The sequence below is a fragment of the Sceloporus occidentalis genome, unplaced genomic scaffold (genome assembly GCF_023333645.1).
Source record: "Sceloporus occidentalis isolate IW3139 unplaced genomic scaffold, rSceOcc1.0.p SCAF_172, whole genome shotgun sequence".
Lineage (NCBI taxonomy): Eukaryota > Metazoa > Chordata > Lepidosauria > Squamata > Phrynosomatidae > Sceloporus > Sceloporus occidentalis.
In genome coordinates, this window is record NW_028317152.1 from 1,625,402 (window position 1) to 1,898,937 (window position 273,536).

Below are 273,536 nucleotides of genomic sequence, written 5' to 3' on the forward strand. Positions count from 1 at the left end.
TCAAGTGGTGATCACCCACCAGGCAGGGACAGTAGGTGCTAAAACTAATCCCTGGTGTCACGAGGAGTCACCCCAGTACGGTACCCCATTAGAGGGTCAGCGTCCTAGGTTAGAGGGGGTCACCCTCTGTAGACCCTGCTGGTAGCAGGTGTACATTGTGTGTGTAATTTTTTTAAATTATTATTATTGTTTATTTAATCCTGAAACACTGCAGAAAACTAGCTGTAGGGTAATCTGTTGTGGTCGTGGCCTGTTTTATGCAAAATTATGCTAATATTTAAATACACAATTTAGACAAAACACATCTAACAATACAACAATAAATTTGATTCAGGAATACAGTTAAATTATGTAAAGACGAATACCAACAGATGTTATGATATATATAATGATATACTTTATTAATACCTCTAGCGGTAAAAACAATATATCAAAAAAGGTTACCATAACAAAGTTACAGTCAGTCAACAATTATATTGTAATAACATTGTAATAACTTATGTACTTAACTTCAGAGAGTATCAGCATTTCAAATGACTCCTTTGGTGTTCAGTTTCCAAAATGGCTCTAGATACCAGGATCATATAGAAGACTTTAAAGGATTCTTTCAGTAGTTGTTTTCTAATTCTTAGTTACAATACTAGGCACTTAACTAGTCCTAGCTTCTTGGCACTTAACTAGTCCTAGCTTCTTGGCACTTAACTAGTCCTAGCTTCTTGGCACTTAACTAGCCCAAGATGGAAGAGCAGCTTTCTATTTCATACTTTTTCTCTGGCAAACTTTAACAGCTCCCTTAGCTTCTGCCATGCTGCTTCCTTCTTCCTTCCAGTCTCCTCTCCTCTCCCCTCCCCCTTCTTCCTGGAGTTCCTGATATCCCATTGTTCCTGGCATAGCCCACATGGCTTTTCATGTAGGTAGCCATTCTCTATGGTCTTAGATAAACAATAGATGTACACATCACTCACTCTCTAGTGCTACCTGGTGGTAGAGGTAAGGCACAATAGAACTAATTGGTATTGTAATGAATGCCACAGTTAGGGAAGTGGTTTATCCAAAGGGAGATACAGATATTGCGTCTGTGACGTGAATCACTAATAATGGACATGCAATCCATGTCCACAACAGTAATCCCTCAGGGCAACACTCCAGGGAGCGCACACTAAAACGGAGCTATTCCCAGTTACTCCCACTATTTCCAAAGAAACGGGAGACATCCCATAACATGCAGAAGAACGTCTCCTGCATGTAAGGCGGGTGCGGAGAGACCCAAAAGTAGTCCCCGTCCCGGGACCACATGACCACGAGCAGGAGGAAAAAATGTGCGCTAGGCCGTGTGTTGCTCGGTGCGGCCTAAAACGAGAAAAGAGGTAAGCGGGCTGGGGAGCAAACAGGTCCTATGCAGGTCACGCTGAAAGACCTGCAACGGACTAGATAGCAGAACGGGTAAGCAGGGAAGCAAAGCGTGAATAGTGCCCTCAGGGAAGAAGGGAAGAGGAATCCCCTAAGGGGACGCCACAGTGGTAAAAGCGGGGCCACAACCCCAGAAATGGAAAGAAAAACTAAAGTAACAAAGAAGGATAGCAATAAAAAAAGGTGGATAGGGAAGGAGAAAAACAAGGTAGAAAAAACACAAAATATATATATATGCACAAAACAAAACCACCAAAATATCATGAAATATATATAGATATAATTAATAATTATATACCGTATTTGCTCGATTATAGGACAACCCTGATTATAAGATGACCCCCCAAATTGTAATATTAATTTTAATATTTAATTATTGTTTTTATTTCCTTTTATTTCCCAGCCTGTCCCAGTTATGCACAAGCCTTATACACCCTTATATGCCACACTGCCTCCCAGAAATGCCTTATACCCCTCTATATGCCACTCTGCCCCCCCAGATATGCCTTATACCCCCCTATATGCCACTCTGCCTCCCTGACATGCCTTTTAACCCCCTATTTGCCACTCTGTCTCGAAAAATCCCTTATACCCCCATATGCCACTCTTACCCCCCCCGACCTACCAGTGCATCCCTAGACTTGTCCCCCGTGCTTCAGATTTCCTGGTGTCTAGTGGGACAGCCAGTGGAGGTCTGTGCGATGCGCGCAGACAGCCTCCGCTGCTGCTGCCCGTTCGTTCCGCCGGGGCTTCTATGACTGAGCACTGGAAGGTCAAGTCACGCCGGTCATAGAAGCTCCGGCGGAAGTGCCGGGAGCAGCGGAGGTTGTCTGTACGCATGCTGCAAACGTTCACCGGCTGCCAGAGAGGAGGATCTCCTGCAGCGTTGCAGGGGCTTCTATGTTGGAGTACCGGAAGGTCATGTGATGCTGGCGCTCCGTCACAGTGGCCCCCAGTGGAACATCGCACAGACCTCCACCGGCTGTTGGAGAGAAGGATCCAGGTCCCCTGCAGCGCTTGCGAGAGATCTTGTAGTCAGACCCTATTTGAGGTCTGATTATAAGAAAAGCATTTGCTCTGAAAAAAACCTTGTCTTATAATCGAGCAAATACGGTAATTATATAATATAGATATAACTGAAAACTTCTCACCTGAAGGGCAACAGCAAAGAAAGATGAAGTGATCCAGGATGTTTGGGTTTATATATGATACTGCTGTGTTCTGATTGTTTTGTTTACTTTTATTTGTTAACTCCTTTGCTGCTGGAGGTTTTCAGTAAAGAAAGATATGCAAAATATGAAGCCTCCTGTCTTGACATAAAATTAGCATGTACAGTTATGTAGGGGTTTCAAAAATCCAATTAAAATGGAAATTCCACCTAAACATTACAGATACAGGAACCCAGCGGCATCACCTCCAATTACGTCACATCACATGACTCTGCTGCTTTCCTACTTCCCCTGGCCGGTACAAGAGACATTGGTCGGACAGAGTGCCAGCACCCAAGACACCAGCAGCGGCCACTGCGGAAGTCTACTAGCGGCACCGAGTTCAGGTAAGAGGGTGGGGGAGGCTGTATGAACGAGTAAGTGTGAATGAAGGAATTAATGTTTGTGAATGAATGAATGAATATGTGTGTGTGATAGCATGGATGTGTATGTGGGGGGGCATGGCACAGGCAGGCTGTTTGGGGGCAAAGATGGCAAGTCCTGTGCTTCCAACCTGGATGCCTGGCAAGTCCTGTGAATGAAATCTGGGTGCCAGGGCTGGGGGCATCACATAAATCAATACAAAAGGGGGGGGGGCAAGAGGTGGGATAAATATACAATGTGGGGCTAGCTGTGGGCAATACGTAAGGGTGTGGGAGCATTAGGGTGACTACATCGGCCATCTTTTTCAGGACACATATCATTTTTACATATTGCTGACCAGCCCAGATAAAATTCTGCCCTGCAATGTGGGGGATGTATAGACTCATGGAAGGGAATCAATTAGTCACATATAAATCCCCTATAATGCAGGGCCCCATATTATGACAGCTGGTGGCATCAATACACAAGGGGGGCAGCTAGGACCATTACATAAATCAATACTAAAGCGAGGGGAAGACAGGGGTATAAATACACATAGTGCTGGCTGGGGGGTACACAAGGGGGCAAAAACACAAAAGGGGAAGACAACAACAAAAGCAGTGTGGAAAATATTTTTTTTTATTGTTATAGCTTAGCCCGTACAGATGTGGGTGTCAGTGTGGCAGAGGCTGTCATGGTGTGTGCGTTTGGGTGTCGGTGTGGCCGAGCCTGTCTTGGTGTGGGTGTTTGGCTGTGGCTGAGCCAGTCCTGGTATGTGTGCTTGGGTGTCAGTGTGGCAGAGCCTGTTCTGGTGTGTGCGTTTGGGTGTCGGTGTGGCCGAGCCTGTCTTGGTGTGGGTGTGGCTGAGTCTGTCCTGGTTTGTGTGTGTTTGGGTGTCGGTGTGGTAGAGCCTGTCCTGGTAAGCCTTTAAAATCTGCCCAAAGTATGTGCTTGTGCTAGTTTTCTCATTTTTTCTTTTTATACCTCATACCCTTTAGAAATTGGTTTTTCAGAGGGAACCACACAACCGGGATTCTAACAATCACCTAGGTTCTGTTTACTATATCCCTATTTTTCCTCCTCTGAATAAGTCTACATTGTCCTTGTAGTATCAGTCCTTGGAAGAGTGTCTCGAATGGCATATTCTCATCTAGACCTAGGGATCAAGTAATCGCACCACAATGCGTGCATGAGGACCACCAAACCACTTAGCAACCAAATACATTGGCTCATTGCAGCCAATCCTGGGATGGGGAACTTGCAACAAATCCATTTAAGGACGGTAGTTGAGCTACAACATGGAGATGATATTTAGAGAGAGTGAGAGAGAGAAAGGTAAAGGCAAAGAGACATGGAAAGATCACACTAGAGGTATTTAACATTAGGCATAGGATGAGAGCATTGCATATTAAATTACACAGAATACAAATTTGTACATATCATGCATCCATACAAATTACCAATTTTAACATATTACACATCCGAGAGGGATTGACTGAGTGATTGATTGGGACTGAGAGTTTGTATTAGTGAATGGGCAGAATCCCACCATATGTTTGCAAAATGGACCACATGAAAATTATAAAGGGGCCGCACAGTTGTTAAAGTGCATTTGACAGCTAGAGTGCCCCTTTAAGGGAAGAATTTTCTATGACATCAATTTTTCATTTTGTGGTTTTGTATCATAAAATATACTATCATTCTATGAGATTTAGTTGAGCTGTTAAATTGCTGGTTTAGTCAGGGCAGTAAATCGAACCTCTGCCCAGCTAGTAAAAGTCATAGGGCTACTTTAGAGCAGTGAAGTGGCTAACGTTCAACATGAATACAAGTCCAAAATCTCCTTATATTTGGTTCCTTAAGGGTCACTATTGGAAATACACGGGCCTTACACGGAAATTCATGCACCTTAATAATAGGATTAGACGAACAAAAAAGAAATCTTAAAAAAAGGATATGCATAACACTGTAGCATAAAACATTTTAGATACACACAATAAAAATTCGGAAGGTATAATGTTTTGTGCAATAGATAAAGATAAAACAATATTGGAAAGGCGGTCATAATATAAAAGAAATGGGAAAAAGAGGAATTAAATGGCTTTTTACTTTAGATACACTGCAACCAAAGGGGCTCAATGAAAAATTTGATCTATATGATTTTTTGTGATACTTGTGGTACATTGAAGTCATTCAAGAGCATGCAATTAAAGTACATGTGAGTGCAAATGTCAGGGTCCGTCCAGGCTGCGGAGCTGCATATCTCTGTTTTTCCCTGCCTTGCCTCAGTTCCCATGTTTTGATGTGGTCCTCCTGGATTTCCGTATGCTCTGCCCTGAACCTCTGATTCCTTGATTCCAGTCTGCTCTTTCCTTCAGCTCCTGTTTCCTTTATAAGGTGTGTCCCATCCGTTTGTTCTATTTGTCTCAGTCTGCAGTCTAAAGGTATGTCCTTCTCGGTTCTGTGTTTGGATTCAATGTTTAGTTTCGTATGCAGGGCTTAGTGTTAGGACCCACCATCATTGGAGTACTTTAGCGTAGTGGTGGGCTAAGCATACTCTGGCCATATGATGTGACGGAATCTCCAATTATTATCATATAGTCCTAGGCTAGTTCCTGTATTCTTGTTTGTCTGTCTCTTATGTACGTTTGGCCTCCTTCCCTGAATCATCTGAGGATTTCGGTTCCTCTCTCCTCTCCCCATGTCCCAGTTAAGATGTCCTATCCTTGCTTAAAGGAGAAGCGTCCGAGGATTCTGGCTCCTCACTCCTTCCCCTGTGTTCCTTGCCTTGTTCCCTGTCCTTTGTTGTGCCCTGTATCATGTATGTCTTGTATGGTTATGTTCCTTCCTCGGTCTCCCTGTTCCTTGCTCTGTCCTCCTTGCTCCTTGTTCTGTCACCCTTGCTTGTTATGTTTCTGTTGATAATCTGCTTAGCTTCCATTCTCCCAGCCTGCAGCATCCTGCACATGATTCCAGTGCTATGTTTCATGCCTGCTCCAGGGTGCCTGCAGGATATCTCCAAGTTTGTTCGTTTTGTCAGATCCAAGTTTTGTTCGGATTTCCACATCTAGCCAAGTTTCGTTCTGCTCTGTTCTGGACAACATCAGCTGCTATGTCAGGGTGCTGGTATGTGGCTGCACAACCCTAGGTGCTCAACACCTGGGTGAGTGCGGTCGCCCTGCACCAGGCCCTGTCCAACTCCACTACTGCTCAATACCTCCTGAACTCCTTCTTTGGGCGCTCTGGGTCTTTACACTCGTCTGTATGGACCCAGGTTCCTGACAGCAAAGTCCCAAAATATTAAATACTAAAATATTGGATCACTCCAACCTCCTCAAGCTGAAGTCGGGAAGGGGTCTCGGGAGGTGTGATAGATCTGGGGGTGCCATCTCTTGGTTTGCTGATAATATTTTATATGTGCCATATCCTCTTTGAATAAAAAATGTTTTTTCAAAAAATATTGGACCACTACACTATATAAACCGTATTGGCCCGAATATAGGCTGCACCCCCACACACACTTTAGGCCTTTAAAGTGGGGGTGCTGCCTATATTCAGGGTTTAGCGCAGGGATGAGCAGTTCGTATCGCCTGACGCCCGGGACATGCAGTTCCGGGCGCGTGTTTTTTTTTCTTTTTCATTTAGCCCTGCTGCGGGTAAGCAGCAGGGTTAGGATCCAGATCCCCCCGCAGCACTGCAGGGGACCTGGATCCTCCTCTCCGGCAGCCGTGTACGCCTGCACGGTGTGCATAGACAACCTCCACTGCCGTCACTTCACCCGGGGCTTCTATGGTGGAGAAGCCCCGGCGGAAGTGACGGCAGCAGAGGTTGCCTATGCGTATCGTGCAGACGTTCACTGGCTGCGGCGAAGCCCGTAGACAACCTCCGCTGCCGGCACTTCACCCGGTGCACCTCCATCATAGAAGCCCCGGCTGAAGTGCTGGCAGTGGAGGTTGTCTGGGCGCATCGCACAGACATCCACCGGCCGGCCCCGCTAGACACCAGGGAGTCTGGGGGTGCATTGGTAAGTCAGGGGGGTGGCACTTCTAGGAAGCAGAGTGGGATATCAGGGGGGCAGAGTGGCACTTCTAGGGGGCATAAAAGATATCTAGGGGGCAGGTGGGCATTTCTAGTTGGCATAAAGCATATCTGGAGGGGCAGATGGGCATTTCTAGGGGGCATAAAACATATCTGAGGGGTCAAAGTGGCATATCTGGGGGCATAAAGCATATCAGGGACAGAGTGGCATATCTGGGGTGCAGAGTGGCATATCGGGTTATAAAGCATATCTGGGGGGTAGAGTGGCATATCTGGGGGGCAGAGTGGCATATCTGTAAGTAAGGTGCATTATGAATTAAGGGGGGCTTAAAATGGCTATTGGTTTTCTGTCTGTATATGACATATGCTGACAAACTGATAGATACCAAAAATGATTAAAATACATGTATTCCTGTTCATTAGACAAAATACTGTTTTACCATTCCACTAATGTGTATTTTTTCTTTAAAACTTTAAGGGTGGGGCCTATATACGGGTGCGGCCTATATACGGGTGTGGCCTTTATTCAAGCCAATACGATAGATCTCTCTCTCTCTCTCTCTCTCTCTCTTTATATATATATATATATATATATATATATATATACTAGACTTGGGTGCCGGCCAACTTTTCGTGTTCGTCTTCATGGGGAAAAAAGTCTTTGTATTCCACGAATATTTGCCCATTCCTGTGTTCGGTTCAGGCGAATATTCGTGTACATTCTTCATGGGGTTTTTTTGCCATTTTTTGTAGAAGGGGTTAATACGGATTTCCGCTCCCGTTAACCCCTGCGATGCTGCGTAGATAAGATTAGCTAGATGGGGAAGGGACCAGGGAGATTAGTAAACGAAGACGAAGATGTACACGAAGATTCTTCGTGTTGTGTGTCTTCGTATACGTTTTGCCGCCGCCATGTTTGTACAGTATCTCACAAAAGTGAGTACACCCCTCACATGTTTGTAAATATTTTATTATATCTTTTCATGTCACAACACTGCAGAAATGACACTCTGCTACAATGTAAAGTAGTGAGTGTACAGCCTGTATAACAGAGTAAATTTGCTGTCCCCTCAAAATAACTCAACACACCATGACAACAAAAGTGAGTACACCTCTAAGTGGAAATGTCCAAATTGGGACTAAAGTGTCAATATTTTGTGTGGTCACCATTATTTTCCAGCACTGCCTTAACCCTCTTGGGCATGGAGTTCACCAGAGTTTCCCAGGTTGCCACTGGAGTCCTCTTTCACTCCTCCATGATGACATCACGGAGCTGGTGGATGTTAGAGACCTTGCACTCCCCCACCTTCCGTTTGAGGATGCCCCACAGATGCTCAATAGGGTTTAGGTATGGAGACATGCTTGGCCAGACCATCACCTTTACCCTCAACTTCTTTAGCAAGGCAGTGGTGGTCTTGGAGGTGTGTTTGGGGTCGTTACTGCCCTGCGGCCCGGTCTCCGAAGGGAGGGGATCATGCTCCACCTGGTTGCCGCCACATACACTTGACACCCTCTGAACCAAATACATTTATCTTGGACTCATCGGACCACAGGGATGGTTCCAGTAATCCATGTCTGCTTGTCTTCAGCAAACTGTTTGCAGGCCTTCTTGTGCATCATCTTCAGAAGAGGCTTCATTCTGGGACGACTCTCATGCAGACCAATTTGATGCAATGTGCGGCATATGGTCTGAGCACTGACAGGCTGACACCCCACCCCTTCAACCTCTGCAGCAATGCTGGCAGCACTCATACATCTATTTCCCAAAGACAACCTCTGGATGTGATGCTGAGCACGTGCACTCAACTTCTTTGGTCGACCATGGCGAGGCCTATTCTGAGTGGAACATGTCCTGTGAAACCACTGTATGGTCTTGACCACCATGCTGCAGCTCAGTTTCAGGGTCTTGGCAATCTTCTTATAGGCTGCCCTATGCCATTTTTTTTGTAGAGCAACTTTTTTTCAGATCCTCAGAAAGTTCTTTCCCATGAGGTGCCACGTTGAACTTCCAGTGACCAGTATGAGAGAGTGGGAGAGTGATAACACCAACTTTAACACACCTGCTCCCCATTCACACCTGAGACCTTGTAACACTAACGAGTCACATGACACTGGGAGGGGAAATGGCTAATTGGGCCCAATTTGGACATTTCCACTTAGTGTGTTGAGTTATTTACCCTATTATAAGTGGGGTTTTGGGGTTTTTTTAAACAAAAAACTGGCAAATGTCAAGATATACAAAAACGAATAACATTTTCCTTTATAGCTGCTGACCTTTGCTTATTCCCCAGCACCCTGACCTTTAAGCTGTCATAAAAAACCTGACATTTTGGCAAGAGAATATTACTGGGGTGCCACCATATAACAGGGCACATGGGAAGCGCATGGTACATGTGCTGAGAGAGATCAGGCTTGTCAGTGTAGACAATCACAAACCATAAAGAACATCCTGAACATACTTGATCTCTAATCGCTGTTTGAACTATGAATTTAAGGCTGATAAAGATTTAATATGAGAAAGGTAATTTGCCCCATTGCACTTTGCTACATTATATAACACAATCCTAGCTGGAGCATAAACATTTGGCCAGTCAGAGTACTGATGGTGATCAGACCACTGAACATAGATTGTGGTTTTTTTAAGCACGTGGTTTGAAAGATTGGAACAAAGATCAATAATGACTAATAAGAACTGAGGCCACTTACAGTTTGTTCTTTTTATTACAATTACAACATAGTTGGGCAAACTTAGCCATAATAAATGTAGAGGTCTGCCACATATACTGTCTTACATAAACTTACATGTAAAAATATTATTTAAGGGCTGTTACATCTAGTTACCCAGTCCCCTGTATGTACAGGCCATAGTGACTACATAAACTGAGTGGTCTACGGACACGGCATACAGTGTACAATTTGGTGTAGAACACGAACATCAATATATTAACCAAGTAAACACAGGCATTTTGTGTGTCCCAGAGAACTGAACATACATTACATTCAAGGTAGACCACATTGCTGACACATGGTGGTCCATTCAGGTCCACAAAGTCCCAGCTGTACAGACATTAAGTGTTAGCTTACGTAGCTTTAAAAATAATGTTATTTTGTTGTCAAAGTATTGTGTATTATGCATATATAGTAGATTACAAGGTAGAATACTTGATGCTATTGCATTGCAGAATAAATTATTACTGCTTGTTAATACATCTTTACACCTGTCTCCTACAACTCTGTAGTCATAGTAGTCTTTTGAAAGATGTAAAGAATAGCAGTAAACAGTGGTATGCCTAGCGCATTTGACACCCTACAGCGCAGCATCACGTGGAAACTGACATTAGAAACCGTGCAGCATAGAATCTTCTAGGCGGTGTTGGCAATTGAACATTATGACCAAGGATAGCCATGGACATGGTTCATGGGGGACATTTTTAAAGTTACTGGACTCAGAGAAGGACACTGTAATTTTTTTCATTAAAAACAATACTAAGGTAAATCCTCTAAGTTACAATTCCCAAAACAGAAGTAGTAATAGGTAGACTTTCAAGATACACACATACAAACTTTCCCTTACACACACCTGCTCATAGACACACATAGACTGGAGTCATGTGCAGATAACAAAACAGACTATGAATGTGAAACTCCAATCACAAAGTATCAGACAATACCTTTTCAAAATGATACTAAGAACTACAAATTTCGAATTTTCCAAATTCCCAAAGGTTAGATTTTAGCCCCTAATACCAAGGAAGGCACCTCTGGGAAGGAAATGGATTAGTATTATTACACATTTCTGTCATACATTAATAGTCCAGTAGGCGGGGAACCTTCACTATCAAACAGAAAATGAAGCATCTGGGAAAAGAATTTTAGCTTCCACAAAACTATTTAAAAATCGTATGCAGACCTTGCATAAGAAAAAAAAGATGATGAAACAAACATGTAATGTGCAATCATTACAAAATAACACATGTTTTTAGTGAGCAATATCCAAAAACAGCTGTTAAAGGAAAAAGATCAGACTGGTGTAGATTATTGACATTTTATTTTTAATATGTCCACATGTCTGGATTGTCATCAGTTTCTTAAATAGGTCTATCACGAAGACTTTTATAGTGTATACAGGTGTGATTTTTAGCTAAATTCAAGATCTCCACACAATAAGCTTTTAGCTTATGTAGCACATAGCTAATTGACCCCTCTCTTCCTGTAAGGACATTATCTTAACTTTCCTGAACTTAGTAGCTTATCACAGGGGTGTAACTAGAAGCCTCAGGGCCCTGGTGCGAGAATCTGTTAAGGGCCCCACCAGCCCCAATCTACCCCCTTCTCACACTAGCTACCCCCTATCCCCCCCTTCTCAGGCTATCTACCCCCTCTCCCTCCCTTCTCACTATCTACCCTCTCCCTACCCCCTTCTTACTATGTACCCTCTCCCTACCCCCCCTTCTCACTATCTACCCTCTCCCTACCCCTCCTTCTATCTACCCTCTCCCTACCCCCTTCTCACTATCTACCCTCTCCCTACCCCCTCTTCTCACTATCTACCCTCTCCCAACCCCACCTTCTCACTCTATACCCTCTCCCTACCCCCCTTCTCACTATCTACCCTATCTCTCTACCCCCTTCTCACTATCTACCCTCTCCCAACCCCACCTTCTCACTCTCTACCCTCTCCCTACCCCCCCTTCTCACTATCTACCCTCTCCATAACCCCCCTTCTCACTATCTACCTTCTCCCTACCCCTCTTTGTAGGCCAGTTACCGTGCAGTCCTGTGGTGGAGCGTGAGGCTTCTGTCTCGCTGCTCTGCCGCGGTGCGTACGGCTTCACTGCTGAGCGCCGGCATATGACATCATGGTTCGACACTCAACTCCCAGGAAGCTGGGTGCTAGCAGGAAAAAAGGACAGCATAAACCCTCTTGAAGTATACGAACACTGAAAAGAATCCCAGCACTCCAAACAGCTACCAATCCTTAGGTTACTTTATTCAGAGAAAGCAAAACAAAAAAAAAAAGCAACGTTTCGGCCAAACAAAGGCCGAAACGTTGCTTTTTTTTGTTTTGCTGGACCTTAGGTTTTCAGGTACCTCAGACACAATGTGGGAGGGGACCCCCATGGCACTGGGACAGTTACTAATTGCCTCTGCAGAATTTGTAATTTTGTATTTATATTATTGAATATTGTGTAAATTGCATATTAAATCTTTATAAACAGGATAGTTTGTGGTGTTACACACAACCTTCAACAGACCTGGCTTGTGTATGGGGGTGGGGCAAACCTTTTCCACAGCAGAGAGCTCTAGATAGGTTACTGAGAGGGTCAAATAGCGAGAACAGTCTGTGAATTTGAACCACGAGGCTGATCAAAACACAATGACCAGTGTTGTGATTCACAAACAGCGATATATTCATAGCCTTGTACCAGTGGTGTTCTTTTCCCCACATATCACATGGCCATCATGAAAACTGTAAATCGTTCACTCACATTCTGAGCTGCAAAACAGTTCTCTTGAAGTGATTAAACTTTGCAGTACAGATAAAGAACACTTGCAGACAAGCTACATCTAAATACTTTTGGTTTACTAGAAGTCAATTGGAATTCTCCCAGTTTATTACATGCACAGGAACAGCTGTCTAGAAGGGGAGAGGAAAAACTGAGGGAACTCATCATTAGTATACCGGTGGTGAGATTCATCTGGGCTAACTTTAAAAGGTGCTGAAGAGTTACATTACCCATCATTGAGATATGTTAAAAAACTAAACCAGCTAACAATTAAATCCAGACACTTTAGCCACACTTAAACACAGAAAATACCCAACAGTGTTTATTTTAATTATATAAAGTATACAAAATCCAGAAAATTGGACACTCCGGCCATAATATGCACTTTAAGGTATTTAATACCCAAGTGTTGGGTATTAACGCTATACCGTTAGATCATAATTTTGTCCCAATTAACAATGCATGGAGGGATTCATTAGTATTTCCTCTATGTCTTGTCACTGCCAAATCCATCATCAACCCATGGTGTTGCTTTATTCTTCAACATACCGGTAATTGCATCACGTCATTAGTATTGCACACTAAAAATGAGAGAAATGTGAGGTTACTAGCATATATATGTCCATCATAAAAACGAGGAGCACTTTTTACCTTTCTTTGCAATCTCGTTCTTCTTTCTGTTTCTCTCTCTTCTTCTTTCTTCTATTCCGACTTTAAGTAGCCAATCTGAAGTTGGTAAAATGGCTGCCAGTTGGTTTAAGAGCCGATTGGCAGCGTAAACTATGCTAATGAAAAGCAGCATGGACCCTGGTGTACCCCCACATATGTACAGCTGAGTGACATCTATCTTACATGATAAAAAATGTTGCAAATCAGCAGAATCTTCTCTATAGATCTGGTGCTTTTCCCTGCCCCCAGATCCTTGGCCCGCATGGGATCTGTTCAGCTAAACACACACTGCCTGCTTACTAGTGCAGATGTTTGGTATGCCTGTCGTCAGCCACCTAGCTTGCTAGCTTGGACAAAAGTTCCCCTTCCCGTTGATTTTAATGGAAGTGCTTTCCTGAGCGATTGTTTGCCACTACCAGCCACAACTGGCACAAAATATGCATGCTATGTTACTTATTGGCATAGGAGAGAACCTTGAGGTGGCACCTCCTAAAAGTGCAGACACCTATGTCACACCCCCCAAATATTTCATGAGTCCAAATCAAGAAGGTGGTGTGGGGCAGAGCTGATCCAGAAGTGAGCAGGTAAGATGGGACATGTGACCACCTATTCCTGCATAGCCACTTTGCAACAGTAGAGTCTTCATGCAAGTTATAGCACCGACCTCAGAGTCTCTCCCAAACCGGCTCATGCTCCCATTATCCTTCAATAGAAGGACAGTTGGGCAGCTAGCTGGGATAATGCTCAAAAATTGAGATCGTACCACGAAATCCAGAACTGTTGCGAGGAATTATATATGGTATGTTCAGTCAGAGCCGGCCTTAGGTGTTCTGGCGCCCTGTGCGGACTACTCCTCTGGCGCCCCCCCCATCCCAAAAAAAGAAAGGAATAAAAACTTGTAACAAAACCCCAATCACTATATACTACGCCAAACATTGATGTGGTCTAGGCCTACCACTTAATTGTCTGGCTTAGTAGTAGGGATGCGCCGAAACGAATTCTGGACTGAAACCGAAAGTGCAGCATTTACCTGGCCAAAACCGAATATGACCCCCCCAACACCATAAAAAATCTAACACTTTTATTTAAAGTAAGTAACACACCAAAATAGGAGAAAACAATTAAATAATATTATATATATATATATATATATATAAAGTCCAAAAATAGTTACCGGCACTCCAGGGACTTTCCAAATAACCACACAAACAACTTCGGTTTTCAAGTCTATATATATCATATATATGATTAACAGCAATCACATTCCTATCATGCCCAGGCATACCCAGATTCCAGGATTTACTCGCAGACTTGGCATGATAGGAGTATGATTGCCCTATCTACCCCTTCTCACTCTCTTCTGCCGTATCTACCCCTTCTCACTCCCTTCTCCCTATCTACCCCCTTTCCCCTGTCTCACTCCCTTCTCCCTATATACGCCCTCCTAACTATCTACCCTTTCCCTCTTTGAAGTTCACTTACCTTTCAGGAGTCCTGCGGTGGGGGTGCAAGGCCTCTGCCTCCCAGCTCTGCCACTGTATGGAACAGTATAGAGTGATGGGAGTTATGATGTACTTTTAGAGCATAATTAGATCATGAAAAAGACATTGGAAATGGTACAGCATAACACCCATCACTCTCACACACTTACCAATCCACACATATACTAATCCACACGCATACCAATCCACACGCATACCAATCCACACGCATACCAATCCACACGTATACCAATCCACACGTATACCAATCCACACGTATACACTAATCCACACATATATACCAATCCACATTTACCAATCCACACATGTATACCAATCCACACGTATACCAATCCGCACATATATACCAATCCACACATATATACCAATCCACACATATATACCAATCCACACATATATACCAATCCACACACATACCAATCCAGACGTATACCAATCCACATGTATACCAATCCACATATATACCAATCCACACATACATATATACCAACCCACACATATATACACTAATCCACACACATACCAATCCACTCTCACTGAATGCTTTCCTACCTTTCCTCTTTTCTCCTTACAGCTCCTTTTCCTCCTCTTCGTTCTTCTTCTTCAGTTCTTCTGTCTTCTTCCGGGTCAGAGGGCACGGACAGCGGTGGGCGCGGCTTCAGTGCTGTGCGCCGGGATCTGACAACAAACCCCGGCGCACAGCAGCTGTTGCCGCGCGGATCACAAGGGAGCGGTATCGGAGGTCTTTAACAGACCTCCGGCTCCCTTGAGTGATGTTAAGCCGGGTTCAAGGGAGATCCTTGAACCGGCTTAAAATCACTCAAGGGAGCCGGAGGTCTGTTAAAGACCTCCGATACCGCTCCCTTGCGAGCCTGCTCCTCCAGCGGCGGACATTACTGTCCGTCTCTGGAGGGGTGCCGGGTGCCCCCCTGATGAGCGGCACCGGGTGCCGCTCGCCCCCCCCGCCGCTAGGTACGCTGCTGGCGGCAGCGGTACGCTACGGTGGCGGCGGCGCCCCCTGGAGTGTGGCGCCCTGTGCGGTCGCACAGGTCGCACACCCCAAAGGCCGGCCCTGTGTTCAGTACTGCTTTTGGTTAATATCACTTCTGTATATTTCTCTATGTACACCCTTTAAATGGGGGATACTGCAACAGTGCACCAAATAATTATTTCAGAAGCTATGGCACAAAAAATGGCTGTCCGTATAACCATAACAACAAATTATCAGGTTTGCACTGCTCATGATAATCAAAGATAATCTTTATAATTGTTATCTAAGTGGAAGCAAAATTTACAGTCTAATGAGCATGTTATTTTTTATCTCACATATTTTTTTAAAGGTTACTATGTTTCATGTATTTATGACAGATGAGTTACCTTGGGCAAGAGTGCTACCATTCGGATCATGCTGCAAAAACATTATCCTATGTATTATGATCTGATGTTATCTATATTATAGCATGCTAGACATCCTGCACACATACAATTTGATTATAAACAGAACTTTAGCACTATCCCTACTATATTCTAAGAAATGCTGTGAAGTCAATAGCTCAATGATTTATTCATATACCTGTATAGTGACAAAGAAAAACTACATGAACCCTTTGGGATTCCATTGGAATCAACAGCCTTTATGAATAAATTTGTCTCACAGTGTGGCCTGATTTTCAGAAATTATTGTAATAGTCTTATCCATATTGAATACCATTACATAAGTTATGGTGGGTAAAAGGTGATGGAAACCCTTCCACTTAAATTTAAGGGGTAGTAGAAGTATTATTAAGCACTCATCTACAGACACCAGACAAGCCAGAAGGCTTGTTTTTCCCTCAGAAATCTCATGGTGCTTTCACAACCACAAGGGATTCTGTATAAAGTGGATATAGAGGCAAAGGTGATAATTGTTAACCTTATTTGCATGTGCCTACCCAGAATCCCTTGTGGTTGTGAAAGCACCATGAGATTTCTGAGGGAAAAACAAGCCTTCTGGCTTGTCTGGTGTCTGTAGATGAGTGCTTAATAATACTTCTACTACCCCTTAAATTTAAGTGGAAGGGTTTCCATCACCTTTTACCCACCATAACTTATGTAATGGTATTTCTTAGATACCCCAAGCCTCAACTATTAAGCCAGTATCACAACCTCATGCTGACGAGTCCCATGAAGGATGAAACAGCTGTCCATGAGTGGTGATCTGGCTATTGTACCTCTTCCTGAGTTTTGTCTATAGGCTGTTTTGTACAGCGGGCAATTATTCTCAAGGGATCCATGTATAAAGTGGATATAGAGGCAAAGGTGATAATTGTTAACCTTATTTGCATGTGCCTATCCAGAATCCCTTGTGGTTGTGAAAGCACCATGAGATTTCTGAGGGAAAAACAAGCCTTCTGGCTTGTCTGGTGTCTGTAGATGAGTGCTTAATAATACTTCTACTACCCCATATTGAATACAAATACAAATACAAATTGTGGGTTGGAAAACATCTGTGAACCCCTAGGCTAGAAGTAGGTGTCCATCCAAGAAGATTCCAGGGGCACAACACAAAATGCTCAAGAAGGTAAAAAAAAAAACCTTAGAGTAACAGCTAAAAGCTTTAAGGAATCATTGGAACTGGTTAACATAAGCATGAGTTTACCATATGGAAAACATTGAACAGGCATGGAGTCCATGACAGGACACCACGAAGGGAGCTTCTCTCCGAAAAAACATTGCTACACTCCTGAAGTTTGCCAAAGAGCATCTTAACACTCCACACCACTACTGGGAAAATGTTTGTGGACAAGGTTGAATTGTTTGGGAAGAACACGCAGCACTACATATAAAAAAAGGCCACCTGATACCAACATGAAAACACCATCCCAATGGTGAAGTACAGTGGAGGGAGCATAATGATTTTGGGATGCTATGCTACCTCGGTGCCTGGACAGCATGTCAACATTGAGGGGACAATTAAATGCAGAGTTTATTAAGGTATCATACAGGATAATTTTAGAATGGCTGTCCATCAGCTGTAGAAGCTGGACGATGCAGCAGGACAATGACCCTAAACATTGAAGTAAATCCACTACAGAATGTCTTACAAAAAAAAGAAAATCCACCTTTTGGTGTGACTCAGTCAGAGCCTAACCTAGGGTCATAACTTCCACGGGGCAAGAGTAGATGTGTCCTTCATTTTTTTTCCTTAAATATTAATAACTACGCCTCTCTTATATGAATGGTAAATGAGCTTTCCAATGTTCCAAAAATTTTCCATAGTTTGCTGTCCAAATAATTCTCTATGGGGTCTCTTAAATCTGCAATGAAACCAATCTGCTATGCTCTGCTGTACTCGGCCCACCCATTTCTGACAGCACTGAAGTGATTGGTTTTAGCAAACTGTACATACAGGTTAATACTCAGTTGCTAAGCAATGCTGGTTGCTTAGTTCATTTGCCTTCAAACACTTTTTTCATGAGATACGGAAAAATTAAACAACAAATATTCCTTCTTTCTACATGATATAGCACATTAGGTGGGACATTTAATCAACACAAAAAACATATATAAATTTAATGAGGTCTCGTAAATTTATGAAGCTAAAACTCTAATTTGTTGGTGTAGAAATGTTTTATGTAAACATATTCTTTCTTTAAATTTAATCTTCTCCTGGATGTTTTATTTTTTTGTGTGCTATTTTGTATTTGGTAAGGGAGTAGTGTAGGTAGTACTGTATTGGGGATTGTTTCTCCAGGCCGTTATGCCTGTTCTCTGTGGTGGAGGGGTTAAGGGTTTGACCTTGATTTGTTGAGGTTCTGAGTTCAATTCCCTATGGCTTCATCTTTACCTAGAGCTGCTCAGGGTTTTGAATTTTTTTGGAGAAGAAAGGCAATTCTTAGTAACTACGTAGACCAAAACGTAAGACATCTTGTCTCTGCCCTTACAAGCCACCCTTTTTTAGTTTATTTAGTGCATTTGTTTGGGAGTCAGGCAAGGTAAAGGACTGTATGGGGGATTGTTTCTCTGGGCTCTATACCTGTTCTCTTTGGTGTTGTGGTTAAAGGGTTGGACTTGGTTTCTTGAGGTTCTGAGTTCAATTCCCTATACCTTCATCTTTACCTAGAGCTGTGCAGGTTTCTGAGTTTTTTTGGAGAAGAAAAGCGATTCTTAGTAACCACGTAGACCAAAACATAAGACGTCTTGTCTCTGCCCTTACAAGCTACCCTTTTTTAGTTTATTTAGTGCGTTTGTTTGGGAGTCAGGCTAGGTAAAGAACTGTAAAGGATTGTTTCTGTCACCACTTGTCCTTGTTCTCTGTGGTGCAATGTTTAAGATGTTGGATTTGGTTCCTGAGATTCCGGGTTCAATTCCTCCAGGCTTTACCTTTTCCTGGACATAGACCAAAACATAAGCCACCCAGTCTCTACCCTTGCAAGCCACCGCTCTTTGGTTTATTTAGTGTATGTGTTTGGGAGGAGGGCTAGCTACAAGACTGCATAGAGGTAAAAAAACAATGGATAGTTTTGGGTGGTGAGCGTTGCTAGTGTCTGTAGTGTAGTGGTTAAGGTGTAGCACTAATGTAGTTGCAGTTCCTGGGTTGAATTCCATGGTGGTATTTTTTCAACTGTCTCTCATCTCTGTTTTGTTTTTGCGTTTGGTGAGAGAGTGTATAGTGCACTCTCCTGCTGGAACCTTTTTTCTGCCAAGGGACATTTGGATATTTATATCATCATTCACAGGCCATACAAAAATTAGCCCTGTATTGTATATTTATCCCACCAGATAGCCCTAGATTGTGTATTGAATTATATGATGACGCCCAGCCAGCTCTGCATGTAAATAAATCCCCCATTGCCCCCCCCACACCCTTGTGTATTGTCCTCATCCAGCCCCACATTGTATATTTATCCCACCACCCAACGCCCCCCCTTTAATTTATGTGATGCCCCCAGTAAGCACCCCCTCATGAAATAATGCCCTCACATCCTTGCATATTGCAGCTGCTGATTGGCTGAGCCTTGTAAGCTGACTCCAACAGCCATTCGGGGGCTGGCCCTTACTCCTGCCTTCTGATTGGCTGAACCTGATCTAGTGACTCCACCAGCCAATCAGGCATTGGGATTGAGTACCAGGGGGTTTTTAAGCTTCACTTCCAGGCCTCGATTATTTTGATGTTCGTTTTCTTTCAGAGATCCAGGTGCTGTGGTTGCAGTTGTGTCTAGGCTAGGGCTTATCTTTTTACAGTATTTTCCCTGTCTAAGGTTATATATTGCCATTGTCCCTATTCTTTTGTTTTGGTGTTTTTCCTGCCTCCACCTTTGTTCTTACTGAAGGCACAAGGTTTTTCTGACCCTATTGTCTCCAATAATGCTAATGTCTTTTCTTTAGCTTAGTTCTCCTTTCCATTGCTTGAATGTGTCCTGTTCAATCCCTTTCTGTTGTGCTGTGTCTCTGTAGCTAACTGGCTTGATGTGTGAATACTAGGCCCATTAGAAGGCAGGTGCTACAGTACAAATAGTGGGGTTTATTCACTAAGGCAAGTGTTTTCAGAAGGGTTTCCATTTCAAATACCTTACTTTGCCAGTGTCAGCCAGGGCTAACACTGTCCGCTTTCTCCAGGAGACCGATGAGCTGGCAGAGTATAACACAAGAGTCAACGGGCTTGTGCGACGTTAAAGATGATTGAACTCTCCATTGTAGAGGTTAGCCAAATTCTTCCTGCACAAAAGCTCACCAAAATGTTCTCTTCATAACGTCAGACCTCAATCGGTCCTGGGCCTCATGTTGGTTTTTATGTCTATCCCATGCATGTTTACATTCTCTCGCTTTATTAGACTCTATCGCTTCTGCTGGGAGGCTGTTCCATTTCTCTACCACTCTCAGAGTAAAACTTCTTTATATTACATCTAAGCCTCTGACTCACTAGTTTCAGATTATGACCTTGTTTAACCATTTCTCCTCTTTTGAAACAAACATCCCTCCTGTGAGTTGTTAAATGCCTTTTAGGATTTGAAGTATTTTCTCCAAACGTATACATATTGAGGTTCTTTAGTCTTTCCTGATCCTGAGCCTGCATTATTCTTATCTACAATGGTAAGTTGAACATTTCCTTTCACTGTAACTCATCTAGCGCTCATAGTTTTCTCAGAGAATTGTTTCTTCTTTACATGTAGAGATACTTAATAGTTTATTGGTTATGAATTGCAGTTTCAGTGTTTCTCTTTTTTGCTTTTTTTTATTCCCTCTTGTTTTCTTTTCCCCAATGTCTTCATCTGTTACCTCCTCCGTCGGGCTGCCGGCAGGGACGCCGAGACGCAGCCCGCGCGGCCGGCTCCCTGCTCGTGCCGTCGCGGTGAGCTGCCGCCGGGTCCGTCCTCCTGCGAGACGCGCGCCCCCGGCGAGTTCACGGGATAATTCCGGGGGGCGCGCCTCTACGTCGTGAGAGCCGTTCGCGCATGCGCGAACGGCTCATCTAATGAATATTCATGTCGCTCTTAAAGCGACATACATTCCTTTTCCTCCTCCCCCTAATTAGGAGGGTAGGAGGATCCATATTGTTGGAGGGATATTTAAACCCTCATTTGGCACTACACCATTGCCTGTGTTAGTGCCTTTTTGCCTCTCACTAGCGTTGTTATTCTGATTTAGCTTCCTGGTTTTGACTCCTGCTTGTTCCTGACCTCCGTTGTTTCGCTGCCTGCCCTGACCTTTGCTTGTGACCCCGACTACTCTTTTGCCTGACCCTCGGATACCGTTATTATTATTTATTTATTTTTGTTCCTGAGTTCCACCTTTACAATTATTCTTGGTGGTGTACGTTCTGTGTCTCCTGTGCCTGGTGGCAGTACGTCCTCTCTCCTCCAGAGGGCGCTGATTCTGCAGCGCGGATCCAGACCCTGTACCCCGGTCGTGACATCATCCCTTTCCCCAAGGTCTGTATCTCTTACTCTTCTAGCCCATCCACTCTCATTGTATTCCTCCTAGTACACCTATACTCTGCTTTGCAATTCACTTTTTACCCTATTTTGCTTATAACTTTTTTGTTGAGGGTTTTTTTGTTGTTGCAAGAAACTTGTTGCATCAGCATGGGTTAATATCCATTGTACATATTCCAGATAATGAAACATGTTTTGTTTAGTATAGCATACATAATGTAATCAAAGTACGCATTTGAAACCTAAGACAATGCCTGTAAGTACCATGTTGTATCCAATCTAAACCCTTGTATGGTTTGTAGACTGGGTCATCCTCCCCATCTGATAAATATGTTTTGAGTGTCACCAACACTTCCCCAATAGCAGGTGGATCAGTCTGTTTTAGTTTCTTGCAATTTTTACTTTAACAGATAAAAATAGGAACCCCAGTGTGACGGCCCCGGGTTAATCGGTACCGTCTGTAATAGTTATTGTTTGTGATACCTGCATTTCCCAGTATATGTTGTAATTATGGTGTGTGCTTTTGTTCCCCTTGTTTGCTACCCTGTCCAGGTGCCACATGTCCTGCCCCCTCCCCCCTTTCACAGACTACAGTAGAGACCCCCTACTGGGCTGAGTGCTAATACTCAGTCATATGCAAAGGAGGGCAGGACGCAATTCCCTTGTGTCTATTAGACGCAATTCCCTTGTGTCTATTGGATGCAATTCCCTTGTGTGTCTATTGGACGTAACTCAATCCCTTGTACTGCTTAAATACCCCTGTGTTCCCAAATAAAGGGAGTTCCTGTTTTCACCTCAACATGAGTGTTGCCTGATGCTTGGGGAGGGCTGCTATGATCCTGTATTGTCCTTTTCAGGACAATAACCACGCTGTGTAGCTAAGCTTCGGCTAGCCACAGTGCCAAGGTAGCTCCGGTGCAGCGACGCCCCCCCCTTCTATCTACCACGCTGGTTCTGCCTGGTGCTGAATGGGTTAATTGTTGGTGTCCCGGCAGGAGGAAGCAACGTTTGGCGGGAGTACCCAGTCGGGGTACAGGTCGGTCCCGTCACACCCAGTAACCTCCTATATTTCATTTTTATATGCTGAGGGATGGCCACCATAATGTGCACTTCTGGTGAAGAACTTTTTTTGGTAACCTCTGAATAATTGAGACAGCTAAAGACTTTTGCTAAATGAATAAAACTCTCTCCCAAATTTCTGGAGAATATTGCATGTTATGCTATGACACCCCACTTCCCGATAAACCTAAAAACTTTTGGGGACAAGAAATCTTAAAACACACACAAAACAAAAAAATATTTTAACATATAGAAATGAAACCATGTGAGTATGGAGCTTGTGTTGGCCCAGGACAGCATGGGTACCTATAATAATTAACAATGTTGCAATTGTAAATAACACATTGATATCATTTTATCCCACTTTTTGAAATTAGGCAAAGACTCCCATATGGAACAGATCTACCAGTTTCTCTATGCCTCATTTAGCCTTTGTTATTATGTTATATTGTCATTATTATTATGAACTTTCCACCTCTCAGTACTGTATGTCCCATTCAGCTCTCTCCTGCTTGCTTCTATTAAATTGAGAAGTCTCCCTCAACAGTTTGTTTCCACTCTGCTTTTAGTTCCCTGGCCAAATGTTCTTTCTCCTAATCTTTTTGCCTTCCCTCTTGTCAGTACATTTATTTATATAGCACCAGCCGATTCCATGTAGCTGTGACATTTTCTGCCATGCCATGATCATTTCTGGCTGTGAGTCTTCATCTCACTTCCCTTTACCAGGGGATTTCCACTATCCCTTATTCCCTTCTGTCTATGTCCATGCTCAGTCTTTCCATGTCTGTTCTGGTCAGTCAAAGACAAGTGCTTCAGTGTTAAGAAACACAAACACACTGGATAGATGGGCCCAATGGTTCATATTGTAATTTATGTTCGTTTTGGAAGAAAACATGGCCAATGTGGTCATCCTAGTCGGTGTCCCACAGGGTAGCTCACAATAGCCAAGGGAGTGTGGCACCACAATATCTCAAGAATATTGGCACCTTAATTACTGTAAAGTCTTTAACACTGTCATGCTTTCTTGAAACAGAGCAAGAAATGATTGCAGTCCTTCCATGGACACTGGCTAAAGAGAAGACTTAGCCCTCCATTAAAGGTAAGACCTTTCTGCTTAAAAAAAAGAGATTGAGAGTGCATACATCTTCCCCTCTGCGTGTAAAGAAAAGTGGGTGTTTTTCAATATTTGTTGACATGTAGGTTACAATTTTATTCCAATGGCCTCCCCCCACAAACACCACCCTGAGCTGTTTTTGGTGGCAACTGAAATAAAATCCTTTCCTCTAGATATACTTATTAGTCCCAAGGTGTCTGTTGGTGATGAGGACCTGCTTAAAACAAGGTTGTAAGATAAGCATTTAGTGTCATTGTCTAAGACAATATTTGGTCGAGATCTCATAGACAAGAGAGATATGTTTGGCTAATATGTCAAGCTGTCAAACACCCTACATTATGTTAAGACTACAGTTTCATTGGAACAGGAAAGAAAAAGAAAATATTAAAGCATCTCCTTTAGTGTATCTTCTTTCTAAAGTTATCCTCAAACTGCTTCCATACTTTCAGTTTTTGGACAAATGCAATAATTACATGAAAATATAAAATTCAGGTACTGTTGACGCACACAGTGTCCTTTAGCACAATTCCCCTGTCTTTTTTACCACCCTTTTCTTCCTTTTTTTGGTCGTTGTCCTCTCCCTTTTTTTCTTTTTGTCAATGGGTACCAATAATGTTACAGATACAAAATAATTTGTGAAAATCCTACCTTTCTAACATTTTGAAAATGCTTCTATTGCTTTTCTGTTTACCAAGTTAAAAAGCAAGGGCGGGTGCCATTAAGGTCTGTGATGCTCCTGCATGCTGCATGGTTATCTATACATCAGGCTATTGTCTGGGCCAGTGCACTATTGGGTAAAAGAGTAGTAAGGCAAACTGCTTGCCTCAATAGAGCGGCCTTTTAAGGTGGCTCATTAACTTTTTTTTTTTCTCTGCTTTACAAGCGACAGTGATGAGAAGATTGGACATTCTAGGACATGCCGTGATCGCTTGCAGCTGGTAAGACTAACCAGAACATGAGATCAGAGGCAAGATGGTCCGTAGTTGTGCAAGCATTTGCAAAACCGCCATTGTGTGTGGCCACAGGGTGTGGAACCAGCCTTTGAGTGATCCTTTCAACCAGTGAGTATGAACATGTAGGTTTATTTTTATTGATTAAGTACCAACACCATCTGTGCAGCTCTCTCTCCTTGTCAACCTTCAAACAGTTCTGCTGCCCATACACCCTTCTCTTCCTCTGGTTCCCTTCATACAACTGCTTCTTTGCCTCCCCTTTTGCATGCTTCTCCGTAAGTGCTGTGACCCCTCCCCCCAAATAATTCCGTCACCCAATCTTGTTCAGTCCTCTTTATAACTTCCAGGCAGGGAACTATTAGAAGATACTCCCCTTTGCCACTTGTTTCGCCAACCATTACTTTTAACAACCCATACAGACTGCCCCTTGCCCATTCTCCCATCCTTATTTAACATAGCATTCCCAATCAGGTAACATTTTTCTCCTCTATTCATTCTTTCTTCCCTTAACCGTCTGATCTTAGTGGCCATGTTACAGCTAAATGCACTACCAGCCTAAAATTGTCAGGTCCCTTACCCTTGTTGTTAACAACTTTGAAAAGTTGGGTGTTACGTTGATTTCCATCCTCTGATTAAAATAAACTTTCTTTTATTACTTTCACTACTCCAAATCAGAGGTACAGGTTACCCATTTGAAAACGGGTAAAAACCCAGGTATGTATACACTCTCTCTCTATAATGTTCTTTATAATCTATAATTATACAATATCAAAAATGTCTTAAGTGTTTAGTAGTACAGGTGTAATAGCCAGTCCATGCATTAAAATTGCATGATTTGGTCAAAGGGATTTGGGTCACTCTGCCAGCATCAGCCAATAAAACCATGCACCCCTCATACCTTGGAATCAGGCCTTCAGGGTGGTTGGGTGGTTTCGCGGTCAATGCAGGATGAGCTGCTACGTCAATTTGGAACAACTGTTGTGCCCTGGAGAACCTGCTCAAAATCCTTTGGCAACGCACAGATTGATGAGGAGCTGGATGAGAAAAGCGTCTATGAACCGCATTAAGCTTCTCAGAAAAGCATGTTATAAGTTGGTCCTCCACAGTCTACGTACCATGAGTAAAAATTAGACTTGCGCATTCGTCTTCGGGCGAACATGAAAACGAGCACGAAGAGGCCGTTTTTTTGTTCCTTCCGAAGACACGCCGAAGAGGAATACAGTGCCGGCAAATGTAGGAGAAGACGAAGACTCACAACCACGAAGAATCGAAGATTCTTTGTGATCGTCTTCGTTTTTGCCACGCAGCCGCCAAAATTTCAAACAGGAGTGAGCTGATCTCGTCTGTCCAATCAGCTCACTCTTGTGATGTCACGCTAAGGGTCTCGTCCAATGCCTGTGCTGCTGTTTTTTGAATTCTGAAGGCGCCTTTATAAGACCAGAGCTTGCCTGAGAGATCCATTCATTTTTCGCTGTGACTGCTTTGGCAACACTGCTGTGCTGCATCCGAGCGTTACAGAGAGATTGTTCTGTTCTGTGTGAGACTGGTAAGCCTTAGCCTGCCATTTCTCACAGTGTACTTCATCCCCACTTCAGTGCTACTTAATATAATTAATAATAATAATTTGATTTTTTTTTTTATTTAATTTGTCATCAACTGTAGTGTAAGTGCTGTTGAGTTGACAGTGCACCCAGTGTCTCAGTGGCACTGGGGTGCCCTTGCCCTGGGCTGGCACTAGTGCCTACTGCCTGTCCTGCTTAAATAAATTAAATAGAATTTATAAATAATAATTTAATAGAATCTATAATTTAATAGTTCATTATAATATTATATATATATTTGTCAGTCATATATATATATACTATAGTATACTAGTGTCGAGTGTACTGTAGACATTCATCTACTAGTGTCTAATAGTATTAATTAATTACTACTAGCGTATAGTTCAGCTAATCTTATTAGTACTGGTGCTGCAGCTCTATAGTTTGTGCTTTGTTTTAGCAACAGCAAGAGACCAAGTCAATTTTTCTTAATTAATAATCTTTCATTTTATTTCATTTGTTTTGCTCACCTCAGTCCATCAGTGAAGTGAACTTGTTGGGCTAGTGAGTGCAGCCGCATAAGTGCTGTGTTTTTTTTTTGATCAGCAAGCAGTGACGTTAACTGTTTTGCAAAGATTTTCTCATTTATTTTACATTTTATTTCAATTTTATTACAAGTACCCTAGTGTTTTGCTCACCTCAATCCATCAGTGAAGTGAACTTGTTGGGCTAGTGAGTGCAGCCGCATAAGTGCTGTGTGTTTTTGTTCAGTAAGCAGTGAAGCTAACTGTTTTGCTGTGACATTTTATTTTATTTCTAATTCTTTTCAAGAAAAATTGACTGTGACGAGCTGTACTAAGCAAAGCTTCAAGCTACTAGCTGTAGTACTAAAATAATTCTAATCTTCTTTAATCTTAATCTTTTATATATTATAAATAATATATAACAATATAAATTCTAATTCATAATCTATAATATAAGTAATTCTAATTCTAAATTCTAATTCATAATCTATATTCTTCTATCTATAACACATAATATATAAGTAAATTATTTCTAATCTATTAATATTATATAACTTAATATTAATTAATAAATCATATACTGAATCTGATTTAACCTCACTTTAGCTTAGTGGGTTTGAGAGCGTCTGCCTAGAGGTAGACTTATAGTAAGGAAATATAGCTTTAGGCTAGCATAGTAGTAGGCTAAACTCTTAGGCCCGTGTAAATTCAAATTAAAAATAAAATACTGCTAGTTATTAAATATTTAATCTTGAGTTAATAATTTAAATAACTTTAGCACTTTGGCAGATTGCACACAACAGCACAGTGCAGTAGTGCATAGTTTTACTTTTTAAGCAGTAGCACTGAAGAGAACTTCCTCTAATTTTTTTGTCTTTAATTAGTTTTTCCTTTTTTTAATTTTTTTTTTTATAGTTTTTTAAACACTACACTACACTACACTACACACACAACACAAAATTTGAAATGGATCCTCCTTTTGGGACTAAGAAGGGACCAGCTCCATCTATCACCACCACCAGCACCACCACCAGTTCTAAGATGCAGCCTTTGCGTCAGTCTAGTTGGCCAAGTAGGCCAAGCTCTCACTTATCATGTTGGGAAGCATTGCTTGAAGGATCATCAATTAAAGGAAAGGCACCAAAAGCAGGCAGTAGTAGTGCGGCTAGGCCCACAAGCTCTATGGTTTTTTATGGAAAGCCTAAAGCACCAGAAGCACGTTCAAAGTTAAAGGGTAGCACAAGTAGTACCAGCCCAGTGACTAAAAAGAAGTGCCTTTTGCCCCAAGCAGCATCTTCCCCATCCACAAGCAGCATGCAAGGTACCAAGCAGAGCCAAATTAGCAGCAAGACTCAGAGGGGTCCCAAACCAAAGCGATCTCATTCCTTTGTAGGGAAAACCACCACCCCCACCGCCTCTACCACCACTAGTGCTGCGCCTACTGTTCCCACTGGTACCGCCATGCCATGTCCTCCTAGTACCTCTAGCAAGCCACCAAGTCCTTACAACATTTTTGTAAAGACAGTTAGAGAGAGGGCTACACATAGTGGAACTCCACCTAGCGAGGTAGCAGAGGAGCCTGAGACTGAGAGGCCAAGTGCAGAGTCTATTTTTCCTGCTCGCACTACTACTAGTCACGAGTCTCACGACGATATCAGTCTTAGATCCAGCCTAGCAGGAATTCCATTCGATCTGGCTAATGAAGAGCTAGACTATGAGCCAGAGGAAGTAGAGGAGATGAGTGGTCAGGAATCAGATTCCTCAGGGAGCAGTGTCCAAATGACTAGTGCACAATTTTCACCTGAGCCTCCACCTTCTCCGCTACGATCATCACCATCACCACCACCAGCAGCAGCAGCAGCAGCAAAACCTAGCAAATCTAAAGCAATTAGCAGTCCCACTATGGCCAGTACTGTTACCACCAGTCCCACCACCACTAGTTCTGCCTCTGTTCATCCACCCCGAGCAGTAGGAGCAGCACCCAAGGCACACTCCAAGGCTATGCGCGCCCCAATTTGGAAGCACTTTGAAAATGTTGAAGAAGGGCGCTATGGAAAGTGCAAACATTGTGGGAAGCTAATAAGCAGAGGGAAAGTGTCTGGCCATTTTACCAGTGCTAGCATGAAGCATCACCTCAGCACTCAACACAACGCTGTGCTATTGGGGAAAGATGCAGAAGTAAAACTTAGTGCAGGCAGCATAGCTGGTGGCCGTGGAAAAACCCCAACAGCTTCTTCTTCTGAGCCAATAGCAGCAGCTAGTGCTGGCAGCCAGAGACCAAGGCAGGTTGGAGCACTGCATGTCCAGCCCACCCTGGAACAATTTGTGGCATTCCAATCCAAAAGGTCAATGCCCAAACAGCAGGCCAATAAAGTAACGCGACTGATTGGTCAGTTCATTGCTGTTGGAGGGGCATCCTTCTCTATGATCGAAGGGGAGCCTTTCAAACAATTGATGGCGGCTGTGGCTCCACAATATACAGTTCCGTCACGTTCCACTTTCAGCAGGAACATTGTCCCCTCATTGTATCGGTCCTGTGTTGCAGCAGTGAAAGAGGAGCTTTCCAAGGCTGCTGGTCAGTCTGTTCATTTCACTACAGATTTGTGGAGTGCACCTAGCGGCCAGCATGCCTTTCTTTCTTTGACAGCACACTGGTGGCAGCCCAGTGTGTCTAAGGAAGTTGCTGCAGCAGGCTACCGATCTTTCCTTCTCCATGCAGAAGTGATGGATGAAAAGCACACTTCCCAAAATATTCTGCATGCAATGAGGAAAATGTTTAGCCTTTGGGTGGGAGCAGAGGCGGGCACCAATGTTGAAGTTGGTTTTGTGGTAACTGACGGAGGTGCCAATATGGTGAAAGCGCTGCGAGATGGTCATATTGTTGGTGTGCGCTGTGCAGCCCACATCATCCATCTTGTAGTGAAGGCAGCAATGTCAGAAGGAACTAATGTGGCAGCAGTAGTTCTGTCCCGCTGCAGAAAGATCGCTGGGCACTTTCACCATAGTGTTAAGGCTAGCCAACTTTTGAGGGAAGAGCAAGAGAGGTCAGGTCTTCCCGTACACTGCCGACGTCAGGATGTCAGTACACGGTGGAACTCCACGTTAGACATGCTGGAGAGGATTTTGGAGCAGCAGAGGGCAATCCATAATCGTGCCTCAGAGCACAATATTGGGATTACCTCTCCATTGAATAGGGAGGATTGGACAGTGATCGCCCAGCTAGTGGCAGTCCTTAAACCATTCAGGGATGCCACAGAAAATTTAAGCTCAAACACTGCCAGTCTGGCCCAGGTAATCCCAGTGTTCTCCCATCTAGGCAGCAAGATGGATGTGTTCCTTGGAAATCGTGAGGCTGTTCAAGGTGGCACTCTACATCCTGACGTAGCAGCCATAGTCAGGAAGCTGAAGGATCTGCTAAAAGTACACCTTCGCAAACGAATGGAAGAGAGTCCCGAAATGATGCTAGCGTGCCTTTGCGATCCAAGAATTAAGGGAAAGCTAGCTTTGAAATTTAATGTTCTCAGTAGCTACCGGGAGCAATTGGTCAACAAGGTGTGTGACTGGCAGCGTAAAATGGGAATGCTGTCCGAGGAGGGAGAGGTGCAGGAGGAGGAAGAGATGATGTGGTCTGCTACTCCTAGCAGCAGCATCAGCAGCAGTGCCACAAGCAGCACAACACAGCTGAGTGGAGCAGCTGCATTTTGGGAAGAGGCACTTGGGAGTATAGTTGGACCATCTGATAGAGCTAGCAGCAGAAAGGAGAGTAGTGCTGCTGAAATGGTCAAACTTTACCTCTGTGAAGTTCCTTCTGCGCCTAATGTTGATCCTCTTAGCTACTGGGATGAAAAGAAGAGTGTGTGGCCTGCACTCTCATGGGTTGCGCAGCAGCTACTATCATGTCCGCCAACCACTGTTCAAAGTGAGCGCGTGTTTTCTATGACTGGAAACATACTGAGTCCACAGCGCTCACGCATGGCACCTCATCTGATGGAGCAGATTGCTTTTCTTAAATTCAATTTGCCCAAGTTGGGTTACCCAGCTCTTAGCTTGGAAAGTTAATTTTTTTTCTCTGTAATGTTTAAGGTAGTTTCTTCCCCTGGTTGCACGTGTTTGTGGTGTGGCAACGTCTGCTACCTCCGCCGGTGTAGCCAATTTACGCTAGGGCCTAGTGTCTATTTTTCAATGCGGCTGCTGGTGGTGCTGGTGGTGGTTGTGGTGGTGGTGCCAGCATCTCTTCTGTGCCAGTTCGCTTCCTGGCTAGAGTCATGCCCAAAATGTCCCTAATGGTAAGGGCAGTTTCTCCCCCCTGGCTGCGTCTGTTTGCGGTGTGGCAACGCCTGCTACCTCCGCCGGTGTAGCCAGCTTACGCTAGGGCCTTGTGTCTGAGCTCTGGAAGTCTGCTCCCAAACGCCAAGGACTGACAGTGTTTGGATGTTTTGCTCTGGGGTGAAACAGGTGAGTGGGTCGCCAATTGCCCACTCATTCGCCTTTTCCATTTCCTTTTCCATTTCCATTTCATTATTTTCCTTCTGATACACAACCAACCAACCAAACATAACACACACAATAACACAAATAACACAGTGACATAACACATAACACACAACACATATAACACACAGTGACAACAAACATAACACACATAACACATACACATACAATGCACAAATCAGAAGGACCTTTCCTCTTGTTATTTGTCCTGGCCTTCACTTCTACACTTACTAGCATTAACGCTATAACTCATACTTCATACTATAACATTTTTCCATCCACATACCTGCCAACAGACCCAACTTTTTCAGGGACAGTCCTGCTTTTTTCCAGTCCTGTCCAGTAAAAGTTGGGTTGTTGCAAAGTATGCCATTGTGAATAGGTAGCAAATGTTAGGCATGTATTACAAGTGGTCCAAAATCAATTTAAAAATGTAAAATAATCCCTATTCTTTTATTAAACATCTATGGATGTGTGATTGTGTATGATAAACGGAGGCCAAGTTCCTTGGAGCGTTTGTCTCTAGGTCATTTTGTGTACAGTACACCTCAGTACGTGTGTGCAACTCTATTGGTCGTTTCGGCAGGGGGCTGGCCTGCCATCAACGAATGAAGTGCGTTCTGCAATTCACTTGTTGATGCCAGACCAGCCCCCTGCCGAAACGACCAATAGAGTTGCACACACGTTCCTTCACGGCAGCTGCTGCTGCTCCGATGTGTTGTTAACCCCGTATTAACCCCTGCTAGGCAACCAGGAAGGAAACAAAGATTAAACGAGCACGAAGAATGTCCACGAATATTCGCCCAAAGAGAAGACAGGAACTGGCGAATATTCGCGGAATACAAAGCTTTTTTTCCCCCGAAGACGAGCACGAAGACGAACACGAAGAGCCCCCTGGTGCCCAAGTCTAGTAAAAATGTTACAAATGCTAGATTTGATTTTCAGAGAGCAGGGATAGTGAACTGGTTGGAAAGAGAAGATAGAGGCAATACCCGTTCTTGTTGTTGGTAGTAAAGTGGTGTTTTTCTGATTTAAGTGATTTATGCTCTGAGGGCTCAGCTAACAGCACAGACCTGTGGGATATGACAAGCTGTGTGTCCTGCATCAATTGCCTTGTCTATTTTGTCACATTATCAGATCGGTGGAGTTTGCTATCCCAGTTTGGAGGTAACGGAATTATGGAAAATGCTACACCCAATCACAAATGAATGGAGTCTTGCTGAGCCAATAGAGACTCAACTCCACCCTAGGAAGTGGCTTGGTGTGGCACATTAAGGAACGTCTCACATTTTTAAACTTTTATGGAAATAAAATGAATTAAGTGTGTGTGTGTGTGTGTTTTATTTTATTTTTTTTAAATTCCTTTGCTTTGTAGTTGTCACTACAAATGGTAGGAAGGGCTAGCGCCTGCACCTTTTGTGGGAGGCTATAGAAAATGCTAACTTGCTTAGTGAACCAGCTTGGTGAAGCCTTCGGGCTGCTGGCCCTGAGCCCTAGCCTCCTGATTGGTGGGTGGTGTCACCTGACCAGGGCTGACCAATCAGAGAGAGGTGAGCCTGGGCCAGCTGCTGATTAGTTGCTGGAGTCAGCTGACTAGGCTCAGCCAATCAGCAGCTGGCCCTGAGCCCTAGCCTCCTGATTGGTGGGTGGTGTCACCTGACCAGGGCTGACCAATCAGAGAAAGGTGAGCCAGGGCCAGCTGCTGATTGGTTGCTGGAGTCAGCTGACTAGGCTCAGCCAATCAGCAGCTGGCCCTGAGCCCTAGCCTCCTGATTGGTGGGTGGTGTCACCTGACCAGGGCTGACCAATCAGAGAGAGGTGAACCTGGGCCGGCTGCTGATTGGTTGCTGGAGTCACCTGACTAATCAAAAAAGAGGTGAACCCAGCATAGTATCACATTGCATGTCTCTATTATATTTTATGAGCAACTAATATTTAATTTTTTTCTTGGATTTACGGGCACCAAGCTAATTGAAACATGTTTAATAATTATTTTGCTGGCCGTAGCCGGATTTGAATTTATAAGCAATTGGGTGGAAGTCCGGCACTTTAATCACAACCCCAAACTAGAGAATCAGGACACTGACGGGATGAAAACCAAAGGATAGTCTCTGTAGCGTAACTGTTTAGGTGTTCATCTTGGATTCTTGAGGTTCTGAGTTTATTTCCCTGAGGCTTAAATTTTATCTTTTCCTGGATGTTTTATTTTTTTGTGTGCTATTTTGCATTTGGTAAGGGAGTATTGTAAGTAGTACTGTATTGGTGATTGTTTCTCCAGGCCATTATTCCTATTCTCTGTGGTGTAGGGGTTAAGTGTTTGCCCTTGGTTTGTTGAGGTTCTGAGTTCCATTCCCTCTGTCTTCATCTTTACCTAGAGCTCTTCAGGTTTTGGGGTTTTTTTGGAGTAGAAAAGCAATTCTTAGTAACCACGTAGACCAAAAACATAAAACAATTGTGTATTGAAGTATGTGATGACGCCCAGCCAGCTCTGCATGTCAATGAATGCCCCATTGCCCCCCCACATTCTCATCCAGCCCCACATTGTATATTTATCCCACCACCCAACACCCCCCCTTTAATTTATGTGATGCCCCCAGTAAGCACCCCCTCGTGAAATAATGCCCTCACATTCTCACAGTCAGCAAAATACTCAGGTAGGCTGCCGCATTTAAACATTGCTCAATTGGTACTAAGGGTCTCAAAGTGTGCCAAGAAAATGGCCCCCACACCATTACACCACCAGCCTGAACTGTTGATACAAGGCAGGACAGGCCCATGCTTTCATGCCGTTTACGCCAAAGTCTGACCGTGCCGTATGAATGTTGCAGCTGGAATCAAGACTCATCAGACCTGGCAACGTTCTTCCAGTCTTGCATTGTCCAATTTTGGTGAGCCTGTGCAAATTGTAGCCTCAGTTTCCTGTTTTTAGGAGTGGCACCTAGTGTGGTCTTTTGCTGCTGTAGTCCATCAGTTTCTAGGTTCGACATGTTGCGTGTTCAGAGATGGTATTCTGCATACGTAATGAGTGGTTATTTTAGTGGTTACTGTCATCTCGAACCAGTCTGCCCATTCTCCTCTGACATCAACAAGGCATTTTCATCCCCACAACTGCAGCTCACTGGATATTTTCTCTTTTTCGGACCATTCTCTGTAAACCCTAGAGCAGTGGCGGCTGGTGGGTAATTCCAATGGGGGTTTACAATATATAAATTTTGAAAATGAAATGTACATTTATTACGTAATGTACAAGTTAAAATATATGTCCCTGAATTAACCCTAAACACCCAATCAACCAAAACTACCCCTAAATTAACCCTAAACACCCCTAAATTAACTCTAAAGATCCCACTAACCATAACTGCCCCTAAAATAACCCTAAACACCCCATAAACCCTAACTGCCCCTAAAATAACCCTAAACACCCCATAAACCCTAACTGCCCCTAAATTAACCCTAAACACCCCATCAACCATAACTGCCCATAAAGTAATCCTAAAAACCCCATTAACCATAACTGCCCCTAAATTAACCCCCCCCCCCTAACTCTCAGCAGCCCAAATATGAATTTTATACTTACTGTTAGATGAGTTGCTGAGCAATCTGGAAGCTATAAGGAAAGGGGCGGTGCCAATCATCAGTGTGACTGCAGGAAGGGACTGGGAAGCAGAAAGTTGTTAGCCCTGCCTCCCCGCTCGCATCAGTCACTGTGGAGGGCGGGGAGACAGGGCGGTGAGTATGCTGACGGCTGGAAGCTCCTCCCCCTTTACCGTGCAAACAGAAATCAAATGGACGGCTCAGCCGGCGCTTTAGCAAGCCTGGCAGCAATTGAGCCAAATAGGGTCTTTCTTCCTATCGCAGATGCATAGGCAGGCTACATCAGGCGACAGAAGTTCATCAAAATTTTTTTATGAATTTTGCAAATATTTTTTTCCTTTTGCGCTTGTGGGTTCACGTGCGCATGTGCTCGTATGGAGGAGCCTCCACTGCCCTAGAGATGGTTGTGCGTGAAAATCCCGGTAGATGAGCAGTTTCTGAAATACTCAGATCAGCCGTCTGGCATCAACAACCATGCCACATTCAAAGTCACTTAAATCCCCTTTCTTCCCCATCCTGATGCTTGGTTTAAACTTCAGCAAGTTGGCATGTGATTGGCTGATTAACTATTAAACAAACATCATACACAACACAAAATAACATGAAAAAAGCTCTAGGTTTGGGGGTACAAAGTACTCTCAGTAATGGGGTTAAAAATCCCAATATGTCATATTTTATGCATTGAAATTGAATATATGTTCTGATACAAACAGCGCCTTTTTAGTAACACATCATCTAAATTTTATATTTTATATGAAAATGAATGTATATCCGTTTGAAATGTTAAATTAATTTGAGAATTATGTTAAAAAAATGTCATGAATCTCTCCAATAATTTTAAGAACTAAACTCTGCCACATACACACAGAATGACATGCACCAATGTGCACGTCCACAGTTACATACTACTTTGTCTGAAAGTGTGGCGTGATTTCTACGCAACCAATAAATACCTTTCACTGTTTCTTACACAGTAATGGGAGGTAAAATGTTCTGTTAACACATACAACTCCCAGAGGGTACTATGGTAATGAATACATATCGCCCAGCAACGCAGGAGTTACAGACCAACCCTAAACAAGCAGCTGTGAAAGTAGTGATTCACATAGAGAAAGAGGGGGAAACCCCTACTGTTTACTGATTGGCTAGTAAACATCATACAGGCATGTCTGGCTTTCTCATTGGTGGGTAGCCAGTCAGGAGCTGTAGGGTGTTAACAGACGTGAACCTAATGAAGTCTATGACCTACAGTTACCTCTCACTTCCTAGGTTTGCTTGTCTCCCTATGATGCTGTAGCCTATTGGTTGGCAATACACAGCTGTTCCCGTGCAGCCAGTAATAGAACTGTCTTTTAAGCTTCATTACACAACCAAGACGTGGGACGTGACATCCGTCCTCTGGAGTCAAATAACTTGTCAGTAATACAGAGAATAATTGTGCAAAGTCCCCAAACATTTGCGAGAAACTGCAGCATAGGTTAACTTGTCTATACATCATAAGTTAATTAATCTAGGTCTCAATTGAAGTATCATTATAAGATCATACCCATGGCAGCAGTCATGTATGTATATATATATAAATATATATACATATATATTATTATATTATTATTTTTTTTAAGGAACTGCTCAATGCTACCCATAGGTTATATTTATAGGGTTAAACGTTTTTTACGTGCATTCCCCTATGTAAAATTTCTTTTGAATCCTATTCAAACCAGCCTTTTTACATATTTCTGCTGTAGATGTTATACCGCATATCTTATCCCTGTTTTGGTGGTGTCACGTCCCTACACACGTGACACCATTATAAATATACCCCCTAAAAAGATATATTTATTTTTTCACACCTTACTTATGATATATGAATTTTATTTCAATGGGTAGATAAACCCAAATTAGTAGCAAGTCCTTTAAATTTAGTTGTTATACTATGTTGTCACAAGAACAATTTCAGGTATCACGAGGAAGGTTCATCACTTAAATGAAAGCAGCAGCCATACAATCACCAGCATCATCGCCAGACAGTCTTGATTGACGGCCATGCTGCCCAAGGATTGAGGGACTCAGGGGACTCTTACGTTGGTCCAGCTACATATTGTTTCGCCCACCAAAGACACAGGAAAATCCGTGGCTGTAAAGGTGGCAGGCAGACGTGTGTTTAGGATCCTAACGGTTTGTGTGCACCTGGACTGGGGAGCCAGCCCTGAGACCTCGAGGTGGACCTTATAAGAGACCTTCCTGCTGAGGTATTGCTAGCCAACAATTTAGGACAGCTCACTTCCACGTTCGCCCCATTTCCAGAGGATGAAGCCCTGGTTGTTACTACACGTTCCCAGGCTCGTTACACCCCTCCGCCAAACTCAAATGGCACTCGAGTATGCCCCATGACAATGACCAGACCCTGACTGCCCTGACTTGGGAGGGAGGAACAGCAGGGCGAATCATTGGCCCCATACCAACGGAAAGCAGGCACGGACCCGGGAGTAGTTGGGGATGTAAGGTTTGAGTGGCATTAGGACAGGCTGTGCTGGGTTACTGAGGGTGCGGGGAGGTGGGCAGCCCAACTTCCCTGTAGGCAGCTGGTAGTATCAGGATTCCACCCTGTCAGCCCAGGCTCTGTATTTATTGAGGTGTTATTTCCATTGCAGCCTCTAGAGGTCAGATCTGACAGATCTATCAGATCACAGTTTGCTAATAAACTGACAAGCTGCATCTGCTTACCTGGGTGCAATCCCCCCCACCCTTAAATAGCTGTTGAATCTACCATTCTAGGCCTTTGCATTGTAGTGGATTCTACCTGTTTTGACCTGTCTTGTCCTGACTTTGCTCTTAGTTTCTGATTTGGCTCTTATTCGTAATCTCCTGGTTGTTCTGACTCTGTTCCTGGATTCGGCATTGATTTGTCTTTCTGGTTCTGACCTGGCTTGCCTGACTACGTGCACCCTGTCTGAGGGCTTTCCAGCCATATGGCCGGTCAAGACCAGTCCTGTGTTCTAGGAACATCTGGGTATACTGCGGACCTTGAACCACCTGCCTGGCTGGGGAAGTACGTGGGGAAGTATGTGACTACTTGCAAGGTTTGCCATAAGGTAGAGAACAAAGGAGATTGTGGGAAAGCTATGCTTAGACCCTTACCCGTAGTTGGGGGGAACTTTTAGCCAGATTGCCGTAGACATCATAAGGCCCCAGACTAAGCCTAGCCCCACCAGGAAGAAATACATTCTGACCATAGTGGACTAGGAGACGTGGTATCCAGGGGCTGTGGCCCTTGGAAACATGCAGACAGAGACGGTTGCAGAGGCACTACTTCAGCTATTCTCCCAGGTGGGTTTGCACCAGGAAATCCTGTTCGATTGGGGCACACAGTTTACAGCCGAACTGACCCAGCAGTTGTGGATGCTGTGTGGGATTAAACCCATGTACAGCTCCCTATACTATCTGCAGACCAATGGGCTCTTAATGGCACCCTGAAGCAGCTACTTCAGAAATTTGCCGTCACCCTTCAGGACTGGGAATGCCACTTACCCCATCTCCTCTTTGCCTTCCCCAAGGGCCTACTGGTTATTCTGCCCCTTTGAGTTGCTTTATGGGAGGCGGGTGAGGGGGCCTGAGGAAACACTGGGAGGGCTGCCTAGCTACAGAAGACCCTGCCGTGGTAGCTTATGCTTTATAGTTCTGAGATCTGCTTTAAAGGTTAACTGACAGTGCAGGGTATTCTCCAAAGTGCTCAGCGTAGACAGAAGAGGTCGTAAGCTAGGGACTGTGTATTCCAGATAGAACAGAAAGTGCTAGTCCTTAAGACGGACAAGCAGAACAAGCTTCAGGCTGCTTTGCAGGGTCCCTACCGGATAGTAGAACAGCTCTGCGATACCACCTACATGATAGCCTGCTGTTCAGATGAAAGGATTCACAGAACCTTCCATGTGAACATGCTGAAACCATACTTAGAGAGAGATGAGGCATTGAGGTTTGTTCCCCTGCAGCAGGAGACTAGGGCAGTCTTCCCTTACCGGGACTGCCTGGAGAGGCAGGGTACAAGGCAGAGATAGCAGGAGTTATAATGAGTGAGGAGCTTGACCCACACTCTCGAGAACAAGTCCAGCAGGTGCTTTGCAAGCGCTAGGCCATGTTCTGTTCTCTCCCTGGCTATACGCTCACGGGTCACTTTCTTAGGTACACCTGTTCAATTGCTTGTTAACACAAATAGCTAATCAGCCAATCACATAGCAGCAACTCAATCCATTTAGGCATGTAGACGTGGTCAAGACAACTTGCTGAAGTTCAAACCGAGCATCAGAATGGGGAAGAAAGGGTATTTAAGTGACTTTAAACGTGGCATGGTTGTTGGTGCCAGACGGGCTGGTCTGAGTATTTCAGAAACTGCTGATATACTGGCATTTTCACGCACAACCATCTCTGGGGTTTACAGAGAATGGTCCGAAAAGGAGAAAATATCCAGTGACCGGCAGTGGACAAAAGTGCCTTGTTGAGGTCAGAGGAGAATGGGCAGAGAGGTTCGAGATGACAGGAAGGCAACTGTCACGACCAGGACTACTTGCCAAGCCGTGACGGTGTGGGCATGAAGGGGTTAATAGCACCAGGCCTCTGTATTTACTAACCTCACCCCTTAACAAGGTATCAGTTATACCAAATTAACCCCCAAATCCTGCCTGTATCCCCTGTCTGCCACCACTCACGATTTTGATACCGGATTTGTGAGATATCCAAATTAAAATATCTCTCTCTCTATATATATATATATATATATATATATATATATATATATATTAGACTTGGGCACCAGGGGGCTCTTCGTGTTCGTCTTCGTGCTCGTCTTCGGGGGGAAAAAAACCTTCGTATTCCGCGAATATTCGCCCGTTCCTGTCTTCTCTTCGGGCGAATATTCGCGGACATTCTTCGTGCTCGTTTAATCTTCGTTTCCTTCCCGGTTGCCTAGCAGGGGTTAATACGGGGTTAACAACACATCGGAACAGCAGCAGCTGCCGTGAAGGAACGTGTGTGCAACTCTATTGGTCGTTTCGGCAGGGGGCTGGTCTGGCATCAACAAGTGAATTGCAGAACGCACTTCATTCGTTGATGGCAGGCCAGCCCCCTGCCAAAACGACCAATAGAGTTGCACACACGTACTGAGGTGTACTGTACACAAAATGACCTAGAGACAAATGCTCCAAGGAACTTGGCCTCCGTTTATCATACACAATCACACATCCATAGATGTTTAATAAAAGAATAGGGATTATTTTACATTTTTAAATTGATTTTGGACCACTTGTAATACATGCCTAACATTTGCTACCTATTCACAATGGCATACTTTGCAACAACCCAACTTTTACTGGACAGGACTGGAAAAAAGCAGGACTGTCCCTGAAAAAGTTGGGTCTGTTGGCAGGTATGTGGATGGAAAAATTTTATAGTATGAAGTATGAGTTATAGCGTTAATGCTAGTAAGTGTAGAAGTGAAGGCCAGGACAAATAACAAGAGGAAAGGTCCTTCTGATTTGTGCATTGTATGTGTATGTGTTATGTGTGTTATGTTTGTTGTCACTGTGTGTTATATGTGTTGTGTGTTATGTGTTATGTCACTGTGTTATTTGTGTTATTGTGTGTGTTATGTTTGGTTGGTTGGTTGTGTATCAGAAGGAAAATAATGAAATGGAAATGGAAAAGGCGAATGAGTGGGCAATTGGCGACCCACTCACCTGTTTCACCCCAGAGCAAAACATCCAAACACTGTCAGTCTTATACGTTTGGCAGCAGACTTCCAGAGCTCAGACACAAGGCCCTAGCGTAAGCTGGCTACACCGGCGGAGGTAGCAGGCGTTGCCACACCGCAGCAAGTGCAACCAGGGGGGAGAAACTGCCCTTACCATTAGGGACATTTAAGGCATGACACTAGCCAGGAAGCGAACTGGCAGAGAAGAGACGCTGGCACCACCAGCAGCAGCATTGGAAAAGGTGAATGAGTGGGCAATTGACGACCCGCTCACCTGTTTCACCCCAGGGCAAAGCATCCAAACACTGTCAGTCCTTGGCGTTTGGGAGCGGACTTCCAGAGCTCAGACACAAGGCCCTAGTGTAAGCTGGCTACATTGGCGGAGGTAGCAGGCGTTGCCACACCGCAGCAAGTGCAACCAGGGGGGAGAAACTACCCTCTCCATTAGGGACATTTAAGGCATGACACTAGCCAGGAAGCGAACTGGCAGAGAAGAGACGCTGGCACCACCACCAGCAGCAGCAGCAGCATTGGAAAAGGTGAATGAGTGGGCAATTGACGACCCGCTCACCTGTTTCACCCCAGGGCGAAGCATCCAAACACTGTCAGTCCTTGGCGTTTGGGAGCGGACTTCCAGAACTCAGACACAAGGCCCTAGCGTAAGCTGGCTACATTGGCGGAGGTAGCAGGCGTTGCCACACCGCAGCAAGTACAACCAGGGGGGAGAAACTACCCTCTCCATTAGGGACATTTGAGGCATGACACTAGCCAGGAAGCGAACTGGCAGAGAAGAGAAGCTGGCACCACCACCAGCAGCAGCAGCACAAAATGACCTAGAGACAAATGCTCCAAGGAACTTGGCCTCCGTTTATCATACACAATCACACATCCATAGATGTTTAATAAAAGAATAGGGATTATTTTACATTTTTAAATTGATTTTGGACCACTTGTAATACATGCCTAACATTTGCTACCTATTCACAATGGCATACTTTGCAACAACCCAACTTTTACTGGACAGGACTGGAAAAAAGCAGGACTGTCCACCAAAATCTTGGGTGTGTTGGCAGGTATGCGGATGGAAAAATGTTGGACAAGAACAAAAAAATAGCTTAGGGTTAATGTACGGTTATGTTTAAGATTAGTAGCAGTGCACTGGTTTGGTTAAAGATGTATTATGTCTAAATAATAATTTAATTTTAATTTTAATGGGTTTTAAAAAAAAATTAGGGGTTTATTTAAATGTATTTTAAAGTTAGATTTATTATTAAGTACTTTATTATATTTATTTAATGTTTATACTAGTGCTACCTACCGAGTTATAACTACCAACGTGTATTTGCATACCTAGATAGCTAAATTAGCAGGACTGTCCCTGAAAAAGTTGGGTCTGTTGCCAGGTATGTGGATGGAAAAATGTTATAGTATGAAGTGTGAGTTATAGCGTTAATGCTAGTGAGTGTAGAAGTGAAGTCCAGGACAAATAACAAGAGGAAAGGTCCTTGTGATTTGTGCATTGTACGTGTATGTGTTATGTGTGTTGTCACTGTGTGTTATATGTGTTGTGTGTTATGTGTTATTGTGTGTGTTATGTTTGGTTGGTTGGTTGTGTATCAGAAGGAAAATAATGAAATGGAAATGGAAAAGGAAATGGAAAAGGCGAATGAGTGGGCAATTGGCGACCCACTCACCTATTTCACCCCAGAGCAAAGAATCCAAACACTGTCAGTCCTAGACGTTTGGCAGCGGACTTCCAGAGCTCAGACACAAGGCCCTAGCGTAAGCTGGCCACTCCGGCGGAGGTAGCAGGCGTTGCCACACCGCAGACAGAGGCAGCCAGGGGGGAGAAACTGCCCTTACCATTAGGGACATTTTGGGCATGACTCTAGCCAGGAAGCGAACTGGCACAGAAGAGATGCTGGCACCACCACCACCAGCAGCAGCATTGAAAAATGGGAAAGGCGAATGAGTGGGCAATTGGCGACCCACTCACCTGTTTCACCCCAGGGCAAAGCAACCAAACACTGTCAGTCTTAGACGTTTGGCAGCAGACTTCCAGAGCTCAGACACTAGGCCCTAGCGTAAGCTGGCCACTCCGGCGGAGGTAGCAGGCGTTGCCACACCGCAGACAGAGGCAGCCAGGGGGGAGAAACTGCCCTTACCATTAGGGACATTTTGGGCATGACTCTAGCCAGGAAGCTAACTGGCACAGAAGAGATGCTGGCACCACCACCACAACCACCACCACCAGCAGCAGCATTGAAAAATGGGAAAGGCGAATGAGTGGGCAATTGGCGACCCACTCACCTGTTTCACCCCAGGGCAAAGCACCCAAACACTGTCAGTCTTAGACGTTTGGCAGCAGACTTCCAGAGCTCAGACACAAGGCCCTAGCGTAAGCTGGCTACATTGGCGGAGGTAGCAGGCGTTGCCACACCGCAGCAAGTGCAACCAGGGGGGAGAAACTGCCCTTACCATTAGGGACATTTGAGGCATGACACTAGCCAGGAAGCAAACTGGCATTGAAGAGACGCTGGCACCACCAGCAGCAGCAGCAGAATTGGGAAAGGCGAATGAGTGGGCAATTGACGACCCGCTCACCTGTTCCACCCCAGACCAAAGCATCCAAAGACTGTCAGTCCTTGGCGTTTGGGAGCAGACTTCCAGAACTCAGACACAAGGCCCTAGCGTAAGCTGGCTACATTGGCGGAGGTAGCAGGCATTGCCACACCGCAGCAAGTGCAACCAGGGGGGAGAAACTACCCTCTCCATTAGGGACATTTAAGGCATGACACTAGCCAGGAAGCGAACTGGCAGAGAAGAGACGCTGGCACCACCACCACCAGCAGCCGCAGCAGCATTGGAAAAGGCGAATGAGTGGGCAATTGGCGACCCGCTCACCTGTTTCACCCCAGGGCAAAGCATCCAAAGACTGTCAGTCCTTGGCGTTTGGGAGTAGACTTCCAGAACTCAGACACTAGGCCCTAGCGTAAATTGCCTACACCGGCGGAGGTAGCAGGCATTGCCACACCGCAGCAAGTGCAACCAGGGGGAGAAACTACCCTCTCCATTAGGGACATTTGAGGCATGATTTCAGCCAGGAAGCGAACTGGCAAAAGATACTGGCAACACCACCAGCAGCAGCGTTGGAAACGGAAAAAGGTGAATGAGTGGGCAATTGACGACCCACTCACCTGTTTCACCCCAGGGCAAAGCATGAAAGTCTGTCAGTCCATGGCGTTTGGGAGCGGACTTCCAGAACTCAGACACTAGGCCCTAGCGTAAATTGGCTACACCGGCGGAGGTAGCAAACGTTGCCACACCACAAACACGTGCAACCAGGGGGAGAAACTACCTTAAACATTACAGAGAAAAAAATTTACTTTCCAAGCTAAGAGCTGGGTAACCCAACTTGGGCAGATTGAATTTAAGAAAGGCAATCTGCTCCATCAGATGAGGTGCCATGCGTGATAGAAAACACGCGCTCACTTTGAACAGTGGTTGGCGGACATGATAGTAGCTGCTGCGCAACCCATGAGAGTGCAGGCCACACACTCTTCTTTTCATCCCAGTAGCTAAGAGGATCAACATTAGGCGCAGAAGGAACTTCACAGAGGTAAAGTTTGACCATTTCAGCAGCACTACTCTCCTTTCTGCTGCTAGCTCTGTCAGATGGTCCAACTATACTCCCAAGTGCCTCTTCCCAAAACGCAGCTGCTCCACTCAGCTGCGTTGTGCTGCTTGTGGCACTGCTGCTGATGCTGCTGCTAGGAGTAGCAGACCACATCATCTCTTCCTCCTCCTGCCCCTCTCCCTCCTCGGACAGCATTCCCATTTTACGCTGCCAGTCACGCACCTTGTTGACCAATTGCTCCTGGTAGCTACTGAGAACATTAAATTTCAAAGCTAGCTTTCCCTTAATTCTTGGATCGCAAAGGCACGCTAGCATCATTTCGGGACTCTCTTCCATTCGTTTGCGAAGGTGTACTTTTAGCAGATCCTTCAGTTTCCTGACTATGGCTGCTACGTCAGGATGTAGAGTGCCACCTTGAACAGCCTCACGGTTTCCAAGGAACACATCCATCTTGCTGCCTAGATGGGAGAACACTGGGATTACCAGGGCCAGACTGGCAGTGTTTGAGCTTAAATTTTCTGTGGCATCCCTGAATGGTTTAAGGACTGCCACTAGCTGGGCGATCACTGTCCAATCCTCCCTATTCAATGGAGAGGTAATCCCAATATTGTGCTCTGAGGCAAGATTATGGATTGCCCTCTGCTGCTCCAAAATCCTCTCCAGCATGTCTAACGTGGAGTTCCACCGTGTACTGACATCCTGACGTCGGCAGTGTACGGGAAGACCTGACCTCTCTTGCTCTTCCCTCAAAAGTTGGCTAGCCTTAACACTATGGTGAAAGTGCCCAGCGATCTTTCTGCAGCGGGACAGAACTACTGCTGCCACATTAGTTCCTTCTGACATTGCTGCCTTCACTACAAGATGGATGATGTGGGCTGCACAGCGCACACCAACAATATGACCATCTCGCAGCGCTTTCACCATATTGGCACCTCCGTCAGTTACCACAAAACCAACTTCAACATTGGTGCCCGCCTCTGCTCCCACCCAAAGGCTAGACATTTTCCTCATTGCATGCAGAATATTTTGGGAAGTGTGCTTTTCATCCATCACTTCTGCATGGAGAAGGAAAGATCGGTAGCCTGCTGCAGCAGCTTCCTTAGACACACCGGGCTGCCACCAGTGTGCTGTCAAAGAAAGAAAGGCATGCTGGCCGCTAGGTGCACTCCACAAATCTGTAGTGAAATGAACAGACTGACCAGCAGCCTTGGAAAGCTCCTCTTTCACTGCTGCAACACAGGACCGATACAATGAGGGGACAATGTTCCTGCTGAAAGTGGAACGTGACGGAACTGTATATTGTGGAGCCACAGCCGCCATCAATTGTTTGAAAGGCTCCCCTTCGATCATAGAGAAGGATGCCCCTCCAACAGCAATGAACTGACCAATCAGTCGCGTTACTTTATTGGCCTGCTGTTTGGGCATTGACCTTTTGGATTGGAATGCCACAAATTGTTCCAGGGTGGGCTGGACATGCAGTGCTCCAACCTGCCTTGGTCTCTGGCTGCCAGCACTAGCTGCTGCTGCTGCTATTGGCTCAGAAGAAGAAGCTGTTGGGGTTTTTCCACGGCCACCAGCTATGCTGCCTGCACTAAGTTTTACTTCTGCATCTTTCCTCAATAGCACAGTGTTGTGTTGAGTGCTGAGGTGACGCTTCATGCTAGCACTGGTAAAATGGCCAGACACTTTCCCTCTGCTTATTAGCTTCCCACAATGTTTGCACTTTCCATAGCGCCCTTCTTCAACATTTTCAAAGTGCTCCCAAATTGGGGTGCGCATAGCCTTGGAGTGTGCCTTGGGTGCTGCTCCTACTGCTCAGGGTGGATGAACAGAGGCAGAACTAGTGGTGGTGGGACTGGTGGTAACAGTACTGGCCATAGTGGGACTGCTAATTGCTTTAGATTTGCTAGGTTTTGCTGCTGCTGCTGCTGGTGGTGGTGATGGTGATGATCGTAGCGTAGAAGGTGGAGGCTCAGGGGAAAATTGTGCACTAGTCATTTGGACACTGCTCCCTGAGGAATCTGATTCCTGACCACTCATCTCTACTTCCTCTGGCTCATAGTCTAGCTCTTCATTAGCCAGATCGAATGGAATTCCTGCTAGGCTGGAGCTAAGACTGATATCGTTGTGAGACTCGTGACTAGTAGTAGTGCGAGCAGGAAAAATAGACTCTGCACTTGGCCTCTCAGTCTCAGGCTCCTCTGCTACCTCGCTAGGTGGAGTTCCACTATGTGTAGCCCTCTCTCTAACTGTCTTTACAAAAATTTTGTAAGGACTTGGTGGCTTGCTAGAGGTACTAGGAGGACATGGCGTGGCGGTACCAGTGGGAACAGTAGGCGCAGCACTAGTGGTGGTAGAGGCGGTGGGGGTGGTGGTGGTGGTGGTTTTCCCTACAAAGGAATGAGATCGCTTTGGTTTGGGACCCCTCTGAGTCTTGCTGCTAATTTGGCTCTGCTTGGTACCTTGCATGCTGCTTGTGGATGGGGAAGATGCTGCTTGGGGCAAAAGGCACTTCTTTTTAGTCACTGGGCTGGTACTACTTGTGCTACCCTTTAACTTTGAACGTGCTTCTGGTGCTTTAGGCTTTCCGTAAAAAACCATAGAGCTTGTGGGCCTAGCCGCACTACTACTGCCTGCTTTTGGTGCCTTTCCTTGACTTGATGATTCTTCAAGCAGTGCTTCCCCAAATGATAAGCGAGAGCTTGGCCTACTTGGCCGACTAGACTGACGCAAAGGCTGCATCTTAGAACTGGTGGTGGTGCTGGTAGTGGTGGTGGTGGTGGTGGTAGATGGAGCTTGTCCCTCCTTAGTCCCAAAAGGAGGATCCATTTCAAATTTTGTGTTGTGTGTGTAGTGTAGTGTAGTGTAGTGTTTAAAAAAACTATAAAAAAAAAAATTAAAAAAAGGAAAAATGAATTAAAGACCAAAAAATTAGAGGAAGTTCTCTTCAGTGCTACTACTTAGAAAGTAAAACTATGCACTACTGCACTGTGCTGTTGTGTGCAATCTGCCAAAGTGCTAAAGTTATTTAAATTATTAACTCAAGATTAACTTTTTAATAACTAGCAGTATTTTATTTTTAATTTGAATTTACACGGGCCTAAGAGCTTAGCCTACTACTATGCTAGCCTAAAGCTATATTTCCTTACTATAAGTCTACCTCTAGGCAGACGCTCTCAAACCCACTAAGCTAAAGTGAGGTTAAATCAGATTCAGTATATGATTTATTAATTAATATTAAATTATATAATATTAATAGATTAGAAATAATTTACTTATATATTATGTATTATAGATAGAAGAATATAGATTATGAATTAGAATTTAGAATTAGAATTACTTATATTATAGATTATGAATTAGAATTTATATTGTTATATATTATTTATAATATATTATAGATTAAGATTAAAGAAGATTATAATTATTTTAGTACTACAGCTAGTAGCTTGAAGCTTTGCTTAGTACAGCTCGTCACAGTCAATTTTTCTTGAAAAGAATTAGAAATAAAATAAAATGTCACAAAACAGTTAGCTTCACTGCTTGCTGAACAAAAACACACAGCGCTTATGCGGCTGCACTCACTAGCCCAACAAGTTCACTTCACTGATGGACTGAGGTGAGCAAAACACTAAGGGTACTTTTAATAAAATTTAAATAAAATGTAAAATAAATGAGGAAATCTTTGCAAAACAGTTAACGTCACTGCTTGCTGATCAAAAAAAAACACAACACTTATGCGGCTGCACTCACTAGCCCAACAAGTTCACTTCACTGATGTACTGAGGTGAGAAAAACAAATGAAATAAAATGAAAGATTATTAATTAAGAAAAATTGACTTGGTCTCTTGCTGTTGCTAAAACAAAGCACAAACTATAGAGCTGCAGCACCAGTACTAATAAGATTAGCTGAACTATACGCTAGTAGTAATTAATTAATACTATTACTTTTATTTATAGCTAATTTAATTAACTATTAAGATAAGAAAGAATTATAGAATTGATATTACTGATTTTAGATTAGACACTAGTAGATGTCTTGAATGTCTACAGTACACTCTACACTAGTATACTATTACTAACCATAACTGACAAATATATATATAATTTTATAATGAATTCAATTATTAATTATATTAATTAATATTACTGATTTTAAATTAGACACTAGTAGATGAATGTCTACAGTACACTCTACACTAATATACTATAGTATATATATATGACTGACAAATATATATATATAATATTATAATGAACTATTAAATTATAGATTCTATTAAATTATTATTTATAAATTCTATTTAATTTATTTAAGCAGGACAGGCAGTAGGCGCTAGTGCCAGCCCAGGGCAAGGGCACCCCAGTACCACTGAGACACTGGGTGCACTGTCAACTCAACAGCACTTACACTACAGTTGATGACAAATTAAATAAAAACAAAATTAAATTTATCAAATTATTATTATTAATTATAAAGTAGCACTGAAGTGAGGATGAAGTACACTGTGAGAAATGGCAGGCTAAGGCTTACCAGTCTCACACAGAACAGAACAATCTCTCTGTAACGCTCGGATGCAGCACAGTAGTGTTGCCAAAGCAGTCACAGCGAAAAATGAATGGATCTCTTAGGCAAGCTCTGGTCTTATAAAGGCGCCTTCAGAATTCAAAAAACAGCAGCACAGGCATTGGACGAGACCCTTAGCGTGACGTCTTCGATTCTTCGTGGTTGTGAGTCTTCGTCTTCTCCTACGTTTTGCCGGCACTGTATTCTCTTTGGCGTGTCTTCGGAATGAACAAAAAAACGGCCTCTTCGTGCTCGTTTTCATGTTCGCCCGAAGACGAATGCGCAAGTCTAATATATATATCAACCCATCCTAGGCAAACAACATATATATATATATATCCCCTAGAATTTAGGTAATAACAATTTGGTAACGTGTTATCCTCTCTTAGGGTTTGTGGATATCAATACTAGAGCCCAAAGACAGATTTGGATTATGAATATTTTCATTAAAAAAAAGACGAATGCTACACCGTGCCACAATTACAAAAACAAGACATACAAAAAAAAATAAAACAGCAAACTTAAAAACAATGGGACTTAAACACAGGACCCTCACTCCACAAGTTTCTTCAATATGCTGGCCTGCGGAAACTCCTTAAGTCCAGATGGTTTCTTAAGATGTTGTTCCAATCTGAGTAAATTGTGGAGTTCTTTGAGGTCCCTGTATTGCCCCTAAATCAGACTTTTTTGCTAAGAAAACACCTTTTCCAAGAATTGATTCCCATCTTTGATCTTCCAATAAGTTATGATGGGGTAAAGGTGATGGAAAACCCCTCCACTATAATGGCACCAAAGGGGTAGTCTTAGGTAGAATCAGGGAGGCAGGACAGACTGCGATGCCGGACAAATGCCATATCGGAATGTCTGAGGTACAGTATCTGGGGTACCGAGTGGGTTGTTGGAGACCTGAGCCAGCTAAGGTGGAAGCTGTAGAGTAGCGTTAGCATTCTTAGGTACTGCAGGGTATTACAGTCCAGTTACAGGTACTACAGCGCTATCGCTAAACCCCTGACTGAGTTCACCCACAAACATATACCCTGACAAGTCCTGTGGTCCCCAGAGTGTGAGGTGGTGCTCAAACAACTTAAACATGCACTGATCCAAGCTCTAGTCTATGCAACTCCTGACCCAACTAAATGTTATGCTGTCCTTACAGATGCCTCCATGATTTGGGAGCTGTGCTAAGCCACGTAAAGAGCATCCAATGGTAAACAGCATCCAATGGCCTATAGGTAGACTGAACATGGAGGATAACCAAGATAACTACATGGACGTCCCCAGTCGGACCTGTTGGGTCTCTCTGGATCTGCCAGACTGTGTATCTAGGAGGCGGCCCTGTGACAGCTCCATGTTATGTCCAGAACCTACCTGCTTTGCTGGTTCAGCCCCTGCTGTAGTTTACTTCCCATCCTTAGAACCAGGGTTTACTTTTAGTGGCAAGAAAGATCTACGGCGGAACTACTCAGTCGGAGTACGGGTCTCTGTTACAATGTGCCTCATACAACTGTAATGGAATAGGCATGATGGGAATGGGAACACTGGTGAGCCTGTCCCCAGGTTTAAATCAGGCAGCTGCTTATAATAAAGGTTAAGCTGGACTAGAGTAATAAACAGAGAGGATGTGCTTTTCTGATTGGTCACCCCTCAATAGTGTAATATGATTAGCCTCCCTTACCGATAGCATAACTTAGACTTAGAGCCCTATGACTAGTCACATTTTAAAGAACTGGCTCTCCCCTAGGGGTGGGTGTTTACGCATGCCCTCTGATATTCATTGGTCCCTCTACATAATCTCTCATTGTTTATTGGTTGTCCGTGGGTCAGGCCCTAGGCAGCACCAAAGGAAAATATGCCTCATTGTGTGTAGTCTACATTGTTCAAGTGTATTGCTAAATAACACACACATGCTGGCTCCAACATCTTTATGGAAATTGCATAAGTTTATGATTTTTGTTTGGTTTAGAAAGTGAAGCTGTGGCCCAAAGTAGTCAAGGATCGCTATAGCTACCAGTGAAATGATCTTACAGAGTGTTTAAGATTTTCTAAACAGCATAATAAAACATAATTGACCTTTCTATTTAACCTGTTTCACCATATCCCTAATTAGCCTGTCTCTTATTAGGAGTAAGGAGCAACAGGGTTTACACAGCAACAGGATGTCTGGGATCCAGGGATAATGGCCAATCTTTTTTTTACAAACCTAGTTGTTGCTGCTTGGAGCAGCCAGTTTGTGGCAGGAAGTGCCCCCATTGAAATCTGAATAGACCCCCCCCCCAAGCATTTGGCAAGCCAGAGCTGACTGGCGGTAAGTATATTATGTCCATAAAAATGTGTTTGGCTGAACAAATCTCCTGCACAGAACATAGCTGGGGAGTAGGCAAAAGGACACATGCATATAGGGAACTCTGTAGAATTATATAATTAATTTGCAAAAGGGATACCACAGACATTTAAAGACTTCTCAGCTATCATGCATTAAAGTGCATATGATGACTCAGGTGTCAATTTCACCTACTGCCAAGTAGCTGCCAAGTAGAGAAGTCCAGTAGCCCAAATTATTAATAATTTACTTACAAAAGGTTAACAAACCTTAACAAGCAATGGTGTCCACCTGGTGAAGATGCACCATCGTCATCTTCCATCTGAAGGCTTCCTGCGCTTTTTCCACCATTTCGCTTTGCAGGGTGGAGAAGGCATCCATTTTTTCCTGTGTCGGTTACTGTGTTAGATTGTCAGTGTATAGTGTTAGACTCTTTTGGGTGTCATTGTATGGTGTTAGGGTGGAGTGTCCATGTACAGTGTTTGTGTATGTTAGTGTAGTTTGAATTTCTGTGTATGGTGTTAGAATGTGTGTTAGTGCATGGTGTTAGACTAAGTATGCTTGTTGTGTTAAGAGTGTATGAGCCAGGAAGGTGGTGCGCAAAGTGACATGCAGAGATCAGAGCAGTGAATAAGCTTAGGGACAGATTTTTTTTTTTTTCCTGTGCTTCGTTGTGATTCAGCTGATGTACCTGGTTCAACTGCCTCCGCATAAGAAATAAATCCTCTGCACCCCACTCTGTATAGCTTTTTCACCGCTCGATTTTGCTATGCTTTAAAATATTAGCATCTATATAAGAAAATGGGGGGCGCAAGAGAATATTCTTGCCTGGGGTCCTGCACCAGACCATAACAATTTGTAAACATTAAACACATATAGAATGCATTGGATGAGAGGTTAATGAGACAGACAATGAATGACATGACTCAAACCAAGTCAACTGTCCTTGTGATTCTCCATACAGACCAAATTCTTGACTGTTGGAGGAGTTTGAACTTGGGTTTGGCCACTGGTTCATACTTACCCAATGTTCACTAGCTACAGCAGGTCGAGCTGTTAGGCTCAAGCAACTCTTGCTTTCCATATAAACATAGGTCAAATATATGGAAGACCCATGACCAGGTAAAGTTTTTAGCTCCACTGCGGACAATGCAAGCATATTTACACAAAATAGTAGAACTGTAAATATTTATTTTCTATATTAAAATACTTCTTGAATGCAATTGTACATTAAACACTATAACAAAAAGTTTAAAAGGTACTTCTACTGTTGACATTAGATATATTACACATTCATTTAACAAAGTTTATTTTGTTTCGCATTGGTACTTCATAAAGTGGGTACATTATGAGCTCCATCTGAGCCTCAAGCCTTTTAACACAACACAGCAGATGAGGGGAAGAAATTAACCTCATAAACGCCATACTACCAGCCGCAGGATAATTGGATGTTGTAGGTACTTTCAATATAGTGACTGTACTTCTTCCTCAGGCGGGAGTCATTGGTGGAAAAATGGGACATGACACCATATGCAAACATCTTCCACCTCATGTCTTGTAGTGCAAATTAAAGTATGCTATGGAGGCATGTGCCAGCTAAGCAAAAGCTGCTTGTGGTAATCTATCACAGGGGCCTATAATTATTGGGCCATAATATGCCACTGACTATTCCATAGTGTTGAGTGCCCTTGGTCCACCATAAACTTAACTTTTCTAGCAGCTTCTCCCTGTCTGACTGAGAATGGTCAGAATATCCTTGTTTGTCCCCCGAGACCACCTAGCTTACAGGCAGAACTAAAAATGTTATATTCATAATAAGAAGCCACATGTTAGGCCCTCTGTAGTTATTGTCTTTTAACTACTAAATCTAAAAAGGTGCAGTGTAGAGGAAATTCATAGAAATAAGAGAAAGTACTCAGAAATTGTCAATTTGCAGAACAATGGTCTAGGATTACCATAATTATTTAATAGATATACACTCTTTTTAAAAGAAGTTGCATATATTAAGTGGTGTTGTGCACAGTAAAAAGTAACCAGACTAGTTTTCATTAGGTACTGTTATTCTGAATAGTTTTTGCCATATTAAACTGTGATACAAATCACAGTTAACACAGTTTCAATTAAGCATTAGAAAAGGCACTAAAACAATTTTCACCATGCGCTGTAGATAGACTAGGGTTACCATTGTATTGGCCATGTCTTCCGGGAAGCATCTATTTTTTTGGAGTATGAGGGATATTTAAACATACAGAAGGACGTTAATTACTTAGCCAAGCTTATACAGCACCTGAGTGCTTTACATGTGTTGCTCATCAACATGTAAAAATTAGGTGTTGTAACAGATAGGGAGGCATGATGGGAGTGGAAATGCTGGTGACAAGCGGCAGAAGAGTTACTTCATGGTTGGGATTGGACAGCTACATGGATACAATAGATACAATAAAGGTATCTATTGCTGCCTATTCCGATGCCCATAGAATAACATTCAAGAGGCCTGGGCGCTTCTCCTATTGGTAAACTTCTTCCCAGGATAGGGGAAGGCAATGCTCCCCTTAGTCACCAAACCCCCCTCCCCAAGGGTGTGCAATAATCTGTCTCTCCTAATAGCCCTGGGCATAGTCAGCCAGGAAACATCATTGCTTTTATCACAGATCAGGAAATCTGGGACTTCATTGAAAGAGGATCAACTAGATAACAGGGATTTCTCACTATATCGTGTCCCCCACAGCATTTATTCACGCATTTAAACATTTTCATGGACCACTACAACTTGCATTTTCTTTACTGAAAATTGATACCATGACTTGGTCTGACCATTTACTCTTTGAGCTCAACTGCATAGACCTACTTCTACATCCTGGAGACTGAATTAATCAATGTTCTCAAGACGTGGTGGTGAAGTCTGGGGAGGCACTGTCCTACTAGAGCGGTTACACAAACAACTGTGTATCAAATGCAATGGGTTTTTTTTAGGGCAGAAAGGAACTCTTACTATGAATATGGGAGTAAATTTGAAACATTCCTATTAAAAGGAAACAGCAGATTTACATTTCCAGAATTAGAGATACAAAAAGGGAGTAATTCACTGATTTCTTTTGGTGACCAATTTATATTATACATCAAGTGTGGTTCTTCATAAAAAAATAACTGATACAAGATATTTTCAAAATTTATTTCGGAACACAGAACATTGATACAGTAATGCAAATGAAAACATGTTAAGGTTTTTTTTCACATTTCAATAGCACATATTAACTTAAACATTTACAAACTTTACAAAATATGCTACCTCTTCGCTGTAGTTTGATTGCCTGTATCTTAAAACAAAAGAAAACTCTGTCATTCTGTATACCAATACTTTAATAAAACCTTTGGGGACTTTTAAATACCATAACAATGCTTAGGAATTTATTAACTTGTTAGGATTACAATAGGCAGACATAAATTGGTCTATGTTAAAGGAAGACAACTAAATGATGCATCATATAATTACAATATTATGTGTATCCTCAAGATTGTAAGCTTGGGAGCAGGGCTCTTTCCACCTAATGTATCGGTTTGTCTTACCCAATTCTCGTCTTGTCATACACCTTAAATATATGTATTGTATTAAGCGCTGCGTAAATTGTTGGCGCTATATAAATAAAAGATGATAATAAGAATAATAGTATCCCTTTTTAACAGAGAAATAGGGGCAGCTGCCCAGGCCCAAAGTATTTCACAGATGCCTGTTGTAGCTGGACCTTCTAATCAACCAAGGCAGAGAGAGGAAGAGAAGGTAATTAAGGTGATGTAGGGAAGGAAGTGATGCTGTAATAGAGAGAAGGGTACAAGATATGGGATAAAGGGAAATCTGCAGGCGGAGGGAACCTGTTAAGATCCCAAATGAAAGGGTTCTATGTAGGTGAATCGATGTAACCAGATGAATCCAAATTGTAGCAGCTGTTTCAGCTTTACATTTATTTTCTAATACCGTATGTTTTCACAAAAAATAGATGAGTCTAGTAAAAATATTTACAGTATCATTAAAAGGTAATCTACATTCATATTTATGTTTAACAAAGAACAGTATCAGTATAGTAGCTACTGACAGTTATGTCTAAATAATATGTAGAGGAATAATGTCCTCTACACACGTATGTATACATGTTTTTATTTATTTGGTGCCAACGGATGTTACCTAATACTTTACAGTTTACAATATAATAAAGTGGTGGAACAATAAGCATATATGTATAATAAGTACAGTAGTCGTTTAGACATAAAGATTGGGGTACAATAGATATTCATACACTCCACAGGCATGTAATGTGTGGTGTGGTTAAGAGTGAGTGGATGAATAGTTCATGATAGATTCATTTTAAATGGAGCATGCACTCATATTCACATATAATGATGAAGACCTCTATTGTATAACAGCAAGTGAGTTTTGGTAAGCTATACTGTGGTATTTAACAATGTTATATGTATTAAGATCAAAGAAAATTAAAAGGGAATTACGTTTAACAAACAGTTAAGTTAATTAATTTAAATTAAAATGAATTTAGTTTTATAGCAACTTCTATTCTGAGTATGTTACTAGCACATATTGGGATATGACTTGACAACAAGCTGCAATTTCCTTATGTTTATATGCACAATCTGTATGATAAAGCTCAAGGGACCGAACATTTTAATTGTTCTAACATAAATCAGTTATATTATAACCTTTGCTTTATATATATATGCTGGAGTACTCAAACAATGTCCTTTAATAATGAATTATGTATGTGTATGGAATATTTGCCATCAACAGAATAGCTTAGGTGTTTAAGAAGCAACCTCTCTTTTGCTTTTTATTAATGGATAATTATTTTTTTGTATACATACATATTTAATTAACAAATCTATAAATATCAATGGCGCATTGGGGTAGCCAAAGTATCCTCGTACTATAATGGTCACAATAACAAGCCCACCTCCTTCAATATTTATTTAGTAGTAAAAATCTCATTTACAGTTAGTTGTCAATTTGGTTCTACTTATAGGCTGCACATAAGTTATATGAGCAGGCCATATATTGAGGCCAGTATGGTATTTATTACATAATCATGGCTCTTTAAAATCCAACATGGAAAGGCATACAATGCACATTATTAATATCCAACGGCAAATGACAGAGTTCTCTATTGTTTCAATATACTAACTAAAATTAATGTCAATTACTGAACACACGCAAATAAAAATATCAAATGTGTTCTCTCTGGTATTACAGGCCTCTTCAGCATGAAAAAAAGGCTAAAGTAGGGAGACCAGATGGAACTTAAGACACTTCTAAAATATATTTTGCAGGGCTGCATTAAGACTAGAGCCGACCTAAAAGAAGCATATTTAATATGTGTCTCTGGTTAGGTGAGACAAATTAATTCCTTAGATGTTCATACCTTCTTTATAAAAACAGTATTTTAGTTTCTTTTTTTTTAGTCCAATGCTTAAAATTTAGGTGCAGAGTGTTCACTCTGCACATTTGCAACCGCCATGTTTTCAAGGATACATATACATTTTATATGTTGCTGACCAGCAAATGTTAAGTGCTACCATGAATCAGTTAGTTACACATACTGCAAGTTAATGTGTTACAGTTGCTGGATAGCAACATGTGAAATATATAAGGGCCCAAGAAAATGGCTAATGTGGTCATCCTAGCGTAGAGACATGCAAATGTATACATAAGAGATTATCCAATGATGCCTACATGTCAATTTAACAGTGAGCCTTTATAGCACAACACAATTTTTTTTTACAGTGACAAGAACATTTCTTTATCAATACATTATTTCCCACTGAAGAATTTTTATTCCAACATTTTTTTTTAACGGTTTCTTTTTTTTTAATCTATTTTGCTTGTTTTTGTGGTGAAAAGAAAATGAATAACACCATAAAAAGAGAAATCACAAGCGATAAATATAAGGTTTTGCACATCTCCAAAACATATGCTATGAGACTAAACTACTAGGCTTGTCTTTTATACTTTGTTCCTAATGCTATGCTTTGCTAATGCCAGAATATGAAATCTTGCATTGCCTTAACTGTTATCTAATAAAATGTCGTACGCCCTCTGAGAAAATCACAGGTCCATGTAAAGCAAATTATTCAAAGAATAAACAGAAAGGAGGAACAATACCCGGTAGTATAAATACCAGTTCCACTGGTTCTTAACTCTGTTTAGCTTTTGGTTTTCCAGAATGTTGACCAACGAGATGGATATTGGTTGGTTTAAAGGTTAGGAAGACACTATATTCTAAATGCCCTCCTTTTATAAACATGCTTAAAAGCTAGCCTTTATGGTCCAGACCAATGATAGCTTTCTGGTAGCACAGAACTCTTGTAATGCACTCATGATAACCAGCAATCTATATCATGGGAGTTGTAGTCCCTCAACATTTATTAAACTAGCTATTGGCTACCAGGGCTAAGAACTACCTACCTATATATATATATTGTCAGAGTGACTAAATCTATAGAAATCTGTGTTCTACTCTAACAGCTAAGAACTAAAATAATATATATATATATATATATATAACATCCAGGATATCCATAAATCTCATCTTAAGGAAGCAGTATATTGCCTCCTAAGATGAAAAGCCTAAACAACAAACTGAAATAGTCTAAAAAAATTAACCAAGTCCAAATCTTAATTTTCTAACCTCACGAGTTAAGGTGCACCTTCCTCTTGGTTTTTGATTACTGTCAAGCGCTCCATCTATTTCACATTATAATGAACATCACGGTTCTCCAGTTCTGTGTATGTTACTAGACTACTGTTTCCTATTTTAGGATTGGACAGTGAACCGACAGGATTCCACGGGCCAGTACAGAAAGGCACCTTTAATAAAAATTATCAGTATGCTCACAATAATGGCATCATTTTATTAAGGGATATTATTTATAAGAAAAATAGTCTCTTGCGTGAAACAATGTTTCATAATGCATAATATGCTGACAGACCTTATAATAATGTGTCTCCATTGTTTCGGTTAAGCAATACATTTGCTGTACAAAAGAATTCAAAGAGAGCAAAGGGAAATGTTTTCCCCCAGTTTATTTAAAAAGAGCACTTTTATTGTTTTGTAAGCTGTTAAAGTATGCAAATACACATATAACTGTAAATGTTCACAAAATACTACTGATTACATAGGGGAGCCTTGTAGTACTTTATGTTATCTTAATTATCCATAATTTCTATAAACTGAGTAAAACAGAACTATGTAAAAGCAGTCATAGACAACAAAACATTTGGGGATCAACATGCATTACCCATCCAACAACTTGTTGACCTAGGATCATGTGTCACACAGGTACCACATAATGAAAAATCAATGAAACCTTTGTTTTTCTCTGAAGCTTGACACCACCAACAGAATACAATCTTATCACATGCCTCTAATTCAACAGAGTCTACTGTCATCGATACTTTCTTGTCAATGTAAACCCTTTTGCTGCTTAATATAGCTTGTATATGAAATAAGCAGGCAATTAAAGACATGATAATCTTATATCAATCCACTGGAAATCAGTCAATCTCAAATCCAAAAAAACAACAGATTAAACATGCAACAATCATAAATCCATCCACAAATTCCTCCTTTCTTTATACAAATGCACTCAGTGTCAAACTAGTTTAAACCATCTAGTTCACTCAAAAAACTGGTGACACCAATGATGTGCCATTCAGACCTATGTAGTTAACACTTGCAGTGTAATGTTTTTATGCTTAAGTATTGATTACTTTATTAGTTGGTAGAATTTATGTTACCAAGAGAAAGGTTAAGTCTATATTATTCAAATTCATAAGTGCTATATGTCTAAGTGCTTTAGTTCAAATGTCATATATGTTCACATACATACACACATATATATGTGTGTATGTATATATATATATATATATATATATATAGTCTGTACCATGGTACAAAATTTGTCTTTATTTGGCTAAAATTGATAGGTAAAGCAGTGTGCTCATTAGAGTTGAAATCTAATACACACTCTGTTATATAATGGCATATATGGCACAATGAAAAGATGACAGGGGTTTAGAATAAAATCGGAAAAAAAGCTCATGTTTACGTATTTTATTATGCATTTATCATTTAACATATTGGGAGATACACAACACTTCTGGCCATCCAGAAATCATCAACAACCGCATTACGTTTGCTATGATGACCTATATATCATGTTAGGATTTTGGACTGATGATACATTTTTCTTGTGTCATTTGCCCTGTAGAATTCAAAAGCGACATCACATCTGACATATTTATTATGTTAGAGCTACAAATGCACCACATGCAAGGCATAATTTTGAAATTTACATAATTTCTGAAAAAGTGCTAATTTGTTGCTTTGCAAACTCACATTTAACATGACTTTTAACCTGTGGGTAGTAGTGCAGGTGATATCACCCTCCCGAAGAAAAGGGTTCACCTTCGCTTCAGCTAATATTAAACTAAACCATCATAATCCTAATAATAAAAGCGGCCTGTATATCTTTTAGTCTAGCCTTGTCAACCTACAAAACTGAAATTTTATTGGGCAATGTATTTCACTACCTCTAATTTAATTAGAAAGCAAATACCAGGCACTTGGTTTAAGATGCATCAAACACACATGCAAATAATTAGGGAAACATCTCACGAAAGCTTAAATAAGGATTTGGTGCAATTAAGTGCTATATATCTGTTTTGGTATTTCGTTTAGGGCAACAGCGTTGCAAAAGTATCATGGGCTTTTTCGATTTTTTTTGTAGCAGAGGGACTTGCAACCAAATGTGTCGCGCACACCTCTGGCAAAGAATTCAAATGAAAAAATTACAAAATGTTAAATGGTACAGACACCAGCTTGGCCAGCAAAAAGCTAATTTTTTCATATATGCCTCTTGGAATACTTCAAATCATCCATTTCACACACTAAACACTTCTTACTTTTCACATGATAGTTTTTTGAGTTAATTATCTGGATTAGACTAAAATGATGCAATAGGGGGCGGTTGTTTTGGAGATTAAGATATAAAATCAGTATGGCAGCAGAGTGTGCCCAGAATGGTTCTTGATTTGCAAAAAGTGAAAAATTCTTTCATCGATAGTCACAGTACTTCTAGAGCCAACAGACATCCTTGTAATCTCTGCCTGCCAATTGTCTACAATTTAATCAGTAGTAGTACCACAATGAAGACCTGGCGAGAAGTTTAAACTATTTTCTGTTTTTAAAGAGGCAGAGAAAATCAAATTAAATACAAAAATGCTTTCGATCCCCTCCCCCCATATACAAACTTTTTTTTTTTTTTTTAAATGGCACTTGTTCCACTTGGTAATTGTAATTCAATATTTCTGTAGCGAGCCTGAGAAGCAGTCAGTGATATAAGTAAGAAACAATGTGGGGTTTTGGCTAGTACTTAATACATTTATAGATGTTTAAGTACACATGCAAAACAATTACTGAACATTTTTCACTTTAAAAAGTCTACATTTTAAAGTAAGTAGGTAAGTATGCAAACTGTAACTTTTGTTTACTTTCATTTGTGCATTTTTGTAGTCAATCCATTATGGTTAAAAACACCTAAGTGCCTACCAGATTACTGGACTAAATAACATACCGATTTGATTTATTTTATCTTTCTGCATTTTGCCTGCTTTCTTTTTACTGCAGGGTTTCTTGCAAAATAAAAGGGTTTTTTAAAAAAAAAAAAAAACTATTAGAAAATCTGTTAGAGTAGGTTAGGTCTTGTGGTATTAGACCAATAATTTGTATACCAACTTCAAATGAGAAATGAAGTACGGGGTGAAAAAAGGTGAAAGAAAAAGTAGAACAAAAATATTTGCGCAATACAGTAATAAAAGAGAAAGTAGAATATAAAGAAAACAATTTAGGAAAACACAGAAACAGGAAGGCAAATGGGAGATAAAGAAGCAAGAGACCTTATAATAAGCCCAAGGGTGGAGATATAATTACTTCAAATACATCATTAAATTAACACTGAGTTGGATCATATTACAGTAAAGATATTTAGCTTCCTGCTAGATGTTTTTAATATATTAGCAAACTAAATTTTCTTTTTTCCCTCATTTTTGTTTCAACCACTCCTGTGGCTTCCATCACCAGTGCGCATTTTCCGAGCCAGTATTGTTTCTTTAGATACCATTTTGCAGTCACTGGCCAAGCCCAAGAGGCCCATAAGGTCAATAAAGCATGTGGTCAGGTTTAACCGGATTCCGAATTCACTGGAAGAGTAGTCAAACGGGAACGTGTGATGGTAGTTATGGAAGCCTTCACCTGAAGGGAGAGAACGATTGATTTGTTAAGAAGGCTACTTTTCTGGGACTTTTTCGGATGATGTTGTATAAGGTAATAGATTAAGTCATAAAAGACACACTTGTTCATTGATTTTTTTTTCTGCGGGGCAGGAGATAATTTCCTATCCGTTTAAAAACCCTCTATCTCTATTCACAGGGATGTGTAAAATGAGCACTGGATTGACATGACTACTGTGTAACCCTAGAGATTACCAACAACAAGTGATATGGAAACAGACAGCTAAGCAAATATGCACAGGTCATGATTCATGTCATGCCTTATCCCCAAAGCAAACATTGTTAGACAGCGTAGGCATGAAAGCAAAATGGATAAACGGCCTCCTTATGTAATGTATAAATCACCTAGAATAAATGTTAGACCTGTATATAGACGTATGGATAAAACACTGGAAAGACATAGTTGGGACAATTATACTAATTCTGTAAGAGTACTTTTTAAAGCACACTTATAACCTGAACTAATTTCAATGACAGATCCCAAGGTACTTATTATGCATGTTACTAACGTGTGTTTTCCATTTAACACGTCTGTTTCTTCTATTCTAAAGCAAGGCATTGGTACAAGAGACAGGATTTGCGGAGGTCATTGGTAGACATGGGTAAATTTGCTGAAATATCCACAAAGCACTGCACAGCCTAAACCCTAGATATTATGTTAATGTAAAGAAAGTACTCTCGTGTCATGACTGTTTAACAGTGACTTAAGTAAACGATAACTACAGATGTTCATTGAAAATTGTTTGTCTTTGGTCAGTAAGGGCAGATAATATCCTGTATTATGAACACACAGCAGGTTGAACTGTAGGCCGGACAAAATAAAACTTTCCTGACAAAGGCCCTTCCTCTATTTTTCCTTTGAACTGTATTATGAAAGCAGTTTGGTTCCTGGATGAGTTTTTTTTTGCTCCTTATTACATTAGTTTAGTAAAATGTAAACATCTGAAAGTAAAAGTTCCAATGTAATTTTTTAGAGCCCCACATTTAAGATGAGGAAAAGGCATGAAGAATGTGACTTCTTAGCACTTCTTGCATTTTTAGAGAATTACACGTGTTTTGAAAATGCTGCAAAATCTGGATTTACAGTTTTAAAAATTAAATCTCCTGCAGGTTTATATACCTGTCTGAAAGTACAAACATGCTGGGGAACTTTTCATATTACTGTGAGATCAATTATAAAAAAGACAAAAGTTTCTTTCATACCTATAGCTCCCAGGGCAACTAGCGTGTTCTCCCTGGGGTTGATGTTCTTATCATATGGCCGGTTTCCAAACATGTGAGCTGCACTGTTAACCAGCCATGTTGCATTGAGGACTAATGCGTAACGTAGAATGCATGGGATATAGAAGGCAACAGCCAAAGATTCACCCCAGAAGTACCAAGGAATCATGGTGGGTACAATGAAACACATCACCAGGATGCTCTTCTTATAATGTCTGTTAAGGGGGGAAAAAAACAAAAAAAGTCATAAGAACAGAAACTAGTTAGAAATTTGTTAAAAAATTAGTATGTAGGAGCCAAGATCTATACCTTAAATTTTTGAGGATAAACTGCTATATTTAAAAAAACAGCGATGTACAGATTTGTAGGAGAATTTTGAGTGTTGGTCAGAGAACACAATAAAGTTTATTAATCATTCTAATATTTAGGCATCTACAATTCATGAAAACAACTAGGGCAGTCACACAGTAGTCTTAGGTGCTAGTTTATAAGTTACACTACAAAATACTCATGGTGTTGGTAGAAGGTGAGTAGGCGGAACAAAGTCAGTTCCAAACACTCCAACCAAAGATTGGCCTGGAGATCTAGCCATCCTATAGACTGTAAGCTTGTGAGTAGGCCCTCTTTTTGGACTTTAGGTTGCAGGCTGTAGTCATTGGTGCTCCCACCAGTCAATAGAAGATATAAAACCAGGATATGACTCCATACCAACAGGGCCCTTTCTACCCAGCACATCGGTTTGTCTTTCAGTTCTAGATTTATCATACCCTTTGAACATATGTAATGTAAGAAGTGCTGCGTAAATTGTTGACACTATATAAATAAAATATAATAATAATAGTAATACTAATGTATACATTATAATAAGTGAAAAAAAGGGTGAGGACTCTATGGGCTGCAGATAAATCAGTAAACGCATCCATATCACAGGCTGCTTTTAGAACACTGGAAATGTTTATAATTCTCATAGCTTTTACACACTGCATCTAGGTCGGAGTACATTTAGTTAAAATAAACAAATAACACTGAACCTTGCTGTTCTTTAACTGTGTATGTAGGATTAATAACTATTCCTAGCAAACTAAGATGGTTAAAAGATATATTGAGGAGGCATGTGTTGTAAGTGGGAATCAGAAGGTTTTACAGAAAATTTCTATAGAGACTTTATACTTAGAATAATTGAATGCATCTTTCAGGGAGTGGAAAGTTAACTCTAGTTACAGCTGCACTTAAGTTATTAGTCATAAAAATTTCTTACAGGTTGCCACCAAAGAAGATGTGATATGAGCACCTACCTTCTCTGGAACATCACCACTTTGTCCGCTCTGAGATCACTCAAGTCAAGTTTACCTCCTTTTTCTATTACATCCGGGTGCTTCCTCATAAGAAGCCAGCCAATGTGTGAAAAGAAGAAGCCTCGAGAAGCATTGTGTGGGTCTGCATCAGTTTCAGAATATTTGTGATGGCCACGGTGATCTCGAGCCCACTCGTAAATGTCATTCTATAATTAAGAAATATGCAATTGTGATCTAAGAATGGAGTTACTACAGATCTCACCATCTCACTACTTCAAATGGCCACAGACATACACATTTGTTTAATGAGGTATGGTTATAGCTAGGGCTAGTGACATTTAAAAAGCATTTAATATGATTTTGTGGCTTCATAGCTATTTAAGTAACTGAGTGATGCATTTAGAAGAAAACATATATGCATTTTCCTTACACAATTTAACTACATTTTCTACAGCTTCTATACATATTATTGCCGCTTCCAGGGTTGCACACCAGTGCAAAACGCTCACACCCGCCAAACATTCTGAGCCCCTATGAAAAAAGGACATCATTGGCAGAAGTCCCAAAGATTACCCGCATTCCGAAATGGCAACACTTAAAAGGTATATAAACAGTAGGGCAGAAAAAAAAACCATACAAGGTTGTCAACTGACAGGGCCAGGCACTTCAGATACATCACCCATCAATGTTCATTTACACTAAAACCAAAATATCATTATTTTCCAGTTATGGTTGTTTCTACAAATTATATATAACCAAAAGGTTCCTGACTAACTGAATACTATAGTGCAGGGGCGTCCAACATGCGGCCCGCGTGAGATCAGCAGCCAGGATCATAAGAGCCCTGCTGCTTACTTGTGGGAGGGTCTATTTTCTGCTCCAGTCCTGCTTCCTCTGTGGGGAGAACGAGGGAGGCCGCGCCCCCTGCTGAAGTCTGTGAGCGGCATCGAGAGCTGTAGAGCAGGTAAGGGGGTGGGGAGGGTGTTTGCATGAGTATGTCTGATTGAGGGAATGAATCTGTGAATTAATTTGTGTGTGTGTGTGATAGCATGGATGTGTAAGTGCTGGAACCTAGGCATGATGGGACTGTGATTGCTGTTAGCAATCACACTCCTATCATGCCAAGTCAGCCAGTACATGCTGAAACCTGGCTAGCTGCCCCCCCTTTTGTATTGATGCTGCCAGCAGTATGGGGTCTGCACTTACAGCCACCCTGTACCAGCACGTATTGGCTGACTTGGGATGATAGGAGTGTGATTGCTAACAGCCAACAGCAATCACAGTCCCATCATGTCTAGGTTCCAGCATTTACTGGTTGCCTGGGTATAAAAAGACTGTGTTTGCTGTTAGCAATCACACTCCTATCATGCCAAGTCATATTGTGACTTGTCCAATTGTGGTGTGTAACTTTTAATAAAAGTGTGGTTACACACTAAAATTGGACAAAAAATACAATGCCCAGCCAACCAGTACATGCTGGAATCTGGGTATGCCTGAGATTGCTGTTAACAATCATAATATATACTTTTTTTGTACAATTTTGGTGTGTAACTTACTTTTATTAAAAGTGTGTGTGTGGGGGTCACTTTCAGTTTCAGCTAAGTGAAACCTGAATTTTCGGTTTTGGTCCAGAATTTTCATTTTAGTGCATCCCTAAAATAAATAGAACTATTTTATTTTTACTTATCCAGAATCCTGAATTTGTAGGCCCAGAAATCCCAGAAATCCCAGAAATCCGTGAGAGGAAAAGTAAAGGTTTTGTGTCATTTACTTTATTTTAATCTGCATATTTTATTAAAGGCCATATTTTCTCTCAGTGAAAAATTAGTGTGGCCCGCGCACGTATACAATTCTGATGAAGTGGCCCACTGCAGAAAAAACTTGGACACCCCTGCTATAGTGGTTACTCTAGGTAGCTGCTGGGAGAATTCCATGTTTATCTGTTTAAATACATATTTCTTTGGCATTTATTCACTAAAGGCATAGTTTGCTTGAGCTTGCCCACCGTGCTGCAACTCAGTTTCAGGGTCTTGGCAATCTTCTTATGGCCTAGGCCATCTTTATGTAGAGCAACAATTTTTTTTCCAGATCCTCAGAGTTATTTGCCATGAGGTACCATGTTGAACTTCCAGTGACCAGTATGAGAGTGTGAGAGAGAACACCAAATTTAGCACACCTGCTCCCCATTCACACCTGAGAGCTTGTAACACTAACTAGTCACATGACCCCAGTAGGGGAAATGGTTAATTGGGCCCAATTTGGACATTTCCACTTAGGGGTGTACTCACTTTTGTTGCCAAGGTTTAGACATTAATGGCTGTGTTTTGAGGGGACAGCAAATTTACACTGTTATACAGGCTGTACACATGAAAAGATATAATAAAATATTTACAAAAATGTGAGTGTGTACTCACTTTTGTGAGATACTGTATATATTAAAAATATAATGTTCAAGTATGTACATTTCGAGTTTTACCTGAAATGCCATGGAGTTTGCAACTGCCAAAAATATCCTTAAGGGCAATTTGGCCTTGTAAGATCGATGACTCCAGAGACGATGTGCGCCAGCTGTCACTCCCAGTGCACTTGACATAAAGCAAAAGATTGCTGTAGGAACAAAACCACATAAATATATTTAAATAATAAAATTATAACACATAGTATAATGAGATAACACAGCTATAACGCATAACACATGCAAATTATACATAAACCGCTGTTTTTTTAAAAGAATACATGATACCAGTAACAATAGAGCACATCCAGCTTTTTAGAATTAATCTAATGTTTCAAACATTCTCTGACCATGGGGTTGCCATTAGACAAATTCAGATGTGGTGAAAGCAAAGGAAAGTCTTTTTTCTCACTGGGTGCCAAAAAATCTACATCTAGAAATGTTTACATGCATGTTTTCTTAGCAAATAAAATTTGTATTTTACACTGTCTGTAAAGATATAATGCAAAAAAATGGTATCAGCATTTATGTTTATGCACAGCCAGGAAGACCAGAAAGGATTTTAACCTCAGCCACATGGAAATGCTTCCTCATCTGTTCAAAAAAAGCCTGAATGTTAAATTAGCAAATTGATGCAGTGAAAATGTTGTTTTTTTCCTGATTGTTGAATATTTGACCTTTTGGGTGGTGGGTATTAATTTGTTTCTATGGCAATTGCAATACATTTGCAATATTACCCCTTAGTTGTAAATCTGATAGCAAAAATACTGTCATTTCCACTAAATCTATAAAAGAGTTGCACATTGATGGCTTTAAAAATTTATTTTGGTACAAAGTTTAGAAAAGGAATAACCTCTTGGCAAAACACAGCATTTATTGTGATACTGATTGGGGGACTATATATAAAATAGTCTTGGTGAAGTTGTGATGGGAGTGGCAATGAGTCATTTGACAAGATAAATGATATTAGATTTAATGATTTATGGATTATTTCTAATAGAATGTAAGGAGCAAATAGCTTGTTTCACAGAATGTTTCAATGACTTTCAGTTTGACATCCCTAACTGTATTGAAACACGATAAGGAAGGAAAGTACAGTACTACTACTGACAATCATGCTTAAAGAGTTAATCCAACAGTAACAATAACATTGATATTAAAAAAGAGCCTTTTTATTATCTCATAATACAATGTCCAATATGTCTATTTGAGCAGCCATCTTTTAATGTTAACTTTTCCCTTTTAAGCCATATGCCCCATCCCCCAATGTGGTTATTGGAAAGCTGGAGTCTCAATGACACTTCCTGGTTGCTGTCATATTACAAAATGTGGTGGATGGAGATATTCCATCTCTAGATATAGTTTGGAGAAAGTAGTTGTTTTTTCCTGTGTAAAGATTAGGTATTTATTATATAGTAGGAAATTGCTTACCCCAAACCAGTGTGAGAGGCTTTGCTGATGGCAAATAGAAAACCCCGTACAGCGCTCCAAGATGCAGTAGAGACATCAGTATGACATTCCTCCACACTATTACCATGGGTGGCTTTGGACCTGCCTTCTCACAGTAGGTAGTATCAAAGATGTCATCAGTCATTACTCTATCGGCTCCAATGTCTTTTGCCGTTACAGTTTTGGTTTCCACACATGTCCCAGAGGACTGACTCCCCCCAAACTTCATTTTCAAAGGCTCAAAAGGGCTTGTAAAAAAAGAGAGAAAACCCAATATTAAAAAAACAGTATTATAAATAGTGTTTAAAAGCTGGCCTGCATTGAAGTCATAATTGACAATTGGATTAACACACTCCATACTATGCAGTCTTTCTAAGAATGAATTTTGCCTTAGAACGCTAGTGTTATAGATCTGTATCCACCAATTGTAGCACAGAAACCACTTGTTAACATTGCACCTTCTGTTTACTCCTTACATGTGTTTGAGAATATGTGTTTATACTTGCAATTGAAGTTATTCTTTAAATTGAACAATGATAATAATTGGTCCAGCAAAGATTTGGTCAGCTGATGAATCCCAGACACAAGCTCCGTGGAGCTCCTTGTTGTGCTTCCACCTACTGTTGGTTTATGGCCGCACATTCAAGCAAGACATCAGGGGGGAAAAGCACTAACATCATGCGGCAGATAATTTATTTCTCTTGTGTAAATGCTAATTAATAATACTTGTGCTTTAACAGAACAGTAAAACAGCATTATTAGAATTTATTATTTTGTAGTTTCTGTAGCATTGCTCTGCTCTGCCTCCCTATTTCTGACATTGCATAAGTGATGTTTAAGGGTCTTCCAGGGGACTGTGAGTAGTTGCAGGAGGCCAGGCTGTTGTGATGTTTCACATAGAGGTGGGTTACAGGACTCAACTCTAGAATCTCAATAAACATTTTAATGCAGTTTTAAAGTGACAGGGAGCATTCATGAGAAAAATAAAATGACAGGTTTATTTTATTTCTCTTACACGACAGAGCATGGATTCAGAAAAAAAATGCTGAAACTTCTGTTTATCCCAGCTAAACTATAAACAGTTGATTTGATCCATCAGATCATAATCTAAATAGATCCAGAAGATTTCAAGATTTTCATGCCGAAAATGCTCATCTGGGTGAAAAACTACAAATTCAGTTAACTAGATTTTAATCTTTATTTCTAACACAAAAAATAGAGTATGTGTCAACAAAGATATTTTTCAATGTGAACTCCATCCAAACATACAGTTGAGATGTTTTTGAAAGCCACTTTGGCTCCTTGTGGGAGGCAAAACATATGATTATGATGAGTAATTTTATAGATGCACGCTAAATTGTAAAACACATGGGGACAGCGATTCTGTTATGCTGAAATAGATTATGTGTTGCTGGCTGGTGCAGGAACTGCCTGTTTAATATTACTTGGTGCACATTAATGTTTGGTGTCATTAATGTGTCAGCATATTGAAACTTAATTAAGCATACTAAAATTGTTAAAAAAAAAAAAAATGTAAACAATTCCAAAAATATATAAAACCATAATACAATTAGAATATAACATTATTATATAAAAAGAAGAGTTTTCATTGTTTAAAAAAATGTATTTATCTAAACTCAGCCAAAACAAAGCACCTATATTATTGTTTTTATCTTTTAAACATTAACAGCTATCTAAATTCCCATTGAGGATAAAACCAGATGATAACAAAATGTGATCTCCAGTAGCTTTCAGCACACTGGCAGGGAGTGGCCAGCCATTACAGAAAATTGTTGTAGTTCTGACTTTGGCCATGACATACAATTAGAGGTGTGATTGTTTGTCAGAAAGGCAAGCAACAATGGGAACCTTGTATACTACAAAAAAAAATAAAAAAGCATAACACAATTGTGTGTTCATTTAGGGGAAATGGAAGCCTTTATTACTGTTTAAAAACAAATAGCCATTCATAAAAATAGCAAAATGTAAACCTCTAAAAATGCAATTTAATTTATAAAGGTAACTCTTACATTCTTGAATACTGCATTGTTAACCTAAAACTCAAACGAGAAAAATACTGAATGCACAAGTGGGATCTCAATGAATCGCTTATAAAGTCACAAATAATGTGTGTTTTATCTGCACAGTTAAATGATGACACCACCTACAGATCATAACAGGAGAAAGACAGAACATGTACACAAAGGAAAACTTCCAGAAGAAATCACTAGTAACATATTTGTTGTAATAATAATCAAGCCTGGCTTTGTAATAACTATTTGAATACCGGAACCGTATATCGTCCCTCTCATATATATAGTAGACATTACTATATATGCCATGGTAACACATCACCTTATAGAACTGGAAGAATAGCTAATTCAAATAAAGTCTGTAAACAGAACCTTTGTTATTCGAGGACCGGCTAATCCCATTTGAGGAGTAGAAGAGGTTAGGTATTTGGTCTACAGAGTGGTAACAGTACCTGTGGGGTGGTCTTTACATTGTAACATAAGATTAGGAGAAATTGGACCCCGGCTGCAGTCCGGTATAAAAGCAAAGTTCGATTCAATTACAAGGAGATGGGCCTACTAGATGCAGGTGGAGCATTGCTGCATTGAACATGGTCTTTTCTTACACGCAGGAGGAAAATCCAGCCCTTTCATGACATAACTTTCATTAAAAAAGGTAAAAAATAAAACCCAAGACCTCATTCTAATATTGTTATATTCCATTAGCAGACTATTGCAGCCACATCGGCAATAAACGAACAAAAGCGGGCTCCATTATGCGGCAATACAACATAACATAAAAAAACATGAATTCAAGCATTTGAATGAAGCATCACCTATTTATTCCTATTCTTTTAAACCTCGTCAGCTCCCTCTTGTCTTATTCCAAACATATTTACTATTATTTTCACCATTTTAAAGGTACCCTGGAGCTGGGTTTCAAAACGAATTAAGAAAAATATATATTTTTTTGCAATATAAAATAATAACAGAGAGAAAATAGAAGCGCATAGATGATTTTGAAGTAACGTCACAAAAATGGCCGAAAGTGACAAAATTCAAATGAATGCAAATAAAAAAAAAAAATAAAAAAACGAACACATCGCTGCACAGCAATATTTTTTTTTTTAAGCCATTGTGCCAACTAAATCAACGCGGGAGGTTACCTTGTCTCTGCTGCGATTCAGGTGTGACAGTATATACGCAGTATCTCAGACTGAAAGGAGGATGCAGAGCTCGCTCTCCTGTGACTCCCAAAGCGTATGCAGGAATAGACAATGCGCTGGCCTCCCTGCAACAGAATGCAGCTATTGGCTAGACGGCTTCAACCATCCGATCCCCCTGCTGACGATGAAGGGATTGAAATGATAATGATGCCTGTACATTTATTCCAGTAAAAAGTCTCCAAATTCGATTGGCTCCGAGGAATTTGGTGCCACACTCTCTAACCTATTTCATTGGTCCTCAGCAATCTGCTGACTGCAAAGGCGCCTCTCCGAGCCTGAATGCTGCAGGCACTGCGCATGCGCACTTTTACCTTAGAGCTCAGAGCCTGGGGATTTAATTCTTCCTCTCTACCGTGAATAGGAAGCGATTGAAAACCTGCTGCGCTGATGTGTCAAGTCAATGACCTACAGTTACCTCCGAAACAGCGCGTGGGTCACTCGTCATGTCCATAATTGCCTCTCAGACTCATAAACATTGTATGCCTAGCAATTGTGCCTCTGCAAGCTGTCTGCCATCTTTTAGAATGAAAAAGTTATGAGTGCCGTGATAGTTTCATACAGGAGTTCATGTTAAGCTGATATCTTTTTTTTACATGGGCCTTGTTCTATTTAGATTTTTTTTTATCCACTAAAATAAATAATATTTTGATCTTTTGCCTCTCTGACATCACAAATGCTTACACCAAATACACTGAGGGCAGCCCCGGACTGGCCATCGGGCACACCGGGCATTTTCCCGGTGGGCCGGGCGGCCCAGGGCCGGATTGACGTAGGGGCTGATGGAGCTGCAGCTCCAGGCACCTACTTTAAAATAGGCTCAGTCAGGACCTGATTGACTGGGCCTATGCGGCCGCATTAACACAGGGCATAAGGGGCACTTGCCCCTTAAGCCCGCAGCAACTGCGACCGTGTCCGCCTCTCTATGAGGCCGGGAAGCCCCCACCAGGGCCGGCCTTAGGGGTGAGCGGCCGCACAGGGCTTAAATTAAAACATCGGGTTTCTTTTTTGTTTAACAACCCCCGATGTTTTAATTTAAGCCCTGTGCGGCCGCGCACCCCTAAGGCCGGCCCTGGCGGGGGCTGCCCGGCCTCCTAGAGTGGCGGACACGGTCGCAGTTGCTGCTTACTCCGGCAACAAGGTAAGTAGGGTAAGGGAGGGGGTGCAGATAGAGGGGGTACATATTGAGAAATGGGGAAGGGGGTACATAGTTAGAAGGGGCAGATAAGAAGGGGATGGGGAGAGAGGGTAGTGTGAATGCGTACAAGAATGAATGAATAAATGTGTGGATGAATTGTGTGAATGCGTATGAGAATTAATGAATTCATGTGTGGATAAATTGCTTGAATTATTTGTGAGACTGCATTAATGAGTATGTGTTATTGATTTGTGTGAATGAGTAAGTGTTTGTGTCTATCATGAATGTTTAAGTGATTTGGGGAAATGCAAAGATGGTACATGAAGGGTGGGCTTTAAAAATAAATAAATAAATAAAAATGGGCTGCTCAGTCTTAAATCCCTGGGCCTATTTTTTGCCCCAGTCCGGGCCTGACTGAGGGTATGTGCTACAGTAGTTTAGTAGCTAATAGTAGTAATACTATAGTAGCTTAGTATGAAGCAGAAAAAGGTAAAGAACAAACAGGAGTAGGATGGAACCTGATCTTAAGCGCTTCATCTCAGAATCATTTAAAAAGGACAGACTAGATGCCAATGGTCTTCTTCTGTATCCATGTAAGCACCTACATCTCCAGAATCTCAGTTTCTGTGCTGGATAGCAAGCTGAGATCATTAAAGGGACACCCCAGCCATCATATCCCCTTTAATTTATATGATAGCTGCAAGCTCCCTTTACATTTTCATGGTGTTCCACCTTGCAAATGGATAGAGTACTTTTGCCCCTGCACCTTAGCAATTTTCCATGCCCAAAATGTGCATCGCTGTGCCCGTGAGCGTCCATCTTCCATGCCCAAAACGTGCATCCCTGTTTTTATAAAGCAACAGCATGTGCAAAGTATAGTAACTCCGTCAAGTGTATTTTCTCATCATAAAAGTTATTTTTTGTTGTTTAGATTTTTTAAAAAGATCTCATGTAGCTAGAGTCTTGAAAAGTGGTTTACGAGTCATGCGTAGAGACAGATGAGCTCTAGAAGTCCCATCTGCTCAGTAGTTCTGTTCAAAAATGGCTTTCATTTCAGCCAGATTAAGATTCCGGGGCCTGGGAAAGAAATTGAGGGTACCATCTCTGCACTTTTACACACAGTTAATATATTCACAACTCTTGTCAGTTTACCTTTCTTACCTGTCTAGCTTGCAAACCTGATGACTACTCCTGCTCTACAGATTCAATTTTGTGGGTCTTTTGGTCGTAACATTTGGTGTTATTCATATGCCAAGAAAATGCTTACAGTCCTTTACTCTACATTATCAAAGGTCCAATCAAGTAAATAAGTGATTGCTTGTGACAGAGGGATATACAGTGACTTTGGTCAACCTAGAGCACATTAGTATCCTCATACAGGGTCTAAGCTGCTTGCAAAGAGGGGCAGAAGGTAGGGTTACATCATTTTCGGGTTACCATGTTTTTGTTTCTTAGACAGTCATTATGCGCCTGGATGCCATTGAGTGTATCCTTAAACCCTCTATGCAAGGCGACAGCACATATAGTATGTGATATAGTACATATAGATAAAAGAGAATCTGGTGCAAATTTTGGTCATATCACCATAGTAACCAATGGTTCCGTTGACACCAATTAACCATGATAAATTAGCAAGAGCCGTGCCCTCTTCTCCTTCTGTAACCCAATATATTTTAACATGTTGATGGAATTGTCAATTTTGCACCTGAACAAATAAAATTGACTGCATTTTAATTTTATTGTTAATTTCACTCTTCTCCTTTCTATAGTGATAAGACAAGTTTTCAAACTTTGCAACTGAACTGATTTTATACATACATACTCCTCTAGCTGTTCCCTCACTCTCTCTCTATTTGAAATTAGTTAAGTGCAAGTGCAATGGAAGCACAGAGGATGCATGTCTTCTCCAAAAAGTTATGGCAATTATCCATTTACTGGAAATGATAACTCTGATGATAAATCTGTTGTTAGGTACTGGAAACGTAATTTTTATAACATTTTCTATTTGACAGTTAAACTAATATATATTTATTTAAGTAGATGCAACACATAACAAAACACAAACCTTGGTGACTCACCAGAAAAGTTTCAAATAGAAAGAAGATCTCTGTGCAGGACTATGGTAGATTATGACAAACCGCGTTCCAGTTCAGTTTGCAGAGTTGGACTGCCAGAGGCTGTGACAACATTCAACTTTTATATACCGGAGCTCATATCTGCATGTGATCTGTTATTAATTAGAAGGCCATCCTTCTGGGTGGGAGAAAAATATCACCAGATAATGAACATGCCAGAAGCACATCACACACACCTGCACAAAGCACATTGTAAGATGTGTAATTATGCCAAGTAATGGCGTAACATATTTAGTGATTTAGGGAGGTTATTGTAAAAAATACTTATGGTAAATTTATCTTTATAGTGCGATGTGGTATTTGTTCATTGTAAATTGCACTGATTCACGGTACTTATTATGTATGTTTGACCTAATGAATGGATTATACCAATGTTTTTGCCCTGGCTTTATTGCAGTGCACTGCCCTAAGATAATATGTATTGTGTTTTTGCATAAAAATATACATATGTAAAGTATGTCCTAATTGTTGTACATACAAATCAGGTAAAAACACCTGTATACATTTCCAATACAACCTACATTTCCAATATTTCTATTTGGAAAATATAATTAAGTAATGCAGAATGGCACACAAAGAATAGGCATAGGTCCTTGTTGTGCCCCAGCAACTAACAAGCCTAGGCTGGCCTTTAGGGACGCTAGGCAAATTACTACTAGTAAGGGGGCAGTTTACTGGCCTTGACAACCCAGAAGAATGTACAATAAAATACTTTTATCAATTCAATCAATTACTTACCTTAATGTGCATGTGCACAGATAGGTCCTTAGCTAGCATTGGAGCTGACTGGATAAAAGTATATTATGTATCAAGGGATGTGTTCAGCCAAATTCATCTCCTGCAGGTAACAGCTGGATAGAGAAAGGGGTAAATGTGTATGGGGTAATTCTGGAGAGTTCCATCCCATGCATTTACAAGTGAGGCACCATGTTCATTAAAAGGGACCTCAGCTATCACATGAATTAAAGTACATGTGATGGATGGATGTGCTTTTAACATGTGGATGCGCCGCTGTCATTTATTGGCCACTGGCATTAAAATGTCACAGCCAATTTTACCTCTCCAGTCTGGAACTGGCCACTAATCATTTCTGTGATTATTTATTACCAGGTATGTACAAGTTAATGCTACATTTATTTTCACACGTTAATTAGTCTCAGCATTGTGAATGTATAGCCACCTTTTCTGTGCCCTACAAGGCAGTTGGTACTTTAGAAGGGCATTGTGCCCATTCAACGCTATAATTGCTTATATTATTTTGACAGAGCTCCTTTACACAGTATGCCACTCCAATGGAGGTCCATGCCTGGCTATGGGCTTTTGGGGATTTCAGAATCATATTAGCTATAGAGGAATGGGACCCATGGAAGAGGAATGGGAGCAATAACCAAACACTGACCTCTACTGGTAGTTGTATTTTAGACCATATATCTACTACAAGACCTAGAGAAAAATAATAGGTACTCTTATGAAATGAAGCTTGGCAAAGGATTGGATTTGTTTGGCAGATTATATTTGAGAGAAATTAAAATAATGTCATTGATAGCAGACAGGTAGCTATGCTGCTTTTCCCTTCTTCAATAAAACATTGGCATGCAGAAACTATGGCCCCTAGCAAGATTATACAACATGACAAAGCAATTACTCCAAGAGAGCTTGGAATGACGGATTGCTGGCCCAGAGGGCAAGTAGAGCCAAGTGGCCAGTGACTTATCTGCGAAATCACAATTCAGAATCCCCGCTATGCATTCATTCTCTTTCCATGCACAAAATATTTGCCTTGCAAAAGATTTGTGCATGCGCACATTGATTTCCTGACAGCGATCTGCTGTGATATATTTTAAATATTTTATGAAACTCTTTGGGGTAATAAATTGTTTCGTAACCATATTTATTGATCTGAGATTCATGCCAGAAAGATATCAATCTAAACTGGTGAAAAAACACTTCAAAAAGGTAAAGGAAAGGTACAAACACATAACTGATGACAGAAGGCAAAAAAGCGCCGTCTTGGTACGTGTGATCCATTAGATTTACGTGAGTTAGGCTTGCAAGATGAATTTGGGGAAAGCATAGGAGAAGCAGAACAGTAATAAGGCCAATAATCAGTCATACCCACATTGCATAGACAACTTTATCTATTTAGGTTGTCTTCGTATGCATGGATAATCAAATCTTTCCCAAAGAGTTTTCAATGTATTAATGTTTAATAAGTGTAAAAAACATAAAAATGTACTGACATTGTATGTGACATTTTTGTTGTCTTAGGCTTCTGCCAAGTTTGATATTGCCAAACTGGATTATTTCTAGTCATCACATTTATTTTGGACTAAAGAACGTCTGGATGAAGCAATGTCATCACACAAGACAAAGTTCATACCTCTGTGGTAACATGAATGAGGAAACTCATCTCACTCATCTTCAAAGCAGGGTAAAGGGTGGTTTTAAGTGAAGTAATGTATTAAATGATTGGATGAATGTGCTTTGTGAGTTCACCACGCAAAGTTCAGAACCATGTGGAAATTACTTTGAGAAAACACCCCCTTATCTCAAAGGGTAAAGGTTAATTTTGAGCCACCTTTTACTGAGAGAAAGAAAAAAAAATACATAAACATTACTTCTAATAACCATAAAAATGAATGTAATAACTACTTGGCCTTTTTAGTCTGTCCACTTTAAACCTACATATTTATTGGTTATTCAGGATAGCTGTGAATATATCCAAAGGTTCTTTGAGTTTGTTTACCGTGCTAGTCTTTACCAATCACATACTTTTTATGGCACTATTATAGTGTCCTATCTGTTACATTTCTCTTTACTGAATAGCTGTAATAATGTCAATAATATTGACACATAGTGAGCGCATATATTTTTGCAACATCACGTGAAGGCAGGCAGCATCGCTGCAGGAGACAAAAAGTGTCCAAAAACATCAGAAAGACCCACAGAAAGGATAGTGAAAGTGACTATTTATTGTAGAAAGTCACAGCAATTTGGGATTGACAACAGAGGTAGGAAACCAAATATATGTTTCAAGCTGCATTTCTTCTCTGTAGACGGACATTTCTTCTGCAAATCTGTGCTTGAATTGACTGGAGATAAGTATATCATGTACAGGCAAAATAGCTAGGGGCAGAGGAAAGGGCAAACGCACATGGGGTATTCTTCAGAGACAATGTAGCTATCATATGTCTTAAAGAGCACATTATGGCTGGAGGGTCACTTTGAGAAACAACCACAATGAGATGCTGATGATGAGAACAGCTTGGCTGTTCTCATGTAAAGTACAGTTAAATCAGCAAGTCTCTTTACACATTGAATTAGGTATTATACATGAGCTAACCCAACCCCTCACACTAGAGAAACTTGCTAATGTTACATTCTCATAATGAATAGTCAAGTGACAAATCACATCTCTTCTGTAAAATCTCACAGTTCAATCTTGGGTACTTTTTCTGGAAATTGTTCATTATGGATGGCCCTTCATTGTGCATGGTGAAGTTAAAATGTTCAGCTCTCCCGCAAACTCCAGATTTATTGAACACATCACTCAAGGTAGTAGTGGTGGGTTATATTAGGCCCGAAATAGAAAAGGATATGAAATATTGGGGAAGTACTCACAGGTTTGTTCAAAGTACAGAAATGTAAACTGTAGGATATCAGGGAAGATCAGTTTTAAATAAACTTATAAAATAAAACCAAGACCCAAAAACTTGTACCACCCCAACTGTTGCTGGACTGAAACTCCCAGCAGCTCTAGTCAAATGATCACTGGGCAGCTGTGTTTTGATATAAGTGGAATGTTCAGGTGATTATTGTGCTTTCCACATAACATATAAAGTAACTCCTCTTTGGTGGTGTCATTGTCTACCCTGTTGTACCATAAGCCAAACAGCTCTGCACTTATGAATCAGCAGAAACTTCATAAATAAGTGCCATATACAAAAATGCCTTATACCCCTAAATGCCACTCTGGCATATAGGGGGTTAAAATGCATATCATGGGACATAGTGGCATATAGGAGGGCATAAGGCATTTCTGGAGGCAGAGTCATATCATGCATATCATGGGGCACTCTGCCTCCAGAAAAGCCTTATGCCACCCATACAACCCTCCCCCCCGACTTACCAGTGCTTTTGACTCCATGGTGTCTGGTTGGGGCAGGGGGTGTTCCGCCAGAACTTCTTTGAGCACCGGAAGGTCATGTGACGCCGGTGCTGCATCATAGACGCTACGGCGGAAGTACAAGCAGTAGCGGGGGTTGTCTGCGTTCATCAAGCGGCCGTTCACCGGCTGGCAGAGAATTCCACGTATCGCTGCTGGGAATTCTCCTCTATGGCAGCCGGGGAAGGTATGCGCAATGTGCATAGACAACTAGCGCTGCTGCCGGCACTTCCGCCGGCGCTAGCTGAGGTTACCAGACCGGAGGATACAGGTCCCCTGCAGCGCTGCGGGGGATCTGGATCTTAGTCACTCATTTGAGGTCTGATTAGGAGATGACCTCGATTATTTTTCAGAGCATTTGCTCTAACAAAAACCTTGTCTTATAATCAAGCAAATACTGTAATATTGTTATTGATTTTTGTTGTCTAATTTTGGGGTGTTACTTTTAATAAAAGTGATTTTTTAATTTTGTTTTTAAAGGTGTGGGGGGGTCATTTTCGGTTTCGATCAAGTGAATGCTGCATTTTCGGTTTCGGTCCAGAATTTTCATTTCGCTGCATCCCTATAAAACTAGGCCAGACAATGAAGTGTTAGGCCTACACCACATCAATGTTTGGCTTAGTATATAGTGATAGGGGTTATGCTGCATTATTGTCAATGTCTGGCTCAATGAATAGTGATAGGTGTTATGCTGTACCACCGTCAATGTGTGCCTCAGTATATAGTGACAGGTGTTATGCTGTACCACCGTCAGCGCATGCCTCAGTATATAATGACAGTTCTGCTGTACCACCGTCAATGTTTGCCTCAGTATATAATGATAGCAGTTATGCTGTACCACCGTCAATGTTTGCCTCAGTATATAATGATAACAGTAATCCTATACCACCGTCAATGTTTGCCTTAGTATATAATGATAACAGTTATGCTGTACCACCGTTAATGTTTGCCTCAGTATATAATGATAGTTATGCTGTACCACCATCAATGTTTGCCTCAGTATATAATGATAGCAGTTATGCTGTAACACCATCAATGTCTGCCTTAGTATATAGTGATAGGTGTTATACTGTACCCCAGTCAATCTGTGCATCAGTATATAATGATAACAGTTATGCTGTACCCCTGTCAATGTTGATAGAAGTTATGCAGTTTTAAAGTGTTTGTGGGGGGGTGCCACATACAGGATCTGCCCCAGGTACCAAATAATCTAGGTTTTTCCCAATAATAAAAAAGTTTTTTTTTTAATCCTATATATGGCCCGGAGCCTCCGCTCGTGATTCGCTCATAATTTACTTATGGAGTGAGAATTTCACCTTTTAAAAACATTACAGTAAGTAGTACTGTTGTGTAACTAATACTATATTATCACACTATAATGTAGTGTTATTAACCATGAGCGAGCTGTACCAAGAATATAGAATAACAATATCAATTTAACATTTGTAGAAGCATATTGTGCGCACAAAATTTTGGCTCTGGGAAAAATTTTCCACAAGAGAAATTTTCTGCGCACACCACCTAAGAAAAATTAGAGGGAACATTACTTGATTAAAGGATTATTTCTGTGAAGGGTTTGGACACTGTGGAAGAAATAGGTTAAGTGATTAACATAACTACAACCATGCTTGTTATTTTCCTAACGCTATGAGAATATATGTGGGATGAGTTATTTTCACTTCTTTGCGGACATCTCTACAAGTCCTTGGATCAATGCCGGGACCTTAAACGGTAACTTTCTTCAACAAACATGTTTTTGGTCTCAGCCAATTTTAATCAGTTTATAATTATGTAATTTTTGTCTCATTCTAAAGAGGGGGTGTCAATTTTTACTTTATGACTTTTGTCAGACTAATATAATCAGCCTAGTAGAATAATGTTAGCCTATGTGGGTGATGGGGTGGAGACCCGTACTCCAAATGAGTAGCTCCGTTGTAGAGATCTACCTTGCCGTTGAAAGCTCAAGGGATTCATCCTTTGAAATCGCCCAAGCACTAGTCGAGAATTAATTTAGGGTGCAAACAGAACTAGGTTTAGTGAAAACAACACGGAAATGTATACACAAACATAATCAGATAATCCTATCAACTACCAGACAGCCCGGCGCCTCCATACAGTTCTATGGCCAGCAATGGCCACCCAATAAAGAGTCACTTTTTCGGGTGATCCTGAGTGAGCGGCAGGAATCCCAGGGTACAAATGGAGAGCTCAGGGTTCAAAGATGTTATGTTCCAAAAAGCAACAGCTCTGGGAACGTCCCCGGGAATAGTACATATGGTAGCCAGGCCAGAGTTCCAGAGCCAGGGCTGGGTAAACCCTGGTTCTAAGGATGGGTAAAAAAAACAGGTTTCCCACCATGAGCACAGTATAACCCCAAAAGAGCGACTTGGTGGGGCAATGGACGCCCGTAACGAATCAGTTCAAAATGTTGGCAGGCATCAACCTCTCCGCTGCCCATTTCCATGGATTTGCGGCTAGGTCCTGGTCATGTGCCAGGCAGAGAGGAAAGGGATTCCGACAAGGGGAACACAGGGGCTATGAGCTCATAATCCTTGGGAAAGTCAGTGAATATATGGGAACAAAACATACAAACAGGAGCAGGGCCTGAACAGTCTCCCATATCATCCAGGGCGACATAAAGCAAAGGGGAAACCGGCCAACCGGGCAGGTTCCGGGCATAACATGTGGGACTGTCACAGGTAATACTGTATGCTGTTTAGACTAAGCAAATGCTTGACACTTGCTGATTCTCACTCTTAAGTATTAAGAATAGATGTAAAAGCTATTTTAAATAGAAAACTCTGTATATTACTGAGAAATGCATTTCAGATAAACACTCTAAAATATCCAGTTTATGACTTAGTCTATCTATATTTCTCATGTTATTTTCATTATTAAAGTTTTTGTTATGTCTGTTCATGTACTGAGAGATGTATGGTATATGCAGAGTATTTTGTTAAGAACTCAGGGCTCCCCCTGCAGTTTGAATACAGGTACTGCATTTAATGATGCAGCCAATTTACAGTATATATTATATGTATATATGTATACATATTTTTATGAGCAAGTCCAAAAATGGAGAAGGATGACCAAATGTCAATATTCCAATTTTAAAAAAATGCACACATTCCAAATATGGCTTTTTTATAAACACCCATGGGGGTATCACTGTACTTAGGAGATGCTGCTGAACACATATTAGGGTCTTGTTTGACAGTGACATACCTAGATAAGCGGTTAATTAATACCAAAAGTACAAAGTGTGTGGAGAAAAAAACACAAAAAATTACTACTATAAACTTTGACTAAGGCTGGTAGTAGAATTAGTGCATGGAAATGCTTAAAATACTAGCATTTGAAATACCCTGGGATTTCTAGTTTTCAAACATACAAGGTTTGATGGGGTAAATTGAATTGACCAGCTTTAAAATGTCCTAAATAGGACACTGGACATAACTTTGAAAATTCCAAGTTGAGAAACTGAATTGTGCATGCCCCAAATGTGGCCTATTACCCCCCCAAACAACCCAACAAACCCATGTATCACTGTACAAAAGAGATGTTTATGTCCCAGATAAGACACAGGGGCAGAATGACCATATTTGAAAAAGAAAATGGTTTTGAAATAGCAATATGCTACTTATTGCCCTATAACGTGCAAAAAAAAAGGAAAATAATATTGGGTATTTCTAAACAGTAGAATCTATTAAGAAGGTTTTTTCATTAGCTTTTGTAGAGATTTTTCAAGTAAAAGTCAAAAAGTCCCTTTTTATCAATTTTTCCACTATATTCTATACTTTTTGTTATAGTAAATGATATGATACAATCAAAATAGTGGCATCTAAAGAAAACCCTTCTTGTCCTGATAAAAATAATATATAACTTGTGTGGCTTCAGTAAATGAAAAAAAAAGAAAAAATTACAGCTAAACACGAGCACTACAGAAATATTAAAACAGCTTACAAAGGTGCTTAAAACATTAGGTACACCACCAACTTAATGGAGACAAACCCTCTCATCTGCAAAAATGTTCTATGAGGGAGTGTCAAAAGCAATGAAAAAGGGGGGCGTGGTTTGCTCGCAGCCAAGATGGCCGCTTAAGTCCAGAGCTCTGTGGCACCTGGCCGTTAATTTGCTTCGGTTTTCCGCTATACATCCACCATTGGCAAGCAAAACAAAGCCCAACCTACCCCTAAAGCGCCAGGGTCGTCTGCCAAGGCGCCACTCACCTCTTTTCGCTCATACTTTCCTGCCGCTTCTGATCGGGACTCGTGGGACTCCTTTCAGGGGCCGCCATCTTCTTCTCCGAGTGCAGCGAGCGATGCTGTGGAGGAATCGACGCTGAATGAGAGACCGTTCCACCCTGGCTTCAGGAGCAGTGCTTGGCACGCGAAGCTTGACTCGCTGCCTACAAAAGATGATATCACGGCAATTATAGACTGTGCGACACAAGGTATACGCGCCAGTCTTACGGACATACAAACTGATATCCGCCATATTGGCGACCGCGTGGCTTGTTTGGAGGAAGATCAACCTTGCATACATAACACTGTGGATTCCCTGACGGCCCAGCTGAGGAATCAAGCTACTTTACTTCAACAACTTTCAAGGAAACTCGAGGATCTCGACAATAGGGGACGTAGGAATAACCTTCGTGTTCGGGTCATACCGGAATTGGTTCTACACTGCAATGCTGCAGGTGATTTTTAATAAACTCCTAAATAGACCGCCGGACGCGGTTATTCTTCTCGATAGAGCCCATAGGGCGCTGCGTCAAAAACCGCCTGATTCCATGCCCCTCCGTGATGTTGTTTGCAAAACTACCCCCTTAAGGAGGATATGCTGTGGGACTGTCGGAGGCAAGCCTCCATTACTTGGGACTCTCATCCTATAGAGATATACCAGGATTTGTCGCCTGTCACTTTGCAGTCTCGTCAAATGCTCCAACCGGTAACCCGGGCTTTGCGAGAGGCAAACATTCCCTTTCAATGGGGATTCCCCTTCGCCCTTATTGTCCGTCGAGGATCGGACTCCTACGTTATCAGACAAGCGGAGGATGTAAACAGCTTCACAGAAGCCCTGGGACTTCCTCGCTGCCATGTGCTCGATTGGGAACCCACCTTTCACCCTCCTCAGAGTCTGGCGGATCCCTCTAGAGAATGGTCGCCTAGACCACAACGAAAGAAACGTCAGAGGAGGCACGAAGATGGCCCAGCTTGAGGAAGTACGGCTGCGTTGCCTTCGACTAGTGTTTGTTTTCTCTGCTGACTTATTGGTTCTTCACGCGGTATTTGCTCCTTTGGGCCTGTTCTGGGTCCTTTTCGGCGCGGACTGTCAGTTTCTATAGTTGGACTTCTCTTCGCTACCATGGACTCTCGCTGCTTTACACTGTTGTACCGTGTCGGTGGTAAGAATGTCCTGGACTTTTACTATTTCCATTATGCCTGTTCGTATGTGCCTCATTCGCTGCTGTTATCCTCCTCTTTATTTTGTCTAATATTTTAACAGCGGTCGGCAGTTCTGTTTTTGTGACGTTTTTGTCATGGTGTGGGGGGTCTCGGTTTCATACATTTGACTCTGCTCACACATTATCATGCTCTCCTCCCTATCACTGCTTTGCGGTTACTGACAGCTTCACTATTGTTTTGTTTCCATTGTGTTTGCGCTATGTGGATGTTCTCTCAATAGGCCAGGTGTCGGGCTTGGCTCGTTGTTTGATACCTGATTTCTCTATTTTTACTGTTCCATGTTATGCTGATTACCTGTTACACCGCCCCAGAGTCGACTTACTTCTACGGGAGTGGACGTATGGGTAACCGGCCCTCTATGGGTCCTTGGGCTTACTACTCCATCTTGGGTCCTCAGTTTTGCCCTGCTGGGTTATCTGGGACTCGTGTTGTTCTGTATTGTATTCGTGTTGTTTTGTATCTTGCTTGGTTTTGTTTATGTTTTTGTTTTTATTTTTAACAAAAATTGTTAAATTATTCTCATTCTTCGACCCCACCTGTCCAATGATGGCCCTTGGTAATATCAAGGTCACCTCCTTGAATGTTCGGGAGTTAAATAAACCACAACAACTATCTAAATTGTTGCATGTCTTACATTCTAGTAAAACCAACATAGCGTTCTTACAGGAGACACATTTCCGTATGTTGCAGGAGTTTCGGATCACCAACAAGAAATTTGTCCACTGCTTCTTCTCTAGTTCCCCTGATTCCAAGACTAAAGGAGTCGCCATCCTCCTTCACAAACCGTTACCTTTTCGCTTACTAGACGTTTGGAAGGATGTAGAGGGCAGGGCTCTGTTCGTTAAATGTGTTCTGGGCAAAACTAAAGTGACGCTGGGTAATGTTTATGCGTCGTATGCTGTCCCGTTTAGGTGAGTTTCAGGAAGAACTTACGATATTCGGAGGGGATATGAATATGGTTTTGGACCCTCTCAGGGATACTTCATCCCGCTCTTCCCACTTATCCTTCTTCAACATTAATAAGGTTAAAAAGTCTCTCCATTTCACCCAATTAGTAGATGTCTGGCGGGCACAACACCCTAGTGTCAATGACTATACGTATTATTCGTCCATACACGATAGATATTCTAGAATCGATGCCCTGTTTCTTTTCCACCACCATCTTCTTCATCTTCATTCTACTAGTATAGGTGTACAAACGTTAAGCGACCATGCACCAGTACATCTTATCCTCCAGCTGACACCTCCGTCACCTCAACCCTGGTGTTGGAAATTAAATGATAACCTACTGAGTTACCCCTCTAACGGATATGTCCCAACACATTCATAATTATTTTCAGGAAAACACTACGGATGACTTACCCTTCCCTACTATATGGGAGACCCATAAGGCGGTCCTTAGGGGTCACTTTATCAAGTTAGGTTCTACGCTTAAAAAACGAAAGCTCGCGGACATTAAATTGCTATTGCAACAAATTTTTCAGATGGAACAAGCTCATAAAGCTACCCTTACCCCTGATCTCATCCCCCAGTTGCGGGCCCTTCGGGACCAGTTGGCCACCTTGATTGATACCGATATTAAGCGTACGTTTTCTTTCACTAGAAAACTTTTTTATGAATTTGGCGATAAGCCGGATAAGCTCTTGGCGAGAGCGCTAAGAGTACAGAAATCGTCCTCTTACATCGCTAAAATTCAGGAAACCCTCGGGCTCTTTGTGTCATGAATCCCATGGTATCGCTAAGTGTTTTCTCTCCTATTACGAATCCCTGTATAATTTGCCCTCCCTGCCCTATACGGACCCTTCCTTTTCAGATCAGGTGGACTCTTACCTAGCTAAATATTCTACTATACGCCTAGATGATGCGGCTAGAGATGTCCTGAATGCCCCAGTGACATGCGACGAGATTAAGGCAGCGCTTAAGGCTACCCCGCAGGGTAAGTGCCCCGACCCAGATGGCCTTACTAGCACGTATTACAAACGCCTCTTTGAAGCCCTGGGACCTAACTTGGTCCGCTTTTTTAATTTTCTTGCGGAGGGCCAGTCCCCCCACCCTCCGACGAACTTGGCTTACATAGCTCTGATTCATAAACCGGGGAGGGACGCGGAGCAATTCTCTAATTACCACCCTATATCCCTCATTAATTCTGACATGAAGTTGTTGGCCAAGGTTATGGCGATGCGCTTGCAATCTTATATTCCCTCTCTGATACATGGGGATCAACTTGGCTTTGTCCCGGGGCAGGAGGCTCGCAACAATACCATTCGGGTGCTTAATCTTCTAACGATAGCTCAGAGTCGCAGTTCTCCTTTCGCATTGATCTCTATGGACGCCGAAAAGGTGTTCGATAGGATAGCTTGGCCATTTTTGTTTCGGGTCCTGGACCGGATGGGAATACGGGGTAGTTTTCGATATCTCTTGCAGGCGCTATACTCCAACCCTACGGCACAAATTTGTGTGAACGGTGTTTTATCCGGGGTCTTGCATTTGAAGAACGGCACTAGGCAGGGCTGCCCTCTGTCCCCCCTTTTGTTTATTCTCGCCATGGAACCTTTGGCATGCGCTATTAGGGCGATGACAACATAACGGGTATCCGTGTGTCGGGCATCACGCATAAGATCGCTATATATATATTTTATTTTTTTTAAATTACATTTTTTTTTTATTATTTATTTTGCTGTTGAAAAGGCACAATAGTCAGAATATACAAGAACAGACTTTCAAGACGTGCAATGGCTAATACATAGTATCACAGCTCAGCATGATGAAATAAACATAAGAAAGAGCATCAAGCAATAGCCACATCATGATACATAATCACCGAAATGAGGATAGCAATCATGTAACGTACATATCAATAAGAGTTGTTAAATAGCTCATAGCATCCCGATAACATAAAATTGATGATGGTAATTATGAGCGAAAATCGTTTCGTTAACAGCCTGAAAGCCACAGAAAAAGTGCCATTAAGAAACAAACCAGGACAACGGGGTGCCTGGAAATACTTATAAACAAAAATAGAAACCAACACTTGACTCTCGACTCTGGGAGCGAAGCACCTTAGACGTATTGACCGGAGTGTAATGTAAATCCATATATATGATATGGAATAACGATCATTATCATGTACAAAAAATAAAAAAAAATTATGTCGTAGGTAGGCCCTCCGGGATGGGGAATGGATCATCCCATAAACCACAGCCCTAGGCAGAAAATAACAGTAACATAAAAAAAAAACTGATAAAAAACGATAAGAACACCTGGACGCGGCCCGTCAATACCTGGGGTTAGTCGCCCTCCCAAAACATGGCATCACGCATGACTAGCCAAGGAGCCCAAACCTTTTCGTACTGAATCATTTGATGGTCATTCCTGAAAGAAAGTTTTTCCAATACATGAATACGATCTAAATGTTGCCGTATGGACGCTAAACAGGGTATCTCTATTGACTTCCAGTGACGGGCGATGAGTAATTTAACAGCCAGAAAAAAATGTATAATCAATTTCCTACTAGGGGGGGGGAGATGGTCGGGGAACATGTGTAGAAGCGCGAGCTGTGGCAAAAAAGGGAGGCGAACCTCTAGGGAGGACTCAAGAAAATGAAACACTTTCTCCCATACTGCTAATATAGGTGGGCACGACCACCAGACATGCAACATCGTACCCTCAGCGTGGCACCCCTTCCAACATAGGGAGGAACACAAGGGAAACATGTGTGATAGACGTTTAGGTGTCAAATACCATCTACACGCTAACTTTTTTTGTAATTCAACATGGTTGGTACAGTGCGTCACACCCCTCATCGCCTCCTCAGACTCGAGCCACAGCTCAATCAGAAATGTAGTGCCCAACTCCTTTTCCCACGCCAGCATATGTGGGAGTTTATTCTCCCAGAGATCAGAGAGGAGAGAGGCATAACAAACTGAAATTGCACCTTTACGGGGAGCAGAGGCTAAGCACAAAAGAACGATTGGATGCTAGGAAGAAATATTAATCGTCAGAGAAGGATTGATAGACTGAAGTAAGTGTCTAATTTGTAAATATTTGTAAAAGTCTTGCGGCGGAAACAAAAATGTGGCACACAAATCAGAGAACGGGCGTAAAGAACCGCTATGGAAAAGGTCACCTAAACGGAGGGAGGAGGCAGACTCCCAAGCCTGTATTTGTAAGTGCGGAATTAACAATTCTAGGGAGTTTAGCGGCGTAGCCCTAGTGAGGTGTCGTAGTGGAGGAAGTCGTTTAGCGACCCGAGACCATGTCCAAAATGTACAAAGTGTAGTGGGTGGGAGAGGAGGGAGAGGAGGAATACAGCGAGGCGGAAGCTGCGATACTGAATAAGGGCGCAAATAGGAATTTTCCAGCAATACCGAACGGGGGATGGAGTTGCAGTAATGAAAAGCTGCCGCTTGTGAGAGGATCGCGGCCTTGTAGTATGCCACAATGTCTGGTGCACCCATACCTCCCTTGAACCTAGGAGAAAAGAAGGCCTGTTTGGAAATTCTCGAGCGACCACTCAGATTAATAAAATCAGTAAGCGAGGTTTGTATGTGCGATAGGAACCTAGAAGGGATAGCAACCGGGACTGCTCTAAAAACGTACAACAATTTTGGAAGGACCATCATTTTGACTGACCCAATGCGTCCGAGCCAGGAAAAGTCGAATGACCGCCACCCTTGAATTGTGTTGAGTATATGCTTCCATAGGGGAATGATATTAAAATCATTCAACTTGGACAGGGACTTAGGAAGCTTAATTCCCAAATAAGAGAGGTAATCACGTCGCCACTCAAAATTATATGTGGCCCGAAGCGAGGCAGATAAGTGAGCTGGGAGATGTATGTGCATAGCCTGTGTTTTGTGTATGTTAAGTTTATGGTAAGACACCGCTGAGTATTTTGTGAATTGGGCCAATAAAGCAGGTAAGGAAACTGAGGGATTCGTGATAGCTGCTAATATGTCGTCTGCAAAGAGACCAAGAATAGATTCGTGTCCACCAGCATGCTGAAAGCCAAGTATCAGCGGGTCAGAACGGATAGACTGGGCCAGTGGTTCTAGAGCCAATGTGTACAGCAGAGGGGATAGTGGGCAACCCTGACGCGTCCCATTAGAAATCAAAAACGGAGGCGAGAGAAAACCCGAAAAAAGAACAGATGCAGAAGGAGAAGAGTAGAGGGCCATAATGGAGCGAATTGTGGAAGGAGAAAAAGCAAATTTCATGAGGACAGATGAAAGAAAATGCCAATGCAGCCTGTCAAAGGCCTTCTCCGCATCGAACGAGATAAAGAGACATGGGGTTTTGTGGCGCGAGGCCTCCCAGGAAAGGTCAATAAACTTGCGTGTATTATCATTCGCTTGTCTGTGTCTAACAAAACCCACCTGGTCAGAGTTGAGAAGGAGAGGGAGAATCGCGGAGAGCCGATTTGCTAATAGTTTGGCATACATCTTAATATCGTTGTTCAGCAACGAAACAGGACGAAAATTCTCATATCTATCTGGTGTTTTGCCTGGCTTAGGAAGGGTAACTATATGTGCACGAAGGTTTTCAGTCGGGATACACCCCTTGGACATGAAAGATTGGAAAAGAGAAAGAAGGTGAGGACCAAGAATTGGGAAGAAAGTTTTGTAATATAGACCTGTCAGTCCATCCGGGCCGGGGGCAGAATTGTTTTTAAGTTGACGTGTGATGATTTGTATTTCATCTAAATCTATGGGAGCGTCGAGACTAAGCCTCATATCATCCGTGAGAGAGGGTAAAGAAACAGAGTTAAGATAAACATTAATAGAGTCGGCCACAGGCTGAGGAGTAGAGGTATCAGTAGAAAGATTATAGAGAGAGGAATAGTAAGTAGCAAACTCGCCAGCAATATGGGACGGGTCTTGCAAAACCACTCCCTGTGAGGAGCGAAGAGAGGAGGGACGCGCCAGGGCTGAAAAATGTCGAAGCTTGTGAGCTAACATTGTATCTGCCTTATTCCCTTTGGAATAAAAAAACGTTATCGGATTTTCAACATCATTAAAGCTGTGTGGCGAGATTGAATTTGAGTCTAATGCTTCGAATCTCATCAGCATTCTGGGAAGACGGAGAACATTTATTCAAGGCCTCTAGGTCATATAGTTGGAGAAGTAAAGAGTCTTTATCATCCTCCTTCTCCCTTTGCTTTTTGAGATGTGAAGCCATACTAATAAATCGACCACGAATCACAGCCTTATGGGCATTCCATAAAGGTTTCAACCGAGTTCACAGAATCTTTGTTCTCCTGAAAAAACATATCTAAGTGCGAGTGAATTTGTGATGTGAAGGAATCGTCAGAAAGAAGAGAATCATTAAGGCGCCAGGAGCCTTTGCCCTGGAAAGGATGTGCGACACGTAACTTTAAGTGTAAGGAAGCATGATCGGACCAGTCAATGTCACCAATAGAGCAGTCCCGGATTGCCTGCAGTGTTAGTTTATCGACTAAAATGCAGTCTATTCTGGTGTAAGAATTGTGTGGTGCAGAAAAGAAAGAATAGTTCCGTTCAGAAGGGTGGCGAAGGCGCCAAACATCATATAGTTGAAACAAATGTAAAGTGGTGGATAGGGTATTAGCTAGAGATCTCATTTGTCTGCCGTACGTATCAGTTAAGGCAGAGGAGGTATCTAAGAGGGGGTTAAAAAATGCATTGAGATCACCGCACAGAATAAGTTGACCTTTTTTAAGGGAATCTACTTTGGATAACAGTTTCCTAAAAAAATGTGTTTGCGAGGTGTTAGGTGTATAAAAAGAAATTTTGTAATTAACTGAAAGGAAAGGTGTTTCGAAATAAAAATAGAGACTCCCGCCCTACACGTTTTTGCCATGGAATGAAAGTGCCACGGGAAATCTTTTAAAAAGAAATTTGGAGGAGAAGGTTGTTTAAAATGAATTTCCTGCACACAGAGAATGTGAGCGTGGTGTTTCTTGGCCTCAGAATGAAGCAGTCTCCGTTTATGGGGAGTATTCAGGCTATTAACATTTAATGACAAAAGGTTAAGGGACGCCATAGTGGTAAAAATTAAAGGGTATGGGACCAAATGTGGTAGTGGAAGAGAAAGTCAACAGAGACCCCCAAGGAAGAAAATCCCCAAGTACATAGTGGGACGAGCCGCGACCAGAACCAAGGAAAAAATAATATGTGGATATGTAAGGTGCATTTAAAAGGAAATAAAACATAATTGACAGATCAATAATCATATGAAAACAAATATTCAAGATGTAGCATTGTATTGTAAATGCTCCCAGAGTAAAAAGAAAAATAAAGGAAAACACAAAACTGGTATGAAACTCAGAACTTAATCGGCCCATACCGCTTTGGGCCGTCAGGGGGGGTGATAACCCGTACCGTGTAGAGAGACCACACAGGGATGTGAAGGTCGTTCCCAAATAGGGCAGGGAGACCTCCAAGATATGTAAAAAGGAGAAAAATAATAATAAAAAAAAAAAAAAGGACCCCAATGAGCAACTAAATAAAAATGTTGTGACTTATGTGAAAATACGTGTGTGTGCGTGCAGGCAAGGGAGACAAGATGGAACAAACGAGTATCTATAAAATGTGCCATCACTACCTTGTACAAGTAGAGAGAGTATCGTATGGTGCATTGGGGTAGTGTAAGGGTTGTTATGAAATGCAGAATACATACGTGTATCAGTAGGTCAAGCAGTTACAAAACACCAGACCAAACACTGACCGACATAAATGCGTATGTAAATGGAATAGTGCAAGGTGTATGAGGAAAGAATGAGAATGTCATGTAGAGTGGTATGTAAGCCCGGTAGGGCACTATAAGGTCCGAGCCACAGGTCTCCGGGAAAACGTATGGAATGTCGTGGCTTGTGTGGTGTAAAAAGCAGAAAATTATACATGTGAAAAATTAAAAAACAAAAATACAGAATTACATAAAAAAAAGATAAAAAAAAACAAAAACCCACAGAGGGTTAAAGTATAACATAAAGCAGCGGGTCTCACCCCTGCAGCCCTGGAAACGTCCTCAAAAACCATGGAAAGACCCGATTGAGGTACACGTGGAGACAGGAATCCAAACAGAGGAAAAAGCGAGAGTCTAACCGGCCTGAAGATATGAATGGACCAACAGACGAGACCAGGAGCAGTCCGCAGATGTCAACGGATGATGGAGAGCGTCCAGGACCCAAGGGTACATCATCAGCAGGGGCGGCGTAGAGCAGAAAGAGCGCTCCAGATGGGGTGAGGCGTCTGCAACAAAATCACGATGACCGCAGAACGGAGTCAAGAGAAGCTGAAAATAAAGAGAAAAAAAAAAAAAAGAAAAAGAACTACATATAATAAAATAAAAATAAAAAGTGTATCATGGTGAACACAACGTCCCGGGCGACTCTAGACCATAGCCTGGATATAGGCAGGAGATGTATCCAAGGAGTTCATGTGTGTGTAGGAGATCTTTTGGACTGCACTACATCCCATTCTCGGGCGAGCCTTTTGGGGGGAGACCTTGTGGGTGGAAGCGGGTCCCGCGTAGAAGGAAATTTCGCAGGTGCGTCAAGCAGGCCCCAATCAGAGAGCAATTGATCGACCACAGAGTTGTGTGCCGACGTGAACTCCTCCATCTTGTCTTCAAGATGCGCAGTGCGGCCTCCAAGCTCTCGGATGTCTTTCTGAATCTCAGAGAGAGCGTCTGTCATATCTGCTTGACTTTTAGGCGCATCTCATCGAGTAGCAATTTCATAGCGGAGATAGTTAGAGCTTGATGTTCTGAATCTTCTGCTAAGGGTGAAGGAGATCGTTGAGCAGGAATAGCATCAAGGCCTTGTGAGGCGTCTGAGTCCTCCTCTCCATCTTGGATGACCGGCAAAGCGCGGGAAGATGTCTTCCTCCTCGATTTGGACTCAAAAAAGGTAGGTATATTGTGAGCAGACGATTTAGCCTTGCCCGCAGACATCTTGGAAGCAATTATTGTCGAAAAATCATAAGTCAGAACGAAAAAAAGAAATAAGAAGGATCGTTGTATGAAATTGTTGGAGGAGCTCCACCGCCATGCGTCCTACTCCATTGCCAGCCAAGCCACGCCCCCTAAGATTGCTATATATGCCGATTACATGATGTGTATGCTCACTGAGCCTGTATCTTCCCTCACTCATGTGGCCCATGAACTTGAGACCTTTCGAGGCTTCTCTAATTATTTGATCAACATCCAGAAATCAGAGATCCTAGGGGTCAATATCCCTGCTGACCTCAAATCGGCATTACTCAACGTTTTTCCTATGAAATGGCAAGATCAATCGATCCACTATTTAGGCATTAATATAGCGGCTGATATCTCCTTAACCACTCGCTTAAACTATGATAGCTTGTTAACGTCGGTTACTTCCGACTTGCGGAGGTGGGCGGTGCCACATATCTCCTAGTTCGGGCGCATTGGGGTGCTTAAGATGAATGTCCTACCTAGGTTTTTGTACCTTTTCCAAAGTCTCCCTATTTTCCTTCCTCGGGCTTATTTTAGGGCATGCCATAGCGTATTCCGGAGATATGTCTGGGGGGACAGGGCACCACGTCTAGCTTTTGTCTAAGTCCACAGGTGGTTTAGGCCTGCCTAACCTGGAGTGGTACTGGATGGACTCTCACCTACGTAGGGTGGTCGAGTGGTCCCTGGCTGTCCCGAAATTGTGGCTTTCTCTTGAAGGTTCCTATTTTACCTCTCATATTTCTGCGGTGCCTTGGTTGCCTGATCGTTATCGGTCTTTATCGCTTAGGTCTCACCCTACGGTTTCGGCGACGTTACGGGTCTGGCGGAAAGTCCTATCACAGCGTTTGCTGACCACCGACCCCAGTCCGCTTTTTCCCCTTACCCACAATCCAGACCTTGAATGCAACATCACAACTGGCCTATCCCGTTATCTTACTCCTAGACATGTCTGTCACCTTCGAGTGTATCATGTTCTAAAAGGAGATGCCATTCGATCGCTTGCGGAACTCTCGGGCCGGGACCCCCCCCCCGTTTCCCGCAATTTTTGTGTCCTATCAGCTTAAACATTTTCTGGCAACATTGTTGCCTTCTTCCCAGTTATCCAGAGATTTACTGAATTTTGAACGTTTGTGTGTGGCGGATGGGGAACCTTCGCATCTTCTCTCTGCTATCTACACTCTTTTATTAGATGCGCACAGCGATTCTACACCGTTCTTTATGAGTTTATGGGAAAGGGATTTAAATAGACACTTTGAGAATGCTGAATGGTCACACATGTTGCAACTCACACACAAAGGGGCTATGTCGAGCAAAATCCAGGAGAACGCTTACAAGCTCCTTTCTAGGCGGTACAGGGTGCCTTTCGACTTACATCACTATCTCCCCCAAGTCTCATCATTGTGTTGGCGTTGCGGTTCAGGGGACGGGACGTATATTCACTTGTGGTGGGAATGTGTGGAGGTGAAATCAATTTGGAGGGTGGTTGTGGAGGTAATAAGAGATTGGGGACCCCGATTTCTCTGCTTCACCGGAGACGTTCTGTCCCCCCTCCTCTGTGGCTGCCTTCAAAAAATCTCTGACCTTACACTTAATCCAGGCGGCCAAGGCAATCATCCCTAGGTACTGGAGATCACGTGGTCCGCCGCCTATAGGTGCCTGGATTGATAAAGTGAATTTAATTGCCCATATGGAGGATTTGGTCGCTACTTCTGGGGGTAGGGAATATAAAAATGACGTAAAATGATTACCGTGGACTGTCTTTGTGTCCTCCAGTCGCCTCCTTGACTTATGCTGTACGGGCAATGTGGGAGTCAGTTGAGGATGCTCACAATATCATCGTCCTCGTTACTTCCTGCTATTTCCGCTACGCTATGGTACTATGTGTCTTCTTCTGGGTGTGTCTCTCTTACCTCATGTGTGTCTTGACTCTTCGGGTGGTGTACTTAGGGCAATTTCTTGGATATGTTCTTTTGTTTCTTTTTTCTCTTAGTTTTTGTATTTTTTTCCTCTTTTGTTTTTTCTTTTTCTTCACGGTTTACTTTGTCATTTCTCTGCCGCTTTGTACATCGGGTGTTATGTTGTTTCCATATTAATGTGAATGTGCTTTATCAAGTTCACTTACATATTCTTGTGCCTTTGGGTACTTTTGGATTGTATCGTGATTTGTGTTGACCCTGTAACTTTGCGTTACGCCTGTTTGCACCTCAGTGCTGCTGTATTGCTATACCAATGTTACGCTGTTACACTTGCACTGTACATCTGTGTTTATGACCTTTGGTTTTCAATAAAGAGAATTGAAAGTGAAAAAAAAAAAAGCAATGAAAAAATGAAAAAGTATCCACGGCTTAAGAAATCAAAAGAAAGTAACCTTGTCTGAGTCTATTAATGCGGGACAAGCCCTGCTAGTCACAATAAATGGTTCCTTAATACAAATAATTCTAAACTCAATGTGGAATGTAGGGTTAATCCTTTTAGTAGCTTAAAACAGCACTGCTAGGAGTAGTAGTGCTGATGGGAACTATGCAACATTGTGCTGAAAGTAACGACCTTTCAAGTACATACCTAGATGCAACAGTCTAGCTACTAACACTGCTATAAAAAAAGGAAAGAAAAAAATAGTTAAAACTAACTACCGTATTTCCTCGATTATAAGACGAGGTCTTATAATCGAGCAAATACGGTAGTTACCTCAAATGACCTCAAATGAGGTCTGACTATGAGACTAAGATCCAGATCCCCTGCAGCGCTGCAGGGGACCTGGATCCTCCTGTCTGGTAACCTCACCTGCTGCCGGCACTTCCAACGGGCGTCTATCACCGAACGCCGGCGAAAGTGCCGGCAGCAGCGGAGGTTGTCTACGTGCATCGCGCATACCTTCCCCGGATGCCAGAGAGGAGAATTCCACGCAGCGTGCCCTTTAACCCCCTATATACAACACTGTGCCTCAAGAAATGCCTTATACCCCCTTATATGCCACTCTGTCCCATGATATGCCTTTTAACCCCCTATATGCAGAGTGGCATAAAGGGGGTATAAGGCTTTTCTGGAGGCAGAGTGGCATATAGGGGGGGGTATAAGGTGTATCAGGGAGGCAGAGTGGCAAGCCTGGGGGCAGATGTGCATAACTGGGGGGCAGGTTCGGCAAATAAAAAAAAAATATGAAAAAATAGTTTATATGAATTAATATTTACTAGTAAAACTTTTTTACTATAGGGTCGTCTTATATTCAGGCTTTTTCTTTTTTTTCCTAAATTAATATTCAGATATTGGGGGGTCGTCTTATAATCAGGGTAATCTCATAATCAAGCAAATACGGTATCTCCTTGGTACGACATGGCCAGTGCAGCTAAGTGCTAAATTGTGATCCAAAAGTGAGTGTGCCCACCCCCAATAGACGCGCGTTTCGGTGCAATGGTATGCACCTTTGTCAGGGGAGTTTAACTACCGTGTTTCCCCGAAAATAAGAAATACACATAAAATAAGCCGTAGCAGGATTTCTAAGCATTTGCTCAATATAAGCCATACCCCGAAAATAAGACATAGTGATAGGTGTGGCTATGCAGTGAGGCATAGAGGGAGGAGACATAGAAAATGAAAGTAAAAGTCTCCTCAGTGAAGTCAGGAGCTGTGGCTGCCATTTTACTCAGCACTGTGGGTTTCTCTTCCCCAGCACCAGCCAGCAACAGTCTGTGGGTCTCTCTCACCCCACACAAACACCAGTAAAGCTGCTGCTCCCCAGCACTGACCAGCAAGAGTCTGTGGGTCTCTCTCACCCCACACAAACACCAGGGGATAGGGGAAAAGCTTTAGCAAGCATTCTGCTAATGAGCCAAGAGAGCTCATCCCAGCTCCACTGTGCAGACTGGACCCAGTTCTCACTGGATCCCTGATAAATAAGCCAGCCCTTACATATCAGCTTTGCTGGCCTATCTCTGAGTATCTGTACCCCCAGACAAGATGAGTATATTTGAATAAATATAGATTGTTGTACCATACTTAATAAAAATAAGACATCCCCTGAATATAAGCCATAGTGTGTCTTCTTGAGGAAAAATAAATATAAGACAGTGTCTTTTTTTTGGGGAAACACGGTATTTTTTTTCTTTCCTTTTTTACCTTAGCTAATACTGAGCAGTGTTAGTAGCTAGACTGTTGCAACTAGGTGTATACTGGAAAGGTCGTTACTTTCAGCACAATGTTGCATTGTTCCCATCAGCACTACTACTTCTAGCAGTGCTGTTCTAAGCTACTAACAGGATTAACCCTACATTCCACATTGAGTTTAGAATTATTTTTATTAAGGAACTGTTTATTCTGACCAGTGGGGCTTGTCCCGCATTAATAGACTCAGACAAGGTTCCTTTCTTTGATTTCTTAAGCCGTTCTTCTTAAGCACATTTTTGCAGATGAGAGGGTTTGTCGCCACTAAATTGGTGGTGTACATAATGTTTTAAGCACCTTTGTAAGCCCCTGTTGTGAAGATACCCCTACACTTAGGGGCGTATTTATCATATAAGAAGGCTTACTTTTATAACCAAGTAGTGAATGATTGACATCGTGGTTAAGTCCACTTTTTTAGGGTTGATCCATAAGGGTTATTGGTTAGCCTTATAGAGGTGGCACATGCATTATTAAAGCCATCAATCTCTATTTAGGTCCATACCACTTTAATCCATTGTTTTGCTAAGGTATATAGATCACAATTTTAGTGGTCTATAGTGTTTGTGCATCACTGTATATATTTATTATCATTTTTTCTTTTTCACTTGTATTCAGAACCTTGCTTTTGATATTCAGGGCACTTAGTTGCAGTCAGTCAAGACCATGAAAAAATGAGCTCCAATATGCATTTTAAATGAACATAGGCCTGGAGTGGTCCTTTAACCTTAATTTATTTGTCTTTTTATAAAATAAATGAATACACTATATGATGCTGCCAACATACAGCTGGTAGATGACAAACTGCACCATCAGAAATATTCACAGATGTTGAACATTATTAGATTGACAGGAATTTCAGTCAGGGGCTCCTCCTCCTTTCAAATGAGATCATTGCACTGCTTTGCTTTACTTAAATGTATGTTGCGCAGAAGAGTGTGTATGAACAGCGTAGGAAAGCCTATGGCTCAGCTCATCAAACATAGATGTAATTATATTTATTTCCCCTTAATTGTCTGTTTGTATTAACAAACAAGTTGGCCTCTTTTATTGTATTTAGTGTTTAGCATTAGTAAAGCTAGTGAACTGTTAGTGTTTGTTGTAGAAAAATAAAGATAAAATAAAACTCTTCAATAACACAACACCTGACTAATTCTTTATTTGGGATGATTAAGGGATGTGCCAGAAATGAGGTGTATTCACTTTTCAATAGCAAGAATACCAACATAAAATTCTTATAGCAACAATAGTAATAAACAGAAATCAATTCCATTCTTCATAGGATACATTTTTTTCAGCTTTTTTTTTTTACATTAGCAAAACATGATTTTTTTACTTGAAAAATCAAAATTAATAAATATAACAAATTAAAAACTCTGAATTTTATATGTACAAAACTATACAATCCATAACACTGGACTTGGCTAATGCAAGGAATGAGTTATATGATGAGTACATTGAATGAGTACATTCAATGAATATTTCCTCAAGATTTTTAATGAGCCTCTTTTTTCACCTGCAGTTACGGTAGTTAAAGCTACTTTTTAAATAGAGAAATTTTAGTTCTAATAGAGAATTTGGAATTTATATGCCAAAAACATCTTGCTAAAATACCATAGCATGAAAAGGTATAATTTTTCAAAAACAAACACAAAGTCTATGATTTAACCCAGGGGTGAGGAAACCATGGCACCTAAACATTTCATGGATTCACATGCAGTTTTTTTCTGGTTTATTTGCATTGATCTGAAAGGATTCCAAAACAAAGAAGTTGTCAAAATACACTTGTCTTGCAGTAGCCTTTTTAAGTACACAGCACTAAAAGTCATGTGACAAACTAACACACACATCTAAAGGCGGGATTGGTAATTGGTGGCAGGCCAGATGCTATTGCCTACTACTTGTTCGACTCTTGAGATATCATATTTTAAAAATTTCCAACTTAATTGTATACAGTGGAAGCAAATAATGGAATAAGTAAGCTTGAATCTCCAGCTACCTGTGACCTCAAGGTAATAGTAGCCCTCTTATAGGGCTACTCATAATGCAGATGTGGCAGAGAAAACTGTGCCAAAAGCACAACCTGTTACATAAGTTGTTTGCTTATGTCATATTTACATGCACTGTTAATATCTTTTTAGTTGCAAGAGATATCCCTGTTGTATATTTTACATGAGGTACTTTGATTTGTCTCAATAGCAGAATAGGGCTGTAGATACAATAGTCCACATGTCATGCTTACCAGAATTAAACTATTGTGGTTTGAAAATGTGTTATTAAAAGAAAAATACATTAAGAATAGTGCTTAACTTATGTTTGAAAGAACACGTTGCATTTAAACATTTGTTTAGACTTTTTAAGAGGGTAGGCTAAAATACACGTCTTCTGACACCATTAAGTGGTAACTCCAATGTGTGGGCTCATTAAGATGATCTATAGGGGCATTTTGATATTGCACATTAAACAACAACCACAAGACATAAAAAACCTAAACTATTGCAAGGAAGTTGGATCATAGTCTGCACTAATGCCCTCACAGGACTATATGTATAATGTGGAGAACATACTTATACAAGAAGAATTCATGCTACTTACCATAATAGGTAGAGTTCTTTCATTTTTAAATGTTATTTCAAAATCAAAAAACCCAGCATGGAAACCAGCATATGGAGTAATCATTGGTAGTTTAGCAATACCTTAAATTAGAGATAGTGAGTATGACCATGTTTAATATACCAAAAAGTAATTTACACACACATACAAGTAATAACTATGATCAGTTACCGTATTTCAAATCAGCAGTTTAGACTATGTACAGTGCACCCTACTAATATTGGTACCTTGGTTAACATCAGCAAAGAATGCTGTAAAAAAATCTTTATTGCTTAACCATTCAATCTTTTCTTCCAAAAACACACAGAATACTCTGCTCTCATGGATATCAAATAATTGCAAAAACAACACAGGGTTAACCAAAAATCTGAGCACAAAATCAAGGTGCCACCGTGGCCTCCCCAGTCCCCGGACTTGAATCCCATAGAAAACTGTTGGGTAAACTGAAGAGGAGAGATCATGGGTGTCAACCTCAAAATTTGAAGGATTTGGAGAGATTCTTTATGGAGGAATTGTCAGATCCCATGCCGTGCATTCTCCAACCTCATTAGGCATTGTAGGGGGAGACTCAGAGCTGTTATCTTGGTGGCACAAAGTATTGACTAAAAGGGTGCCAATAATTGTGCCACATGCGCATTTTCCACATTTTTTGGATAAACCTGTGTTGTGTTTGCAATTGTTTGATATCCATGAGAGCAGAGTATTTTTGAAGAAAAGATCTAAGCGTTAAACAATAAAGACATTTTTTCACAGCATCATTTTATCATATATATATGTTACCGTGAAAGACCGAAATTGGTGAATGTCGACTTTCACCGGTGAATGTCAACACATACCAAATACGTCGGTGAAAGATCGAATATTTCATTTCATGATATTACATTCGGACCCTCACCGGTGTATGTCGACAATCACAGATATGCTCTGGTGGAGGTCAAAAACGAGAGGAGACAAATAGGCGACTGGCTGTCTCCCGGCAAATCCTTTGTTCTGCTGTCAGTCCGTATGCAACGTAACCAGTTCGTCATTTGTAAAGAAAAGTTACTTTCCATAAATGAGATTTCGGCTCAAGAAATTTCGCTGAGAGAAGCAGCTGCAGCTAATTCGAGAAGCGGCGGGCAAGGCTATACACGCTGTCATTGCAAAAGGAAGTGTTCCACAAATAAATGCAGTTGCAAAAGCAAGGGACTTCTGTGTAATTCAAAATGTCATAATAGTTTCAGTTGTTGCAATAAATAAGTTTCTAATCACATAATTGAATCCTTTTATTATTAATATTATATTTTCTTTTCTTATTGAAAATGTGCTGTTTGTTTTAAGTTCTTGGTCACTCCTCTCGGAAAGAGAGGCGAAAAAGTTACGTCACCCTTGTGATATTTTATCGCCGCTGAAATACGGAGAAGAAAATAGAAATCTCCGACATTCACCATTAGTACTTGGTGAATGTCGACATTGGCCGGTGTAAGTAAGAAATAAGGGTATTTAGCAAATATTTCGGACATACACCAAGCGACTATGTGAATGTTGACATTCACCGGTGAATGTCGACATTCTCCAGATTTCGGTCTTTCACTGTAACATATATATATATATATATATATATATACCAAGTGTGCCAATATTAGTGGAGGGCACCGTATAAGAGGTGATTCTGATGCAAACTGTTCTTACTGAAACATTCCATTGCTATAGTTAAAAGACCACTTCAAGCACCGCACAAGAATTACTTTTTATACATAAACCCATTTTTATCTGGAATTTCATTGAGAGGTCTTTAATCTCTGTATATTTTTTTCTGATTCAAGCTGACTTTACAAGTAAGAGACTTAGTGTATCATATTAGGATCATTTTCTGCAGATGTACTTTACCATGTATTGCTTTTCAAGTTCCCATAGATAGATTAGCAGATCAATTAACTACTCTGTCTGAAAAGATCTATCTTAACAGACAACAAAACATTTGGCTAGTATGTACTGAAACGTAACACTTGCCAATCCCAATTCATAACAGCAAGATATTACAATTGTGGGCCGAGATTTAGCAATAGGAACATCTAAAGTGTCAGTAAAGTCACAGTTCTTGGTGATGAAAGCTGACTACCTGCCAGTTCTTACTACCAATCATACAGCAAACTTAACAGTAAGATGTTCCATGGTGACTTAGATGCACTCAGCATTTAAAAATTGTGTTAGATTCAGCTGGGTCCACAGTGTTGTACGCTAATGTTGAGTTGAAATTATTGGACTTGCTCTAGGCTAATTGAAATAAGATGACTACCTACTTGGCATTATTTTAGTTGCTTAACAAAACCATGTTTACTTTTGGGTAAAGCCAAAAAGTAAGGTGTCAGGTGCTTATGGTTCTCTTTTTTTAATAATTTCTGTATTTTCATAAACTGACAATGAAATGCAAAAAAACCCCAAAACAAAACAAAAACAAAATACAATAAAAAAGCACTTTTTTGACAACTGGTACTACATAGTTGTTTTGGTTTTTTTTAAATAAAAACACTTACCAAAATCTGTTTTTGCCGGGAAAGGTATGCACATTTATAGTGTTTCCATATGTGTGTTTCTGCTCTGAAACTTTAGAGTAGCTTATTCTTGGCTGATCTGCATGGCAACAGTTATGTACCAGTGTATGTGAATCCATAATTTCTATGTTTTAAACATGTGACACAGATTTAAAGCAGTAGAATATTGTTAAACATGTTCACTGTTTTTTAATCAAGGTCCCTATAGATAGTCCTGCATAGCTTTTCTTGTTAAATATTATTATCGTATTTGCTCGATTAAAAGACAACACCCCAAAATTTTTATATTATTCAGGAAAAAATAAAAAGCTTGGATATAAGAGAACCCTATAGGAAAAAAGTTTTACTAGTAAATATTAATTCAGATGTAAACTATTTTTTCATATTTAGTAAAAACTATAATTGAGAAAAATGCATTTCTTGTTTTTATTTCCTTTTATTTGCCAACCTGCTCCCCAGTTATGCACATCCTAGACTTGACAATGCACCTCCGGACTTTCCCCCCGTGCTCTGGACTCCCTCATGTCTAGTGGGGCAGCTGGTGGACATAGACAACCTCTGCTGTTGCTGGGCACTTCTGGACAGGGCTTTTATGATGGAGCACCAGAGGGTCATGTCATACCATGCCAGCCCTCTGTCATAGAAGCCCTGGCGGAAGTGCCGAGCAGCACCGGAAGTTGTTTGCGCGCATCACGCAGATGTCCTATGGTGGATCTAGATCTTAGTCTTATAGTCAGACCTCTATTTGAAAGGTTATAAGCAAAAAACTTGCCTTATATTCGAGCAAATACATCATGTAGGTGAGCATAGTAACATCAGTAAAATATATATTGCCTTTGGTTTTATTTTACAATTAGAAAGTTGATCTCTTGAGCAACATAAGTTTAAGGCTACTATATTAACTACAGTAGATTGTGGTCATTAGCACAGGGCTAATAGAACAAACCAAGGGTCTGCTTATCATGGAGACTTGGAGAAGTTGAAAATCAAAAACTGCAGTTCACGGCAAATGATCGAACTTCACTGAGGTACACACAACCAATCGGTACAAAATACAGCACCACTTATCTAGAATTGGCTTTTTTAAATCTATTAACGCAAGAAAGCACCATGATACACGTTCTTCATAGTCTTGTTTTTTTTTCTTTCCTTTTTTAGCACAAATTATGCACCGGCTGGTCGGGAGAACTGAGGTGAGATGTACAAGTATTTTCTTTTTTTTTTTGTTCTAAATCCAGTTGATAGCACCCTTACAACAACATAAAGTGCAATTTACTTTGCACTATGAGGTAAAAATCACTGGGCTGTATTGTCATAATGCCCAGAGGATTCATATTTATTTTCAGCATACAAACTTCAGTCATTTCTTTAAAAAAAGTGCTACAGGCAAATTGCAAAAGAGCCTATTTCTTTGCTATTTTGTTTGTCTATTCCAAATGAAGCTGTTCAACTTTTCCTAAGTGTTTTGCGGTAAGCAGTGACTCATGTTGCCATGGAGGTGATTTTCTCACTGGAACCAGTATGTACATCTTGGACACTTTCAGAAGATAGCAAAGGGCTGGCCTTGTTTTGTTTATTAACTGTTTTACCCAGTTGTGTAGCAGGGTTTTCTCCATGTCCACTGAGATTTTCTGTTAATCTCCGTTTTCCTAAATCTGTGGAGAAAGTATTATTGCCTGAAGTATGTAAGGTGGAATCACCTCCTGGAGTTTCATTGGTTGCTTTCGCGTTGTGTTGAGCTTCTGAAACAGGCAACTGAGGGTCTACTGGAGTATTGTCTATTGAAGCCTCAGTCAACCTGCTGACAATTGTAGTTGGAATGGGACTTGGCAGGGCTGCACCTTCAACTTCCCTGAATTCTAACGCAGCATGCTCTGAACTTGGAGTCAGGCTAGTAGGGGCAATTTTTTTCCCGCAAGACTCACAACACAGCTTATGGTATCCAGGTATAGAACAATAGCGAGCTAGGACTTCCATCTGGCAAAATATGGATTTGTCTCCGTGGCATAAATCTTCTGCAGAAGAAAATATATAAACATATGGTTACACCCATCACTCTGGATATTCTCACTATTAAAGCTATAACATATAATCTATATTGTTATATGCACAATGGAATTACAAGTACATAAAAGAATATTGCTCTTGTATCTGGCTGTAAATTGTACTTTTTGTAAAAAAATCTCAGAAGAGAAATAACTATATTAACAGAACAAAAATATCACTAATCATTAATAAAACATGTTTATTCCCTTAAGAGGGGGTTGGCAGTTCTGTTTTAACTCTTTCAATTCATTAGTGAAGTTTATCTTCAATAATATAACACAATGAGACCATAGGGGTGTCATCGAAGGCAGGGAGATGAAATTGCATCTCTCCTGCCAATTTCCTTTTGATTGAATAAGCCCCAATGTTTTAATGGGCATTCTTAAAACTGGACCATGACTTAAAGATGAGGGGATGTGCTTGAGTCTCCCAACAACAATGCCCCTGCACCTCATTTTACTTATTTTTGATTCCAAAAGCAGTTGTGACTTCAGTGCGGGGCAGGAACGCTGATCTAGAATGGCTTTGCTTAAATATAGCCCATGAACAATAGTCAGCAAAAACAAATCTTGAATAAATCATGTAGGGCTGCAACTAACGATTATTTTGATAATCGATTAGTTGGCCGATTATTTTTTCGATTAATCGATTAATCGGATAAAAAATTTAATTTTGTTTAATTTAAAATAATGTAATAAAAAACGAACAATTTACACTTTCATCTCTTTATTTCAATGGCCTCTCTCTATTCACCTTCTTATTTTACTGACATAATACCGTATTTGCTCGATTATAAGACAAGGTTTTTTCCAGAGCAAGGTCGTCTTCTGACCTCATTCTGCTGGGGCTGTGCTGCTTGCCGGGCTTTGGTCGCGAACAGGAAGCTAGCACAGTCCTCACATAACTCTACCTCCCCCCTCCTTCCTCTGGGGGCGGAGCCAGAGAAGTTGCTCGCACAGCTGGGCCCCTGCAGAAGTCTGCGAGTGGGAGATCTGCAGTTCAGGTAAGGTGGTCGGGGAGGGTTTTTGAGTATGTGTGATTAATGGAATGAATGAGTATTTAAATGTTTGTGAATGAGTGTGTGTGTGATAGCATGGATGTGTAAGGGGGGTGGTGGTGGTAGCATGGCATAGGGAGGCTGTAATCACACTACTATCATCCCCTGGTTCCAGCATGTACTGGCTGCCTTGGCTTGATAGGAGTGTGATTGCTGTTAGCATATATATATATATACCTCCAGAAATGCATTTTAACCCCCTATATGCCACTCAGCCACATGATATGCCTTTTAACCCCCTATATGCCAGAGTGGCATATAGGGGTATAAGGCATATCATGGGGCAGAGGGGCATATAGGGGGTTAAAAGGCATATCATGGGGCACAGTGGCATATAGGAGGGTATAACACATTTCTGGAGGCAGAGTGGCATATAGAGGGTTTAAAGGCACATCATGGGGCAGAGTGGCAAATAGGGGGGGTATAAGGTATTTCTGGGGGCAGAGTGGCAAGCCTAGGGGCAGATGTGCATAACTGGGGGGGGCAGGTTGGCAAATAAAAGGAAATAAAATATATATATTTTTCTCAATCATAGCTTTTATTAAATAAGAAAAAATAGTTTGCATGAATTAATATTTACTAGTAAAACTTTTTTCCTATAGGGTAGTCTTATATTCAGGCTTTTTTTTTTTTTCCTAAATTAATATTTTGATTTTGGGGGGTCGTCTTATCATCAGGGTTGTCTTATAATCGAGCAAATACGGTAATAAAAGCTACAAGAATCCAAACACAGTGTTTCTCAAACTAGGTTTTAATACAAAGTTATTAGTAAATATTAATTCATATGTTAACTATTTTTCATATTTATATATTTTATATTTTCTTTTATTTACCAAACTGCCCCCATATATGCCTTATACCTCTATATGCCAGAGATTCCACTGTGCCCCCTGATATGCCACTGTGCCCCCGATATGCCTTATACTCCTTATATGCCAGTGATATGCAACTGAGCCCCCTGATATACCTTTTATCCCCAGATATGTCTTATACCCCCTATATGCCTTATAACTTCCAATATGCCACTCGCCCCCATTTATGCCTTATACCTCCCTATATGACACTGTATATGGTACTATATGGCACTATAGGGTGCCTAATATGCCACTCCGCTCCACATAAATGCCCTGCACCACCCTGAAATTCATTATACTCCCTGATTCACCACTCTGCCTCCCCCAGATATGCCACTCTGAAATTCATTATACCCCCCCATACACCACTCTACCTCCCCCTATACACCACTCTAACTCCCCCTGATATGCCATTCTGCCTCCCTGAAATTCATTACACCCCCCATACACCACTCTGCTACCCTGAAATTCATTATACCCCCCCATACACCACTCTGCCTCCTCCCCCCTCCCATACACCACTCTGCCTCCTCCCCCCTCCCTTACTCCACTCTGCCTCCTGTCAGCAACGGAGGTTCACAAGACACCAGGGAGCCGGGTAGAGAGGCAGAGTGGCGTATGGGAGGAGCCAGAGTGGCGTATAGGAGGAGCCTGGTGTTTTGTGAACCTCCGTTGTTGACAGGCACTTTCACTGCAGCTTCATAGAAGCCTCAGCGTAAGTGAAGGGCAGTAACGGAGGCTGTCTGTGCGATGCAGACCCCCACCAGCTGACAGAGAGGATGATCCTCTGCAGGAGACCTTGATTCTCTGTCAGCTGGTGGGGGTCTGCATCGCACAGACAGCCTCCGTTACTCACCTTCACTTACGCTGAGGCTTCTATGAAGCCGCAGTATAAGTGCCTGTCAGCAACGGAGGTTCACAAAACACCAGGGAGTCAGGAGAGAGGCAGAGCAGTATATGGGAGGGGGGAGGAGTCAGAGGGGTGTATGGGAGGGGGGAGAGACGGAAGTGAGAGACCGGCCGACAGTGAGGGGAATCCAGGTCCCCTGCAGCGTTGCGGGGGATCTGGATTCTAGTGTTATAATCCGATCTCTGTTTGAGGTCGGATTATATAAGGAGAGGAGTTTTTCAGAGCATTTGCTCTGAAAAAAACCTCTTTTTATAATCGATAAAAATCGATTCGACTAATCGATTTTATCGATTAGTTGTTTCAGCCCTAAAATTATGTAGATTTATGTAGGTTCAAATGTTAATTTCACTCTACTTTGAAAGAAAACATTTTCATCTCAATCAAAACAATGGCTTCTCTCTTATAGAAGCAAAAGTTATTTTTTACTTGCTCTGGGGAATGTCCAGAAAACAATTTATATTTACTTGGATGCACATTGTTTTCTGTAGATGTCTAACAGACAGCAGGTGAGTTGCAGGCACAGAATGATGTCAGGGTGCAACAATATGCTGAGGATGTCGACAGAGAAACCTTCTCTTACTACTTTTTAATTTTTTTAACAAGCTTTGTGAATGCACTCACTGAAATTGAACTAACATACTTGGACTGCTGTGATATTATTTTCCTTCTGTCTCTGTTGCATTAACACACGTGGTCTAGGGTAAAATTCATGAGCCCACAACAACAACTAGGGTTGCCGCCACCACCAACCCCGTAATCAGCCCTTTGAAGCCTGTATTTTTTTTTGTGACAGGAGGAGCAGACTTACTAAAAAGGGTGGAGCTTCCTCTTCAGCAACAAGCACCAATAGAGAGAGATAGGTGAGGGACTACCTTGCCATCTACCACATCTCTCATTCTCCCAGACACTCCCCCAAGTTTTGACATGGCCCTTCCTTTTCATTCCTGCTTCCTCTGGAAGGAGGAGGAGGGACTGAGTGTGTGTGATGGCCGGGTTTGATGAGAGTGAGGTGTAATGTGTGATAGCTGGGTATGATAGGCCTGATGTGTGATGGCTGGGTGTAATAGAAGTGTGGTGTGATGTGTAATGGCTAGGTGTAATGGTCATTAGATGCAATGGTTGGGTGACATAGGAGAGGTATGTGTGATTGGGATGAGGTATGATTGGGGTGAGGCGTGATGGGAGTAATGAGAGTATCGTGCTTGCTATATGATGATTGTAATCATACTGAACCAACCTCATTGTCTGGATCACTATATAATGATAGGAGTTATACTGCACCGATGTCTTTGTTTGGTTCACTATATAATGATGGGAGTTGTGGTGTACCATTGCCCAGGGTCCATTCAATACTTAAGACATCCCTGCTTATCTGTTGTTCTTAAACAAGCTTTCTCAAGTTTTGGGGGTATTGGAAAAATAGCTTATTTAGATTACACTAAAAATAAATATGGAGATCATAAAAAAATATCCCCAATAACATTATATATGTATGCATTAATTTCTGCACATACACAAATATTACTATTTACTCCCAATACCATCTAATCACCATAGACAGCTACCTAGTTATATGCGCACTTCCCATGTTTATAAAAAAAAGTGGATTTAAGTAAAACATACTTGAAGAAATCTTGTTGACAGGATTTTTTGGTGGATTTGGTGGAGGAACCCATGGTACCTTTGGGGTTATAGAATCAAGATCTTCTGCGTGTATTGGGAGCCCTTGAGATTTTCCTGAAAATGAAAAAGCAACATGGTACAATTTAGCAACAGAAGAGGACAGTGTCATGTACTGTGGAAATAGGCAATATACTACTCGTTTCTTGTGCAGTTTGATAAATAAAAAATGTGAATGGAAAATACAGTCTGTAAGCATTGTCAGGACTGGAAAACCACTACACATTGTGTTGCTTACAGCTGTTAAGAATGAAAAGGCTTTTACTCCTATGGCATTACTGATTACCTCTGGCAGGCTGTCTGATCCATCCCTAGAGCCCTTTTGGTCTCCATATCTGAACTAGAAAACACTTTAGTGAAGCTTTAGAAGAAGCTTCATTTGATCTGTGGCTTTCCATTTTTATTTCCATTGGATTTTTCAATATTTAAGTTTATGCATGAACCTATTTATACCACAAACTGTACCTCATTTACTTACATTTTGTTGTAATGCTGTTTAAAGTAGTCTAAAAATATATTCTCTACATCCTGTGTTGTACAGTTTTTACCTACAGTATGTCTGAAAAATGACACACTAATAGTAGTAATGAAAAACAAGTAGAATTATCCATGCAGAAATTTTACAGGTTGCTTAAAAGCATAGAGAGTCTGCCAGTCTGCCTCCCAGATATGCCTTTTAACCCCCCTATATGCCACTCTGTCCCCCAGATATGACTTATACACCTCTATATGCCACTCCACCTCCCTGATTTTCCTTTTAACCCCCTATATGCCAGTCAGCCTCCCTGATATTCCTTTTAACCCCCTATATGCCACTCTGCCTCCCTGATATGCCTTTTAACCCTTATACGCCACTCTGCCTCCCTGGTATTCTTTTTAACCCCCTATAAGCCACTCTGCCTCCCTGATATTCTTTGTAACCCCCTATATGCCACTCTGCCTCCAGAAAGCCCCTATACCCCCCATATGCCACTCTTACCCTCCCCTGACTTACCAGTGCTTCCCTAGACTTCTCCCCGTGCTGCAGATTCCTTGGTGTATAGAGGTGGCAGCTGGTGGAGGTCTGTGCGATGCGAGCAGACAACCTCCGCTCCGTCATACAAGCCCTGGCAGACGTGCCGGCAGCAGCGGAGGTTGTCTGCGCGCATCGCACAGACCTCCACTGGCTGCTGGAGAGGAGGATTTAGGTTCCCTGCAGCATTGCAGGGGGTCTGGATCTTAATCTTGTAGTCAGACCTCTATTTGAGGTCTGATTAGAAGATGACCTTGAATATAAGATGATGGTTATTTCTCAGAGCATTTGCTTTGAAAGAAACCTCGTCAATCAAGCAAATACGGTAAAATAGTGTTGTAAATAAATGTGTAGGTTAAAGCAAAAATAAATAAACAGCTCTGGTAAAATATGACAAATAAGACAATGATTAAATTCTTTGTACCTGGAAAATGGGCAGACTGTTTGGTTTTTATCTGCCATCAAATTCTATGTCTCTAATATTTTACCTGGACAAGAAGCCATCTTGCACACCTGAATGGTTTCTGGCTTGTCTCCATCACATTGTCCAATGACATTATCACTTGCCTTGCACACCACTTGGCGCTGCTGAATACCTTCTCCACAGCTTGATGAGCACTGTAAAAGCCACACAAGATGAAATGAAGAACTACGTCACTTGAGAGAAAGTGTAGAGCAAGTGCAAAATATATTTTATTATATTATGTATTTATAATATTTATAATATTATATTTATAATATAATATATTATTTATAATAATTAGTATTATGCAAGTGCAGAATATATTTTACCATACACTGCTTTCTTACCAATTCATAACAGATAAATCACCAGTTCCATAAATTAGGTTATCAAAGAAAATGGAAATTTAAAAAATGTCTGCACTGCTTATTCCCAGTTCCACAAAGGGTATAATTGCCAAAGTATTTTAATAGTTGCCCTCTGACATGTTAAAAAGTCAAAATTCCACTTTTATTTCATATTGATCCTTTTTCCCGTGTTACTCATGTCAAGCTTTGTCTAAAACACAGGGCATTTTTGCAATAAATGGCAGAACAGTTAAGGTTCTGAAAGTTTACATACGTATTTCAATTTCTACACATTCTTTTTTTTTTGTTTTGTTTTAATAAAGTCTATTTTTATTAAGGATTATTATCCCTCTGGGACGTGTAAGTGTTGAATTCTAATTTCCTGTATCTTGTCTTTTAAAGTAAATAGACCATTTATATATATATATATATATATATATAAAATGGAGAAAGTGTCCCAAATAAATGTATGATAGCTTCCTAATTCAGCTTCTGTTTGGCTCAGAACAGAGAGGAAAAATAGTTGGGATTTCTCTGCAATGAGCATACTCGAGGGGGGAAGCTTCTGCAGGTCTCTGAGTTAACATGGTTAATCTCCAGGCTGGTGTTTGGTCATGACGACTCCCCACCCAGTTTCCACCACCCATGTCCATTTTAATTGGTGTTATCCTCACCTCTGCACCCATCCCCATCTGGACCACACTCACAAAAAAGGGACAGCTAACCCTGGGGACTTCCCAAACCATGTCAACGAGTCCTACCCAAACATCACTGTGAGCTGCCTAATTTGTAAGTTCCTGTTGATGTCAATGAGAATTGATTGCATTTACATAACTAAAAAAAATATAATTCATTATGCATTCCTACATACAGACTAAAAATTAGGTTTTAGGTATACTGATGTTCTGTGAACATGTACGCATATTATACAGTGAAGAAAAAAATTATTTGATCCCCTGCTGATTTTGTACGTTTGCCCACTGACAAAGATATGATCAGTCTATAATTTTTATTTGAACAGTGAGAGACAGAATAACCACAAAAAATCCAGAATAAAGCATTTCAAATAAGTTATACATTGATTTGCATTTTACTGAGTGAAATAAGTATTTGACTCCTTTGCAAAACATGACTTAGTACTTGGTGGCAAAACCCTTGTTGGCAATCACAGAGGTCAGACTTTCTTGTAGTTGGCCACCAGGTTTGCACACATCTCAGGTGGGATTTTGTCCCACTTCTCTGTGCAGATCATCTCCAAGTCATTAAGGTTTTGAGGCAGATGTTTGGGAACTCAAACCTTAAACTCCCTCTACAGATTTTCTATGGAATTAAGGTCTCAAGACTGACTAGGACACTCCAGGACCTTAATGTGCTTCTTCTTGAGCCACTCCTTTGTTACATTGGCCATGTGTTTTGGGTCATTGTCATGCTGGAATACTCACCCAAGATTTGACAGTACATGGCCCTTTGATGCGGTGAACTTGTCCTGTCCCCCAAAGCATAATGTTTCCACCTCCATGTTTGACAGTGGGGATGGTGTTCTTGGGGTCATAGGCAGCATTCCTTGTCCTCCAAACACAGTGAGTTGAGTTGATGTCAAATAGCTCTATTTTGGTCTCATCTGACCACAACACTTTCACCCAGTTCTCCTCTGAATCATTCAGATGTTCATTGGCAAACTTCAGACGGGCCTGTACATGTGCTTTCTTGAGCAGGGTGACCTTGCAGGCGCTGCAGGATTTCAGTCCTTCATGGCGTAGTGTGTTACTAATTGTTTTCTTAGTGACTATGGCCCCAACTGCCTTGAGATCATTGACAAGATCTTCCCGTGTAGTTCTGGGCTGATTCCTCACTGTTCTCATGATCATTGAAACTTGACAAGGTGAGTTCTTGCATGGAGCTCCAGACAGAGGGAAACTGACAGTTATTTTGTGTTTCTTCCATTTGCGAATAATCACACCAACTGTTGTCACCTTCTCGCCAAGCTGCTTGGCGATGGTCTTGTAGTCCATTCCAGCCTTGTGTAGGTCTACAATCTTGTCCTTGACATCCTTGGACAGCTCTTTGGTCTTGGCCATGGTGGAGTCTGCTTCTGTGGACAGGTGTATTTTATACAGGTAAGAGAGTGCTCCTAATCTCAGCTCGTTACCTGTATAAAAGACACCTGGGAGCCAGACATCTTGCTGATTGATAGGGGACCAAAAACTTATTTCACTGAGTAAAATGCAAATCAATTTATAACTTATATCTGGATTTTGTTGTTGTTATTCTGTCTCTCACTGTTCAAATAAACCTACCATTAAAATTATGTCTTATCATGTCTTTGTCAGTGGGCAAACATACAAAATCAGCAGGGGATCAAATAATGTTTTCCTTCACTGTATGTCTTACTTTCCTGGTATACCTGATATGATAAGACTCACCTGTGACCAAGCCCCCATCCTCCACAGTGCTGGACAGGGTGTCCGGTTACAAGGACGCCTTGGTTCTGGACGTTCCGCTGTACAGTATTTGGTATGAACAGTTCTGTTTGTTCCATTCTGCAAGTGCTGTACACATTGAACTACCCTGGTCTGTATACCAAGTTTGCCACACGTTTTGCTGCATGGCCCCCATTCATCAGCCACCCACCTTAGAACAGGAAATAAAAAACAGTATTTAAACTGCCTCTTTTCATGAATTTGTGATTTCATTATTTCTTTACTGATGCAGCATAATGTATAAAACTGTAAAGCATCATCCATGCCATATTTTTTATGCATCACTAAATATACATAAACTTCACCATCAAGGATTGATCAATATTGACATTACAAAATAACTTATGGCAAAAGGCAGCTGTCAACTCTCTAGCAAATTAACAAATAGCAAGCAAGCAAAAAAATGCATGCACACAACAAGCATTTAAATACAGGATCTCACAATCCGAAAAGATTAATTACACATGTTAACAGCCTTATAAAAGATCGGGAAACCTAATCTGGACTTTCAATGATTGGTTTTATATATCAGAGATCTATGAGAGCTGAAGGCTGTTCAGGAAGGTATTCATTTCTTCTTTGGTCAGTTGGTGAGTTGAATCATCTTTTAAATTATAAAAAAGTAGAGCAGTATTCTAAAAAGGTATCAGGAATTTGGGCGAAAGTATGTTTTATGCATTTGCAAGAAAAAGGTCTCTTACAAGTGGATGCAGGACACACCACACGTATATGAATTAAAATTTCAGGATAGCTTCTAGAAAGAGTTTACCGCTATTAAGGAGTGTTTCTTAAATATTGAGTTGTGGGGTGTGCGGTAGAATCTATTTCTGGATTCGCTGTAGTTCAAAAACGAAACTGAACTGGAATTAAGGGCATATACATCAATTACCGTATACAGTTGGTTATTGATGGTGAGGATGGTATGATGAATTGCACCTTGGGATAATTTTTATTATAGTGCTTTGTAGCCCCTAGAGAATTGTGTAGTAATATTCCCGCTCTCTTAGTATGAGCTGTGGAGTAGAAGGATGTGGTAAAATGCTTTGAATGGAGCTTTGGAATTGTATCTGTTACAAAATGAATTTCCTGCACAAAAACCATAACCTTAATATAGATTAAGATTTAACAGCTTCATGAAATAGCATCTGCCTCTTATGCGGCGAGTTTAAGCCTCTAGCATTAATTGAGAGAATTTGTAGGCCCATTTTACTGTTAGGAACATGTAGCTGTTACTAGCAGTATAATAATGTGAGTTTCCATGAACAGACTCTTCAGTATCAAGCTGCATCTTGTCATAGTTTCTGTACTTGTATAGCAATATAAGAGTGTTGTATAGTCAGTTCCACCCTTACAATAGGAAATGGAGAGGACTGGAGGGGGAAAACATGGAACAGTAAAGGAACTAAAACAGAAGTAAAAAAACAAAAAAAGTAATCCCACAGTGAAGTGTGGGGCAAGAATTTAAATATACCATGTAGTATACAGTAACACTGGGCTAATTCCCAGATGGGATGGGGTGGTTGGTAGCAGTAAAGGAACTGCCATCAACCACTCCGCGGGTGAAAGCCATGATAACAGTCACTTGTGAAATGTTAGGGTAAAATAGCTTTGTTCTATGTGACAGAGAAATAACAGAAGCAAAAACAACAAGAATACAACTCCTGCCCGCAGCAACACCGCTACCTGCTCCACTTATGTGACTTCCCTCAAATCACATTTATATCAATCAGATTAGGGCATATTATACAACCATGGAGCCTATCAAGCTAATGCAAAATGAAACCTCTAAACCCTGTAGTATAACACAGATTGTACTCGAGTCAGATGGAACAAAATCCCCAAGATTGCAGAAATAATGCAACAACCGTCAGTAGCAGAGTGTAAGCAGTTCAACGCACATGAAAACTGTCCCGTATTGCATTCCATATGTTCATCTCTTAGAGGGGAGTTTTTGGCCATGGCTATAAATCCATCACATCAAAAACATTTTCATAGTCCGCCACTCAATTAGTTTCCTTTTTGGATATCATGCTTCTACTGGAAGTAACCTTGGTGTCCTAGCGGGAAATCTTGTTGTCCTGCAGCTAGCTTGATAAGGCCAACCAACTGATCTGCTGTATTGGGGTCACGTTGACTGAACCGGCACTGTTCTCAAGGTAAGAGTGACTTAATGGAAAGAGCCTGCAATTTAGCTCATATGTGATAGCCACTAAAATAACTGTTTTAGGTATAAGAAATGTAAGTGGAACTTTATACAAATGTTTGAATGGTGTCTATGTCTTAATTAGGCTGGATAAATATACATTTGGGTTAGATGAAGGTAAGATCTTTTTTCTGGGTCTGATTCTACAGAGCACTTTCACAAAATGCTTACCCAAGGGTGAAATGCTAGACGCAAATTCAGAAATTTGCTTAAAAAAGAGTAGCTGAAAAGAGAGACCTACCTAAAACCTCATAGTCAGAGAATTGTCCACACCTCTTACATGAACTATACTGAAATGTGAAATGTGACCTTCTTCCCATCTGGCTATTCTCTGAATCTAGACTAACACTTCTGGGACCACCTTGTTTGTTCAAGTAGGCTACTACTGTGCAGTTGTCGGACTGGATCTTTATAGCCTTCCTGTCGATTCCTTTTGCATGAGGCACTCAAATTCACTGCTTCATAAATTTCAAACATTTGCTTTTGACAATATTATTGAGCTTATATATTGCACCACAGACCGGTCCCAAAGCTGAATGGAAAAACAACCACAAGGTGTGAGAGAAAAACAGATCTACTCTGTTAATAAGTCTTTCAAACAAGCCTATGGTAGTAGTGTGCTTCTTGCAAAGAAGAAGGAAAGAGCCAAGAGAAAAAGTTATGGAAAACAGAATCTGAAACCTGGGAATGCATGTGACCAGATAAAGTGCCTGCTCTACAGATTTAGCAGTAAACCAATGTGGAATATTGGGATGTGGTAGTAAGTCTAGATTCCAGAGAACCCTCATCAGAAACTGACACTGTGCCTGACAGTGGCTCCAGCTTGGCCAGAGTTTTTTTGCTACACAACTTGCAGTCCTGCATAGGATTATTTTATAGTTGGCCGATTAGTTTTTTTGATTAATCAATTGAATAAAAAAATGCCTTTTTTTGTTAATTTAAAATAATTTAATGATGGGACCAGGGAAGTTAATGATGGAAACTGGAGACTGGATCAGACCGAGAAACCCCGTCTGGTCTGCCGGAACCAGACTCCCATGGACTAGCCGGCTATGGGAGTTCTACAAGCCAGGAACCACTCGGAACTGTGAGGCGGCTAGGAACCGTGCGATGCCCGCCGACAATTGGAACAGCATCACTATGGATGCCCTTTGCCCCACCACGTTGCTCTTTTGAGGGCACATTAAGCACGTTGTGGGCAACACTCGGTGGTGGTTACAGAGAGGAAGCTCGTTCGCGAACCCTGTTTTATTATCAATCTTTAGGACCGGGTTGGGTACCACGCGGACTATTCCCGGGGCTGTTTCCGACGCTGTTGCTCAGGGTCCCGGCGTCAGATCACGTTGCTTTTTGGTTCATAACATCTTCAGACCCCGTGCTGTCCATTGGTATCCCGGGATTGACGCCACTCCCTCGGGATCACCCGACCTTTGTCGGGTGGGCATTGCTGGCAATAGAGCCGGGCAGTCTGATGGTTGATCAGATTATACCTTTAATGCTATCATGCTTTCTGTATTTATATATCAGTGCTGTCCTCAAGAGAGTTCTGTTTTACCCGTACACTTAAATCTCGGCTAGAGCTTGGGGGAACATCAAGGGTTAATCCCTTGAGCAATTAAGCTTCCAGCTGCAAGGAAGATCTCTGCGGCAGAGCTACTCAGTCCGAGTACGGGTCTCCATCACACAGACCATATCTTGAACTCCGTTCTATTACATCTCTTCTGTGTCTAAAACTATGGAATGCACCTTCAACCCCACCATCTTGTTTTGAACTTCAAAAACACACAAGGGGTGGCTTGCTACTGAGCCCCTTTATTAGACCAGCATCCAAAAGATCATGTTCCATAATGCCAGAAAGGAGACCTCCAGGATCTTAGTATTTCTGCCTCAGAGTGAATAAAAGGGTTCTGAACCAAAATGCTTAATGAACCATATTCTTCTTGTTCTCTGCATATTTTGGAGAATATATTTCATGTATTATGTCATACCATACTTTAGCAAAGGAAGTTCTATTAAATTCATCTGCCTCTTCCAAAGTGCTCCTCTCAATTTGTTCCCATCTCATCTGAGTCTTAACTATTTTATAGTTTTCTTTATTGACATTAAGTGGTCAGCATTGTGGTTTCTGTCAATCCATTCAATAATGTTCTTTTTTTAAATTCAACATCGACAGAAATACCAGAAATGAGGTGAAGCTTCTACTGAATTTGCTCCACAACTCTGTTGCATTTAGGATTATTTTGATGTCTGCTTCATTTTTTCCGCAAGAGAAATTACCATCTACTTAGATACACCTAACTCAATCCAAGGTAATATCAACTTCAGAACAGAAAAAAAACTGATGTCAAAGAACCATTTTGAAAGAACACCCAATGATTTTCAGTATTATCTCTAACTGCAACGTCTTGACCTATTTCAGAATTAATCAAACACTGCATCCAAGCCTTCTTAGTCATCAGAGGCTCCATATGCAACCTCAAGTTAAACCAGCAATTCCTGGAGGCTAATCATCCTGAAGAATGCAGAGTTTACGGTATAACTTGTCTACATCTGAGCATCTTCTTTGCTAAATTGTATACAATCCAATGTCTCTCTAATCCAATCTCTCTCTGATTCAAAGAGACAGACAGTAATTATATGGTAACTCGAGAAGATCATCTGCAACTTTCATGTTTTCATTTTCACGCCTCACATTTTTATTTCTTTCAGCATTGGACGTTAAAACATTTTAGTTTTCCTACAGCTGCAGACTGCAGAGTCTTTTTCCAGCTTGTTGTGATGACTCCTTTTTTTCTCAAATTGACTTGGAAGCTGTTCTATCTGAAATTCCAGTTCCTGCAGAAGTAAAACGTCTTTCTTTGCTTTCAACTTCATATTCTTATTCAGTATTTTGGGAGCATTTTATTCAATTTCCAAGGTTTTTATCAGGATTTTTTTTTACCTTACTGATGGCAAATTGTTGCTGCACAAATTTTCAATGTCGGATGTTTTCTGGCCCATGAAGAATTTGGTGAACATAAAAAAGAATTTGGCTTTCTTATAGGTGGCTTCTCCATTCTTCTGCTTTCCCAGGGAAAGCGCATATTTACATTATTCTCTGGACTATCTGTAAACTCTTCCACGCTGTCAGAGACCCCAACAGAGTCACTCACTAGAGTACCTGCTAATATCAGGTGCCTGGTCCTGTGCCTCTCCTTCTGCTCCCTCCTCCGCTGCTTCCCGAACGGACGTTCCTATGGGAGCACACACTCTCAACGAAGTTTATTTGTCCCTGAGTGGAGGAGACAAGGAGCACACCCAGGTGACATCATGCACGGGGGCGGAACTCCACGAGCGGCAAGTTTAAAACCCAGCACTGAGTTTCGCTCAGTGCTCGGTTATTGTGCCATTTTGAGCTCCTCTTTGCTTGCAGTTTCTATGTTTGGATATATATTTTTGCGGACCTTGGATTCCCTATTGACCGTACTGACTTCCGTGAACCTTACCCCAGTTTTCCTTTACTGACCTTGCTGACTTCTGTGATCCTGACGCTGGCTATCCTTTTTTGACCTCGCTGACATTTGTGATCCCTGGAGAAGTTCCTTACTTCTCCCTGTATTTCATCTGCACTACTATCTACTCCCAAGCTGTTGCTATCCTGCATACCAAACTCCACATCCTCCTAAATCTTACACACACACTGTAAGCTATTTTATATGTATTTGCAAATCTCTTTTTGGCAACCTCCTTCCCAATATCAAATTTTTCATGCACAACCCAGGCAATTAAAGTGCCATCTCTCTAAGCTGCTTTATGTTAGACATGATTTGCTATAAGATTGGGTAGAAATTGAATTCCCTGCTCTGCGCAGTAGGTGGATTTATTGAAATTCAGTATTTTGGTAGTAAATATACAGTATGTGACTGCATCACTGGTCATCATTAACCAAATACTGCAACTTGCATCTATACAAGCACTTATCAGCTGAAAACAACCCTGCAGAAATCTTATCTAGTACAGGAATTCTGAATATGGTGCTTGTTGACAGATATGCTTTAGCCAAAGTGTTACTGAGTTTAGAAATGACATGGATTCTGCTCAGTGGCTGTGTTACACATTTACTCTCAACTTTGTTGAATGCTGGCTCCCCGTTCATTTTTAAATTTTGACTTGCCTTAATCCTGTTGCCCGCCAAACGCAAAAAGTATACAGATTTTATTGGATCTGGCTCTGCACATCTGAGTGCAGTCATGCTCCCTTGCTCAATTTTTGTGCTTCTGTTTGCAACGTTTTCTAAATTTTTTTAAATGGGAAGTAGTGATCCATGACAATATACCACCGAGCAGAAACAAACATTTACTTGGTTCTACTTACCTGAATGGTCAATATTATTATTATTATTTATTGTTTTATATAGCGCAATCAAATTCCGTAGCGCTGTACAATGGGTTGACAGGACATAACAAGTAGTATGCAACATAATATTTGACTTACAGAGACAACAGGTGAGGAGGGCCCTACTCAAATGGGCTTACAATCAATAGCACCTCTTTACAATGCAGTGATCTCTTTACAATACAGTAATACAATCTAGTGATGCAACCAGTCTACATTTGTATTTGTATTTTATAAATTAAAATGTTATGCCTTTTATAAATTACCCTGAAATAACATTAACCATGTTGATCCAGGCACCAACCATAGGTTCCATTAAATTACATTTATTATATTGCATTCATGATAACAGAAGCTATGACAGTTTTGTTCATTGAAAAAGTATTTATTTGGCTTACCCGGGTTGGGAGCACTCCTGAAGGTTACATCGTCTACGAATTGGCTTTGGCTTTTTACTAATGTCACAGAAATTGCGGTGGACCATTCGGTTATCCCCCTTTCTGCGACATCCATACTTTGTGTATTGAATACCTGTGTGTTAGATCAAGATACAGTCCAATTTTACAACTAATAGTAGCAAGTAAAAATATTTATAATATATGTTTAGGTTATTATGTAGTATCCTGTTCAATGCTTTTTGATGTTCCATTCCTATTTTCTGTTCATATACAGTTTGACTTTTACTGTAGCATTTCGCATTTAGGAAGGAACTTATCTTTATCACTAATTTATTAGAATTGATCATTTACTCAACTCAGGTAATGTGAGTACCTGCATACTTACAAAAGCACCCTGTTGATCACAATGTAGAGGTTTTACTGCAGGAAGAAGATTCTAATTGTTGCTGGATGCAATGTTACCATATAGTGCTCTGTGTTATTAAAAGTATTTATGTTATCCTAAATATATCTAAACGTTTGTTTAAACTGGATAAAGCATTGGTTTTGGTAAAAAATGGGCTACAAATGTACGGAGACAAAACTATCAGGAAATGTATGGCTTAATAGATATTGAGCTGTAAAAACTAGGGATGCACCAAAATAAAAAATTCTAGGCCGGAACCGAAAATGACCCCCCCTCCTTAAAAATAAAAATAAAAAAATAACCACACTTTTATTAAAAGTAAGCAGCACACCAAAATTGGACAAAAATGCAATAACAATATTAATATATATATGATTGCTAACAGAAATCACACTCCTATCATGCCCAGATTATAGCATGTACTGGTTGCCTTGGCATGATAGGAGTGTGATTGCTGTTAACAATCATATATACATATTAATATTATTATTGCATTTTTTGTCCAATTTTGGTGTGTTACATACTGTTAACAATTATATATATATATATATAAAGCACTCTCAAAGGATGGTCAGTACTCCAGGTCTTTAAGTTAACAACTTCTCTTTATTTAAAGAAAGTTGACGTTTCAGTCATTGCTGACTTTCATCAGGACATACATGATGAAAGTCAGCAATGACTGAAACGTCGACTTTGTTTGAATAAAGAAAAGTTGTTAACTTAAAGACCTGGAGTGCTTTGTATGGAAACTGCTGGTTACTAGCACCAGGCTTGCTCTTGCATTTATATATATATTTATATATATATATATATATATATTAATATTGATTTTTCTGGCCAATTTCTGTGTGTTAAGCACACTTTTATTAAAAGTAAGTAACACACCAATAACAATATTATATATATATATATATATATATATATATATATAATTGCTAACAACAATCACACTCTGTGATAGGGCTATAAATAGAATTAATATTTTAGAGCTTCTTTATCCAAGGAGAAATCCGATTGCCTTTTGGAGTCAAGAAGGATTTTTTTCTCCTGATGGCAGAATTCGAAGTAGCTTAATTAGGGTTTTTTTGCCTTCTTTTGGATCAAGAGTAGGAAGGTTAGGTAGAAGGGTTGAACTTGATGGACTTAGGTCTTTTTTCAACCTTATGTACTATGTAACTCCAATCATGCCCAGGCAGCCAGTACATGCTAGAACTTGGGCATGATAGGAGTGTGATTACAGGCTCCCTATGCCATGCCCCCCAACACACACTTACACATCCATGCTATCACGCTCATTCACTCATTCATATACTCATTCATACACAGATACGCATTCATTCCCTTAATCATACACCCACCCCCTTACGCGAACTGGAGACTGCAGGGGCTTTGCTGCTTCCCTCTCTTGCCCCACCTCCAGTGGAAGAAGAAACGGAACTGGGTTCCTGCTTTTCCTTGCCGGTACAAAAGACGCTACTCGAGCAACGCACAGGTAAGCAGCCTGGCCCCTGCGGACGATTGTTTTTATTTCCGGACGGTTTTTTTAAAATTTCGGCATTTTGCAGATAATGCCCTTTTCTCTCTTGTAACCAACCCATTGAGCATCCCTGGTCCTAACTAACCTTGGCTAGAATAAACCACTGAATACTTCTACTCAACAGACTAGCAAATGACACAGGATCACAGACCTCCTCCACATGCTTTAGAACATTGGGACCAGCTTTTCAAAGCCCACTCATATGAATCCATCTCTTCCAGAAGTACATTATTGTTGCTAATCATTGGTAAGAGGTCTTCATGAATAATGTATCTGTACATCAGGCTACTTTTTCCATCATCCTCTTGAGAAACAACCTGCAGCATGACACAATACGATCACAAATCAGACAGGAAATTCAGAAACCCCAAAAGTTTTATTTATCCCTAGATTCAGGGATGTTGCACAGTACCTGTGATGTCTTAGGCTCTTCAAGAAAACCAACAGAGTGCTACCAAGTAAACATTTTTGTCATTAACTGTTTAAAAAATTACTTTTGTTGCCAAACTAATAATCAAGCCTTAGAACCACTTGTCATCTACTGACACTTATTAAAGATTGCGCTAGGTTTCTGGAGACCCTAAGCAAAAAGTTAATTAAGGGCTCAATAATAAAATAGTAATGTTGCAAATTAAGAAATCCAATATTTATTATTAGAAACTTATTTTAAGGACAATATATAACAACTTGGAACCTGTGTAACATTTGTATAGTCTCTCGCCTTCATCTTGTAAGTGGACCCTTTTAGCACCTTATACCAGAATAAGAAAAAATATATTCGTAATGTATATTAGGTACTCTCTACAACATAGTCAAGTGGAAAAATCAATAAATTATAGGGGTGTGTTTGATTTTCTGGTATAAATAAGCATTGCCTTAACGTCATGACTCTGTCAAAGTGAGATTGATGTGCAAAGGTATGGTGGACACCCTCATTGTCAGTATATTAGCCTCATCACATATTTATTTCTAATTAAAATATAGTCATCTTTCTACAGAGTTTGAGAGTCAAGGACCCAAACCATTTCTAGAAAGAAAAAAAACATCAATTGTTTTTCACAACCAAATGCAAAAACTACATATTACTGTGTTGACTTGATATGTATCACACTACAAACATGTATCAGATCAATATGATATATGTATTTCATGCATTTAATAAGCTGAAGGATTTTAAAAATGTAAACTATTTTTAAAGTAAATTAAAAAACAAATTGGGAATACACCATAGAGCATTATTTTTCTGGCTTACTACAATTACCCTCTTAAAAATGTACATTTGCAAGCTCAGGATCCATGTGTTCATGTTACTATTAATTTCTATATTGTAATTTTAATGTTATTGTGTTAATTCTGTATTGTCCGTATTCTGTATAGTGAGGATAAGTACAGTAACTTGTGTAGGTGTGATTCATAGACCCTTGGACAAGTAGAAGAGCTAGATAATGTAATATTTAAGGAAACAGCTAAAATCACAGTAATGCGGGAAGTTATAATCATGGAAGACTTTAATATTCCTGATGTGAACTAGAAAACCAAAGTAGCTAGTTGTGCACATATTCCAAACTCCCTACTGGGACTATCTTTAAAACAAGTAGTTGAGGAGCCATATTATATTTAGTGTTCACAAATGGACATATGTTAACGGATATTTCTGTAAATTTGGGATCTAGTGATCATCAGTCTGTGTGGTTTAACATACGAATCAGACTGAGTCCAGGAGAAATGGGATTATTTGAAAGATGAATTATTAAAAGTAACAGTAAAAAATTGTATTAGGCTAGTCAGTAATAGCAAAAATTTAAAGAAACCGCTGTGGTACTCTGCAGAAGCGGACAGAATAGTAAAAAACAAGACGTTAACCTTTAGTAAATACAAAAAAAAACTAAAGGGAGAAAGATAGACAGATCTATAAGATTAGGCAGAATGAGGCAAAGCAAGTTATAAGAGCTGCCAAATCACACACAGAAGAGAGAATTGCCCTGTCAGTAAAAAAAAAAGGGAGATAAAATGTATTTTAGATATATAAATGAGAAAAGTAAAGTACAACAAGCAATGGTAAGTTTAAAAACAACAGACAGAAGTCATTTGATACACGCGAGTATGTGAGGCTGAGGTTCTACTTTGGTTGTCTAAGGTAAAGACAAAAAAGTTGATGGGATACACCCCAAGTTTTTAAAAAGAGTATGGTGGAGTACTAGCAAAACCGGTAACAGATTTATTTAACGAATCATTGTTAATAGGAGTCGTCCCAGAGGATTGGAAATTAACGAATGTTGTGCCCATTCACAAAAAAGGCAGTAGGGAGGAGTCGGGCAACTACAGACCAGTAAGTCTTACATCTGTAGCGGGGAAATTAATGGAAACTTTGTTAAAGAATAAGATTGTTGAACATCTGAAGTCACATGGGTTTCAAGATCAAAAACAACATGGGTTTACCTCAGGAAGATCATGCCAAACAAATCTTATTGACTTTTTTGAGCGAGTGACTAGTGTAATTGATCAAGGTGGTGCATTAACATAGTAGGCATATCTAGATTTCAGTAAGGCTTTTGACACTGTCCCACATAGAAGATTTATAAATAAACTGCAATCTCTGAGTTTAGATCCCAATGTTGTTGAATGGATTAAGGAGTGGCTGAGTGACAGAAAACAGAGGGTTGTAGTCAATGGTGTATATTCAGAGCAAGGTTTTGTTACCAGTGGGTTACCTCAGGGATTTGTACTTGGACCCATTCTCTTTAATATTTTTATTAGTGATATTGCAAAAGGTCTTGATGGAAAAGTATATCTTTTTGCTGACGACATAAAAATGTGTATCACAGGTAGGTAGACAACGCAATAGAGCAGCAAGAAATGCTAGCAGAATGCTTGGTTGTATAGGGAGAGGTATTAGCTGTGGAAAGAGAGAAGTGCTTATGTCATTGTACACAGCACTGGTGGGACCTCACTTGGAGTAGTCTGCCTTCCAGCAGAAGTGGTAGATGTTAATAGAGTAAAGGCATTTAAGCAAGCATGGGATAGGCAAAAATCTAACCTAGATATAAGATAAGGCCATTGACTAAGGAAAGTATTCAGAGGTTGGGCAGACTGGATTGGCCGAATGGTTCTTATCTGCCGTCACTTTCTATGTTTCTATTTCGCTTGCTTCCCTCAGTTTTCAACCACAAATGACTTACCAAAATGACAATGGACTCATGCAAGGGTCCAGTTGTTTTCACGCTTTCCTTCCCATCTTCAACAGTATATTCCCACTCAAGACTCATTTCTATAAAGGTTCTGGATTTGTTCTCCTTTCCTTTAGAATTCAGGATAAAATTGCCACTTGCTTGGTTTTTAATGGCTGCAGAAATATGACACAGAAATGCATCGTTCAAGTGAGAACATATCCCAAATAAAACATAATGATCAAAATATTTGCTAATTGGTGCTGCAAACCATTCATTAGGTCTCAATTAATAAAAATATTAAGATTCTGCTAAACTGTGTGGATGATTTATGTAAATATGGAATTTAAATGAACACCATTTTGTATTAAATATACATGTTGTTGTAGACACTTTTGCCAACGTAGACAAGTCTTGTTAATGATTTCTTTCTCATCCTTAAGTAACGAGATAACATATGTTTACCTGTCTGTATGCTAGGAAGATATTTACTCTTGTGTAAATAAGAACTTTTTACCTTAGTCTGTGTTTGATGTGGTTTAGTAGTACCAACTATATGCTGAGTGTTTTTTCTTTGTGAATGGTTTTGTAGCAGTCTCCCTGAAATAGTATTTAAACCCGCTCGCAACAATGGATACATTGAGAAGTGACTGAGAACGAACACCTTGTGTGTGTGTCTGAATTATTTACTTCTCCCAGATATCTGCGCTTGCCACTCTGAAGGTTCTGCAGATTTACTCAAGAGCTCCCAGGAGGCTTTCGGCTCAAGAGAGGTGTCCCCCATAAGAGGAGGGGCGAAACATTTTCAATTTAACATTAGTGGCAACTCATGTAAAAGCAATTTGCCCTGAGTAAGGGCAAATTGGAACTTACTCACATGAGTAACATTATTTTTTAAAACCCACACTGCATTGTAAGCTTGAAAGAGCAGGGTTATTTTATTTTACTGACTTGTGAAAAAATAAAAATAAAGCCATATATAAACAATATTCATGTTAAGTGCCCATCAAACCAGGGAATTCTCTGAATATGTCGCAAAGGCTTCACATATCAGAAAATTATTGCCCCTCAGGGCAGCCTTTTATCTGAGAGGGGTGATGTAGAGTAATGCAGACGCACACCTGGTTTTGCCAGGTTTGACCTAGAGTCTCAGGGTGACAATCTGGGTCCCAGGACTGGGTAAGTTTTATAAATTTCCACACAACAAAGCATCATTTGGTCATATTGTCAATGAATTGTGTGTGGAGTCCAGTGCATTTAACTACATGCCGAGTGGTGCATGCATACCTTATTTAATAGAATTTGAAAATTAGACTTCTGTCTCATTTAACATCTGCCCAGTTGACTACTGAAGTTCTTCTTGCACATGCTCAGTAGGACCCCAATTTTAATCAATAAGAGTAGCAGTAGCCAAGCCCATATATACTATGTGACCACTGATGCTCTGCATACATGAGACTGGCGGGTGTTTCAGTGACTTCAGTGATGTACCTAGAGTATTTTGCACACAGGGTGGATCCTGTATGTGGCACCCCCACTTTAAAATTTAAAGACGCCCACAAAAAATAATGTTGGCAAGAATATTTATTGCACAAATTTGTAAAATATATCTTAGACATTGACAGTGGTACAGCATAACTCCTATGACTACATAGTGAGACAGGCATTTATGGTAGTGCAGCGTAACCCCCATCACTATATACTAAGCCTCTATATACTCTCAATGTCTCCCATTCCTTTCCTCTGCCACTGTCTCTTTTCCTGCTTCAGTTCCCTTTCCTCCTCCATGTCACAGTCCCGGGTCCCGGTCGGCACGGGCAAGCTAATGCCCGTGCGCGACAGGCACCACGAGGTGGAGACCCCCAGAGACAAGTATTTACCCGATCTCGGCACATCCATGGTTCCTGTGTAGAAGACGGGGGCGTGTCGTCACAGCATAGCTGGAGGCGTGGTCTTGATGGCCGGCTGAAGCTACATCAATGATGTCATCCAGTGGGCAGAGCTTAGGTCTGGCGCCGGATTTAAAAATCAGGAAATCCTCCTCCCAGTCACCCTGTTGTAGTCTATGCTGTGCTGTTTAGTCTCCTGAGTATTTTGACCCTTTGCTTGCCTGACGTCTATCTTGCCTGCTGATTTTGTACCGCTACCTTCTCCGATTTGGCTACCGATTTGGCTCGTCTGACTACCCTCTCTGGATTTTGACCACGGCTTGTATGACTACCCGATTTTGGTGCTCCGACCCGGCTTTCCTGACGATCGTTTTGGCATCATCTCCACCCTATGGGGTCCTTTACCAGATCCTTCTATGCTTTTCCAGTACCTTGTTGATCCAACTCCGTTCCAATATTACCTACCTCTACCTGGCCTCCTTACTGTTGGGATCCTCTAAATCCTGGGGTGCTGCCGCCGGGGGCTTCTCCTTCAGCAGTAGTACTTTGGGTAGAAAAACTTCCGCGGTAAGTGCCAGTGTGGTGGTGGTCGTGACACTCCATCTCCTCTTTGTTTTTCTCCAGGGCTCTTCTTATTCTGTCTTTTTCGTCAGTGCAAAAGGCTTCCAATGCGGAATGGGTGTGGCTTCAGTGCTGAGTGCCAGGATATGAGATTAAATCCCAATGCACAGCATCGCAAGGGAGCAGGATCGGAGGTCCTCCCACTCCCTTGATTGATTTTAAGCCACTTAGAGGGAGATCCTTGATCTCCCCAACCGAGCATACTCCTCTAGTGGAAGACAGTATAGTCCAGGGGCGTCCAACATGCGACCTCGAGGTGCGGCCCGCGTGAGATCGGCAGCCAGGATCACAAGAGCCCTGCTGCTTACTTGTGGGAGGGTCTATTCTCTGCTCCAGTCCTGCCTCCTCTGTGGGGAGAACGAGGGAGGCCGCGCCCCCTGCTGAAGTCTGTGATCGGCATTGAGAGAGCTGTAGTGCAGGTAAGGGGGTGGGGGACTGTGTTTGAATGAGTATGCCTGATTGAGGGAATGAATCTGTGAATGAATGTGTGTGTGATAGCATGGATGTGTAAGTGCTGGAACCTAGGCATGATGGGACTGTGATTGCTGTTAACAATCCCACTGCTATCATGCCAAGTCAGCCAGTATATGCTGAAACCTGGCTAGCTGCCCCCTTGTGTATTGATGCTGCCAGCAGTATGGGGTCTGCACTTACAGCCACCCTGTACCAGCATGTACTGGCTGACTTGGGATGATAGGAGTGTGATTGCTAACAGCTAACAGCAATCTGCTAACAGCAATCACAGTCCCATCATGCCTAGGTTCCAGCATTTACTGGTTGGCTGGGTATAAAAAGAGTGTGTTTGCTGTTAGCAATCACACTCCTATCATGCCAAGTCAGCCAGTACATGCTGAAACCTGGCTAGCTGTCCCCCTTGTGTATTGATGCTGCCAGCAGTATGGGGTCTGCACTTACAGCCACCCTGTACCAGCATGTACTGGCTGACTTGGGATGATAGGAGTGTGATTGCTAACAGCTAACAGCAATCTGCTAACAGCAATCACAGTCCCATCATGCCTAGGTTCCAGCATTTACTGGTTGCCTGGGTATAAAAAGAGTGTGTTTGCTGTTAGCAATCACACTCCTATCATGCCAAGTCATATTGTTGATTTTTTTTGTCCAATTGTGGTGTGTTACCTTTAATAAAAGCATGGTTACACACTAAAATTGGACAAAAAATACCGGTACAATGCCCAGCCAACCAGTACATGCTGGAATCTAGGTATGCCTGAGATTGCTGTTAACAATCATAATATATAATTTTTTGTACAATTTTGGTGTGTAACTTACTTTTATTAAAAGTGTGTGGGGGGTCATTTTCAGTTTCGGCTAAGTGAACCCTGAATTTTCGGTTTTGGTCCAGAATTTTCATTTTAGTGCATAGCTAAAAAAAATAGAACTATTTTATTTTTACTTATACAGAATCCTGCATTTGTAGTCACAAAACTTTCTAGGCCCAGAAATCAGTGAGAGGAAAAGTAAAGGTTTTGTGTCATTGAATTTATTTTAATCTTTTTATTAAAGGCCATATTTTCTCACAGTGAAAAATGAGTGCGGCCCGCGCACGTATACAATTCTGATGAAGTGGCCCACTGCAGAAAAAACTTGGACGCCCCTGGTATAGTCCATCTCTGGAAACGTGCACAACTGGCGCGCCTCCCTGATGAGCGGCACCCGGTGGGTACCCCCCTGCCAGCTACGCCACTGGTGCTAGTTAGCATGTGCAAGAAGTTTGCATACTAAAGTCTCATTTTCTAACCCCAATAATTTTTATCCAATAAAATGTGTTGACTTCATTCAAAGTGGACTCCAGCATGCAATAAAAATACAATTTTGTTGACTAGCTTATTCTTTTCAGACACTTGCTCTGGTGGTTTATTTGACATTTTCTTACCAAGGTTGTTGGTGGACTGCTCTGTTTCCTCTATTTGAATATGCCTGGCTCCCGCTGGGATTTCAAACATTTTCAGAACTCCAGCTGCAATAAAAAAAACAATTATTTGATTTAAAAAAAACAATTACTTGAAAAAAATAGAAAATGCCTATAAATACAAGTTACTGCTTACAGTATCACAGCAACAACAATGTAAAAGTTGTTGGTACAACCTTGATGTCATCATTGAGAACTCTTTAGAACTACATTTACAGTCATTATATTTTGAGTCTATTAAAACTGAATGTTTGTGATACAATAGGATGGTTGGATGAAACACTGTATACAAAGCACAATAATATTTTAGTGAAGCTATTAGAGAAGACATATAAAGTTTTACAGCTCTGCATGCCTCTGCTAAAAGATTAAGCGCTTGGAGTGTCTTTGCAAATGTAAGATTCTTACCCAGGGTCACCTCTACTGTTCAGGCAAAATAAGTGGCTTCCTATGGCACTGAGCTTCATCATGAGGTTTTACTTATAACTAGCAAGGAAGTATATGATTCCTATGTACACTGCTTACCAAATGTGACATCACAGGTCTCCCTTATAACTGGTCAATTCGCACTACAGAAGTCAGTACTTAGCTGGCATAGCCTGCATCGTACTATTATTATTATTATAATTGACAGACTAAGATAAACTGATATATTAGGTGGAGAGACCCCTGCTCGCAAGCTTACAATGGGGTGATAAACACAAGGCACAGAGAAAGGGTGAGAGGTAGTGTGGTGGTTGTATCAATGACAAGAACGTTCTAGCAGCTAAGATGGTATGCTTCTCTGAAGAAGTGAGTTTGGAGATGTTTCTTGAATGTTGGGAGGGAGGGAGGGTGAATGCTTAAGGTTCGGTGGAAGTAGATTCCAAAGATATGGGGCAGCCCGAGTGAAATCTTGTAGACGAAAAAAGGAAGTGGCGATAAGTGAGGAGAAGAGTAGGAGAGTATTTACTTATGAGGGCAGAAATGTATGGAGGAGCAATGTGTTATATGTTTGTACCAGGATTTTAAATATAATTCTAAAGGTAATAGGGAGCCAGTGGATGATTTCACAGAGTGGGGAAGCAGAAGAGGAGCGGCGTGCAAGGAAGATAAGCCTAGCAGCAGCCTTTAGGACAGACTGCAGAGGAGATAGCCGAGACAGTGGAATGCCAACCAAAAGAGTGTTGCAGTAGTCAAGATGGGAAATAAGTGAATTTTTGTGGATTCTTGGGTGAGGAATGGGCGGATGCAAGAGATGTTTTTTAGGTGCAAGCAGCAGGATCTAGTGAGGAACTGAATGTGAGGGATCAAGGAGAGGTTTGAGTAAAGAATGACCCCAAGGCTTTGGGCATGGTTAGTAGGAGAGATAGTCATGTTGTTAATGGTGATAGAGAATTCAGGTAGTGGAGTGGAGATGGAAGGAGGGAAGATAATGAGTTCAGTTTTAGAAAGATTGAGTTTAAGGTAGCGTTGTGACATCTAAGAAGAAATAGCAGACAAGCAGTTGGTAATACAGGATACGAGAGATGGAGAGAGATCAGGAGAAGACTTGGGTACCCAAGGTAGATTTGCGTATCATCCGCATATAGATGATACTGGAGGCCCGAATGAGTTGATTAGTTTGCCAAGAGATGAAGTATAAAGAGAGAACAGGAGATGGTCAAGGACTGAACCTTGGGGGACACCAACTGAAAGTGGATGGGGTGATGATGTCTTGCCAGAGAAGCTGACAGAGAAGGAACAGTTAGACAGATATGAGGAGATCCAGCAGAGAGCTGTATCGCGAATGCCTGTAGATGCAAGTGAGTCAAAAAGAAGATTATGATCAACAGTATCAAAAGCAGCATAGAGATCCAATAGTATTAGAATGGAGAAGTGACCTTTTGCTTTGGCAAAGAGCACGTCATTGGAGACTTTTGTTAGAGCTGTTTCAATAGAGTGAAGAAACCAGACTATAGAGGGTCCAGGAGGGAATTAGAGGAGAGGAAGTTAGTAAGGCGATTGTATACGGCGGTAGTTACTCAGATGGGATCTGAAGAAGGATTTTTTAGAATAGGTGTGATTAGCACATGCTTGAATGCTGTTTGTACAGTTCTAGATGATAGAGAAAGATTAAATAGGTGGGTAAGTGATGGACCAAGGAATGGACATAGAGACTTTGTATGGTGTGATGGGATGGGGTCAAAGAGACAGGTGTTTGGGTGAGCGGAAGCAAGAAGAGTGGCTCTCTCTTCTTCAGTTGTAGGGGAAAAGGCAGTTAGTATGGGATGAGTGGAGAGAGTGGTGGTGGGTGGTGTAGGAGGGGGTTGTAAAGAAGAGAGGTCTTGTCTAATAGTTTCGAAGTGTCTTTCAAGTGGGTAGTAAGATCTTGGGCAGTGAGAGAGGTTTGTGGTGTAAGTATGGAGAGACAGAGAATGGAGTTGAAGGTAGAAAAAAGTCATTGCGGGTTGGAAGAAAGGGAGGATATGACAGTAGAGAAGTAGAGCTGTTTGGCAAGAGAGAGGGCAGAGTTGTTGGTGCGAAGCATGAATTAATAGTGAGTAGAGTCTTTGCTGGATTTGGATTTTCTGAAGTAGAGTTCAGCCCTGCAGCAGCATTTCTGAAGAAACCATGTGGTTTTGGCATGCCACAGTTAGCGTTTCAATTGTCGGGGGGAACATACAGTAATTGGAGCTATGCTGTCGAGACACGAGGCAAGTGTATTGTTATAAAAAGAGGCTGCTGCGTCTGGGCGGGAAAGGGTTAAAAAGGATGGTAAGAGAGTTTCTAGTAAGGCTGACAGTTGGGGAAGGGTATTATCCGGTAACAGTTGGCACTGTTAGGGGTTGGCACTGGAGAAAAGGTTAGAAGGTGGTGGTCAGACAGAGGGAAGGGAGAGCAGGAGAAATCTGAAAGGGAACATGATCTGGAGAAAACCAGATCAAGTGAGTGTCCCTTAGTGTGTGTAGGGGAATTAGTCCATTGAGAAAGACCAAAAGGGAGAGGAGTTTGGAGCTAGCAGAGTTGTTAGATATATCTAAAGGAATCTTAAAATCACCCATAATAGAGCAGTAAGGTGAGAAAATGATGCCTACACCACCACCCTTTCTACCATCAGGCCTAGGAGTGTGGCTGAAGTTACATAGTTACATAGGCTGAAAAAAGACATGTGTCCATCAAGTTCAGCCTTTCCCATATATGTTAATTGCTGTTGATCCAAAAGAAGACAAAAAAACCTCTGTTTGTGGCTCTTTTCAATTTTGCAACAAAAAAAAATTATTCGTCACCCCAGAATTGCAGTCAGATCTCTTCTTGGATCAAGAAGCTGTTTCCCCATAATTATAAAATTATATCTCTGAATATTATGTTTAGTGTAATCTTCCGAAGGAGAGTGCAGCAGAAGCGGTAGTATCATGGGAGGGGATCCAGGTTTCAGTAAGTGCTAGGAGGTTAAAAGCATGGGAGAGAAAAAGGTCATGTATACAAGCGAGTTTGTAGCATACCGAGCAGGCATGCTATAGGGTACAGTTAAAGACGGGAGGGAGTTTATGGTTGGAGATGATATGAATAATATGTTGGTTGGTTGGGTTTAGTGGTTGACAGTAATAGGAATAGGGAAGAATATGTGGGGGGACAGAAGAAGTGGAGCAAACACAGGCAGGTTTCACATATAAAGGTTTAGTGTTGAGGTACTGGGGTAGCCGTGAAGGTGGAGAGATGGAGAGGGAAAACATAATTCAGGGGTTAGAAGCAGAAAGATAGAAAGTAAAATATAACTCTACGGCCATCCGAGGTGATATGAGTGCTATATACTGGACTCAAATGAGAGGATGTGTGGTGTCTAGAGGTAGGTACTGGGGGTGGGAACACTACTTGCGGAGCCATCCCCAACTAACTTGTTATCAGCTAATATCTAAATACAATTTGAAGACACATAAGAATATATTCATTCAGGGGGCATATAATGATAATCTTAACAGCCTACAGTACAGACATCTTTAATTGACAAGTGTGGACCTTTGCTTACCAGTTTGTTTTGGAGACTTGACTAATGTTCCTTTTACTGTTCGGCAATGAGAATTATCTCCCCCACAAACTCCACATTTGTCATCCTCTTTCATGGAACCAATTTCCTTGTCACATCCGATGTGCTTTCATGGAAATGGAGAGAATTACTTTGAGGCTGCAAAAATGACTGGACACTAACAATAAATGAGTTGGCCCAGCAGTATTACAACATATTAGATCTCATCCCATTAGATTAATTATGAAGAGACAGCCCAAGTGATTTTCTCCTGATTGGTAGAGTTAACCTTTATAATCCACAAAAAGTCACTTTGGGAATACATTTTATGTTCAGCAGGCTTTGTAAAAAGAAAAAAATGCTTTATCGTTAACTCTGCATTCATTCTACAGAAAGTCAGTGAATGCCCAGTGAATACCATTCAAAAAACATACATATTGGGAATCTCGTCACACCATATGGCCATATATTACATAGTTTGCCACTACGTCAAAGTACCTCAAGTATGGCGAGTCATATCTAATTTTTCACAGCTATATTGCTTACCAAGTATGTATTGGCGAGCTTAACAATATATGGCCATTTTTTGAATGGTATTCACTCAGTATGCGCTAAATTCTTGCTTTGTTTTGTGTATTTATCCTCCATTATTATTCTAGCAGCAACCCGGTAATCTGAATTTTTAAGTCTTTTATGCTTTTTAGGTTGTGCGCTCCTCAATCTTTTGTATAATTTTACAGAAAGGACCTGTGAGTTGAAGTGATAGGGGACTGGATATATTGTGTAGGAAATTCTATGTTTTATAATATAGCTGGAACATAGCCTTTATTAGAAAATGGAAACAAATTAACAACAGGGTTATAGTCAGATGATAAGGAGAATATATCATTAGCAACACATTGTATAAGTCAATAACTGTACATAACTCATTTTATAGCTGATACTATTGCAAACCTAAAATATGAAGTAAACATCACTTTGGAATAATTTTGGCCCTGTCTAATGCATAATTAATGTGGTAAGGTTTCATCAAAGATTTAGCTTTGCATTATGGAGGGTACACTGGACATTTTATTGTATAAGAAAGTGAACCCCTAAGTTTCAAATCAAGTTTTAGTAAATATGTGTCTCATATACCAGGTCCCTTCATCCAGTGTTGCATTCCCCTTTACTTAATCTTTGATATCTCATGTGTGCTAAGGTAAATATAAATATCTTTATGGGTTGCACAGAAAGAACTTGGTGGGCTTCAAATGCAACTTTTTACCTAGTTCAATTTCCCTAACTTGACTATTCAGATATTTAAATTTTACACTGTTGAAAGCAAAGCCACAAATCTGCAAACTCTTAACTGTTCCATCCAGCGGAAGAACAGTAAAATATATTTTGAAGCCAGACTTGTCTAATTTACATTAAGCAGACCTAGAAAAGATTATTTATTGCGCCTGGTTATCAAGTCATTTCAACTGTGATTATCACTGACTTGAACATGGACTGAGTTGTTAAGAAAAACAGTTGCATGAATCATCACCTTCCTTTGCCATCTACCTTCAAGGCATTTGAGTTAGGATCCTTCAGGGGGATATATATCAAGATCTGAATTATTCAACTATAGTTGTTTAATGTAAAACAATGTCACACAGAAAATGAAATGTTTGCAGATTTTGGTGGTAGTTAACAGTAATGTAGTTTATAGTTATTATAAGTGAATAAAAAAAGGAAGTAAAGCAGCTATTTTGGTGTATAGTATATGAGAGAACACTTATTGAATGTGCTATAGAACACTTTTTCTTCCCAGGACACAGACATTGTATCCTCGAAACCTCTTTACTTTATTAGAAGAACTAAAGTATTTTTTATATATCCCCTATTTGCTCGATTATAAGATGATCCCCCAAAATCTGAATATTAATTTAGGAAAGAAATAGCCTGATTATAAGACTACCCGATAGGAAAAAGTTTTACCAGTAAATATTAATTCATGTAAACTATTTTTTCACATTTATTTTTATTTTTTTCTCAATTCACCGTTTATTGCAAAACAAATATGACAAAGCACAAAATCACAACAGCAGCATCGTATAGACAAGATACACATGATACATAGTCAGGAGGGTTCGCCACCCACAGGGTACAGGCCAATAAACTGTCAGCACGGACACAGGGGTACATTGTCTAGAAAAGACAAAGAGATCTGTGCGTCATATCAGCTGTATACGACAAACAGTGACTGTAGGCAAAACGTCATTGGAAACAACAACAACAAAAGTACCTGGAGGAAGAGGACATCTTAAGTAGGGGAGGGAGTCGCGGCTGGAGTACCGGTCAATCCCACACTGCAGGTAAGTCAGGTACATAACATATCGTGTGAAAACATACACAACACAAGTGGTAATAAAAAGGAAAATCAAAAACAAAAAATAAACGGACTGAAAACAGAGATCCGAAGTGGAGGCAAGAGACAGTGAAGGGCTCAAGGCACCAGGGAGGTCAGGCGGTCAGCAAGGGAGGCAACGTAGGTGCGCCAGTGGAACCACTGGAGTTCGACCAAGTGCTCTTGGCCCCTAGAGGCCCCCGTGAGGACCTCCATCTGGTAGATAAATTTGACGCGTCGGAACCAGGCAGACATAGAGGGAGTACTGGCGGACTTCCAAACATAGCTGTTCAAACGCGGTAGGAGCACGAGTCCCACCAGCAAGGGCACCGGAGGAATTGAGGAAATGCCTAATCTGGTGGTACAAGAAGACAATCGGGAAGGGGTTGGTCGGGTTAACAGTCAGTTCCGTCAGCGGTTTACACGTAGAGCCATGGGATACATGGTAAACCCGAAGTACGGAAACATTAGGAGGCGTAAGGGACGACATCCGAGCGGCATCTCCCCCAGGAGCAAAGTCAGGATGCCCCGAAATAGGAAATAGGGGAAAGGGTTCCAGCACGACACCTCCAGCACGCACCGCCCCCCTGAACGCCCTCAGTGTTGATGCAGTCAGGGGATGGGGCGTATGAACAACACACCTCTGCGGTTCAGAGTTCCAGGGAAGGACACCGAGGGGGCAGGAAATGGCTGCGGCCTCAACCTGAAGCCAAGGCCTGTTGGAGCCAACAGACCACTCTACTACGCGGCGGAGGTGGGCAGCTCACCAGTACAGCTCCAGGTTAGGGAGACCCATTCCTCCCGACGTCTTTGGCCTGGTCAGGTAGGAAAAGGAAAGCCTAGGGGGCTTGCCCTTCCAGATATACCGAAGAAAGGCACTGTGACACTTACGAAAGTAGGATCGGGGGAGGAAGACGGGTAATGTCTGGAAAAGATAAAGAAAACAGGGTAAAACATTCATTTTAAGGACACTAACCCTGCCAAACCAGGACACGTGGGGGAAGGCCCACTTAGTCAAGTCGGCGTGGAGGGTAGTCAAAAGGGGGTCAAAGTTCAGGGCCTTAATCTTAGACAAGTCCGAGGGAATGAGGACTTCCAGGTATTTGATAAAATCGTCCTTCCAGCGAAAGGGCATCGTGGAACGGATATGATGGGAAAGGTCCGGCGGTAGATGGAACCCCATCACCTTGGACTTGGACAAGTTAATCTTATAATTGGAGAGATAATGGAAATGCTGAAGCAGGTACAACAAAGCAGGGAGAGAGTGGCACGGGTCCGAGAGCGTCACAAGGACATCATCTCAATGCCTTTGATTGCCGGGTCGGATTGGACTGCCGAGGCAAGCGGCTCGACCGCCAGAAGGAACAAGAGGGGGGAGAGAGGGCAGCCCTGGCGCGTCCCGTTGGAGAGGGTCAGCCCCCCTGACTGGAGACCATTGACCGTAACGCGGGCCATGGGGAGGCGTACAACACACGTATACAGGTCAGGAACCGCTTGCCCAGACCGATACCCTCCAGGACCTTAAATAAAAAGGACCAGGAAACCCGGTCGAATGTCTTTTCGGCATCCATGGAGGCAAGAATCATCGGGGTCCGGAAATGCTGGGCATGCGCAACAATATCTATGACCCTAATCGTGTTGTCTCTCGCCTCCCTCCCCGGTACAAAGCCAACTTGATCCGGGTGAATTAGGCCCGGCAAAAGGGGGCGAAGGCGGTTAGCGAGGATTTTTGCAAACAGCTTGACATCTACATTGATCAGTGAGATCGGTCTATAGCTACTGCAGAGGTCCAGATTTTTGTCAGGCTTTGGAATAACCACAATGGCATCGAGCGCTCGGGGGTCAAAGGGCTCGCCTCTTGCTATAGTGGGTGACTAAGCGGGGGCCCAGGAGAGGCAGAAATTTCTTATAATAAGCGGCTGAGAAGCCGTCTGGACCCGGGCTCTTGCCAGAGGGAGAGCTCTTGACAGCGGATTCGACCTTGGACAACGTGATCGGGTCCTCAAGGAGCTTACTGTCGTCTGCGGACAAAACCTTTTGAAGATGCGCAGCCAGGAAGTCAGCGGTGGCACGCTGAACCTCCGAAGGGGGGCCTGGGCTAGGAGGGAGATTGTAAAGAGAGGAGTAATATTTCCGGAAACTCTCAACGATTTTTTGGGAGTGGAAGTGTAGCACAATGGCCATCACGAATCCGGAGCAAGTAGCTCTGAGCCCTTTTCGCCTTCAGCGCCCTAGCTAGCAATTTACCCGGGTTGTCCCCAAATTCGTAAAATTTATGGCGCGTCAGCAAAAAGTTACGCCTAATACGCGTGTCCACCAGGGACGGTAGTCTCGTCCGAAGGGAACTGAGTTGAAGTTGGAGGGACGGAAGGAGCGTCAGTTTACGTCTAGTTTCTAACTGCGCGATTTGTCTGGTGAGGGACAAAATGGAGTCCAAACGTATACGCTTCGCTGCCGCCCCCATTCCGATCAAGTAGCCCCGCAGAACCACCTTATATTCTCCGCGAAGTAGGTAGAAATATGGGAGGACAGAGAGGACACATTATGAGGGTCGTCTAGGAGAGTCTCATTGAGCCTCCAGCTCCATTGCGGCTTAGGAAGCGAGGACAAAGAGAGAGACAGAGACACCGGAGCGTGGTCACTAATGGTGGTCGGTCCAATCTCAGCAGAGCGCAGGAAGGAGAGATGGAAGTGGGAGACAAAAAAGGTATCGGTCCTGGAATAGGTGGTGTGAGGTGACGAAAAAAGGGTATAGACCCTGTCAGTCGGGTGCAGCACCCTCCAAGCATCTATAAGTAGGTTCAATTTAAAATGTTTGAGGACTTTGCGGATCATGGAATACGGGATGTGAGATATGCCAGAGGACGTGTCAGACAGAGGGTCAAAGACCATATTAAAGTCCCCACCCAGGACAGTAATCCCCTCCTGGAAATCCGCCAGCTTGTTAAGTATAGAGATGATAAATCTACCCTGGGACCTGTAAGGAGCGTAAATATTCGCCAATGTTATTTTCTGAGACCCTATGTATCCCTTCACAAACACGCAGCGCCCTTCGTCATCAGACCACTCATCTAAGGGCTGAAACCGGGCTATCTTATGGATTAGGAGGGCTACTCCTTTCGTTTTAGAAGTGGGTGAGCTAGAAAAATAGGAATGAACGAAATTATGCTCCAGGATTCAACGCTCAGCGCCTTGTCGAAAATGAGTCTCCTGAATAAAAGCGATATGGGTTTTAGAGGAGCAGAGGAAGGAGCAGAGTTTGGAACGTTGTTCTGGTTTATTCAAGCCCCTCATGTTAAGAGTAACAAAGCGTAAATAATCAGAAGACATAATGGTGTCTGATGGATAGCTGGAACGAGGGACAGAATCACAACGAATGAATCAGTCCAAAAACAGAAAAAAACAAATAAACCAATAAAACAAATAAGTGTGTAGAGTGTGGTGTGTGAGTCTTAATCAGACTAAAAACAGTCCAATGCAACGACACAGAGTGTCAGGAACGTGTGAGCTGTGGGACTGCAGAGAGTCCCTAGATCACTGTCCCAAGAGGACAGGGGAGCTCAGGGGGGGGGTGGGTAGGCTTGTGAAACAAGGTAAGGGGGAGAGAGTGGAAAGGGGTGAAAGAGCAAATAGAATAGGTGGGAGAGTAGGGAATGAACAGGAAAGCAACTACATCGCCGTCCACCTGAGAAAACAGAAGGCTGCCCACAGTCCCGAAAGGATGGGGAGACAGGGCAAGGAGGTATTGTGTACCCAGAGGGGGACCCCGCGGCGTAACCCCGGAAAGGCGCATTAAAAATAAAGATAAACATATGTACGGAATCATGGCTCCAGGTGTGTGTAGAGTGTGTGCGGTGTAGAGGCAGAGTCAGAAACTGACTTCCTAGAAGAGGCATGTCAGTGAGCACGTAGGCCCTAGGCACAGGACAGGGACCCAGGCTGTATTGTGCATACATGGGTAGACCAACAGGGTAAAAGACCTAGGAACCAGGGCCACCAGCGGTCGTTGGTGTGGCTAATGTATGCGAGATGAAGCGTGTGTGAGAGGGTGCGAGGAGATCAGTATGGGGAACATAATAAAAACCGTGAGAGGCGCAAACTGCATTAAAAACACATATCAAAAAAACAGAACATAATACCCGATCCAAGGTGCACAAGTCCCGGACTATGGAAATGATGAAGAGCGGGCTCGGGCCATCGGAAAGGTGGGTCAAGTCCAGCAGGTAGGTGGCCAGAACCAGGCCAGAAGCACTGACAGCCACTCCGGGAGATGGAACATTTGGACTTCGAGGAAGGTTGAATCAGCCGGTGGTCGGCGCAGTAGAAGGACCTCTTCCTGGTTGGTGTGCGGGATCCAGGAACCAGCCGGGTCGGAAAGAGGTTGTAGAGTCGGCGGAGCAGCTTCCCAGTCCGGGACATCAATGGGTGGCAAGTCCAGCTCCTCCAGGAAGAACTTCAAGTCTCCGGGGTGTCGTAGAGTGGAGGTGTCCCCGTTCCGTCTGGCGATGAGCACAAATGGAAAACCCCACTGGTAGGGGATACCAGCTTCACGGAGTGCTAAAGTGACGGGTCGCAGTACCCTACGCTTCTGGAGGGTAAGTGGAGACAAATCTTGGAAAACAGAGATCTTCTCTCCTTCAAATTCCACGGTTCCTGCCGTACGTCATGCCTTGAGAATCGACTCCTTGACCGTATACTCGTGCAGGCAGCAAACCACGTCTCTTGGTGGGGAAGACGGGGAGCCTCGTGAGCGGAGAGCACGGTGAGCACGGTCGAAATGAATGGGAGAGTCGCCCGGTAGATTAAGCAGCGTGTTGAAAATGGTCTGCAAGGTTGAACGGATTTTCTCCGGCGGTATCGATTCGGCCAAGCCCCGCACCCGGAGGTTGTTTCTTCTGCCCCGATTATCGAGGTCTTCGAAGTTGCCGTCTCAGCTGCTGTAATGAGTCTGTGTGTGTGTGCATGGTGGAGGAGAGGTGGTTGATCCTCTCACATGCAGTCGAGCGGCCTTCCTCCAGCGTCACCACGCGGTCTCCTATCTGTTTCAGGTCATGCTTGATATCCACGAGGTCGGCCTTAACACCATGGAGCGTGTGTTCTAACGAGGAATCAATAACAGCCGCGAGGTCTGCCTTCGTCGGGAGCGACTTGAGGGCCTCCCTCCACGAAGAATCAGAGAAGGGCACTGAAGGTAAGCCTGGTTCTGGATCCGAGAGGCCCGTCTCCGAACAATCGCTGGCCTGACTAGCAGGCGAGGGCGCCATCTTGGCATCCGAGTCCCGCGAATCTTGATCGGGCGTGCCGTGAAAGTAGGACCGCACGGAAGGATTCGATGGCTTATCTCGGGTCCCTAGCGATCTGGGGGTTCCCCCAACGCGATTAGTCTTCCCCGTCGTCGGGATAGAGCGGATCGAAGCGTCAATAAAGGCGGACGGCGAGCAGAGCTAAAGTCTTAAGCGGCCATCTTCATCGAGCGCTAGCTCCACCCCTTTTTTCACATTTATTAACCCCTTCAGTACGTCAAAAAAACGCATCTTAAGAATCTCCTATGGACGTACCGGTACGTCCTGCCCTTCTTGCAGCGGCAGGGACACATCCCTGCTGCTGCAAGGGAGATCAGGCTGTCGTTGCCCCCCTGACAGCTGAAGCCAGCATAAAAAAGATAATAATAAAAAAGAAAAAAACCTTACATCCCATTGCCCTAACACAACATCTACCCAGTATAACCCTCCTGCTCCCGTTCACAACCTCCAAACCCGTTAAGCCATAAGCATAAAAATTCTACAAATAATGTACACCTTATAGTATGTTCCCTATAAGTGCTGGGAAAGTATGGAAAATCTATTATTAGGTATTTCTGAAATCAGGACACCTGAATTGATAAATTTGGAGGGGATTTTCCATCAGTTTACCTAATTTTTTGAGGAGTCAGAGGGAAAATTTATAAAAAATTGATTAGAAGACAACCTCGATTATAAGACCTTGTCTTATAATCGAGCAAATACGGTATATATAATACTACATACATTTTAAAACTCCATATACTGGCTCTTCTTTTCTGGTGCACATAAAGGTGTGGTTATATATTAGATAGAGGTTAAAAACACAGGACAGCTGTCATCATTATCCCAACTCAAAAAGGCAACCAGACATTTTTTTTTTATTTCTTCATCACAATCAATGCTGCTAGGGTAAGTTGACTTCAATTACTGTGTCACTCTGACTACATTGTGCATTGTAATATAACTTTTCTCCTGATACATCAAGGGCCTCCGGGTGACACATTCTTTGAAGAGATTAAGATGAAGATGAAGTAAAGGTTTCTTAAAACTGTAATATACAGTGGAAGTTTAAAATACAATTGCTCTGCATTTGATCCATATAAAACTAACATGTTTGCCCACAACAATATGCATGAATTTCTCCATCATTATTCCAGCAATCAAGACTAGTACCACACATCTGATAGGAAACAGAGAAGCGTTTTTTTTAACAGTGTTTAAGTCTAGAAATATTAAGGTACAAATAACATATTTCAAACATCATGGGCCATATGTATCAAGGTAAAACTGGGCATATAGTGCTTAGTATAGACCAGTCTCAAAAATAACAGTGGAATATGTGAGCTCTACCACATTTTTTTTTAAATATATATTTATGTTTGTCAAAAGTTGACAGGAGGTTGCTGATTACAAATGTTATGTTTGCCAAGTTATGTTTTTAACTTCACCTAATAACCTCTAGGTGTCACAAGTGAGCTGCAAAGTAAAAATAAAGTCAATTGACTCCTCGTACAAAAACATACTATATGGTCGACGAAAGGCAACTTTGTCTGCTCAGAACATACATACATACACATAACAATAAAAACATAATAAAAAGTGCTTTAAAAAAAATACCAGCAATGGAAACAAGATATGGCATGGAACCTAAACTGTGGACATTGTATTGAGTGCTACAGAAACTAAATAAAGGCACTTGTGTCCAGATTTAAATATTTAACAATATGTCACCAGTCTGGACCATGGGAACATTATTCTGGGGAACAGCAGGCTGATTCATTACAGATTAATCTCACAATCGGTTCTTTGAGTATGAAGCCAGTAATTCATCTCACTAGGTTCTCCCATCAAAAAGCATATGTAATGATTTAAAATAATAATTTTAAAAGTTGAGGGTATATCACAGACTCATAACTAAAATTAGATGAAAGAGACAGTAATGATAGCCTTAGAGCAGCTGCTGTGGTTATACTATGCTCTAAAAAAATATATTTTTTAAAATGGATACTGTTTAATATAGTAAGTTTAAAATACTTTGTATTAGATCATTAAAATGTTACCTACGCCTGCCATTTAGTCCTAAGGAAATTAAGAACATGTAGGCCATTTTAATAAATAGCATTCCATTCTCAATGGCTGCAGTACTTTTCATAAATATGGGTTGTTTTCCCCAAACATATTTATACTTTAACGCATGTGGATACAGATGAGGTGTATTCATTAAACTGGGAGTTTTCATCAGAAAGACAGTGTTGATCCTCTATGATACAAAGTTAAAGCAGTAAAATCTGAGAGTTAAAATTGTTCATCTCTCCTGCAAATGCACAGCTTAGTGAATAGACCTCAGAGGCATCAGAGGGACACTAAGAAAATGACCTTGGAGTCTGTTAAGATATTGTCTTTACAGCTCACCTACATACATTTGGCTGCTGGGTGAAATGAATCGAGGTTGTTGGTTTACATCTTGAAAACCCTGAGAGCCAAATAGTGTAGGAGGTGCTGTCAATTGGCCCCTGAGTTCCACAAGGAAGTCTCATATGTTTAAAATTATGTGCAACAGGAAAGCTGCACGTCACTTGTAAAAACGCGCTGCCTTCCTTTACAGATAAATCCTAAACTTAGTATCTATGTATAGCTTAACTTGTCCTGAAAAAAAAAAATATAAAGGTTTTTCTACCAAAGTCTACATTGTGTATAGGATTGACACCTTAATGTAACTACAGTAAACCTCAGAAAATTATCCCAGCCCCTGGCCGGGAAAAAACGTTTCTTGGCCCACATCACTTGAAGGGTTAACCCCAGCAAATTTCCAGTAAAGTATTCATTTTTATAAGGTCTAGGAAAACCTACCAAGATTTTATTTTCAGGTGTAATAATGAAGAAAGCATACATTTAATTCCCTCTGGTTTCAGAAATTGGCAGGTTAACGTAAACCTTACAGCAGAGTTAAGTTTATGTATTTTGGTGAATGTGAGGTTGTTTTTAATGGCACTCTGCAGTTGCCTAAGGACTGCTTTATGTTGATGGAACAAAACTCCCACTTACATAGTAAATAGCATGCTGTTTTGTAGCCACATGCAAATTATGCAGCTACCCACATTTTAGCCATGATGATTTATTTACAACATGAACCTTTGTGACAAATACATATTAACATAAGGCTCTTTAGCTATTTTATACATAGATTAAATATGTTGCCACAACAATTACATCACTGCATCAGATAAATAGTGAATAGCGTTTTTAGTTAACTCAATAGGTGTTCTCACCTATTTGTGCTTAAATGTGAGGTGTACAAAATCCCAATGATTGTATGGCTCCACTACAAAAATGTTATTTTTTTTTTAAATGTAACCCACACAGTAGCATATTTATGTTAGTAAATCAGTTATTAAATTTCTATGGCTAAGGTTCTTACCACACAATCTCCTCTGGCACAAACACTATATGGATCTTTGTAGCTGCATCTGGTGCCATCATGAACCACCTGGTTCATGAAAACCACATCTCCAGTTTCTTTGGACTGGCATATAAGTTCACACTTCTGGGCATCTACAATGGACAATGAGATTGCAATCAAGGAAAATGATTCAGTTACAAGACAGAATGCACTAAACACTATCATAATGTTTCCTCATACATTATCAAACATGTTACACAGTCCTTTCACAGTCTGCAAACTTGAAAGGATAACATTGTCCAAAATGTCTTGGTATGCTGAAGGGGACATGCTTCCACCTTTGTGGGAACAGTTTGGGGAAGGCCATTTTCTATTCCTGCATGCCTTTGCCCCAGTGCACAAACAAAGGTCCATAAAGACATGGTTAGTTGCGATTGGTATGAAAGAACTTGACTGGCCGACGCACAGAGCCTTGTCTTCAACGCCATCGAACACATTTGTGATGAACTGGAACAGCTATTAAAGTCTATGTATTGAATGCAATGTCATAAAAGTCCCTGTTGGTGTAATGGTCAAGTGTCCCAATACTTTTGTCCATAGTGTGACACTTTTTTTCACATAGGCTGCATAGTTTCCGTAAGAAAGTGTTATCAAGCAGTGATTTTTCCTCATATGGGAATGTCGTCTCTGGGATATATACACCAAGGAATTAAATTACTAGTTCACTCAAAAAGGTTCTTTGTCTGTAAATGTAGACTAATGAATGATATATAAAGAAGGGATTTTTTCATCTGAGATAACACTGCACTCTTTGAGGCGTACACACGAGTCATTCCAACTTGCGTGTCAAGAGCCTTTTAAAACATGCCATGCTAAGGTGCAATATGAGACTGAGACTTAAGTAGCAGGTCACCCATTTCCTGGTGTTTTAGTGTGTCTGGACTTGCTATTTTACTAAGTATATGTATGTTGTGTCTGTTCACACTACAATGCTACAACCTTGTGTCAGTCAAGCATAATTAAAACAGATATCAAATATCTCTCTGCTTCTTTTATAATGCTGCAGTGTGTAACTATACAAAGCAACAGGCTCATTTTCTGAGTACTTTACAGAGAATGTCAGCTTCCCAAAACCTTTAATGGGGTCATTCATCTTGTCCTGGTTTTTATAACTATTATTCCCCATTCATTTATTGGACCCAATAAAAAGGACACAAAAGTATGGACAGGTGAGTGAAAAATTAAGAAACATCAGAAGCAAAAGAAACAGAGAAGCACAAGGCAGCGTTTTGCAGTATTAATACCTTGCAACATATTTCATTCAAATTAGGGGATATTTATAAATGAACCTATTCATGGAACAAAAGTTACATAAGAGCACCAAAGTGTATTATCTGGCTGCCTTTACCAACAGTGTTAAGGTCATAATAGCACTATGCTTGTTATGTAGCTATTTAATCTATCCATTGCAATCATTGATAATTTTAACAGCCGCTGGACACTTACCATCTTGATGCTCATATGGAAGCCACGTGTGTTTGGCATTCTGATGTGTGTAATATGAGTTGCGTTGCGAGCACTGCTGTGCACGGAAGTCTTCATACGGTCCTTTGCATTCTTCATTATTGCATATCTGATATTCATAGGTGGCACCTGGGCAATCACGGCCTCCATAAGCTGGTCTACAGGGCACAATGAACAGAGTGAACGGGTCAATAAGCTGTCTTCCTATCACTGCAAGATACAATGTAGCAGGGGTGAAAAATTACTGTGATTCTTCCTCGGTCCATGATTTAGCCAATAATTAACTGGGCCACAGTTTCTGCTCTTCCCTGTGCATCAGAAATGTATTGAAAACACCCGAGATGCTGCAAGCGATTTTAAAAAGAGCCCTTCCTAGAAGTTGGGTTGCTACACTGCACAACTTCAGAAATCCAAATTGTGCACAGACTTCCAAATTAAAAATGAGTAAAACTACTTGTTTTCCGACAAGGACGCATAGGATTCCTGGCCTATTTGCAGCCTTCGAAGGCTGGAGTTGGGCAGCCCTGCCAAACAACCTAGTTAAGTCACAATTGCCTACACCATGATACATTTATACTGCATTCAGTAAGCTATACCTTCCCTAAGACATAATATGAGATGCGTACAAAGTGATGCCATTTCCAACACTAAACATTATCTGCTGTACAAATAGTATTTTTTGGGGTACATATCATATATTTTTTCCGGCAACAGCATTATTGTTTACCCCGCCATCCACCTTCTCATGCTAACATATTTATGCAGATTGATAAATCAGTGTCCGATTCTGGGAGGCTCACACAGAGTTCAAATGTTTGTTTTAAAGTGTAATCTAAAGTAGCCCCACAATCTGTCTAAAACAACACTCAAGCATAAAAAGAAAAATGCAAAGATTTTACTAATTAAAAACGCTGGCTAACTGGCCCTGGCTAAGAAGAAGCTGCTCAGTGGCAGCTGTTGGTCCTAAGCAATACCAACATTTGCCTTCAAGATACTCAAGTTTCTTCAAAATGTATTGCTTTGCTAGATGCCTTGTGCCAAGTCTGTGTTTATATAATACTAAAATATAGTGGGGGAAGAACAAAATGAGCATACAGATGTGGCTATGCAAAAAAAAAAAAGAACCACCAGAAGCATAACATATGTTTACACTTCTAAAAGTCAGTATTTTAAGTTTTACGCACAAGTATTGTTAAAAAAAAACCAACCAAACATATTAGCCCAAAAGAAGCACACAAGGTGTAAATCTAGTCAGTTTAATCCCTGGGGATATAAATATATTCAGTGCTACTGTGTTCATCTATGACATTATATCCCACCTTTTTCTCTGTAACTTGTGTTTTTTATACCCCAATGTATTTGCCTTAGTTTGGTAATTCTAGTTTTTCCATACCCTTTGAATGTATGAACTGTAAGAAGCATTGTGTAAATTGTTGCCACTATACAAATAAAAGATAATAATAATACTGGCCCTGCTATATTTTTTTAGTTTTGTCCAAACTAACTGCATAAGGACCTGGATTAGAATTGATCTCCCATCCCATGGGTACCGTGACTATGGAAAAACGTTTTTACAACTTACGCTGCCTTTCCACTGAATTCATGAATTTATACAGAAGGAACAAATCATACCGCAGCCATAAGTTAGTACAACATCTATCATATATGAAACATTTGTGTTGTCCTACAGTAATTAAAATACTAATTCAGTTACCATTGTCAATCCCCACTAGTTTATTAAAGCTTTTAACTGATGAACAGGGATTTATTCATCAAGAGCAGTCACTAACATTTTTAAAGGACCAACTTAGCCATATGTGTACACTGTGCTTTTTGGTTATTTGTTTAGCCCATGGCAACTTGGCTGCTACAAGTTTCATGTGAGATGCAGATAACAGAACACAGGGAATTCTCTGAGAATCTAAAAGACATCATCTCTGTTGTGGTTTTAAAATAGTAAGTCGAATTTTAACAGAAACTAGCATTGCAATTATTGATCTTTACTACACTTATGCTTAGAGAAACTGTTTTTAAAATCATTTATTTAGATGTAAACAAAACCAAAGGCAAAAACAAAAAAATCAACTCTACTGTGTCAATCAATAATTTCTTTCAGAGATGTGACATCATGGATTATAGATCTTGAGTTTGGAGTACTGGTCTGGACTCCCAGTCTATAATGTGCTCTCAGGATGAATGAACACATCTGTTAAGAAATATTTCTTTGAATGTACCTTCACCAAAATAAAACTAGAAGGAAGTCTGGTTCACTTAAACTAAGAAATGGAGGAGGCACATCAGTACATTTAAAATCTCAAAGGTCTGGAAGTTTGCATAATATGTAAAAAGTAGTGCCAGTGTACTTTCCATTGTTTCTACCCTAATAGTACCAACAGCAACCCTAACAATATTAGTTTACCCTGTTTGTCCTTTCCTGTATAACAGGAGCACTTAAAAATGTGTATGTACATAATGTGGGCGATGGTTTATGTTTGTGGTTAGATTCTACTACAAAATAAAGAGGTCAATGCTAGTTCAATCTTATGATGTAATTTAAGAAAAATAACAAGTATCTACGCGCAAAAGTGTTTCAATCAATGCATCAAATTACTGTGCTATTTTTTGTTTTTATTACTTGTATGCCGTGTGCCGGCATGTCATGCTGAGCGCCGAAATATGACATCATATTTCGGCGCTCAGCAGTGAAGCAGCGGCAGAGCAGGAAGACGGAATGCATTAATGAATGTGTAAATTTGTGTGAATGAGAGACAGAATAAATGATTGTGTGAATTAATTATGTGAATGAAAGTGTGAATTAGTGAGTGACTGTTAAAGTGTTTGTGTGTATGATAGATGTATAATTGATGTAGAGCAGGATATTTGAGCCTTGGGGACCAAGATGACACAGGCAGGGTGTTTGGGGACAAAGATGGTAAATCCTATGTCTGTAATCTGGGTGCTGGTCAGGTTCTATGCGGGCAGTGTGGATGCCAGAGCTGGCTTTGGGTTGTGCAACCTATCATCTATGCCTGTAGTTTTATCTCTTGCTATGTTTCCATACATAATTATTGTATACCTGCAAATACGGGATTTGTATGTCTGATTCTATGCCTCTAGTGCTGAGTGCAATAATAATAACAATATATATATATATATATATATATATATATATATATATATATATATATATATATATGATTGCTAACAGCAATCACACTCCTATCATGCCAAGTCAGCAAGTACATGCTGGAATCTGGGTATGCCTGGGATCTGGGCATGATAGTGATAGTGTGATTTCTGTTAACAATCATATATATATTTATATATATATATATATTAATATTGTTATTGAATTTTTTTGCTGTGTTACTTACTTTTTAATAAAAGTGTGAGGTTTTTTTTATGGTGGGGGGTCATATTTGGTTTTGGACAGGTAAATGCTGGATTTTCAGTTTCAGTCCAGAATTTTCGTTTCGGTGCATCCCTAAGCCAGACAATGAAGTGGTAGGCCTACACAACATCAATGTTTGGGTTAGTATATAGTGATAGGAGTTATGCTGCACTATTATCAGTGTCTGGCTTAATGTATAGTGATAGGGATTACGCTGTACCACCGTCAATGTCTGCCTCAGTATATAGTGATAGGTGTAATGCTGTACCACCGTCAATGTCTGCCTCAGTATATAATGATAACAGTAATGCTGTACCACCTTCAATGTCTGCGCCAGTATATAATGATAGAAGCTATGCAGTTTTAAAGTGTTTGTGTGTGGGGGTGCCACATACAGGATCCGCCCCGGGTGCCAAATACTCTAGGTACGCCCCTGCCTAGATGTTGTTTAATCTATGTTAAATTTATATAAAATATCACAATTATAGGAGTTTGATGATTATAATTTTATCTGTGTTCTAACTTCAGTCAATGCTGTACTGGCCTTTAAAAAAAAATAATCTTGAAACGAGATACAAATCTTGAGTACAAACAGATGACTTAAAATATTTTTATGATGTACACAGTTGCTATTGGTGGTAAAAATCTTGTATCAAGTTTTCTAGGCTGGGGGAAAATGAAGAAGGGCAGATGTATTGGGTGAATTATTTTGTCACTGTTGCTAAAAGATTAAGAGTTGTTTTAAGCAAAGACCAGGCATACAGAACCAGAGAAAGCAAGAGAACAAGGTATGGACACGAAGGATGACACATGAAATTAATTTAAGTGATCAAAAGGGGGAATGGAATCATTAGATATTTACCACTGTTTTCCAAAAACATCCTTATTGAAATGTAGACTGGATTATGCCTCTATCTATAATGTTAATCTTTTTCAACTTTCAACAGAGTTGTTTTATAACTTCAATAAGTAGTTTGAAAAGTATCTAATCTAGATGGTGGAATGTATGAATGCAAGCAAAATTATTATCTCGGATGAGAATACTGATCTCTTGCTTGAATTCATGAGCTCCATGTACCCACTGAAATGCTGTTATTTTCTCTTCTTCAGCCATTTCCTATTCTGTCTACTCCGCAGGTTAGTTTCTGTTAGTAATTTTCCCTGTGCAATTCCCGGAGCAGGCTCTTTCATGGGACCCAGGCAGCACTTTCACAGGGGCAGCAATTTGTTGCCCAAAGGCATCGAAGTTATGTAACATCAGTGTGTACGAGCTGTATTAAGCTCCTTACTTACTCTCCATAGTAAGTGAGCTGCATGTGATTCTGTGTGTCTGTGTGTGTATGTGTTTGCTGGTGTGTCTGGGTATGTGAGTGTGTGTCTGGGTATGTTAGTGTGTGTATGTGCATGTGTATGTGTGTGTGGGTATGTTAGTGTGGGTATCAGTGTATTTGTTTATGCTAGTGTGTATGACACTTCATGATAAGATTAACTTTACTTTTATTTATTATGATATAGCATAATAGATGTAGGCGTGGTTTGGAGGGCATGGTTTTGGTGTGGGGGTAGCATTTAATCCTTGGACCAAGGCAGCACAATGTCTTGGGCTGAAAGTGTCTCCTGCATAGCTTCTGTCTCAAATTAATACCCATATAATGTTTAGTTTTTCATCACCCATGAAGCCACTTTAGTGTCAGGCCTTCTTTGTACCTTGGGCTATCATCACTATATTTATATATATATACCACAAGTACCTGTGGAAGTGGACACAACCTGAGGGAAGATCACACTCCAGAGAGTCAGGCAAAGTGTTTAGTTAGTAAAAGGAACTACTCTGGCATGCTAAACAGTAGGGCTGCAACTAACGATTATTTTAATAATCGATTAGTTGGCCGATTATTTTTTCGATTAATCGGATAAAAAATGTAAAAAAATTTTCAATTTAAAATAATGTAATAAAAAACGTACAATTTACACTTTCATCTCTTTATCACAATGGCCTCTCTCTATTCACCTTCTTATTTTACTGACATAATAATAAAAGCTACAAGAACCCAAACACAGTGTTTCTCAAACTAGGTTTTAATACAAAGTTATTAGTAAATATTAATTCATATGTTAACTATTTTTCATATTTAATAAAAACTATGAGAAAAAAGCCTTGTTTAAATTTTTTTTACCAAACTGCCCCTGGTTATGCACATCTGACCCCCAGCTTGCCACTCTGCCCGCATATATGCCTTATACCTCTTATATGCCAGTGATATGCAACTGAGCCCCCTGATATACCTTTTACCCCCAGATATGTTTTATGCCCCCTGATATGCCTAATATCGATATGCCTTATACCCCCTATATGCCACTGAGCCCCCTGATATACCTTTTACCCCCAGATATGCCTAATATCGATATGCCTTATACCCCCTATATGCCCTGAGATTCATAATACCCCCCATACACCACTCTGGCTCCTCCCATACTCCACTCTGTCTCCTCCCCCTCCCATACACCACTCTGGCTCCTCCCCCTCCCATACACCACTCTGGCTCCTGCCCCTCCCATACACCACTCTAGCTCCCCCCCTCCCATACACCACTCTGCCTCCTCCCCCTCCCATACATCACTTTGGCTCCTCCCCCTCCCATACTCCACTCTGCCTCCTCCCATACTCCACTCTGCCTCCTCCCATACATCACTTTGGCTCCTCCCCCTCCCATACTCCACTCTGCCTCCTCCCCCCTCCCATACTCCACTCTGCCTCCTCCCCCCTCCCATACTCCACACTGAGCCCCCTGATATACCTTTTACCCCCAGATATGCCTAATATCGATATGCCTTATACCCCCTATATGCCCTGAAATTCATAATACCCCCCATACACCACTATAACTCACCCATACACCACTCTGGCTCCTCCCCCCTCCCATACTCAACTCTGGCTTCTCCCCCTTCCCATACACCACTCTGGCTCCTCCCCCCTCCCATACACCACTCTGGCTCCTGCCCCTCCCATACACCACTCTAGCTCCCCCCCTCCCATACACCACTCTGCCTCCTCCCCTTCCCATACATCAATTTGGCTCCTCCCCCTCTCATACACCACTCTGCCTCCTCCCCCTCCCATACATCACTTTGCCTCCTCCCCCTCCCATATACCACTTTGCCCCCTCCCATACTCCACTCTGCCTCCTCCCATACATCACTTTGGCTCCTCCCCCTCCCATACTCTACTCTGCCTCCTCCCCCCTCCCATACTCCACTCTGCCTCCTCCCCCCTCCCATACTCCACTCTGCCTCCTCCCCCCTCCCATACTCAACTCTGCCTCCTGTCAGCCACGGAGGTTCACAAGACACCAGGGAGCCGGGTAGAGAGGCAGAGTGTGACGTATGAGAGGGGGAGGAGCCAGAGTGGTGTATGGGAGGGTGGCTCCCATACACCCCTCTGACTCCACCCCCCTTCCCATACATCGCTCTGCCTCTCTACCCGGCTCTGTTACTGACAGGAACTTTCACTGCAGCTTCATAGAAGCCTCAGCGTAAGTGAAGGTGAGTAACGGAGGCTGTCTGTGCGATGCAGACCCCCACCGGCTGACAGAGAGGATGCGCACAGACAGCCTCCGTTACTGCCCTTCACTTACGCTGAGGCTTCTATGAAGTCAGTAACGAAGCCGGGTAGAGAGGCAGAGTGATGTATGGGAGGGGGGAGGAGTCAGAGGGGTGTATGGGAGGGGGAGAGAGACGGAAGTGAGAGACCGGCCGACAGTGAGGGGAATCCAGGTCCCCTGCAGCGTTGCGGGGGATCTGGATTCTAGTGTTATAATCTGATCTCTGTTTGAGGTCGGATTATAATTTTTATAATCGATAAAAATCGATTCGATTAATCGATAATGACAATCGTTGACAACGATTTTCATTATCGATTATTATCGATTAGTTGTTTCAGCCCTACTAAACAGATCTGTATTTTTATTAATCCCCCCAAAAATTCAAAACACATAAAATCACAATTATCGGAACAGAAAAAGTGTGAAAAAAAGAAAAAGAAAATATATATATATATATATATATATATATATATAGGTGTCAATTGACCATTAACCTTAGAACATCTAATTATTTTAGTGTGTGGCAGAGGTGTCTATAGAAGGTATAAAATAAAGTTGGCACATAACTCACGGTGGGTTATTACACTGTCTGCTACGGGACCGCACACCTCCTCCACAAGTCCGGGAACATGTCCCAAATCTGGACCATGAGCTCCAACCTCCATCCTGGCTGTAGGATTGCTCTGGAGTCTTCCAAATACAGTGGCCTTTAAAACACCACTACAAAATAACACAGAGAGAGAAAGCAATGCTAGTGAAAATATCTTGAAAGATTTATATATACGCACTATACAGTAGTGGTGAGCATCTGATTATTTGATCAAAAGTAGACAACCAGGGATCAGAAATCACACTTTTAAAAAAAAAATTCTAGCAGATAACATTGACTGTCACAGTCCCGGGTCCCAGCCGGCACAGGCAAGTTATTGCCCGTACGCGGCAAACTCCGGGCTGCATCCTCAGGTCCTGGCAGACACAGGCAGGCTGATGCCTGTGAACGCCGGGCTTCGGGGTCGGGCGTCACTGCCTCGGGTCCCGGCAGACACAGGCAAGCTGTTGCCTGTGAACGCCGGGCTCCGGGGTCGCCTGTCACAGACTCGGATCCCGGCAGACACAGGCAAGCTGATGCCTGTGAACGCCGGGCTCCGGAGTCGAGTGTCACAGACCCGGATCCCGGCAGACACAGGCAAGCTGATGCCTGTGAACCACCGAGCTCTGGGACGTATAGGGCTTTCTCCGGGGGTCATTCTACCACGCTGCAGCAGCCTACCTGCAGCAGTGGAGACCCCCGGAGTCAGAGACTTACCCGATCTCGGATGCTTCCTTGCGGCGCTAACAGGAGCGTTTCAGCGGTGACGTCATCCTGGGGCGGGGTTAGGTTCTGGCGCCAGATTTAAAAGTCAGGAAGTGCTGTAGCCAGTTACCCTTTTGTGGTCTTTGCGTTCAGTTGTGTTTCAAGTTGCTTCCAGTTATTTTTGACCCTTTGCTTGCCTGAGATCTCTTTGCCTGCCGATTTTGTACTGTTGCCTTGCTGATCCTATTGCTGTACCTTGCTTGTCTGACTACCCTCTCTGGATCTCGACCACGGCGTGCCTGACTACCCTCTCTGGATCTCGTACACGGCTTGCCTGACTACCCTCTCTGGATCTCGACCATGGCTTGCCTGTCTACCCTCTCTGGATCTCGACCACGGCTTGTATAGTTCCTGTGTCCGTGTCCTGACTCGGCTATCCTGTCTTTGCTAAGCCTTTCACCTTGTACTGCCAACTCCGTTCCTACTACCTATACCTACCTTATCTGGCCTCCTTGCTGTTGGGATCATCTAAATCCTGGGGTGCTGCTGCCAGGGGCTCCTCCTTTGGTTGTCGTATTCCAGGTGGAATAACTTCCGCGGTGAGTGCCAGTGTAAGGGGGGTCGTGACATTGACAAATTGAGTCAAGTCATGTTTTACCGTATTTTCTCGATTATAAGACGACCCTGATTATAAGACGACCCCCCAAAATCTGAATATTAATTTATGAAAAAAAGAAAAAGCCTGAATATAAGACGACCCTATAGGAAAAAAGTTTTATCAGTAAATGTTAATTCATGTAAACTATGTGAACAATTGTTTGTTAATAAAAGCTATGATTGAGAAAAATATTTTGTTTTTATTTCCTTTTTTTTCAACCTGCCCCCCCAGTTATGCACATCTGCCCCCAGGCTTGCCACTCTGCCCCAGAAATGCCTTGTACCCCCTATATGCCACTGTGCCCCATGATATGCCTTTTAACCCCCTATGTGCCACTCTGCCTCCAGAATTGCCTTATACCCCTATATGCCACTCTGGCATTTAGGGGGTTAAAAGGCATATTATGTGGATGAGAGGCATATAGGGAGGTAGAAAGCGTTTCAGGAGGCAGAGTGGCGTATAGAGGGTTAAAAGGCATTTCTGGAGGCAGTGTGGCATTAAGGGGGTTAAAAGGCATTTCACAGAACACTCTGCCTCCAGAAATGCCTTATGCCCCCCATTTAACACTCCCTCCCCCTCCCTCCTCCAAACTTACCGGTGCTTCTGAGTCCCCCGGTGCTTAGTCCCGGCAGCGTGTAGAGCTCCACACGCTTGAGCAGAAGTTGTCTACGTGAATCGCGTAGAGCTCTACACGCTGCCCGGACTAAGCACCGGGGACTCAGAAGCACCGGTAAATTGGGGGGGGGGGGCATAACACAGGAGGATCCAGGTCCCCTGCATCGCTGCGGGGGATCTGGATCTTAGTCTCATAGTCAGACCTATTTGAGGTCTGATTATAAGACGACCCCGATCACCGTATTTGCTCGATTATAAGACGAGGCATTTGCTCTGGAAAAAACCTCGTCTTATAATCGAGCAAATACGGTGATTATTTTATACAGTTTGTACAAGTGGTGAATCTATTTGTTGCCCACAACTCAACCGGAATAGATGTTTAAATTGGACCTGACATCGTTTCAAAGTTTGTAATCAAATAATAATCTGACTGCAAATATGAAATAATTTACCTTTCCTGGAGAGCATTCAGTCCCGTCGAGTGGGGGGCCCTTCTTAGTTTTGCAGAAATAAGGATTATCTGGATGGCTGCACCACAGCTGTTTACAGGGGTCAAATGTTCTAAACTGTGGGAAGGAAAACACCTGGAATGGTTCTGTTTGCATACACAAAATTCCTATGATAATCCTCTATATGGGAACTAATTTATTATTAAAAAAATAAATATGGATATCACTTGAATATATGTCATGTATTTAGTAAATTAAGTAAACTGTTGCAATACACACCTGTGAAAATTTCACACACGTATTTATGTATATATACATATAGTATTATTATAATATACACACATTCTATAACTGTGAGCTTCTCTTCCTTCTATCTCCACAGATCTCTTTATCTCTCTTTGTTTTTTTACCATTTATTCTTTCCTCTCTCTCTTACTCCTTCTCTCCCATCATATTCTTCTTCTTCCCTCAGCTCTTACCTACCCTTGTTTCACATAACCTCTCCCTTCATTACTTGCCCTTTCCTCCCCTGGCTCCCCTACCTGCATCTTTCCTGATCGACCGTATTGGCTCGATTATAGGCTGCACCCGATTATAGGCCGCACCCTTAAAGTTTGGTGCTATTTCAAATAAAAAAATATTTTTTAAGAAAAAAATACACAGTGGAATGGTAAAACAGAATTTTACCTAATAAGCAGGAATACGTGTATTGTAACAGTTTTGGTATCTATTATGCAGCTATTCAACATATGTTATATATAAACAGAAGTTTGGAAAACCAATGTTATCTACTTATAGATATTCCCCTCTGATATGCTACTCTGCTTTATGCCCCATAGAAATACCACTTGCCCCCCCTAGAAAAACCACTCTGCCCCCCAGATATGCCACTCCCCCCAGACTTATCAATGCACCTCCAGACTCCCTGTTTAGTGTCTAGCGGGGCCAGCCGGTGGACGTCTGCACGGGCGTGACATAACCTTCCGGTGGTCCACCATAGAAGCACTGGCAGCAGAGGTTATCTGCTCGCATCGCACAGATGTTCACCGGCTGCCAGAGTGAACGTCTGCATGTGGACAACCTCCACTGCAGCACTTCCGCCGGGGCTTCTATGGTGGAGCACCGGAATGTTATGTGACGCAGGTGCTCCGTCATAGAAGCACAGGCGGAAGTGCCGGCATACGCACATCGCGCAGATGTACGCCGGCTGCCAGAGAGGAGGATCCAAGTCCCCTGCAGCGCTAAATGAAATGAAAAAGAAAAAACACCCGCCCGGCGCCCATAACTGCATATAATCCCTGCTCTAAACCCTGATTATAGGTCGCACCCCACATAGATTTAACTATGTATTATGCAGTAGAAACTAACCAGACTCTGTCTTTTATAATTTATAGCTAGGTTGGTGAGGTGGGAGTTTTCGGCTCACTTAAACTCACAGTTTTTTTTATATATATATATATATATATATATATATATATATATATATAGTATATAAAATAAGGTCACATCCATAACCCAATGGATATTTACTTACGGCAGTGCACATCTTGTAGCCCACTCCAAAATCAAATCTGCATTGCTCATCCATGGAGTAGTTGATTCCTGGAAGCTCAGGGAGTTTGGGCCAATTGTGCTCAAATGGATCATCAAGAAGACAATCATAAGAACTATATCAACACAGAAGAGAGGATGCTGCGATACTGACACATAACAGGAGGAAATAATCATATAACATTGCAACAAATACAATTTCAATTAATAAGTACTTGCAGTTCTTTGGTAATGTTGCATTTACCTCTACAGGATACATAGTCAACAGATGCCATAAGCATTTGATTAATATTAAACTTATGGTATCACCAAGCAATAGGGCATAGAGCAGTACAGGTTACAGATAACACAAACTTCAAGTTAACTGAATAAAATAAATGTTACATCCATATTTGTATATACATGTATTCATTTGACATTACCCAAATACTTAACATGTGGATGGTGAGCATAAAGGTAGAGGTTCTTAAGTCTCCATTATCCAGGGACAAAAGGATTCCAGCAAGTGATTGTGGTGAAAAACATGACCATATTACAGAAAAGCTATGTCTAGACATTCATTGTGGTTTATGACTCAACTAGAATGCACAGGTTGTAAAGGTTTAGGGATGACTATTTATAATAAACACAGAATTAAACTGAAATCACATCTCTCCTGACAACTCTCATTTCAGTGAATAATCCCCATTTGTAGGTGATATCATTTAATTGTTTCTAGCTCTAGATTTGAGTAGTTTTCTGGTCTGGTCATAGGGGAACTGGGCTATAACTTACTGAAATGCACATGGGTGGATTTTTGCTTCTCAACCCCTTGATTTGTGACCACAGCAGAATTGTTCATGTAGGGCCATTTGGTTGGAAAGGAGTTAACCCATTGGGCATGAAAGACCAACGGAAGCAGAGAGACTTAATACATATGAAGCAATAAAATGTAAAGAGCAATAGTATTAAATTAGCAGAAATAAAGGTTTATCTATGTGTGCCCAATCTGAAAGTTGTAGTTCTGGTGGATGATGAGGGGAAGGGAAAGATACTATATCTCCATTTTCGAAGATGCACAGGATTTTGTGTTTTCTAACAGATGTTTGGAAAATTGGCAGACTCATAGAAGAACAGGGAGTCCAGTAAGTTGTGTTGCTCAATATCATGTAACTTCATCAGTGTGTTAACACGGACAAATCAAATTAAATACAACAACTCTTGTTAACATCAACCACATACTGTATGTATCTGTTAAGTTCCTGTTTACTGCATCTTGACCAATGATAGCGGTGGAATGCAGCTTGGACCAGTGGTGCCATAATGCTCCCCATGCTGGTTTCATCAGCACAGCGATTACCTTGCCCATCATGTTCCATACCTAACCTGGGACAAAAATACATACATGATCTGTAGTTAATGCACTGCTTACTAGAGGTAGATGATTATTCAGTGGTTAGGCATATTAACTTAACAAGCATTAGTGGTGAAACACACAGAAACTGACTTTTCCACCACATTTTCACCAGTTAAGAGATTACTAAAACAGGAACAAAGTAAAACTTTAGATTCATAGAATATAGTTGCATAAATTATAATGCTTCTCCTCCACAGCATTTTTGTTGTTATATATAGCATTGTGAATTTGAAAAATAATACAGTTGTTTTAAAAAAACCTGATATAGGAGGCGTGGTCTGGCTGCCTAACCGCATGGACATGTCTCACTAGAGCTCCGCTGAAATACCGGCCAAATATAGCTTATTTACAAATATTTTTTCTTTTCTTTAGTTCTTTTTTGTTTTATTTTCATCCTTACCATATTGGGCATCCACTACGATGGTCTCTAAACACCCGAAACGGTCCACGCACAAGCTACAGCAGTACTTTCCGAAGAGGGCTAGGCCGCCTTTTTCTGCACAAGATGGCGACGACCCTCCGCTCTCAACTTCTCAGCCGGAGATGGAAGAAGAGGATGAGACAGTGGATGCTCCGGTTACTACTCACCTTCTGCAGAGCATGCTCGATGGTATGAGAGTGGCTATGACCTCGGAGATTAAAGACATGCTGTCTGAGATTAAATCGGACCTCCAGCAATTGGGCTCCCGCACAGACCACATGGAGGGGAAGTTTGAGGATTTCGCCTCCGCTTTCAATGATCTGGTAGATCGGCATAATACCCTGGAAGATCAGGTCCAGACGATGCAGGTTAAAGTTACAGACCTAGAAGACCGCATCTGTGGTATTTCGGAGGAGGTGACTATGGCAGCCCTGCCGGAGTATGTTTCCACTTTTTTTTGCTCCCTGCTTCCTGATGTTCCCCCTTCTGACTTTCTCCTCGACCGTATCCACCGCATTCCCAAGCCGAAATCTCTACCATCATACATCCCTCGTGATGTCATTATTCGCCTGCATTATTTTCACTCCATGGACGCTCTCCTGAGATGTGCCCGTGCTTTCCCTACTTTACCTGACCCTTACGCCGATCTCCACCTCTACGCTGATCTCTCTGCTGCTACTCTTGCTAAAAGACGTTCCTTCGTCCCGATCACCACTGCTCTACGGGCCAACAACATACCTTGCAGGTGGGGTTTTCCAGTCAAGCTTCTCGTGACCAGGAATGGAGTGCATTCCACTGTCTTGACCCCAGCTTCTCCATCTTTGGGGCATTGTGGTTGATCGCCTGCCCGCCTCTGCTGTGCCTCCAGAGCCTGTTCCTGCCCGCGGACTCTCGACGGAGTGGGAACTGGTCGCTTCTGGCAAGCGTAAAGACCGACGACGCTTCACCCGCGGTCCTTCTACGATTGAGCCCGGCATGCCTTCTCAGACCACCTGAACCTGCTGCCTCCAGGTTGGCTCCTTGCCTGCTCACTATTTTTGAACATATCTGGTTCACGGGTTATGTGCCTTATAGTCTGTTTGGGGGGTTTGTTTTCTCCTTGCTGCAGTTTTCGTTACCGAGCCGCTGTATTGTGTTTCCCCTCTGGGGGCCGTTTACCTGTTTACCTCTTCGTGAGGTTACTCTGCACCTACACATACGCTCACTTACTGTCCCGTCGGCCACGGACTACTGTCCGGTCGCCTGTATACATTTGTGATTCGTATTGCTCACAGTTATCACCTACATGCCCCCCTTATGTTTCGCCCTCCCTACCTATTTTCCTACAAACCCCTTAGTGTTGGTTTTATGTGGGAATATATTGTGGCCTAGATTCGTCTGCTACGATTTAGGCCTAAAACTCGATTGTATAGTTTCTCTCTTCTTTTCTCTCCCTTGTCTCTAGTCTTGTGAGTTGTTCCTTTGTGGTTGTCCTTGTGTTTGTCTTCCTCTGTTTCCCTTGCCCTTCCGCTGCTGACCATGTCCAACATTACGCTGCTTTCAATCAATGCTAAGGGCCTTAATACTATCCATTAACGTCATATGCTTCTTCAAGAAGCTAGATCTCGCAATGCCTCTGTTGTTATGGTCCATCTCCTCAAAACGAAACAACCTCGTCTGACTTCCAAATACTACCCACTGGACTTCCACGCTTCTTCCACTAGTAAGAAGCTCGGCGTGGCCATTCTATTTCGCAGAGATGTCCAGTTTCAACTCATTTCCAAAGTCTGTGATCCTCAAGGTCGTTACCTTATTCTCCGTGGCACTTTTAACGGTATTGTCTGTACGTTCCTCAACGTGTATTCTCCTAACTGTAATCAGCTCTCCTTCCTGGATCGGGTTTTCGTCAAGCTGCGGAAAGTCGCTGAGGGTAGCATCTTTGTCAGCGGGGACTTTAATCTACTCCCGATCCCGTTTCTCGACTCCTCCGCTAAAATGTCCTCTAAATAGTTGAAGTCTCTGACTATTCAAGGTACCCGTTTCCAGGACTTACTGCACCAACACATGTTGTTTGATACTTGGAGGAATACTCATCCGCTCGATAGAGATTACTCGTTCTACTCAGCAGCACACGCCAGTTACTCCAGGATTGACCTGATTCTCGTAGATAAACTTACCTTGCAAACGATAACGAAAGCAGACATCGGGCCTATAACATGGTCCGACCATGCCCCAATTTGGACTACATTTGATCTCTATTCTCGATGCACCGCTTCTTCTAGATGGAGGCTGAACGAGAGCTTGTTACAGCATGCAGATGTTTCTATTGAAGTGTCCGACTCCCTTTCAGATTATTTTCGGCTCAATGATACCCCGGATATCACCCCTTCAACCTTGTGGCTGGCCCACAAAGCTGTGGTTCGTGGCTGTTTTATTAAACTGGCATCCCGCCGGAAACGTGCCTTTATGAAATCCATTTTCTATCTCACTCAACGTCTCACAGCTCTGGAACTAGCTAATAAGGCCTTGTGGTCTGAAGATACTTACCGCCAATTTACCGCTGTTCGGTCAGAATTACTCCAACTTCAACTACAGCGTACGGAATACATGCTCCGCAGACTTCAGCAAACGTATTACGCCAAGGGTAAAAAAGCGGACTCTTTACTTGCCAGGAAGCTCATTCAGCGCACGGCTCAACCTACAGCGCATTATCTTCAAGCCCCTGATGGACGTCGGCTCTATAACCCCAAGGATATCGGAGACAGCTTTGCCGATTACTATGACTCGCTATATAATTTACACTCCCAACCGCATACCACCCAGCCGTCGCAAGCCTCCATTTCCTCTTTCCTGCGTTCGCTTCCTATCCCTGCTCTGCCAAGGAATCAGTGGGACTCTCTCATTGCTCCTCCGTCGATAGAGGAGATAGAAGCGGTACTCCAAGGACTCAAACCTCACAAAGCACCTGGACCAGATGGCCTACCGAATTCGTATTACCAGAAATTTCGCTCCATCTTGGCTCCGCATATATGCTCCTCTGTTTAGCTATTTTATGTCTGCATCGTCCTTGCCAGCGGAAATGACGGAGGCGCAGATCGTTACTATTCCCAAGCCTGGTAAACCTCCTACCCTTTGTGCTAATTATAGGCCGATCTCGCTACTGAATACGGACACAAAACTTTTTTCAAGGTTTTTGGCCCTGCGTCTCAACAGTCTACTTCCGTCGCTGATCTCGAATGACCAAGTGGGCTTTGTTTTGGGCCGTCAACCGTCTGACAATACTCGTAAGATTATCAACATCGTTCATCTAGCCAATACTACTAAAGCGCTGTGCCTTCTCCTGTCCTTGGACGCAGAGAAGGCTTTCGACCGCCTTCATTGGGGATACCTGAAAGCTACCTTAGAGGCATTTCATCTCCCGGAACAGTTCATTAATGCGGTCCTTCTCCTCTACAGCGGTCCTTCTGCTAGGGTATGCTCCTCTGGATTCCTCTGGCACCCGTCAGGGGTGCTCACTCTCCCCACTTCTCTTTGTGCTGGCCATGGAACCCTTGGCGATTGCGATACGGAATTATCCTGAAAGCTCTTGACAATCACGGAACCTCTGACATCTTTACCGCGGTTACATGCATTACTGGACTCTTTTGGTGCCGTCTCCTACTATAAAATCAACTGGGGCAAATCCCAGGCCCTTAATATTGGATATTCCTCCTCGCTGGTGACTACGCTTTCGTCCTCCTTTCCATATGACTGGTGCTCAGACTTCCTTCCGTACCTGGGGATCCGTATTACCAAGACCACCCACACTTTATTCAAACACAACTTTCTCCCCCTTTGGAATAGGATTCAAGAGGATCTTAACCGGTGGTCAAAACTGGAGGTCTCCTGGTTGGGGCGTATCACAGCGTTTAAAATGAACGCCTTACCTAAGCTCCTGTACTTGTTTCAAACGCTTCCTGTTGTCCTCCCGGCTGCCTTCCTGAGGTCCATCAGGTCCCGCCTCATTAAATTCATCTGGTCTCATAAACGCCCGCGGCTATCCACAAAACTCTTACAGCGGCCCAAGTTCTCTGGAGGTTTAGGAGTCCCGAATGTTCTATTCTACTACTTGGCTGCAACTCTTGCTCAGACTCTGCTGCTTTTCTCGGGCCCCTCGCAAGTGGCGTGGGTCGATCAGGAAGCCATATTCACACGACCTTACCGGATTGGCGATCTTCTATGGCTCCCTAAGTCACTTCGGCCACCACTGCCGGCTGCTTTACCCACAACGAAGCAGTCTCTTGCTGTCTGGGACAAATATTGACTTATCCTACGCTTCCCGTCCTTGGTCTCACGGTTTGCTCCCCTCTCTGTTCTTCAATCTCTCCTCCCACACACATCCTTGGATACATGGATCCGAAATGGAGTCCGGTCGATCTCGCAACTTTTCCATCAATCTCACGTACGCTCCTTCCAGGATCTGTGTGCTGATTTTCGTCTCCCGCGACAGGACTTCTTCAAGTACCTTCAGCTTCGCTCTGTTATGCAGAAGTTTATTTCCTCCGAGCCGGCTACCCCTATCGTCCAGTTGTGCCTCCGGGCCCCGATAGTTCCCAAGGCCATCTCTCTGTGCTACCTGGCTCTACTGAACCCCTCCATGGATGCCAAGCTTTCTTATATGGTCGCATGGGAACGGGAATTGGGCCGCGCCTTTGATGTTTCCGACTCGTTTCAGGCTCTCTACACGATCCGAGGCGTGTCAAAGAATGTGACTCACTTTGAAATCAACAAAAAAATTCTGTTTCGATGGTACTATGTCCCGACCACGCTGGCGTCCATATTTCCGACAGTGTCCCCACTATGTTGGCGCCAATGCGGTGCCCGGGGTTCGATGGCACATATATGGTGGGAGTGTCCTGCTCTGCGCAGTTATTGGAACGATGTTTTCGATCTTAGTGCACATCTTCTTTCTATTCAGCTTCCGAGGTCCATTGAATTGGCGCTTCTCGACATGTTCCCGGACGACCTCTCTGGCCCTCATCGTAAACTGCTGGCTCACGTTCTTATTGCTGCTAAGATCAGTATCGCCAAGAAGTGGAAGTCTCCATCTTCTCCCTCTATCCATGATGTTCTTTATTCTCTTGCTACGACCTGCCAATACGAGAAGGCAGCTCATTTTGCCGCCAACACCCCGCATATCTTTGAGGAGACTTGGGATTGCTGGACAAACCCCTTCGGGTTTTATGTTGGGATCACTTCGCACACCATGGTACCTTAAAGCCACTGCAGCCTCATAGGTCCGCTGTATTAGCTGCTGGATTGGGCCTTGTTCTCCCATCTTTACCCTGTCTCCCCCCGTCTTGTTATTTCCCTGTGTGTGTTTTTGTCTTCTCTCTGTGTTGTCTGGTGTTCTTTTGTATTTCTAAGTCTATATTTCACTTTTTTGTTCTTTTTCTTTCCATGTGTCGGTATGCCTTATGTACTGAGTATATTTCTGGAATTCGGTTCTGTTTGCTTGGATTTTTTTTATCTCTGCGACCTTTGTACCCATTGTTTATTTTTGCTTTGTTTGGTCTATTGTAAACCCAATAAACTTTAAGTGTTATAAAAAAAAATCTGATATATACTGTATGTATATAAAAGCACATATGTATTTTAAATTTTGTGGGAATCATATGAACTTGCATATCCAGATAACATAGTTTTGTACCTTTATGTGATGCTGAAAATTTCAAATAGTTTGCAGGAAGTGATAACAATAAAATATGTACAATATGTAAAATGTGTTTATGAAATAGAAATGAAATGCAGTTTAATTCTATCTGTACATGGAATCTTTGGTCTTGAGTCAACTTGGTTAAAAATGCACTCAACTTTTAAGCCTTTAGTGTGGTTTTGAGTGAGCTAATGCCCAAGGTATCATGTACTCAGTGTAAACCAAGCTGTTTGCAATGAACGGAACATACATATGATGTATTTTCTAAAGAGCTTGAGTTAAACCATAGTTAAAAAAAAAAAATTCTCCCTGAAAAAAACCCCAGGTGTTCACAACAAATACAGTTTCATGTTGTTATCACTTTGATCTTAAGATGTTCAGATACAACTGATAACCTTTCAAGTGTTCTGCAAGGAGATGACTGTAAATTGGCAAAATCCTTTGTTTTCTAAGCTATTTGCAAGCGTGCTTTGAAAAGTATTCACTTGAAACAATTTCATCCACTATGTGCTTTATGATTAGTAGATATTTTTTCTACACTTTAACATATATATTTTAATATTTTTGGACTACAAGCTATGTACCTTCAGGAAGCAGACAATATTTTTCTTTAATAAACATAATTAGCTGTAAAAATGAATATAGCAATATGAATTATTACAAAGTAATACAGTCGTGTAAAAAAAAAGTACACCTTCTTTAAATTCTATACTTTCACATATCAGGACATCCTAACAATCATCTGTTCCATAGCACGTCTAAAAATTAAGTAAATACAACCGCAGATGAACAACAACACATGACATATTACACAGTGTCATGATTTATTCAACAAAAATAAAGCCAAAATGCCCTTGATTAATTGATCATCAGCACGTATGGCTACCTCTATAAAAGCCAAGGTTTTAGCAATTTTCTGGTCTGGAGCATTCAGATGTATGTTAACACAATGCCAAGGAGGAAAGACATTAATGAACTTAGAGAAGCAATTGTTGCTGCACAATCAATCTGGGAAGGGTTATAAGGCCATTTTTTATCAATTTAAAGTCCATCATTTTACATAGAGAAAGATTATTTCAAAGTGGAAAACATTCACAAACCAATCTTCCGAGGAGTGGATGTACCAGCAAATTCATCTGACGATCAGAACATGCAATGCTCAGACAAATTGCAAAATTATAAAGAGTTACATCTCAGACTCGACAGGCCTCAGCATGTTAAATGTTAAGGTTTATGACAGCACAATTAGAAAAAGACTGAACAACTATGCTTGGTTTGGAACATGGCTTAGGTTTAGACAGTTGCATCTGTCAACCATGGTGCTGGAGGGCTGATGATTTGGGCTTGTTTTGCAGCAACAGGACCTTCAACTGAAGGACCTTGTAGTCATTCAGTTGACCATGAACTCCTCTGTATACTAAAGCTTGGCTGAAATTGGGTCATGCAACAGGACAATGATCTCAAGCACACCAGCAAATCTACAACAGAATGGCTGAAAAAAGAAAAGAATCAAGGTGTTACAATGACCCAGCCAAATTCTAGACCTCAACCTGATTGAAGTGCTGTGGTGGGACCTTAAATGCTGTGCATAAACAGATGCCTGCAAACCTCAATAAATAGAAGCAACATTGTAAAAAAGGGTGGGACAAAATTCCTCCACAAAGATGTGAGAGACTAATTAACAATTACTTCAAATTATCACTGCTAAAGGTGGTCGTATAAGCCATTAAATCATAAGGTGTACTTAGTTTTTCACACATAGCTTTTCCACTTTGGCTTTATTTTTGTTGAATAAATCAACATATGTCATGTGTTGTTGTTCATCTGTGGTTGTATTTACCTGATGTTTACACCTTGTAAGGAATAGATGATTGTTATTATGCCCTGATATGTTGAACCATAGCATTCAGACAGGATGTAGTTTCTTTTTCACACAACTGTACATAATAATTTACATAATGCCACTCCTTTTCACATATTAAATAATGCTGGCCTATCATTGGTTACAGAGTTTCTTAAGCCATCTTTTTACTTCATTTTTTTAGAGATCTTGCAAAATAAGTTCACTTATAAGTAGGTTTATATATCAGTAACTTAGCACTGCTGTATAGTATTAACTCTTTTACAAGTTATTAACATGGATTCAATTGGTAATTACAAGCTTCCTTTAACAAACAGATACCATATAGGGTACATTTTTTCTTGTCAGATTTTGGGGTCTTCAAGAATTGTTGGTGCACCAGTGGGCTCATTCAAACTGAAACTCATTCTTAATGTCTTTGCTGTCTTATTGCTGGCTTATTTTGGTGGAACATTGGCACCTTATGGTGATTTGCTCCATAATATATAACTGCACATATTTTGAATACCAGATTCATACATGCTCAATGGGAAAAAATCAATTACAACCAAACAGGACACACTCTTGAATATTACAGCAAGGAGTTTGACTTACACGTGACCTGTTTCATGGGCGACCACAAATGCGGAGGAGAACCCATCTTCATGGTTCAGAGTACAGCTACGTAGTGGATGACACATACCCGTTACAGGAGCATAACCTATTGGGCATGAAATAGGTAAAGACGTCAGTACTATAGCTCTATACATTTTCAATTTCAAAAAGGGACATTGTAGGGGTGGTAAAAGGCATGGCTAGAGGTCGAGATTTACCAAGACTTTTTATGTGACTTTTTTAACCTATTGATATGAATTGGGATGAAAATTTATGCCATACAAGAGAACAAAGCGTGCTGTCTTCCTTGCAAGAAAGCTGACCTACAACAATTTTGATAAATTAAGCTGGACTGTGAATACAAGCATGTTCCACATGACAATTTATTTCACATCCCAAAAAAATGTAAAATCGCCATGATAGACTTTGTAACAGAAAAAGCAGTTCATAAGTTATTAAACAGACAGAAATCTTTATTAAACGTTGCGTATGTGTTTAGGTATGCTGAAATGCAGAAAAGAAAGAATAGTTGATTCTAACGCCATAGTGCTTGTGATATGTTTGTCAATCTATTATCATCTTTCTTACATAATGTGTGAGATATGCTACATAGGGAAAGATTGTACAAAAAACATTTTGATGGACAATGGACCAGTGTTCTTCCCAAGAGGCTAATTGGCAAGTGAGTAAATTGTTTTCTGAATGTTACAATACAGTCCAAGACCTGATAGAAAAGCCACAAAACAGCCTACTACTGAACAGTTTGTAAATAATATTTGAGTGAACAAACCCTCTGGCAATCACACGTATTCAGCACAGTACTTCACTCTGTATGGATAAATGGTGTAGATTCATGATATGACCACCTTGCCATTTAGGTTTTTGAATGGTTTTGTGCACATGCCCAGTTATTATATTTCATTCAGCATGTGCTTAGCTTATGAATCTATAACATTTCCTCTAATTGCATTGGTGCCAACTAGGGATTTTAACCACACAGCCTCTATATTCCTAATCAGCATTACCTTCTGTTGACAAACAGTAATACTATATAATTATATAAGCGGATTGAACAAAAACTGGGCAGAATGATTGTAAGCAGAGGATACATTTTAGTCTCATCCATAAATAAAATGACAAACCATATAATCTAATGGCAGATAAGAATTATCCGGTAAATCAACTTTGCCAATTTATTCCTTCAGGAAAACCACCAATTTGTTTTTTAGTGATTATAATAAACGAAAAGCATTTCAAACTTACAGTCAGGAGCTAATTCACAAACTCTATGAGTGCTGCATGTCCTCAGTCCATTGTGACCTTTGAGAATATTTTCTAGAAAGTTTAAAGAAACTCTAGCCTGTGAATTTATATGTCGCCACAAACAAAACATATGAAGGGCCCTGGTTATTAGGCCTTACAATCTAGACAAAGAGACTTTTTTCTCTCCGATAGATGTATCTTCTCTTCATAGATAACTGACCAAGCAGATATCACATTCTCAAATTTGTCTCTGAGACAGCAAACTGGCCTTTTAACATATCCTTTAGCCTTACAAGTGGTGAACTTTACAATTAACATTTCTATGGACTTACATATTAGAGGTCTGGATAAAAACTATTGTGATGTTTTATTGAGAACATGATGCTTTCATTTTATTAGTGGTATCTTCAATTCATAGCATTGCCTTTGTTTTGATAACAACCAAGAGCCAGACTCCACCTTAATCCAGCATGAATTTAATTGATTTTGCATAAAAGTTGATTGATTTCCATTTCTAGTACCTAACCACTGTCACTTTCAGCCCAGTATCATGTTAACAGAGCACTACCCTTTTGTGAAACAAACTTACTAACCTTTACCACCCTACAAAGATCCCGATTATTGTACTGCCCACATTTGTGCTGCAAGTTAGCAAAATCTTTTAGTAGAAGAAAGGTACTTTTTTATTCCTGTTTTCACTGGTGCAGAAGAGTGTTAGAGGGATTTCAGGATTTCTAAAGCAAATTTAAAAACACACATCAATACCCTTGTTTCACCCACTTAATTACTTCTGTGAATTCATCATACATTTTATGTTTTTTTGAATGCACTTTAAAAAAACAGGTTCAGAACAACGGCACAAATGTACCCCTCAATAGTTTACTTATGTCACAGAAGCTTATTTGGAATCTGCCACAGATTTGTATCCACAAAAATCTACTAAATGATATATATGCAATAATTTTACTATGAACAATGTGCATTTCAATTTTAGGCTGTTCATTTATCAATCAGAAAGAAATGTAACAGTTTTTGGACCAAAGACAACAAACTGATTGCATCCCAGATCACATCACATCCTAGATATAAAAAAAAAACATGCAGAATCACTAAAAATGAAAAGTTGTGAGTCACTCTGCATCTAACATCAGTGGGAAAAGCATCTGCTGTGAATAATGTTGCATGAATGTTTAAAGGCAGAAGGCATAATCCTTGATATTCTTGTGCAAATCAGAGATCTACAATCTTCATACACTATATGGACAAAGTATTTGGGCACATCTCTTAATTATTGAATTCAGGTGTTTCAATCAGACCCATTGTTACGGGAGTATAAAACTGAGCATCTAGCCATGCAGTGTAAGGACACTGGGTGCCAGATCAGGTAGGAGTTTTGATGCTGGGGCAGGTTCTGATTCAGAGCATGGCCGTAGGCACGCTGATGATATATCCAGTTCTGGGCTGCGCTCCACTTTAGCCTTAGTCCTTCTCTTGGGCGCCATCTATAGGTATTCTAGCAGGAAATAAACTTGGGGTGACAAGCTCAGTAGAGGCAGGAAATTGGAAGCGCACCGGCAAAGCAATAGGTAGGACCCCTCTGGCAGGGCACACGCCTGGAAGCCTTCTGGCAGGGCACGCTGCATGGAGCCATCAGTCAGGGCACACAACTTGGAAGCCTACTGGCAGAACACATGGCTTGGAAGCCCAATGGCAGGGCACACGGCTTAGACAGGAATCAAAACCAAACAATGCAAAGGCAAGGAGCACAATGCTCTAGCACTGAGGTTAGGATAATGCCCGGTTTATATTGGGCCTTAATTGCTTGAACGATGGGCAGGTGTATCAGGAGCAAGCAGAAATAACATGGCCAAGGAGAGACAGAAGGAAACAGCAACCCATGATCCACCTGGTGGAGTTGTAGACAAATCTCTGCGGATCCCAACATGCAGTGAAAAAGTGCAAAAAATATAAAAAAGTGAGCTCAGTGAATTTAAGGGTGGTACTGTGATAGGATGCCACCTTTGCAATAAGTCAGTTAATGAAATTTCATCCATGCTAGATATTCCACAGTCAACTGAAAGTGGTATTATTGGAAAATGGAAGAGTTAAGGAACAGCAGCATGAAGTGGAAGACCACGCTGAGGTGCATTGTGCTTAAAAGTTGGCAACACTCTGCTGAGAGTTCCAAACTTTTTCTGGCATTAATATCATTAATATGGGGTGGTAGCTTTATGAAAAGCCTTAACAGAAGAGTGGGAGCTGTTATAGCTGCAAAGGGGGGGACCAACTACATATTATTGTCTATGAATTTCGATTATGTCATAAAAGTCCCTGTGGGTGTAATGTTCAGGTTTCACAATACTTTTGTCCACTTAGTGTAGCTAGAGCAGACTCATCTGTTTCTTTAGTTTTATTCTTTAGGACCTATTTGTGAAACCAATTATCTTCAGAACATGGTTACAAAGATGCATAAGGGATTAAATTTCACTCATTTTAAGCAACAATGACTTCACACAGTCTGTGAAAAAATCTTTCTTAATAATTTCCAGATGGAAAATTGATGGAACCAGATTCTATACCTGGTTCAAATTAAACATACATGTGTCAAGCCCTGGATGCTCTTTCTATTCAGTTTGTGTCCACTGACATAGGTGTGACATAAATACTAAGCTAACTGCTACACATAACCTCCCAAATAAACACAAAATGGTTGCAAAAACAGCTTAAAATTAAGAGATGCACATATTACATTGGGGAAAGACAGCGAGGTTTGGAGAGAAGTTTGCAAGCAAACGATGTATGTACCTTCTTTTGCCATATAGGTAAGGAATACAAATTTCACTATAAATATATCAATGCAAGTGGTGCATATGAAACTTTACTCTTGAGCTATTACTCTGTGTTTTTCTTTATTTTGTGAGACTAACATATACGTGTATGTAAACAAAACATTTTTGTTTGTTTATTTTAACAAAGGACTCATGTTCTTGCCTACACAGACAATTCTTAGCAAAGTACAATTTCACCTGGTGTTAAAAATCATTAGTCACCCAGAAGTGATAATTTTACCAATGACCCACATAAGGTCATGACCTCTGAACCAGAATGGCATTTTTGGAATGTGGGAGAATTTCCACCATAGACAATGAGTGCCATTTTAGGTCAAATGTTAAGCAAATCACTGCAGGGAGTAGAGGAAGTGCTAGCAATAATATATTGTCTTTAGGAAGATGCTATGTTTGGCTTCTGTCCCATCATTATGACCACAGTGTGGTTAAGGATAAGCAAACATTTTGGGTCTGGTTTTAAGCTGTTTTCCATTCAACCTTCTGTTTTCCAGCATACTCTAATTGTGTACCTTTAGAAAGGCTAGGAGGGTAATGTACTGTTTATTCTGAATGCTCAAATTTTTTCTACCTCTGGTTATACCGCTGTTAGCTATATCTTCTAAAAATAAGAAAATAGTTCATCTTTTTCATAAAAAAAAAAATAATATGACTGTAGTTACAGATAGCATAGAGAGTAGGTCTGGAATCCTTAAATATACTAAAGAACCTCAAATATCTATACAATAGGATGAAGAATACCATGGTTTCCATCTGATAGAGAATTTTTTTGTGTTGCCTGAACCTCTAGATAGATTTTTTTCGTAGGAATATGTAGTATTTAGTTTGGAAATGACTATATCAATAGAGGGAAGTTTTCTTGTTTACGTTTTTTATTACCTTATAACGTTACAATGTAACTGAGATACATGCTTATCAAGATGGTTTCAATTTTCAATGTAATGACGGCTGCGACTGTCTTGGTCTCTCATGTATTACTATTGGTGTTATTTGTACTTCTTATTTCATTGAAAATTAATAAAAAACTATTGAAAGTAAAAAAAAAAATAATAATAATAATATGGCGCAGCTTAAAGGAGGTAAGGCTGCTCTGTGGATCTGACGCAAACTACTTTGATTGTAGGCTTGTTAGCTCAATCAATTGCAACACTGAGTGTTGCAATGCAGCTAAGGATCTGCAATCTTCTCCCACACTCACTCATAATACGAAGTATACATCCCCTTTCTTCTATTTTTGTTTATTTGTCACATTTAACTATTTCAGATAATCGTAATATTATTAGTATTATTATTATCTTTTATTTATATAGCACCAACAATTCACACAGCGCTTAATACAATACATATATTCAAGGGGTATGACAAGACAAGAATTGACAGACTAAGACAAACCGATACATTAGGTGGAGAGAGCCCTGCTCACAAGCTTACAATCTTGAGGGAATGGGGTGACAAATATAAGGCACAGGGAATGGGTGAGAGGTAGTGTGGTGGTTGTATCCATGACAAGGAAGTTCTAGCAGCTAAGTGCCATGCGTCTCTGAAGAAGTTAGCTTTAAGATGTTTCTTGAATGTTGGGAGGGAGGGTGAATGCTGAAGATTCGGTGGAAGTAGATGCCAGAAATATGGTGCAGCCCGAGTGAAATCTTGTAGACGGGAAAAGGAAGAGGTGATAAGTGAGGAGGAGAGCATTATCCCATGGAAGGGAACGTAAGGAACGAGTAGGAGTTAGTACCAGGATTTTAAATTTAATTGTAAAGGTTATAGGGAGCCAGTGGAGGATTTCACAGAGTAGGGAAGCAGAAGAGGAGCGGCGTGCAAGGAAGATATGCCTAGCAGCAGCATTTAGGACAGGCTGTAGAGGAGAGAGTCGAGACAGTGGAATACCAACCAGAAGAGTGTTGCAGTAGTCAAGACGGGAAATAATACGTGAATGAACCAGAGTTTTTGTCGATTCTTGGGTGAGGAATTAATGGATGAGATGTTTTTTAGGTGTAAGCGGCATGATCTGGCGAGGGACTGAATGTGAGGAATGAAGGAGAGGTTGAGTCAAGGATGACCCCAAGGCTTTGGGCCTGGTTAGTAGGAGAGATAGTCGTGTTGTTAATGGTGATAGAGAATTCAGGTAGTGGAGTGGAGATGGAAGGAGAGAAGATAATGAGTTCAGTTTTAGAAATATTAATTTTCAGGCATTGTGACATCCATGAAGAAATAGCACACAAGCAGTGGGTAATACGGGACATGAGAGATGGAGAGAGATCAGGAGAAGACAGGTAGATTTTGATATCATCTGCATATAGTTTCAGTAGAGTGAAGGCTGTAGAGGGTCAAGGAGGGAATTAGAGAAGACGAAGTTAGTAAGGCGATTGTACACAATCCGTTTAAGGTAAAAGGAAGCAGAGAGATAGGGCCGTAGTTAGTCAGACAGATGGGATCTGACAAATAATTTTTTAGAATGGGTGTGATTAACGCATGCTTGAAGGCTGTTGGTACAGTTCCAGATGATAGAAAAAGATTAAATAGGTGGGTAAGTGATGAACCAAGGGGTGGACATAGAGACTTTGTGAGGTGTGATGGGATGGGGTCAAGTGGACAGGTTGTTGGGTTAGAGGAAGAAAGAAGAGTGGCTATCTCTTCTTCAGTTGTAGGGGAAAAAGCAGTTAGTATGGTATGAGTGGAGACAGTGGTGGTGGGTGGTGTAGGAGGGGGTTGCAAAGAATAGAGGTCTTGTCTAATACCGTATTTGCTCGATTATAAGATGAGGTTTTTTGAAAAATACCCCTCGTCTTATAATCAGACCTCAAATAGGTCTGACTATGAGACTAAAATCCAGATCCCCCGCAGCGCTGCCTCCTGTCTTATGCCCCCCATTTAACACCCCCCAAACTTACCGGTGTGTCTGACTTCCTGGTGTGTAGTCAGGGCAGGTGGTAGACGTCTACGCAATTCGCGTAGGCAACTTCCGCTGCAGCTGGAAGGAGGTGCAGTTAGCAGCGGGGGTTGTCTGCGTCCATCACGCAGACCTTCCCCGGCTGTCAGAGATCACAGTTCCCTGCGGGAAATTCTCTCTGACAGCCTTGTCTTTGAAGTGGGTAGCAAGATCTTGGGCAGTGAGGGAGGTTTGTGGTGTGGCTATGGAGAGACAGAAAAGGTACAAAAAAGGCATCGCGGGTTGGAAGAAAGGGAGGATATGAGAGAAGTAGAGCTGTTTGGTGAGAGAGACGGCAGAGTTGTAAAGTCTTTGCTGGATTTGGACTTCTCAAGAAAGCGTGTGGTTTTGACATGCCATAGTTGGCGTTTCAATTGTCGGGGGTAACATATAGTAACTGGAGCTATGCTGTCAAGAGATGAGGCTGACAGTTGGGTAATGGTATTATCTGGTAACGGCCTACAAATATGAGATGAGCGCTGCAACTTTGTTTTGTTAGGGGTTAGCACTGGAGAAAAAGTTAGAAGGTGGTGGTCAGACAGAGGGAAGGGAGAGATGGAGACATCTGAAAGAGAGCCTGATCTGAAGAAAACCAGATCAAGAGAGTGTCCTTCAGTGTGTGTAGGGGAATTAGTCAACTGAGAAAGACCAGAAGAGCATGTCAGGGAGAGGAGTTTGGAGCTAGAAGAGGAATGTTAAAAGCACCAATAATAAGACAGGGAATATGAGAAAAGAGGAAAAGGGGAGCCAGGCAGAAATGTGGTCAAAAACTGTGAGGTAGGACCTGGAGGGCGATATATTACTGCAATTTGAAGAGACAGTCAAGAGAAACGACGGATTGTGTCAACCTCAAAGGAACAGAATGAAAGGGAGGGAGGGCTTGTTATATGCTGGAAGGTGCAGTGAGATGAGAGAATGATGCCTACACCATGACCCTTTCTGCCATCAGGCCTAGGAGTGTGGCTGAAGTTACATAGTTACATAGGAGAAAAAAGACATGCGTCCATCAAGTTCAGCCTTTCCCCTATATGTTAATTGCTGTTGATCCAAAAGAAGGCAAAAAAAAGTTTGTGGCTCTTTCCAATTTTGCAACAAACTAGGGGGAAAAAAATCATTCTTGACCCCAGAATGGCAGTCAGATCTCTCCTTGGATCAAAAAGCTGTTTTCCCATAACTTAAAAATTATATCCCTGAATATTATGTTTTTGCACGTATTCACCCAGTTGCTGTTTAAATGTCTGTACAGACTCTGATAAAACTACACCTGCAGGCATAGAATTCCACATACTTATTGCAGTGAACACACAGTGTTTCTTAGAGACTAAGACTTGGCACTGCCTATACTATACATTTAGTGTCAGTACAAACTCCAAAATAGAAAATGAAAATGAAAAATGTTAGAATCACTTTATTACTAGGAGAATACAAATCATTAATGATCACTTCATCATAAAAAGTTTGTTCTGCAGTGCTCACTATTCTTGCAATGTAAGGGCATGCATATAGAAAGAGTTACCTCTGTATTTCAAGTCATTTAATCTCAATTTCCAATAACATTGGGACCAGATTTGGAATAATAACATATGAAATTGCAGGTACTTTCACATCTGCCAAGCTCTGTTCTCAGCCAGTGTGCTTTACATAACTGGTTGACTTCATACAATGTACAGTACCTTGCATACCTGCAGGACCAAAATCTTGCCTGGTAAGAAACACGGCATGGTCATGGTGCTCAGCGTGATCTGGGTCTGAACGTTGCTGGGAATGAGCCCAGCGACACACCTGCTCAAGGCTCCTTGATGGGTTTCCACGTTCTATCAAGCTTATAGACTAGAATGCAAACACAGCATGTTATATGGTTAGATAACTTATAGTAGAAAAGGGTTATTACTATATCAATGTTCTATGTAGATATACGTTCTCTAAATTATCTTTATATTGCCTAAAAATTGAGTTACTTTACTTAATTTAGAATATAACTTGGTATCTCATGAGACAAACAGTATTAAACAATATATTTATAATATCTGCACATATAGGAAGCAGACAGGATCCTTGCATCCTCCTTACTTCCAACTCGATAAAAAGTAAGTACAAGGGTTTTAAGGCTGATTTCTTAGAACATAAATGTGCTACCCTTCTTCTTAATTATTCTACGCATTTTAAATCAAGCAGAGATGAAATCAGTAAAGTGAGTACCATCAAGGAAACTGGAAAAAGCTAAACTTGGAAGTCCAGCTATATCCAAGGGCATGCCAAAGCTGCTGCAGAGCCCTCATGAACTGAGTAACAGAGAGTGTAAGCTACAGTACAGAGCTTAAGGCAAGGTAAGTGAGAGTGAAGGACAGGGATGGAGAGCATGCACTACATGGATAATGGGAGAGAGTGACAATGTGTCTGTAGACACGCTCAGTCCCCTGCTGTTCAAGCTGGCATCTTGGGGTTGCCTGTCTGCTTCTCTGACTCAAGGACGGAGGCGTGCACTCCTGCGATCGGGAGAACTACAGAGCAGGGCACAGGGCTGAACGTCACGGCAACCATCCGCACATGAGCGGAGATGCTGCATGAATATTTATGAGATAAGTTCAAGGGCAATCGTATAATATTTATAATTTGGGAGTGTTATAATCAAGGGGGATATTTAAACCCTCGGTTTTGTGTTACCTGTGCCAATTGTGGCTCACAAGTGTTCCTGATCTAGATTTGATACCTATATTGCTTTCTGTTGCTGACCTCCTGCTTGACATTTGACTACATTGATTGCTGCCAGCCCTTGACTTTGGCTTGTGACCCTGACTATCATTTTGTCGGACACTTTGGCTATATTTGCCTTTGTCTACACCTGCTATCTGGATACTTCTGCTACTGTATTTGGGCAGTTTACATATAAAAATATACTCATTCTTCCAGTCCAGCTTCCCTCTCCTGTGATTGATACCTGTTTACGTTTGATTCTGCCAACAGAGGGCATTAGGGTGCGATTCTGCATTGCAGATCTGTTCCTTACTGTTGTCTGTTGCTACAGGTAGTGTGTGCGGCACATGGGATTAGCATGTCTGTGTACGTATTGTGACACAATACCCCTTCACTTTGGTACCCTGTCCGGGAATTTTTACTCACACACAGTCTACCAGGCTGCAGAGACGGCTCAGACACAAGGAGGGTAAAATAAAAGGCTGGGCCTGTTTTATTTTATCACCACAGGCATAACAGAAAATAAATAAACCAAAACAAAAAGCCTCGCTCTTGTGAGCACTAACTAATACAAGGTACTCCAACCTAACTGCGGTTGGGCGGCTTATCCGTTCCAACAAACAAAATAACAAATTATATGCAATAATGGCAGCACTCAGTATTTCAGGAGCTCTCTCCCTCTCTCTCAGGGAGCCAAATAATCTCTCTTGCACTGAGATCAGGAGGCTATTTAACTGCCTCTCCCATTAATTAGTAGAAACAGGTGAGTATTAGGAGAGTAACCGTGAATCTCCGGACTGGATTCCCACCTGCTGGTCTTCGGCTGCTCATAAACTGTGGAGTGGAGCACTGGCCCGCCCTACTCTCCAAATGCTCCACCCCAGGGACCCAAAATACACAAATAACAGACATTCTATAATTCCATTATTTAACAAGACATCTCCCTCGGGCTAGTTGAAACTATTGTGGGTAACCACCCTGCAAAATATAAGGGGATATATATACTCCCTCCATTATCATCCCCTGCTTTCTGTCACAGTATGTTAGTGTATGGTGCTAGCATGAGTGTGTGTATCAGCATATTGTGTATGAGTGTTTGTGTATATGTTAGCGTATGACATTAGCATGTGCATTGCATGAGCCTACGGTTAGTGGTACGAGGGAAGTGAAAGAGGTGTGTGTATATGCTTAAGTGGGTGCTGGAGCGAGTTTGCGTGTTAGTATGCGCATGTGTTTTAATTATGAGGGGCTGTGCTGAAGACCTCTAACCTGGCTTTAGCTCCCAAAAGAGAATTGTGGGTATCATGGCCCAAAAACAGACTGAATGACTGATTTCTCTACAGAGAGGCCTTGCCTGAGAAACAGACAATATATTTTTTTATCATGCTGCATTTCTGATAAGGAATGTAACGTATAACAGCAACTGAGGTACTAAAGGTTGCCCATCCCTTCTCATCAACACCCAATTCATAAGCCAAATATTTATCCATCACCATTTTTTATTCTCATATGAAATGTAACCTAAGTTAAACTAGGTGTAATATGCATTTGACTGTATTTGGCACTACCCTTTTTTAATAAGATTTAAACAATTTAATGCTTTTTATAATAAAAAATTTATTTGGAACATACGAATAACCATGAATAACAATAGCTGATTTGTAGTATATGAAATATACACTCACTGGCGACTTTATTAGGTACACCTGTTCAATTGCTTGTTAACACAAAAAGCTAATCAGCCAATAACATGACAGCAACTCAATGCATTTAGGTATGTAGACGTGGTCAAGACAACTTGCTGAAGTTCAAATCGAGCATCAGAATGGGGAAGAAAGGGGATTTAACCCCTTCAGTCCCAGGGATTTTTGGTACCTCAAAGCCCGGAGAAATTTTGCCATTTTTGCAGTTATCACTGCAGTATGGTTAGAGGTCCTCTTGAACATGTTATTAATGCCTGTGATGTCACAATTACATCACTTAGCTCACTTTATTGTTTTTTTTTAATATTATTTATTGTATTATGATTTAATGATTTTTTTAAATCACTAACCATTTTTTTTCTTCGTTTTGTTATTCAGCATGGGAGAAGAGTGAGAAACATGGTTTCTCACTCTCCTCAGACTTGCATAGAGATCACAGTATCTGTGCCTCATCAGAGCGATCGGATATCCCTCCAGGTGACGTCAGCAGTGTTGTGACCTGGAAGGGAATGCCCGATGGCACGATCGGCATTTCAAAATGTAACAGTTTTCAGGCGTTCGTGCCGGAAGCTGTTACATGAGATCGGGCTGTCAGGGGGAGTCCAGGCAGTCAAACCACAGCCTGATCCCCCGTGTAGCAGCAGGGATGTGTCCCTGCCTCTGCAAGAAGGGCAGGACGTGCCGGTACGTCCATAGGGGACTGAAGGGGTTAAGTGATTTTGCACATGGCATGGTTGTTGGTGCCAGACGGGCTGCTCTGAGTATTTCAGAAACCGCTGATCTACTGGGATTTTCACTTACAACCATTGCTAGGGTTTACAGAGAATGGTCCAAAAAAGAGAAAATATCCAGTGAGCGGCAGCTGTGTCGACGAAAAATGCCTTGTTGATGTCAAAGAAAAATGGGTAGACTGGTTAGAGATGACAGAAAGGCAATAGTAACTCAAATAACTAAAATCGTTATGCAGAATACCATCTCTGAACGCACAATACGTTGAAACTTGAAGCAGATGGGCTACAGCAGCAGAAGACCACACCAGGTGCCACTCCTGTCAGCTAAGAACAGGAAACTGAGGCTACAATTCGCACAGGCTCACCAGAATTGGACAATGGAAGACTGGAAAAACATTGCCTGGTCTGATGAGCCTGGATTCCAGCTGCGATATTCAGATGGCAGGGTCAGACTTTGGCATAAACAACATGAAAGCATGGATCCATCCTGCCTTGTATAAACGGTTCAGGCTGGTGGTGGTGTAATGGTGGGGACATTTTCTTGGTACACTTTGGGCCCCTTAGTACCAATTGAGCATCGTTTAAACTGAGTATTGTTGCTGACTATGTCAATCCCTTTATGACCACAGTGTACCCATCTTCTGATGGCTACTTCCAGCAGAATACTGCACCATGTCACAAAGCTCACATCATCTCAAACTGGTTTCTTGAACATGACAATGAGTTCACTGTACTCCAATGGCCTCCATAATCACCAGATCTCAATCCAATAGAACACCTTTGGGATGTGGTGGAACGGGAGATTTGCATCATGAATGAGCAGCCAACAAATCTGCAGCAACTGTGTGATGCCATTATGTCCATATGTACCAAAGTCTCTGAGGAATGTTTCCAGCACCTTGAAGAAAGTATGCCACGAAGATTGAAGGCAGTTCTGAAGGCAAAAGGGCGCCCAACCAGGTACTAGCAAGGTATATCTAATAAAGTGGCCAGTGAGTGTATATTTTACATTTAGGATTAAAGCATACATGCTCCTCATTGGGAATAAAATACATATTTTCATCATTAGATGTTTAAGCCTGTCTAAATTTCATAGGGGTTCCAAATTCCAGGAGGACATATTGCATTGTTTTCTTATTGGTTTCTTTTATGCAACAACACCAAAAATACAAACGAGCGTGTCTTTTCTTTTAACACATTTTCTTGTATATATGTATATACAGGTAAAATATACTTTACCTGTCTGTATCCCACCATAATCATTCGCACCAGAACTATGTTGATATGAACACCCAGGGATTCATCGTGGTAAATTTCATCTACCTGAAACAAGACATGTACATAAACAATAATATGAAAGCCTCTGAAACAAAATTGTTAACACAGTTCTCAATAAAAACCATCCTTGACCTTATGTATTCAATGTATTACTTAGAGGTAATATGACACTCACGATAAATATCCATAATCCATAAATTAAAGTTTCTTTCACATTCAAAAACCAACCACTCCAGCAATTTAAAATTCAAGTAATTTGACATTCAATTACAAGTGAGTATGTATCGGTTGGAAGTATTTAAATAATATCTTTTAGACAATTCTAGTCTTATCATACCCCTTTAATATATGTATTGTAAGAAGCGCTGCGTAAATTGTTGGTGCTATATAAAACATAATAATAATAATAATTATAATAATAATAAAAATAATAATAATGCACCGAAATGAAAATTCTGGACCGAAAATTCAACATCCACTTGGTCGAAACCGAAAATAGGGGTGGTAGAAGTATTATTAAACACTCATCTAAAGGCACCAGACAAGCCAGAAGGCTTGTTTTTCCCTCAGAAATCTCATGGCGCTGCCGCAACCACAAGGGATTCTGGGTAGGCGCATGTAAATAAGGTTAACAATTATCACCTTTGCCTCTATATCCACTTTATACATGGATCCCTTGAAAGTAATTGCCCGCTGTACAAGACAGACTTTAGACAAAACTCGGGAAGAGGTGCAATAGCCAGATCACCATTCATGGACAGCTGTATATACATATATATATATATATATATATATATTTATTTATTTATTTAATTGTTCTGTCCAATTTTAGTGTGTTACTTACTTTTGATAAAAGTGTGGGTAACACACCAAAATTGGACAAAAGAGAATCAATAACAATAATATAAATGATTGTTAACAGCAATCACACTCCTATCATGCCCAGCCAGCCAGTGCATGCTGGAACCTGGCAGGATAGGAGTGTGATTACAGCCTCCTTATGCCATGCTACCCCTCTCACTTACACATCTATGCTATCACACACACACTCATTCATTTACTCATTCATATACTTATTCATTCACAGATACTAATCATTCGCAGATTCTCATTCATTCCCTTAATCACCCATACTCGTTCATACACCCTCCCCCACCCCTGCTGCTTCTCTTGTCCTGCCCCCAGAGTCATGTGAAGTGCACTAACATGACTCCACTGGGTTCTTGCTTCCCATGGCCTGCAGAAGAGATGCTGCTGTGCGAGCAACACGCAGGTAAGCAGCAGGGCCCCTGTGCATGATTATTTTCGGCCATTTTTTTTTTATTTCGGCCTATAATGCCCTTTTCGGCTGATATATTTAGACCACCGATATATCGGTGCATCCCTAAAATAACTATTATCACTTTTCTGTTGCCAGCTATCTAAACACAGTATGATAATCTCTTATACTAAAATATGGTACTTAACTGGTAAACATTACTTCAATGAAGTTCATCATAAAGTAATGTAGTTCAAGACAACGGAGTGTAGAGGTAATGCTTTTATTAAGTCAGTAAGATTGGAAGGCGATTAGAGAAATGCCATTGTGATAGAGATAAAATTGTTGTGTGCACAACGTACAATGAAACATTATGTAAATTTTACATTTTTTATTCTTATGTTTCTTTTTAACACCCAGTTTGTTCATTAAAATATTTTGTATCAACACCGTTTATTGACAAAGCAGATGATAAAATGACAGTGGACATATCAAGTATATCGGTACAAAGCAAGTCAAAAGTAACATGAGTACACAGTTTCACAGGAGCATATAAATGTGGGTCACATAGCGCCAGAGAATACATCGAAAACTGCGATAGGCAGAGGTAAAGAAACCGAGCCACCATTATCTGTAACAACAATACGACCCAACAGCAATGCACTGAGCATTAAAGTATCAAGATAAACATTATAGCAATACACATGTTACAATGTCGTTAATCCAAAATAAACAGTGAGTGGAAAAAAACAAACAAACAAAAGAACATTACCATGCTCCAAGGAAACAACACATCTGGAAACAAAATGTAGATTCGCGCATACCCAAGGGCCCGAAAGCAGAAGACTAGGAGAATCCCGAACGTAGCATCGATCCACCAGCCACATCGTGAGGCGGCCGCAGCTAGTGCAGAAGATAGAGGTCCAATACACGAGGAGAGGAGACGAAAGTCGACCATGGGAGCCATTTAAGCCCATTGGCATATTCACGGCCCTGAGCAGAGGCCACCAGGTCCTCCATGTGAGAGAGAAAGTTAACCCTCGCTACCCAAGCAGATAGTGTGGGGGGGGGGGGCCGCGAGTTTTCCAGAATCGGGGGATAATGGCCTTCGCCGCCTGAATCAGGTGTATGGCCAATGATTTTTTATAGGAGGTGAAGGAGGAGTGTGTGTGGTGTAAGAGGAGACCCTGGGGAGAGGCCGCGCAGTCGGGATCTATAATATCCTGAATGACTTTCACTACAGCCTGCCAAAAGGGACGGATATCAGCGCAGTCCCACCATATGTGTCTATAGGTGCCATCCTCGACCCCGCATCTCCAGCAAAGAGGGGAAACCTGGGGGATAAAACGATGCAAATCAGCCGGAACTTTGTACCAGCGGGACAGGAGCTTGTAGTTACACTCCTGAACCAGACTGGCAATGGCACCTTTGTGAGTGAGATGCAGTATTTTGTCCCAATCAGCATCAGACAAGGAGATTTGTAAGTCCCGTTCCCACAGACTTAAATAAAAGGGCTTAGAGTGCCCATAGGCCTCCTGCAACAGAGCGTATAGCCGAGATAGCAAATGAGCGGGTTCAGAACCCAACAGGCAAAGTTGCTCAAAGCCCGATAAAGGCCTAGTGAGCCGGGTGTCAGGCAATAAAGAAGAAATATAGTGCTTGAGCCCATGGTATGCTAAGGACAACTGGAAGGACGCTGCGCGAGGGTGTAAGAGGTCTGCAAGGGAGCGGAGCGTGCCCGACTGCAAGACGTGGCAAAGCCGCAAGGTCCCTGTCCGTGTGGAAGTAATTAACCGAAGCACGTCCTGAGGGATATGTATAGGCAAATCAGGGTTGTGTGTCAGTGGAAGAAGCGGGCTCGGGACGGAGGTGAGGGCAGTCCCCCTCGCTACCATACGAAAGGCCTTCAAGGTGGCCGAAATAGTGGGGTGATAAGGGAGCGTGCAACCCCCGGAGCCATGTGACAACCAAGGGGCCGCCGAGATATCGGCGACAAAAAAAGAGTTTTCCAGTCGGGTCCAGAGCTTGGGGACCGCTATCGACCATTCCACCACTCTACGTAAGTGGGACGCCAACCAATACCACTCTAGGTTCGGGAGGGCCATACCTCCGTGCATTTTGGACCGAGACAGGTGATTAAAGGACAGACGAGGAATCCTCTCCCCCATACAAAGCGCGTAAAAACCCTATGGCAGGCACGGAAAAAGCTCCTGGGTTTAAAAAAGCTAACGCATCCCCGTCCAAACGCTGGGGTAAAAATTCCCTTAAATAATCCTCAATGCGACGTAAGTGGTCAGGGGAACCGGCGGCCGGGGGTGTTAAATCGTAAAGGGCCGTGTAATAGGAGTGAAAACATTTGGCAATGTCATGGGATTCATAGTGAAGAGATCCGTCTGGGGATCTAATTTTGGGGATATAAGAGGAGGCTCTTTGGGCACGCAAAGCTCTGGCCAGCAATTTACCTGATTTGTTCCCCCATTCATAGAACAATTTTCTAGTCAAAAGAAAATGGCGTTTTGTAGTGCTATCTAGAAGGGAGGCCAGTTGTTCCCGCAGAGCATGCAATTGGGTCAGAATCTCAGGGGCCAATGTGAGTTTGTGCGAGTGTTCCAATCGGTGAATCTTACGTGTGATGTCGAGGATAGAGGCCAATTTTAACCTCTTGAGAGTGGCACCAAGTTTAATCAGGTGACCACGTATTACCGGTTTATGGGCCTCCCACACCACGGGGAAGGGAAGCTCATCTGTAACATTATCCTGGAAATAATTGCGGAGATGCGTTGTAAGATCCGCAACATGGTGGGGATTATCTATTAAATTATCATTCAATCTCCAACACCAATGTTTGGGTGTACGAACCCGGAGGCGTAGTGTGAAGTGTGTCGGGGCGTGATCACTGAGGGTTTGGAAGCCGATGTCAGAATCGTGTAGGTGTAGAAGGTGGTGGTGGGAGAGGAAAAGGCTGTCAATCCTTGTGTAACGGTCATGAATGTGCGAATAATAGGTATAGTCCCTAGCTGTCGGATGCTGTGACTGCCACGTATCAGTCAACTGGTGGAGGTGCAAGGCCCGTTTAACTTTCTTAATGTTGGAGTAGGGAATGGATGAGGTGCGTGCGGAGGAGTCCCTATGCGGATCTAAAATCTGACGGAGAGCCCTATGAGCCCTGTCAAGATGGATGAGTGTGTCAGTCGGCCTGTTGAGAATCTTATTAAAGATGGTTTGTAGCGTCGGGGCAATCTCCTCATGAGTAACCGATTCCGGTATACCACGGACCCTCAGGTTATTTCGCCGGCCTCGGTTATCGAGGTCTTCCAATTTCCTGGTGAGTTGCACTAGAGCATCTGCCTGGCCCCGTAGCTGGGAAGTCAGAGCGTCAACGGTTTTACAAATCTTTGGCTGCGCGTCTTCCAGAGAGGCCACGCGGTTGCCAATATGTCGTATGTCTGCTTGTATAGCAGAAAGGCCTGGTGTTTAATCAGACCATTTTAGACAGACATAGAGATCCAAGAGGCCCAGAATTCATGGCTATAGAAACAATAGATTTGAGAGTAGGTGATTTCTGCTCTGGTCTAATCAGAAGAGAGGCATTCTGGATCTTTAAACTACAAATCTTACAGCATAAGGGCCTTAATATAGACTTTGAACTTGAATAATTTCTTAAATAGAGTCATAAATCCTTTTTTTCATTACCTATCTCTACTTTTCACAATAAGTTATTGTTTTTTATTAGACTTTGGCGCCAGCCAAGTCTTTGTGTTCGTGTTCTGGGAAAAACCTTTGTATTCCACAAATATTTGCCCGTTCCTCTGTTAGTTTTGGACGAATATTTGTGTACATTCTTCGTGTTCGTTTTTCTCTTCATTTACTGTCGTTTTTCTAGCAGGGGTTAACACTTTAACAGCTAGCAGCAGCATTGGCGCCAGGATTTTAAAGGTCCGTAGGACCGGCTCTATTGATTGCCGGCAGGGGGCTCCTTTGGCATCAACAAATGAAGGGTAGCTGCTCTTCATTGGTTGATGCCAGACGAGACCCCTGCCGGCGACCAATAAGTTGCTACAGACCTTTAACTCCTAACGCCGCAGCCATTTGTCTCCACAGGCCTTTACTGGAAGTAAGGGGCCTAGCCCAAACCTTGAGTTCAATAATTAAGAGGTTTGTCCCAATAATTCTGTCTATATATTGGTGCACAAAGCAAGGTCTATAAAGACATGGTTGGATGAGTTTGGTGTGGAAGAACTTGACTGACCCGCACAGAGTCCTGACAGTGTCAAAAGCCTTAACATTTAGTGTTAACCCCACTGAACACTTTTGGGATGAACTGGAATGGAGATTGCGAAACAGGCTTTCTCGTCCAACATCAGTGCCTTACCTCACAAATGCTATACTGGATTATTCAACAAAGATTCCCAAAGAAAGACTCAAAAATCTTGTTGAAAACCTTCCCACAAGAGAGGAAGCTGTTATGGATTCAAAGGGGAACCAAATTCATATTACTATCTATGTATTTAGAATGTGATGTTATAAAAGTCCCTGGTGTAATGGTCAGGTGTTCCAATACTTCTGTCTTGGTTTGATGTTTTACAATCACTTCACTTAAAACTTAAGTTAGACCACCTATGCTGAATTAAAAATATATGCCATATATTATTTAAGTCTTTTTAACTTGCTTAGGGGCCATTGGCATGTTCAGTTTCCCCTGGGTGAAATTGATGAGCATTGATCCTCCCCTATGTGAAACTCACATAAAGGTGTTTCCTCATTCATAGAATTTCTTAAGGGTTAAGTGCAACATAAAAAAGTAACACTGATCCAGCAGGTGCAGAACATCAGACAAGGTGATATTAGGGGAGCAATGATAAAGTATAGAAATCCCAGTAGCTAATGCTTTAAACATTGTACTGTTGGAATGCAAACTTTCTGTACCATTATGTGCTGATTTCTATTAATATATGAAAAACCAAATGGCTTTTCAGTTTGTCTGCCTGTGTCCTGAATGAGGCACATATTTGTGTAGCCCACCACAAAACTGCAAGAGCATCTAAAATAGCTTTTGAATGATTGGCTTCCTGGTAACTAAAATTTAATGAATTAACAAAATCAAAAATAAGTGACTTTCTCACATAGGGTACTCAACTGTTGTGATTGTGAACCAGCTACATAATGTGTAACAAACATTTCTGTAGATAAGGTGGTAAAGGCGGAGAGAGGGTCACCCAGACAATTCCATTAACTGTTTTATTGTGACTGTACATCCCACCAAAATTGTTCGTTATGCACAACCCACAAAGTCTTATATTTAGACAATCTCTGTTAAGTGTCTACAATTCTATGAGAGTATTCAATCTTAAAAACCCTTTTAAAACTCAAAAGAACATTCGAATATAACACATTCATTATTATTATTATTATTATTATCCTTTATTTATATAGCGCCAACAGTTTACGCAGCGCTTAATACAATACATAAATTCAAGGGATATGACAAGACAAGAATTGACTGACTAAGACAAACCGATACATTTGGTGGAGAGAGCCCTGCTCGCAAGCTTACAATCTAGAGGGAAATGGGGTGACAAACATAAGGCATAGAGAAAGGGTGAGAGGTATTGTGGTGGTTGTATCGATGACAAGGAAGTTCTAGCAGCTAAGATGGTATGCTTCTCTGAAGAAGTGGGTTTTTAGATGTTTCTTGAATGTTGGGAGGGAGGGAGAATGCTGAAGGTTCCTTGGGAGTAGATTCCAGAGATATGGGGCAGCTCGAGTGAAATCTTGTAGACGGGAATTCATAGACATTCCCAGCAAGAACTAACTAGGAACTGAAAAGAAAGTAACTTCTGTGTCTTAATGAGAAAAACACCTGCGGGTTACAGCTTCCCACAGGGAATATCAGATACATACAATAATAAAATGTTTTTACATGTGCTCATAGAGCAACAATGCCGGTTTATTGTTTTAAATCATAAAAGAGTATCTGCTAAAAACAAAAAAAAGTTGTGCTGACCGAAAAAACATGTCAGCTCCCACAAAAAGAAAAGAAGGAGACAGAACTAGTGCAGTTAACTCTTTTTGAACCTGGCAGTTTTCACCAGGAAAAAGGTACTGTTTCCTTTAGATAAAATAGTAATTGTGTTCTTTACTATGTTGAGTAAAAAAACCTTAAGCTGTCATACTATCTTTTTTTTTCATGGTTACTTTGAAAATATCATATTACTGCCTGCTTTTGTGCACGTTGACAGTTAAGTGTTTTGGCAAAATTATGAATGAGGCCAAATGTTACATTAATAAAACAGGGCTCGACAAACCTCATGCGCCAGGTCACCATAGCGACAAGAAATCGCTTCAGTGTGTCTGTTAGTGTATGTTTTGTATAAGAATGTGGTGTTGGTGTGTATGAGCATATGGTGTTGTGTGTGTTACTGTATGGCAGGCATGTCCAAACTTTTTTCGAAGAGTGCCAGATTTGATGAAGTGAACATGTGCAAGGGCCGACCATTTTGCCTGACATTCTTTGAACCATTAAAATTAAATACAAATTAACTATTTTATGCAAAGTTTATTGAAAAAGGCATACTTTTCATTTTGTGATTGGATGACAAATCTAAACAGGTGTTAAATCACTCTGCCTTTAATATAAAAAAAACCAGATATATATTTGGGCAACTTATCTGTGGGGCCTTATTAGTCTGGAACGCGGGCTGCAATTGGCCCTCGGGACGGACTTTGGACATGCCTGCTGTATGGCATTAGCGTGAGTGTGTATGTCCGCATATAGTATGTGTGTATATTAGGTGATAGAATTAGTGCATGTAAAGTATTAAAATACCACTATTTGAAATAGTGTATAGTTTTAAAAAAATATGGTTTGATTGGTGCATTGGTAAATTGAACTGTCTGGCTTCAAAGATGTCAGTGGGACATGATTACCAAAAAAATGAAATGAAAAAGGAAATTACTGAGAATGTTATAGTCCTTTGGTTTTTGCACCAGCGGGGCATTTTCCCAGCGAGGCACACCGGGCATTTTCCCGGTGGGCCGGGTGGCCCAGGGCCGGATTGACGTAGGGGCTGATGGAGCTGCAGCTCCAGGCACCTACCTTAAAATAGGCTCAGTCAGGACCGGACTGACTGGGCCTATGCGGCCGCATTAACGCAGGGCATAAGGGGCACTTGCCCCTTAAGCCCGCAGCAACTGCGACCGTGTCCGCCTCTCTATGAGGCCGGGAAGCCCCCACCAGGGCCGGCCTTGGGGGTACGCGGCCGCACAGGGCTTAAATTAAAACATCGGGGGGGTTTTTGTTTACTTTATTTAACATCCTTCATGTTAAATAAAGTTTGTTTAACTTTATTTAACATGGAGGATGTTAAATAAAGTAAAAAAAAAAAAACCCCGATGTTTTAATTTAAGTCCTGTGTGGCCGCGCACCCCTAAGGCCGGCCCTGGTGGGGGCTGCCCGGCCTCCTAGAGTGGCGGACACGGTCGCAGTTGCTGCTTACTCCGGCAACAAGGTAAGTAGGGTAAGGGAGGGGGTGCAGTGAGAGGGGGGAGAGGGGTTAGATAGAAAGGGGTAGATAGAGGGGATAGATAGTGAGAGGGGTTACATATTGAGAAATGGGGAAGGGGTACATAGTGATAAGGGGGAACATAGTTAGAAGGGGCAGATAAGAAGGGGATGGGGAAAGGGGGTAGTGTGAATGTGTACAAGAATGAATGAATAAATGTGTGGATGAATTGTGTGAATGCGTATGAGAATTAATGAATTCATGTGTGGATAAATTGCTTGAATGATTTGTGAGACTGCATTAATGAGTATGTGTTATTGATTTGTGTGAATGAGTAAGTGTTTGTGTCTATCATGAATGTTTAAGTGATTTGGGGAAATGCAAAGATGGTACATGAAGGGTGGGCTTTAAAAATAAATAAATAAATAAAAATGGGCTGCTCAGTCTTAAATGCCCGGCCTATTTTTTGTCCCTGTCCGGGCCTGCTAAGGTGTCATTAGACAGTCTGGGTTCTCCCCTGTCAGCAGGAGCTAGCATTGCTAGCTTCTTACCAACTTATCTGATGAAACTACTACCACTGAAAGACTATTCCAGAAGGATCACACGGGACATTCCTTCGATCGAGTTCTGGTGGACTTTTTACCTAACGTTTTTATATGCACTTTGTGCATGGACAAACTATTCTATATGAAGACTAATAAAAGACACTTTTTCAACATACTTTGATGGGCTTGAAGCATCTTATCCGTTTGTGAGTGTAACCACAACATCACCTACTTAAATTAGCATTTATACTCTTTACACTATATTTTATTTTTTTTCCTTTACATGTACCTGCGCCCCAACTATTTGTTCATCTGTATATATATTATTTTCAGCCCTTCTTGTCCTGAAAAAAAAAAATATAACTTGTGTGGGTTCAGTAAACGAGAAAGAAGAAAATTACAGCTAAACACGAGCACCTATTCTCATTTACCTATCTAAAAAAGATTTTATCTCCTATTTCACTAACTGGGAAATGTTCTTTTCCGAATGCACTCTTATAACTTGTTTTGCCTCTTTCTGCCTAATCTTATATATCTGTCTAGAATTGACAGACTAAGACAAACCGATTCATTAACTGGAGAGAGCCCTGCTTGCAATCTTACAATCTTATGGGGGGGGGGACACTTTCTTGCCCCCAATCAAAGGGATTTATTACTCCCTTATAACATGGGGAATTCTACTTAGATGCTGTTGAACATAAATCAATGGGACATAATAATTTTAAGTAAAATTGGTAATTTATGTTTCTTTGACATAATATTGAGCATATAATAAATGAGCATACATAAAAGTGGTATTAACAGAAAACCCTATCTGCCCTTGAAAAAACAATATGTAATTTGTGTTTGGACAAAAAAGCCCTGGTCAATGGTAAACCTCTGTGTCACAAGGGGTTAAATAATTATTTTTGGGAAAGTTTTAGGCAATCAGAAGTACTAGCAATGGTGTTTCTAATGCTTCATTAAGTTACTAAGGTGTAATTTCAACAGGGGGTAGAACATGCCTTTTGATAAGCTTTAGATTTTTAAGATAGAAATAACAATTAAGACTAAATAGTTTATTATTTAAAGGGTTAAACCACTCATTTAACATCATGTAAATAAGAATATGAGAAAGGGGAAACTTTTTGCTTTTTTGCTTTAACGAAAAATAATCCTTCATTCAGAAGTCTTCTGGAAATCCCTTTCTATTAATCCTTAAACTGGCTTTAACAAATCAAAAGAATTACTCTCTGGACATTCAGATCCCCATATTTGAATTCACTCTGAAATGGGAAGGGTTACAGAATATTGGGTATTTCTAACAATTAAATTGTCAGCTGGGATATTGTTAGCGAAATGAAAACATTCAACCAAACAAAAAGAGTGAGTGTTTAACCCCTTCAATCCCAGGGGTTTTTGGTACCTCAAAGCCCAGAGCAATTTTGCCATTTTTGGGGTATGTCGGTTTAGCGATGATTCTCTTTTCCTGTGAATAGTGTACCCATATAAACGATATATTGTTTTTTCAAGGAGAGATAGAGCTTTCGTTTGATACCACAGTTGGATGATTAGCCGAAATTTAGTAAAAACTAGCGAAGATTAGAAAAATAAAATATTTTTTGTTTACATTTTCCCTCTGAATCCTCACAAAATTAGGTAAAGTGATGGAAAATCCCCTCCAAGTTTATTAATTCAGGTGTCCTAATTTATATAGATTTTCCAGACTTTCCCAGCACCAGGGAGCATACTATAAGGTGTACAATTTTGTATAATTTTTATGCCTATGGCTTAACGGGTTTGGCGGTTGTGAATGGGGCAGAAGGGTTATACTGGCTAGATGTTATGCTAGGGCAATGGGAAGTAAGGTTTTTTAATAATTTTTTTATTAGTTTTTTTTATATATATTTTTTAAATTTTTGTTTAATTTTAATTTTTTTACATTTTTTTTATTTTTTATATATTATTTTTACACAGAAATGGTTAGAGGTCCTCCTAGGGACCTCCTGAACATGCCAGTGATGTCACAATGACATCACAGCTCACATTATAATTTTTTTTTTTGTATTATATATATTATTATTTTAATGATTTAATTAATATTATTTTTTAAATGAATTAACTTTTTTTCTGCTTTTCTCTTTCACTCCCCTCCCCGCGATCCCCCTGCACCGATCACACTGTGATCTCTATGCAGGTCCTCACAGACCTGCATAGAGATCGCAGCGTCTCTGTGCCTCATCGGAGGGCAGGATATCCCCTGCGCGATCGCACGATCGGGCACTTTCAACTGTAATAGCTTACCGGCTTTCATGCCAGAAGCTGTTACGGGAGATCGGGCAAGAGAAAGCCAGGGGGGAGTCCAGGCTGTCAAACGACAGGGCTGGACGTACCGGGACGTCCATAGGGGTTTCTTTGTAGGCGTTTTTTGGATGTCCCGGTACGTCTATAGGGGAATGAAGGGGTTAAGTGTCAGGGTGTCTTCTAGGAAGTACACCCCTCACATTTTTGTAAATATTTTATTAAATCTTTTCATGTGACAACACTGAAGAAATGACACTCTGCACCTTGGCAAAAAAGTGAGTACACCCCTAAGTGGAAATGTCCAAATCGGGCCACCATTATTTTCCAGCACTGTCTTAACCCCCTTGGGCATGGAGTTCACCAGAGCTTCACAGGTTGTTACTGGAGTCCTCTTCCACTCCTCCATGACAACATCATAAAGCTGGTGGATGTTAGAGACCTTGTGCTCCCCCACCTTCCGTTTGAGGATGCCCCACAGATGCTCAATAGTTTAGGTCTGGAGATATTCTTGGCCAGTCCATCACCTTTACCCTCAGCTTCTTTAGCAAGGCAGTCTTTGAGGTGTGTTTGGGGTCAATATCATGTTGGAATACTGCCCTGCGGCCCAGTCACCAAAGGGAGGGGATCATGCTCTGCTTTAGTATGTTACAGTACATGTGGGCATTCATGGTTCCCTCACTGAACTGTAGCTCCCCAGTGCCGGCAAAACTCATGCAGGCCCAGACCATGACTTCCCCTCCACCATGCTTGACTGTAGGCAATTTAATGCAGTGTGCGGCATATGGTCTGAGCACTGACAGGCCAACCCCCCACCCCTTCAACCTCTGCAGCAATGCTGATAGCACTCATATGTCTATTTCCCAAAGACAACCTCTGGATATGAGGCTGAGTATGTGCACTTTACTTCTTTGGTCGACCATGACAAGGCCTGTTCTGAGTGGAACCTGTGCTGTGAAACTGCTGTATGGTCTTGCCCACCGTGCTCTGCTTCAGGGCCTTGACAATCTTTTTGTAGCCTAGGCCATCTTTATGTAGAGCAACAATATTTTTTTTCAGATCCTCAGAGAGTTCTTTCCCATGAGGTACCATGTTGAACTTCCAGTGACCAGTATGAGAGCGTGTGAGAGCGATAACACCAAATTTAACACACCTGCTCCCCATTCACAACTGAGACCTTGTAACACTAACGAGTCACATGACACCGGGAGAAAATGGCTACTTGGGCCCAATTTGGACATTTCCACTTAGGGGTGTACTTACTTTTGTTGCCAATGTTTAGACATTAATGGCTGTGTGTTGAGTTATTTTGAGGGGACACTGCTATACATGCTGTACACGCACTACTTTACATTGTAGCAGAGTGTCATATCTTCAGTGTTGTCACATGAAAAGATATAATAAAATATTTACAAAAATGTAAGGGGTGTACATTCTGTGTATATATATATATATATATATATATATATATATATATATATATAAACCCACAGACAGGTACAGCTACCTTCACAATTCAAGCTTTCATCCCAAACACACTAAACAAGGTGTCATTTACAGCCAAGCCATAAGATACCACCGTACCTGCTCTGACACTCAGGACAGAGACAAACACCTGGGCGCGCTGGCAGAGTCATTTCAGAAGAAGGGCTACAAGGAAAAAACTATATCCAAAAAAATTAAATCTGAGGTAAGGACACCACAGGAAAGGCTTCTAGAATACAAAAAAAAGGATAACACAAGCAGGATCCCTCTGGTAGTTACCTACAACCCAACTCTTGAGGAAATCCGCAAAATTATTAAAGACCTACAGCCGATATTCTCAGAAGACCCCATACTGAAAAAAATATTCCCTCAGCCCCCAATACTGGCATTCAAACAACCACCAAACCTGAGGAAAAGATTGGTGCACAGCAAACTGGCCCCAGAACAGGAGCATACACAGAATGGCACTGTACCATGCAACAAATCCCGCTGCAAACTTTGCCAACATATATGTGACAGCAACACAGCCAGTCACAACAACAAAACATACATCATCAAAGATTCTTATTCATGTACATCGGCAAACGTGGTGTACATGATACAATGCTCTGCATGTGACAAAGGGTGCTACATTGGAGAAACTGGGCTTAAGCTGCACCTTAGAATGAACCTGCACCGAAGCTCCATCAAAAACCATGAGGAAGAAAAATATTGCACCCCGGTAGGACATCATTTCACACAGAACAATCACTCCATCCAAAACCTAAAAATTAAAGTACTCAAAGGAAATTTCAGAGACTCTCAGGAAAGAAAAACATTTGAGATGAAAATGATTACACATTTTAACACCATAAAAGAGGGACTTAATGTGGATTCTGGTTTCCTTACACACTACCAGAACTTCATATGAACTTCATCTAGTCATCCAATGTCTAACTGCTGTTATCTTTGATGTTTTACTGTGGTTATTGGTTCCCTAAGTTTATTTGTTCTGTCCCTGGGTTATCTCTCTACCTCTCTGCATTTCTCACCTCCAGACCTATTATTTACGACACCCCACTCAACCCCCCCCCTTATACCATCACTTGTTTTAAGTTGTAACCTCTATCATGTTGATTAGTATTGCTTCAGACCTGATGAAGGGAGGATAACTCTCGAAAGCTTGTCTTTTTAATATTATGTTAGTCCAATAAAAAAGGTATCACCGCATACTCTGCAATACTCTATTTTTTGACATCGTATATATATATATATATATATATATATATATATATAATTTATTTTGATAAGATAAAGCCAAAAGTCTAACGCCTAGCATGAGCTTAGTCTAGAATGGAGCATGAAAGCAACACAACTGGTCTTTTCCAAACATACATCTGCCAGGTTGTTCGACACCTTCGCACAACAAGGGAACTAACTGCCTAAATGAAAGAAATGTTTTTAGTGTGCCACGTGTACAGATGCCTACGTGTGCTTGTTTGTTACAGTTATGTGAAGTAGCCTGCTAAACATCTAACGTGCAAGACAATCCAGTATCCTCATGGCTTTTTATTTATTACATGCAATGTTTATCTGAATATAAAATTGTTAACACCAGCAATGCAGTTAGCCTCGGGCATTTGCTGCAGATCACCATATTGGGTGATGGGGATACATGCTACAGCACTGCTCAGGAAGATCGGCAGCATGTCCTTCCGATGTCATGTCCCTGCACTCAGCAGAGAGAACATTTTGTGGGAGGAAGAGTGGTATGTCCTGAGGGTGCTGCCCTTGGTCAGGTATAGGACAGGGACTAGCTACACAAAGTTTTCATTAGCCAGAGTGTAGTTATTAGCCATTGCGTAGTTATTACATTTTTACACCTTAACACAAATCAGTTTAAATGCTAAAGTTACTTCTTTGGATATTTACAGTTTGCTTTTCAAGTCTCATTTAGCTAGCTGTATCAGGCCTCTCACTAATTCCAAATTGTAACTGTTACAGATTGAACCTGACTGGCTATTAAAGACTTTAATCCGCTTCAGGTGACAAGAACTGGTGGCAAAAAGTATCTGAAAAAAAGAAAAACACCAGGCAGGACCAACAAGCAAGACTAAAGCTTAGTAGATGAGAACATGTATCCTATCTCATGCTGATGAGTCGCATTAAGGATGAAACAGCTGTCCATGAGTGGTGATCTAGCTTTTACTCCTCTGTCCCGAGCTGTGTTCAAAGGCTGTCTAATACAGTGTACATTTGCTCTAAGGGGTCCATGTATAAAGTGGATTTAGAGGCGAAAAGGTAATCATTGTTAACCTAATTTGCGCACACCTACTCAGAAGCAGCACTACAATATTTCTGTGGAAACAGCAAATCTCTGGGCTTCTCTGGTGGTTGCAGATTAGTTTTTGTTTTGTTTTCCAAAATTAAATGTTTATTATGGTTTTCACAAATTTATTGTAGGAGGGGGGAGGGAAGGATACTGAAGGAAAAAAGAAAAGGGGGGGGTGGGAGAGGGATATTCATGTTGTACATAGCATAGATTTTCACCTTCGATCATTAGAATCCATAGAGTACACATTCTCTGCAGCGCAGCAGAAGTAGTAACAATATTTCGTCAGCATCATCGTACATAACAGAAATCATCTGAGGCAGACCAGATATCTATGGTATGCTCCTAGACAACCAATGAAACCAAGTGGTCGTATACACCGCCCTATGTTGTGCAGAGGTAGCAGAGATAGTAACATAGTTCATAAGGTTGAAAAAAGACCAAAGTCCATCAAGTTCAACCTATATACATATTGTGTCCCTACTGTGTATCCTCAATCCTCCTGATCCACTCTGAGCATCCAATCCCGTAGGGTGGGAGGGCATGTATTTTTACAGTACAGAGGAATGAGGCATTTAGCTGCATCAAGTAAGTGTCTAACAACAGATTTCATATAGTGTGAAATAGAATGTGAGGTGTGATGTAATAGCATAGACCAGGGGCGTCCAACATGTGGCCCGCCGGCCAAATGCGGCCCGCGGAACCTCGAGGTGCGGCCCGCGTGAGATCGGCAGCCAGGATCACAAGAGCCCTGCTGCTTACTTGTGGGAGGGGCCATTCTCTGCTCCAGTCCTGCTTCCTCTGTGGGGAGAACGAGGGAGGCCGCGCCCCCTGCTGAAGTCTGTGAGCGGCATCGAGAGCTTTAGAGCAGGTAAGGGGGTGGGGAAGGTTGTGTGAATGAGTATGTCTGATTGAGGGAATGAATATGTGAATGAATGAATTTGTGTGTGTGATAGCATGGATGTGTAAGTGCTGGAACCTAGGCATGATGGGACTGTGATTGCTGTTAGCAATCACACTCCTATCATGCCAAGTCAACCAGTACATGCTGAAACCTGGCTAGCTGCCCCCCTTGTGTATTGATGCTGCCAGCAGTATGGGGTCTGCACTTACAGCCACCCTGTACCAGCATGTATTGGCTGACTTGGGATGATAGGAGTGTGATTGCTAACAGCAATCTGCTAACAGCAATCACAGTCCCATCATGCCTAGGTTCCAGCATTCACTGGTTGCCTGGGTATAAAAAGAGTGTGTTTGCTGTTAGCAATCACACTCCTATCATGCGAAGTCATATTGTTGTATTACTTTTAATAAAAGTGTGGTTACAAACTAAAATTGGAAAAAAAATACAATGCCCAGCCAACCAGTACATGCTGGAATCGGGCTATGCCTGAGATTGCTGTTAACAATCATAATATATAATTTTTTTGTACAATTTTGGTGTGTATCTTACTTTGTGTGTGGGGGGGGTCATTTTCAGTTTCGGCTAAGTGAACCCTGAATTTTCGGTTTTGGTCCAGAATTTTCATTTTAGTGCATCCCTAAAATAAATAGAACTATTTTACTTATCCAGAATCCTGTATTTGTAGGCCCAGAAATCCCAGAAATCAGTGAGAGGAAAAGTAAAGGTTTTGTGTCATTTACTTTATTTTAATCTGCATATTTTATTAAAGGCCATATTTTCTCTCAGTGAAAAATGAGTGCGGCCCTCGCACGTATACAATTCTGATGAAGTGGCCCACTGCAGAAACAACTTGGACACCCCTGGCATAGACATAGCCTGAAAAGGTGGGGGAGAATCAGAGAGCTCTGAGATCACCCGGTGGACCTCCTTCCAAAATACTTTTGGAAGCAGCAGTCCCACCACAAAAGTAACATGGTACCCACATCCCTGCCACACCTCCAACGTCTATCAGAAGTGCTTGGGAACATAATATGCAGTCTCTGTGGAGTTTGGTACCAATGTGTCAGGAGCTTATAGTTCGTCCCTTGGGTCTCTTGGAGCTTTTATCTGTAAGAGTATACACGTTGTCTGCAAGTTGTGTGTTGCAAATGGCTTCCCAAGTCAGGCAAAAAGAAGGTCTCGTAGTGTATGTCGCAGTCAGAATCATAGAATAAAGCAAGGAGATGGCCCTCACTGGCGGGTACACTCTTGTGCACCCGTTTTCAAAGCCTGTTAAGTCTCTATGAAGACGGTGTTGGTTCGGTAAAGCAAGCCCCCCCCCCTGATTTGGGCCGTGTAAGATGTGAGAACTTCTGCCATAGGCTTTTATTGCCCCAGATAAACTTGGTCACAACAGACCGAAGGGAAGCAAAAAAACTCCCGGGGGACCCGGATCGGGAGCTTTCAATAGATATAGTACCTGTGACAGCAGATTCATCTTCACCACATTCACTCAGCCAATCCAGGTAAGGTATAGAGGCATCCACCTCCAGAGGTCCGCGGACAGTGCAGAAAGCAGTGGAGCAAAATTTGCCTGATATAGCTGTCCTATAGGCAGGATGGATCCATGCTTTCATGTTGTTTACGCCAAAGTCTGACCCTGTCATCGGAATGTGGCAGATGGAATCGAGACTCATCAGACCAGGCAACGGTGTTCTAGTCTTCCATTGTCCAATTTTGGTGCCTGTGCAAATTGTAGCCTCGGTTGATGCCAGAGGAGGCCCCTGCAGGAGGCCAATAGAGTCGTTCGCATGCCATTTAACTCCTGACGGCGAACCTACGGATTTCAGCTCCCGTTAACACCTGTGATGCCGCGTAGATAAGGTAGGCTAGATTGGGAAGGGACCAGTGAGATTAGTAAATGAAGACGAACACGAAGATTCTTCGTGTGGTGTGTCTTCGTATACGTTTTGCCGCCGCCATGTTCGTATGTTCGGGATAAACAAAGGAAACGCACCCTTTATGTTCGTTTTCATGTTCGCCCGAATACGAATATATATACACACACACACAATAGGGACCAAAAGTCTGAGTTCACCATCACCCACTAACTTTAGTTGAGAATTTATTCACAAGTGGTAACATATTGTAGTTTTAGATATATATATTTGCTTATAAATTTTCATGCCCTATTATATTTCTATTGAAAGGTAACATCCTACGACACGTTAGTTGTATTTGCCTTTTAATGGTTAACACTTGATATAAATTATATTAGTGCCTGTATGTGTGTCTATGTATGTATATAGCTGTTGATGTCTCTGTAAATTAGCTCATGTCGGGTGTGTGTATGTCTGGGTATTTTAATATGTATGAGTTTGTTAGTGTGTGAACATGTATCTTTGGGAAAGTAAGTGCGTGTCTGGATATGTTAGTATGTGTGTGTGGGAATAAGTCAGTGTGTGGTTATTTTAATGTGTAAGCACGTATCTTTGGCTAGGGTAGTGTGCGTGATGTGTATGTATGTTGGAGGTATTTTTGTGTGGAGGTATTTTTGTGTATGAACATGTGTCTTTGGGTATATCAGTGTGAGTGCCTGGGTATCTTAGTGTGTGTGTGTCTTTGGGTATGTTAGTATGTGTGTGTCTGGGTAGGTTTGTGAATGTGTGTGTGTTTGGGTTGGTATTTTAGTGTGCAAACCTGTGTCTTTTGGTATGTTAGTATGTGTGTGTGTCTGGGTATGTTAGTGTGTGAGCATGTGTCTTTGAGTATTTGTCAGGGTATGTTAATTTGAGTTATCTTGGTATATTTGTGTGGGAGTCTGTTTGTCTGTTACTGAGAGTGTCTGAGTGTGTTAGTGCTGAGAGTCTAGTCTTGTTGGTGTGGAAGAAAAAAAAAAAAAAAAAAAAAAAATCCTTCTCTTGAGGAAGCCACACGGCGAAACGCGTCAGAAGGACTACAGCGGATTTATTATCATTTATATGATTTATTTATTATTTTATTCACGAAGAAAACATCATACGGGACTTTCCCCCCCCCCCTTTGGTGGACTTCATCTGCTTTTAAATGCACTCTGTGCATGGATAAACTGTGAGTGCAATCGAAAGAAGTACTTTTGCTTTTATTAAGATACTGCACTATGTCCAGTTTTATTTTTTAGATCTTATATGAAGATCAATTAAATATTTTACCTTTTACCACATTTGAGAGGCCTGAAGCATTCTGTGTGTTTGTGAGTGCATTCATATTTCCATACACTCTTCAGTGTCTATAAGATTTACACTATATATTTGTTTTTCTTCCCTATATGTACCTGCGCCCCAATCATCTGTGTATATTTGTTGGTGTGAGTGCCTGGGTGTGTGTATTAGTGCTGAGCATGTATGTGTGTGTTTCCGCTATGTGGGTGTTAGTGAGAGTGTCTGAATGTGTGTGTCTGGGTGTGTGTTCGTGGCCCTCTTGAGGTTAGTCTCTGGATCCGCCCATGATTGTTTAAATAAAACAAACATTGCTTCTCCAAAAGTCTCACTGAATTACAACCCTAGCGGTATCCTGTGTGCCATACCACTGTAGTCGTATTTTTTATTTTATTGAAGGGTCAAGGTCAGTGGCTCCTCACTGGAGAAAAACATATTCAGGTGTGAGAATAATTTGCCTCTTCTGGAGTTGGTGACTTGCCCAAGATCAGTTACATTTTGACTAACTGGAAAGCACCACTCTATTCTGCAGAGGGACTCCTTCACTTTTTGTTTTAAAGTTTTGTCGGAGAAGGTCAATTTTCCATCAAGAAAACAATCCTAGACACACATCTAAGCTGTCCCAGGTGTATCAGAAATCTAAAGCAAGGAGACCTAATTTGCATGGCTTCCCTACATGAATCATCAGACCTCAGACATCTTTGGGAACACTTGAAAAGAGAAAAGACGAAACATGCTTTGACATCTCTAGACACTCTCTCAGATGTTCTAAAGGGGATTATAATAATGTAACATTACGCACAAACTTAAGCAGTCACAGCAGTATTAAGAAGTTAAAGCAATCATTAAGGCAAACAGTCTCCTCCATTATGATAATTCCTCCCTTTTTAACATTTTGCATCACAATTGTATTTTGTACATAACCCTCATTGTGTTAAGAATAACAAACAATCAATTGTTATTTAAAATTAAATTTTTAATGGAAAAGTCTGTGTAGACAGCCATTTCCAGAGTCATGGTTCCAGATGGATTCTTGCTGAAGTATAAATACCACCCTCAGTCATCCATGCAGTCTGGTGAGCCTCAACATTAACCACTTTACAAATATTGGTTCATACAGGAACATGCACATATACAATTGGTAGCTATGGGAACAACAGTGTAGATGTGATACACAGTTCTCTGTTCCCCATTAGTCCCTCAGGCTCCTAAATCTATGGTAACAAATGTGCCCTGTTCCTCAGGCTGCAACATGAAGCACTAAGAAATTAAGGAAACCGACGTCTGTGCTATTTCTACAGCAAAGCCTGGAGTGATTAGTGAGGAAATGGCAGAATGACTGTATAGATACTGCCGTGGCTGCTTGCAGCCTTTAGCAACTCGTGTAATAAAATACAAAGACTCTAGAATTTTTTTACTTAATCACATGATTAAGATGCACAGAATTCACATCAAATATACTAACATCAGTATACATCTGAGTACCAAAATAAGTTCTTATTACTAAGACTTTAAAAAGGATCATAACATTAAATCTTACTTGAAAGCCTTCATGAAAATTATATTGAAAATATTTACTAATCAGAAATGTTAAAAATGATAAAAAAAAAAAAAATAATTATGAGCTATCTGCTAGTAAGCGGATTATCAAATACTAACAGAAACATATACTATACTTTTTTTTACATAAAAATAAAGATATGGTAAGGAGTTGTACAAACATTAATGTGCTATGAAATAGACATTGATGGCCTCTATACTTTATAAAAGAATCCCTCTACAGAGAAAGAGCTGACCCTATTATATGATGAAAATAAAATAATAGGGATTGTGTCTGTTTTATACCTCTGGCCACCCAAAATAATTAATGGTGAACTTAATGAGTGTATGTATAGGCAGGCGCAATACAGAAGGAATGGGAACTGTATTTCAGGTATTGAACAGATCTACGTCCCTTTGTAAGACATCCAACCTCAATGCTTATTGTATCACCAAAATAATGTCACGTAAGTACAAACGTTGCTATGAAACATATTAGCACTAAAATATAAAATCACATTCTGTTTAAAGCTGGCAAAAACTCTGAATTAGCTGCAACCACCTCAGCTATGTCCTGACTAATAGGATAAGGCTTTGTCTTAGTTTGTATGGGTTTGTCCACTATCTGATTTATCACACCCATAGTACAGGTTGCTTTGCTGAAGTTTCTCAAAGACTAGTTGCATATTTCAAACCTGGACGTTTCAACAATTACCCAATTACTCTCTTACACACTCTCTGTTTTCTCTCTGTATCTTGAGTCAACAAGTCTATGTGAGCGTTTGTAGTCTGTCACTGTAAACCCGTTACATTTACTGCTATATTATTTGCAATGAACACTGCGATAATATAGAATTTGAGTGTCACTTTTGGAAAAAGGCAAAAATTGTAGATCAAAAAATATCGCAGGTGATTTTACTTGGCAAATATATAGGGATTAGTTTAAATTCTCTTGGCATTTGGTGTTCGCCTAATGTTGGCCTCAGAGGAGGTTTGACAGGACCCCTGTACTCTGGTTTGAAGAATCTCCACTAACAGATTTTTTTTTCATTTGTACTTTGAAGTGAGCACATATGGGACAACTTAAAAAAGATGTTGGCAGGATAGATTTTTAAGTTTGATTAAATCTTTTTTGCCCCTTCTAAAGCAAGAACTAAGCAGTCTTGAAATAGGGCTGCAATAAAACTGGCCAATTTCTATGAGCTGCAAGCTGCCTCATCCCCTTAATTATCTGCAATGTTAGGTTAGCATTTTAAATATACAATATAAATATGAATAGTATACAATATAAATAACCAATACAGTCCAAAACATAATAGTAGTCTTATTCAGATAGTCCTTGTGTAGTGGGGGAGACATGAATAATGCTTAGTTCAGGCTAAATCAGAAGTAGAAAACCATAAATGGCCATAACTGGTGGTAAAGATGAACCATCCAAGTCAATTGTGTCACCTGATAAATTCCAATCATATTCACAGCTTAGAAAGCACTTGTTTTAATTGAACAAGTATGTAATGTTTTAATGCAAAGTAAAAAAAGTTTTTGTGCACCAATTTTGATCGAGGAGGAGATAAACAGCCCCTTCCAAATTCTATAACCCTGTTATTGTGGGTTTGACAGGCAGTTTCCGTTTTACTGTAGACACGTCACAATAATACTCAGCTTTAAAGCTTTTGAAAAAGCCATTATTAACACATTCTTTGAATTGTTCGCCAAATCTGATGGCTCTACTACATTCTACCATATGCAAAAATAATCGGATGGCAAAACAGTAATGTATGCCCAAAGAGTACACGCAAAAGAAAAATAAATAAATAAATAAAAACAGGAAGGACACTGGAACGGGAAGAATTTCTCTTCAGGCAGCATCTGGCACCCAGATAACTATATCTAAAGTCCAAGACATCAACGGAGCCTCTGGCATTTTAAATAAAAATATAACCTACGTACAGAGATGACGACAGCATGTGGGCTAAAGCAATTGAAAAAGATAATAAAACAAAAATTTTGTCTATGTGTATTTGCATTTTCTGACATGTACTGGTATCTTGCAATTAAATTTTTTAATATAATCAAATGGAAAAAACTATAATTAAAAAATGCAATTTCAGTGAAAAAAACACTATTAAAACACTTCTCTCTTTTAAATATTTGAATTCAAGATACCAAAGGCAGGAGCTCTGCCAACTGAACCTGTATAAACTTGACAAAGATCCCAAAAAGAACTGAAACATTTCAAATCTTTGATTCACTATGAGTTGGTAAGAGGCTTGCAATGGTATTTTCACTGACTTCACAAGTAGGGCCAAAACAAATGTGCTTCTGCTCTCAAGGGAACACCCCAATGCAACATAGGAAACCAAAATGTATGAAGCGCACATGCAAATGTTTATGACCTCTTTTTTAAACTGATTAGTGCATTATAAAAAATGTGGAGGTTCCCTTTAAGCTAACGACTGGGATGTCTCTCCTGCTTTATGTAGTAAACCTATCAAAATAAAAATGTATAACAATCATGATAATGAAAACAAATTATTAAGGCAACAAATCTCTTCAGACAAAACGATACTGAAGCAAAGAGTATCACACACACATATATCAAAAGTCAACAACAGTCCACACAACTGTTGCAAGAGATTATCCTTTTAAGGATCGCTGTAGCCCCCATTGAAATGCTAGCCAAACAGGAAAATGAAAATGCATTTTAAGGTCAATAGTACAACAAAGAGGTATATTAAGATGAAGTGACAAGAGACAGGCCAGTTTCGTGAAGAATTGGCCTGCTTGGCTAAGCGTTGCAATCTTATATAGCTCAAAATACAGAATATCCAAACAAAACACACACTATCCTTTACTAAATAATGAACAAGACAAACAACGTAAATAAAGAAAATTTCAAAAACCTCACTATGTTCATGAGGGTAAGGACGTAGTTTTGCACATGTTCTTTTCCATGGAAGCGCACAACAGAGTCATCCACTGCCAGAAGAACCTCAATGTTGTAATCATCTTTCTTCGTGTGACGTTTTCGTCGTTCATTTTCTTGTATATTTTCTTTTATTCTATCTAGTGAATATGGGAGATCCCCCACTCCTGACTTTGCAACTGCAATAAAAATGATTGAAGGATTTCTATAAATAACAATCATTATAAAACAACTAGGTTATGTAACATATGTAATGACAAACACTGCATATTTTTTGAGACAAAATAGCTGTGTGGCTCAAGTTTTCTCTGGTAATAAACAGGCAAGGACAGCTTCCAAATGAAAACAGAGGCCCAAGACAACTTTGTTCATATATTAGACTAATATCAAAATACACTTGACTTGCAAAGCATATGGCTTTTAATGTGCAAGAAGCATAGACCAGGTATGAGACATACCCACCATGATAAAAGTCAGACTTAGAAGCAATGGTTCACCTTTTCCTAAACATACCTCTTCTGCATAGCTTAGCACCTGGGCTGGTTAACACCATAGCAAAAGTAAAAAAATATAGCTCTCCAGCCTTTTGCAAATACAATTCCCACGACACCTGACCAATTATATGGTTGTTAGAACATGATTTAGATCCCAACAGCCGTAGCACTACTTGCTTGCTACTAGGGCTGAAACAACTAATCGATAAAATCGATAATAATCGATAATGAAAATCGTTGTCAACGATTTTCATTATCGATTAATCGAATAGATTTTTATCGATTAAAAAAAGAGGTTTTTTTCAGAGCAAATGCTCTGAAAAACTCCTCTCCTTATATAATCCGACCTCAAACAGAGATCGGATTATAACACTAGAATCCAGATCCCCCGCAACGCTGCAGGGGACCTGAATTCTCCTCACTGTCGGCCGGTCTCTCACTTCCGTCTCTCTCCCCATCTGCCTCCTCCCCCCTCCCATACATCACTCTGCCTCTCTACCCGGCTCCATTACTGACAGGCACTTTCACTGATGATGATTCTCTGTCAGCCGGTGGGGGTCTGCATCACACAGACAGCCTCCGTTACTGCCCTTCACTTACACTGAGGCTTCTATGAAGCTGCAGTGAAAGTGCCTTCAGTAACGGAGCCGGGTAGAGAGGCAGAGCGGTGTATGGGAGGGGGAGGAGTCAGAGGGGTGTATGGGAGCCACCCTCCCATACACCACTCTGGCTCCTCCCCCTCCCATACAGCACTCTGCCTCTCTACCCGGCTCCCTGGTGTCTTGTCAGCAACGGAGGTTCACAGGAGGCAGAGTGGAGTATGGGAGGGGGGGAGGAGGCAGAGTGGAGTATGGGAGGGGGAGGAGCCAGAGTGGTGTATGGGAGGAGGCAGAGTGGAGTATGGGAGGGGGAGGAGGCAGAGTGAAGTATGGGAGGGGGAGGAGGCAAAGTCATGTATGGGAGGGGAGGAGCCAAAGTCATGTATGGGAGGGGGGAGGAGGCAGAGTGGAGTATGAGAGGGGGGAGGAGCCAGAGTGGTGTATGGGAGGGGGAGGAGGCAGTGATGTATGGGAGGGGGAGGAGCCAGAGTGGTATATGGGTGAGTTATAGTGGTGTATGGGGGGGTATTATGAATTTCAGGGCATATAGGCATATCAGGGGGCATAAACATATCTGGGGGTAAAAGGTATCAGGGGGCTCAGTGGCATATAGGGGTTATAAGGCATATCGATATTAGGCATATCAGGGGGGCATAAAACAAATCTGGGGGTAAAAGGTATATCAGAGGGCTCAGTTGCATATCACTGGCATATAAGGAGTATAAGGCATATCAGGGGCACAGCGGAATCTGGCATATAAGAGGTATAAGGCATATATGGGGGCAGAGTGGCAAGCTTGGGGTCAGATGTGCATAACTGGGGGCAGTTTGGTAAATAAAAAAAAATGTAAACAAGGCTTTTTTCTCAGTTTTTATTAAATATGAAAAATAGTTAACATATGAATTAATATTTACCAATAACTTTGTATTAAAACCTAGTTTGAGAAACACTGTGTTTGGGTTCTTGTAGCTTTTAGTATTATGTCAGTAAAATAAGAAGGTGAATAGAGAGAGGCCATTGCAATAAAGAGATGAAAGTGTAAATTGTACGTTTTTTATTGCAATTTTTCTTCAATTTAAAATAATGTATTTTTTTATCCGATTAATCGATTAATCGACAAAATAATCGGCCAACTAATCGATTATTAAAATAATCGTTAGTTGCAGCCCTACTTGCTACTTTGAGGCAAAAAGAAATACATTAAAAAGACTCTGTATACAAACAGACTTAACAATAAACTATAGTTAATATTACAAACTGGGAGACCATTATGGAAATGTAAATGATAGGTCTATATTGTGTATATAGGTCTAGGTACCAGCTCAATCTACTTGATTCCTGGACTAATAACTAGGGCTGCAACAACTAATCGATAATAATCGATAATAAAAATCGTTGCCAACAAATTTGATTATCGATTAGTTGAATCGATTTTATTGAATATAAGATCTCTCAAATAGAGGTTGGATAGTAACACTAAGATGCAGCGCTGCAGGAGACCTGAATCCTCCTGATAGCAGGGCATCTGTGCGATGCGCGCAGAGAACCTCCGCTACTGCCGGCACTTCCGCTGGGGCTTCTATGATGGAGCCATCGGCATCACATGACCTTCCGGTGCTCAGTCATAGAAGCTCCAGTGAAAGTGCCGGCCGGCAGCAGAGGTTGCCTGCACGCATCTCGCATTTTTTGAAAATTTTCATTTTCAATTTTGAAAATAATCATTAGTTGCAGCCCTACTAATAACATTACTATCATATATTAAATTATGTGTACATTTATAGAAATAAAGTCCTTCTCATGGTTCTTTTTTTAATTTATCACTATATCACTTACTTTCAAATTTCATGAAAAAACATGCATGGCACAATTAACTTTTTGTAACAAAGTAACAAAATATATGAAAATCAAAAACAACATAAAAGGGGGTTCAACCAAAAGGGGGAGGGGTATAGGATGCTAACATAATGGATGGATAGCAGTATAATTTACCAATGGTGGCCTGATCTGATGGAAAGTCACCAAGGTATTGTGTACCAAAGCAGTTAGCTTGTCCATAACAGTATTGTTATGGCTATTAGAATTTCTTTATAGGTTTACCTAGCTAAATAAGCAACATGAAGAATTTTTGAATGGATGTTTGTGCGAAGGGAGAGTTGCAAGAATGAGCACACATAATAGAAATCACTATCATAATGTGCATATGCCAGTTTATACGTAATTTGTGCTAAAAAGAACTTAATATGAATAATTAATAAAATGTGAAAAGAATCTGTTTTATGTTTAAAAAAAGCTTCAGGATTTTAAAACAATTTTTTATTTAAATATTTTTTATTATTTTTGTATGGCTAATCTAAAGCACTTTTCTGCCTATCAATTTCTCTACCAGATTTAAAACAAGGGGATAATATTATAAAAGTAGAGAAAAATAACTAAGCCTCTTAGGAGGGAAAGTGTGGGGCATTTTGGCAATATTATGTTTAATGCATGCAAACATAATTGAAAATATCTTGAAAAAAGATGAAGATTTATAAAATGTTAACACCATATGTTAAATGACAAATTATCTTCAAATTATTCCTTTTAAAATGTATGCTCTATAAGAAATTGCCTCTAGACACTTTTTTTCCTAGATGGTCAGGGAATTTAGCACTGAAACTTAAGTTCCTCGTTTGGTATAATTTAAAAAACAATGTTTCCTTACATAGCACTTTGAAAAAAGAATGAACTCCCTTGGGCTAATTTGTAACATGACTACTTTCCTCTAAAAGCAAAGTTGAACCTGTTAACTGGTAAACATTTTACACAATTCTAACAGTAGATATGACCATTGTGTGGTATATATGGAAGGAGACTTTTAATTATTACATTAAAGCCTTTGACATTTTGAAAGGCTGGCATGCCAACAATTACGAAAATAGCTTTTAAATCCTTTTCACTTTAAGGGTTTTCTGGCACTCAAAAGCCAAACAGCTAATGTTTTAGTGCCACGCCATTGGGGAACATGCCTACGTTTGTAGTTCTGAGCATTGCTTAAAGGGATGGTAGGAAATCTTTCTTTCATGTTACCACTTGTCAGATGTTTGTTCCAACCTACAATTTAAGTGATACGATATTACAGCTGGAACTCTTCATCTTATCATATTTTTGTCTCTATTTTACTATGTGTCATATGGTTGTATACAAAATCAGACGTTCTCAACAAGCCATAACAGCTTAGAACCAAAATGAATGTACACCAATGACAGAAAATTCACAATATTCTTTGATGTGTTTCTTTAATTATTATGGGACATATAGGTGCATGGCCTATTGTGTGATGTTTTATTCCAAGAAAAGCACCACAAAGTAGTTAAATGACTCCAGCTGAGTTTTTTTTGCTACACAACTTGCAGTCCTACATAAATTCCTTTTTTGTTAATTTAAAATAATTTTTAAATTAATGATGGGAACTGGAGACTGGATCAGACCGAAGGGTGGGACGGATTATTTAATCTGCAGACCGGAGGGTGAGAGGGGATTATTGGGGGGACCGGGGGAGTTAATCATGGAATGAGAGAGAGAGACTGAGGGCCAGATCACGCCATAAGGGTGGCAGGGAGTTTATTTAATTTGCAGACAGGAGGGTGGGAGTGGGTTAATGAGGGGAACAGGGAAATTAATGATGGAATGAGAGAGAGAAACTGAGCAACGTATCAGACCAAAGGGTGTGAATTGCATTTCCAACAAATTGGCACATTTTAGAACAAAACATTTAGTTTATTTTGTGAAGCAAATCATTAGCAAAGATTAGCACATTTAGACATTTACTCTACTTGTCACTCACCTGCTTGTCCTTTAAATAAATCACATTGACAAAACTTACATTATATCCAGCATAAAAGACAAAGATCTTAGAGCCACAGTGTGAATTATTCCAAGTAACATGGATACCAGACCCCAGAACCAACTTATATATTTTTTGTAATGCTCACTATTATCCATCACCAAATAAAATTTGAAAAAAAAAAGAAATTGTATAGAATTTCCCATACCTTCATTGATTATTTCTTTTTGGGCTGCTGGTTTGTCCTGTTGAACAGCAGACCTCCTATAAACCACATGAGCACGACCATTTTCCTCTTCATTCTGACGTCCTCTTTCTAAAGGCTCAATAAAGAATTCACTGACATCTGTCCTTATCAATCCAGCCTTGAATAAAGAAAACCATAACCATTTTAAATAAACCAGAATAATGTATTTTTTTTTTTAAAATCCACCTTGGTATGAAAAAAAATCAGTCAAGAAAACATGGCCAAGAAAACATATAATGACAAATACACATGTAATACTGTGACCTTGTAATGGCAATTATGATTAAAAGAGAAAAGCCTTGTTTTTCATCCTATAATATATGACTTTCGCTGTTTATTAATATAAAACTGGGAGAAAATGGCAAATGGTACAATTTTCCACATGGATTTGCCAATGAAGAGACCAGGATATCTCTGTTATGAGGATGGAACAGTGAAACACAATGAAACCCTACATTTTACAAGACCCAATAAGGTGCTAAAAGATAGAATTTGGAATAGCTAGAATACAGGTTTCCTTTCTCATGATAGCTGACTATCCTGTGGCAGCTGCGCGCTATGACCAAAGGAATGTCTTCTCTCTGATATTCTATGGTTCAACTTTAATTTCTTTCAACAATAATCATAATGCAGCAAAGTTAAAAAATGTCAAGCTGGGAAATCGGGTCAGGCAATCTTTACTCTGTGTTTTGTATCTGTGGTGCCTGGCAACTCCCTATATCATTCTACAATCCCATACGGTTTTCATAGGTTCAATGGTGTAGATATTGACTATATTAAAAATGAAAAACTACACAGACCAATTGGTTCTTATTTGTAAGTGAAATCATGTGTTCCTAAGTAATAAGTGAGGTTCCAAAGCTAAATAGTTTTCCTTTTTTTCACCCAATAATCCCGAAAGCATTAACTAAAGAGAGAAACATTTATACTTAAGTATTCCTGACTACTGTGTCTTTACTTAGCTGCCATTGCACGCCTATAAAAAATGTATGTAGGGCTGCAACTAACGATTATTTTCATAATCGATTAGTTGGCCGATTATTTTTTCGATTAATCGATTAACCGGATAAAAAAAATGAATGTAAATTTTTCATTTATTTAAAATAATGTAATAAACAAATTATATTAAATACAAACAGCATAATAAAAAAACTTTGATAAAATGCATTTCTTGCCTTTATTTCGCAACCAGCCCCCCCCAATTTATGCACGTTTGAGCCCAGGCTTGCCACGCTGCCTCCCAGACATGCCACGCTGCCTCCCACATATACCACTCCACTCTGCCTCCCACATATGCCACTCCACGCTGCCTCCCACATATGCCACTCCACGCTGCCTCCCACATATGCCACTCCACGCTGCCTCCCACATATGCCACTCCACGCTGCCTCCCACATATGCCACTCCACGCTGCCTCCCACATATGCCACTCCACGCTGCCTCCCACATATGCCACTCCACTCTACCCCCACATATGCCACTGTGCCTGATACACCTTATACCCCGATACACCACTCCATCCTCCCCAGACATGCCACACTGCCCTCCCCACATATGCCACTCCACTCTACCCCCAGATAAGCCACTCCACTCTACCCCCAGATATGCCACTGTGGCCCCAGATCTGCCTTATACACCCTGATACACCACTCTGTCCTCCCCAGACATGCCACACTGCCCTCCCCACATATGCCTTATATACCCTATATGCCTTATACCCCCAGATATGTCACTCCGTCCTCCCCAGATATGCCTTATACCCCCCAGATATCTCATAGTCCCCTCATAGAGTCACAGACCATATTTTTATAAATAAGTACTGGGTTAATCTTCACTGCCCCCAGGATTTAGATTCCCCTTAGTTTGCCCCCCTTTATCTCTAACTGCACCTTAAGTTAACTTTAATAAATTAATAAAATTAACCCTCAGTCCTCATCATTAAATTAACCCTAAACACCCCATTAACCATAACTGCCCCTAAATTAACCCTAAAGACCCCATCAACCACCGCATCCCCTAAATTAACCCTAAAGACCCCATGAACCACAACAGCCCCTAAATTAACCCTAAACATACCATTAACCAAAACTGCCTCAAATTAACCCCAAACACCCCATTAACCACAGCTGCTCCTAAATTAACCCTAAACACACCATTAACCATAGCTGCCCCTAAATTAACCCTAAACACCCTATTAATCATAGCTGCCCCTAAATTAACCCTAAACACCCTATTAACCATAACTGTCCCTAAATTAACCCTAAACACCCCATTAACCATAACTGCCCCTAAATGAACCCTAAACACCCCATTAACCATAACAGCCCCTAAATTAACTCCCACCTCCCCTAACTTTCAGTAGCCCAAATATTAATTTTATACTTACAGTTAGATGAGTGTCACAGCCATGTGGTTCTGGCCTTCTGGGAGAAGGAAGGGGGCGGGGCCAGTTGTCACAGTGATTACAGGGAGGGACTGGTAAGTAGGAGCTGCTGCTGTGAGTCAGACTAAACGGATTATATAATGAGGGGTATTTTTCAGAGCGTTTGCTCTGAAAAAACCCTCATTTAATAATCGATAAAAATCGATTCAACTAATCGATAATGAAATTCGTTGGCAACGATTTTCATTATCGATTATTATCGATTTTATCGATTAGTTGTTGCAGCCCTAAATGTATGTGTAAAAATGTGATTTAGGTGTAAAATGCGTTCTTATCACAATTTCATCAATTGCTATAGTGACCACTTTTCAAAGTTTTTGCCATAATCATTCTTTATGCATAAGTCCCTACTTCTCTTCATAGACTGAAACATCAAAAGCTATTCCTCAAAACAGCCTATATTTAGCAATGCTAAGCATCATTGTCTTCTATACATATGTATATTATTTTAAAAGTCATCAATGAGTAACCTGTTTGCCGCTGGAAAAACATTACCAGAATCCTGAATATTGGGATGGTAAATCTGTTTGAACAAACATAATAACCAATATAATAATTTACGTAGGATATGACATTATCCCAGTGCTCTACTTCTCAAACTGCGTGGAGCCTGATACAGCATGCTATGCTGGATAGGCACAAACCTCCAAAATAAAAATGCGCTGGTTGAGGAGATCATACCTCTCCCTTGTAATCAGCACATTAAGAAGTGGTTTACCGGAAAGCCAAGTCGCCCAATAGAGAGATTGTCCCACCAATTTGGTGGCGTTGAAGCAGACAGTGACTAAACTCACACGCACCATAATCTTAATTTGCCCTACCCTTTCCAACCCAGACCAAACCCTTTTCACTTAAAATACACCCCTTGTTTATTTAGTCTCACCCCCTCCTCTTTAGGCCCTGCATATTCATCTCTGCATATTAAACGTGGATACCGGGTACCATATTTGTATATTTTGTTGTTTTGTGCACATTTCAAATGTTTTATCTATTATTTTAAGCGATAATAATCTTTAAATAAAATAACAAACCATGTGAATTTTACCATTTTCACCAAGATCACAGTGGCATCTTTGTGCCCAAACATATTAACAGCGCCATATTTGTTCCAAACAGCTTAACAGTGCCAAGTAGGGCTGCAACTAACGATTATTTTCATAATCGATTAGTTGGCCGATTATTTTTTCGATTAATCGGATAAAAAAATGTAAATTTTTCATTTATTTAAAATAATTTAATAAAGTAACGTAGGATGTAAAAAACAAACAGAACAACAAATGCAGGCAAACTTAAAACATCTATGTGACCGAACCTTCCATCACTGGGGCCTCTGTCGCTCCCTCATAAAGCCTCCCATCAACCCTGTTATCTGTACATCCGGACATTTCACAGCAGGGTGCCAGTGGGGAAGGCTCCAGTCAAACGACTGGAATGTTTACCCTAGATGGGAGATGGGGAGTGGAAGATATTGTATTTCACCTGGTTTGATGTATATAAATACCAGTGTCCTTTTCAATAAAGTCTCTTTTCTCACCCTACACTGAGCAAGTGACTGGGTGAATAAGAGCCATTATTACTGGGCTGCCTCGGGATTTCTCGGCAAGCAAGACCTACGCGGCGGAGCTATTCATCCTGAGTACGGGCAACCGTCACAATCCAGAACCCCATCTGCCAACCATTTTTATTATCGATTATTATCGATTATTATCCCTAGTGCCAAGGTTTTCCCCAAATAGCTTAACAGTGCCAACCTTGTGCCCAAACAGCTTGTCTCTGACATACTTTGTCCTTAAACAGCTTAAGTTACATCAACTAAATTTATCTCCACAAACGCTCAGCTTGACCCTCTACAATCTGGTTTCCGTCCACAGCAATGCACCGAGACTGCACTCACTGAAGTTATTAATGAATAACCTCCTCACCTCTAAAACAAAAGGCCATTTCTCATTACTTATACTCTTGGACATCTCTGCAGACTTTGATACAGATGACCACCATGTCCCTTCATATTCATGTAATCCGTGACACAGCTCTTTTCTGTTTTAAATCCTACCTCTCTGACTGTACTTTTAATGTCTCCTTTACTGGAATATGTTCTTCTCCCATACCATCTGTTGGCGTTCCTCAGGGCTAAGTTCTTGGGCCTGTACCCTTCTCCATCTACACCTCTTCACTTACACAACTCATATCTTCCTTTGGTTTCTAGTACCACCTGTATGCAGATGACACCCTAGTACGATCAGCAGTTCCGTCAAAAGAAAACACGGCTTTCATATATTGGGTATTGGTTTTTGAGGGGAGTACTTTTTAGATATGTTTTTTTTCTTATGGGCTGCTCAATAACATGTTATCATTTTGTTACATTTTTGGAGTGTGTGATGCTGCAGAGAGCCAGGTTGTTCTTTTATACTACCTTCATGATTTGTTGTTTGTGGGTCGGGCAGAAGTGAGGACTGTAGGTGCTTGTTAGATATATCAGGGAGGTGGCACAGTGACATTGGTGTTGATCTGGTGGAAGCCAAGACCTGTACAGGTCAAACGCGTGTTTGGCTTGTTGATTGAAAGCCGTTCTCTTTGCATTGCTTTCGCATAGGTGCAACTAAATGATCTTGGGTGTGCTGCTCTGCAGGGCACATAAAAATGGTTGGCAGATGGGGTTCTGGATTGTGACGGTTGCCCGTACTCAGGAGGAGTAGCTCCGCCGCGTAGGTCTTGCTTGCCGAGAAATCCCGAAGCAGCCCAGTAATAATGGCTCTTATTCACCCAGTCACTTGCTCAGTGTAGGGTGAGAAAAGAGACTTTATTGAAAAGGACACTGGTATTTATATACATCAAACCAGGTGAAATACAATATCTTCCACTCCCCATCTCCCATCTAGGGTAAACATTCCAGTCGTTTGACTGGAGCCTTCCCCACTGACACCCTGCTGTGAAATGTCCGGATGTACAGATAACAGGGTTGATGGGAGGCTTTATGAGGGAGCGACAGAGGCCCCAGTGATGGAAGGTTCGGTCACATAGATGTTTTAAGTTTGCCTGCATTTGTTGTTCTGATAACGGTGACTTTTTCTCTCTACAGGCCCTCCACCTAGTCTGGTGTGGATCTTGGGTGACTCATTTATCTACTGGGCTTCCAGGCTGATGAAATTGAGGGTGTATGGGAGAATTTTTTTCTTTCTCGTGTGTGCTTCTTACAGTGTGTAGCTTGTGGGGTTTATGGTGGGAGCAGGTACATCCCGAGTGTTGTGCTCATTGTGCTTCGTTCCATTGTTTTGGTTACTCACGCTGGAGGTATAGACTTATGTGAAATGCGTACAGTGTATGCGTACAATGAATAAGATCCTTATTCATTTAGTCAAATTGGACCTGGCTAAGTGTTATGCACTTTTGGGAAGTTACTTTGGTGTAATCGGAGATGTTTCTTGGCGAAATTTCCTAAAATGTAAACATCATATAATATGAAGACCTACCATCTCTAAATGAAGTACATTAGTTTTGCCACATGGACTGAAAGAAAATGTCAAAATTCTTTAGGAATGTTGAGTATGCTCTAAGTTGTTTTATTTGAGAACAGAAAGCTGAATCTGATTTTTGTGTAAGCACTCCTTGCCCCAAGTATAAATAGAACAGACATTGTCATTTATGTTAATCCCTTCTTAGACATGCATGTGCTGGATGAATGGAGATTCATTGAGTTAACATCCTCAGTGCTAATGGAAACCGGTCACAGTTTACAGACAACTCATATGCCAACTGTAAAATGATCTTTACATTTCTGGAATTTCTATTAAATAATAAAATATTGAACAATATAGTACATCCATCTAATTTCTACTTGAGATGCTGGATGTTGAGTGTAGCATCCTTCTTATTGTAGCAATAAATAATCTGCTTAACCTAGTTTCTAAAAAAATGTAATAGCAATAACATTTGTGAACCTTTTAAACTACTAGCAAATCCATCAATATATTTCTATGACTATATCAGTTAAATGCTTATAATAGCAATCTTTCTTCTAAAGCACTTACAAATCCATAAATAATTGCGCTTACACACCACTACTACTCTAGGTTAGGGTTGCCACCTGTCCAGGTTTAACCAGAACAATTCAACAAGAAGGAGTTCCTGAATTTACTTCTTTATTTCACAGGAAATGTTGGGCTGGTAGCAAAGATTTGTAGACTATGTAGATTCTGTGGTAAGACAATGGTGACTGTCTGGAGCAGTAAGTTTATGAGCAGATTTTGCTTCTTTTTTAAGATATGCTATTGTCTTTGATCTTCTTTCCTTTTCTTTTGCCTATTTCCTCTTCCTTTTCTCCATCCCTCATTTCTCTCTTCTTCCACTTTTCTTCTTTATCATATCTTTTCTCATTTTTTGCTCTCTTTTCTCTCTTCTCTGGTTTCCATAACTTTGCCTCTCTTTCTCTTATTTCTACATCGTGTCTCTCATATCCCTTTTCATTCTTTTTATTTTTTGTATCTCTTCTCTCTACTCTAAAAAAAAACATTTTGAGCTGTCATCAGTAAATCATGGAAATGATCACACCTGTGACAACACCACAACACAGACTCAACATTTCAGAGAGTGGCCAACAGCTCAGCAAAAGGTGGCCATCCTACTCTAGATACCCAGAAGAATCTATTCCATCATGTATGAGTTAAATAAAGACCACTTTACTTTATAACATTCAGGTCAGCATCCCACAATTGAAGGTAGTGTCCTGAGGAAAGAGATTTAGGCATATGCAATGCAACAGAGCAGCAGGAAATGCTAGCAGAATGTTTAGTTGTATAGGGAGAAGTATTAGCAGTAGAAATAGGGAAGTGCTCATGCCGTTGCACAGAGCACTGGTGAGACCTCTATTGGAGTATTGTGTATAGTACTGGAGACCGTATCTCCAGAAGGATATAGATGGATTGCAGGATAAAGCTTACCAGGAAAAGGAAAGGAAAGGATCTTAATATATGTAGCCCGGAAAAAAGATGTGACGGGGGGATATAATAGAAACATTTAAATACTTGAATTGAATAAACACAATAAGGGAAGAGAGTTTATTTAAAAAGAGAAATACTACCATAACAAGAGGACATTGTCTTAAGCTAGAGGGATAAAACATAATATCAGTAAATATTACTTTATCGAAAGGGTAGTGAATAGTCTTCCGTAGTGATAGAGATGAATACAGTGAAAGAGTTTAGACAAGCAAGGGAAAGGGATAAGGCTAAACTAGGTTGGGCAGACTAGATGGGCCAAATGGTTTCTTATCACTGTGTGCGAGCAGACAGAGGGAAAGCTGCAAGAGAGGTGAGAGGTAAGCGGGGGTGATATGTGTACTTGTGTGTGTTTGATCATGGATGTGTACTTGTGTGTGTTTGATCATGGATGTGTAATTGTGTGTTTGTATCAGCATGGGTGTGTGTGTGTTAGTGAGTAAGTGTGTTTACATACGTTGGAAGGGGGAGCAAGTGGCAAAAAATGCACAGACTAGTTGCGTGGTGGCAATGATGGCACACACCAGCTGTTGGGGGGGCCCAGGGCAATTTTTTGCACTGTGGTTTCTAGTTACGCCCCTGCTCACACACAAAATCTCTTTACGGTACGAGAACGAGTGACCATTCCAAAAACCCTACAGAGACATATCTTGGACTTGCTACATGCTGGTCATCCTGGTACCACATGGATGAAACAGAAAGCACGAGGCTACATGTGGTGGCCTTACATAGATGACGATATCATGTCAATGCTTGTATAGGATGTGCACAAACTGCCAGAGACCCACCACGAGGATGTATTCAGCCCTGGACTTGGCCCACGGTTCCTTGGTTTCGCCTTCACCTGGATTTTGTGGGTCCGATAAAAGGGCAAACCTTCCTGGTTATAATTGATGCCCACTCGAAATGGTGGTGTTTCCGATAAGCCAGCCAACTACAAAAGCTACGAGTGTCATATTATTGCATCTCTTTGCACGTTTGGATAATCTAGAGAGATTGTCACAGATAATGGGGCCCAATTCACAAGCCATGAATTTAAGAGTTTTGTTATTGTTCATAACATCAAGCACAAGTTAACCACCCAGCAACCAATGGCCAAGCCGAACGGTTTGTACAGACTTTCAAGAACTACTTCAAGGCCACAGTGGTCAACTAGCCAAAGGTCCCTATCTCCTCAGAAGTTGGACTAATGTGAAGGCTGATGTATATTAGCCTATAGTTGTGGGAGGGGCTATGGTTATTTAACCAACGCCTCTCCCTTCCACAGCTACGTTACGGCTCCTAATGTTGGCTGATGCTATACAGGAATTGATGTCACGGAACTTCTGGAAGGAACATTGCAGTTTTCGGCTAGTATTGGCAGTGTGGCATGTCTGCGTTTCAGGAGCCAAACGACTCCTCCAAATCAGGTTTTTCCGGGGTTATTCGAGAGGGGGCACCCCCCTTCTGGTTATACTTATTTTCTCGTTACTTGCATGGCCATTTATTAACTCATTTACGGGGTCTACATGGGGTTTTTGTTGTTGTTTACAGACTGCTTTGTGTATGCAGGGCCCTGCACAGGTGCTGTTAATCAATCCTAAACCTTTCCAAGCCTGTTTTCACTTTCTTCGTAATCTCTTTATGTTTCTTTTACTAACAGTGCCTGATTAAAACATCTGTGTTAAAGGTAGCAGTTCACTGGAGCTATGCTGGGTACTTTTCTTGATTCGGATTGTTTATATGTACGCACGGCCACACAGGTGCACTTCTCATACTCAATCGTTACTAAGCCTGTTTAACCCTTTTACTACCGATACCTCTAGTCCTGCACTACACATCATTACGCATGCTCTCTTTCTTTCATGCTTTTATACTGTTCAGCTCATGTTACTATGTCTGCACTTTTACGGAGGTTCATTTCCTTATCCAAGCGTATTTACAGTCGCTCGCTTTATCGTTCTTGGAGTTACTCATTGTATGCTACAGCTGGTCAATTACATTGGTTGTTGTTGGAGTACTTTCAAATTATACTTCAATTAATTCATGTACACGCAATTTGTGGATAACAATCAGCATACAAGATACATTCACTAGTTTACACTGTTGGTCTCCTACCACTTCTGCTGGGAAACTGTTCCATGTATCAACTGGCCCTGCTTGAGGAATTTCTGTTGCTAGAGTCAGATAAGGGTTGCCAGTTAACCACTTTTTTCATTAACCCTTTGTTCACTATTAGTGCATGTTATTTAGGCTGGTCACATGATTTCTGTGTGTGTGTGTGTGTGTGTGTGTGTGTGTGTATATATATATCATTGTTTGTTTTTTTTGTTGCTGTGGTCGCCTTCAAAGCAGTTACAGATGTTCTTTCCTCTGTCACTGTTATTGCTAATTGGGGAACTGTATGTTGCCCTCGGCCGCTTCTGCTGGTAGGCTGCTCCATGTATCAACCGGTCCTCCTCGAATTTTCTTCACGTTACTCTACACTATCCAGCTTGGCCATGGGATAAGTCTTGTATGTTCTTATGTATTCTCTGTGCTGGTTCTTGTATGTGCAGGTTACATTTGTTGTGTATTTCTGGTAGTAGGTGCTTGGCCTGGCCCCTCGAACTCTCGCTGGCCCCCCTCTGTTATTCATTATGGGTGCTTGTTATTTAGGACACGTACCCAGGTCACGTGGTCTGTTTTTAGGTATATTTGTCGCGTTTGGTCTTCAAGTACTTTCTGTTACACGTCTTCTTAACTAGTCGTCTAGTCAGGTACGGTTATTTCCTTTTGTTGCTAATTCAGATACTCATTGTTGGCCTCTACCGCTTCTGCTGGGAGGCGGTTCCACGTATCAACCGTCCCGCTCGTATGTTTTCTTCACATTACTGTACACAATTACAGCTTGGCCGTGTGATAAGTCATGTAGGTTTTTATGTTTTCACTGTACTGCATGTTATTTAGGATAAATGTCCAGGTCACGTGAGTATGGGAACGGTTTCCCATTCCTATAATTAGATTACCGGCAGGTCGGTTCCTGTCATTACAACCGGGCCCCTCTTCCAATAATTGGAAGAAACAGATGTTCCATGGGGTTGCTAACCTTAGAGTGTCAGGTTTAGTGAGTCAGAAAGGAGGCAATATTCTCTAGACCTCGTTACGTCCCCGCTTAGATAGACGGCCTCCTTCAACTAGGCAGTTGACCCCCACCCCGAGGCAATCTCCCCTCCTCGCTTGGAGGTTTCGCCCCACGAGCTAGTTTTCGTGCCTCACTGTTAGTTAATTAGGCCTCCCTCTACGTTTCATCCCGCTCCAGCGCGGAGCTCGGTTAGATATTCAGTTAGTTCAGATTCGGGTTATCTGTCCAGGTTCCATGGCATAGACTTGCCATTCCTATCCGATCAAGTGGAGAGGTCCTCCATCCCCTGTTCACACGCTCCTGGGTCAGACTTTGCCGCCTCACATTCCCTCCGTGCTCAGTCTGTTGCTAAATCGACGGCTGTATTAACAAGATGATACATTCCTTTGTTGGCCTCGGCCAGCATTGCGGCATTTTTTCTACCTACTGTTTGCTAGTCCCCTCCTCATAGATCCAGCCCGCCACAATCTAGTTTTGTGGACAGGGCTCAATGAGGGACATGATCACCTCACTAGTGGGTGGCATCGGTCTCCTTAATTCACGAGAGATTAGCCAATTTTGGAAGCCCAGCTTGCACCGGCAGACCTGCCCCCTTCCTCTCCTGCAGGCCCTGCCACCACTGGTTGCCATTTTAGTCTATTCATGGTACGTCATATTTGCACAGATGCCATTGGGCCCTCCCAAGCTATGTGCCCCGAGGCATTATTTCCCAAGCAATGTCTATCTCCTATTAGTGTGGAATCCGGTTTTAAGAGAAGCTGCTGTTTTTCATCCCTCCCCGTAATTCCTGATTAGGGTTTAGCATGTGGTTCCTTTACAGGTATTATGGCTGTACCTCAAGAAGCCCCCTGCCCCTTATTTCCCATACGAGCTTCAGCATCAATTCCCTTATTCTGGCTGATGAGTTTTCCTTTAAATACGCCTCTGTGGGTACAGTATTCAGGCCGGAGTCCATGGGGGGGGATAAGCTTATGGTTGTCGCTCCATGTCCGTGAATCTGTTACATGTCCACGCTCCATGTCCATGAATCTGTTACTTGGTTGCTTCTCAGGCTCCACGTCTGGGAGTCCATTACATGGCTGCTTCTCAGGCTCCGCGTCTGTGAGTCCGTTACATGTCTGCTTCTCCACGTCCGTGAGTCTGTTTTTCAGGTCTGCTTCTCCTCGTCCGTGAGTCCGTTACGTGTCTGCTTCTCCTCGTCCGTGAGTCCGTTACGTGTCTGCTTCTCCTCGTCCGTGAGTCCGTTACGTGTCTGCTTCTCCGCGTCCGTGAGTCCGTTACGTGTCTGCTTCTCCGCGTCCGTGAGTCCGTTACGTGTCTGCTTCTCCGCGTCCGTGAGTACGTTACGTGTCTGCCTCTCCACGTCCGTGTGTCCATTACGTGTCTGCTTCTCAGGCTCCGCATCCATGAGTCCGTTACATGTCTGCTTCTCAGGCTCTAGCTCCAGTGAGTGGGATGTTTAGAGAAAGGATTCAGTGTGAGCCTTCTGGTCTCGCTCAGTGACTGTCATCATCCACTCATATTCTTCGCACATTGACGATTATACGCAAAACTGTCCCTCAGAGCAGAGAATTGACAGACCTGACATTGGGGGATGTGCAGGGTGGGAACAGGTAGCAGGTAAGTGTATAACAGGTAGAGTGAGTGGTTGTTAAAGCGAGTTTGCGTGTTAGTATGTGTGTGCGTTAGTTATAGGAGGCCTTGAAAAAATACTGCACCCAGACGCCACCAACCCTAGGAATGTCCCTGTTCTCATAAGGTGTGCTTATGGGAGGATCTGTGTGTATCAAGATAATGGCAGAAGTAAAGGTATCCACAAGCTGACCAAGTGAAGCTGATATCTTGCTTAGACAAAATAATTAAACAAGATTGCCCCATCCTTAATCGCAGTGATCGTTTTTGGGATCCTTTTGAATAGAGTTTGGAGACAAAATGAAGCCTCAAAAACGCATTTTTGGCAAAGAGCCCATTCTCTCTCAAACAGAGCAAGACTTGTCTGACATGATCTCTGTGTTCAGAAAAAGATGGTAAGAAGATAAGAATGTCATCAAGATTGACTCCCATAAAAATGTCCAAAAAATTTCCAAATAGCTTAAGAAATACTGAACAGTAGCTTGGGCATTATATAATCCAAAAGTTCAGGAATCAGTGGTAGAGGGTACTGATTCTTGACACTGATCGTGTTTAGCTTCCGATTCACACTTGAACGATGCCATCTTTCTTTTCTACAAAGAGTAAACCAGCCCCTTTAAATTTTCATTGAGGTATTCTTTGAGATGCATTTATATGGTAGATACACATATTTTGGGCATGCTGGAAGGACATTCGTTGAGTGCTTAGGGTACCTGGAGCAAGACCAATCTGCATGGGTTCTTCAGAGGGTGCTGAAGCCAGAGATGCAGTAGATGGAGCAGGGGAGCAGTAGTAGGCAATTTTTTTTCAAGAGGCCTCTCCTATAGAGGACAGTCAATCTGAAGTGAAAGTTGGAGCTTTTGAGAGAAATAGGTACCCCAGTTCTCCCAAGCACGTCCTCCAAAAAAGGCGCAAATTAAAATTATGAAGGAGGGCGGCTCATTCCAAGATGGCTAATCTCTGGAATGCTGTAATTTAGTCCTCTACAGATCGTCGCTCCTGATGCGGAGTCCAGATCTTATGCCTGAAAGGAAGCACATTTATGATGAGCTCAGGCCAAAAGCAATGAAATAACTGTGCAGACCGTAATGAAGTCAGTACAGTAAAACACCTGACATGCCGTTATGAATGTTCTATGTTGATCACAGTCTGAATACCTTGAACTGTTCAGGTAAAAGGCAACAGCTCATTTGTGAGGGCCATAATAGCTTCAGTCATATCTGTAGATTCCATTAGTGGCTTTGTTGTAATGTTCTGGGAACTTGGAATCTGAGCATACCTTGCACTGGCTGCTAGTGAGTTATCATGGGCAGGCAGGAATATGAGGAAGTATGTCTTAAACAGAAGGATTCTGGGTACTAGCAGATTACAGGAGCCATGGTAGTGACAGATGGCAGAAGCCTGGGTAGTAGTAGAAAGAGGAACTTCAAGCCCAGGGGAAATGCAATAATTATGGTCTAAATACAAGTTCAAACTTGGTATAGCCAAAGAATAAAACCAAGGTGCAGGACAATGTATGGGGTGGTACGACGACCAAGGACTGGACAAGGGCAGGAACAGGTTTAGGGGCAGGTGAACACCTTTACCAGTTGAACACCTTTAAAAATTAAGGATTCCATTAAGAGTCTCATCTACTCATATATGCAAGATACATGCAATGCGGTTCCTGCAGGCCTCATGGTCGAGTGGTTCTTTGATCAGTGGGTGCACAGCCAACCCACTACCCAGGTAAATTGGATTCTCAGATTTTTGAAGATTAGAGTGGTGGGATAAGCAACATATGAGACAGAATCCAAATATTTATGCCTCAAATATGGGTCAGAGCATCTCCAAAACTGCAGCTCTCGTGGGGTGTTGTCATTCTGCAGTGGTCAGTACCTATTCAAAAGTGGTCCAAGGAAAGAAAAGCAATGAACTGGCGACAGCTTCATGGGCAGGCAAGGCTCATTGATACACATAGGGGGCGAAGGCTGACCTGTGTGGTCAAATCCAACAGATGAGCTTCTGTAGCTCAAATTGCTGAAAAAGTTATTGCTGGTTCTGATAGAAAAGTTTCAGAACACACATTGCATCGCAGACCAGCCAGGGTGCCCATGTTGAACCCTGGTCCACTTATGAAAGTACCTACAATGGGCACGTGAGCATAAGAACTGGACCATGGAGCAATGGAAGAAGGTGGCCTGGTCTGATAAATCACGTTTTCTTTTACATCACATGGATGGCTGGGTGTGTATGTGCATTGCTTACCTGGAGAACACAAGTTAAATTACCTCTAATGTCTTGGTGCCAGATACCACAGGACACCTTCAGAGGTCTAGTGGACTCCATGCCTCGAAGGGTCAGGGATGTTTTGGTGGCAAATGGGGAACCTACACAATATTAGGCTTGTAGTCATAATGTTATGGCTGATCAGCATGTTTATATATCTTATTATAAAAAGTAAACACTGTTGCACCCCTTTAAAATGAAGTGTCTATGAATACTACATGATGTAGCACATATTCTGGCAAGTTTTGCCTGAAAGTGTGTATATACACTGGATTAATGTAGTTATGTGCCAGTGCATGAATTATACATAATGCAAGTCTGGCCTGTAAAATATCGGTTCCCAGATTGAAATAACCGATCCTAGCTGTGTTATAATTTTTTTTCCACCCACCCAGCAAAGTATATACATTTTTTTTTTTTTAATACGGTAGAGTTTTCCACTATAAAATGTTTCCCATTCATATGTTTTGCTTCATTTTGTCTCATAAATCTTTACAGCACAAGAGAATTGTATTGTGTTACAGAGCTGTATTTAAAATCAATGTGCACTGTGAATTATTTACCCCCTTCACATATAACTGCAGAAATATGTATTTTACATTACACTGAAAATGGTAATCTTTTTATGCAGCATTGAATGGCTGAAGAGTTTGTGAGGGATATAAAACACATTTCCACAGGTCTAATTAAGGAATTACAAAAAGCACTAGTTAATTAAATAAAGAATTGTAAATCATAATGTCCTCTCATTAAACTGCTACACTATGCTTTGGCTACTATTTTTTCCAGTTTTCTAGTTATTCACCAATTCTTAGTGAGTTTATTTGCAGTGATGATGGGGGAGAGAGAGAGAATGTGTGTACATGCACGTGTAAGCTTAAGGGGTTTAAGTGAGCAAGTGTGTGTTACTGTATGGAGGTAGAGTGTCTTAGGTTATGGCATTAAATCTGCATGTGTTAGTGTATAGCGTTAGCATGTGCATGTTGCTGTATAGGGTTTATGTTTGTGTACATTGTGATAGCATGAGCGTGTGTAAGTATTTAGTGTTAGAATCAGTTATGTGTGTTAGTATTTGGTATCAGCGTATGTGTGTTAAGTGTATGTTAGTTTATGGGGCAAGTGTGTATGAGCATATGATACTCTTACAAGGTAAACAGAATAAACAAAGACATATTTATGCATTAGGATTAGGCTATGATGTGCAATGTGTACCAAACCTAACCTTTATAAAATGTTTTCCAGCAACACAATAAAATAGGGGGTTTATCAGTTGTCCAGAAAGTCAAACTTAAACAGTTACAATACTCCAAAAGGTAATTAATGAATAATGCATTTGGTACACTATAGCATACCTTAAACAAGAGTTCAGGGGCATGCTAAGGCAGGGTCACATTAAACGTGTTAAGTGACCTTGTTGTAGTAGGGTGGCAGGAGCAGCTTGAACAGAGAAGTGTTATATGGTATAACATGTTGCATGTGTTAGTATACAGTGTGAACATACGGTAATAGCATGTGTGAGTGTATTTGTAGGGTGTTAGTGTATTGTGTTTGGGTTACTCTATGGCTAGCGGTACAAGGAAGAGGAGGGATATAGTGTATTTATTTGTAAGTGTTTGCATGTTAGTATTGGCATGTGCTTTAGTTACGTGGGGACACCAAAGGAGTAATGGACCCAGGCACCACTAACCCCTGCAGGAGTTGTGTACCAGGAGACATAATTCTGAAATTAGGCCATTAGGTCTGTGAAAATCAATTTAACCTAACTACCGCTACATCTTGGCATATATCACCTCCATGTCTGGGGAAGGTGGTCCGAGCTACGTCTTTCCATTCTGAAAAAATTTATATTGTGTTTAAGTTACATACTTACCAACAGTCCCGAATTTGCAGAGTCTCGTTTTTTTTCTGTCTCTGAATAAAAGTACTGCCTATGCACAATGCATTATACTGTATGCAGGCAGCACTGCGTTTAAGATGTGTATGTCTGAGAGACACACTCTGTCCAAATGCTGGTAAATGAGATCCAGACTAGAGGACTGCATTGGGAGGCGGGTCCCACCAAAAAACTCGCGGGCGGTCTTGCTGGTGCTGCGGGCGGTCAGGCACTGTCCCGCGCAGGGCTCTACTCCAGACAATATGGGTCAGATAGAGGTGGAGGCTAAAGTAGATGGAGTCATGAAGAGATGCTTTACCCTGCCTAGTCTTGGCTCCACCCCCTTTATGTCCCAAGACACATGGAGCAAAATTTAGAAAGTATGAAATGTATTCTACAAAATATCTACCAAGGACTATATTCTATATCTGTAAAGGAACCTTCATATACACATGTTAATTTTTATATCTCGGTAATGTTCGAATGCAAAGATTACACAACACAAAAAAATGTCAGGAAAACATGTTCTACTCCTGAAATAAAAAAAATAAAAAAGCCTAGAGGTTCTAGGAAAAAAATGAAAACACACCAACTATGTATTTGCAGAGGCATCTGCATTATGTAAAAACATGCATTTTAGCTTTACTGTCTAACACCGTCACAAAAAATGTCCTCATCATTTTTGTAGCAGTCACAAAATGTTTTTATATAGTTGTGTTACTCAGTAATAGAAAGATAATTAACCCCTTCGTGACAAAGGCTGATTTAACTTTTTGTACCCTTCGTGACAATGGCCGTTTTAACATTTCTGTGCTGCTCGTGTTTAGTTGTAATTTTCTTCTTTCCCGTTTACTGAACCCACACACATTAGATATTGTTTTTTTCAGGACAAGAAGGGCTTTCTTTAGATGACATTGTTTTTATTGTATCATATTATTTACTATTAAAAAAAGTATAAAATATGGTGAAAGATTTAGAAAAAAATGACTGTTTCTAACTTTTAGTTGAAAAATCTTTTACTCATCTATAAAAGGTAATGAAAAAACCTGCTAAATAGATTCTACTATTTGTCCTGAGTTTAGAAATACCCAATGTTTTTGGTTTTTTTTGCTTTTTTCTACACATTATGGGGCAAAAAGTACAGGTAGCGTTTTGCTATTTCAAAGCCATTTTTTCCAAATCTGGTAATTCTTCCCCCCATGTGCCATTTCAGGTATCTTTGAAGCTGGCCAATGCAATTTACCCCATCAAGTCATATATTTTTGAAAACTAGACAGCCCAGGGTATTCCAAATGCTAGTATTTTAACCCTTTCCAAGCACTAATTCTACCATCAGCCTTTGTCAAACTTTATGGTAGTCATTTTTTTTGCATTTGTTTTTTCACACACATTTTACTTTAGGTATGAATAAACAGGTTCTGGTATATGCCACTATCATAAAACACCCCAATATGTGTTTAGCAACATATCCTGAGTACAGCGATACCTCACATGAATGATTTTGCCTGGCTGTTTGAGGGCAAAAGGGCCACGTTTGGGGCATGCGCATTTTCAATGTTGAACTTTGGCATTTGGGGATCCACTGCCCATGCCCTATTTGGTACATCTTTGAGCCGGGGCATTTCATTATGCCCAATAAAGCCATATATTTTTGAAAACTAGACACCCCAGGGTATTTCAAATGCTAGTATTTTAACTCTTTCCATGCACCATATCTACCACCAGTCTTTGTCAAACTTTGTGGTAGTCATTTTTTTGCATTTGTTTTTTCACACACATTTTACTTCAGGTATGAATTAAAAAGTTCTCGTATATGTCACTATCACAAAAACACCCCAATATGTGTTCAGCAACATCTCCTGAGCGCATTTGGGGATCCACTGCCCATGCCCTATTTGGTACATCTTTGAGCCGGGCCATTTCAGTGTGCCCAACAAAACCATATATTTTTGAAAACTAGACACCCCAGGATATTTTAAATGCTGGTATTTAACTCTTTGCATGCACACATTTTACCACCAGCATTTTTTCAAAGTTTGCAGTAGTATTTTTGTGTGTGTATTTTTCCCACACACACCTACTTTATGTATGAATTTACAGCTCCTGGTGTATGCCGCTGTCACACGACACCCCAATATGTGTTCAGCAACATCTCCTGAGTACAGTGATACCCCACATGCATGGGTTTGTCATTTTTGGGGGGAACTAAAAGGCCACATTTGGTATGTGTGCATTTTTCTAATTGGAAATTAGATGTGTGGCCATCCTTCCCCCCCCCGTGTTAATTGGGACATTGTTGAATCCGGCCAATTAAATTTACCCCATCAAATCATACATTTTTTAAAAGTAGACACCCCATGGGCATTTAATATGCCAGTATTTTAACTCTTTCCGTGCGAGAATTGTTTTAAGCTAATGTGCTAATTTTAGGACTTGCTAACAAAAATATATTTTTTATATATATATTTTAATTTTTTTTTTGCCTTTTTTAAAACATTTTTTTTCAACTTGAAGGTTCCCCTGATGACATCAGAGGGAAATTATTTTTACATTTTACTGTTTTTTTACTATTTTTTTTCTAATTTATTTTTAATTTATTTTTTCTAATCACACTGTGATTAGAAAGCTGGGCTCCATTGACTTGCATGGTTGAATCCAGTACCTGTAATCAACCTGCAAGTGGAGCCAGAGTTCTCTAGAGGGTCAGGAGATAATCTTTATTATTTTTTTATCCCGGGCCGCCGCCATCTTGCTGATGGAGCGGTCATAGTCCATCAAGAGGTAAGTGTTTGGTGTCACTGGATGCCTCCTGATCGAGGCATTCAAGCGATACCATTTAAGTTTAGGAGGTGATCGTTGATCACCTCCTAAAGCTTTTAAAACGGACGTCCGCCGCCATACATTGTATGGCGGATGTTGACGCCCCGGGGAGGGGCCAGACGTGGCCCCTGATTCCGATCATGGCGTTGCTGAATGCCTCGAGGTCGAGGCATTACAGCAACGCCGTTTGGGTAAAAAAAATCGATCACGGATCTTCTTTTTTTTTTTTTTTTTTTTTTTACCCGTTTTAACAAATGACGGTCCTGGCACGTCATTTGTCGTTAACGACATGTTTTTCCGTGACGTGCCCGGACCGGCAATCAAGGGGTTAAACAAAAATGTCATGTGTTGTATGATTAAACCAACAGTAGAAAAAATAAAACACTAAGTTGTATTCTTACAAAACAAAAGTTAGGGCCCGCATTTTCTTCCCCAATCATGTTTATTTTCCTGGCGCCCAGGGTTTGTCAAGTCTTGCCATACACACTCCAACACCATACAGTAACAGACACACACTAACATCTTATACTCACTAACACACTACAGTAACACGCTAACATTGTACGCAATGCTCTAATACATACACCCTAACACTAAATGTTGACATACACACTCATGCTAAAGCCATACTGTAAAATAAACACCATACACACTTGCACCAGACTCTTATACACACACACACAGAAACACTGGCTAACACTATACATATATAAAAATACACACTCTAACACTATGAAGACATACATATTCTATACATAGACTCTAACACTATACATTTACTCACACACTCACATACACACTCGCATACACTTCACCCCTCCCTCCCACTCTCACCTTAAGGAGACCAGCCACGCTGCTGCCTATGGTCTATGCCAGGGGCGTCCAACATGCGGCCCGCGGAACCTCGAGGTGCGGCCCGCGTGAGATCGGCAGCCAGGATCACAAGAGCCCTCCTGCTTACTTGTGGGAGGGTCTATTCTCTGCTCCAGTCCTGCCTCCTCTGTGGGGAGAACGAGGGAGGCCGCGCCCCCTGCTGAAGTCTGTGAGCGGCATTGAGAGCTGTAGAGCAGGTAAGGGGGTGGGGGAGGTTGTGTGAATGAGTATGTCTGATTGAGGGAATGAATCTGTGAATGAATGAATTTGTGTGTGTGATAGCATGGATGTGTAAGTGCTGGAACCTAGGCATGATGGGACTGTGATTGCTGTTAGCAATCACACTCCTATCATGCCAAGTCAGCCAGTACATGCTGAAACCTGGCTAGCTGCCCCCCTTGTGTATTGATGCTGCCAGCAGTATGGGGTCTGCATCTACAGCCACCCTGTACCAGCATGTACTGGCTGATTTGGGATGATAGGAGTGTGATTGCAAACAGCAATCTGCTAACAGCAATCACAGTCCCATCATGCCTAGGTTCCAGCATTCACTGGTTGCCTGGGTATAAAAAGAGTGTGTTTGCTGTTAGCAATTACACTCCTATCATGCCAAGTCATATTGTTGATTTTTTTTGTCCAATTGTGGTGTGTTACTTTTAATAAAAGTGTGGTTACACACTAAAATTGGACAAAAAATACAATGCCCAGCCAACCAGTGCATGCTGGAATCTGGGTATGCCTGAGATTGCTGTTAACAATCATAATATATAATTTTTTTGTACAATTTTGGTGTGTAACTTACTTTTATTAAAAGTGTGTGGGGGGGGGCACTTTCAGTTTCGGCTAAGTGAACCCTGAATTTTTGGTTTTGGTCCAGAATTTTCATTTTAGTGCATCCCTAAAATAAATAGAACTATTTTATTTTTACTTATCCAGAATCCTGAATTTGTAGGCCCAGAAATCCCAGAAATCAGTGAGAGGAAAAGTAAAGGTTTTGTGTCATTTACTTTATTTTAATCTGCATATCATATTAAAGGCTATATTTTCTCTCAGTGAAAAATGAGTGCCGCCCCCCCACGTATACAATTCTGATGAAGTGGCCCACTGCAGAAAAAACTTGGACACCCCTGGTCTATGCTTTCCGGCACTCTATGCTTTCCTGTGGGGGGTGGTGAGGAGAGTGCCGTGCATTACGTGACCCTGCTGGGAGCCTCATGGTACCCACTGCACCACAAGGCATAAGGTGCTAGGTTTCCAGTCACCATGGTGACCTAGCACCGGGGTTTGTCGAGCGCTCCATTAAAGGGACACTTCAACCATCATTTGCACTTTAAAGTATATGCATGGCCCCTTTACACTTTCATGTGACCCTTTTTGCAAATGTATGTATGTGTTGATTCTGCAGAATCTTCCTAAAATGCATTTTTCCCCCACCCCTAAATGCCCTGCAGCAGATGCTTTTGGATGCACATGATGTGCACTTACGCTTACTCATTTTGGATCATGGAGGAGGAAAGATGATTTTATAGAACTGCTGCAAATTCTGTGTTCTGCTTTGGAAGAATGCATACTAAAGAGCTAACTTTAACACGCATTATTCAATTGTAGGGGTGTCAAGGACACAAGACTGTACCTTTTTAAAGTGCATACTGTACAATGGCTGAAGTGTCACTGTTTTGAGGAACACTACATTTAAAGAAAGGTCTCTGGTTTTCCTTTTAACATGATCGTATTTTTTTATGGTAGCATACTAAAAAAAATGTAAATATTGTATCTTAATACATCCTAAATGCCTACTTTAAAAAAGCCAGTCCCTTTTTGGGATAAAATCCCTGTCCCTCTTTTATCTCCTTATGTCCATCGATCTAGGATCTCCAAAGATGTGCTGCTTATGAGTGTAGCACAGTGTTTTAAGGAACTAAGAGCACATTAATGTGTTTATAAACAACCGAAAATGTGTTTATAAATTGTTAAATAAATTACATTCCTCTTGTCCCAAATTGCACAAATATATTCAGCATATAGCAATAGGTTACAAAGTCATATCAAGAATTCAGTAAAGTAAAGCCTCTAAGTAAATATCCTAAAACAAAAGTGTTTAGCTTAAACCACGTTGCTAAAATGCCTCAATATGAAGGCATTCAAAGATACAAGAAAACCAACCCCAGGAGATTTTGCCTCTCTCAAGATGGCGGCACCCTTTAAAAAAAAAAAAAAAAAAAAAAGTTCCCAGCCCAAACCTATGCATGGGTGGTATTACTGTACTCAGGAGATTGGCTGTGGCATATACCTTGAGTTTTCAAGTCAAAATTTGACAAAGGCTGGTAGTAGAAATGGAGGCAGAATGGCCAGTTTTGAAAAAACTTGTTTTTAAATAGCAATATGCTATAGCATCGCCGGCTTTCTCGATTCTGATCTGATGTAACAGCTCCAGGATTGAAAGACGGAAAGCTGTTACATTTCAAACTGCCTGATCGCGCGATCGGGCATTCCCTTCCGGGTTGCATCACTGCTGACGTAACCCGGAAGTTCATCGGCGGACAGGATATCCCCTGCCGGCACAGACGCTGCGATCTCTATGCAGGTCTGCAAGGACCTGCATAGAGATCACAGTGTGATTGGTGCAGAAAAAGCAGAAAAAAAAATGTTTATTCATTTAAAAAATAATAATAAAAAAATCATTAAAATAATATAAATAATAATAAAAAAAATAATAATGTGAGCTACATCACTGGCATGTTCAGGAGGTCCCTATATTAAAAAAAATAAAATAAAAATAAAATTATATTATATAAAAAATATAATAAATTTTTTTTAAAAAAACCTTACATCGTATTGCCCTAGCATAAAATCTAGCCAGTATAACCCTCCTGCCCCCGTTCACAACCCCCAAACCCGTTAAGCCATAGGCATAAAAATTATACAAAAAATTTACACCTTATAGTATGCTCCTTGGTGCTGTATGGAAAATCTATATAAATTAGGTATTTCTGAAATCAGGACACCTGAATTGATAAACTTGGAGGGGATTTTCCATCACTTTATCTAATTTTGTGAGGATTCAGAGGGAACATTTAAAAAAAAAAAAAAGGGGGGGGTTTTCTAATTTTTGCTAGTTTTTACTAGATTTCTCATTCTAAATTGTCAGCTAATCATCTAACTATGGTATCAAAAGAAAGCTTTATCTCTCCTTGAAAAAACAATATATAGTTTACATGGGTACACTATTCACAGGAAAAGAGAATAATTGCTGAACCGACATAGCGCAAAAATGGCAAAATTGCTCCGGGCTTTGAGGTACCAAAAACCCCTGGGATTGAAGGGGTTAATATATTCTTTTAAGGAAATCCCAAGGGGGTTGCAATCACAGTAATGCAACAGGAATGCACCTCACCTGCACAGTATCATGTGATCTTCTGAAAGGTGACTAGCATGAAGGCTGACCGTAACATGCTGAAAATAGACAGGACCTTATTTCATTTTAAGGATTACTTCTAGTTGGATTGTTTTCTGCGAGGCTTATGCCAGGTAAAATAGGATCTAAAAGAGCTAGTAAGTATTTGTTTGCTGCTGATCTGTATTAATTTGTTTGGGAACTTGATGTCGGGAAGGTGGCTGTCACTGGTGCTGTGAAAGTTTAGAAATATATTGAGATCTTTGAAGCACGATTAGGAGAAATAGTTTTAGGTGAAATGACAGCTTGTGTGCAGTTAGGGAAGAGTGGGTGGCCACATTTTTTGTGATGTGTTTAGAGAGCTGTGATGAATTGTGCAGCACACAGGCATCAAGAGTGTTTAATAGAAATATTTAAGGAAAAAGTATATTGCAAGGATCTTATGTAGTAGATGCATTTCTGTTTTAAAGGTGAATTTTTGGAATCCTTTGTATCTGTTGGCCAGATAATGTCTGTTGGTTGTTAGTGTTGCCACCTTTGCGGGGGGACTTGCCATGGTTTTACATTGTTAGATTGTTAGTAGCCTTGAGCAATTTTTCCCAGCTTACTTTTGAAATAAACCACAGATATAAACTCTGAAGTCAGTATGTGAAATATACAATAATATTATATTGTATTTTACCATAATTACTAACTTGAAATATGGACATTGAAGAGCAGGCCTCGTCTGCTGCAAGGCCCATGATGAAATAGACTGAACTTTTGTTTAACCGAATTTAAAATCGCCCACCGAAAACATAATTACAAGTAATAAATATAAGCTACACCCTGAAGTAAATAATAATAAAAAAAAATATTGCCTTGCATATTGGCAACAAATGCACAGATTAAGTAAAAAACTTGTTGGTTCCCTAAAATGGTCATATAATCAACAAGGGCTCTGCCTTGCGCTTTGCAAACGTTGAGTGAAGTCAATTTTCCTGCACCTGCATACCACCCAAATATCTCTCTCCTCCCCTTATGTTTTTGAATTTATATTCTGCTACAGTCCTTAAAAAACAATCCTATGCATACAAGCCAAGGAGTATGGGGCATGGGGGTAAGTCTAGGGGGGGCATAAGGCATATCAGGGGGGCAGAGTGGCATATCAAGGGCACAATGGCATATCAGGGGCACAATGTGGCATAATTGGGGGGCAGAGTGGCATATTTTGGGTATAAGGCATATCAGAGGGCACAGTGACATACCAGGAGGTATAAGGCATGTCAGAGGGCACTATAGCATATAGGGGGGTATAAGGCATATCTGGGGAGGCAGAGTGGCATACAAGGAATTACTGTGCTACATAAACGACTGTGAATAGATCACATAGTTCATGGACAAACGTAGGGGTGTACTTAGAGTATTTGGCACCCAGAGTGGATCCTATATTTGGCCCCACTGGCCCCCTTTTCACACTTTAAAATATTACATTAATATTCTGGTTCAATGCATTTGGGTCATATATTGGTCGCTAATGTTCCCCCAAAATTATCTGAAATATAGCAGAGCAGTAAACGTATTTACCAGGTCATCAATATGTTTTACATCCTTTTTGCTGGGATAATTTACTCTACCTCAGTCCGGCATTTGAATGGTTAAGATAACAACATTATTCTCACTCACATTTTCTAACACGCTCACTCACAGTCTCTTATGCTCTATCTCTTCACCAACCACTTTTTCTGTGCCTTTTGGCAGAGGAGGTAGAGAGACGTTGAGAGAGAGAGAAAATTTCAGGGAGACTTGGGACCTCTGTCTGGGACCCCCTGATGAGTGGCACCTCGGACAAAGTGCTCCCCTTAAGTATGCCACTGGACGAACTTTGTCCCCTGGCTGTATTTCTAACTACATCTCCCTCATTCAAAACGTTGGGAGCAGGGCCGGCCGAAGACTTAACGCCGCCTGGGGCGAAGTTTAAAATGCCGCCCCCCGCCGACGCCGGGGGGGGGGCGGCATTATCTACCCCCCCGGTACTTACCCTTAAACCGTCCTGCGGCGAGTCTCCCTCTGCTGCCACGGTGCCGGCTTGTAATGCTGAGCGCCGGAAATTCGCGTCACTTCCGGCGCTCTGCATTACAAGCCGGCACCGAGACCGAACAGGGAAACTCGCCGCAGAGGAGAGAGAGAGGGGCGCCGAGCGGGTAAGCGAAAATGACTCGGTGCCCCTCTCTCTCTCCTCCGCTTCAAAAAAAAAACCGCTTGGGGCGGCAAAGTGCCGCCCCTTCTGAAGTGCCGCCTGGGGCAATTGCCCCAGTCGGCCCCATTGTAGGGCCGGCCCTGGTTGGGAGGTATGCACCAGCCGGTACACAGGTTAAAAAGGGCTAGTCTGCAAATGAGTAAAAAAAAAAAACTTATGAACAAATAGCGCTCATTGGTACAACATGGGCTGCAACAATATACATTTATTTTATAAATTATTTATAAAGATAATTGTAAACATGTCAGAAGAAATGACACATATTTACCCATTAGTTTTAAATGCACAGTGTTCAGCATATGTGCATGCAGAGGTGGAGTTAAATCTGAGTCAAGAATTAGTCATCACAATTCCTAGGTTGCTGGAACTCATTCAAAAAAAAAAAAACACACATGGCTAATTTGCATACAAAACCTTGATATATACTAATGCCACACAATCACTGTTGGATTGAAATGGTTTTATAGTGAAAGCCAATTAAAACACTAGAAACATCAAGACGACGCATATGTTCTATGAACTTGGAATGTAACTGTTAACTGCCAGCAAATATACAATCTTGCAATGTTGTGGATAACAAAAACAAGACTCGCTATGGAATGTAGGTTCTTTATATCTTCATTCTACTTTAACTGTAGTACAAAAGATACACAAGGCTTTATACTGATCTCTTTAGTAACCATTCCAATAAGAATGTAATTCCAAATAGTACTTTATTGATTTATTGATGGTGGGGCATTATACTGTCTCTAACTTAAACATTCTTAATGCCTGCCCAAATTATACAAATTTACTATAAAAATGTAACTTTAATATACCGTATTTGCTCGATTATAAGACAAATGCTCTGAAAAATAGCCCTCGTCTTATAGTCAAGGTTGTCTGCTAATCAGACCTCAAATAGAGGTCTGACTACAAGACTAAGATCCAGATCCCCGCGGCACTGCAGGGGACCTGGATCCTCCTCTCTGGCAGCCTCTGCTGCTGGCGGCACTTCCTCTGGGGGCTTCTATGACGGAGCGCCGGCATCACATGACCTTCCGGTGCTCCACCATAGAAGCCCCGGTGAAAATGCCGGCAACAGCAGAGGTTGTCTGTGCGCATCCCACAGCCGATGAACAATTAGCCTCCACCAGGGCTTCTATGGTGGAGCACCGGAAGGTCATGCGATGCGCTCAGCCATAGAAGCCCCGGCGGAAGTACTGTCCACCAGCAGAGGTCTGCATCGCACAGATCTCCATCGGCTGCCCCACTAGACACGGGGACAAGTACTGGTATGTCGGGGGAGGGGTAAGAGTGGCATGAGGTGGGTTCAATGGTTTTCTGGAAGCAGAGTGGCATATAGGGGGTGAAAAGGCATATCGGGGAGGTAGAGTGGCATCTATGGGTGTAAAAGGCATATCTGGGGGGTGGCAAATAGGGGGTTAAAATGCATGTCAGGGAGGCAGAGTGGCATATATGGGTGTATAAGGCATATCTGGGGGCAGAGTGGCATATCTGGGGGGTAGATGTGCATAACTGGGGCAGAGTGGCAAATAAAAACAAAAAAAATTTATTTTAATCAGTTTTTATTAAATATGAACAAATAGTGAATTAATATTTACTAGTACACTTTTTTTTTTTTTCCTGTAGGGTAGTCTCATATTCAGGCTTTTTTCTAAATTAATATTGAAATTTTGGGGGGTCGTTTTATAATCAGAGTCCTCTTATAATTGAGCAAATACGGTATATAATTCCTGTGAATCGTTATGTAGATGCCAGGTTGTGTACTTTTGGGCTTTTGTATGATTTTACTGATAGACAATGTGTCAATTAGACATGCATAGTTTTGCATTAGACTAGACCGGGGTAGGCAATCTACGGCTCTCCGGATGTGAACTACATTTCCCTTGATGCTTTGCCAGCATTATGACTGTAAGAGCATTATGGGAGATGTAGTCCACAACATCAGGAGAGCCGATGATTGCCTGCCCCTGGACTAGACCAGTGGACTAGGTATATATTTGCTTGATAGTAATAATAGGAGGTCATTAGAGATGTGGTGTTCTTTCTTTATTCATCCAAACACCAACTATCTATACTTTTTTATGAATTCTTCTGAGGCTCAGCATTGTGCCAATGTGTTTGGTTTTATAAAGGCAGTTACTTTTCCTGATAGAATTATGTGATATTTGAAGCATATATATAGTTATATAAAGTATGTCATAATCTGCTAAATTTGTACACAGTTAGAAAGAAATGTCCAAATGTATGGAGTGTTTCCCTAACCAGGAGGTGGCAATTGGCTTAAACAATTTAACATAGCTATGAATTATGAAGAGTAAACTCCTTATATAGGATGAAAATTTTGTGAGATGGCCTCTCCACTCTTTGCATTATATAAAGCAAAGTCATCCATTTTGCAGGTTTGGCAGTATAAAAATTATAATTATCTGACAAGCCTCTTGGGTTAGTTCAAAAGTTTGAGGTCACTTAGAAAGGTCCTTGTTTTTTAACAAAACAGTGAAGACATTGTTGGTGATGTGAATAACTATTGTGGCTAGAAACAGCTGATTTTTAATGAAATAGCTTAATAGGCGTACAGAGGCTATCACTCCTGTGTTCCAATTTGGGCTCCAACAACTAATCGATAATGAAAATTGTTGCCAACAAATTTCATTATCGATTTAGTTGTATCGATTTTTATCGAATATAAAATGAGCAAATGATCTGAAAAATAACCCTCGTGTTATAATCTAACCACCTATCTGGCAGCCGGTGGGTGTCTGCCCCCCAATTATGCCACTCTGCCCCCCCCCCCCCTAGACTTACTCCCTGTGCCCTATACTCCTTGGTGTCTAGTAGGGGCAGCCAGTGAACGTCTGCGAGATGCGTGTAGACAAACCTCTGTTGCTGGCCGGCCCTTCCGCCAGGGCTTCTATGATGGAGCACCGGTGTCGCGTGACCTTCCGGTGCTCAGTCATAGAAGCTCCAGCAAAAGTGCCGGCCAGCAGCAGAGGTTTGTCTACACGCATCTCGCAGACGTTCACTAGCTGCCCCTACTAGACACCAAGGAGTATAGGGCACGGGGAGTAAGTCTAGGGGGGGGCAGAGTGGCATATCAGAGGGCACAGTGGCATATCAGGGGGTATAAGGCATATCAGAGGGCACAGTGGCATTTCTGGGGGATATAAGGCATATCTGGGGAGGGCGGAGTAGCATATCTGGGGGTATAAGGCATATCTGGGAGGCAGTGTGGCAATCCTGGACTCAGATGTGCATAACTGGGGGGGCAGGTTGGGAAATAAAAACATGAAAATCCATTTTCTCAAAGTTTATTTTTTTTTTTTTATTCCACTGTTTTTAACCCCTTCAGGACCGGGATTTTGATACTAAGGTGTCGCTAAAGGACCGGAGCCGTTTTTGTGTTTTTGCCATGTCTTTCTTCAACTGTAATTTCTCTCTTATCAATTGGTGCACCCACACAAATCATATATTGTTTTTTTCAGCACAAGTAGGGCTTTCATTTGAAACCATAGTAAGCTGGGTAGTACATTGTTTTGTTTGAAAAAAACTGGAAAAAGTGGGGAAAAAATGAAAAAAAACGCATCTTTTTACAGTTTTGTATACATACAAATTGTACACACATTAAACCAATGGGAAAAAATTATCCCAAATATATTCATTAACTTGTCCTGATTTGGAAACCACCCAACATGGCCAGGATTTTTATCTATTTTGACCAGTATAGGGCAAATATTGCAAGGCATGCATCACGTTTTTGAAATGTAATTTTTTTCAAATTTGGCATGGTAGTCTAATAACTGCAATAGTTGTCACAGATACTGATTACCCCCCCAAAATTATATGTTTATGAACAGTAGATAAGTCAAGGTGTACAACTAGGGTCATTTTGACACTTTTCAAACAGGGATTTTATCGCCAATTGCTGCCAAATTTTGAGGTATTTTTATATTTTTTGGGGTTTTTTTGCATATGTTGCAATGTTGCTTTAGATTTTATATTATATTTTGTATAGAATATGTGCAACTGCAGAACAAAACACCAAATTGTGTTCACCAACATCCCCCGGTTCCAACAAGGCCTCACATGCATGGTTCATGCATTTTTTGAGGAAGCTATGAGGGCAAAACTGGAACATGCGCATTTTCGTTTTCACATTTGGAATTTTCAGAAATTGGTTTCCTGGGCCCATATCCCATTTGGGACATTTTGGAAGCCCCCTGCTGTAAATTACCCCATAAAAGTATATATTTATGAACAGTAGACAAGTCAAGGTGTTCAACTAGGGTAGTTTTGACAGTTTTCAGCTAGCCTTTTCTTCACTGATGTCTGCCAAAGTTCACGGAAAATTTATTTTATTGCGTTTTTAACAAATACATTTCAATGTTAAAATTTATTTCTTGCACAGCATATGTGCAACAGTGGAAGAAAGCACCACATTTTGTTCACCAACACCCCCCGGTTCCAACACGGCCTCACATGCATGGTTCATGCATTTTTTGAGGAAGCTATGAGGGCAAAACTGGAACATGCGCATTTACATTTTTTTTAAATATTTTTTTTCATCAGATTACTTGTAAGTGACAGGTTTAGGCCGCTGACATCAATCAGGGAGACCGATCAATAATCAGCGACTTAAAATGTCACCGACAAGTGATCAGGTAATAATTATGATTTTTTCATTTTATTAATTTGTGTTTTTTCATAATTACCCTAGATGACCCCTCTCTCTTTGTAGAGCAGGGTCATCCGTGGGCTGCCATAATGATCCGATCACTCCTATTGGCCAGGGGCGATCTGATCAGCCCAGCATTTGACCTGGAAGCACCCTGGACTTTCAGGTCAGTGCTGTTATTTTTTTTTTTTTATTATTATTATTATTTTATTAATTTTTTTTTTAATTTGTTTTTTTTTAATTTTTTTTTTTTTAATTATTATTATTTTTTACATTTTTTTTAACTCTTTCAATGCTGATGCTCCATTGAAGCACAGCATTGATTGATATTTAGTCCCCACAAGCTTGTGGGGACTAATATTAACCCCTGCAATGCTGCGATGGGGGTCATACACAATCGCAGCATTGAAGAGGTTAATTGAGGAAGAGGGGGGTAGGGGTTAACTGAGGAAGGGTGGGGGTGGGGGGGTCTGGTCTCCACACTCATGTGGAGACCAAAGAACCCTGTCTCCCTGTCCCTGAAGCTGCCTCTGGCAGCTGGGACACAATCTCCAATAGACTGGAGATTGTAGGGGAGGAGTCTCTCTGATCAGTCCTACAGGACTGATCAGAGGACTTCTGGGGGCTCGTTTTTGCTGTTGCTGGTCTCCCTAAAAAACGGGAATTAACCCCTTCAATGCCGCGATCGCGGCATTGAATGCCGCGATCGCGGCATTGAAGGGGTTAACGCTGCACTGACGCTCTCATGGAGCAATCAGGCAGCAGGAGGGTGTTGGGTCAGGTCCCCACACTTGTGTCGGGACCCATTGAACACCCCCCCCCTACCCTGAAGCTGCCTGTGGCAGCTGAAACAGCGATTGCAGATTTTTCTGCAATCGCTGTTTCTGCCTACAAAATCACTCCGTGGGAGTGATCGTGGGCTTGGGGGCGGGCTTAGACAGGCTGTGCTGTCTGCCCAGGAGTCCTGGGCAGACAGCAGCAGCAGCGCCCCCACGATCACCGCGATTGTGGTGATGTGGGGGCGTTTTTTGGAGGAGACGTACCTAGTACGTCCCGGTCTACCGGTGACTGTTAACCAGGAAGTACCAGGTACGTCCCGGTACTGAAGGGGTTAACGTCCAGTTTGTTCATTAAATTATTTTAAAGTAAACAAAAAAAACTTTTGTACAATATGTACAGTTGTGCTCAAAATTTGCATACTCTGGCAGAAATTGGGAAATGTTGGCATTGATTTTGAAAATATGACTGATCATGCAAAAAAAGTGTTTTATTTAGGGCTAGTGGTCATATGAAGCCACTTATTATAACATAGTTGTTTGGCTCCTTTTTAAATCATAATGATACCTGATATCAGATATCACCCAAATGGCCTTGATCAAAAGTTTACATAGCCTTGAATGTTTGGCCTTGTTACGGACACACAAGATGACACATACAGGTGAAAATAGCAATTAAAGGTTAATTTCCCACACCTGTGGCTTTTAAATTGCAATTATTGTCTATGCATAAATAGTCAATGAGTTTATTAGCTCTCATGTGGATACCATCCCCACTGTGAAGCAAGGTGGTGGCTCGCTGATTTGGGAGTGTGTGAGCTCTAAAGGCACAGGGAATCATGTGAAAATTGATGGCAAGATGAATGCAGCATGTTATCCAAAAATACCAGCAGACAATTTGCATTCTGTCACGTAAAAGCTGCTCATAGAAAGTCTTGGACTTTCCAGCACGACCATAACCCTAAGCCCAAGTGCAGGTTCTGGAGTGGCCATCACGGTCTCCTGACCTTAATATCATCCAGCCACTCTCGGGAGATCTCAAACATGCGGTTCGTGCACGACGACCAAAGACTTTTGTGATGGTGCCATTCTGTTATATATATATATATATATATAAATTTGTATTTTAAACGCATCATTGTTGTGGTCCCATCAAATACAATACCTAACTGGGGAAATAACCCTAAACCTGTAACCATATTGAATAATACAATGGGAGATGCTGTCCCATAATAATATATATATATATAGTTGTCCCATAATAATACAATAATCGTGTACATCTGGAAGGAGTTACTGCAGAACTTACCAGTCCATCACAGTTGCTGATGGCCACAGTTGCTTCTGGCATATCTGTGATGTCTCCCGTATACACACATCCGGCGTGTACTGACCCTCTAGAAATCTCTTGGTAATCCTCCTGCCACTCCACAGTAGCCTCATGAGAAACCAGATGTTTGTTAGGCTTGAGACGAAGATGCAGCTGCTTTCCGAAGACCGTGATATTGAAATAAACGCAACCATCATCTGATTGCATTCTTGTTGGGTCGGGGACGCTGCGGGCTACCCTCTGTCCAGGGTGTTTTAAGGTAAACCCACCTCTTGTACTTCCTGTTGCTGACACAACGTGGGAAATGTATCGTCCCTGGCAATCTGTACTGAACGGGACAATCACACCATATTCCCTTAATTTTCCAGAGAGGGGCTCTATTGGGAATAAATAAATAAGAGCTTTTAAGCTTTTCGGAAACATTTATTTAAAAAAAAAAATCCCAATTCATTAGCCAAGCAAAAACATTTTTGTTTATCTTTGACTTTTAGATCAGGAACTTCCCAAATGTGCTACCGGCATCTAAGATTCCTCATTTGTGCTTGTATCCTATAAAAATTACATATCCTGAAGCGCACAAATTTCTAAACACTGTATCTGCAAAACAACACTTCTAATGTACATTCAGAAACAGATACAGAATTGTAACACTCCCAATCAAATTGCAAATCTAGTACCAAACTTGTCCTCTGGCACATTGACAGTTTTTACCATTATCCGGACTATACCAGGGAGAATAGAAAAGTAATAACTTTGCTGCTTGTGAACGAAGTTGCAAGGCAACACCTGTCAAAACAAACATTTTTATGTACTAATTCGCATGCACAACGCTTGGAAAGCAACCAAAGTGGGCAGATGTTAGTCCTTTTCTACATAAGATACTGTGTTTTCAAGGGACAATTCAAATCCATGCATTTTCCCATGAACGCATACAAAACAAAACACCATAAATTTTTATTTGTACAAGCTACAAATGTAATGGCCTATACCTCCCCTAGAACTACAGTTCCTGTCCCTTCTCCTTCCAAAGAAATTGGCAACCAGATTAAATTACACATGTTAAAATAATAAGATGGGGTTATTTAAAAACCATGACTTTAAGTTATAGACTGAGTGATTTGAATTCACTAATGTGAATTTTACAGTGTAATGCTGTTCTAGAAATACTACTCCAGTTGACAGGAAACTAGGTGATACAGTAGTGCATTGCAGTTTAATTTATTCTGGCCGGCATGTCCTATGCCATGCAAATCATTCTGATTGCTTGCGAGATCAGGTACAGATCATACAGACACAGCAAAACTTGTTACTGACATATAGATAGAAAGCAATTTGGATTATGAAACCTCTCTGAATTTTTTTTTTTTTATTCTATTTCAATAACTGTGTGCACGTTTACTGCCTGTTTACCAACATTAGTTAGCAATTCATTTATAAAATTACACCTTGAAGTTCCCTACTTTCAATGAGTTCATACCTTTTGCAATAAATGAATCCACAGCCAGCCAGCAACAAGAAGTTAAAAAGCAAGCAATTATTCCATACATGCGAATAAAATCCATTGGGTAAAGCGTGGAAAGGAGTTTGTACAAGATTCCTAGGTGGAAAGCACAATGATTAGAAATCCAGTTGTTGAGGTGACTTGTTTGATTTGTCCTTCCGTTCGTTTGTTCTGTTTGCAGGGCATTTACAGAGGGAAAGAGATCTTCAAGGATTTTGCACAGCCAGCCAGGCGTTTAACAATCTGCTCTCCTGCTGCTGGAGTATTGCAGACTGACAGATCTAGAGAGGCACACTCTGGAGGGGTGGGGGAGAACCTTAGAGAGACTTTGATACAGTCTTTTTGGACCCTTGTGAACTGTGCCTAACCAGGACAAGCCCCATCCATTTAGGAAAGCAAAATAAAGGAGGGAGGAGGAGAAAAGGAGAGTGGAAAATGAGGGAGGTCTGTATAGTCACAGTGAATTGCAGCTCCCAGCCAGGGGATGCAAGTACTGACATCATCTGAGTAACATTGTAGTAAAGACACACCCCAAATTTCCCCTGCCCTGCTCTGGGAACAGGGGTCTCCCAAATCTGCCATGTGAAGGATTGTATTCACTAGCACTGCTGGTGGTAAAACAGGCTTAAAAATACTTATGTATAAAAATATTGTTGTAAGGAAAAAATAAACATGCATTAAAATTATCTTAAATTACTTTTTACTGAAAGCGACAATACGAGGTGTGTGAGCCTGACATTTTTTTAGATGTTGAAAACAAAAAGGATACAAAAGTTACTTTGCAAATAATAAGAGAATTATTTGTTTTACACAAAATCTCCTTGCTTTAGGTAGAGTATATAAAAATAGGCCTGACGGATTGGTAATCAATTGGTGCAAAACGGTCATGGGGTTCAGCATCATGCTGCTACTTCAATATGTTGAAAATAATATTTTGAGCAGGAGGAAGCAGTTACAGCTATATGTGCCGTGGCTAATGCACGCTTCCTCAAGTAACCCATGCTGGGAACTTTCTAAACCGAGTTAAACTTGGACTAGGGTGGCAAAAGTGAGCGCGCTTACCCTGCATAGCACAGATTGGAGGTCAGCCACTGCTAAGACAGTCCGCAGTATTGAGCCAAGTGTACCGTATTGGCGAGGAACAACCAATGGCCTGCAGTAGCTTGGGCTGTCATAGAAAAGGAAGCCCTGGTTTGGGCCGTTGCGAAACTGCAGCCTTATGTCAATGGCTGGGATTTCACTAAACTAATGGACCAGAACCCACTTATATGTTTAAACAGGGCCGCAGAGGATAACAGGAGATTGCAGCATTAGAGCCTGTCCTTGCTGTATAGTATGAACCCTGATGGAAAAACATAAATGCAGATAGACTGTGCAGCCAAAGAGATCCCTGAGTAGTGTGGAGCAAAGATGCAGTCTCTAAATGTGTGGATTGAATGGGCATGATGGCAGTGGGAGCATTTGTGGGTGTTTTGACAGGTTTGGCATCAGACAGATGCATACAATAAAGGTTAAGCCAGGCTGACTGTACAGATCACTTGGGAGTAAAATGGAGAATGTACTACTTCCATTGGTCACCCTTCCTCAATAGCTTAATACGAGGAGGGTAGGCAGCTAGCTGGTCAAAGAACTGACTTTTCCCACTGATTGTCCTCTATGAATCACTTGTCTCAATATGACATTTGAATCATTATCTTGGAAGCTGGCAAGATCAGGTCCCACTCCTCCTTTGTACTAGTTTGTAATTTCGAAATATTCTACTGACTCTGTTGTAACAGCGCTACAGGATCTGCTGGCGCTATATAAATAAACCTAATGTAGTAATCTGTTTTTTGGGGGGGGGTTTATTGCCCTCCTCTTGATCTGTACTGGATAAAATGCTGTGATTTATCTTGTTATCCCCTTTATTATTATTAATTATTTGTTTTATATAGCGCTATCATATTCTGAAGCACTGTGCAATAAGTAAACCTGATATAACAAGTAGTATGTAACATAACAATTTGATTTACAGAGTAGAGCCCTGCGCGGGACGGCTTTTTTAATCCCGCTCCCGCTGATTTTTTTTGCCCGCTCCCGCAATGTGGGTCTTCCGCTCCCGCCATATTTGTGGCCAATCACGCCCACCTCCTTACCTGAACTGCAGAGTTCCCATGCAGTCCTGCAAGGGTGCCTTCTCGCTGCTCCCTCACAGTGTCTTTTCTCTTGCTCCGCCCAGGAACAAGGCGGAGTCATGGCAATGGCCATGGTTCCCCCCCACGGGCCTTATTAGGGTAACACATCATACGTTTAATATGATAAACAGACTGTAAAACAAGACTGGAATGATAGATAGGAATGTGAGCTGGTAGAATTCTGAAATAATATTAATGAATAATAAAAATCTAAGCACAACAGTGTTCTAAATTTTAGCATCAAATGTCTCTATATTAATGAGACTCAATGACGAGGTATCAGTTCTTAATGACAAAACTATAAAGGTTATAAACACTCAATACACTCGGCATATGTTTATTGAGATAAATTATGTTTCAGGGTTGGTTTTCATATTGAGTCATGTCTAAAGCTTTGCTGCCGTTACAGTAACAGAAACCAGGGTTGCAAGGGTTAAGCACTGGCAGTCAACACTGGCTAATCCTCTTCCAGAATCCCAGAGAGCTATGATGCTATCTGCCAATGTATTAAAGTAATAGTAATATGTGTTTTATGAAACTGTACATCCCGCCAAGTATCAGCCAAAACGTGATGAAATGGGCTACCCTTTTGCAGTGAAAAGCACAGGCCTTTTATTCAGTACACGTCAAAAGGAAATAAAACAAATAGCTTTTGGGTCAAATCTGGCATTAATAAATTCTAACCAATTAGAACAAGCATTCTCAACAAATGAGCAGCAAGTGGGTGGAGGATGTTATAATGCACCACCCCTGGGGTGGAGATAACGTGGCCAGTGGTCCAGTTCCATTAAAGTAGAAATCACAGTGAGCCTGCTGGCCTCAACACCACCTATAGCCAGGAGCTCCATTAGGCTCAAGCGTTTCAGTGCATGCAGTGGCCAGGTTCAGGGTTGAGTATTTAGTCTGTAACACACTTCTAACATGCAACAACCATTTTAAACAACGTTCATCATGGTGGCTTCCTGCTGCTTGCACCAAATGTGATGGTGGGAAAAGGGCTTAAGGGGTAACCACTGACTATCGTTGATGGCTATCCATCTTCTAGGGAACCTTTGCTTCTGTATTAAAGTAAAAGTATAGCCCTTTTATGAAGTTTTGTTTTCCACCAAGAATCCGTAGAATCATAGTTAGGACAAAACAAAATCTTTTATTACAACACAGGCTTTTTGTATCTGATACATGTTAATGATAAACCGAGGATTCAAATCGGACATAAAACAAATTATCTGATTTTAAAAAGAAGCATTTGCGCAAAACAACCAATGAGTGGCGGGTGGAGATAAAGTGAACAGGAGAAGCTCCTACCGTTTGTTATTCTGAGGGGAAGGCCACAGACACTTTAAGGTAACCTTTGTTGCATATCCTTGAACACTGTTCCTAATCAGGATGCTCCTCATCACACTTAACTTTTTGTGAACCATCCTGGAGGGGCCTGGTGGCCAGCCTCTTCCCTACAGATTATGGGCCCTGGCTTTGGAAAGGATTCTGTTTTTGGGGAGGTGGGTACAGGGATTCATTAGGACTACTTCTTTCCCCCAGAACAGAGTGCCACGTTTCCCCAGTTACCAGAGATTCTAAAGACTGTCGAGGTCGGACGCAAATTTGGGGCACCAGCATTTTGGGTGGGGTTTATGTGTGGTGTTTTATTCTCCTTTGGGTCAGGACTTACAGGACAGAGACCTCCATGGCCAATATTTGCACCAGGATCTGATATCCAGCAGGTTTCAGCTAGAAATCAGGGAACAGCCGTGTTTACCATCCTCCCCACAGACGACAATGGCGACCCCCTACTGGGCTGAGGTGGGGTGAGTGCAAATACTGAGCCATGTGCAAAAGAGGGCCTGATTTGAGAACTGTGGGTGGTTTGCTATGTCTATTCTATGTAAATTACCCCCTTGTAACCACAAATGGTGCAGTATCTTGACTAATCTGAGGAGGGGGAGGTCTGGATACACTTACAGTTATTACAGGCACAACTATATCATAGTGTGCAAAAGCGCAGGTGAACCAAAGTCCCGGATCCACTGTATGGGATACTATCTCAGGGTAATATCAGCTCTCTCAACGCGTTTCGCCAGTGCTATACTGGCTTCCTCAGGAGAAAATTCGATTTTCGCATGGATTTGTAGTCAAACAAATGAAAAAGTTTATTTCTCCCCATGTATATGCGCTCCTTGGTTGCCATAGTGTATGCGCTGAATAAGCTAAGCTCCGTAAACCACTGGTGTCCCAGTAGGAGGAAGCATATTTTAGCGGGAGTACCCGGGTAGTCGGGTACAGGGCATCCCATCACAGGGTTATAAAGTAAAAGTGATTCTGGTGTAAATATAGAAAATTAGTCTTGGCACCATTGAGACCAATGAAAGGTTTAAAGGGGTGGGGCTTTTTGTCTGTGTTCTATAACCCCCCCCCCCCCCAGGCTTATTTTACCAATGTTGCTTCCCCTTGGATGTGTCATTTAACGTGCCCTTGCTTGATTCCTGCATAGTTTAACTCAACTCACCACTACACTTCTTAGTGAAAGGATGCTCGTGATTCTGCTGGTGAACATGTCTTTAAAACTGAAATTTTTCTCCATTATAGCATCCTACTACTACATTTGTGATGCAGCTTGTATTTTATGTTACCATTTGGTTTGCTCAAATTCTGGCAAAATTGTTTACATAAACTTTGTATATGACACTCCTCTGCAGTCCCTTTTCAGTGTCGCTTCACTTGAGCTAGCCAAATACATTTGTCAGTTCTTCTGAGAGCATGACCTCATATCTAAGACCATCTGGTCAATGATGGAATAATTCTTTTCCAGCTCCATGGCAACACTGTTCTGTAACCCACTGAAGTTTTATTGTAAACTTGTGCCTCTAAAATCAAAGACCAAATTAACCAATAGCTTGTAGACTAACCTTCCCTCAGACAATAAATTTGAGCCCCTCAAAACAAATTAGAGATAGGGGTGGGATATAGATGAAGTTCAGAGAGGTAAAAAAAAACATTGTAAACATATAATATAAATTTAGATTAGTTTTCAGAGCATTCACATGAAAAATCCTCTGAGTCATACAAGGGCATATGTGGTCTTTTGTTCCTACTATAAATGTCGTTTTGAGGCTCTTCATTTTTTTTTCCCAGTCACATAAGTAATTGCCAGATCTCAGTTCTCTTCCCACTAAACACAAAGGATGCCACTTTCTCCCCTGGGCACCTGTGCTTCCACTCCAGTCCTTTCCTATACGTTTGTTACCCACTTGGCTACCACAAAGTAATGATCACTGTGAGAGCATCATTCTGAAGCTCAAATTCTGTAAACTGTTTTATAAAAAATGTATTTTTATAATTACTACATTAAAGTATAAAAATGGATCTTCAGATGTATTACATTGCCATCATAGGATAGCATTCAGTATGGAATTCTTGAGAATAATGTAAAATGTATTAATTCTTAGACAATCTAGTATGACACATCAAGAGCCAACAACATTAAACTGTAGGCAGCGGGGGGCGTGGCTTGCCTTGCTTGGTGATGGCTGCTTAGGACCTTAGCTCCACAGCAAACCCCAGAAAATCCACAACCATCCGACATTAGGTTTCGCCATGGGTCGTGTGAAACGTCCCTCACAGCAACACGAAGCCCCAGACTCTCAACCCAGTTCATCTGGACACTCTCTGAGACATTATTTCCAGACCCCTGCGGTCCTGGACACTCAGCCACCTTCGCCCAACATGGCGCCCTCACCGGCCAGTACTTCCTCATCAGATGAACAACCACCCGTACCGACAGCGAATGAGCCTACTCCATCGGCCGCAGCTTTACAGGAGATGTTTCGCTCGCTCCCTACGAAGGCTGACTTTAGCACCCTCATCTCAGAAATGAAGCATGTGCTCAACGAAGAGGTAGCTGCACTGCGCGCTGATATCATGGGGATTGACCGACGCACCACTCACCTTGAATCCTCGTTCGAAGCTGCCTCGACTCAACTAGCGGAATTGCGGCAGACCACAGCACGCCTAACCTCTGTGACAACGGACTTACTCCGCTCGGTGGAAGATCTGGAAAACCGAGGTAGGCGTCACAATGTGCGTGTTAGAGGCCTAAGGGAACCAGATGGCCCTGATGATCTTTGGGCCTTCCTGGGCCGCTTCTTCAATTTTGTTTTGGGCTGGGCTCATGACACCCCCATCCAGTTAGACAGAGCACACCGGGCCCTGCGACCACGCGGCGGACCCTCGGATCCCCCTCGCGATGTCATATGTTGCTTACAGGACTTTCAGTTAAAAGAGGAGATTATGGTGAAGGCGCGAAATTCCCAGTCATTTGAGTTTGAAGGCCAAGTGCTTACGCTCTTCCAAGATCTCTCCGCCATGACTTTGCGCAACAGAAGGTCGTTGAAACCACTAACATCCCTACTTCGTGAAAGGGGCATTCGCTACAGGTGGGGGTTCCCATTTCAACTGGTTGTTCCCTATGAGGGTGCAACGTATATTGTGAGGCAACCTGAAGACGTGGCCTTAGTGGCTAGATCACTGGGTCTCCCGACTCCACAGGTGGAAAACTGGTTGCAGACCACCGCACTGAACCGCCTCCAGCACCCCGCCACCCGAGACCTAGACGTATGGGTGAGGTGGTTGAGGGCCGCTATACCGCATCCACTCGGGAGGAGTAGGGTCGTCCTGGCTTTTCAGCTCGGACTCCAATGGCTACCACGCATAGCTAATGCAGGCGACACGGGCAGTGACCACATTCTACGGTTGACTTACGCACGCCACGACTTCTGCACAATTTTTTTTTCTCTTTTCTTTTCGGCTGACGGCACCTTGGCTCAGACAAGCGGGTCCGTCAACCTATGGACTCCCTCCTGGCGCTACGTCACGCAGCTCTCACAAGAACTGTTACTCCTCACTTCGACCATGCCGCTTGAAATGGGCGCACCGGACAGTCCACCTATCACCTTCATTCCGGGACCAAGAGGGAAATTCAGTGACACTGGGACTCTCCGCACCAGGAGCACCTTTCTTCGCCGGCTCCACATGACCCTGACTTTTTGTTCGGCTCATTCATTTGGGGGATTTTGTCTTGTTTCTTTCTTTCCTTATTTATTTACTTTGTACAATCATTTCTTTCTATATATCTCCAATCAAGTCTCACGCGCATGTGTTGATTGTGGAGCCCCCCTTTTTTTTTTTTTCTTTTTTTTTTTTTTTCATGTATAATATATTTACATACGCTAGTGCTGGGGACGTGCTCATGTCTTTTCTGAGGATCCCTGATGCCATAGTCCTCGTTTTAACCCCTGTTGCCTGACCTCTCAGTTGGTGTTTGCCAGGCACGCGCACGCACTCGCACACTGGGGACCCATATATCAATGTCTATACGCCTATACATGTACCCTTTTCTTTATTTATTTATTTGCTTATTTATATATATATATATATATATATATATATTTTTTTTTTTTTATATATTTTTTTTTTTTTTATATATATATGTTATTTTGACACTCCACTTTGGCTGCTCCATGAGCCCTCGGCTCACGCTTATCATTCCCCTTACCCCAGTGCATCGTTGACGCTCTAGACTCGCGTGGGTCCCTGCTCACTCCCTGTTCACACATAGCTTGACCTCCCGCCACAGGTGCTCACCGGGAGTCGGGTCCTTACTGCTAGACACACGAACACATTCATACACTGGGGACCCATATACCTATGCCCGCCTGCCTATCTATGTGCATGGGCTTGTGTTTTTTGTGTTTACACATGATAGCACTACATAAGCTAGGCTTGGGTCATTACCTGCCCGTCATACGTCAGCGATTCCATGGGATGTCTATGTTTCTCTTGTTATGATCTGCATCTCGTTGTTCAACTGTTCTGATTTACTATTTATATTTTTTATTTTTTTTTTCCATTGGGCTAGACTGTGATCTCTCTTTCATTGATACGCATGCTGTTTTGATGCTCACTCATTACAATGTGTTGGATGGTCTCTCTGATAAATTGCACTACGACGGGTATTTGCTGTGGAGCATTGCAATGTCTTGTCTTTGTTTTTTGTCTTTGCACCTCCTTGGGTCCTGGGTGCGACACACTTTAGGCGGGGCTTCCATAGTTCCCCTAGCAGAACGGGGTCTCCACGGTGCGGCTGGTCTTGGTTCCTCACTTTAGACCTACTACCCCGCCCTACCCGTTATCTGCCGTTGAGTGCTCTATTCGAGCTCTTTGACACCTTCTTTGGTGTACCCTTTCCCTCCCCCCCCCCCTTTTTTAAATTTTTATTTATTTTTTTATTCTCCTCTTTCTTCCTCTCTTCCCTCCCCCCCTTCTCCTCCTTCCCTTCTCTTCTTCTCCTACCTTATTGGTACTCCCCCCTATTGTCGCCTTCTCTCTGGTTGCTCCCTGCTCTCGTGGCTCCTTTTTGTTCAGCTCTCCCTTAGTTGTTCGTATCTGTATTGTCATGTCCCCCCCTGTCGCGCCCTTCCGTGCTTCCCCTATGGTGGTGATGAGTCTTAATGTACGAGGGCTTAACACGCCTGAGAAGCGCTCTCGGGTGTTTAGGGACCTTCGACGAGCCTCTCCCTCGGTGGTCTTGCTGCAGGAGACCCATTTTCGAGGTTCCCAGGCCCCTACGTTCCGTGATCGGGCGTTCCCACAGGTGTACACTAGTAATAATGCGTTATCTAAATCCAGGGGAACAGCCGTATTGTTCTCACGCCATGTCCCTTTTCAACTGCTTGACACCCGGGAGGACCCTGAGGGGAGATTCACATTTGTTCGGGGTACCATCCATGATCAGGTTTTAACTTTTGCCTCTATCTATTTGCCCAACCGTAAACAGTGCTCTGCGTTATTAACCCCTTCAATCCCCTATAGCCGTACCGGGACGTCCAAAAAACGCCCACTAAGAAACCCCTATGGACGTACCGGTACGTCTAGCCCTTCGTGCAGCGTCAGGGACACATCCCTGCCGCTGCACGGGAGACCAGGCTGTCGTTTGACAGCCTGGACTCCCCCCTGGCAGCAGAAGCCAGCGTCGCTGGCTTTCTGCTGCCCGATCTCCTGTAACAGCTTCCGGCGCGAAGCCGGAAAGCTGTTACAGATAGAAATGCTCGATCGCGCGATCGGGCTTTCCCTTCCAGGTCACGTCACTACTGACGTGACCTGGAAGTTCACGGGAGGATCGGGTAGCCCAGCAGGGTCTGTTTAGACCCTGCTGGGCTACCCGATAGCTCCGATGAGGGAGCTGTAACAGTTTCCGGCACTAATGCCGGTAAACTGTTACAGCTGGAAATGCTCGATCGCGCGATCGGGCTTTCCCTTCCAGGTCACGTCACTACTGACGTGACCTGGAAGTTCACGGGAGGATCGGGTAGCCCAGCAGGGTCTAAACAGACCCTGCTGGGCTACCCGATCACTCAGATGAGGAGCTGTAACAGTTTCCGGCACTAATGCCGGTAAACTGTTACAGCTGGAAATGCTCGATCGCGTGATCGGGCTTTCCCTTCCAGGTCACGTCACTACTGACGTGACCTGGAAGTTCACAGGAGGACAGGGTATCCCTGCAGGGTCTGTCTAGACCCTGCTGGGCTACCCTTTCACTCCGATGAGGTTGGAAATGCCCGATCGCGCGATCAGGCTTTCCCTTCCGGGTGACGTCACTACTGACGTCACCCGGAACTACTCAGGAGTACAGGGTATCCCCTGCAGGGTCTGTCTAGACCCTGCTGGGCTATCGGATAGCTCCGATGAGGGAGCTGTAACAGTTACCGGCACGAACGTGCGATCGGGCATTCCCTCCGGTATGTTATTAGCCTGGGGGACTGCCCCACACCCGGGGCAGTCCCCCAGTGCCACACATCCGGCAGCAATGTCACACGATCGCTGTGATGAGTAATCACAGCGATCGTGTGACCGTTACTGCAGATGCTCTGCCTCTCTCCTCCATCTGAGAGAGAGACAGAGCATCGTGCAGAGCTGCAGAAAAAAAAAATAAAAAAAATCAATGCATAACCCTAACCCTAAATTAACCCTTTATTCCCCACGATCTTAAAAAAAAAACTAAAAACCTAAAAAAAAAACAAAACATTTGGGTTTAGTTGGTGGGAGCCCTGTAATGTCCAGAAAACCACAAAACAACTAGGCATGTGGGGTATTTCCGAAATCAGGAGAGGCGGCTGAACAATTTAGGCTCCATTTCTCTGCCGTAACACATACCCTGTGCCAAAAATCCTTAGCAACACAGAAGTGTTGGTGAAAAAAGTGCACGAAATTAGAGCAACGGCTGACTTTGCCAGTGATTGGCGGCCAAATGGTTGCATGAAAATGGTCCAAATGCTACTGGTGAAATACTCTGGTAGACCGCTTTCCAAAAATGTGTACTTTTATGGGAACATGTTCTCCTGGGGGACTGCTAAGCTGCTTCATAGGTAGCATTGGCTTAGCACACACCGTGATCCAGTTTGCCGGCACGTTACAACTTATGCCCTGTAATGTCCAGAAAACCACAAAAAAACTAGGCATGTGGGGTATTTCCGAAATCAGGAGAGGTGGCTGAACAATTTATGCTGCATTTCTCTGCCGTAACACATACCCTGTGCCAAAAATCCTCAGCAACACAGAAGTGTTGGTGAAAAAAGTGCACAAAATTAGAGCAACGGCTGACTTTGGCAGTGATTAGCGGCCAAATGGTTGCATGGAAATTGTCCAAATGCTCTTGATGAGATACTCTGGGTTGTCTGCTTTACAGAAATATATACTTTTATGGGGGTATTTATAATTAGGGGGGTGCAAAGCAGCCCCAAATGAAACAAAGGTCTACTAAAGCAAAATGTGAAAATTTCACGTTTGGAATATATAACGCGCATGGTCCCGTTTGTGCCCTGTAAAGCCCAGAAAACCACAAAGAAACTAGGCATGTGGGGTATTTCCGTAATCAGGAGAGGCGGCTGAACAATTTAGGATAGATTTCTCTGCCGTTACACATACCCTGTACAAAAAATCCTAAGAATACTACAAAATACTAAGACGCGTTGGTGAAAAAAGTGCATGAACTAATTTCTGTGGCCACCTTTGACAGTGATTGGTGGCCAAATACCTGCATGTAGAGTGCCCAAATACCCCTGATAGGATAGCCTGGATTGTCTGCTTTACAGATATATATACCTTTGTGGGTGTTTTTGTTTTATTTGTTTAAAATTAGAGTTGCAGTCCCATCATACCTAATGTAAAAATTTAACGGCTTTGTATAAAGTAATGTACACCTTATAGTGGGTTGCCTATATGTGCTGGGAAAATATGGAAAATCTATATAAATTAGGTATTTCTGAAATCGGGACACCTGAATTGATAAATCTGGATGGAATTTTCTGTCTCTTTACCTAATTTTGTGAGGATTCAGAGGGAAAATGTAAAAAAACTTAGATGTTTTTTTCTAATTTTTGCTAGTTTTTACTAAATTTCTAATTTTAAATTTTCCGCTAATCATCCAACTATGGTATCAAAAGAAAGCTCTATCTCTCCTTGAAAAAACAATATATAGTTTACATGGGTACACTATTCACAGGAAAAGAGAATCATCGCTGAACCAACATAGCGCAAAAATTGCAAAATTGCTCCGGGATTTGAGGTACCAAAAACCCCTGGGATTGAAGGGGTTAAGTATCCTACGGACTCTGATGGAGTTCAAACAAGGTCTGCTAATACTAGGCGGTGACTTTAATATGCCCCCTGACCCCCGGATGGATACATCCTCGGGGGTTTCTTGTCTACCGCCATCTCAACTTCAGCGCTTTACCTCCATTCTTCGCAAATATCGATTGGTGGATTGTTGGAGGGCTTTTCATCCGGAAGGGAGGGACTATACATGCTATTCTGCTCCCCACCGATCGTACTCCAAGATAGATCTTCTCTTGATGGAGTATTGTCAGGTGGGTGCTGACTGGTTACACCATTAACGCTGCTGAGCTTTCGGATCGCTCACCTGTTGCGTTGAGCCTCCAGGCTCCACTTCACCGGCCCACCACCACGTCCTGGCGCTTAAACGAGTCTTTGCTCTCGGACGCGGAGGTAGTGAGTGACATTTCAGAGCAATTAAAGCGCTATTTCCTGGAAAACACAACTGCGGTGGTCGGACCTTCTTCACTTTGGGAGGCTCACAAATGCACGATTAGAGGATTTCTTATAAGCAAAGCCTCTCATCTGAAACGCCTAAGAATTAGGGAGGTTTCGGACCTCTCTTCTCGCATTGCTGACTTGGAGGCCCTCCATAAACAGTCGTGCGATGAACAGGTTTATTTGGATCTGCTGGCTCATCGTAAGCGGCTGAGCACTCTACTTAACTATAAAATCATGGGCTCCTTTTTACGCACCAAAGCCCATTACTATGAGTTTGGTAATAAGAGCGGCCGGATGCTTGCGCGAGCTCTGCGTGCAAGGCACCAGACGCTCTGTTAGCAAGATTAAGACCCCCAGTGGCGTGACCTCCTGTTCTCCCATCGATATAGCGGACTCTTTTTGTCGCTATTACCGCTCCCTCTACAATCTCCCTGTGGACCCGGCGGTTCCCCGCAGGGAGTCCTTAATCAGAGACTACCTGGCTGCGTGTGTCCGTCACAGACTCTCGGTGGAACAGTTGGAATCACTCGAGCTTGACATGACACTGGAGGAGTTGGAGGCAGCCATGAAGTCGATGGACTCAGGGAAGGCTCCTGGCCCGGATGGGCTTCCCCTCCGCTACTATAAAGTCTTCTGGGAGCACCTGCAGGCCCCTTTCGCATCGTTGCTCAATGAGGTGCGTGCCGGCACTCCCTTCCATCCTCACTCCCTCAGGGCGACGATCACTGTGCTGCCCAAGGAGGGGAGGGATTCTTTGCTCTGTCAGAGCTACAGGCCTATCTCCCTCCTCAATACGGACTTGAAGCTCTTTGCAAAGGTGCTGGCTACCAGACTGCAATCTGTGTTGGGCACCTTAATTCACCCTGATCAGTCCGGTTTTATCATAGGCAGGGAGGGTCGCGATGGCACGTACAGGGCCTTAAACTCAATCCATTTGGCCCGGGCGACTGGTCAGAGGATTCTCCTTCTGTCCACGGACACTGAGAAGGCCTTTGACCGGGTTGCCTGGGACTACATGTTCCAGGTGTTGCGTGCGTATGGATTCGGCCACTCGTGGCTGCATTGGATCACGGCCTTGTATTCGGCCCCCTCGGCGCGTATCCATTTAAATGGTGCCCTTACAGGCTCCTTCCCCATCCGTAATGGTACCAGACAGGGGTGCCCGCTGTCTCCGCTCTTGTTTGCCATATCCCTGGAACCATTTCTGCAGTCGATTCGGAAAAACCCGGATATTCACGGTCTGAAATGTAATGACTCTTCGTATAAGGTGGCCGCTTATGCGGACGATTTACTTTTCACTCTAGCGCAACCCCGGATTTCTCTCCGAGTTCTTCAGGAAGAACTACGACAATACGGATCCCTCTCCAACTTTAAAATAAATACAGACAAGTCAGAAATCCTGGATGTCTCCTTGACTCTGGATGAGGCATGCGCAATCAAGGGGTCCTTTAACTACAGGTGGTGTCGTAACAGCATTCGGTACTTGGGGACCTGGATTCCCTCCGATCTGCGCACAGTTTTTCGCGAGAACTTCCCTAGACTCTTGGATTGGATTTGTTGTGATCTGCGTCGATGGTCCTTTCCCCATGTCACCTGGCACGGTAGGGTTAGTGTGGTGAAGATGAATGTGCTCCCTCGGCTTCTTTATCTCTTTCAGACACTCCCTGTCCCCATTCCGAAGGAGTTCTTCTCGGAACTTCGATCGTTGATTGCCAACTATGTCTGGCTGGGGAAACGTCCAAGGATTCGCCACTCTGTTCTTATCAGGCCCAAAGAGAAGGGCGGGTTAGCTCTGCCTGACTGCCGCGACTCACCTGTTACGGATGCTGGAATGGCGATTCAATCCACCCGCCAAATTATGGATAGCGTTAGAACAGGCCACCGCGTCGATCCCTCTGTCTTCTAGTCTGGGTCTTCGCCCTGGTGCTCTTCGAGGACCGAGAATCCCTTTGTCTGAGCTACTGTGATGGTCTGGAGGCAGAGGTGTGTGAGCGGGTCTCTAACCACTTATCCTTCCCCACTAACTTCTATAGCAGACAACCCGGACTTTGTTCCGGGACAAGAGCGGGGATTCCTGGCGTCACTTGGGAGGCCCCCGAATTTACCTTTGTCGGCGTTATGGGATCGAACTGCGCCGTTGCCAATCAAACGCGCACTCCCCGACGTTGAGCTCACTCTGCTGCGACGCTTCCGATATGGTCAGGTTACGCGTTATGGGCTTTCCCTTCTGGGAAAACACCACCTTTCTAGAGACTTGACGCCCTTTGAGGTTCTGACCAGGCGCCAAACGCTACCCAGAGGGGGAATATCTATCCTCTACCGCCTGTTGCTCGCTGACGATCTCACGTCGCCGCCGACGTTTCATGGATACTGGGAGGAGGTCCTAGGCGAGCCTCTGACTCGCGTCAGCTGTGTGAGTTGGTGCATAAATGCTCGGTGGCCTCCAAGGTACAAGAAACGGCATATAAGCTGTTGACATTATGGTACAGGACACCGGTGTCACTTGGACGGCTTTTTCCAGGCGTTGATACCACCTGTTGGAGATGCGGTATAGAACCCGGTACATACTTGAACATATGGTGGGGTTGTGCTCAACTTCAACCATTCTGGCTTGGGGTGTTCCGCTGCATGGGTGAGGTGGTGGGTCAAACGATATCTCCATCTCCGGGTCTTGGCCTTCTCCTTCATAGTGGGTCCTCCCGGGTCTCGGTGAAGCGTACGGTTTTGCGACATCTTCTTAACGCAGCACGATGCCTGATTCCATTGTTTTGGGAGCGTACAGAAGTCCCCACTTTGTGCTTATGGGTGACTAGGGTGGAGGAGATACGCGTGATGGAGGAGCTCTTGCATGTCTCCTCTGACAGGATGGAGAAATACACAGGCACCTGGGCATGTTGGCTTTCCTTCCTCTCGTCCACCACTCTACGGGATCTTCTCGCGTTCCCTTGAACAACTCCGCTGAGTGGAGGGGTTAACTGGCTCTCCCTCCACCCACCACTGTTCATTACCTTTCCTTCATCTTGTGTGTGTCCCCCTCCTACACGTTCTTCGTTGCTTCCTCAACACTAGCTCTCTCTTTCCCCTCTTTTCTTCACCACCCCTTTATGCTCTTCCCTCCATCTTTTCTTCTTCCTACTCCCCCCCCCTTTCCCCTAAACAGTGATTTACCTAAACTTTAGGCAGCATCTGAAAGTTAGATGTAAAGATGACAAAACATGACGCATACCCCTCTGGACAACTAACATGGGAAATTAAGGAAGGCGTGATAATCGTGGAAACGCTGAGAAGTTCTGAGCACTGGTACACATTAATGCAGTTGTATAAATAGAAAATCTTAGGGTTTCTATATTAAGTATACTCTAGAAATATGTATAATTTTTCTGTGTCTAAGTTTCTGAGTATGCCAATAGCATAAGTCGCCTATAAACAGGACAAACTAGAAAATATTTTTGGTTGTGATGGGTTTCTTGCACATGCCATTGTAGCTCCACAGTGGAGTCACAGGTCTCCAACCATCCACTTCTGGGGCTACACTATTCCCATGAGCATTCCTGGGAATGGAAGACTACCCCTCCCTATTCAGTAGGCTGAGGACGGAGCCAGTGACGTTGTAGACAGGGCTTGCCCTAACCACTTTATATATGTATAGGGGTGTGAAAGAGGTCATGAGTGGGAGGTTGGTGGTGTCTAAATGCTTCGACCCAGAGATTTTGGGTCATGACCCGTTGAAATAGTGCTGCACCTGGGGTCTATGGGTAAAATCCGGAGAGTTCCCAGGTATTCTCCCAGCCCCTCCCCAAGTGTCTCTGTTTTGACATGCTCATTATTGTCCCTTCCTGCTTCTGGTTTGGTCCACCTCCTTTTGCATTTGCTGAGGATTCTGTTCTGCTCAAGGTAAGAAGGAGGGAGTGTGTATGATGTATGATAAGAGTGATGTATAATGTATAGTGGCAAGGTGTTATAGGTGTTAGATGTGTGTCATAGGAGTGAGGTATGGTAGGTATGAGGGAGTGAGTTGTGATGTTTGAAGAAAGAAAAGGAGGCAAATCTAAGCTATAAGGGGAGAAAAAAAGAATAAAGAGAGGGAGAGAAGAAAAAAGGTTAGGAGATAAAAGAGGTAGTGAAAGAGTCAAAATAAAGAGGCAGAATAAAGAAAGTGGGGGAAAAAAGTGAAAAAAAAGAAAATAAAGGAAAGGAGAAAGAAAAATGGGGGGAAAAAAAAGATAGATGAAAGGAAGAGAAGGAACAAAAAGAGAGGCGCAGACTGAAAGAAGACGTAATAGAGAAAGAAGACAGAAGTTATGCTGTACCACCATCAATGTCTGGCTCAGTATATAGTGGTGGAAGTTATGCTTTATCGCCCTCTGTGTTTTGCTTGCTATATAATGATAGGATTCATGCTGTACCACCCTCCGTGTCTGGATCACTATATAATGATAGGAATGTTATTGTGCCACCCTCACTGTCTGGGTCACTATATAATAATAGGAGTCATGCTGTAACTCTGTTTTGGCTCACTATATAATGATGAGATTTGTGGTGTAGCACTGTCCGGGACTATCTGTACCAAGAAGCCTGAAGCTCAATCCTTTTGGGTCATGCAACATTGTGGCTGACCCACAGCTATGGCCGATATTTTGTGGGGGTGTGCGACCTGGGATCTATGCCTGCAGTTTATGGTTTTCTATACATTATTTATTTGATCTTTAACTTTAATTCTGAATTCAATACATATCCATACCTAATTACTTAATGACAGTAAAAATATGTATTAACACAAGTTTACATTACTAATACATACACACCTCTAAAGAGTTTAGCGGTGTTATATATCACCTGCAACCTTCTGCAACCTTTAAATATTTATCGACAACTGAGCCATGGTTTGCCCCTGCTTCAGTGTAAGATGCGTCAGGCATAGTAGTTAGCAGGTGTTTCAAATGTAAAGACACCCACAAAAAAATCAATGTTGCCAAGAATATTTCACAGATTTGCAAACTTTGTCAACTGGAAAAACTAGAAATGTGAAAAAAATATAACTTATAAATAAATTAAATGAGTTTAAATAAATAACATTTGCTGAACCAATATAGTACAGCATAATATATCACTATATATTGAGCCAGACATTGGCAGTAGTGTAACATAACTCCTATCACTATATACTAAGCCAGACATTGATGTGGAAGGCCTCTGCCCCTGAAACAGCCTGCCTGTGCCACCTCTGGCCCTGAAACAGGCAACCTGCCTGTGCTACCTCTGTTTCAGTGGTTTAAAAGGGAGTGCAGTTCCGCTGATACAGTTACATGGTAAGCAATAAATATGGGTACTTTGACATAGTGGCAGGCTATATATGATCATATAGCCTGATGAAATCCCAATATTTATGCCTATATTTTTAAAAATATTTGTTGGGTTTGTGTGTTGATTTCTTGCTTTGTTGCTTGTGTGATTATAGCACCCCAAAAACTATTTTACAAATCCAGGTTTAAGTAATCTTATTACAAAAGCCTAAATGTGAAATCAGAGCACCATATACCTATATACTGTAGCCTTACGCAACTCACAAATCCTTTCACTACCGAGCATGGACTTTTGGCTCCAATTAATAGCATATGTATTTATCCTGGACTTGAGAAGCCACATGTAATGAAAAGCACATATTGCTTTGTATTATATAATTACACTCGCTGGTCACTTTATTAGGTACACCTTGCTAGTACCAGGTTGGACTCCCTTTTGCCTTCAGAACTGCTTTCATTCTTCATGGCATACTTTCTACAAGGTGCTGGAAACATTACTCAGAGATTTTGGTCCAAATAGATATGATGGCATGACGCAGTTGCTGCAGATTTTCCAGCTGCACGTTCATGATGCGAATTTCCCATTCCAACCACATCCCAAAGGTGCTCTATTGGATTGAGATCTGGTGACTGTGGAGGCCGTATGTGAGCTTTGTGACATGGTGCATTATCCTGCTGGAAGTAGCCATCAGAAGATGACTACACTGTGGTCATAAACAGTTGGACATGGTCATCAACAATACTCGGGTAGGCTAAATTCATTGAGTTGCTGCCATGTGATTGGCTGATTAGCTATTTTTGTTAACAAGCAAATGAATAGGTATACCTAAAAAAGTGACCAGTGAGTGTATATAGCTCCGTTCTGCTTTTTTATGATGAATTTTTGGTTACAGGCAGCCTATATTAAAATGCTTCCTTTAGATGGCATATAGGAAGGAATTTCTAGGCCCAGTTTCATCAAAGATTAACATAAATATTTATGGTATGCTTTAGATGAATACAAAATACTGTAAGCTGTATACAATAAGATAAAAACAACCAATTTAATACCTCAGAAGGTAATGTCCTTTTTAAACAACCTTTCTATTGGTGTTAGAACAGTATTGTTCATTCAAACTACCTGTAGTTACTGAATTACAATTAATTTGCTTTATGTAACAAATTATGTAGTATACACGTAAGGTGGAGATTGGAATGTTAACAGTATAAAGTATTCCTCTTTGGCCATTTGCCGTGTTGTGCTGTAGGACATGTCAATTCAGTGTTTGCGGGGTTGATTATGTTATGGGGAAACAAACATTTTCAACCTACAAAAGTAAGACAGGCAGGAGGGGGAGCACCAAGTTAAACTGCTATAACACTTAAAATGTGCCGCCGGGTCTATTGCACACACTGCACAAAACCACACAAACACTTCTGACTAACTGGTTTATTTGTTGAAAGCAATAGAGCAGCTGTCTCATTGAAACTGAGCTTGAAGCAGTACGGATCTCTCACAGGGGACTGTAAAAAGACATGGTGTAGTCTAAAAATTGTCTGCTGCTTCTAGACAACTTTATTTTCTCTAAAAAAGTTGTATTATTAATTTGCTATTTTTTAGTTTTTTTGTTTTTTGTTTTTTTTACTGTATGCAGATTATATTGCTGGTTTGAGGCTTTACAAGGTAACAGAACACATTTAGAGGGATTTTAAAAAGTGATTCAGGCACCAAAATGTATAATGTATAAATATTTTTATGATAACATTTTCCAGAAGGTGCCAGTAATGCCAAAAAATAGCCCTTAAATTGAAGCTCAATGAGAAGGTATTTGCACTTTATACATATCATTATGGTGCAACTTTTACCTCCTAGATCATAAACTTGCAAGAGTATGGCTTTCTCCTCCTGTACCAGTGTATGTTAATGTGTATAATTTATCAGAAACCTTTCTCAATAATTTTTTTTATTGATGGATACGATGGAAAATAACTATTGCAATAACTCACACATACAGATCTATCTGCAAGGTCCAGTTTCTATCTGAGAAATATAAAAGGTGTCTTTATTCATACTTTTGCAAAACAGTAAGAAATTAGAATTTAAGTAGAAAGAAGGATCTTAAGTAGAAATAATGATGAGATCGCCATAAAACCGTCCTATAAAGATGTGGGGGATTAATACTCATGAACACGTCTGAATACCGTAATGAGACTATATGGTAGTATTTCAAATCTTTCAAAAGTAAAATAATCTAAGAGGAATTGGATCTTAAAAGTTTAATTACTTGTAATTCTAAAGGTGTTTGTCACGACCACCCGCACAATGGCACTCACCGCAGGAGTTATTCTGCCCAGTCCTCCAATACCAAGACAGGGGCCTTTTAGTAGCAGACAACCAGGACTTAGAGGATCCTAACAGCAAGGAGGCCAAGTGCGGGCAGGTAGATATAGGCACTGAGTAAATAAGGTGAATGAATCTCCCGACGAACCCCACAGGTAGGAAAAAAGAAATGAGTAGGTGAGCGATAAATACTGATTAAAATGCTTAAACCACCACAAGTGATCCAATAATGTGATAATATACTTATATGTATGTATATGTGTGTATATATCTATATATATATATCTCCACGGATACTCATCCAAGTCAAACGATGGTCATATACATGGAAAAGAAACATGGTGTCCGCGGACGGCAATCCGCCCGCCGGTGCCAGGAGCCGAGATATCGGATACCCGACATCTGCGGGCGGCAGTCCGCTCGCCGACGCCGGGTGCCGGGACAGTGTTTATCTTTTTAACTTGTCTGTGCAGTCTGCAATACATGGGGAGAACTAAACAAATGTTTAAAAGGAGATTGTAGGAGCATATTAACAATAAAAAAACCTCGTCTTATAATAGAGTAAATACGGTATTTGAAATATATATTTATTTATAAATTGATAAATTATTTTCATGGTTTTTTTTAAAACTATTTATATGGTAAATTTAGATGTGCAAATCTAGCCAGTGAATTATTGATCTAATTAATTGTTGATCACTTTGTTTTATAAATTTTTATATTCCAAGTTATTTTGATAATTTAAGTATAATAAGTGATGTATTTTGGCTTAGATGTTTATGTATTGTTTATTTATTTATTGAATTTTATTTCATAATTGAAGATTATCTTAATTGATAGGGCTTTACCTGAGTTTCCAGAAGAGGAAGTGGTTCACAAACCATGAAACGCGAAGGGCTTTTCTCTATTGTGCGCTGTTATTTTGTGTGACAGCCCATCTGTTTATTCCCTATGTTATTTTGTCCCCATACCCGTTTCCTGTGTTACACCCCATCCCTTTTTTTTCCCCCAAGGATTAAAGGCTCACAGACCCTGTATACCCCCTAATATTGGTCGGATTCCACCTCCCCCCTGGTGGTGCCGGACCAGGACCTAGCCACGGATTCATGGAACTGTAAGGTGGATAGGAAGTGTAATGGGTTCACCAACAGAGCTGTAGTCACTCCCAGAGATCACCCAGATGTATCCTCCTGTTGTCCCTGAAATCACTTCCAGAACCAGTCAGCATGCACACCTTGGAACCCTGCTATGTGTACCCAATAAGTAGACACAACTACCTTGAATTGAGTACAGCAAGAATGAACAGTTTATTATTGTAAAACATAGACTCATATATCCACAGAACTTCATTAACATAAATTAACAGATACATGTATTCAACCCAACCTTTAACCCTATTGATTCGATAAGTTACACAGTGGAGTTCCTACCTGTGCTATCTTTGTTTAACAGCCAGACAGGAGCCATCTCTGAGTACCTTGGGGCCCTGTATGACAGGTCATTCTGTCACAGGAACCACATTGATGCCCGCCGACAATTGGAACTGCGTCGCTACGGATATCCGTTGTCCCACCATGCTCTTTTGAGGTTACATTAAGCTTGTGGTGGGCAACACTCGTTGGTGGTTGCCGAGAGGGAGCTTGTTTCTGAAACTTGGTTTTATTACCAATCTTTAGGTTTACGCAGCTGCGGCTACCTACTCTGGCCCGGCTACCACGTGGACTATTCCCGGGGGACGTTTCCGACTCTGTCACTCAGGGTCGCTTTTTGGATCATAACATCTTCATCCTCCGTTTGTGTGTTGTTGTTTCACCACTTTATTAGATTGTTAATGTGTTTAATGCAGGCCCGGACTGGCCATCGGGCACACCGGGGATTTTCCCGGTGGGCCGGGTGGCCCAGGGCCGGATTGACGTAGGGGCTGATGGAGCTGCAGCTCCAGGCACCTACCTTTAAAAAAAGGCTCAGTCAGGACCGGACTGACTGGGCCTATGCGGCCACATTAACGCAGGGCATAAGGGGGACCTGCCCCTTAAGCCCGCAGCAACTGCGACTGTGTCCGCCTCTCTGTGTCCGCCCGGCCTCCTAGAGTGGCGGACACGGTCGTAGTTGCTGCTTACTCCGGCAACAAGGTAAGTAGGGTAAGGGAGGTGGTGCAGTGAGAGGGGGGAGAGGGGTGAGATAGAAAGGAGTAGATAGAGGGGATAGATAGTGAGAGGGGATGCATATTGAGAAATGGGGAAGGGGGTACATAGTGATAAGGGGGAACATAGTTAGAAGGGGCAGATAAGAAGGGGATGGGGAGAGGGGGTAGTGTGAATGCGTACAAGAATTAATGAATAAATGTGTGGATGAATTGTGTGAATGCGTATGACAATTAACGAATTCATGTGTGGATAAATTGCTTGAATGATTTGTGAGACTGCATTAATGAGTATGTGTTATAGATTTGTGTGAACGAGCAAGTGTTTGTGTCTATCATGAATGTTTAAGTGATTTGGGGAAATGCAAAGATGGTACATGAAGGGTGGGCTTTAAAAATAAATAAATAAATAAAAATGGGCTGCTCAGTCTTAAATGCCCGGGCCTATTTTTTTGTCCCAGTCCGGTCCTGGTTTAATGTTATCGTCAAGTTTTGCATATTGCCACTCTGCCCTATTGCAATAGAGTTGCAGAATCTTATGTGTAAGAAAACAGCATTTTCAAAAACAAATTACAGCTGTAATTGCAATAGCTTCAAAAGGCTTGTTAAAACCATATTGTATGATTTAGAGTAACAAAAAGAGACCCATAACTGTGTTAAAAAAACTAAAATCTGATTATTTACAGTGCCTCAGCCTTCCAAGGAAATATTGTTTCTAAATAATGCATAATAGAAAAATGGAAATGGAAAACTCATGAAACTCACAGTTTCTCACAGCACAAGAGATTCTGGATAAATAACCCTTCCCCGAGAATATGAAACTTTTGGAGAATATATAGTCTACCATGGTGCAGCTAGTTTTTCAGTTACGCTAAAAACATTAAAGATTTTTTTATGTTGTATCTGCACCTGTGTTCCAGCATGTGGATGTCATTAAGTCGACCATAGCATGTTGCGGTGCTAACTGTAAACAAAAAAAAACCGCATCATAATGTGTGCCATTAATGTTTTACACTGTGTCAGGGGTAAACACCTATGAATTAATCCAGTAGTACAATACAATTTGCAGGATTTTGAGGACAGAAGCCATAAAAATGCCTGGTCACCTGCTACATCAGGTCTACACTCACAAAAAAAGGCTGCAAACACACCAGAAATTCCTTGCCTGAAAACAGGTTTGTCAGCTGGCTTTTTAATCGAGGTGCCTGTACTCAAGCTGAGACATCCTAAAAATGCGGCCTGTTTGCAACCCTCGAGGACTGAAGTTGTGCACTCCTGAGGTAGATTAGAAATTTATGAGGAAAATTGGATAATTTAATAATAGCCCTTAACATCACTGAAACAATTGCAATTTCACAAATCCATTTGAAATAGTAGTTAATTGTAGCCTGAAGAATAATGATGCTGATATCTTTAAAGATTGGATGCAATACAGACTTCACACCAGCCATAATATGACAGTTCATATTTTTTTCCAGCCATAAGGCAATCGGCATTCACCTGAATTAAGTAACATAGTAACATAGTAACATAGTTCATAAGGTTGAAAAAAGACCAAAGTCCATCAAGTTCAACCTATATACATATTGTGTCCCTACTGTGTTGATCCAGAGGAAGGCAAAAAACCCTTATGAAGCAGATGCCAATTGCCCCATACCAGGGGGAAAATTCCTTCCCGACTCCAAATATGGCAATCAGAATAAATCCCTGGATCAACGTTCTGTCCCTATTAATCTAATATCCATAACTTGTAATATTATTGCTTTCAAGAAACACGTCCAGGCTCCGTTTGAACTCTTTTATTGAGTTTACCATCACCACTTCCTCTGGCAGAGAGTTCCATAACCTCACCGCTCTTACTGTAAAGAACCCCCGTCTGTGCTGGTGTAGAAACCTTCTTTCCTCCAGCCGTAGAGGATGTCCCCTTGTTATAGATACAGTCCTGGGTATAAATAGGTCCTGGGAGTGATCTCTGTACTGCCCCCTTATATATTTATACATAGTTATTAAGTCCCCCCTAAGCCGTCTTTTTTCCAAACTAAATAACCCCAATTCTGATAATCTTTCTGGGTACTGTAGTCCTCCCATTCCCCTTATTACTCTGGTTGCCCGTCTTTGAACCCTCTCCAGCTCCACTATATCTTTCTTGTACACTGGTGCCCAGTACTGTACACAGTATTCCATGTGTGGTCTGACTAGTGACTTGTACAGTGGTAGAATTATTTCCTTGTCGTGGGCATCTATGCCCCTTTTGATGCACCCCATGATTTTATTTGCCTTAGCAGCAGCTGCCTGACACTGGTCGCTACAGGTAAATTTACTGTTAACTAAAACTCCTAAGTCCTTTTCCATGTCAGTCGTCCCCAGTGTTTTCCCATTTAATACATATTCCCAGCCTGGATTTTTCTTCCCCATGTGCATAACCTTACATTTATCTGTGTTGAACCTCATCTGCCACATCCCAGCCCAAGCCTCCAACCTATGCAGATCCATTTGTAATCGTAAGGGGTCTGTTGTTTCCAGTGGCGACTCTAGAAACAATATATAGGGGGGGCACACAAGATACCACAGTCAAACTGGGGGGGCATTAATAATTTCCACCATTAAATCATACCTCTGAAAAAACACACACACACACATAGATATAGATATATATATATATAGATAGATATAGATATATATATATATATATATATAGCCAAAAGTAATGTGCTATGGAATACTTTTGTTATTGGCCAATACAATACTTGTACATTCAACATGGGAAGCCTGAAGCCACAATTTAGTAAGACTAATCCTTGAAATCCTTTAAACAACACAATACCTTAACTTTTGCACTAAATGATTTCAGGGCCTAATATTAGATCCTGCTGCTGATATATATAAATATTAGATCCTGCTGCTGATATATATTAGCCCCAGTTGCCAATATATATATATTAATATTAGACCCTGCTGCCGATAGTAGGTATAGATCAACACATTAACACACAAACCCAGCTTTGCATGTATAGATCAATTGAAATTCACTTGTGATCTCAGCACTGAAGGTATATATCAAATAAACTAAATCAGACATACAAATCCTGTATTTGCAGGTATACAATAATAATATATGAAATGTAGCATTGCAGGTATAGATCAAATAAATACATGGAAACAGCATTGCAGGTATTAATCAACTGAACAAGACATACAAATCCTGTATTTGCAGGTATACATAAATAATGTATGGAAACATAGCATAGCAGATATGGATCTACAGAAGAACACACAAACCCAGCTTTGCAGGTACAGATCAATTGGAATTCACATAAAAACACAACATTAAAGGTATATTTAAAACCCCTAAATTACAGGGATAAATCACAGGTTGCACACCCCAACCACGCTGCCCACATAGAACCTGGTTAGCACCCAGATAACCCATCTTGGTCCCCAAGGCTCAAACATCCTGCTAGTGCCATCTTTGCCCTTACACAATTATACATCTATGATACACACAAACACATTAACTCATGCTCTCCCTCATTCAGACCGTTCATCCACATATTAACTCATGCAATTCATCCATTTTAAGAAACTACACCCCTTGGAGCTTCAAATGAGGGGCTACATGTATTTCTAGGACAAAAGTTGAGTGCACAAATAATGATGGAATACGTCGCTTTGGCTAGAAAATATGTTTTTTCTAACCATAGCGACATGTTCATTTTTGTCTTGCCCACTCCAGGTTTGTACTAGAAACACATGCAGCCCCTCATTTGATGCGCCAAGGGATGTCGTTTTTGCAAATGTGTACTTTTTGTGCCATAATTTAACTTCCTACGTGAGCAGTAATGCCACGTCAAGGCTTTAACCCTAATTACTGACCATTCACACGCCTTTCATATCTCCATTCGCTCGCAGAAGCACACACCATTCTTTCCTGTTACAATCCCAAAGAAATGATGGTAAAGGGAGAAAAAAAAATCACTTTTACAGCAAAACTAAGTTTTGCAGTAAAAATGCAAGGCGCTCCAGGGATGAGATGGTTACTCACGTACCGCAGAGGGCTAAATGGTTGATTTCAAAAATTGCCTCCCTCTACCATTGGCTAAATTTAACCCCATGATCAAAGGCATAATAGGATTTAAAATTAGTATCGGCCATTTTTAAAAAGGGAATGTAACTTTTTATAGCTATACGATCACTGTGGTAACATTGGCTACCACAGTGATCATTTAGCTAGAATACTTAGCTAGGGGTCTCTAGGCAATTTTGATCTTTTTTTATCTGCCTTTAGAGACCCCCAAATCCATTTTTTTTACATTTTTATTTTTTTTACTTTATTTTTTATTCTTTTTTTACAATCTATATACCTTTGGAAAGGTGAGGCGATTACCTTTCCAACGGTATATGTTGGGGGTATGTAGCTGCTTAGATGCCTGAGATACAGGCCTCTAAGCAGCATGCCCCCATACCTGTTTAACTGACAATTGTCAGTTGTTAATAAAGTTGCGCGGTGACGTCATTGCGCGAGACGGCACCGTGCAGATCGGGTGGCCCCGGTGATGCCCTTCAGTTTGAGGGGCAGATCGCCGGGGTAGGTGGTGATGGAGGTCCACAGACCTCCATCAAGGTGAGGTAGTGCTACTGACGGCAAGGTGCCGTCATTAGCACCTGACTGGGACTGTCCTGGGTGGTTACAAATTCGGCGGGGGGGCAACAGGGGGGGCAAGGAATAACCTAGGGGGGGCAATTGCCCCCCCCTTGCCCCCCTGTAGCGACGCCACTGGTTGTTTCTCATGATAGTGAAGCAAACTATTTTCACATATGTCGTTCGGAAGCAAACATTCCGTGTATATTTTCATTATCGTTCTGACTAATATAACCTAAAAAAAAATCAAATGTGCTAGAGGGAAAAGTCTACCTATGATATTTAGGAAAGTGCTATATAAATGTTACTGTAGTAAATAACACAATTTCAATTGCCTGATCTCGATTCCTACTTTATTGCTCATTGACTTTAACCCCTTAAGGACCAAGGTTATTTTATAATGTTTTCCAAAAGCAAAAAGAGTAATTCGACTGTTTTCCCAGTTCCCCCCTTCAAATGCATTTTTTTGTTTCTAAACAAGTAAGGCTTTCTTTTGAAATAATAATACATAAACCATAATTTAGTATGAAAACAATCTAAAAATTTAGGAAAGAATAAGAAAATAATGGTTACAGTTTTGCCTATAAAAACTACACATAGCTAATGCAAATAAAAACAAACTGCATTTAGGTAAATGTCCCGATTCAACACTTTATATAAAAAACAAAAACTGTCTGCGCTTCTTACCCTAATAAAGTTGGCAACAAATATATAAAACATAATATAAATGAGAGGTTTTGGTTATATGAATTGGCCAAAGCATAATTAAGCTCACCCGCCACGTCAAGGCACACTCTCAATAGGGTGAGAACCTACTCTCACCTCCTACATAGTGGACACACAAAGCAGTTTATACTGCTACCAAAACCTTATTAATGTGTTGGGGGAGGTGCAATTAAACCTCCTCCCCATTAACCCCTGGACAGCAAGCTGCAACCAGACTGATGAGGAGCCAACAACCTCAAATATGTGCAAACAGGGAAAAGAAAAAGTGTCGGTGCGCTAAGCTAGTCACAGGCTCAAATAATACAAATATGTAATACGAGGCCTACCAAACAGGTGTAAGCATGCAGCAAGAAACAGTGTATTGGCTGTACAATGTATACAAAAAACAAAAACTGTCTGCGCTTCTTACCCTAATAAAGTTGGCAACAAATATATAAAACATAATATAAATGAGAGGTTTTGGTTATATGAATTGGCCAAAGCATAATTAAGCTCACCCGCCACGTCAAGGCACACTCTCAATAGGGTGAGAACCTACTCTCACCTCCTACATAGTGGACACACAAAGCAGTTTATACTGCTACCAAAACCTTATTAATGTGTTGGGTAGCAGTATAAACTTGCTGCATGCTTACACCTGTTTGGTAGGCCTCGTATTACATATTTGTATTATTTGAGCCTGTGACTAGCTTAGCGCACCGACACTTTTTCTTTTCCCTGTTTGCACATATTTGAGGTTGTTGGCTCCTCATCAGTCTGGTTGCAGCTTGTTGTCCAGGGGTTAATGGGGAGGAGGTTTAATTGCACCTCCCCCAACACATTAATAAGGTTTTGGTAGCAGTATAAACTGCTTTGTGTGTCCACTATGTAGGAGGTGAGAGTAGGTTCTCACCCTATTGAGAGTGTGCGCCTTGACGTGGCAGGTGAGCGTAATTATGCTTTGGCCAATTCATATAACCAAAACCTCTCATTTATATTATGTTTTATATATTTGTTGCCAACTTTATTAGGGTAAGAAGCGCAGACAGTTTTTGTTTTTTGTATACATTGTACAGCCAATACACTGTTTCTTGCTGCATGCTTACACCTGTTTGGTAGGCCTCGTATTACATATTTGTATTATTTGAGCCTGTGACTAGCTTAGCGCACCGACACTTTTTCTTTTCCCTGTTTGCACATATTTGAGGTTGTTGGCTCCTCATCAGTCTGGTTGCAGCTTGCTGTCCAGGGGTTAATGGGGAGGAGGTTTAATTGCACCTCCCCCAACACATTAATAAGGTTTTGGTAGCAGTATAAACTGCTTTGTGTGTCCACTATGTAGGAGGTGAGAGTAGGTTCTCACCCTATTGAGAGTGTGCCTTGACGTGGCGGGTGAGCTTAATTATGCTTTGGCCAATTCATATAACCAAAACCTCTCATTTATATTATGTTTTATATATTTGTTGCCAACTTTATTAGGGTAAGAAGCGCAGACAGTTTTTGTTTTTTGTATACATTGTACAGCCAATACACTGTTTCTTGCTGCATGCTTACACCTGTTTGGTAGGCCTCGTATTACATATTTGTATTATTTGAGCCTGTGACTAGCTTAGCGCACCGACACTTTTTCTTTTCCCTGTTTGCACATATTTGAGGTTGTTGGCTCCTCATCAGTCTGGTTGCAGCTTGCTGTCCAGGGGTTAATGGGGAGGAGGTTTAATTGCACCTCCCCCAACACATTAATAAGGTTTTGGTAGCAGTATAAACTGCTTTGTGTGTCCACTATGTAGGAGGTGAGAGTAGGTTCTCACCCTATTGAGAGTGTGCCTTGACGTGGCGGGTGAGCTTAATTATGCTTTGGCCAATTCATATAACCAAAACCTCTCATTTATATTATGTTTTATATATTTGTTGCCAACTTTA

At 41.5% G+C, this 273,536-nt stretch overlaps 2 protein-coding genes across 2 annotated transcripts; both read right to left on the reverse strand.

The window, feature by feature from the left end:
• Positions 1–61,264: 61,264 nt before the first annotated feature.
• On the reverse strand, positions 61,265–68,151 carry LOC149279313 (acyl-CoA desaturase-like). The gene is made up of 5 exons (XM_089501338.1): positions 67,905–68,151; positions 66,495–66,625; positions 64,019–64,224; positions 62,706–62,938; positions 61,265–61,464 (listed from the first exon to the last, which is right to left on the reverse strand). The coding sequence occupies exons 1-5, from the start codon at positions 68,149–68,151 to the stop codon at positions 61,265–61,267; spliced, it is 1,017 nt and encodes a 338-aa protein (XP_089357464.1).
• A 35,654-nt stretch (positions 68,152–103,805) lies between these two features.
• LOC149279314 (A disintegrin and metalloproteinase with thrombospondin motifs 14-like) lies at positions 103,806–243,438 on the reverse strand. Its single transcript, XM_089501334.1, has 22 exons — positions 243,402–243,438; positions 242,704–243,101; positions 210,263–210,419; positions 205,121–205,317; positions 181,174–181,257; positions 176,480–176,636; positions 167,769–167,874; positions 159,044–159,187; positions 157,806–157,938; positions 156,275–156,388; positions 153,827–153,975; positions 146,245–146,420; positions 144,757–144,890; positions 133,686–133,809; positions 129,662–129,745; positions 125,270–125,433; positions 122,242–122,407; positions 120,148–120,280; positions 113,116–113,323; positions 110,371–110,500; positions 108,814–108,927; positions 103,806–104,338 (listed from the first exon to the last, which is right to left on the reverse strand). The coding sequence occupies exons 1-22, from the start codon at positions 243,436–243,438 to the stop codon at positions 103,806–103,808; spliced, it is 3,642 nt and encodes a 1,213-aa protein (XP_089357460.1).
• Between the last annotated feature and the right edge of the window lie 30,098 nt (positions 243,439–273,536).

Coding starts and splice junctions, on each gene's coding strand:
- LOC149279314 (XM_089501334.1), bottom strand. CDS start 243,438: ATGGTAAAAACTGTCAATGTGCCAGAGGACAAGTTTG. Junction 129,746..133,685: donor CAAGTCTCCAAAACAAACTG/GTAAGCAAAGGT, acceptor TTTTTATTGCAG/CTGGAGTTCTGAAAATGTTT. Junction 122,408..125,269: donor ATGAGTCCATTGTCATTTTG/GTAAGTCATTTG, acceptor GTCATGCTGCAG/GTTGTTTCTCAAGAGGATGA.
- LOC149279313 (XM_089501338.1), bottom strand. CDS start 68,151: ATGAAGTTTGGGGGGAGTCAGTCCTCTGGGACATGTGTGGAAACCAAA. Junction 64,225..66,494: donor CAAACTCCATGGCATTTCAG/GTAAAACTCGAA, acceptor TCTTAATTATAG/AATGACATTTACGAGTGGGC. Junction 62,939..64,018: donor GTGGTGATGTTCCAGAGAAG/GTAGGTGCTCAT, acceptor CCCCCTTAACAG/ACATTATAAGAAGAGCATCC.